Raw genomic sequence first — 288,358 nt, 5'->3', positions numbered from 1 at the left:
TGCAGATGTCAGGTTTTCTCAAGCCAGGAAAAACTAGGCACTGAAGCATAAGATAGAAGAGAAGGGTTGTGCCTGACTACCTCATGCTGTATAAAATCAACCATTTGGCTGCTCCCTGTAGCTGGGCAGAAAAAAAAGCACAGTTTAAAGTTTTTGAAATAATGTTTTTGACTTTTCTTCCCAGAGTGAAGGAAGTATACAGATTGGAAGAAATGGACAAGATTTTTGTGAGGTAAGCAATTGGTGCAAATAAAACATCAGGGCCTACTGAGGTTATCAGTCACTGGTGCATAGGAATGGGAGGGATGTTCTGATCTGTGCTAGAGAAGTCATGAAGAAAGAGCTGTGAGAGCTCGTGGTGGCTGCTGCTCCTGAGATGCTGCTGACTCAGAGCATCCTTCTGCTGCATTCTGATGCCATAGATGTGGCCAATGCACTTTGTAACAGCTGGAGCAGCAAGAGTGCTTGAGTTTGGGTGCAGAAGTATCAGTGGCTTCTCAGTGGCTTGAATGGTCAAGAATTCACACTTGAAATAGGAATACCATTTGGATTAATTATGGTAGCTCATCACAGGTTTTTCACCACAACACTCAATTTGCAGCCTGACCTAGACAGGTCTGACTGGTTTCTCTTGTCCTTTGTGGGAAGGCAAAAACCCAAATTCTTCAGGATGTGATGATTTGGTCCTGTCCTGTGCAGTGCTTTCAGTTCTTGCTGTGACACTCTGGAGAAGGGGTGCAGGTGGTGCGATGTGTGCACATGCATGGTAAAGGAAGACCCAATCTCCATCACTGCCTTCTCTCAATATTTAGGTTAGAGATGAAAGTCATCAAGAGTTCAGGGGGAATGCCGCGGCTGTCCTACACTGGCCGAGATGACCGGCACTTTGTGCCCACAGGACTCTACATCGTACGGACTATGAACGGTAGGAAGAGAGAGTCCCCACTCCCTGTCAGCTTTTCTTTGTCTCTCCAAGTGAAAAGTATTGACCAGGCTTGCTCACCTTGTAACTTGGTAAAAAATTAATGGCAATATTCCAGTGGCTAGAGACTTAAGTGTTTGCACGTAATGTAGCTTGGATTTGGGTAAGGTTTAGGGTGTTTAATATAATAGATTTTTCTGTTGTGGGTTGATTAGCTATTGTGTGGGTAATTCCATTTCTTTACATGACTGATTAACCTTCTCTTTTAATGAGAGAATAATTTTTCATCAAGATGTTTTCCAGATTAATAGGACATGGAAATACCCTATTTCAAATGTCAACTTCTAAATGCAGGGAGAAGGGATTTTTCTCAGTGAATAGAGAACAGCTTGGGAAGCAGGTTGTCCTGGGGGAAGGAAGGAAAAAGGAGTAATGGAAGGATCACAATTATTCTTATAGATTTCTCCTCCCTAGTTGCACTGTATTTCTTCTGTGATTTTTTCCCCCCTTTCATTATCTCTGTGATCCCTGTAACCCTTCTGCTAGATCCCTGGACAATGGCATACAGCAAAAATTTCAAGAAGAAATTCTTCTTCAACAAAATGACCAATGTAGCGACATACAAGCTCCTTCCTGAAGCCATTGCACCCTTTCAGTGAGTATGAGCCCGAGCTGAGGCTATGGAAGGGTATCTGTGTGCGAGTGTATGTGTGTGTGCCTGGGTATTGGGAAGGGAGCTCCGGAGTGCTGTGTCCTTGCAGTCGTTTGCAGTGCAAGCGCAGCTGGTCACCAGCAGGGTGTGCTGCAGGAGCCGGCACCTTCTCAGGTTCTCAGGAAACTGCTGATGTGGAATCATGGATTTTGCAATTAATGGCTATGAATAACAAACATCCCACAACTTTGTTCCGCTGTCTGCAGCAGAGTTCGAGTTACTGAACCTTCTCCATACGGGGAAGTAGAAATTGAGCCCGGCAGCTGTAGTTTGCTGCATCTCTGTATTTAACATGTTTGGTTAGAAGTTGCTCATTTAAAAGCAAATTCCAGTTCATTTAGCTCAGGCTCTGCAATAACCTGTGGGAAGCTGGGAGCTTTTTTTTAAGAAAGTGAAAAACAGTGGCTCCTTGGGAAAGGATAGAGGCTTGTCATTGGACAGTCATTAACATTGTGGCTGATGAAAACCATCTGTATCTACTGAGTGCTAGGCTGAGGGCATTACCCAAGTGCAGCAAATCCTGAGTCTGATGCTTCAGGGCTCCTGGGTAGAGATGTTCTGCACTACCACCATTACCCAGGACTGTGCTTCTGAGTGAGAACTTGATATGAAATAGCACTCCTGATTTTCTCACTTTGAACCTCCTTACCTGTCTTAGAGCAGCACTTTCAAGAATCCTTAAGCTTTCTTCATGTGGTGAATGGCAGAACAGGCTTAAAAAGAGAGGCACATGATGCTTTTTCCCTCCATGTGTCAGGATGTGGTTACTTCTGCCTATGTACTCTGAAATAGGCCAGGATGAACCTACAGGAATGGCTGAGGAGGTGGAGGAAGTGCTTGTGTGGGACTCCAGAAGGGATGTGTTGTGGTTAGTGAGTACTAATAATGTCTATAATTAGCCACTGACATGTGCTCTTGTTGCTGTGCTAGTACTGCTTTGTTAGAACAGAAGCACTAAATAAGCTATGAATATTAAGTGTCAGTAATTGTACAAAACTAAAGGCTGCTGTGTTGGAAGTAATTAGCAGCTCTGATTTCATTATTGCTGGGACTGTGTTGATGCAGTTAGGGAGGGCTGTCCTTGATGGATGGAGTTGGGAGATTGTATTGTAGGACCAGAACTCTCAGCAGCCAAGCAGAGCTCAGTTATTTCACACGAGGGGAAGGAGGGAATGTTTGTAGCTGCTTTTGTACAGTGGGAAGTGCTGTTTGTTTGCAAAGCTCCATAGAACAGCTGTTACTGATTATAGTAGGTATGTGGTGAGTGATTAGGTTGCTGCTCCTGGCAGACTTTCTAAATTCTTCATTAAGGCCTTTCCATTGCCTGCAATGACAGTTTCATCCTCTGAGAAACTTGGGGGGAGGTAGGTTTTTTTCCCTAGTGACCTGACTCCTTCCAGCAAATACTGAACTGAATTTGAGTGAAGGTAGAATTAACAAGTTTGTTTCCATGGAAATCTCTTAGGCTTGGCTGTTGCTGTACTTTGAGGGCTGTAGAGTTTGTAAGGTGAATGAATGAACGCCCTGGTCTTTTCTAAGGCACCTGTTTGAGTATTTCTGCGTGGCTCCCATTGCAAGGGCAGCTGTCTCTGGCTGGGATGAAAGTGTTTTCCTTTCCCTTCCCTGCCAAACTAATCTTGGCTCTCCTCTCTGCCCACAGTGTTTGCCATTACAGCCGCCTCTTCTGGGAATGGGGGGAAGGTGTCAAAGTGCACGACTCTCAGAAAAGACAAGATCCAGAGAAGCTATCAAAGGAGACTGTCCTGTCTTTCATCCAAGCACACCACCCCTAACCCTGCTCTCTTGAGGGTGCAGGGAGGGGCTGAGCCCAGCTTGGATTCTTCGGGGACTGATGGGACTGGGAAGGCTCCACAACTTCTATCCTGGTATTCTCCAGAGCTGATTTCCTGGAGATGATTGAACCCAGAGGGTGGTATGCAGAAGGCACAGGATGAGGCTTTACCCTGGCAGTGTATATAAGAATACAGCCCAGGTAGCACCTGGTGCCAGGGTACCCAAGGTGACTCCTGGAGCCAAGGCCTAATGTCCTTTTGTCCTGACCTACTGCATGAGGCCAAGGGGCTGGCAGCTTTCTTTGCTCCTGTTCAAATGTTCAGCAAGGTTTGTGGAGCTCTGTGTGTGCCAGAACTCCACAGGCTTCTGCTTCTCTTGCAGTGTGGTATGGAGCAGAGATGTTCTGATGGCAGAGCTGGTCAACAGCACATTGAAGCAGCCCTGCATTGTTCCTGGCAGCTGTCTCCTTGGCCTTGTCAAAGGCTACACAATCCAGTGGAGGGTGTTAAGTCTTTGTCGAGCTGTGGGCAAAAGTTATATATTCTTGTCAGTGTCTCCAACACTTCTGTTTATCATGGCACTCAGCTAGCCACTGGCAGTTCTTATGTGATGGGCAAAGGCCAATGCAGGTGATGAGTAGAGTTCCTGGCACAGATCTGATGTGCTCACACCTCTGCAAGCTGCTGTGACAAGGATTTCCCCTCTCCAGGTTAGTGACTGATGCCAAGCCAGCAGCCTGGGACTAATTTGTGAAAAGGTACCATGGTTGTTGTATGTGCATCATGGTACTTCTGAGACCAAGGTGCTTTGGTTCTTGGTACTCAACATTATTACCTAAACCTTCAGGGAGGAAAGTGGATGTGGGAGGAAAGACACAGAAAAGCTAGGATGCTGAAGTTTCTGGAAGAAATAAATTATGGGAACCTCTAACTTAGTTAAAAAGACCCAGGGCTTCGGTAGAAAGATATCTTGATTTTAACCATGTTGGTTAATCAGAAGAAATCCTGTCCCCTGACTGTGCCCACTGGAAAAGTTACCAGACTTCCCTTTATAAAAATCAGAGTGGCTTTGAAATCCTCTGTATCTCATTTGGCTCTGGAACTGCATTTGGGGTGAAGGCACAGAGCCAGGAAACTCTCACTATGGTATTTGTGTCAAGACTTCTCCACGCACTTCTGTGCCAGGCTCAAAGTTGGCTTCTGTTGTATGTTTTACCTTCACTTCTGGCTTCCATGGCACTTTGCCAGGTCTTCCGCACAAATCAGAAGATAACACATAGTTGAATGCTTTTGGACAAGCAGCAAAATAACCCCCTTTGTTTTTGTTTCGTTTTTTGTTTGTTCTTGGCTTGTTTTTAAACACTGACTGGCAGTAGGGAGAAAAGTGATTTAGGGGTTTGTCTGAACTGTGCCTTAAGGAAAGCTATAGTTCTAGAATCTATAGCAGATGTTTAGACTGTGTCTTTTTCTCCACATCCATATGAATGATTTGAACAAGCCTGTGCAGCAAAACAGAAATTTTCACTTAGACACAGGTCTGTTGAAGCAGTGGAAGGACTTGCAGGCTGTTAATGCATCCTCCTAGCTGATCTGTAGACCCTCTCTGTTCTCGAACATTGGTAAAACATGTATGAAAGAAATGGTGGCTCTTCCCACTAAACAAGAGGTGTGTCACTGGTAGTTTTGTCTTGACAAAGGCACTTCCATGAGGGATGAGGAGGAATCCTTCCCAGTGGGCAATAAAGTACCTCAACCTCTGGTGTCCAGGCCTGTGTGTACAGTTGGCATTTTAAACCAACCAGCAGTTTGAGGACCTCTGTGGACTGCCTTGAGGCTGTTCCAGTGCCAGCAACGCATGCTGCTCCCTCTGCCAGGCTCCTTTGTGGAGTGTTGTGTCCTCAGCTCAGGGCTTTGACTCCTGGTGGCTGGCAGACAGAAGTGTGATAGGAAGTAAGCTAGGATCAGTGTAGACCTTGGAGGGTACAAAAAAACCTGGTCAGTCTGCAGGCTAGCTTTTATGAATGGATACTTTATTTACTCAGTTGTCTCTAGTTCCTAATTTTAATTTGCTTTTATTTTTGATGCACTGAACCTTGATTCTGCATCTCCCTTCAAGAAGGCAAGCATGAGCCACCCAGCTACTTGCTTCCCTGCTAAGGGAAGAGGAAAGGGGAGGTGAGGAAGGTCTTGCTGAAGGGAGTGTTTATGTATGTTAATTGCACAATGTATTGTTATTAGGCTTTGTATCATTTTGTGTTGAATTCTATGCTTTCATGTTCTATTACCAATACAGGCCCTTTGGTTGACAGCAGTGCTTCTTTCCTTTGCTTCCCACAAAATTCTAGCCAGCAGTGTGTGCCATTGTGGCAACAGAGAAATGCCCGGCAGAGTTAAATTTTCAAGGCAGTCCCTTCTAAAGGTTTTTGTGGCAAGTTAGAGCATTGGAATGAGCAGGCACTACAGGGGACAGTTTCTAGCACTCCTGCAGCATGCTAGGATCCTGTTCCACTCAAAGGAAGTACATTCCAGGCCACAACAGACCAGTAACCCACTGTTGAGACTTCACTGACCAGGGGGTTAAGTGCCTAACCCAGTCTAGGCTTACCACGGTGCAACATGTGCCAGTAGGGAGACAGCAGGATGAGAATAAAGCAGTGACTGAGAAACAGGACACAAAAGAGAAAAGAAAACCAACCAAAAAAACAAATCAGGAAATTAAAAGGCCAAAAGTCAAAAAAAATTTATTTTATTTAAAGCTCTACAGAAGCACTTCTATCTCTGGGGGTTGATAGTAAATTCTCTTCTGCAAGCACTGATTCTCAAAGGCACAAAATGGCTGCCAAGCTCTTACACACTGGAGAGGTAGGCAGATCTTCTCACAGCCCAGGCACCCAGATCTCAATGTGGATGCTACCTGCTTGCAGAGATACCTACATGCTATCTGCTTTTGTGGAGGTAGGATTCCTTTGATCCTGGAAGTCAGGGTGGAGGAGGAAGCATCTTTAGCTCAGCTCTGGGAACATATAAAATCACAGTATTTACAGATTACCCTTTGAATCAAGGGCTTGGTCCCTTCAGTTTATGGCTGTGTCACAGGAGCCAAGAAGATGGTGGGTATTCCACCTGGGCTGGGCAGAAAGCGCACCTGTCTGCGATTACAAAGATCCTCTTCAAAAGGGAGAATGTATTGCCTTCCTGGATCAGGCTGGATGGTCCTGACTGTGTTTTGAGCAAGATGGCACCACCTTGAGCTCTGCTTGACCTGATTTCTAAGCGCAAGTGTGCTGTGATTTCTGGTTTGTCTCCTGTCCTCGATTTGCAGAGAAAAATCTTCCCTACCACAAGGCTTGGAGACAACAAACAAGAACAGTAATTTGAAATGCTGATCCTCACCCTTGGGGGAGGCACAAGGGTGAGAGGAGGAAGAGCTCCTTGCAGGAGTCATTTGTGCAGCAGGGAGAATTCTTGAGTGCAATCACATTGTCCAGCAGGCGTAAATAAGAGCAATCAGCAATGCCATGGCCACAGCAAGGGCAGCATTCTTGCGATTTTCCTTACGAAGCACACTCAGTTCTTTCTCTGGGAAACAAACAGAAGACTTGCCTGTGAAGGTTCTTCATGTTGCAGCTACATCTCCTTTCAAAACTCTCTTAGAAGCACAAAGCTACCTTGGCCACAGGCAAAAATTTTGGGAGCAGTATGCAAAGCTGCCAATTATAGGATATGCTGAATGGGAATTAACTACCCAAACTAGCAGGAACCCTTTCATTTGCTCTCATCCTGGCACTCGTCATAGCTGTGCTTGGGAATACTTCAGTGCCAGACCAGTTCCTGTTGGCAAATAACATTGCTGTAGGCATCTACTAAGGACAGACTGTCACTAGAATAATTGTTTGTTCCCTAAGAGAATGAAGGACACAGGAGGGCAGAGAGCTATTTCTGCTATCTTCTACATGTAACAGCATGGTAGCTCCTTCTAGTGCTAAAATTTAAATACAACTGTGGCCACCTTTGAATGTCACAGAATCTGTTGCTTACACCTCAGAAGGATCAGTGTGGAAAAGGTCTGAACCTGGACACTCTTATTCTCTTGGGGTCTGAAGCTTTTTAGAGATAGGTTGCTTTCCCTCACCCTGCTTTACATAAGAACCACAGATGCAGAGAGAGGAAGACAGTGGCTACTTCAAGTGTGGAGTCTTGCCAATCTCCATTTCTGTCTGGTTCCCTTTACCAAAGATGAGAACCCCACTCTTGCTAGTTCTGTTCCACAAAACTTTGCTGGCTGGTACAGGCAAGCAGTGAGGCCTCCAGCCTTACACACTGCATGGCCAAACAGCAGTAAGTGTTTGGCAGGCAGGGTTGGGTGTGGACTGTCTCCAGAGAGACTGTTTTTGTTGCGGAGTTCATCTGCAGTGACTGCACAGGTTACTGCCTCTACAGTTTGCACAAGCAGCCTCCAGCAGTTCCCCAAGTGGTGTTGGTAATAAAAACAGACTTTCAGCTGTTCTTTCTGCCCCCGTTCTTCACCTAATACAAGCATTCTCATGCAACCACAGAGCAATCTGCTTGAATCTGCAAGGCCACAAAGGAGATGACAGGGTCACATAAACTCATGCACAGCAGTGCCAGCTTAAACTGATGCTGGCAATGCCATTGTCAGCAGCTGCAGTTCATGGCCTCCAGTGCATCAGCTGGAATAAGGAAAGATTTAATCAGAGGCCATAGCAGTGATGTCACCATTAGGTGAGGCTGTTGCTGCTGTCTGAGCTGCTGTCAGACTGCTCTGCTGCTGCCATCAGGGATGGCTGACTGCTGGCTGGTAAAAGGATGGCAGCAATTTTCAGTCTTCTGCTGTCTCTAGTGGTAGGCCCTTAGGGAACAGCTTTCAGGCTGTTGAAAGTAAATGTTAGTCTTCTGGAAACAGTCCTCTAACATGAGTTGTAATTACAAATTTGCTGGCCATACCCCAGGTTTCAATGCTCTAGACCTAAAAGAATACTTGTGCCTCTTCCCCTTGTGTGAGCTCTGGTGCCTGCACAGCTGCAGAGTACTGCCAAGCAGATAACACACTGATCAATACCAGGAGCCTGATGATGTCCCAAGCAGCATCTCTAGTGGACTGGAAGTGCTGTCAAGTGTGGTATCTCAGAGGGACTCTCTAACTGTCTACAGCAGGACTTGCATCAAGGAAAGACCCTGGCTCTCTAGAACTGCAGGTAGCACATCCGTGTGAATTGCTATGCTCTTGTGCTGAGTGGCCCCATAAATTGATGCAGTAAGAACCTTCCCCAAGGAAGGTATGCTTTACTACATTCCTGATAGCACTTTCCTTCTTGCCTAGCAAGCCTCTATTAGGGAAAAAAAAAAAAGGTTGGGGGTAGGGATGTTAAAAGCTACTTGAGCCAATCTGTTAGCTATGATTATCTAAAGACTGGTAATTTGGGGTCTGTGGAAGGGGCATTTTCTCCCCTTCATTAGCTGATGCTTATTTTTTTTCCCTATGGTAGTACAGCTCAAGTAGGAGGATGCAGCCTCCTGTTATAGTATGCTGACTACATCTCCATTAGTCTAGCTCCCTTTGGTTGAATCTAAATTCAAAGGCAGAAGTCAGAGGTGGCAGGAGCTTGAAGACAAAGCTAAGCTGCAGCACTGATCCCATCCTGCCCAGAGGGACCATTTTTAATGAAGCTCTTACCATAGTTGTCAGCTTTGGTCATTAGTAAGTTTCTCTCTCTCTCCAGTGACTTTCTGTAATGAGAAGAGGAGTTCATTACCTGCGAGGCACAACACAGCCTATTTCTTTGCTTACATGATGGAAGAGAGACTGTCCCCACTGCTGGGGATATCTGCTCACAGAATGAGCCCCTCACCCCTCCCTGTGGACGGGTGACAGTTTAGAAGTACCCAGTTGTGCAAGAGAAGAGATGCAGCATTTTAGATTATTTTTTCCTTCCCCCAAACTGCTTCCTATCTCTCCTTTCAGGAGAGCAGTGTAGGCAAACAGCTAGAAAGGGCTCTTGGATCAGTCCCCTACTCTAGTTGCCCCCAGGTGAGGCAGGAAGTTCTCACACAGCTGTGGGATGAGGTGGGGTCCCTATATGCTCTCTGGAGGATCCTGCCCCTCCACCACATCTGGCTTAGTGCTGGAACAGTAATTCTTCTCACCATTTGAAGCTGGGATCCCTTTGTCAGAGGTATCCAATTTACAGAAATTGGCGAACAAAGAAACAAGCTGAATCCAAGCCCAGTACCAACCAGTTATTAGACTTAAGACTCATAATAACAGTAAAGACTAAGGCCAACCCAGCCCTTGTCTTAAACTGCACAAGATAATTAATTGATATACAGTATAAAATACAAACCCAAAACAAAATTCCTGAAAGCAGCACTGTTTCCATTATGGCAGTGAGGACACAGTCAGTCTTTTCAGACTGTGCACATAAATAAACATGCACTAACAAATTATCTCCTCATTCAGAGAAGGCAGCAAGTGTACCAGAGTTTGTTGTTCCCCTTGGGGCACAGCAAGAACAACCTGTAGGAGGAAAGAGATCCAAATCTATGTGTACAGCTAGTTAAGGGAGGGCAAGAAAGCAAGCTACGTCAGGAGCAGCAGGAGAGGAAAGGGCTCTTAAAGAAAACTGGGGAAAGGCAAGGTGGAGAGCAGCCAGGAGGAAGTGAGAAGATAGATTTACCAACATGACTGAGCTGCTACTTAGAAACTTGCCTTGTGAAGAGAGTCAAGGGAAGCAGCTTTGAGAATGAGACATGAAGAAACCATGACAACTGAACTTCAAAGTGGGAAAGCAGAGCTCCTCTTTGTGTGCTATGCACTGAATTGATAATTTTGATCACGGTACCGTCCCTCCAGGGTTTTTCAAAGGGTCTGGGATAGGACAATGGAAGTTCTGTTTCTATTTCCATAGAAGCTGTAAAATTCATAGGAGGCTGCAAGAATCCCAATTCATAATTCTTTGCTCTAGGCCCTATATTTCAGGCAGAAACCATTAAATATCCCATCCTGTCAAGTTATCATAACTGTAGGTTTAGTTGTTGGCCACCTAAGTACCAGATAAAGAATACAGACAGTAAACAAGGAGAATTTAGGCCAGAAAAGGATTGCTGAGATGAGAGGCAGGAGGAGACAGGACCCTGTCTAAATATGGAGGGGGATATAAAACTCCTGTAAAGGAGGACAGGGGAGTGCAAAGGAGAGTTTAACAAAGAAGTTAAAGTGAGCCTGGTAAGTATCAGGGGATGGAGACATCACTATTGCTATGATCATTTCTAATGGGGTTCTAGAGGACAGTATTGTAGAGCAAGCACCAGGATCATCAGTAGTACTCCCTGGGCCTATGATTGAGCTTCCCAGCCTTTTTTTGCGAGGAGCAGAGCAGTAGGATGCTAGTGACTGAAAAAATGTCCTCAAGCAGAGAGATTTGAGAATCAAGTGGGAGATCTAAGATCTCTTGCTTCGTACTCAAGAGAATAGCAGGTTCTGCCTGTGTTTGCTACAAAAAATCCAGGCCAAAGTCCTTGCTTGAGTCCCAGCTCTAGAAGCCAACAGTTGCTGCCTCTACAGCAGCCGCAGATTTCAGGGGAATTGTCCCTCTTAGCTTTCCCAAGAAAAGCCAGTGTGTCAATACATCCAGACACATTAGCAACGCAGGCACAGATATTTTCCCTCAGCTGCTTCTGCAGCTGGATCCCAGCCAGGTTTGGCCCTCAGCAGTAGTTGCTGCACATCTCTCTGATTGAATTTGGGTGCCTTCAGCAAGGCTTGAGCAGCAGCGTGCAGAAAACCTTTGCCAGACTTACAGAGCAGGTTGGTAACAGGCCAGGAGCCAGGTCTGCAAATGAACTGGCAAGTTTGAGGCACTACTTGTCTGGTTGTGGCACAGGCTGGAGTCAGGCTGTTAATAAATTACAGCTCGCTCTCTATATTATTGCATTTCTCACAGGGGCAAGTTCCCCAAGAAAGCTCCAAGCTGGGGGAAAAGAGTCTTGTCATGGGGAAATCACACATTCTGACCCCTTCAAGAGCCCTTGCTTGGTCCTACAGCAGGATGGCAGCTAGCTGAAGCGCACAGACAGAGCTGTGAAAGGAGCTGGTCAGCAGTACCTTCCTTCGGGGCTGAGCTTCTCCCTGCGCAGCTTAAGATCCACCTCTTCCATGCTCTGTCTGCAGCGTGCCAGCTTCTCCTCCAATCCATCAATCTGAAAAACACACACCAGTCACTGTCATTTCTTCTCCCAGCTTACAAGGAACCATTCCCACTCAGATGGTGGCAGCTTAGCCATTCCACCTTCCTCCTCCCCAAATCAAGGGAAGAACCCCATATCTCTGTAGAGATCACAGCACAGAGAGCTCATCATCTCCCAGATCAGCCTGTATTCTAGCCCAGACAACGGTAACATCATCATCCCAGACACACCCAAGCCAGCCCTGACACTGCCTATTGTGTGGCTCTCTTTTGCTAGGATCTGATCCTGTTCCAGGCTGTTCTAGTTTCTTTGCGTGTAGGTCCACAATTAGAGGATAAAAGAGAGACACTGGCCTAAACCAAAGCCTGGAGGACAAGGTCTTCATTTAGCCCTGTGAATGGATGTAGAAATTCATGGGATGTGACTACAAAGCTGTTTGGTTGGGTGAAGAGGGAACAAAAGGATACCTACAGTCTCTTACCCAACTACATCTACAACAGCACAGGAATCTGCACAGTATGCTCGAGAGCATTTGCCACTGCCTCCTTCAACCTGTACCAAGTGTTGGCAGCAACATATTTCTGTGTAGAAAAACATTGGTTAGCTCATTGTGTCTCTTCATCAAGTATCCCAACAGCCTGAGTCTTCCTGTGGAGGGGAGTAACCACAGAGGGTTGATTTCCTTGTGTGCAAACAGACTGCCCAGGAGGGAATCCCACCATGGGCAACAGTTCTGGGAATTATTCCTCTCTTCTGCCTGGCAACCACAGCGTAGACATCTTGAGGAAAACTTTATCTTTCAACCTTGCTTCCAGCAGGGAACCAATGGGACTAATCAGGTAACATGAACACAACAACCTACCTGAAAGAAAACAGCCTCGGTGCACTGAGGTGGCAGTGACCTCTCTTTTGAGCTACTTAGTGCAACACTCCTGCTGTGCCTGGTTCTCCAGGGAAGGCCAAAGCTGGCAGCATGGCCTCTCTGTGGTGGGAGCGTTCTCCAGACGCTAAGAGGGAGCAGAGTCCTGGTTAAAGGTGGAATGAGCTGCCTGGACTCCAGCCTCAGAGACAGCCCAGAGCACAAACACACTCATAAACAGTAATAAGGAAAACAAAATCAAAGGTAGCAATCCCTAATTATTGCTGCTTTGGGATCAGCTCTGTTCTGATCAGCTCCTGTTAATGAGCTCATTAACAATCTCACACCTTCTGCTCAGGAAAGGCAGGCAAGCATTATAACTAAGCAGGACGAGAGAGAAGAGGCTTGACATAAAGCAGACCATGAAAAGAAGTTTAACCAGTCAGTTAAATACGCTGGAAGGAGCACAGCAGAGCTGGGGAGGGGGACACATATTGGAAAGCTCAAATAAATCTTTGATTTATCAGATAGCAATTTCAAAGTCCTGGGTTATTAGGCAACTCTGCCAGTGCTGTTGAGATGCCAAACTCCCCAGAGGCACATGCACAGCTTCCTGAGCCCAAGGGGAGCACCAAGGCATATCACCTGATCCCAAAGCTCAGGGAATAGCACTTCTGTGTTTGACAATGCTTGGGTTTGCCTGGATGAGAGTAGTTGTCCTCCTCCATTCCCAGCTGCGCCAGTTAAGAATGTTAACTCCAGCTGCTCATTGCTATGTCATCCACTACAACTCAGTCAGCATGATGCATTGCCCCAGTCTGCTTCAGGGCCAAGGAAGGACTTCACCCAGGCCAGTTCTGACCACACTTATCAGCAAGTTAATTTAATAGCAGAGTGCAGTAGAGCAGAGGTGGGGTGTTGGTCCAGTGAAATTTAAGAATTACCATCTCCCTCACCAGTTCCTATAATTTGCAAATGGCTGTTTCTGCTCCCTTAGCTGTTGGAAGCCCTTCCATGCACACACAGCAAAAGATGCTTCAGGGTGTGTTAGCTGGCTCCTCCTTAGCCAGTTAACTTATTACAGTGCACCATGGCTGCTCTGGATATACATTTAAAAATACTGCTAAATAATATGTTAATGAATTAATTAGTTAGTCAGCTGCCAACACCACCACTAAATTATCCATGCCACTGCACTCCTATCCTCTCCTCCAGAACTGCTCCTCCTGCTCAGTTTGCAGTTGCTGTCACTAGTACATTCTCTGCCCATACTTCCCTCATTCATAAGACTTAACAAGAGTATATTCTGCTCAACTTTGTCAGTGCTTTGACTTTCTGCTGACTAAAAATCTCCAGATTCCACATAATACTTTAAAGTTTCAACTGGTTTTACTGCTCTTAAATCAAAACCCAGGTTTGGGTCCCCTGCTGGAGAGCAATAATTTGCTAATAAACCACATGCCCTAAAACTGCACCATCAGCTGTGCTGAGCTGGGGGCACAAGGGACAAAAAATAATCAGAAAAAAAAAAAGGCAAGGAAGGAGGAACAGATTGCTGAATGAACAAAATACTTTTCTTTCAGAATCTCACTGCTTCTTTTCTTCTGGCTAGTCTGGGTTATTAGGGGTTCTAAGAAAGGCCAAGAGTGAGGATTCACAGATGCTATCCATTCACTGTGCCCCAGTTTTCCCACTTATAAATTAAGACAATATAATCTGCTTCCTGAAGGCAGCTCATTTGAGTAAGAAGCCTCAGACATTGACCCAAACTATGGGCAGAGCACTATCTTGGTATGTCAGTGCCATTGCCTTGCTTGGCATTTAGGATCTGCTCCTGGAAGCCAGGAGTCTCTTGCCAACTCAGCCATCCAGGTAACTCTTCACTGCAGGACGGAAGACAGAAACAGAAAATAAGCACAGGGAAAAATCAGAGTAATGCCTGGGAACTACTGATTACTCTCTGGGCTGCTGAGGAAACTCCTGGGGGGGCCATAGTCTGTAAAACTGTAGCACAAGAAAATCTGTAGAGCTTTGGCATCATTCCCTGCTGCAGCTAGCTCTCCGGGACAGCCATCCTAGAAGCAGATGCTTCTACCTGATCTTGCTGTGGATGGAAAGCTCTCCCCCTCCTACTAAATAACATGAGGTTAGTAGGTGTATGTACCCGGGCACACTGGAAGCCTGCAGGAAAACAAAGAGCCAAGCTCGCTTAGCTGAACCACCCCTGCACTTCACACTGCCTTATCTTTTTAGTGGCAATCTCAGCACAGTGCCTCCTAAGTTGCAAAGATGAACCCTTCCTCCTTTCAGCTCTCCTTTCCTTGAAGGGGATCCTCGGGGACAGAGCTGAAATGCAGTAAGCAGAAAGCTCACATGACAACTCCTCGGGTTCACACAGATGGTAGCAGGGACACAGGACTTCATTCACAGCAACATCTTTAAGTAGTTCCAGTTAAAAATGGGGAGTGAAACGTGCTTCACATCCAGGCAGCAGATCTGAGCATACAGAGCTGCCCTTCTGAAGCTCCTCAGGAGACACTCCAGAAAGTCAAGTCCCAGCAGCTTTGGAAGCACTCAGGGATCTAAGACCAGATGCCTCCTTGGCTCCACAGGTATGACAAGGCATTCAGGTATTTTTGTTGAATTCTGGCAATGCTTGCTCGTGATCTGGAAACCTTTTTAAACCAGAGAGACCTGGAATGGATTTAAATCCAAACTGACTTACATGCTTATTACAGATTCCATTTGTTGGGACCATCTTGGGCAGGGAGCCCGAAATGCCTGACATAAAGGCAGAGACAAAGAAGTGAAAAAGAAGCAGCTTTGCTTATAGAATTGAGCTGAATCCCATTTAATACATTTTGTAATGAATTAATGAAAGCTTTCTTTCCAGCAGAAAGGCTAAAAGCGCTTTTCAAGAACTGGCCTCCACCCTCTGTTTTTATGAATTCCCTAATTAAGATACTGGCAAAGAGCCATATCACACATTTGTCGACATCCAACAGCATTAGGTAATGAGGTTTTTGTCTTCTGACCCTCATAAAACAGATCAAAGCCAACTGAAGAGGTGGGGGCAAAGAAAAAACCCTTTCCTGAGCAGTCTTTACATGCCTTGTCACCTGCCAGCACACTTGAGCTGTTCTTTCATGGAAGAATTAATGGTTCCTGCATCCACAAATTTGGCTAGATTATTAAAATCAGTCCAGCAGAGACAAATTTTGTTTAAATTCAAGTGCTAACTTGCAGTTCATGGACACGCTTCCATTTTCTCCATGCTCTTGGAATAATTTTGCATGCTGGAAAATCATTTCACAGACATTCCGCCCACAGCATGCTTGGAAATATTTACCAGATAAGCTAGTAACAGCAGAGGATGATCCACCAGCAAAGTCCAAGATGACTCTTGCAGAACAACCCTGTGTGTTGCTAAAGGAGAAAAGGCTGGATCCTACCTACACCTCCTCCTTCAGCCTTGCAGGGACCATCTCGTTAGCCAGGGGTCCTGCCTGAGCCCAGAGCAGGACCGCACACAGACCTGACCCACAGATTTTTGAATGTGAGTAAAAACTGTGTTGGCCTTTCCCCCACTCTTTATGCTCTGTCATAGACACTGATCAGCCATTGCCCTGTCAGAAGCAGCAACACATGTAACAATAGTTTCTACAAACACACACCTGACATTTTGCAGCCCTGGTACTGCCCGAGTGCAGGTGTTCTCATTGCATTTAATGCCCTTTTCTGCCTCAGTGATTTTTTTCAGTTGTTGCCTGAGCCCCAAGTATATTTTTAATGGCTACAACATCCTCTGGCAAGAAGTCTCACAGCAGATTATGGGAAAAACCAACCCCTCCTGTTTGTTCTGAGCTTGTCAGCTGCTGGTTTAATTTGATAGCCCTAACTTTGTATTGATAGCATATGTTTGTTTAAAGCCACAAATAGCATGCAGAGGATATAGACCTATATTGGGTCCCTTGCAGTCATGTTTTCCAACTGAAAAGGACCTGGAATGCTTGGTAGTTTCTTGAATAGAAGTTTTCCACAGCTTTGGTCATCCATGTCACTCTCTTGAGTTAATTCCATTTTCACTATTTTGGTACAAAATGGACCAGTCTTGCCAGTTTCATTTTCCTGCTAAGTGTCCTCAAGAAAGTCCTGTGCAGCTCAGCATTGTCAATAGGGCTGCCTATCAAAAGGCTAGAGCTATATGAAAGGAGAAGTGGCATGAACTTGAACCACCACAACATTATGGAGACACATTTACATCTGTTTAAACCAGATCATATCAATTACATCTGCAATTTGTAAGTGCAAGCTAATCTGATAAGTGTCCATCTAGAAAATTGCATTCATTTAGCATCATGACTTCAGTTAAACAAGCATGACTCTGCCTAGATGAGGCCTTTCAAAGCTAGTCATGCATCACGTCATATTAAGACTCATTTGAAAAGTTTTCTTTACAATCCTAACAGCTCAGAAGGTAGTACTGAACAGAATAAAAGTTTAAATTATGAAACAAGTATCTTGGTCCTCATGCAAACTGAAACACAGCCCTCTCTTCCTGTGGCTTAAAGGGAGATTTTTCTTTCTTCCTCCATAACTCCTCTTCAGTACTGTTCTCATCACTGCAAGTGGAAAGAATTTTATCTTGTAGTAGTGTCTTTGCACTAAGAAATTTTCACCTGTAACACACCAAAAAAGAGTAGTTCTACAATCCTTTCAAAACTAGTATGTTCCATGATGAAAACTTCTAAAAAAACCCCCCAAAACTAATCAAAAGTTACTACAATTCCTCAAACACTTTGCAAGAATTTTCTGTGGCACCTAAAAATCAGTCCCTTTTCATTCTGTGAACAGCAGGTTCCTAACAGGCTGAGCCTTTTTGCCACCTCTCTTTTTGTAAGGTAGACCCTACCATCTCTACTCTTCTTGTCTGCCACCTCTCAAACCACAACCACAAAAAAAATTGCTATTTAACTCTCCCTGCTAGGCTCACCAAAGGAAGCTTGGACAGTCAGCACACTCCTCTGGACTCCCTTTGGTGGTTATATTTGGGTTAGAGTGCCCAGAACTGTTTGCCTAATGAAAGTCTAACCAATGAAACAGACCAGAAAACTATAAACCGAACTTCCACTCCACACAGCAGGATGAGAGGGGATCTCATCAATACATATCTTAAAGGTGGGTGTCAAGAGGATGGTGCCAGACTCTTCTCAGTGGTGCCCAGCGACAGGATGAGGAGCCATAAACTAAAACACAGGAAGTTCCACATCAATGCAAGGAAGAACTTCTTTCCACTGAAGGTGGCAGAGCACTGGAACAGGCTGCTCAGGAAGGCTGTGGGGTTTCCCTCTGGAGACATTCAAAATCTACCTGGTTATGTTCCTGTGTGACCTGCTCTAGGTGACCCTGCCTTGGCAAGGGGCTTAGATGAGATGATACCCAGAGGTCCCTTCCAGCCCAAAGGATTCTGTGACACTCACCTTTATATTACTAGCTGATGACACATATATGACAAGCCCTGCCATTTCCCTGGCCTTTCTAGTCTGGTTACCTTGGTTTGTTGTGCATGAAAAGGCTTCAGGACAGAGAGGTGACCAGTGAGATTCACTGAATCAATTCTGCCCCATTTCAGCTATTTGTGAGGAACGTTCAGGATTTACTGTCCCCACATGATCCACAACCCATGGACTTGAACTATGGGCTCTCCACTGCCTCCTCCAAGTCAGTCCAGACAGCACTGTTCAGTGCAGGAGCCAGAAAGATGTATGCTTCAGAGACCTTAACTAACACGACTCAGATTGTTAACAGAAATACAAATTTTCAACAGAGCTTACCAGCAGCCCTCCTGCCACCCAGGAGATCATAGAATGGGTAAGGTTTGAAGGGACCACAGTGGGTCATCTGCTCCAACCTCCCTGCTCAAGAAGTCATTCTTGAGCACATGGCACAGGTGGAATCTCCAGTGAGGGAGAGAAAGACAAAACACCCAAGCACAACAATAAAAAGGCAGCTTTAGAAGGGAGGCATACTCTTAAAACCCAGCCTTTCCCCTTTCTCCTCGCTGTGGTTCACAGACCCCTCACACGCTGGTTCACCACTGGGCTCCTCTCAAGAAGCAGCAGCATACGGCTGACTTCCAGCGCCGCACACACACACCGGGCTGGGGGCCACGGCCGGCCGTAGCACCCCCACGGGCACACACACCCACCGCCCCTCACGGCACTGGCTCAAGGGCTCGGCGGGAGCAAGGACACCACGAGCCATCGTTCAAGGCCGACATTAAGGATGCGGCTGCAAGCCCCCCACTAGCCCGGCCGCGCCTGCGGCCACCGCCCACCCCCTCACCTCCCAGGCCACGCTCGGCCCCGCTCGCCGCCTGCCCATGGTCCGGCCCCGCCCGGCCGCGCATGCGCAGGGCCGCCCCGCGCGCCGCCGCCCTGGTGCGGAGCCGCGCTGTGGGGCGGGCGGGTGCCATCTTGGGGAGCGTGCTGCTGCCCGCCCGCTCCGACGGGGCCACCGGCCCAGCCCTGGGTCTGGCCCTGCGAGCCCTCTCGGCGTGCTTCCGACACAGCCGAGGGCGAGCTGCAGCCAGAGCGGTGCCTCCCGCGTTGTGGCGGTGCTGCCCGTATCCTGCTATGCCCTGTCTAGTGGTATCGGATGAGGGATGGCTGGGGGAGCCAGCAAGCTGGGAAGCTGAGGTGGGACTTCTTGGTCATGCCTGGTCTTGCCTCTCCACCCCTCAGAGACCCCGGATCCCTCGGGTGCTGTCAGTCTGGGCAGATCCGAAGTGGTCAGTTAGTTTTACCACAAGCAGAGCCAGCGCATTCCTGGCCACTCCAGACCAGGTCTTGTTGTGCTGGGTATTGGGGATCTCTCAGGGAGAAGGCAGCCTCGGAAACACAAGGCAAACCCAGGACGGCTGCTTTACAGAGTGTTAGGATAACAGAATTTTTTTGGATGTCAGGAGGAATTTCTTCACAGAAAGTGTTGTCCAACATTGGACAGGGAGGTGGTGAAGTCACTATCCCTGGAGGTGTTTAGGAAAAGACGATGTGGAACACAGTGTCATGGTCTCATTGACATGGTGGTGTTCCATCAGGTTGGACTCAAATGGTCTCAGAGGTCTTTTCCAACGTAATTGATTCTGTTCTTGTGTCGTTCAGATTGTCCTTGGGGCTTCCTACTCAAACACCAGCTTTGTGCTAAAGCAGCTGAGGAAAAGCCAGCTGTGTGATCTACCTGGAGACAGCACTTTGTGCATGCTAGCCAGTTCATTGTAAGATGCTAATCATGATGTTACATATGCATGACAACTCTTGTTCTGACCAAGAAAGCTTTTATGAAACACTGCTATCTTGTATTTAAAAAAAAAGCAACACCACTGAAATGCATCTGTCTTCAGGGTAGGACATGGCTGCTACATGAGAGAGTAGCAGAGCTATTTGCTGGCAAAAAAGGAAGGCTAGACAGCAGCAACGTTTATTAGACATACAGGCTGAAGTTTCATTTTGACTAAATACCCTCTGCTGACTGAAATTTTGCTAGAATAGCGGGAGTGCAGATGCCTGTCGTAGAAGCAGTGATAATACTGATAACTAATTAGTGTGTTTCATCTTTCTTTAAAACACCTCCCCCCCCCCCCCTTCACTTTTACTATGTGAGGTGGCATGTGTTGGTAACAGCATCACTCTCATTTTATGTCTGGAGAAATGAGGGACAGCTGTACTCTTTTCTGCTTCCCAATGTGGTACTTGACTCCATGTAACAGAGTCTATACTTCTGAACCCAAAGGAGCCAGAACTCCCACCTCCAAATGGAGACACTGTGAGATAACTGCTTTCCAAGCAGAAGCAGCTCAGTCAGAAGGCAATAAAGAAGCTGAGTAGGACCCAGCCAGCAGCCCTGGGGAAGCACAGCGCCAGGGGGAGGGAGAAAATGTAAAAGAGGGAGAATGTTATTTTTTTCCCCCTCTTAGACAGAAGACTTGATTAGTGAGTGTAAATAGAATCTAAAAATGCATAGAGGTTTGAAGAAACCCATCTGTTATGGTTTACAATTGGCTGAAATAGCCATTACTTCAACAGAAAGCATTTTCTCCTTCACAAAGGTGAGTATTGATTCAGGGGAGGACTGTCAATTCTCACATACACTTCGCCACAGAGAGACGAACGTACACTATTTTGCAGGGAGACAACTGTGACCTTTGTTGTCACATCTTTTGGGAAGACAGAAAAGGGGAACTGGTGCCTCCCTCATAAGCAAAACCACCATTCTCACCATTGCAAGCAGCAGTTTTCAATTCGTGTATTAGTCCTCCTGGCACTCCTGAATCCATCAAGCTGATAACCTGATTATGCCTGTTATCTGATCTTGTGTCTCCTGGTTCTGCCCTCAGCTGACACCTTCTCTTCATCCATCCCTGTTACGTCTTCATTTCCTATTGTACTAGTTTGAAAACAAACTAGTGGGAGACACCAAGTCAGAATAACAATTTAATGGGGAAATAAAAGGAGGGGGGAAGAAAAAATAAAGGCAGATAACACTGGGTTAAACTGACAGAGTTAGGATACAACTTGAGTCCCTGTTAGGCAGGGTGGTGGTAGCAGTCTGGTAGAATGGTGGCTGCAGTCATCCCAAAGCGGCGATCCTGTAGAAAAAAAAAGGTCTGCTCCTCCTCAGAAGGTCCAGTGGTGGCTATGTAGCTCCTGTCCTCTGGAAACCCAGTGGGAAGGTTGTCTCTGGTGTTCAGAGTCTCAGATTATATCCAGGATGGGATGCTTGGTTCCTCCCTCTGGGTGGAGCATCTCACAATGGGGTAATGAGTCATGAGGCCAAGTGTTGATGAGGCTCATTAACAGAAGATAGTCTGGAGGGAGTTATCTCTGAGTCATACGGCAGGACAATGATGGGCCATTAACAGCAAGATAGTCTGGGGGAGGAGGCAAGGAAACACTGCCCCACCTGATTTCAACACCTCATGAGGATGGTAATAGAATACACTGCAACCCAGGACACCTATGTAACATCATTCTTGTCATCTACATGCTAAGGGAAGAAAGAAAAACTGTTCCTTTTCCTCTGCAAGTTTATAGTATTTTCCTTCTTGAAACCTGAAGAAGAGATCTGGAAGTTTTTCACATGCAATGACATCAGCTTCTGTGTTTTAGAATATCCACGGACATGAGTATGAATTTGAACTACTCCATATCAAGCAGCTGCTACTGTCAACATGCATATCTAAGCTGGAAATCAAAAGTTTTTAACTTTGAGAGCAACCATATTATGGAACATACCTCCTGCCAGAAGGGTAGGAGGAAAAGATTGAAATAGTTTTTCGTAGGCTCTGGAACGGGATGATCTAACAAAAAGCCTGTAAGAGGCTTCCACCTGGATGTGGTGACGTACAAGCGAACACCAAATAACATATCCAGTAATGAGACTGGATATGTTATATGGTCCTGGTGAGACCCTGCTCTGTGTCTCTGATTATGCTGTCCCTACTGCATCCTTGCAGTCAAAATGAGTGACAAAGCGGTGTTAGAAACTAAAAATACACAACTGTCAGCCTTAAAGGAACATATAGAAGACACTGCACCTATGTGCCCAGAGGCAGGATCAGATACACTGATGCCACCCAAGCAGGTGTTTGCTGTACCTGTGCTTAACCCAGCAGGGATGCTGCCACCTCCTCAGTACCTGTAACACTGCTCATTCACTGGTAGCTGGGAAGGTTTGCCTCTTCCTTGTAACCTAATAGAGCTTTTTGCATCTTGGCCTATTCTCAGCACACATGGGGAGCAATTGATTAGCATTTTCTAACAACCTTATACATTTGAGGTTCATTATCATATTCCCTCTTCTGTTTTCTTCCTGCTAGACTCAGTCCTCTTCTTTCAGCTCTATACATTTTGCACCTCTTATACTGTTTGTTACCTTTCTCCAGCCCAAACCTGGACTAAACCTATCTAACTTGGGGGTATTGAGAAAGCAAAAAAATATCCCCTTTGTCTTATAGGGAGTGTTACTAATGCAGCCAAGAAGGAAATTTGTCTTTTAATGCAATACTTTCACAATGGCAATTCATATTTGTTTCACAGTCCTGTAGCTCCTCAATGTTTCCTCAGTGCTGAGGTCTAGTTAGGTGTTCCCCATTTCTTTATTGGTGCATTTAATTTCTTTCCCTTATCAATTCCGTATTTTGAACCAGTTTTATGAAATTTAAGCTATCTGAATGTGAGCTATTTCTCCAATTTCCCAAAATCTTTTTTTTTCCTATTGTGCCTTCAGTCTTTCATGATCTTCCAGACTCGGGGCCAACTATGCATTTTATAAACATACTTTATTTAATTATCCAAGTCACTGGGGAAACCAGTTGATAGATCTGTTCTATGTAAGTCCTCCTAGTCTGATGACAAACTGCTGATAACTAGTTTCAGAGTGCATACCTGTGGAAAATATTGTTTCTAAAAGCCTTACTACACATCAGGACAGCCAGCATTGCTGGCCTTGCTCTCTCTACTATTTCAGGTACTGTGACAAAGAAAGCTAAACAGTTTATGTGATTTGGCTTTTTCTCTGCTGGCTTTTTTGTATTACCTGATTATCTTTAAGTGATAACAAATTGATTATTTAATAATTTTTTCCACATTTATTGAGGAGATGGGAAGGTAATGGCTGAGGAATCAAAGTTTTCAGGAAGGTTTAGGGACACTTGCTGATTTTTATCAGGGCAGTGCTTACTCTGAGGATAATTTAATAGAACAGACATTAAGTCTTCACTAGTAATTAAGTCTTTACTAGGAAATTGAGCAACATCAGGAAATGCTCCTAGAATACAAACTCAACCTTGAGATTTACATGTCAGTGTACCCCTGGCATGGTTTGATTTGGTCCCACCACGACTGTCCCAGACAATTTCCAGGCATGATTTGGGAGTTATAGGCAGAGGACCATTCCCAATGGGCTTTTTCATGAGGTCATGGTTTCAGAGGTGAAGAGAGTTTAATGATATGGATGTGAGCCATTCGGTGCTAGTTTACAGGATGTGTCTAGGAGAATGTTCCCGGGCACTCCTGATTTACTACCTTCCTACCTCTTTTTGCCTTCTCCATCTGCAAGATTCACTGTGCTTTGTAAGCAGAAATGAATCAGTCCTCTGACAAGTCTGAGAGGAAGCTGAGGCCAGACATCTCACTTTATAGATGTGAAGCAGTATCTGACCTAATCTTCACAGCAATGAAGTAGTTGGGTTAGCCCTGAATCAGGAGCCTGACCTCTTATGCTTGGCTATACCATGGGGAGCAGCCCTTTTTGTCCCAGGCACATCCTTCCCCAGCTTGTTAGGCAGTGTCTCAGTGGACCTTGAGATGGGGGGGACCTTCTGAGAACAGGTTTCCTGTTGCAGTGAACCATGTGCCCCTGCAGTTTCCCCCAGAATAGTGAGCCCAGCTCTAGCCCAATGCTATGTCTCCTCTCCCCTCCCAGCCCTGCTGTACCACATGCAGCCGGTCACTGGGATCACAAAAGGAAGGAAGTCACTGTGCTGTGTCAATGGAGAAGCCTCTCGGCAGGGAAAAGCAGAGGTGGGAGCAGGCAGGGTGAGCTAGCCTCCATCCGTGTACTTGCACCTGTGAAGAGATGGAGGGAAGCATTTGATGCTGAAGGCAGCCAGGAATGGGGAGTCCCTGCAACATGATGACTCCTAACACACTGGGATAAGTAGAAAACTTCTCCGGGGTAGAGATTGTGTGTTGACCTCCCAGAGGAAACAAAAACTAAGTGCAAATGAGGCAGACAACAAGTTGAGAGGTGCCATGAGCTAGAACTGGGCTATTAGCTTTATTATTCCCCCTGTTCCCTCTTGTAGGACTAACATATAAATTCCCTGCCTTCTCCCCAAGCTCTGTAAGGAGGGATGAAATTGCATCTTTGCGATGATGACCAGGGGACAAAAATTCCAGTGCAGGCATGTCTGCCCCTACTGGCGAAGATTGCAGAATTAAATGCCGCCAGGGAGCAGAAGAGGAACAAAAAGCACTGTCAGATTTCAGTTGTCTGAAAGATGCTCCTGTAGGGTGGGGTGTTTTTTCCCTCTGGGAAGATAAATATTGAGAATCCAATGGACTGCATCTTTGCGTGCATCATGTTCTCTGCTTCCACCTTGATGGGCTTCGCACAGTTTCTGGGAACAGCTTGAGATTACAGAATTAATTAAATGAAATTAATCAAAACAACCTACCGGAGACAAAACTGGCATCGGTGAAATGCAGAGTTGGACTAAGAAGGGATTCTGTAGTTAGGGCTAATGCTTGCCCTCATCAGTAGATTCTGTTTGGACGAAAGCCTGTGTCGTATACGGCTCAGTCAAACATGAGGGGCTCTGAGGAGTTGTGTGCCTCATGCAAGATCACGTCTGTCCATGCAGGGTAGTAATTGTGGTGGGAACAGATGGAGTCCTGCTTTTCACAGAGCCAGGCACAGTGTGTAATCACAGATCTTGCTTTGATGCTGAATGAAGCTGAACTCCAAATCGTGCTGTGTTAGTGCAGAGGAAGCAGGAGAACTGGAGCAATGGCTTTTAGAGATGTGATCTAAGAGGGTTCCATGGGTCCAGTGGATATGTCCCTGCAGACCTGGAAGCAGAGGTACAAATTTGCCCAAATGAATTACTGAAATTGGAGATTCCCCTCTGCTTTAGTCTCTGCCCAGTCCCTCGGCACATGTCAGCCCAAGTGTTCTTATGCCAGGTGTCAGTTTGGAGGCATTCTTTTGGGCCTGTCCCAGTCATTTATGTTCTGTGCTTTATGAAAGTATTGCTGTCCTCCCAAAACCACACTGCATCATCCTGAGCATCTAAGAAATTGTGCGGGTGTGGTTTCTATTGAGCAAGGACAAGAGCGCAGTTACAAGAAAAAATATCTGTTCGAGGGTGAAGTGGTCAGATATATTGTGGGGATGGGTCGCTTATAAATATCTGAGAACAGAGAGAGGCCCAAGCAGCTTTATGAAGTGCTGTGTGATTGGGGCCACAACCCTGTGGCTGAGTTTATTCTGCGGCCAGCAGAGGTGCATCCATCACAGAGACGGGCGGCGTGATGCAGAGGCAGTACAGTGTCCTGCGGGTTGCCTGGGAAGTCATGGGGAGCTGTGCATTCTGAATCAGGGCATGGCTGACTAGAACAGCATGCCCTGCTTTTAATATTTGGCAGGTATCAGGGAAGGGAAGACGTGGCCATCACAGTTTCCCCAGACAAGTTTGCTTCTGACCTGCTTGTGGGATCTTGAAGAGTCTCTTGAGGAGAACCCCCTGGCCTTCCCTGCCAGTTCAAAATTGGGTGACCTGGCTTTATAGCAATGCTTTTAAATTGGGGTCCCTCAGCTATGTTCAGAACCTGAACCCTTGGAGATTTATCCCCTTGAATAGGCTCCGGGGAACCAGAAAGTACTTGGCAAATAGGCTGCAGAGATTTAGGGTGGCAAGGTTGGCCTGGTGATGTAGAGCTCACACACTTCATTTGTGGTCCTGTGCTGGGTGTATGGTTTCTAGCTCAGTCATCTGGTGCACAGAATCTCCATTCCTGCCCTTGTCATCCTATTCTCACCTGCTCTACTTCCTTGCCTGGCTGTTAGGAGATAGTGGCTGGGTGGCAAATTGTCTTCTGTTCCCATCTTGACTTTTCTACTCAATTTATGTGTGGCATTCCCCTATCTCCTTGTCCCAGGGGCATTAAGATCTCTGGTTTCAGTTGACAGTGCTGTGGAAGGCATGAGGAAGCTGAATCACATCTGCTGTTTGTCAAAAGCACCATATTCTGTCCAGATCCCATGGGGAATTTGTCCTACAAGGTTTCAGGTGCTGTTAGAGTAGTGAAGTGCTCAAGGATGCTGTGGTCTTGCTGACAAGAGGCAGGAGAAACCAAATCTGTACCTCTTCCCACATTGTCTCTTCTGCAGGCCTGTCATGTGGCAGAGAGACTGCTGAAGGCCATGGCTGATCCAAACAGAGCTGTCAGTTGTTGTGAGAGAGGACAGCCATGTAGATGTATTCCCTGGCTCCTGCACCTTGCTGTGCAGTCCGACTGAGTCCATCCTTGTCTGCAGGGACAGCGAGGGGCATGCCCTCTAATGTGTCTTGTGGTTTTCTGGACAGCGAGATGCTCTTTGAAAAGAAAGTGCCTAGTATTTATGCTAAGCACTGTCCTTCCTAGTCACCCTCCTGCTTCAAAGCCCCTCTTGTTGATCCTGGTGGTCATCAGGCCTCTGTGCTCCTAGGAGAACATGATTGACCCTTTGCTTCTCATTTTCCCTAGGGTAATGGGAGAGAGGCTTGTAAGGACAGGGTGCTTCGGGCTCCCTGAGGAGGGAGAAGAGAGGAATTTGCTCCTACATGAAGATGTCTGCAAATGGGAGGTGACAGCCCTGTGCATCCCTGCATGCTCTTGTCTTGTTTAGGTAGAAGGAGAGTGATTAGATCCTTTCAGGTCTTTGCTGACCTCCAAGGGAACGTGCAGCTCACTGCCTCTGATCAAGAGGAGAGTCTGAAAATAGCATTATTTCTCATGCTATAATTTCTGCTTTCTCAAATGACTTACTGGGTGATTGGTGGAGACAAATGCTCCAGAAATGGGAACCTGGCAAGGAACCTGAATGCCCCCAAGTCTAAGATGACCAAAGAGCTGAAATCAGACAGACAGGCACACACACATCATTAGCTGCTAGCCTGCATGTGAAATCAATTGAGATTTCCTGAGCTGGGATCCAGCTGGTGCCCTAATGAGGACTTCCCCTCATTCTTGCAAGCAGACAATAAAAAACAACCCAGATACACCCCCAGCTTCCCCAGCCATTTCTATTATATAAGTAGTCTGGGTCTTGATCAGTGTTTCTTTAATTATCTCTGTGCACCCACATAAATATACTCTGTGTGTGTTCACACAAAATCTGTCTATTTATCCACCCCATAAACCATTTTGCTGAGAGACAGCATGGCCTCCTGAATTTTTTATGGCTCTGCTTAGGTTGGAAACAATCCAAAGGTCAAACACTGTGCTGTATCTCCAGTCACCTTGTCAGTCAGCACCAAGCATGGGTCTCTGATACTTTCTGAATCTCTGGATCGCCCACAGGGCACTAAATTACAGCTATTACACTGCAATTCACGGTACAATTTTATTCTTTGATACACTACCTGCCTTTGTCTGTCTGCATAGCAGTGAGAGCAGTATGCATTATTTACCAGGCTAAGTACACTGCTGCTGCTACTGTGGGGGAAAAAAAAATAAGAGAACATGAACAGGCCTGAAATATAAAAAGATGGCACAAATATGACACAAAATACACAAATTCCCGGTTTCACAGTTATGTAAAACTTTCTGAAATTTTGCAGTGCCTTTTGCTTTCCTTCACAGAGGTGTCTGTGGCTTCCCAAAGTTCTTTAGGAAGAACAGAGGTTGTAGGGCAGATGGGAAGTCCAGTCTGGCAAGTGGCTTCAGGAGGACCCCATGGCAAGCACTGTGCTTGATGGGGAAGAAGAATGAAAAGCACATAGTGAGGAGAGCAGGATGCTGCTCCTCTCCTCATGGGATACTCCAGGGCCTTAAGTTGCCCTGTGTTTCTTCTATTTTGGTCAGAAATCCTTCTGAACACTAAGAAGCCATTCCTATGTTACTTCAGTTGGTATGTTCCAGCCTTTCTTCAACCTAGCCATGGTTTGTATTCCCTCCAGTTTGTCCCTTTGAACCTTGAACCTACTGGGGCTGGGATCTGGGGAATAAAATCAGTTCCAGAAGATTTCCATTTAGTGCAGAGATCATCAAAAAAGTGCTTCCTCTACTTTGACAGCCTGAGAAAATCAGTTGATAGCTGGGCTTTGCTGCCCTGCATTGGCTGCTGTGTCCTTTGGGCTTCATTCCAGGGCAGGAGTCTGTCTGCCAGGCAGCTTTCGGAACCTGCCTGGGTGGAGCTGGCTGGGTGATGCTGCCCCTGGCTGACCTGCTGAGAGGCAGCTCCAGGCTTCCCTGTAGTGTTAACAGCTGGTGGAGGTGACAAGGCAGAGCTGGCCAAATCCTGGCAGGAAGGCAGGAGTGAGTGGCAGAGCCAAGGCCAGAAAGGGAGAGCCTGGGATAAGTAGGCTTGCTGTTTCCACCTGGTGAGAAGAGGTGGGATGTGAATGGTGACCCACTTGTTATTCTTCCCTGCAGATGTTTCCTTCATTTCGTCCTCGTCAGCTGGCAGCAACAGCCTGACCGGCTTACTGTGTCTCTGGTTTAGGCACTACACAGAGCAATGGTCAGACAGCACCTTATCCATCAGCCTGTGAGAACACTGGGTGCTAATCCTGCCAGGAAAGTGAAATCAGCTCTGCACAAGCTGCTTGAAGGAAGATCTGAGTGGAGCCATGCACTCAGACCAGCTCCTGGTCTTTTACTGGTTGAGATAAGCTGTATTGTGGTAGTCAGTGTTCTGATTGTTTTACACTCTCCCCAGTGACTGGAGCCTTATACTTTCTTTCCATCTGCTTTTCATCTCACCTGATCCCATTATTGCTCAGCAACACAAAGTAGATTGCAGGTTGCTTTCTCTGTTTGGCCCCCAAAGCAGTCCTTACAGGAGATGTATTCCTGATTGAGATTCTCCCTGTCAATTGCTGCAGGGATGGTTCCTACACAGCATGAAGACACTTCTTGTGAAATTGCTAGCAAGAGAGGGCTGTCTTTCTGTGAGGCTCAGGCTCCCACTTCCTTCCTTTTCCTGGCAATGTAATACTGTCCCCATTTTAGAAATGCTTTGCACCCCCTTCAGCTTTTGCAGAGATCTGAAGTGGGAGCATCAGAGCAGCCCATGGAGGAGTGTCCTCAACCCTCTCCCTTCAACAAGCAAGACTGCAGGCTGGGCCACCCTAGATAGGCATCTTCCTGAAATCAGTGCTGAGAACTGTCTGTTTTCCCATTCCCTGTTGAGATCAACTAGTTCTGGGTGAAAGTCTGTGTTTCTGAAACACAGAGCTTCATTTGTCTTCCTGTCCCTTGTGGGGAGCTGGGCTCAGGCTGCCAGCTGTGGGCTGTGCTGGGCAGTGCTGCCCTTCCTTGGGCCTGAACAGTTCTGACTATGGGAACAGGAAGTGAACCCATGCTTGGATGAGATACTTACAGCTCCCTTGCTGAGAGCCCATTCCAGCCGGCCTCTCAGCATTTGTTCCAGGTTGACAGTATATTTTTTAGCCCAGTCAAAATGTGTTCAATTATGGGAATCCCTAGGAGACCAGGTGAACCTGTGCATACCAGTTAAACACAGTCTGAAGTTTGGATGGGGTTCTGTCTACAAGCTGTGCTAGAGGAATGCAGGAGCATCCTTTTTGTTGCTGGTTCTGGAGGCTACTCTGGCAGAGCAATGTGGGTATAGTCCAAGAGACTTTTTAGCTCAGCTGGGAGGTGGTTCAGGAACAGTTTGATGCGCTCCTACCTTGTTTCAGGGGTGACACTTCAGCCATCAGGATGCTGGTATGAAAAGGGACTTCCCTTTGCTGCGACGTTTTCCTTCTGGGCACAGCAGAGGCTGTGGCTATGTGAAGCAGACTAATAACCTTATTACCTTCTCCTCTCAGACTGTCTGTCTGATGAATGTAAAGAAGTGAAACATCAGCACCATTTTCTCCATCCCATCCTTCATCTGACATTATCTGCTTGTGTCTCAGACCTGAGAAAAGCTTTAAGTGTCCAAAAGCTCATCTGTCTTTTCCAGTTAGAGCAGTTGGAAAACTGATTCTCCAGTGTCACTTATTAGGGGTAATGCAGCTGTCCTGGTTGGGCTGATTCCTCTCCCAGGAAAAATATGACACCTTCATGCTCTTCTGATGGCTCTGAACCCAGGCAGCTTGCACGTTGAGATGAAGCCAGATACAGCTGTCTGTGCTGCTCCAGGTTGTGTCTCACAGCCATTGCCTTGGCTGTGAATGTGGCATTGGCAGGCAGGAGGGAGACCAGGGCATGGGGGAAAGAGGCCTCAGCACAAGGTATGCATTTACTTTTCTAATTTGAACTGTGTGTGGCACATGCAAGTGGGATTTGAATGCTTTTTGATAATTTTATGAAAGGACTCCACTGTTCCTAGATTTTACCACCAGGAAAGAGAAAGAAATTAGCCAAACTACTTAGCTCCAGCCTCCAATGTCCAGTCCTTAAAATGACATCAAGCATATTGCTCCAGAGGTATTGTCAGGGTTTGGAAGAGGATGGAGAAGTGTCATGAAACAGAGCGAGACATCTGTAGGGGAAACAAGTAGACAGGCAAAGCTGTTTTGTGTACCAGCTGCTGCTAAGACTGACAAACATGGCTTAGCCACATTTTGCTCCCAGGTAGAGAGGACTCAGGTGTTTTTCCCACATGTTCGTCTTGCAGTTTAACCCAGAAGGGAGTCCTTTGTCTCAGCTGACATGCAGCCTAGCAAACACCATGCCTTACTGACCTCACTCACACTGGCAGATGCTCTTTTGAAGGCTTTATGGACAAACTGACCTGTATCTTACTGGAACATGTTGAGACCTTGGCCTGGAACAACAGTCTCTGATGTATTAAGGTTGCTGTAAATTCCTTTAAAGAAGGACCCATTCTGGGACTGAAGGTGTTGAAATACCATGAAAATGTGGGGTCCCAGAGCACTCCTGCCACTTTGCTTCTGTGAGATGAGTTGCTTCCTATGCAGGGAAGTTTGAAGATGGAAGTCATGTGGTTCCCTCACTGAAAAAGCATGCTGTTCCCCTGCTTCACATTTTGGACTCTGAAGGTCTCTGCCAGCAGCAGACCTTTTAGAGGACTAGAGACAAGGAGTCTGTGAAGGGATCCCATTTTTCCTGGTATTTCCCACATGCATTTCCTACACTTCCCATGGGAGTGTGCTGAAGGCAGCAGTTTCCTGTGCAGGCTGTCATTACTTTGTGCAACCCTGGCACGTGACAGCTTTGTTAAAGAGCTTTGTGTCCATTGGTAACCCAGTGTGTGGGCAAGAAAGAGACAGTCTGAGAGAGAATCCAGCTTTTGGCAGCCCTGACTCTGTGTTGAGCCTGGCTGCTTTTCCCTGACTGTCCTGAGGGACTGTGGGGAGTAGCAGAGAATGCCGCTGACCTGATATCAGGGTGAAAGAGAGGAACAGGGGCAGCAGTGGCTGTGAACCTCTTGGCTCTGTGCTTCCCCAGCATGGGGCCAGAGGATCCCTGTGGAACAGAGGGTGCTGCAGAGCCTAGCTGTAGGAGTCCCTAACACCCAGTGCCGGGTGCCTGGAGGTGCCTAGGGTTTGGTTGGGACCTTCTGTGTCCTTGTCTCTGCTGACAGAAATGCTTTTATCCCAGCAGACATATGTTTGGCTTATGAAGGCAGCAGGTATGCCAGCTAAGACCCATTCCATGAACTGCATTGAGGCAATGCTACTTCCTACTTCAAACATGCTCAACAGGAGACCTGACTTTTAAATTAGCAAGAACAGTGTTTTTATGACTTCTCTCACAGTCCCTGAGTGGCTGCTAGCCCTGCAAGCAGCAGGAACCCCAGGCTGTCATTTGAAAGCCCCAACAATGGCAAAGTGGTAACAGAAAGACTCTGGATAAGCATCTTGGAGAAACCCTTAGAGAAATTCAGTTCAGAGACTGGTATTAGCTAATTTCTGCTTTCCTGTGCCCTTTATTAGGAGACTGGAAGCAGACACCTCACCCCTTTGAAACGTCTCCTGACTCTCCCTGTCTAGTCTCCATCTCCTGTCACCAGCATCCCAGGCACCTCTGGGGAAGTGAATGGAAAAGCTGTGCATGGCATATCGACAGGCTTGGTAAGAGAGCAGACACCAGGAGCTGGTAGCAGTTTGGTTCAGAGGTTAATATTCCATATGGGAGCGCTCCAGGAACACAATGTGCACAATACCTGCTATGAAAGAAAAATTTACTCAGCAGGATGGTAGTTTCAGTTCACGAGGAGCCAATCCCTCATTAATTTTCTGCTGTGTGTAAAATAAAGCTGTTAATGATATTTAGTCCTTCTTTTGCACCTTCCCTTTGAGGAGCTTGAAAGCATTTTGCAGGCACTGATTAGTAATGGGCTGCAACTCCTTGGGAAAGCACAGCAAAACCTTAATCTTGTATACCTGGGGAAACTGAGGAAGAAGGACAAGGCATTTCCTACACGAGGCCAGCAGAGCACAGAGCAGCAGGTGACTAGGTTGGAGGTACAGTGGGGGGTCTGTATCTGTGTGTGTGTAAAGCAACCAGCCCTGTTTGCTCAGAGCAGGCCAATGTGCAAGCACAGGACAGACAGCACAGGGCAATCTGCAGCCATCGCCTGAGACAGCTGTCCCAGCGTTTGCAGGAGCAGCGCAGGACTGTAGGAAATCCTAACCCTCGTCATCTGCCTCTCAGCTTGAACTGCAGTAGCTCTGTCTGCTCTGCTCTGACAGAAAGATGGAAGCAGAAATGAGTAAAATGGTTTTGTCTATTGAAAGACAGGCTGAACCTGAGTACCTACCAGAATGCTTTGGAAGCTTCTCTGCTGAGGGTCAAAGAAGGAAAGAGGAGTGAGGAAGAGAAGATACCCCCTGTCATTGGGTGGCTGGTGCCTCTCCGGAGTTTGCACGAGCTTTTCACATCAGTAAGCTCATGACTTGCCAACATGCTTCTATTTGCTGGGCTGTAAACCCAGTACATTCAACAGCAGACAACAGTCAAATCTCCCTTGTCCTACTCAGCAAAGACACCAAATGGAATGCTTTTAATTGGAAGAGTTCTGGGAGAAGGACTTTGTTCTCCAGGTGACCAGGCACTGCTCTTTAGGTGGGTTTGGGTGTGCTTGAGTTCGACTCTGCCTGTGCTTCAGCCTGACTGAGAGGGATGTGTGGATGGGTCGCAGGCAATGACGCAATTGTGGCCACACTGGAGATTGGTCTTTCAGAGCTTTACAGGCACAGCCAGTAATTTGTAGGCCCAGAAAGACAGTAGCTCATCCCACCTGCATAAAACAGGCTATAGAACTTCATGCTGGTCCTTTGTATTGTGTCCAGCTGTGGGAACAGTCACACATATTAGCCACTGAAGTCCACTCCCCCACTCCTCTCCACCGAGCTCTGTTTCTCACTGCCAGCTGGGAGGATTTGTGTCTCCTGCAAAATACTCTCAGCATTTTATTCTTGGTTTTCTTGCCTCTGCAATGGCCATTGTCACGGCAGTGACAGGCTTGGTGTTTCCCTCTGTCCTTTTAAAGAGCACTGCTTCTGCAGGACCTGTTCTCTGGGGGTTCTGCTTGGGTATGCTTGAAAGGTAGCTTAAACCCTGCTATGAAGGACAGTGGGAATTTGAACACAGGAGGAAGATGGGAAGTTATTTATTTTACTTTTTTGCAGTCTTATCTAAGTTCAGTAAAGGTGACTTTTCATCCAGGGAAAAGGCAAGCTGTCTTCTACTTTATTCAAGTGAGAAGAGATTCTCTTGGAGGAGTGTATTTTCTACTTAGAAAAGTATTTGTCAATTATTGTTATTAAGGCCTGGTGAATGCATGGCAGATACTGTGTGAAATGAATTTGGCAAGCTTATTTCACATCCTAGACTGTAAAGTACAGGTGTCAGAAACCAGGAGCTGTGTCTTGTCGGGCTGTGGCCGCTGAAGAATCCAACAGCCTTTGGGATCTGGGACCATGAACTGCCAGATCAATTGCAAGGCAAGGCAGAGGGAGAAAAGTGGGTAGTGTTCCTTCTCAGCATCTCTGCAGACAAATCACAGGATTTCTGGAGGTTTCAGCTGGTTGCCTTTGTCTAGGGCTACACAAGAAAGCGAAGAAGAGGCATTTCAAGGTCTGACAGGCTCAATCTGTAAGTGGTTCATTGACACCATGCCTTTGCTACTGTTTTAGAAAGGTTGACTGACTAAGGGTTAATTGCTGCTGGAAAGCCTCCCCCAGGCAGCTCTTACCCTAACGTAGCAACAGCATGGCTGCAGTATCCTCTGATCCATTAGAGCCTTATCTGGAGTTCTTTATTCATCTCCTAAAATCCCTTTAATTCATGTCTTCCCAGAAGACAATCAGCCATCTTCTGACTTCATCCTACTTAGCCATGTATATAATCACCTAAAGTAATTCACAAAAACAGTCCTGATACCTTGCTGCATGGGTAATAAAAATCCACTTTATCCTCCATAGAAAGAACTTTTTTATTTCTTTCTTCCTTTTTCTTTAGACAGATTAATAATTTCCTGGGTTTATCACAACCCCCATGGGTGCCAGACTATTCCTCATGCCTGGTATAGACTGTACTGTTCTTTGATGCTAAGTTCAGCATCACTTCCAATATTTTAATAGCACTCCATCACAAGTGGTTGTTTATTATTTGCTATGTGTTCTGACCTCAATTCTTGCCTATTTTTTTCGCTCTAGTGTCACATAGATTTGATTTATTCCCTGTGGGTGGCTGTGGGATGTGACTTGGTGTATCCCTCAACAATACCTGGGAGCAAGGGCTACTGAGTGCAATTGTGTGTGGTGCATGAGAGCGAGCAAGCATCTGCCACTCACCTGGCCCTGCAAGGACAAGTTGACTGGTACCTCACCTGGACCCACAGAGCCCTGGATTAGGCACCTTGGCTTTCTGATAGGGAGAGAGAAGGTCACAGCTAACCCAGCCTTCTTTTGGTACTCATGCACCTGCTTCAGCCTCTGCAATCCTCCCTTGAGGTCAGGAAACACTGCCTGAAACACAGCCTCTCCTCTCACCAGCTTTTCATTTATCACTTGTCCAATGCAAGATTCAGGAGCTCATCAAGCTGTGCTGACAACTAGGATATTCAGAAGAGGAACCTCCTTCACACATCATGTAGCTAAGCAGCAGAAGTCCTTGCCACGGGGTGTTGTGTATACTTAAACTAATGCTCAGGAGAAAATTGGATGGGCTCCTGGTGGCTAGATGGGTTTGGTGGGGGTGAGCCAGTTTCAGGACGTTTCTTACAGTCCTTGACCCAAAAAAGAGATGGGTTCAGCTCCTAGTGGTGTGCTCGGGGTGATCAAGCCCAAATCCCAATAGGAGCTGCCTGGCTGTACACCAAGGCTGGTGGCAATAGGTTATTCTCCAGGCTTTCTCTGGGGAGAGAAGAAGAAGCCAGATGTGGGCTAATGTGTTGTAGGCACGGCAGCGGCAGTTTCCCCCAGCTGTGTTCTGCACAGTGGCAGCATGCTCTGAACAGGCCTAGCGAGGGGAAGCAGGCAGGTGGAGGGTTGCCTGGTTGATGTATTGCAATGCTCTTAGCTACTCACGGAGCAATAATTGTGCCTTATAGGCCCTGCAGGGATGTTTTAAGGATTTGCATTTTGTGCTCACACAGGCTGCTTAATTCACATGTTAATTTTTCAGGTCCAAATGGAGATGGTTTCCAGCCACCTGCTTCCTTGGTGTGCTGGGCTGCTGAGGCAATCTTAATGAAATCTTCTGCATTCTTGGAATGAAGATGGTCCGCAGAGGAAAGAGTTAACCTGATCACCCCTAGGCAGGGGAAGGTGGCCTTAGAATGAAGGCCTAAGAGATTCATTTCAAGTTTTCTCCTTGGGACAGATGGCAAACCACATTCCTCTGCCACACTTGCTTCTTCTGAGAAGAAGGGATAATGAGACATGTCTCATGGGGAACCATCAGTGCTGACCTCAGTGAGCAGCAGTAAGTGAAGCTGACCTCTTCTGAGTAAGGGTAAGTACTGAATGCAAAATGGCACCGATACAAGGCCAATCTCCTCTGTAAATCCCTTAAAGAATCACTAGCACCTAAGTATTTACTCTCCAGCTTCAGGTAAGTGTAATTATTTTATAACTTTGGCTTTTCTATGGAAATGCTGAAGTTATGGGTGATGTCAAGATGATTAGCTGAAAACCAGCCAACTGTTTTGCCGAGGAGGGATATTTTGGTCAGATTTGCAAGAGATAAAGCAATAGCCTCATCTGGCAGAATGCAGAAAGCAGGCTGAATTCTCCTTTCCCAGAGATATTAAGCTGCTTCTTTGGCCTTGGGAACCAGCAGATGGCTGAACAATGAAGAGATGGAAAGGAAAAGCAATTAAAGTCCCTTCTACCAGACTGCTGGAATTATCATACGACAGCATCTCTGCTGCCCCTCTGGCTGGTTTCTGTCCTCTTTCTCCTCCCAGCACTGAGAGTTGCAGAGAAGGTGGCAGCCACTGTGGTGGACATCCACAATTTAGAACAGAGAACATGGCCAGGATGCATGTCCCCTCTCCCCTCCTAGTCAAGCAGTGGAGGTTCTCACTGGGCCTGGAGGAGTTAAAATCCTTCCCAGAGAGATTTTATTCTGTCAAGCGTAACGGTGAATATTTTCATTATTCATATCGATGGCTTTTTCTCTTCTGAATGCTGCTAAGCCTCTGTTCTCGGTAAAATTGCATGGCAGTGAACTTTACAGGTTAAGTATTCATTGTCTAAAAATAGTTTTTCCTTTTATCAGTTCAAAATTCATCGCCTTTCATTCTAATTGCACTTCCTCTGTTCTGGTATTATTGGGCAGTCTGTATGAGGGAACAATTTACTTCTGCCTGTCCAGGGGTTATTTTCTACCTATTTTTCCCATCCCTTGTATTCATCTTCTTTTTGTATTACACCACCTCAATCTCCCTATCCCCATCAGAAGGCTCTACTGGCTTCTAATCGTTTTTGCTACGCTCTCTGTTTCCTATTGTGTCATTTTGCAGAGCTGTCATAGACAAAGCCAGAAGATGGAACTCACCCTTGTGTGTCCCATGCTTCAATCCTAGAGTCAAATAGGGCTGCACTTGGGTGACACAGTGGCAGAGCAGGCACAGGCCATTATCACAGAATCTTCTGAGTTGGAACTAATCCCAAGTTCCACAAGGATTATCAAGTTCAACTCTTAAGTGAATAGTCCATATGGGGATTGAACCCACAACCTTGGTGTTTTTAGTACCAGGCTCTACCAACGGAGCTTGTCTGGGTCTGTCGGGTTTTTATTCTTTATATCTCATTCTTTATGCACTCAGATGTTGCGTTGACAACATACTTGACAACACACAGCCCAGAGGGCATTTGCACCCTTTGGGGTGCCACATCTGGCAAGGAAAGGTGATTCATGTCAGCATTGCTTGCTGTGCTCCACTTGTGTCTGGCATTAGAGTCCTGCATCATCACAGCTGTGGTCCCCCAATGCATCACAAGGCAAGAGGCAGCTCTAAAATGAGTTGGCTTCAAAGTCGTGTTGTTGTAAATACTTTGGTTCTGTTGTTGTTGAGTTTCCCTTTATCTCGGCTTTTAAAATGCTTAGCAAAATGCAACTTCCAGCTTCCAGCTGTTTCTGTAATCATGTGGTTTGCAAATCTATAGAGGGATGAGACAAGCTGAGATGCTCAGGAAATGGCATGCCACGAGGAGGTGAGGATTTGAGACTCCCCTTTTCCTGTCCTTCGAGTAGTATAAGATTTATGGAAGAAAGGTAAAGATTGGTAACCCAGGCTCAGCTGGCTTTCCATGGTTTCCTCCAGGACAGGTGAACACAGACACTTTTGTGTGATCTCGAAGAGGTGGCAGAGGTGCTCTTGTAATACAGCTACACAAAGGGAGGAGGAGAATGCTGAAGACTCCTTTCTGCTGTGATCATTTGTTAATTCTATTGCCCATACAGCTGCTGCTATGTGTGAAATCACTCACCAGATTGACCACTGATTGTGTTTTAGCAGTTCTTTGAACCTGTTTTTGATCTTCAATAGCTGCTTACATCTTGCTTTTGGCTGCTTTGCTTTCAAATAGTGCCAGTCAGCTTGAGGAGTGTAGATGGAGGTTTTTTGACAGTCCAAATAAACCACCCCACTTTTCCTTTATCTGCTATTTTGCTGACATGCACAAAGCATTCTAGAAGTTGTGTAAGGCGTGAATACTTTTGCTGAAGCAGTGTTAGTTTGTTCCTGTTATATTACCACTGTCATCTAGATGTTTTATTCTTTGAGCTTTAATTATCTTTTCAGCTAATTTGCCTAGCTCAGAGTAAGGCTCATTGGTCTGTAATTCCCAGGATCACCACTTATGCCAATTTTAAAGATAGGTATGCTTTTACTGCCCTCTAATCCTCTTTCAATACAGTAGCTTATTTTAATGAACCATCATAAGCATTAGAAGACCTGGATAAAGCGTTGAGGCTCTGTGCCTTCCTGATCTCTGGATACATTAGGTTGTTGTGTCAGCTACTCTCTGAGCCTCTCAGTCCTTTGCAATCCCTTTTCCATTTTGCTCAAAGAGAGTGATCCTGGACTAGCCTCATCCTCTTACTCCCCTGTCCTCCAAATGTGTGCCAGGAGGGATGCTGAGGAGAGATCACCTTCTTTCCCTGCAGTGTCTTTCCTTGCTCTAGCAATCTCTTTCAGTCTTTTGCAGCTGACTCCTGGTAATGCTTCCTGCTCCTGGCAGTACCTTGAACAGAGGTTTCCCAGCCATTTTGACCCATGGACTGACAGTTGTCCCTCAGTGGTGATACAGACCAGTACCCACCAGATGTAAGGCCTCAAGTGGCCAGTGTGCACTCCTTACTCCTCTTTACATCCTCAAAGAGGGCACAAAGGCTGTGGGGGGAAACTGCCTTTTTGCAAATCTCATTTCTTCAAGGCAGAGTTTCTGTTATCACTTCAATGGTTCCCTGCAACATTTTGGGGCTAGCATTTCCTCATGTCAGCTCCCAGCAGAACTGCAGGATCTTTCAGACAGTGGAAGCAAAGAGAGGATAGTCTGCTTTCATCACTTTCTGGGTCTTCAGGCTGCTGCCAACTTGTTTATTGCTTCCTTTAGTAGTGCTGTGTTCTCGTGAGGTGAAGAGCCCCAGAGAAGAAAAGGTCTTAATGATTTGAAGACTGCAGGTGACTCGTGCAGGGCTGAAGGGCTTGCTGGGTTCTAAGCCAGGGGAAAGGCTGTGCTGTGAATTCTTGTGGCGTAAGACAGAAGTCTTTCCTCCTGGGGGCTCGAGGTCCATGGTACATTCACACCAAAGTGCAGGAGGCTGAAGAAGCTTTGCATGGGCCACCTCAGGGTTCAGCAGAATCTGTTGTTGTCCAGCTTCCCTCAGCACCACAAAGGGATGATACACATGCTGAAGCTTTATGAATAAATTTACAGGTGAATAAAGCCTGGAGCAGATCTCTTAGTAAAGCTGGATCCTTTATGAGGCATTAGGGGAGGCAGGTACACTGCTTTTTCTTTCACCTCCTCCCATGCTGAACTGTTCTTTTCAACGTGGATTGATTTATCTACATAAGAATGACATTTAAGGGCAATCTGTTCACATTTGGTACATAGCAATTTATAACCCATATCTGCACTTTGTTTAATCCTGCTGCTCTAAAGCAAGTCTCTTTATCATCAGCTGGAAGGCTCAGTAAGTGAAATGATACATCTTTGCTCATTAAAAACACAACTCCCTTTCTCTGTGACGAGTATGTAGCATAAAATATTTTAGCATCCCATTTGCTTTTCATTTTCTCATCCTCAATATCTGTCAAATGGGTCTTTTGCCTCTTAATATACTGATTTTGTGTGTGTATGCATCTGCCTTTCAACAGCCTTCTCCATTTCTGTAAAGTGCTATGTCAGAAATCACAGATCCGGTGGTGGTTTATAGACAATGACTCAGGTGACCTCTGGCTGGATTTTCTCCTAGCCTTTCCTGGTAATGTCACACCTAGGGACTTTAGTATACGTGTCTGAGACCTGACTGAGTGTGTGTCTGAGGATGACATCTAAGCGTAAACTCAGTCTTGCTGGCACAAGATAAGCTGTGGTGACTAATAGCACATCTAAACCACACCGTGATCAGCAGCAGTGTCAAACCTCTGTGTCCAGTGCTGTCTGGACATGGGGCAAACATGGTTTAATGCTATCATCTGCTGTGTTCCACAGGAGGCAACCTGCTGATCCGGCTTGGATTGTCTAATGATTAGCAGTGGGATGGAGAAGACACCAATTGTTCAGTGCCAAGCAGGGGCTCAGCAATCCCATTTCAGCCAGAACAGATGAAGTAAAGGCAGCCAGCACAGTCTGCAGGGAAATGCCACACAGTGAGCCATGCATCTCTGCAGGCTGCATCGGCAAAGGTAGGATTTAGTTGCTGAAATATGGATGGATGCCTTGTGCTGTTTGAGACACCTTGGGGCATCCAGGATGTTCTCACTGAACCCAGAGCTCCCTGAGGAGCAGCCTGAGGGAGGCTGGAAGTCCACAGAGTTATCATGCTAGAGCAGTGAATGGCTCAGCTGTGGGGGAAACATGTTACCTTGAACTCTTATGCTGGGTTCAGACTGATTTTGAGATGGGAAAATGAGTAGTCATAGGCACTGATATAATGACAGAAGGCATTCATAGAATCTCAGGGTATCAACTCAGATAATGGTATCTGAACATCTTCACCCTGATGCATCGTGTCAAATTGGTTTGGATGTGGAGAGGAAAAGATCCCAAAAAATGCACATTAGGGAGCTCTTAAACTTAAAAAAGAGAGTCCTTATCAATGCCAAAAGAAATGCCCATTTTTGCAGGCACTGAACAAGCATCAGAATCTGCTTCTTTTCTCAACAGGATTTCTAGTTCAGAGGGGGAAAAATGCCATAAAATAAAGTCATGTTCTGATATCCTCAGCAAAGTGCCAGATACCTCTTTCATACCCATCCACCTAATCCCTGCACACAGTCAGTGTCCTGAGGACATATACTGATGACACAGCTTCTGGAGAGATGGATTATTGCACAGATACTTTATGGACTTGCCTTTTGTGTGTGCATAGAAAATAATCTGGCAGAAACATGTAAGAAAACTGCCTGGGTAGCTAAGGGACAAATGAGGACACCGTGTTTAATTCTAACTGTCGATGCTACATGCTGTCCTCATTTGTTCCTCAGCCAAGCTACTAGCATGTTTTTCTCTTAATTTGATCTACTACTCCTAACCTACTTTATTTCTAGCACAACCTTTCACCACAACAGTTACCCATCTGCCGGCTGCACAACCATTCCTAATGCAGGGAATAAAATAAGACGTCTCCTTCTGTGCTGGAGTTCCTGAAAGCCCTAGACCAAACCTGTGGGTGATGCCTGTAGGGAAAGCAGCCCTGGTGCCACCTGGAAGAGGCTCTGAGCATCTTGCACCCTCTGGGCATAAGCCACTGGGTGCTGCTGCCATCTCATTCCCACACAGGCCCTTCTCAATTTGCTTTTTGGCTTGAAGCAGCTGTATTGCACTGTCAGCATGTTCTCCCTCTTTAGATGGCCAGCTGAGAGAGAGCATTAGGTACCAGGCAGTCAGAGTGATCACATCAGGGTGGAAGCAGACTTCAAATGCTGGATGTGGTCAGTTTGGGTAATTTGCATTTCCAAACTCTGAAAGACTTGCATGCAAATGACAAGCATCTGGCATGGAGCTTTGATACATCCTTCAAACTGTGATTAACACCTGATTAGAGATTAGCAAAGGTAGTATCTCTGGTTAATAAGGGTGATATGTGTTCTCTGGGCATGTACTTGGCCATGTCTGACCTCAGCAATATTTAAAGATTTTGAGCCACTTGTGAAGGATGGACAAATTAGCAGAGGTAAATGGAAAAGGTCATACAATGAAACATGAGTTTTGCCCTTGGCAGATCATGACAGAGCAGTCTGATATCTTTCTTTGTGAAGGCAGCTGTTTTTCTAGACAAAAGAGATGTGGAAGATCTGTTTATGTTTCAAATACAATTTTGATAGGATGCCACTGAGAAACCAGTGGAATTGAAGTATTTGGAAATCAGTAGAGCCGACAAGGTAAAAAACTAGCTGAGGAGGAAATGACAGCAGAGCGTATTTCACAAGAGTGTACTGACCAGGTTTAAGGGTCTAGAGATGTGTTTCTTAGGGATGAATCTTGGGACTGATCTAATGTTTTCATGAACAGAAACAGAGGTGTCCTCTGGTAGAATGTGATACTCCTGGAAAGACAGGAGAATCAGCAGGACAGAAGAGGATCAGAGTATCATGCAGCAGAAATTGGGTTATGTTCAAGACTAGAGAAGTTTACAGCCTGCTACTACTAATTGCAGTGTTAGAAAGTGGGAGAAACTGCTTATGAAAAGCTCAGCAACTGGCTGGGGGTCTGTGTCCTTGAAAGAGTCATCAAGACAGAGATCCTGGGAGTGCTATTGCATCATATGGGCTGGCAAAAATGAAGACTGGTTTCTCATATGTACCTGAAGGGAAGATGCAAGGAAAGCAGAGCCAGGCTCTTTTCAGTGATGCTCAGTGGCAAGACAAGAGGCAGTGGGCACAATCTGGAACACAGGAGGTTCTTAAACAGCAGGAAACACTTTTTTGCTGTGAGGGTGACCAAGAAGTGGCACAGATTGCCAGAGATGTGGTGGAGTCTCTATTCTTGCAGATGTTTAGAAGCTGTCTGGACACAGACCAGGGCCACTCTTCCAAACTCAACCTTTCCATGAGTTTTTGTGAAAATGATACAGCCTGGAGAAAGGCAAATGCCAGTCCTCTCAAACAACGCATTTCCTGCAAAGAGTGGGAATTACTACTGCTCTCAGAAGGGCTGCTTAAAAATAAGAGTGGGCTGAAAAAAGGCTTTGTGAGCATCAGAAAGCAGTGAGGTTTTGGAATGGTTTCTCAGCTGGTGTAATGGGAGAAAAAGCTCCAGTGGAATCCAAGGATTTTGTCAACATGTAAGAGGAATATGGTAATTTGCTTGTCAGAAGGGACAGGGGATTTGGCTCAGATGCTGCAAGTGCAAGCCTGTTTTTTAAAATGCCAAGAAGGGCAAATCCACCCTTTAGGGTATTTCTCCAAACCTGAAGCTTCAGAGAGGGTCCCTTGGTATCGGCAGGCCAGTGTTTTTTCACTTTCTAGATTGTAATTTTTAAGGCCTTGCTGAAAGTTCACCTCTTCTTGTTGGCTTCCTAAACTGGGAAAAAGTACGCGCATCGCAGACTTGAAATACAGTCTTCTGTGCTTTTCTAGGTTGTTAGCCTAGGTTTTGGGAAGTCAAATATGTCACTATAATTGGCCTGGGCTGCCTCCCTGATGCTCCCTGCTCCTCACAAGAGATTTGTGCAGTATTTCCTGTTATTGGAGGGTCATATTTTATAATAATATTCCAAATAGATTTAACAGGGCACTCTGGGAAAATTACTCCATTCAGCAGTTTCACATTTCTGGGACACCTGCTAAGAAATGTAGCCCTCTAAGGGCATGAGCAGTGAGCTCAAGCCCCTCATTCTGCACATTGGACCAGGAAATGTTTGCATTCCCACTTTGAATTTTCCTGCTCAGTCATGGCGGCTCACACCCTTCATGGGTTGCTCTGCATCCACCTCTGCTCTCCTGTAACTTGCATTAGCCTGCCACAGGGCTAGGATGGCAGGAAGAGAGGTGAAGGCATGTAGGCCTGTGCCACATAGAGGTGACAGAAGCTGGGGGAGAGGAGGGTCAAGGACATCTCTGTGAGCTGACTCCCAGGTATGGTCTCTGATGTGCCTCCTTCTGCTTTCTGCGCCTCTGTATATGCCTGGCATGAACCTTGGTGTTTGTCTTGCAGTGCTGGGCTTCCTGAGCACCAGCCGGCCTGCTACAGTACTCAGAGCATTAGGGAGACAAGGTTTCCAAGAGAAAAACTGATTCTGGACAGGTCTGCACATACCCACCCCTGCCTCTGCCATGAACCCTAGGCCAGCCCACTGCACATTGCTAGAAGTTTCTAAACACAGGAAGTAGAGAGATGAAATTCAGATACCTTCATCCAGACAAGCATTTGATGAGTGTGTCCTAATGCCCAGCCCTGCATTCAGGTGCTGGTCAGTGATAACATCTTATTTTGGGCTAATGGAGGAGCTGTGGCATAGACTTAACTGCAAGCCATAGGGAACAGCACAACACTGATGGGTCTGTCAGTAGAGAAGGATAATTTTTTTTTTCTGTTGGAATGTATGTGTGTATTTTACTGACAGTTTCAGCTGTAAAAAAGCAGCAGAAAGATGTTTGTGCTATAAGACCATAATCTGTGACATGCTGGGGATCTGCGCCTCTCTGCTACCTGCATCGTAGATAACAGTAATGTCACAGTGAATCCCCACAGCCGAGCAGAAACACCACCACAAAAGCAGCCCAGATGCTGCATCCCAGAGTAATGATGCCATTGCACCCACAACTATTACTCAGAGATATTCTCCTTTCTGTGAATATGCTGTGTGCATTCAGGCTTTCCCAGCTGTGGTATATGTTCTGGTCAGCTGGCAAGCCAGGCTTAGAGAGGCTGAGATGCTGGCTTTTGGTTCATCTTTCTAGTGCAGCTGGGAACACAAAGAAACTGATAAATGAGAAAGGATCTGGCCTGCATTGCTCCTGACACTAATGGCATTTTTTACTGTCGTCAAAGTCCCACCTGGCCAGGCACACATTGGTGAGAGATGCAGCAAGAAGGAGCTCTCTTTGTAGCCAGTGCTCAGAGCTTTCTCCAGCCTTGCCTTGCTCTGGGAACCCTGTCAAAGCTGGGATTGAAGCAGAGGGGACTGAGAGCTACCATTCTTTCATGTGCACCACAAGAATGAAGAAGAACCAACCCAAGAGCCTGACAGTGTTTGCTTTCTGGAAAAAGATGGAGCTTTTGAGGTCTTGTGTTCCTGGGCTAATTTCTGTTCCCTGAGCAAAGTCTGAGAGCCACATTTGCTGTGCCAGACCCCCAGTCAGAAAAAACAGGATAATGAGTCCACTAGTAAATACTTTATTGTTTTATCTGGTTTCCCCCCCTCTGTTTCCAATTTGTAGAACTCACTTCTTCCCATGTTGCTGACTGACTTGTTCAAAGTGCTACCCTAGTGCAAGCAAGTGATGGTGACAGGTAGAAGGTCACCCAGCATGCCCCTCCAGTAATCTGTAGATTCCTCTTCAGTGAGCTGTAACTTGAACAGGCATGGCCCAAGAAGCCTGTGGAGGCAGCATGGCATCCAGCGTGGAGGTGAGGGAGGTATCACTCTGTTGGGGTGCTCCTCAGGAGATGGGTGCACAACAGGGTCCTGGCCCTCTGCAAGCTGTCTGAATCCTTGGCTGTGTAGGAGCATGCAAATGCTTTTCAGGTGAGAAAGACTGTGGAAACAGCCTGTGATGCTGCTGCATCTCCTAGCTTAGCCCAGAAGGGACTTAACTGAGGAACAAAAGTTCACCCATGTACCCCGAGGCTCACTGGTGCTCACTAGAGCAACACAGGAGCAGTGCCTGAGCTTCTCATGTGCAGGCAAATCATGTTTCAATGGACCAAGTCTGGAATTTGTCTGTGCCTCACTGAGCTGTAGCCCAAAGCCACTCCCTGGCTTGCCCCCTGTCTGCACTGTAAACTCCAGCCTGGGCTGGGAGATTGCCTCAGCATAGGCAACAGGCTGCTACTGTATGCTGGATAAATGGAGCCCATACAAGGCATGTCCCAAGCTTGGTACATCCCACAGGCACTGCAGGTGTTTTAAGCCTGAACTACCAGCAGCACCATGAGCAAAAACATGTGGATCACAGAGCCTTAAGGGCTCATGACCCTCACAGATCTCGTAACTGCTTTTCTCACAGCATGTAATACTGATTGGAGTGGGAGAAACCTCTTCAGAGATATGTGATATCTTCGGGTTTCTTTCTGTTTCCCTTGGAAGAGTGCAGCACCAACCAGTGCCAAGAACTGGTCACACTGAGCCCGTCAGCTTCTCTTTTCTTAGGGAAGCAGGCTGAGCTGCTGCTTCTTAAGATTCAGGAGACTGTAGAGAATATTTCAAGACTCATTGCACCAAAGCCTCCCTCGCTTCAGAGCTTTGATACGCAAAATACAGAAACAAATCCAAGCTTCGCCTTTTCTAATTACTGCTTAGTGCTTGAGATGTGTCTCTCGCATTTCTGTCTGCCATGGGAAGCTGGTGATGTGGAAAACTGATGTATATTAAAAGAGTGCCGGTTTGGCTCCCTGTTGCTGCTGGCTCTGCTTCTCTGAGAGCCTGCAGTACACCCTGAATTTCTGTAGATGTTGCTGCATGCCTACAGTCTCCCAGCAAAGCTTTCCACAGAGGGAAGCCCACAAGTGCAGAGCATCTGGAGGGAGCAGCACTTTCAGAGGGGCCTTCTCTTTCCTCCCTGGGCTCCAGAAAGTGAAGATGGGGGTGTGGAGGCTCTTGGATGGCTGACAGTGGGCCTTGAGGAACCAGCTAGCTAGGATGGATTGGGATGGGTGCTGAAAAGTCACTGTGGCTAAACCTGGTAGAGTTAAAGGTTTACTGAAAATCATTGCTGGTCTGCATTGCATTGCCTGTGCCACTGGGTTCCTCAGCACTGGCCCCACAGTGGTGGGTAGGGCCTGGTCTGGAAACACGGCTGTTCCTAATGTCATCCTTCCAACCTGGGGAGTCAAAAGGTTTGCAGGTATCGCATTTCCCAGTATGTGTCCCAGCGCATCCCACAGTTCTGAGCCTGGCCTTTCTCTGCATTGCATGTACCTACCTTCTTGGGTTACAGGAACCCACTAGCTCCAAAACATGAGGTCTTGGAGTAGAGGGAATGTCTGGTGTAACCTTAGACTGCCATGGCCTCTGCAAAGTCATATGTAGAGTTACCAGCTGAAACTCTTGATGTGCGAGCCCATGCGCTCCCTGCTGCCCTGCGGATATTAGCTGAAGCCACGTTAGAGATTGATGTGACTGCTCTTGATTGAGGGCATGTAGGCAGGAATCAGCTGGGTCCCAGGAACCTGGAGTAAATCCCAGCAGATGGGAAATACTCCTTTTGACAGATGCAAGACCTTAGAAGCAAGTAGCCTTCAAAGATGATTACCCTGAGATGTGATCTGTGCCAGGCACACACAGAGTGACTGGAAAGACTCAGTGCCCTCAGTGCCATGTGTCATGGGACTCCTCAGCCCCGTGGGATGGACACAGCAGGCTGGGGGAAGAGGAGAGAGAGTGGGACAGCAGGCTTGCAGTTAGGGAGGGAGATAGGCTGCTGCACAGCTCTTCTCCTCTCCTACCACCTGCAGCAAGCAATGCACAGGGTAATGGAGATGGTGGAGTTCTGCCTCCTTTTTCTATGCCACTCTCAAGTAAGTCCACCCTTGTTTTATTAATGCAAGTTTCTAATTTGCAAACACAGGAGAAATTTCTCATGGGAGAAATTACTTACTCTGGTTTAAAAAAGCAGACATAGAAACATGGTAATGGGTTTAAAGAAACAGCCCTGACTGAAAAACACATAGAGCTGGAACAGAGAACTGAGATATTCATGTCAGGATCTGCTGGGGCTGATCTGCAGTACATGGTAGGCTTGGCATGAGATTTTGGCATGTTTGTTTGTAGGTGGTGTTTCTTTTCAATGTTTATGTCCTGAAATGAAAGGTACGATGTTTTGGGGAAGCTGACAAGTCACTTGTCACTTGTCATTGTCCTGGAGTAGGGACAGACCTGTGAGCCCAGAACGGAGGCCAGTGGTACTCAGAATAATCAGGCAATTGCAGTGGGGATGCTGTTATAAAACTATGGCTCTGTCCTAAAATGGTGGTAGCCAAAGGACTTAGCAGTAAGTGAAGTATCTCACAAAGGTTGGGATGCAGGGGTTAGCCCTCCTCATCCTTACCTCTACGTGTCAAAACAGCCAACCCTGCTGCTGGAGAGGAAGTATCAATATGTTGAAGGGAGTGCAAATAGTTACAAGACTCAAGGAGTGGGCAGTGCCACCTGCAGCAATCAGGGCACAGAAGAAATGCACCCTTCTCCCTCCCCTTCTCCCAGTCCTCTGCTCCCTGCCAGTGGTGTAAGTCATGGATGTTGTGAAGAGTACAGCAGCGACCATGGGGCTGTCAGACTGGGCTGCCCAGAGCACAACCTGGCTGGTTTGATAAACTTGACACTTTTTGTGGTTTGACCTTAGCTGGCAACTAAGCACCACACAGTTGCTTGCTCACTTCCAGACCCTCAGTGGGATGGGGAGAGAACTGGATGAAAAAGTAAAGTTCGTGCATTGAGATACCATCTGTTTAATAGGACAGAAAAAGAAGGGAAAAAGAATTAGAATATATGAAACAAGGGATGCACATTGCAATTTCTTACCACCCATTGACTGATATCCAGCCAGTACCTGAGCAGTGGCCCCTGGCCAGCTTTCCTCCTAGTTCATATCCTGAACATGATGTCATAAGATATGGAACATCCGTTGGATAGTGGGTGTCAGCTGTCCTGGCTGTGTCCTCTCCCAGCTTCTTGTGCCCTCCAATCTCCTTACTGGTGGGGTGAGGTGAGAAGCTGAAAAGCCCTTTACTCTGTGTAAACACTGCTTAGCAACATCTAAAACACCAGTGTGTTATCAACATTATTCTCATCCCAGGTCCAAAGCACAGCACTGTACCAGCTACTAGGAAGAAAACTATTTCTATCCCAGCCGAAACCAGAACACACTTCTGGCTCAACTCAAATCCTGGAGAATTTGTTTGTCCTGTGTGCCCCACTCTTGCAAGGATGTGTGACTCCTGTGGAGACTGAATGCAGGAGCAACCAACAGAGCAGAACTGATGGCTGCTGTGAAGGAGACACAACAGGGTGTTCATGCCCTACATATGTATGGGTTCACATGCTGTGCAGGCGTGCAGCATCCAGATAAATGGCTATCCAGCTTGGCATCTCACCAGCTGGTCATGTGTGCTTGGGATAAGTGTGAGAAAGAGACAAGTGTGCAGTGCAGCCTCTCTAAAATACTCCCTCAGATCCCAGAGATCTGAATTCAGGGATTCTCTGATCAGAGCTGCTTGGTTAAGCCATCGATAGGTTTGTCTGCCTTGACTTTAGTCCACTGCCATTTGTATCCATGTTGAGCATCCCCAACACCCTGTGGCAAGGAGTCCCACAGCCCAAGAAAGCATTGCATGAAGAACCACCATTCCTTTTTTGCTTTGGACCAGCCCCTTCCCTCTGATGCTCCCCCTAGTTCTGGTAGCAGAAGGGACAGCAAATATCTCTGCCTTTGGCAGATGCACTGAAATCTACTTGGCTTACCCTAGATCCGGACAAGTCTAAGGGCTGGCTTAGACTACATTCGGCTTGCAAGCTTTAGATTGCCTATCACTTGTAAGATTTTCAGTTACCTGGACTCAGATACCACCCTACAGCTTCAATTTTAGCAAAGAAAGGGAGACCTCAGCAGATATATCAGCTGCCATGAAATGCCAGGGTCAAGGTACAGGCTGCTCAAGAGGTCCTTGCTGTGCAGGCAGAGCTTAAAGGAGGACAGAAAGCCAAAGGTGTTTTGAGTTCCTGGTATTGCAGCCCCCTTGCCTCTGTTGGCTCCCTGTCTGACTGGCACTTGGTGAGCAGATAGGACCCCAGTCTGGCTGTGCCACTCATGGGGCTTGAATTCCTTGTCCCAGACCAAGTGTGAGGCAGAGATCAGCCTGTTCACATTGGCACATGCATCAGGGGAGAGATAAGGCAGTGAGCTGATGGGACTGAGCCACTTTCTGAAGGGCTGTGACTGGGTGGAAAGCATCCTTGCCCTGTTCACTGAGTAGCAGCAGCAGCAGCTCATCTCTCCCGAGGTCTCCTGTCCTTTCAGCGTTAGATAACCCTGTGCACAAAGGGAGGCTGCTTTGCATGCCAGCAAGAGCAAGCCTGGCCTTTGATCGGCACAATCGGCCCTTTTACTGATTTCAGCTTCCTTGCTCCTCTCTGTACTTCCAGGGGCTGGAAGCAGACCCTGGGGCACTGGGAGCCTGGGGATGGGGAGCCTTTGGCCTGGAGAACTGCTGCCCTGGTTATTTGAAGCAGCTGCTTGGCTCCTTTCAGATAGGCAGTTCTTTCTACCAAGAGCTGCAGCACTGAAATGGTGACACAGCTGCTCTAGCAGCTGGGGCCATTGCCTGTTGTCACCTGCACCTCCCTGTGCTGGCACCCATAAGGGCAACAGGTGCTCAGCAGCCTGCCAAGCCCGATGCTTTGACCTGGCTACCAAGATCTGGCACCCCTCTTTGGGAAGCAGAGGGGTTCCAATTCACTCTGCAGGGATAGGGAATAGTGATCCAGCCCCTCTCCCTGGCCAGTCTGTGATGTGATAGCTTGGCTCAGGAAACAGTGGTGCTCAGGGCAACAGGTCATTCACCCCTTCTTTCCTCTTCCCTGTCATGTGTCTCAGGTTCTCCATTCACTCTCTTCAGTCATTCATTTCCCTGCTTTGACATGTTTTAGAAGTTTGCCCTCATTTTAGATAGTCCCCCAGAACACCCTTCCTTCAGAGAGGTGTACCAGGGAGTGAGGGAGATGGGGAACAGCTGGTGCCAGCATCAGGCAGGCTACAGGGAAGGCAGGTCTTGACAGCCAAAAGTGGTAGAATATATATATATCTATAATTTATTTTATTAAAAATACCCTAGGACCTCTAAGTCCTAACTGGAAATCTGCTTTGTCAAAGGCCAGCCCTGCCTCCCAGAGTGCTCCCTTTAGTTTCTTTCTGCTCCTGAACAATCTGCTCCTACATGTTAAGAAGCACTTAGTAAGTGACTAAAAGCCTCAGAAAAGGAATAACCTAAGGATTTAATAAACTGCAAACAAAATTATATAAAAAAATTTCCCAGGCAGTTGAGTTTTCAGTGATTAAGAAAATACAATTTCCTGTAATTAAATCTTAACAAGAAATGTTATTAAAAACACTCTGTCCCGGCTTTTGTAATAATTGCCCATTCCCCCAGAACAGTAAACAGAATTAGAGTCTGCAACACACACTGTAATCCATGTGTCATTTTGATCAAATTTACCTTAATAACTTTATCTGGAGAGAAAAGTTGAATCACACTGTCTGAAATGGAAACCCCTGCACAGCAAATGTGGCATGTGGCTGCTTCTAGGGCTGGGGCAGGGGCCAGCCTGGGTGGGTGATGCTGCCAGAATGGTCCTGTCCTTGTATGGGCTCCCTCCACAGCTGCTTGAACAGGCACCTTGAACACTGGGGATAAACAGGCTTGGTGCTTCTCTCCAGGTCATGGGACGTGTACCTTGCCTGTGGCTCTAGCCCTCAGCATCTCCATCCCAAAACTCCTTGGTGCCCCAGAAGCCATCATGTCACCCCAAACCTCCCTCCTGGGAAGCTGTGCTCTGCAATGGTGATTTGTTGACATTTGTGGTTTCAGTCCCTTCCCACAATGTCTCTTGTGCCTCATGAAGCACTTCTGGTGCTTTCTTTCACACGATGTTTGACAACACCACTGCCACCTGCATTTTAGAGCTGGTGTGGGGCTTTGTGCCAACATGCCTCTGTCCCCTTTTCCTTGGTTCTGGCTGCCAGGGGGCTCTGGCTGTGTGGCTGCTGCAACCTTGCCCATGCTGCTTGACTGTCCTTCCCTCTCCTTGCCCGTGGCTACAGCCTGCTGTGCCATTTCTGCCCTTGCCCCCTTAGAGTGGTAGCCATCTTCTTCCAGCAGCTTTCAGGCTCCCCAGCACTCTCCCATCACCATCTGGCCCTGGCTGCTGGCAGAAGGGAGGTTTTTTCTCCCTGCCCAGTAACTCTCCCCAGTGTAGCTGACAAGGTGTTGTGCATTTCCCCTCTGATTTCCTCCAAAGTCTTCTCCAAATGCTAGGGTTGGGAATAAAAGTTGAGCAGAGCACAGCGTGGGGGGCGCTGGCACATCTTTCCCAGGCAACAGAGACTAACCAGGGACTTTGTCAGCTGGCTGACAATTTCCAGCCTATCCTGAAATCAGTCTGACAGCAGCTGGGCAACCCACTCACATGAGGGGCAATTATTAAAGCCAGTAATTGGCTGTCATTGCTGTTGTGTCAGGCTATGCCTCTCACCCTGCAGCAAAGCCTGGGAAACAGATGAGGAATCTGCTTGCAAGAGGAGGAAGGTTTCTTGTGTGTGCCAGGGTGGCCATGGTAGAGATGGGGCAGCACCTGCACATGCTGGCCAGGGTTGTCCTGGGCGCTTCTGCTCTGCATCTTGCAGCACTGGGGAAAAATACAGTCCCTGCTATGAAGAGGAGCTGTTTGAGGCAATGTGAAAGGGGTCTTGCTGCAGAGACCTGCTAGAAGATTTTTTAGGAAGGGCAGAAAGGCTTGGAAAGTGATAGTCTGGTACCAAGAGGAGGGGTGTGGGCTAGGATTCAGACTAGTCTAGCTTCAGGTTCTGTTCCCAGCCACAGGAAGAGGCTGGTTTCTCTTGGAAACATTGTGCAGATGTTGCTACAGGGCTGAACAGCCTCTGCCAACTGTAGCAGAACATAGCATTGAGCAAAACCTGGATGCAATATCTGTAGGGACTTCTAACATTTCAGTGGTTGCTTACATCACTAGGTGGAGGTGAGTGTAGAAACTGGGGAGGTTTGAGGCGAGCAGAGAAGCTTTTGAACTACTATTCCATTTTTTTGTCAAGAGGCAAGCACCTGGACATGCTGTACAATTTCTTTCAGCAGGACATTGCATTTTTCCACCCAGCTTCATTGTCCCTTTGTGCAGTAGTTTAAGAACCTGCTGTCTTTGTTCCCCTCTAGTGATCCAGCTCCCCAGCTAGATGCACCCCAGCCCTTCTGCCTCCTATGAGAGCCAGTAAACCCATGGAGGCTCTCCTTGTTGCATTGTAGGAGATCTAGGCTAACCCAAGCAGAGAGGATTCAGCCTCTCAAGCAGAATCTGAAGCACGAACTGTGGACCCTGCCAGGGTCTCTACTTGCAAGGAAGCATGGGTCCAGTCCAGAAAGACTTAATGAACCAGTGGCATGCTGTCTCCTGGCCCTGTCAGTAGGTTCCTGGCTGTGAGAAGACAGATCCTGCCAAGGTGTTGCTGGCCAGCCAGCATGGCAAATAGGCAGAAGAAAAATGGTGAAATGAATGCCTCCCTCTCCCTCTCTCTCTCTCTCTCTCTCCCTCTCCTGACCTACTGACCTACCTATTTTTCATTCCAACCTTCCTTCTTCTACAATTACACCAATCCATCCATCCATCTCTCTCTAATAGAGAAATGCCCCATTACACTGTTTAATGGTAGCATCTCCCTCCCTGAGCAGGGTTTCTGTAGGGACAATCATTTCAGTATCTTGCCATCACCTACCTACAAAAGACAAGTCTTGGAAAAGACTGTGAAATATGGTGATGAACCATTTCTCTGGAAAACTCCAGACAAATGTACAACAGATGCTGTCTTTTTAAGCAAAGGTTTCTTGGAGGAAATAAGTTATTTGCTGTATGGGATGCCATGGTCCTGCTAGCCTGAAAAGATGTACACTCCCATGGGACTGAGTCCTGCATTATTTCAGGGAGGTGGCAGGGCAGACTGCACAGTCCACATACTCCATCAATTGCATTTTGCTGGCCAATTTCTTATCTTTCAGAGTCTAAAATGCCTGCTGCTGTCAGAGTGTTTGAACAAACTGCCAAATCCTCTCTCTGTGTCACACTGCTGGCATCTGTTGCTTGTTCTGGCAATAAACCAGTTTATACTGTCATGATCCAACCCAACGGTTCTCCTGAGTCGGTGCAGGATGGCTCGGGAAGGCAGTTTCCTTTTCATAAGATTTTTATTAAAAACATTGGAGAGAGGCGTTTCTGTGCTGAGATGGTGGAAGCAGCTGGGGGATTGGCTTTTTTTTCAGCACACCATGCAGCAGGTATTTTATGTGCATTCTTCCTGCGGGGAATGGCCTTGTTTCTTCTCTTCCTTCTGCAGGTGTAAAAGAGGAGTCTTTTTAATGGAGTTAACCTGCTGTGAAGCAGGTGTGAGAGGAAAATCATGCCCCTTCTAAAAAGAATTGGCAAAGTTAAAGTCTTTGGGAGCATGTTGGACGTTCCTGCTTCAGTAGGTACTTGAGGAATATTCTCTGTCAACCCAGACAACGAGGCCATTGGCAGTAGAAACCAAGTTTAAATAAAAACTTCCTCAGCTATTCAGAGAAAAGCAAGGCTAGGACAGGGCTAGGCTTAAAATACAAGGGCAGGCCCTGTGGGAATCCGCTTACCTCTGAGGGGAGGGCTTGGTGCAACCATGCAGTTCTGATGAGAAACCAGGGATCCTGAGGCTGGTTTGAACACCAAGAGGAATTTGAAAACAGGAAGCTCTGAACCTTCCAGCAAAGGAGAAATTATTTCAAAAGAATAAATGTCACGAGTGACTCAGACACAGTGCTTTGAATTGGAGCATCTTGTGGCATCTCAGCACCTGAAATCTGTTGGGAGTTGAGTTGTTTCATGCTTGATGTGTCCACAACAGAGTCTTCAGATGTGAGCCTTCAGAAGTACAGAGAAATGTAGCAGAATCTTGTCTGGAAGTTGGGGTCCAAAGGACTGGAAAAAGTTGGTTCAGAGCAAAGTCAGTTTGGGGTTTGCTCATCACCTGCTGAAATTCCAGCTCAGGGGGATGAGATGCTCCTGGTATTTCACCTTGTACCTCTATCTTTGGAAGTATGGCCTCGTTTCCTGCTGGGAAGAGAAGTGATTGGAAGCCATCTAGCTCCAGCCATGGGAGTACAAGGGTTTATCTGTAGCAAAGGAAGGAGAAGGCATCCAGCTGGGCCACAAGCCCCCTGGATGCCTTATGAAAGCTGGAATGGTAACACTGAGACCTCAGGTAGCACTTGTGAGGGAAGCAACTACTATACCTTGTGCGTGCTCTGCCTTTTGCTGGAGAAGCCTAATGGTCACCAGCTTCCCTGGGCTACAGTCCCCAGCACCCCTGCCATTATTAAACAGAACAGTGAACATTTAGAAACTGATCCTAAATTCTTGTCTGTCTAGTGATTCCACTCTTGGAAACCCAACGTTAGCAGATGTAATCAGACCAGAGCTGTGCTGATACAAAGCTGTGACATCAGAGGTGTTTATCCATCAGGAAATTGTCACACTGATTTTAGCAGTGAGGGTGTTTAACACCACCTCTGTGGTCCTTCCCAGCAGTGTACAGGCTTCCCACCTAACTTCTTTCCCCTGGCCCTGCAAACAGCTGGTGCCCAAGCTCACTTGTCTTCCTTCCAAACTTCAGTGTCCACTGCTCTTTCTTATTCCTGGCAACACAGTCCCCTCCTGCCTCCACCTCCTCTAGGGAGGGAGCAGCATGACGTGATTAAAAGCAGAAGGCTGTAAAGAAAGGTGGCTTTTCTGTAATAGCAGATACAAACAAGAAAAACTGCAGAGATTGTGTGCCTGGCTCAGTTTCATTAAAGTTTTGAGCTTTTAGCTGATGACAGGTATTGAGTTAAATCACTCTGGTCATGTTTTATAGTCATTAAAAAGACACCCCAAAGATAAAAAGTGAGAGATCATAAGCCATTTTCAGGATTTCCCCTTCATTTGTGTTACTGCAAAATTTTAATTCTCTTGCTCTGCACTTTGCACTGATCTTTGGATGTTAAGACTGAGACCTTAAGCTAAGGATCATGCTCTAATTTGGCCTCTCTGTTGCACAGTAATACAGCTCCCTTGGCATTTTTTGCAGACATTGAATTCTTCTAAATGCTGCACTGGCTGTTGTGGCAGCAGAGCTCTGCTTTGGCTGTGGCTCTTTTGAACATCATCCACTGCATCCACCCCTGCCCTAGGAGACCATGCAATCAAAGTAGCATTCTTCACAGTCAGCCTGCCCTGCAGATGTACGCATGCAATTAGTAACCTCCCTACTCACCTGCATTTTTGGTATTAGCCCTTCCTTCCCTTTGAAAACACCTCATGATTGAGCCCCTGTGGTCTTTATCATCCATCTGAGGCCCAGAAAATGGTAGAGTCAAAAGAAATGTGAAAATAGTCTGTTTTTCTCTAAGTGGACCCAATGCAGTGAAGATCTGTGGGGCTTCGAAGATGAGGAATTTCTCACCAGAGGATTTTAAGCTGCCAAAGTTTATATGGGTCCAAAAGAGACTGGACCCAGAGGCAGCTCCCAATGAGTACCTGTACTCCTCTTTGGCCTGACACCCCTTCCTTCTGGCTGATAGGTGGGTTGGGCTGATGCCCACCTTGCAGACACAAAACTGCTGTGTGAACCCATCTCCTGTGTCTCTGCCCATCTGAGGGGCAAGTGCATTCCTGCAGGAGGGTGAGAAGAGCAGGCAGGTGCACAAATATATAAAGTTGGTGCAGGTCAAAGTTACAGTGCTCATTTTCTGGAAGCCACAGACAGACATTAAAGCAAAAATGTGCCTGTCTGCTTCCATTCATTTGAATTTTGCCTGGCTGTTTCTTGAAGGCTTTGAAAGGGCTCTAAGTTGGTACTGTGTTATGCATGTTCAATAATGCATTTCCTGCTCACAATGTTTAAATGGTTATCTTCATTGTTATTTATTAAAACATCTCCAAGAATGTCTGGACGTTCATGGCTCTGCATCTCAAATGATTCATTAAAACACCCACTTTCCTTGTCAGAAACTTCACTCTTGCATTATGTTTTGATCTCCACCACTGAGTGAGTGAGAGGCTCATGTCAGGTGGAATAAAATCTTTATCCCACTGCACATCCACAGGACAGAGGTGTCTGTGCAGTTTCTTGCAGATGGAGGTGAGCACAGACTTTCAGTTCTCCCCTCTGGGTTACAGTGTGTCAGCCCTCCCCTACTGTTAACCCCTGCTAGCAAGAAGCTGAGCTGCACCTGCCCTGCCTGTCTCTTCAGCATGGCATAGGAATTTGAGTGTCATGCCTTGATAAACCATCTACACGGCTTCTGGATTAGAGCTGGCTGGTGCCAAGCTCAGAACCCAGGCAGACAAAGCTGGCTGGCAGAGTCTGCACTGCTACCTGTGGTAATCGTGATGGAAAGCTCCTGGAAGTGTGAAGATGGCGTTTGCAAGCCGAGGGAAAGCGTGCTGTCTTCATTCATCCGTACCCTCTGTCTGGCACTTGGAGAGAGCATCTGGAGTACCAGGTCCAGTCTGGGGCTCCCTGGGAAGAGATACTTACAAAGTGGAATGAGCCAAGAGGAGGAACATGTTTGGGGCTGGAGCACCTGGCATCTAAGAAGAGTCTGGAGATTTGGGGAGCTCTTTGCTATATTCTCTTATGTAAAGAGCCATTGCAAATAGGATGGAGGCAAGTTGTTCTCAGAGATACATAGCAAAGGATGAGGGATAAAAATAGTTCCCAGAAAAATTTGGATCAGATACAAAGGGGAAAGAATCTTCCCTGTGAAATTGGTCCCTGCACTGAAATAGGTGCCTGGAGAGTCTGTGGGATTTCTATCTTGAAGATACTCACAGAAGGCGGGACTAGATGACTTCAGAGGTCTCCACCCTGAATTCTTACCTTTTTGATTTATTGGTGGCAACATTTTATAACCAGCTCTTCTCATAACAGTCCTTTCTTGATCTCCAGACAAAACTGTGTCTGTTTCAGCAAGTCTCTGTGTTGAAACTGTGTGGAAAGGAAAAGGATTAGGAGCAAGTTTGCTACATGCTTGTCCTGCTCTGCCCTGCCCCTGGTTCCTGAGAGGACCCTGGGGTCCTGTGGGATACCATACAGATGTTCTTGTGGAGGGGATGGCATTTTCTTCACTGCAAAACTCACTCTATTGCAAAATGGCAAATAAAAGCCTGCTGTCTTTTGTCATGCAATTAGCTAAGACAACGAGCAGCCTGGGCTTCTGTATTTTTTGGGAGAGTGTGCCACTTCCAGCAGCAGCTGTGCAGTCTCTGGCTCTTAACTTGGTCTATAGAGATCTTTCAGGGATGTGACATTTGACCATAGCTGTGCAAATAAGCACTGCTTTTGCTTGCTATAGGAACAGTGGCATTAAAAAAACCCAACAAAACAAGCCCACAACTGAGGTTCATTGGAAAATTCATTATTTCTCCGTTTCCTGCTGAAATGAAAAGCAGAAAAATCATCTTGTGTTGAGTAAATTACTCATTTTGAAAGCAAATGTTCTGCTTAGGGATATATATAAAAAAGGTCTAATGGGCTATTAGGAATCTGTAAAAATAAATGGCTATTTCAAGAAGCTAAACCAGCTAATTCAGAAAATGTTGAATTGGAGCCTTTGAACTTCTCAGTTTTCTTCCCCTCAGCTGAAATAATTCACTGTTTTTTTACAGTGATGCATGACTTGGTTTGGTCAACCCAAAGAAGAATCTTTCACTGAGAAACTGTGACCCTGAAAGTTGGCTCCTTCTCCTCCTTAGGACCACCCCTAAAATGTCCTCCTGCTCCTGCCATGCTGATTTTCAATTGCTGCAGCTTCACTGCTGTCCTTGACACTAATCGGCTCTCTGGCACATCCCTGAGACGCTGCTTCCCTGGTGAAAGTCTTCTAAAATATAAGTGGTCACAGTGTTGTCTGCCTCATTTCAGCCTTCTCTTCCTCAAGGGTCTTTATAATTTTTTTTTCCTGAAGTGACTGGGTGGCTTTAGGTGTGCTTTCAGCTGGACAGCACACGGCATTTATCATGGTCCCTGCTTTGCTGCCTGGCATGGAAAGTGCAAAAAAAGCAAAAGCAGCAAAGGTTGCAAAAGTTTTGTGGAGACCTGTGCTGTTTAGGAGGGGTGATAGTGGACACATCATCTGGCTGGAGACCCTAGGATGCCATGTTTCCAGGGGTCTGTGAGGCCGAATTCATCAGTGTCCATGAGGAGCGCAGACATGGCTGTGGGGAAGGCTCTGGAGAGGGCATGGTGGTGATTAGTCCCTTGTAAGTACCCCCATGTTCACAAGGATCCAGGCACTTGCTAAACCATATTCCAGGCAAGCAGAGTCCCTTCTCTCAGCTGCTCTTCATTCTCAGCCCCCTCTCGCTTCCCAGAGATGAATGCAAAATTAACACATTTATTACACACTGTCTGAAAAAACGGAGAGACATCAGTTTAGAACAGGTTGTATTTGCAAATATCTGAGCCCAAAATAAAGCAAACAAGCAGTCTCATGACAACTCCATGGTTGCTTCTCATCTGAAGCCTTTCACTGGGGTGGGACATGCCTCTTGCTTTGCTTTTCACTGTTCTCTGGCAGGTGATGCAATACATTTCCACACTCAAGTCTCCAGTTAATCCTGCAAAATCTTTTTAAGGGGCAACAAATAGGGTGTCAGCCAGTGACCCATGCCCACTGCTGGCTGCCCCACCACCCTTGCCTGCTGCAGAGTGCTTCCCAGGGTGATTTTCTCTATGCAGCTGGGGTATCCTTGGTGCTCTGATCCTCAGGAGATGACATTTTTTCCACAGTGGACTCCCACTTCTGAACAGGGAGAAGCCGAGATTAGCTGCATTTCCAGGCCGGGAGACACACTTCCTCCTCTGCAGTAAAAGGCAGAACCTGATTTTACCCACATTTCCCATCAACAAACAGAAAATGTGGTTGTCCTGGAGGTGAATACCCCACCTCTGTGAAGACATACAGTGCAAGAGGAACAAGCTCCTCTTCCAATATGGCACTGCTAGTATATCTAGCTACACCCTCCAGGGATTCTGGTGGGGATGAGGAGCAGCCTGAGCTGCCATGGTCCTCAGAGCTCCCAGCTGATGGTCTCATGGGGCTCTGCTTCCTAACATGTGTTGTGGTGGGATTTGTTTTGCCGTGGTGTGGGTCACTCCCATGGGACTAAGGTCTGGAGAGGTATCTGCAGTGGAAGAGACTCTCTGTATGGAGATCTTGGAACATCTGTGTGGGGAAAGGCAGTGACTTAGGAGGGGAGGAGACCTGTGGGGTGGATGGGACAGTCTGTTAGACCCATGCAGAGACCTGACAATGGAAGTGTCCCTCTCAGGGGGTTATTAGTACAGACAGGAGTGGATGGAGGTGCAGAGATGTGGGAAAAGCTGTTTATTTTTCATCTATGCCAAGTCTTCAGAGCCTACTCCCTTCACTATGCTGCTTTCCCAGTTCTCCTCTCATCCCACCCTTCCTCTTGTCACTGTCACAGGCTCCACAAGGATGATGGATGAAAGGCCTTAAAAGCAGCTGGTTTCACATTTCATCACTGTCACATAACTTGCTTCCCTCTTTGCCTGAAATCACTCCTGCTGCCAGAAATGCCCTTGGTATCCCAAGGTGTTTTCCCTTGATGGTGCCCACCAGTGATGGCCTGCTGGAGTCAGGTGCCTCTGTAGTTTTGCAGAGCCCCTGGATGCCTGGAGAGGAAGGATTTATCACAGCCCTCTGCTCCTGACAGCTGGAGACAACAGCATTATTTTCATCATGGGAAGAAGGGATGATTTGAGCATGGCAGGGCTGTCCAGGCAGAGGTGACGGAATTGCTCTGATGAGAGAGGGAAGGGAGCTGGGATGGGAAACTTTGGTGGCCCAGGGACATGTGGGAATGCCTTTGGGACTCTCTGTGCTTGTGTAGCCCAGCCTCCTGCTAGTTGTGTGCTGGGTGGCTCTGCTCTGCTCACAGGGAGGGGTGGTGGCTGTGCTCCAGGCACAGTCGGCATGACAGTGACTCCTTTGGAGGTTAACACGGGGTGTCTGGGGTCCCCTGTGACACCAAAGAGGGCTCCTGTCATAGGCAGGAGCACCCTTGATGTGGTGGGCAGAGGAAAGCAAGTCCCAGAAGGACTGCACTGCTAATGCCCATGCACCCCTAATGCCCATGGATAACCATGCTGCATCTCCATGTTGTCTCTCTGTGCCTTGGCACAGCCACACCTCACCCTACATCCCCCCGTGCTGGCAGGCTCAGGTCCAAACCATGCCTCCCAGACAAGCCCTGATCCTCAGGATGGATCTGGCCAAGGACTAGGTAGAAAATATTTATACAGTTGCTTCTCAAATTTCCTCTGTTTGCAGTGCAAGCAGGTAAAAGCTGGGTTGGAACCCCCCTTGCAGGCGGCTGTGATTGAATGCCTAAGGAGGGGAGGGGAGGGAGGGAGAGGAGGACAAGAAAAGAAATGATTGAATAAAAAAACCCTAAAGTAAAATAAGAATCAGTGTGAAGCGAGAGAAGACATTGTAAATCAAATTCTGCAAAAGGAGGCAGAGAGCAAACACTTCAGCCAGGTCTAAGCCACCACCAGTTATTTATTCAGATAACATATTATTAGTGAAGAGAGACACTCGCATCTGATATATATCTCCCAGTGCCAGAGAAATATGAAAAGGCAGCTGGCTCTGCTCCTATCAGAATCATTCCAGATGTTTTCAGCTGGTGTCAGACATGCTGCTTGGCATGACAAAGCAAAGGGGGAAAAAAAGCCGAGAGAAAAGAGGGAAAAGAAATGTCATCATCTTTTTTTTTAAACACAGAAGGAAAATAAATCATGGCTTCACATATTAAATGTTTTCCCTGGCAGCTCCTGGTGTAGTTGTCATTAATAGCTGAAACAGCAAGGGAGATAGCAGAAAACAAGGCTCCTATTTACCATTGTTAATCAAGCACTAATTGGTAGTTTAGACATTCTAAAATTATTGTGGGGAACATTTCAAAAGTGTCAAGAACCCAAGATCCATTCTCAGAAGTGTCGCCCAAATCTGATTTCCACATCTGAGTCATTAAAATGCTTTTGAAAATTTTTCCTTTAACAGTCACAGCTGAGACTGGAGCATAAATTCTGGTGCCAGACACTGCAGCACAGAGCAGTGGCCGTGCCCCGAAGGTTTTGATGAACATGCAGGAGGAAACTCAGTCACCCTGTTCTACATCTGAGGGATTAAGTTATGGAGGGGTTAAGGGTGGCACCTATATTGCTTTACTGGGTAGTTCTGGAAACCAGCCAGGCTGGTGTGTTTGCACAGGCCAGCAGTGAGTGTGCCACCCCACCTGCCTTTGCAGCACGCCTCTCGTGTGGCACTTGCTGATGCCTGCTGGCACCTCCAGGCTCATGCCAGGCTTCAGACACTCATTCTGTGCTTTGGTGATTAACATCTCTGCTGTGAACCTGTGGGGACTCTCAGGTGATGAGCAGGGAAGGTGTTGAGTGAGGTAATGCTTTTCCTGTGGAGATCTGCTTGTCTGTGGTTAACATTGCCTCTGGGAAAGGAGCCTGGGAGCTGTTACAAGACCTCACTTTCTGCCTTTGGTCATGAGAAAGGAATAAGCTGCAAATGGAGCATCGAAGATAAACACAAGCACTATTGAGGAGAGGCAAACATGGAGCTGGGCTGCAGCCGGAGACAGTTACCATAGTTACTCCCCATTCCTGCAAGGAAGGAGGCTCAGGCAGCTGCCCACTGCTTTGGCACGCAGAGCAGAGGTATCTCGAAGAGCCCAGGGGTGCTGCTGGCAGTGGGAGTCAGCTGGGGGAGACATCAGTCTGCTTGTCCTGAACTTAACCCCTTACCTGTGCTGAGCTGACCTGGACAAGGGAAATGTCCCAGCCACCCTAAAGCTGGCTGCCTTGAGGGTGGTGGGGCACGGCTGGGCATGCAGGACCAGGGCAGGGATTTGCTAAAGGATGGTCAAAGCTGCAAGAGTGCAAAGAGCATCCAGAGATTGTTTGCAGACTTAGCTGGGGCACTTGTGGTGTAGATATGGGCCTGGGAAACTGAGGGGAAAAGAGGGCTGTCCTTGAGATTCCTGATTTGGAATCAGGTCAGGGTTTGCAGGATAATTGACATCCCCTAATCTGGTTGGGGGATTGAGTTTAGATCTCTTTAGGGCCACTGGAAGAGGTGCATGCAGGATAATTGTGCAGAATGATGATTGAGATGCATGGAGATGATTATGCAGCCCCAACTCAAGCCATGCTTTGGGCCATCAATGGAATGACATGACATGGAGAACATTTCACCTGTACTCAGTACAAGCCTGAACCCCAGAGAAGCCAGCTACAAACTCGAGTCTTGCTACTAAGTGACTATAGAGAAAGAGTAATTTTTCCCCATCAAGAAAAAAGCCTTGTAATCATATCAGCTGATATGCAGTGACACCTCAACAGCCACTAGCTGGCTTTTCCTCTTAGAAAGAGTAGAGAGAGACATGTACATGCAAGAGATGAGCAGCCTACAAAATGAACCACAGGGCCCTGGAAGGTGCCTGTTCAGCCTACTGATGGCCATCCCCCAGCATGTCAGCTTGAGGCTTGTCTCCTGATGGAGAGACCTGCTTGTGCTGGCTGCCAGCAGTCCCACTGCTGCTTCCCTTGGGTGCAGGGCTCACCTTGGAGCTGGATGTGCAGAGTACTTTGGTGCAACAGAGATGTGTTTCAAAGCAAGGAAGTCTACAGATACAGAGATCTGATGCAGAGGTGGCAAGAAAACTTGTCAATGGAAGGTGGTGTCAGGCTGCCCTGTCCCCTGGGAAGAGGGCAACATGGCACACAGGCTTCCTAAGGCTCAGCCCACTCTGGAGGATGTAGCTGGGAGCTGGATATTGGCTGGTTGGGAGTGTATCCATGGCAGCAGCAGCTTCTGCATCGCAACATGGCTTGGGGAGCCAAAAAAAAAAAAAAGAAAAAGGACCAAAATATAAAAAGAAAAGGAATTAGAAATTCTAATAATTATGCAAGACTTGGTGGCAGATCAGGTTTGCTGAACGCCTTCCACCTAGGTGGGGCCCACCCCTGGGTACCAGCTGAAGATGTGATTTCTAGAGGAAGCCAAGCATGTGCTCTAAGAAGTCAGGTTGTGAGTGTTCAGGTGGAGTTGGGGAAGGGGCTCTTCTGGCTTCTATGCTCCTGCAAGCTCTCATTACACTAACAGGGAGCATCGTGGGCAGAGACATGGGTACCAGCACCCTTGCTGTGCACTTAATAAAGTGCCTGAAGATCCTCTACGTATTTTTATTAAAAAAGTGTCAGTGCCTCAGCGAAAGGCAGGAGGGAATGACTAAATTGCTGTTAAGTGACATGTTCAGACATGAAATCAAGCAGATCGCTACATTTTTAAATTAGTTTTTGACAGTCTTTTCCGCAGCATCTCACCAGGCTGCAGCTCCTGGCAAGATGTCTCCAGTCCCTCTCCTGTCCCCAAAGCAGCCCCTTCTGTCGGGATCAGCAGTACCAGTTTCTCCTTTTGTGGAAGTGAGACGACCACATTGCCTTATGGACCCTGTGCTCCTGGAGTCGTGGTACCTGGTGAGAGCTGGGACAATCATGGTGGGTGCATCAACACGTGTTGGAGCTCCTCTGGGCTTCCCCAGCTCATGTGGGTGCACAAGCTGCTGTGTGAGTGGCCCGTGACTGCTTCATGCTATCATGGAGCTCATGCCAGTGTGATGGGCTCTCTCTGGGACTATCTCTCCCAGGAACTGTCTGTGATGACCATGCCAGACTCCTGCTTGTCCTAAGTAAGTGACTCGATGGTGATCCCAAGTTTCATGGCTCCTCCGTATGAGACTGTCCCACTGCCAAAATCAACTCTTGCTCCATGCTTACAGTCCAGCCCACGCCCAGCTACCCATCCCTTGCCCCAACCACATTTTGCCGTGTCCCTGCTCTCCTGAATGGCAGCAGAGGCTGGGATGAGAGATAGGGTATTGCTAGGGGGGATAGAGGTGTGTTGGACTCCCAGCAGTGCTGTAAGCAGAGTGAACTGTATATGTGGAGAGGCAGACTTGTTCATGTCGCTCAGCACTGGAGGACACCCCTCTACCACCCACTCCCCATCAGGGGGGTGAGGGATTCAGCACAAAATTCCTGAGCTCAGTTTGCTTCAATTGTCTGGAATTTTCATGTAAGGGATTTAGTGTGCAAAAAAAAGTCATTGCAAGTTAAGAGTCAGGTTTAGGAGCCTCATTAGCTGTCACAGGGAAGACAGCAGTGACAGAGTGGGGAAGGGTGGAAGAATGAAGAGAAGTTCAGAAGGAAGCTGTGGACTTGTGCAAAGCACTGGAAGTCTTCAGGGTCACGCTGTCCCTCCTTTCCCAGCCCAGCATGCTGCAGGGATTGATGTCTGTGAAAAGTATCGAGGGGCTGTGCTGCTTTAGCATATGCATGCCAGGTAATGTGCTGGTGGATACCAAGGAAAAGCTGATGTAAATTCAGGGATATGCTAATGCAGGCTCAGGGATAGGCATGTACTTGCCCAGCCAGGAGCCAAAATAGACATCCTCAGCTCCTGTATCTCAGCATATGCACAGCCATGGTACCTCTCCTGCAGTGAAACCGTGGGGAAAGGCACCCATGCAAGCTTCATGGCACACATGCCTTCATCCCTGGCCGAGCAGTCTTTGAGCTTAATCTTCCTGAAGGCATCACAAGATTTCTCTTCGAGATTTTCTCAGAGCTCTTGGACTGCATTTCTGGGTGCAGGGAGCTCATATATAAAACTTGAAAACTCAACTGCAGTGCATCCCTTGAAAGCATCTTGGGTCAGAGATGTGAAGACAGTCCATGGAGGGAACAGAGAGGGCAAGCCGTCATCTTCAATGGGAAGGGCATTGCGAAGAGAGGAAGAGTTTCCTGTCTGACACCCGCTTGTTTCTCTGATCCATCGCTTCTGTTATGGACTATTAAAAATTAACCGAATCATGTTCGTCATTAACATGCGTTCCCTTTGTTCTCCAGGCTCCTAGTACCCATTTGTGGGGCTTTTGTTATGTATTTTTCAGCACTTTGTCTCTTTAATTGCTCACTTCTCTCTGATGTGCTGGGCTGCGGTTTGCAATGCAGCTGGAGGGAACAGAGGGACATTTTTATTGTTCCAGACTGGATGGCAGTGAAAGGAAAGGCTCGGCAAGCCCCAGCTATAGCAGCCGAAGCTGCTATAGACCCTGCAATCTCTGGTGCCTATGCAGCAGATGCTCCTTGCTTCCAGGCAGGCAGACAGCTCTGGAGTCTTTAGTCCATTACTGGGGAGAAGGAAGGAGGCTTTTCTGAAGCTTAGGCTGCCTTTGCTCCTTTTTACCCCTTTCCTCCCAGACACAGTCCTGCTGCTTTTCTCTCTCTCTGTTCTCAAATGATGTAGCTGCTTTTGGCACCCCGAAGTACAGCGCAGGGCTGGCTGCAGTTCTGTGGTGCTGGATGCCCTGGGCTCTGCTGCTGGCCGCACTGCAGGGGCTTGCATGGCTGTGGAGATACCTCCAGCCAGGATCAGGCTGCAGGTATCCCCACAGCCCTTTCCTGATATTAGTCCCTTCCTCTGAACCTAGGTGCTGCCTCCACTGGAGTTTAGTTGGGCAAGGCAGGCCTCCTAACATCTTGTATGGTTTGAATCCCCCCAAAAATAGATGCAGCATGATAATCCCACTAGCTGGGCTGACACTGAGCAAATGCCAGCAGGAGGTGTGAGCAGTTGCTCCACTGTTGGGGCTGTGGTGGGGGCATCACTGTTGCTAAAGAGAGATGGACATGCAAGACCATGGTGGTCATGGGTCCTGAGATGCCTCCTCCTGCTGAGGGCTCCAGAAAGAAGGAGTGAAACCAGAGAGTGAGTACAGTAGTAGGCACATAGGCTGCTCCTGTTGCCAGGAGAGCTTTCTCCTTTGCTGACCTGGGAGGAAGTCCGGAGAAGAGGTTGTAGGATAACGTACTATCGCTGAGTCTCCTGGGGCACCCCGTCACTTGAAGCTACCAGTCATCCTGGCAGTCAGCTGGAGAACATGAAGAGATGGGTCAGCTGTTTGATGCTCATGCACAGTGAGTCAGTCCTCTGCCCACAGCTCCGCAGTGGGATGCTGAGCAGAGCTGACAGGCAAAAGCGAAACATCTGCTTCAAACCCTTGTTCTTTTTAAGCTCAGAAATTCTCAAGCCAAGAGCTCACCTCTTGGAACAGAAGTGCCCAAGGGAGAGGTATCAGGAGCAGGGGTCTCTGGTTTGGGGACAGAAGTCTGTTTGGCACTGAATCCTGTACTTTTGCAACCTGGCAGGGAAGAAAGACTTAGTTTCCCTTTGGATATGGACTGTTATGACTAAGGCTGGGACTTACCACTTTGATGAACAAAAAAACCCCAGACAGCATGTCTGCAGATCAACAAACCATGCTATTAGGAAAGGCAAAGATCATCAGAAGTTTCCTGTGCCCTGAACCTCTGTGAAACACCCTGATGGAGGGAGATCTTTAATCTCAACTACCCTAGTTAGTCTCCTGATGCTTCTTATCAGGAAGGTTGTAGATCCCCAAAGCACTCATGTGTAAAAGCACATTGGAAAGACTCAAGTCCTTATGAAAATGATGTCAATATTTTTCTTGGCTTCATCAGTCTTTGGATCAGGGCTGGACTCATTGTGGTCTCTGCGTGGCCACTGTGATTAAAACACCCAGCTGCAGGGGTGATGGCAGGAAGTGTTAGAAGGGGAAAGGCTGGTGTCGGCATTCCCTCTAAGAGCTTTAATGCCCAACATGTTGAAATTTAATAATTAAGGAGGTGCTTTCAATTTTTTCTTTTTCTTTTTTTTTTTTTTTTAATAGTCTAACAGCATGAACTAAGCTATTCAATAATTAATTGATAAAGTTGAACTGCACATGCCAGCACCCGAGCTGAGGGTGTGGGCTCAATCTTTGCAGACAAATGAAGTGAGAAGTAATTGCTTGATGAAGAAAAGGAAGATATTAACATAAGATTTGTCAGGTCTCTCACAGGAATTCATCATAGTGGGTCTGGGGCTCTAGATGGGATTTTTGCTGCTAATTAATCACTAATTAACACTCTAAATTGGCCCAGGCATGATGGAGGGAGGGAGCTGGGGTGATTCTAGACTACAACAAGAGCAAGAGGAGGGAGAGAGAGAAAAATCTTTATTTGTATGGGGGATGATTCAGAGGGAATAAGGAGGAGACACATATGAACTGCTTGTGCTGGACAACATACGCACATGCGTGGTTGCCGTTGGGAGGGGTCTAGCAACACTGACATCCACAGGGATGATCCCAGTGTGTCTGGATGGAGACTCAGTTCTGAGGAAAGGAGTTCCGGTTCCTCTCCCAGCTGACTCCAATCTCCTTCCTTCTCATCACTCTCGGGATATCTCTGCTGTTGCAGATGTTACATCTTGTCTGTCTGGGTGAGATTAGCAATTCAGCCTGACTCTGGTGCTCTGCTGCCTGAGCCTCGCTCCATGAACAGCCTGTAGACAGAACAAAGTCCCACAGTGAGGGAAGGCACCTCTCCAGTGCAGGCTCAATGGGGCTCTGAAGTGCTGCTGTAATATGGGGAATAACAAATCCTCCCAGCTGCCACCTACAAATGGCTGCTCTACCTACAATAAGATGTGAGACCTCAAAGGTGTCCCGATAATTTAAGTCTGTCTCACCAGGCTATCTGTCTCTCTGTCTCTGTATGTGTGTTATGTGGCTTGGGTCTCTCTTAATTACTTGTTACCATGTGGGACAGCTCCACAGGGAGACAGTGAGGGCTCAGTCAGCATGCCTGAACCTGGCAGCTGGGTAATAACTACACTTTGGGTGCCCTGTTCCCCTCCACATACTCTGATTCCCCAGCTATTAGAGGAGTGTCACCTTTTCTGTGATTTTTTTCTCTTTTTTTTTCCTTTATGAGAAAGCTCAAAAGCCTAATTCAACATGATAAAAACACTAAAACCTTGAAAAAAGTTCCTAAGAGGACAACTTTCTCCTTCCCAGCTCACAGTTTATTCCCAGGACAACAGATTAGTAGCATTTAGGGCTGGAAAGGATCACTAGTTTAATCAATAGATTAGAAAAGATCATGACTGTTAGTGCCAGACTTTGATTTTTACACTGCCACTAGATTTTATGTGGCTGTCTTCCCTTTTGTGGCATTTTATAGCACTCAGGATACCTCTGTGTTACCGCAATCCGTTTTATGCCCTAATTTTATTCTATTCATCTATTCCTTTGCTATCCCTTATCTCCTCAGATCTTCCTGGATCCATGTCCTGCTGTGTTTCCATCACTCACAGGTTGTGCCAGGTGGGAAGCAGTCCCATGAGAGGCTGGCAGTGTTTGTGTGATGTCTCCAAGACAATGCAAAGGCAGTCTCTGTACTGCCTGCTTTTCACTTCAGGACCAGCAGCTCCTAATTTTGTCTCAAGGCTGACCAGGGGCAGGTGATTCTTCTCCCCAGACACTACAGCAGAGTCCTGAGCTAAGCCTCTTCCCCTTGAAGGTGATGATGTGGACAGAGTGCCAGCCGGGCTCAGGTGGCTGCCAGAGTCCTCTGAGATGAGACTGCTGGGAATGGAGTCACTTCTGGTGAAGAAAAGGTATTTCTCTCTCTCCCCATTTCACTGTTTACAGCAGCTGAGCTACTCACTCTCTCCCCACCCTACATGTTTTTGATCTTTGCCTTGCCCATGGTGACAACTCTGAGGCACTCTTACAAAGGACAAAGTCATAGGCTTCAGGCGAAACATGCTGCTGTCAGCTGCTGCTGCAGAAAGGGAAGTGGCCAGAAGTGTCTCTGTGCCTCATGTTTGCAAAGAAAAATAAATGGATATAAAGAACAAACTTGTTTCCTCAGAAAGTCAGCTCTGGAGGTCCCCTGAACTTGTGTAATCTTTTTGCTGCCTGAATGTGACTAGATACATGAGTGGATGGATTGAGGTACTGCAGCGGGACAGGCTACAGACAGAAATGAAGGCACTGACAAATTACAGTGTTTCTTTGGTGTGGTTTATTCCAGAGACCTTGCTGCAGCTTCTAGGGAAGGAATTACTCTTGAGGGAGTGAAGCAAGTTTTTTAAAGTCTCAGGAGATAAAACCTTCTATAAAAATGCTATATTGACTTCCAGCCAAAACCCCTCTAAGGAGTGTCTCAGTACATTTTTGGGCTTTGGGTCATCCATGGATTGTATGCACAAACATACCTCTTCCTTGTGTCTTATGCACTGAAAAGGAAGATTTAGGTGTCAGCTGTTTTTATGGCTTCTGGAATTTTTGGAAGATAGAAAAACATAGTCAACTTCATTGAAGGGAGCTACAAGTCCATTCTCTGTACTTCCTGGTACAAGTCCCTGGATGAATTTTTTCTAGTTCTGCTACATGGATGGCAATTTTTATCCAAACCTTAAATTAATTGGCATTGCAGTTCTCTACTCCATTATTTTTCCATATGGGAAAATGAAAAATCCCCAAATGAGGTCTCCAGCTCTGTAATTCTGTCTCTGGAGAATCAGTCTTCATGAGGTCCCCTTGGGCATTGCTGATCTAGTATAATGTCCCCCCACAAGATTTTGTTTTCTGCTGATCAGCAAAGCTTCTTCATCATTACATTTTCTCTTTGGGTTTCAGGGTGAGTTGGGAATCTTAATAGCATTTGAGCATCATCTCTAAGCCCAGAACAGCTATGTCATCTGATAAAACACTTCTTGTTAGTCTTCTGTCTTAGTTACAGAATGATTTCTGCATTGGCTTGTGTTTGCTCTAGTAGTGATGTGAGTTATACCCTGTTTCCCAGGCATGAATAATCAGACATTGATTTGAGGGGGATTCCTGCAAACACTGCAGCTTTTGTGACAATCCTTAGGACTCTATGACGTCAACACGTCACTTGTACCTTGATGAGGACACTGAGGTCTTTCTTCCAGAAAACACCAGGGGAACCTGGTGATTGTCAGCTATCAGTTGTATAATTTCAGCAAAAGTTGTCTCTCTCTAAAGCTGATCTGCAATGCACAAATCAGTACTGATTCAAAGGGTAACCTCGTGGCAGGTAGAAATAGCTGTCACTGGATCCCCAGTGCTACCTGTGGCTTCTGGGTTCTCCTGAAAGGTTTCCTGTCCTGGAGCAAACCAAGGACTTAGCTGAGGGTGTGAGCATTGCCTCAGTGTGTACACATGGTCCAGAGGATGGTGCAAACTTCCTTCTTCAGTGAGAACAGCAAGTAAATGCCACCTTGGAGAAAAGATCAACTACAAATTCTTCCATAGCAGGATTTTTAAGACAGAAGAGCCAGAGAACAGGCTCTGCTGTGTGAAACTCCTTTGGAATTGTGTCTTGCCACAGTAATGAAGGTGGATGCAAGCTGGGAGGAAATGCCTGGATAAAATGGCTCTGCTTTTGGTGCGTGGTGGGTATATGGCAGCTGGTGGTGAAAAAAATGACATGACTGTGGATATTCCTGTCCCTTCAGGTGGGATTTCTGCTATTTGCCACGTGCTGACTCCTGCAGCATTTGAGCAAGATGTATGAGGGTGATGGTCTCTGATGCCTGGAAGGCAGAAGGTTTCCAGTGAATACTTGGACCAAACAGAATTCAGCCAAACTGGGGCCATTGCACTAGAAGAGACTCCAGGTTAGGAGGTGGGGCTCTGCTGGCTGACAGGGATGCTGTTCCCATGTCTTTCACACCCCAGAAATGTTTCCCTGGTCTCACAGGCAAGAGCCCCAAGACATATCCCAAAGTGCTATAAATCCTGAACCTTTTCCACTTTAAATGGTACAAATCAGATTTCTACTTCCCTAGAAACATGGACGCTGGAGCATCCTGGTTGTATTATGTATTGGGTTGACCCTGAGTTGATGGACAGTCTTTAAGACCAATTACGCTTCTCACAATTTACATATTTAAACCGCACAGAAAGGCGGGACTTCCCCTTTGGTCGGAGCTCGCCTGCTGGGAGGTGGGGGCTCCGGAGCCTCCCGGCCCCGCCGGGCCGGGCCGGGGCCACTGCCCCTTTCCCCCTTTCCCAACGCTGTGGCACGGTCCCTGGGTGGCTGGGGGGGACTGCCTCAGAGCCACAGGCAGCTCAAACCAGCCATGGACTGCTCACAGCTAAACCCAGCCATGGACTGCTCACAGCTAAGCCCATCCAGCGCGGCTTCTGGGGACCGGCGGGTCCCTCTCCTCTCCACGCGGAGCCGGCGGAGCCAGCGGGAGCCGGCAGAACCTCCTGTCTGCAGCCAGCACACTTCGTGCTGAACTGAAGAAGACACCACGCAGCCAGCAGCACAAAGGGAGCGAGGCTTTCCCCACCGTAAAGCCCGAACAAGAACACTCTTCAGCATGGCGGTGTCAGTCAGAGAGAAAGAGAAGTGAGTCACATGGGACGGAGCTGGAAATGGCGGCGGGAGAAAAGAGGGCGGTGCCACGATTCTGGCGGGCAGCTTAAAAGAAACCTTCTTGCATGCCGTGGTAAGAAACTGTAATACCACAAACTGTTTGTCTCTTTAATCCATTTGAAGAACATGGGGGGATGGAGTATCTTCGTGTGCCTGTGAAGATTGTGAAGAATGCCGATGCCAGGCTTTATAGTAGTAAAAGGCTGTTAGAGACTTGTGGCGAAGAAGAGCCTTTGTGTGCAGGCCAAAAGAACTTATCCTTAAAAAGATGAATAACCCCATGTGATGGCCCATGTTTTGCAGTGTGAAGGAACTGTGAGATTTTTCATGGGAGAGATGTTCTACACACAGCAGATTGTTTGTTTCCGGGCGGATCTGCTGTTGGTGGCAGTTTGGGAACCACGTGCAACTGAAGGAAAAACCCTTTTTTCCCTTAAGCATAAGAGAGAGACTTTTCAAGAACTGGAACACTGACTAACATCCCATGTTCTGTTATCCCTTGTGTGAGCTAGGTAAAAGGAGAGAAGTGCTGGCTGGAGGGGGGGGGGGGGGGGGACTTGCTTTAATTTTGTTTTGTTATTGTCTTTTTACTTTTAATTCTATTAGTAATAAAACTCTTTCATTGTACTGCAACTGTTTAAGGTTTGTGCCTGCTTTGCTTTTCTCCTAATTCTTATCTCACAGAAGGAAAATAAGTAAGTAATGAATATTTTGAACCAAAACCACTACATATTATTGCTTCACTGCGCCAAGAACTCTGCATCAAACCTATTACTTTTACATTCTTGCCTTCTGAAAAAGGGATGCAGGTAACAGTACAGTGTACCTGGAAAGCACATCTGCAATGTTAGCTTAGGCTCGTGGCTCCCTGGAAAGTCCTAGTGAAGTGCAAGCAATAGCAATGCATCAGAGCATTGCAAGAAAAAGCAATACATTAGCTCTGTACACGGGATTGTTTCCCTGCAATAGCCAGCTCAAGCAGCTCTAATAGCTTTCCTCTGACTTTCTGCTGAAAGAATGACTCTCGGTTCGAGCAACAGAGATGTACCTGTGCCCAAGGGGGGTTCCCTTGTACCAGAGGCTGCTGTGAGCTCTGTGAGGGACACTCCAATGTTTCCAAACTGGAAAACCTGCAATCAAAATGACCCTAAAATACCCACTTCAGTGACATTGAAAAGAAAGCTTACAGCTTCATAAATCAAACTGTGGTGAGGAAAGGAAGTGAAGGTTCTGCAGTCTGAGTCTGGAGGGTATAACCAATGGAAGGAGCACCTTGAGCCATAGTGCTTGGGGTCAGTTTTGTCAAATTTTTAGGAGTAAGTGATAGTGTCCTGGCTGTGTCTGATAGTTAGAGGATGGACAGCCTAGTACAGTCCAGGACAGGCAGATCTACAGCTGAGCAAACAGAACTGGAAATGCAATACATATCAGGCAGCTCAGCCTCTTTTCCTCCTGGGGGGAATGCCAGCCATCTGCCATTTCACTAAATTCTGTTAGCATGCAAAATAACAGGAGTGGCTTGCAGAGTGGAGAAATAATCACATATTTTGTAAGTGACAGCAAAAGAATCAACTGCCAGGGTCTGATCTGCCACGGCTTGTGGCAAGGCTCTGGCATTACTTCCTAAACTTTTCCTGCCATGCCCACAGGATCGTCATGTGTAGCACTGGAGGGACCCTCCCTTAGACACATGTAGTATCTGCTTTGCTTCTGTTGGCTACTTAGAAAATTGCCTGCCTTAAGTAACCTGTCCATCTGCCCCCCTGGGGACTGGTGCCTTCTCCTTTCTTCCAGTATCAGGGATGGAGCAGAGCGTGGGGATGCTGCTGGTACTTCACAGAGCCATGGGGACAAGTTAGCAAGCCATGAAGGAACATCCCACAGGTGCCACCACAGAGCTGACACTGACAGGCAGAGTCCTGAGAGCAAGACCAGACAGGGAGAGCAGAAAGGTCACCTGTGCCTGGGGACGAAGTTGTGGTGTTCCCTGGTCCCCTCCACAGCCCTGGCTGGTCCAGCTTGGGAGAGACCATGATGTGGGGTAAGGCACCAAGGGCAGGAGCCACCCAAATCTCCTTGGTCCGTCACCTCTTTTCCTTCAGCAGAGCATTCCCTGTCCAAGAGGAGCTGAGGCAGAGCAGGATAGGGATGTGATGCGGGGAAGGGGTGACCCCACTCTGAGCCGTCAGTGAAGTGTGCTGCCAGCGGCAGCAGGGCTGTAACTCTCCCGCTTGTAAACACTCAGCGGTTCCTTCGTTCAGGCAGATGTAAAAGGAAATCCAGTGCCGTTTACAGGCTCCCATTACCGAACGGGTTCATAAAGCAGCGAACAAAGGCTAATCAATATGCTGAGTGCAGGGGAGAGGGAGCCTGAAAGCATTCGCTAATCAGGGGGATGCCGCCGGCCTTATAAATAAGGAGGGTGTCTCTGACGGGGAGTGGGCTCAGGGAGCAATTCGGCACCTTTCATCTCCAGTCGTCTCTAAACGTCTCTCTCCAGTAATGAGCCCGGCGCTCCCCTTCCTCCACAGCGCGGAGCGGAGCGAGGAGGAAGAGGCAGGCGGAGCTGCCGCTAATGGTGACTTGCCACAGGGATCAATAGATGAGAAGCGAATTAACTAGGATCCCGTGGGAAGGGATTTGTTGATATGCGGGGTGACATCGGGCCGGATGGCTGTGCCTTTTCGGAAATACCAGCCTGTAATGAACCCCCGAGGGAGGAGGAGGGAGGGGACCTTCCTGCCACTCTGGAGTGCTGTCTTTCCTCACCTCATCCTTCCACTAGCATACACACCGCTTTGATTTTCCCCCCTAACGAGTTCTCTGCTGCCTCTCTCCTCCGAAGTGCTGCTCTCTCCAACAAAACTTCTTCCATAGATGCCCCTGGAAATAGGGTAGGATCCTCAGAGCCCAGGGAGGGTGACCTAGGGGGCTTTGCATTAGGATGTATCTGTAGCCTTTCTAAGAGGATTGCAGCCTTCCTGCCCTGGAAATGTGGCATGTGCCTGCAAGAAAAGCCCTGGTCTATTTAGTTTGCCTCCCAACCACTGTGGCACTGTGCTGTGAGGTGGGCAAGAGAAGACTCAGTCAGGTGTTGCTCACTCCTTCCTTCTCTGGGCCTGGGCAATGAGCGACTGCTTCTCCAGGCAGTGAAGCTGGCAAACCACCCTCCTTTTCCAGCCAAGCCTGGCAGCTTGGTCAGTCTTTGATTTCTGTGTGAGCACTCCCAGAGATGGAGATCTCAGGCCCCTCTGCCAGCAGCCAACACAGGAGGCTGGAGGAGGAGACTGTTCCCAGCCAGCTGCTCCACAGAGCAACCTCATGGCTGGGAGACTGTCACGAGGCTGGGATTAAGGAGCAAGCATCTTGAGCAGAAGCCGATGCAGCCTGTCCAGACTGTTAGAATCATAGAATCATTGAGGTTGGAAAAGACCTTTAAGATCACCAAGTCCAACCATTAACACAGCACTGCTGAGTCCACTGCTAAACCCATGTCCATAAGTGCTCCAGCTGCAACATTAGGGGAACAGCCCTACTTACAGGCTTCTCCTGCCTTTCCTCCTCACCTGCACATGGGTAGCCCAGCACTGTAGGTGTTAGTCTTGGCATTCTGCACCTCAGCTGGAGCCAGAAGAGCAGGCAGGAGGAAAGGTAAGGCTCAGCTGTCTGCTGGACCAAGTCTGGCTGGGTAAGGACAGGAGCTGCAAGTTGTGGCGCCTGCTGGAGGTTGTCCAAACAGGAAATCTGTGCACAAGTAGTGCTTTTAAGAATTGGAACAGATTTCATTATCTTCATGCTCATATTGGGCAGGCCTGGCAGAAGGGTGGGTGGATAGGAAGGGCAGTAGCAGGGGAAGACAGCGGGCTAAGAAAAGTAAGTCCTGAGCACACGTAGAGAGCAGGATGACCCTGCTGGAGTGTCAGTCATGTCTGCAGAGCAGATCCATTTTTAGTACCTCTCCTTCACTGCAGATTTCAAGGCACAGCATAGAAAGGGATCGGTTATCTGCTGAGACAGCCAGGAACTGGATTTCCCAGGGCAGTCAGCCAAGAGGAGGGTGCCTGGGACTCCTGGAAGCCACTGCCAGCATCTTTGCAAGACAAACTTTGTGGCTGAACAATGCTGAACATTCCTTCTGGAGCTGATCAAGGAGACCCTTGAAAGCTTGCTCAAAGCAGAAGTCATGAGAGGGGCCTGAGTGCAGTGGGTTTTTTAGGGGACACCCAAGTTCCCTTGGAAGTCTGGGGAGTGGATGGGCTGCCAGATGTATCCCTAGGCATGCAGAGGTGCATGTCCCATGCCTGTCATTCTCAACACCTGTGCAGGTGGCAGCAGGAGAGAGACCAGCAGTCTGTTCTGTGGCAGGCAGCATGGGCAGTGTTCTGGCAGCTACTGATCTGAAGGAGCAGGGGTGATCTCCTGGCTGTGCTGCTTGTGCTGCTCTGGCAGGGAAAGTTCTCACTGTGCTGGTGGCCCCTCCTCACTGCCTGACAGCTTATGCCCCGGGGGGCTCATTTGGAGCAGATCCGGCAGTGAGTTCAAATCTCATTTAATTTTGCCCGCATGCACAAAAGAGAAATTCCTGTTGTTTCTGCTGCTAGCTGCTTGACTGGCTGCCCAAACAAACAGGCAAGATAAAGTGACCCTGGGCATCTCTGCTAAACCATGGCCAAGGCTCGATAGAGCAAATGAGCCTGCAGACAGAGAACAGAAAATGGCATGGGTGTGCTCTGCCTTGGCTGTCCTCCCCACCAAACACTGCTGGCACCCAAAGGAGTGGAGTCCCCTAGGCACCTTTCCTGCTGTGGGGGGCTGGGAGGGCAGAAACAGCTTTCTGGGGTGGGGAGGAGTGAAGGGAGTTCTCATTTGGGAAACCAGAGCACTGAGTGGTCAGCATCTCAGTTACGGGATCAAGAACAGAATTTCTTTGGGAGGTATCCTTTGTCCAGCCACTGGGACTAGAGCTTACTCACCTTCCCCATTTCTCTGCTTTCCTCTCTGCTCATGGCTGAAGACTGCAGTGTCTCTGGGCATACTTAGGAAGGTATGCTTGGGGCCAGTCTATTAACAACTGGAAAATAAACCTTCCATCACTCCTGTGTCCCTCTCACCGCCTTCTGCACCCTGCTTTCTCATACTTCCATCTTTCCTTCCTGATCTTCACCTGCCTTCCTTATCCTTCGTTCTGTCTCTCCCTCCTGTTTGATCTCATCCTCCCTCTGCAGTGGAGCTGTGCCTTTCAAGCAGCCTGTTGAAGGGACTTGCTGAAGGAGCCATTAGTCGGAAGAAAAGCAGAGGCCTGTGGTGGCTGGTGGGGAGGGGAGAGCTGATCTGTATAATACAGCTCCTCTCCACTGCCAAGTTGGAGTGACCCCCCTCGCCAGGCATCACTCTGCTACACTGTGACAGCCATTTGTGAAGAGATTCAGCATTCCCAGCTGCATTCCCTAATGAAGACTGAGACTCACAGAGCCCCAGCTGCATCACGCCCCCTCCCTTCAGCCCCAATATGTGAAGCATGAGTATCTGCTGGAGTTTCTGCTCCTCTGGAGGTGGCTAGCTCTCGCCAGGAGGTGAGAGGAAGATGTGTAAGCATGAGAAGGGACCTAAGAGAAATCTAAAGGTGGCAGCAGAGGCTGGCAAGTTCCTGGCTCTTTTAGGCTGTAGGAGACAGGTGAGAATGACTGTATTGTCCCAACAACATGTTGCCTTGTTGACATATCAGGGGCAGGGTGTGAAGCTCTCTTGACTCTTGGTCACTGTTGGCAGTGATGAAATAAGGTCTGTGTATAAGAATGGAAGATAAGATTGGATGGGACATTCTGCCTCTCTGTGGTAAAGCCCTTTGAGGTTAAAATGATGTCTGGATTTAGGGACAACTTCTGTTGGGACTGCTTGGCAGGATCTTCTGAGTATTACTATTCTTTTTTCTGCAACAGTGAAGCCTGGCTGTTTCCCCAGCACCATCTGAGCCGTTTCCCTGCACAAAGCACTGCCCTAGCGAAGAGCCAGTGTGTGCCTGCAGGTCTGCTTGCTCTTTCTGTGGCGTGTGATCATGGAGTGCCTTTGCTTGGGCAGAGAGGGTGCCTGCAGGATGGCTGGTGTTCTGTGTGCATGGCCTGTGCACTTCAGCCAGTAAAATACTGGGATGCTATAGATATAATTCCATGTAAGCAAATGATCAAGATTCCAAAAAGGCAGCATTGTATCACTCTCCATCTGTTAAGTGCTTTGCAATCATTGAATGCAACGTTTGATATAAATGCAAAATAATTATTATTTTAAAAAAATTATTGATTTCCTTCCATTATACACAAACGCACCAAGGAGTACATTCCCATTGCCAGGCATTTGAGCACAATCTCTAGAGAGTGGCTTGTCTGATGTGTTTATTCAGTGTAAATAAGTTAAATGCTGGGGAATGAATGGTTCTACTAATTGAATTTATTCTTGTAAATTTAATATGTCATTCTTGCCAAATGTGCCATCAAAAATGTGCATTATTTTGTTCATCTGCATGGTCATCATTGAAATTCAGAGAACACATTTGAAATCCCACTGCATGGTTGGAGGAAATGGTCTTTCCAGGAACCCATGGAAATACTGTGTGGGATTTCAATATTTGTATATCCAGAATGATGGCAATTGTAATGCTGAAATATGCCCACTGTGAGAGAAAGTACAGTTTCTTAGCTTTTCTTACTCCTCTCATATTGATTCCTTTGAGGCTTAGAGTCCCTCCTGTGCTTGTTCTCTGCCCAGAGAGGATTTTAAAGCAGAGAGGAAAGGGACAAGGAAAAGCTATCGTTTTTTCTATAACTGTGCTTTGCATTCATTGTGAGAATTATATCTGGGTGTAACTCGGCACCAGTCAGGCATCTTTTGCTCTAATTCCCCTGTTTTATAGCTCTTACAGAGAACCAATAGCAATGAAAGAGCTGTTTGTGAGGACACAATTGATTTGGAAGATCTGAGTGCAGGAGTTTCTTTTTGAATCTGAGTGCTAAGAGGGTCTGTTACATTTCTTTAAGCTCTTCATCCAAATCTTGTACCACAGAAAGTCATGCATCTGCTGCAAACTCGGTATGACACTTTTGAGCCTGTTGCCTGGCAGTTCAATAAGATGGTTCAGAGGTGGAGGAAGCTCCTGCTAGCTCAGCCACAGGAAGGAAAATAAAGCAAAGCAGAGTACGTCATTATGCCACTGCCCACATGCTGAGTAGGGTGTACAGCTCTGGCTTCTCCAACTCAAATGCCTTTTGTACAATAGAGCTAAAAGCAGCTCGGAGCAGCAAAGATGACCAAAGGTGGGAAGTGACCTGGGTGTGAAAAATGATTAACTGGGCTGGGACTCTCCTGTCTGGAAGAGACTGGTGAGGAGGTGTGAAATTGTGAGTACCACGTAGGAGAACGAAGAGCAATTGTTCTGTCTCAACAACAGGACTGGGCTGGGGGTCAGAGGGTACAGGCAGGTGGCGTTCCAGAAGAGACCAGAGGATGTGACTCCATGGCAGGGGCATTGCTGAGCTGTGAAATGCCTGGGCAGCAGGCATCTGAAGCATCCCAAATGTGGGTGGACAACACTGTGGCAAAAAATCCAGAAAGTATTAAAGACAGGAATGCCACATGTCACTTAGTATGTCTGGAAGCCAAAGGTGGCTGGGAGAGTAATCTGGGTAAATCCTGTGGCATGCTTGCCCTGCCCTCACCTGCTGCTGCTTGGAGACAGGCTGTCATGTGTGATGGGTCTCTGGTATTACCCAATATGACCATTACTGCACTTCCATGTCCATTGCTCAAAAACCACCCAGTGCTAGTCAGTTCAGCTCTAAGACCACTCAACTTCAGAAAGTTATGGGACTATTAACTGCTTTATCTTCATACCATTAAGTATCATTAGGTCCCTACTATGGGTTTAGCAGAACCCCGATGAGCCAAGAGGGAGAAATAACTCCAGCCCATATGCCTGAAATCATCTGTCCCACTAAGGACTGCAATTCAGCTCATGAGCTGTAATCACATCAATTAACCTTTGTTCCATTGAACATTAGGAGGGCCATAGAATTACAGTTTTTGTAATTAACCTCCTAAATAGGGATGTATCCAAAACAGAGAGAGATCCCTATGTCTCCCAGGCCTGTGCAAAGGCAGGGAGAGGGAGAGATGGGGATTACTGAACAAAAAGAAAGAAGGATTAAAATGCCCACTGAGCTCTGCTGTTGCCTTGCAAAGGCAAGGGCTGCTCTGAGCCCTCGGGTCTCATGAGCCTCCCAGGCAGGTGGCAGTTCTGTACCAAGGGCCTTAGATCCAATGCCAGGGAAAGGAGAGATGTGGGATCAGGAGTGGGGGAAAGAGGAAACTCCCAGAGCCTAAGTAAGGGTGAATAAAGGAAGCTCCCACCCCAGAGAGGTGGCCCATATGTTATCTCAGCTCCTCTGGGATCAAGTGCCAAGCTGAAGATGCATGGGATGCTTGAGACCTGGTCTCTGCTGCTCTGTCAGAGGGTCAGTCAGCAGAGCTGGCCTCAGGGGAAAAAAACACGGAGCAGCCAGTTAAAAGAAGAAATGGAGAAGATTCACTGAGTGGTAATGGGAAAGTAATTGAGCAAAACTGAAATGTAATTGGAAAATAATCATGGTGAGCAGCAGTTTAACACATTTTATTGTAATCTGAACAGAAGGTGCTTTATGAGTTTGTGTTCAGCCCCATCTTGGGACTTGTGGTGTGTCTATGATATAGACAAAAGACTTTTTCTGTGGCTTGGGACTGAAGCCAGAAACAGACTCTGCTCCCTCATCCTCCCTGCCACCTCTGTCTCCATATTCAGTGTTGGGGCAGAGCAGGAGGAAGAACCTGGTTTCTCCAGCAGTGTGGGAGAATGATGTGATACCACCCACAGCAGACTGTGGCAGCTGCTGGCCAGGGGGGACAATGCTGGGAGACCCCAGTTGCTTACTCCATCAGGAATATTAATCAGGAATAATTTTCCATCCATGCTTTCTGTGTACTGTTCTGCTCCAAATCTGCTTATACCAAGTGTTCAATAAATACCCCCGAAAGGTGGGGGAGATGAACAAAGTAATGTGAAGAATAATGAAATGTCCCTCAGCCTCTGGGGAAGCAATATTGACCAGCTGTGGAGAGAGCTCATAATGAGCCCACTTTACCCAGAGAGAACAATAATAGCCTTCCTTTCTGTAGCCCCTGCTTACCATCCCTGTAAATTGTGTTTGCTCAAGAAAATGATTTGGGCAGGGAAGGATCCAGGCAGCAAGTGCGAAGTGGAAGGGATGGTGTGGATGGAAGGAGAAAAGCTGCAGGGAGAGTCATGCCTCGGCTGGGGTTCTGCACAGTCAGTCACGGCTACAGACAAGGTCTGCTGTGTAAAATGCTCCACTAGACCCTGCTGGCCCAGGATCCCAGGGGAAGAAGACTTTGGGATTGTGGGAGCCAGAGCTGGCAGCAGGGAGTGGATCCTGTGCTCACTGAGTGTGACCCTTGTCCCAGTGACAGTTTTCCCTTTCCTCAACCAGCTCTCTGTCCAAAGCTCTGTTCTTTATGCAGGTAGTGTGATCTCTGCACCAGCCACACTCTGTCCTGACAGTCACCCCAGATCCTGAGCAATGCCTGTTCTGCTGCATCGCTCTGGATGGAATCAGGGAACTTGCATGCTGGACTCACTGGTCACTCTCCTCTGGCCCCTTTACCCACCACTGTCTCCTGTGGAGATCCCCTGAGCTGTGGCAGAGCATCCAGCAGAGGCTGTGTGTCTGGGCAAACGATCCGCCCCTCAGGGGTGTAACCCAGATAACCCGAGTGCCCAGTGACAGGGCTGCATTTTCCCACCCGCAGTGGCTCTTGTTTTCTAGCCCATGACCTCGCGTTCCTGGTGGCCTCTCCAGCACCACAATATCTCTTATTTCAGCAGGCGTGGAGATTTCTAAAGAGCACCAGCTGCTCACCTGGTTTTAACTGTGCTATCTGTTCAGTGCAGCATCCCGTCTACATTAACCTTGATCGCATCATCCCTTCCATTCCTCATTTCCATTCCTTGCCCCCTTGTTATCTGGGGAGGCAACAGGTCTGTCACTTTGCCTTTCAGTTCTTCCTATTAATTTCTCTGCCTTTTACTGTCAGAGCTTCCTTTGCCCGCTCCCTCCTTGAGCACCATGCCAGCTGGGACCGGCATCTCATTAGACTGCAATTCCCTTTGCCTTGGTCCAGTGTACAAAGTGCCAGAACATCTCAAATTGAGCTGGGACTGTTGCCTCACAGACAGCAAGGTCACTGCAATCCTAGGAGTTCCTAAGCCTGTGTGAATATGAGGCAGCCCACGTTCACACAGTGCAAAAGGCAGCCCTGCAAACTTTAGAGCTGAGTCCTTAAACTGTTGTATTCAAGTACCCCCACACTGCATAATTTCTTTGGCAGATTTGGTTTTATTATCATTATTATTGCATCATTTATTTCCTCCACAATGTCCAGAGGAGAAACTTCTTCCTGCCTCCATGGCAGGAGAGAAAAAGGTGCTGGAGAAAACACCAGATGGTGGAGACCTGAGATAAGGCAGGAACCTGAGAAGGGTGATTGGTGATACAAGGCTTGAGTGTGTGGTAGATCACAGATATATGGTGACCTTCTTCCCCGCTGCACTCTGATGTGGCCCATTGTATGGCCAAACAAGACTGGGTTTTTCAACACTTTGTGATGTCCTTCATGGTCTCACCCCAGCCTTTGCAACAAGAGGTTTCTGCCCCTGAGCTGTGGACAATCCCACACTGGCACCCTCAGGGGGTGTCCATTATCCTCTGCCAGGCAGCAGAGGGGTTAGGCTTCACTGTGCCCTGGGGAAAAGTCTCTGGAAACTGTCAGCCTAAAGCAAATTGGAAGAGCCCCCCTACTGTGTTCAATCTGTTGATTAAAGCAGTAGCTGATCTTATTGTCATTCCTAGCAGGTCAGCCGGAGTTTTCCAAGGCTGCCGCTGAGCCCATTGTTAGTTTGGCTGGTTGCAATGATCTGAATTTATCCTAAGGGTTTTTGTTTTTTCCTTTTTACAATTTTGAGTCTGCTTGGAAAATAACTTCTTTTTCATTTTGTGTTCATTGGGATTTCATGTGGCAGAACCTGCCAACCTGGCAAAAAACCTTTGATCATGAGTTACTGAGAGTTGCTGAAGCAAATCCAACTAAAGCAAGCTACATGAAATCCAAAAAAGCTAAGCTATGGTCAAACCAGACCAGATTCAAAAAGACCCATCAGACCAGCCTCAACCAGACCAAACCAGAGACCTACCTTAACGTAACCAAACCTAATTGAGTTAATATTTGAGCTGAGAGGCATAGAAAGGCTCTTGGGCAGAAAGGCATTTTCTTTCCTTCTTCTACTGATTCCAGGAAAAGCTCTGCTCTGCTTTTCCCTGATAAGTGGGCCTACTGCTCAGGTGCAGAGCTCCCTAAAATGAGAGTTGCTTGGAGAACTTGCCACAATGCCGCAGCATTTCAGAAGAGATGTCTTTCCTATCCATAGTAAAAGCCGAACGAAAGCAGAGAATCATCCTTACCCAGTACACACTTCCTTAGGAATCTCCGGAAGGAACATGGGAAATGGTATCTGTTGTTATCACAGCACCCACTATGACTTTACTGCTGTGGTTGACACCAGATGCTAACCTGGATTTCCTCCTGCCTGGAGGCGACACACAGCTGTGATCTGAATGAAGGGATTAGGAAGCTTTGTGCCCGTCCTTGTGCCTGTGCCATATGATCACAGTCAGCAGCACCAACCCATGGCCATGCTGCTGTCCACTCAACAAGGTATCCAATGGCAATCCTGATCAGGAACAGTAATTGTTAAATGGAACAGCTCTTTGGAGACCAGGTATTTACCAGGCTGTCACTATGCATTGAAATCCCTTATGATTTTTTCTTATAAAAACAAGGAAACAAACAAACAATCCAGAAGAAATAATTTTCTGCAGTCCCAACAGTTCGGATAAAATCTTTGTATTTGGACCTTCTCTTCTTCCCCATGCCTCAGGTTGAGCTCATTACTTTTCCCAACTAATTAGCATGCAGCCTGCAGGTTCCACAGCATCAGCTAAATATAAACCATCCTTTTATTTTTTCTTTTTGTTTGAGGGCTGTTGACAGAGCTTTTTGTTCACTTGAAAGGTAGAGGATTAGCCATGTGAGGTTCATTCCTCATGTCTGTCTCCTGTCATCTCATTAGCCAGGCACACATCCAAGGCAATGCACTGGGCAAGGTGTCAGACAGGAAAATGTCACAGCTGGACCCAAGGGAGTGAGTGCCTGGGCTCTCATTTGGCCACAGTCTAGTGCTGAGGACAGAAGCTCAGCTCTCATCACTCCTGGCTTTTCTTGTCTGCCTCTTGGCTGTTACAGGGAAGTTACCTCTCCTCAGTGTGCTTTGTGTTCTCCACGTTGTTTTTCTGGAACAATCATATCTGGGGAGAAGAGTGGCTAAGGTCTATGAATAGAAGAGTTGGAGGGGGATTGATCCTAGTCATCATTCTTTTGGTTTAACCAGCCGGCACCTGTAAAATTCTATGAGATTTGCTAAGAAATTAGCCTCTAGCATTCATGGGGCACTGATACGTGTCTACTCCGTGTCTTTTCAGGCTTCTACCAACAGAGCTGGCCCCCATATCTTTCTTGTCTGCCAGTTTGTAATGTTTTAGGAGTGATGACATTCCAGACTGAGGAAGAGTGAACACAGCTTCTGATGTTAATTTCTCATCATTTGTTGCCCCCTATGTCCTTTTCATACCCATTAGGAGGACAGGGTGACATTAAGGGAGCTGCAGACTGCATTTTAAAGCCTAGGGGATCCCATCTTGGCTGAACTGTAGCTGACATTTCACCCACCCTGGGCTTTAAATCGCAGCCAAGACCCTCTGGGCATGATACACAACCGTTTTATAGAGCACTGAAACAGCATTCTCCAGCTGGGATAATAAAGGAGGGGATTCCTTTTTTCCAATGGCTCCTGTTGGAACACATTATGAAATCCTTTGTGAGAGGCTTTAAAAAGTGCCTTTAAAATTAATTCAAATGGAGTGAGACTTGGCAGAGTTTGAAGTGGAAGAAAAATGTGGGGGATGTAGAATCTCCAAACTAAGGGGAGTAATTCCAGGAGCATGGAGCAGACTTGTCAGCAGGATTAGATCTCTTTCCTCCTCCCAAAAAATGAAGCAGGTGGCAAGACTCAGATTTCCCTCCCTGAAGTTGACACACAGTTAGCCAGTTTATCACTGAGTCACGGGTTTGGTCACACATTCGCTACTCTACAACAACAAACAGCTTGGTGTGGACCCTCAGAATGGGCTCAAAGTGATAAGATTGGTAGAGCCAGGACTGATGTGTTTGAGGCTTTCTGGGGCCTCACAGTTCTGCTGGGGAGCCTAGTGAAAGTAAGTGCTTTCTGATGAAGGCTTGCTTTCTGACTCGGATTAAAGGGTTTCTATATAGAGTAAAGGATGAAATTTGAAGATAAGGATGAGTGTGAGAATCTGTATGGTAAGGTCTCTCCTATATATTAAAGTCTTCTTCAGAGAAAAGAGATAAAAATTAGTCCATGGCCGAAGCACAAGAGAGCTGGAGCTTTCTTTGGCCTTGGGAGAGGGGAAGGTGTTTAGGGATCTCCACAGCCTGCCAGTGAAGCCTTGCGGTGCAGTACAGGTCTTGTGTCATCTCTGTGATTTACAAAAGCAGCACGATGGCATGTCTGTGGTACTCAAAAAAAAAAAAAAAGAGAAGCAGGAATCCTGCAGCTTGATCACTAGCCTGGCTTTGTTATCTGTTCCTTATATCCAGACTCATTGCTACACTAGAACTACTAGTTTCAAAACCTTGATTCCTCTGTGCCTGCTCCAAAGTTGATCCATATGTTAACTGTGCAAGCTGGGGTTTTCAAAGCTGAAAATACACCTTGGGCTGTTTTAATGTTTCATCTAAATTGGGTCATTCATTTCTGAAGAGAAGATTAGGGAAAAAACAAACACCACTGTTCTGACCACACTGAACAAAATTCTGACAGATGGGTGGTTGGGAAGCACAAGCCTATATGTTGGAAACGGGAATCAATGTTTGTAGAATTCCACTCAACCGAACTAGAACTGCCCCAGTGAAAAGCCATGCATCTTTGCAAAGTCTCTGGCCCATCTATTTTCTGTAGAGACTGGCTGTATCCGGACCACTCTGTCCTCAGAAGCACCTGTGTTTGCTGAGCTTGCTCTGCCTTCCTGTGGCTCCTGCAGCCCAATTTGACAGCACTTCTAGAGGGTGATTTTTCTGGTGCAGCTGTTACTCTGTTGTGTCATGGTAAAGTTTTCAATCCACAAAGCATCCTACAGGACTACTGCTGAAAGCTGTTTCCCCACTTCCCTGTTTTCTAGAGGAGTATTCCCTGGGATGTAGGTGAGGCTAATGCTGGAGGAGGCTCCCCCTCCAAGTGCTGCCCTAGCTACTGCTCATGGTGAATATTAGGAAGGACTAAATGAGGGAAATGCAAAATGCAGGAGAATGATCTCATGCTGCCTACCCCAAGAGACTGGATTTCTTTCTTCCTCTGTCACTGAGCTCCTTGCTGTCAGGGAAAGGTGGCATAAGGTAAGACGTTCATTGAGAGCAACTCATTTCTCCTTTCCTGAATAATGAGCCTGATTTGTGCTGTTCCTTATTAAAACCAGATGGATTCATGCTTCAAACACATAAAATCCCATGTAAACCCTGAAAAATCAGACTTCAAGGTCTTTGCAAATCTAGCATCCCAAATTAATGATAATTTTGAATGAATTTGGCTTTGTTTCTGTCCTTCAGTTCATCAGGTATGAAGATAATAAAGCCACCTGATTCAACAGGGGAAGTGCTGATGAATAATTCATTAATACCTGTGGCACTCAAATGCTGTCATGAGCAGAACTTGGGAAAGGCTTTGAGGAAGATCTTGGCTCTGCTGAAGGCTGTGAATGAGCTGGAGCCAGAAAGGCTGAGGCAAAACTGGGGGGATTGGAGCAGTGGGAGTCACCATGAGCAAAGAAAAATGACTGTCACTGTGGTCTCTCAGTCTGGAAACCTTCTCCCTGGTTCCTCTGAGGGGAGAAGGCATGGAGATACTTGTCTTGGGGTGCTTGGTGATAAGACTGGAAGTGCTGAGGAACAACCATGCCCTGATACTTGGGAATGGGATCCCCAGGTGGGATAAGTGGGTCATCTCCATTGCAGCATTCCATCATGCAATTTCTGCCTATGAAGAAGCACCAAGGTGAAGAGAAGAGACAAATGGCTCTCCTTGTGGGAATGTGGTATTAAAAGAGGAACTCCAGCAAGCCCTGGCTCTACTCTGTGTGCCAAGCTGCAAGGCAGGACAATGTCAGCTAATTTACCTGTCTTCATGCTGCTGGCCTTCATCACTCCTGCTCCTTGCCCACCATGCAGCCAGGAGTTAGACTGGGAGCAGGCAGCTTGTGCCATCAGCCCAAATGCAGCTAACCTGCAAGGGAAGGAAGAACATGTGTTAGGTATTCAATAGTGCATAGCCATTAAGCACTTCTGAAAAATTTCAGCTTGGGTATACAAATTAACGTAGCTGCTAATCAGTGGATGATCTCCCAAGTGGTAATTTGTGTCAACAGAGTGGATTAAATGCTTGTGCACACAGCGCAAGGCAAAACCATCCCCAGAGCTCTGCTCCTCAGATGGACTTCCTTCTGCTGTTTTTGATCCCACATGGATAGTTTTTTCAACCCCCAAACATGGTGTCTTTTCCCTTAGTGCCTTGAGATGCTGTTATTGAAAGGTTTAATTTCAAATATTGGCACTACAAAAGGGCAAGAGTTTTCTGAGAGGTGGCTCACATATATAAAAAAAAAAAAATAGGGTTCTTTGGCTATAATGGGGTGTTTCTCCAGTTGCTGGACAATTTGAAGCATCTGACATACTTCTTCTCATGGCACAGTGGTAGAATGAACTCCCTCTACCCTACGGAAGTCCATAACTTATCAAAGAAATCAAAGTGATCTAAGTGATGGGAATAATCCATCTGGAGGATTGGTGGATGTAATACACATCCCCAGGTGATCCATGTGTCTGAAACCCTGGTCGCTCCAACTTCTTCCATGGTATATCTCCAGAACATCAGGACATAGATCTGCAAGTGTCTCTTGATCGTCCTGGCTCCAAGTGGACAGCCTAGGTCAGGTCAAGCAGTGAGATACTAGTACACCAGGCTGGAAGTTACCTGCTTGGGATAGAAGTACATTTTGCAATAACCTGAGTGGTTTGAGCTAATATTTGATCAAGAAGTGCTACAGAAATGGTGTTTTCCACCAGCTCCAGTTTGTTGAAATCCAGAGTGTGCAGCAATAAGAGCTGACTTCAGTGATGGGAAAAAAATGTATGTGCAAGAGTATACATTTGTAGGTAAGGAGAAGTTCCCAGACTGTCAAAGCCATGATAAAATTTTTGTGGCTTTCAGTTTGCAGCAGCTTTTCATTCTTGAAATGTTAGTTAATTCATACACAGAAGAAGGAAAAAAAAAGCCTTGAAAGCTGTAAAGGTTGAAGAGGCTGCATGAATAGAGGTCTGTAGCCTTGGAGCTGATGAAGAGGCACTCTTGCCACACAAGAGCCAGGCTGTCTGTCAGGGGAACAATATCTCCCATCTCCTCAGAGGAGTGCCTGGGCAGGCTCTCAGCCCTGGAGTGGTGGCCAGCAGCTAGCCAAAGGCACTCTTCGTCCAAAGGGCCATATGGCAGTAAAAGGACGTGCTCGCTGGACAAAGGGCTCGCTGGACAAAGACACTGTGACTCACTTTCCCTGCTGCTTTCCCCTCCCAAGCCACAACTGGATCTATCCCTCTCCCTCTCAGGCTGAGGGAAGGGAAGGAGAGAGGGGAAGATACGCCAGCAAGGAGGGCCGGGTGATAGCAGTCTGTTTGTAACCCTCGATAAATGCCAGAGTGCAGCCAGCGTGAAATGAAGAAATATTGCTTCTGGTAAATATTTATTTTATATCAGAAATTAGCATACCAAATGTAATTAAAAACAAATTTATGTGCACCTCCCTCCCCCACCCCCCCCAGTCTGTCAAATTACAGCTTAGAACAACTAGTCATAAAGAATGTGGCCTAATTAGCAAGCATCCCAGCCTACTGCTGCTGTTTGATAATTACCCTACAATGAGCTTCTGAAATAAGGATTTCATTCCCCCTCTCTGCCTTCCTTCAGATGAAACCAGCATCTTTCTGTTGGTGAATACCTGAGTGCCTACATGCCAGAGCCAGCCTTGAAATCCCTCGCTTTGCTGAGCTGGGGACAAGTGAGTGACACCTGTCAGCAGAGTCACCCCTGTCATGTGGAGCAGTTTTTGCAAGGCAGGCACTGGGGTGTCACCTGCGCTCTGCAACTCCTTGTCCAGGCACTGGGGGCTTGCCTGAGGTGAGACGAATTATGGGATGGGAGGGCTTGGATGAAGGGAGACTGAAGAGAGGCATCGGGAAGAGCGGCTAGAAAGGTCTCAAGACGAACAGGAAAGCAGTTAATCCTGATCTGGCGTGTGGCTGCTTAATTGCTTATCCCGGGGCTGCTCAGGGAGTGCCTGCCCAGGGAATGCCTGCGTGCAGTGAGCCTGCTGCCTCCATTCACCAAGGCATACATGAGATAAAAACCAGTTTTAAAGAGAGCTTGCAAGTATTAAATCCATCAGAAATGACCCATAAGTGGCAGGGAGGAAAAAACAAAAGAAAGAACCAGGTGGTGCCTTGTGAAAGACAGCCTTGTTGCTACAGTAAAACCAAGGCTGCCCTGCACAGGTTGAGCCTGTGGAGAGGGGTTGCTGGCTCCTGGGGACCTGAGGTTTGGAAACATGTGTAGCTCATTTTCTCCTCCTGAGATCTTTTTACTCCCAGTGATCCCTGCATCTTGTGCTCATGTGCACACCTGTCTCCCTGTGGCCCCTTCCTTGCAGATCCTTCCTCCCCCCACAAGCATCCACAGGCTCCCAGGGGCAGGGTGGGTGGGGGACAGTCCCTGGGGCAGGTCCTCAGGAGACTTTGCCGGGACTCGCTGCTGCCTGCCTCAGCCTGCTTGTGTCTGAGCCCCTTGCTCCTCTTCTCCCTAGGGCAGAGGGCAGGGTGCTTTTAGGACCTGCTTTGTCTGACTTAGTTTAAACACTGACCTTAGGATGAGACAAATGGTGTCATGGAAGAGTCTGTTTTCCTCACCTGAGCAAGCAGAGACCCCAGGGTTACTTGCTGAGATAAGAAAAACAACAGTGAAATGAATCCTGTTCTGAGATCTTGTTTTCCCACAAATAGAGACTAACCAAGACAAAGCAGAGGAGAGGAGCAGATAGTATTAAAGAAAAACAGAATTAACTGTAATGGGAAGCATTTCCCAAGAGGCTTTTTAAAAGACACTTTTCATCAGCACACAAGAGAGGCATTGGCTTTGTCTGCCTTTGTCTGGGATGCTTTACCAAGAGGAATGAGGGCACAAAGAGATGAGATTTTGGAGAGAACCATAGCCAAAAGGGTCACACTGCAGCTGAGGTCTCTAGAAATTCAGAAGGGATGCTGAGGCCCCCTCAGCTCCATTGTTGCTGTTTTTGATAGCTTGGTTGAAAGGGGGAGATGTAAGGGAACCACAGGCTTTAGGGTGAAACCTTGTGTGTGTCTGGGAAGGCCCAGACTAGGGACTAGGGACTTCTGTTCAAGCCACCCACATCTCTAAGGGCAGAAGAATGGCACTTACTCATCCCTTCCATCCCAAGTGGGACCAGAGACTTTGGATCCCCTCATGGGTCACTGGCTGGTGGTGCACTTTGGGTGTGAGAGACACAAAAACTGCCGTACTGCTGCTGGGCTGAGACATGCTGGTAGCCTGAAGGAGAGTGGGAAGAGAGGGAAAGGGACCTGGATGGCTTAGGAAAGCCTTCCTGAGACTCTGCAGTAGCCTCTGTCCCTGTGCTGACAGTGCTCCCAACTTTATGGGGTCCTCCTTCTCTTCCTGAAGAGGGCGGAGAGGATCTCCATGCTGACACTGCAAATGCAGCAGTCCCAGGCACTGGTTTCCTAATTGCTGTGCATGGCAGGGTCTCTTGGGGATCCAGCAAAGAAGGTTATTGAAGATAGAGAAGGCTGGAGTTTCATTTAAGTCATTAGAGAACTCCTCAGGGAGCTGGAGGGAAGACAAAGTGGGAGGTATGGTGGGGGAGAGAGAAGGAGAGGCAGGAAAAGAGGAAAAAAAGGAAGGAATGAAGGAAGGTGTGGGGAAAACAGGATGGAAATATGGTGAAGTATCTGGAAAGTAGAAAAAGAAGAAGGGAGCGTAGAGAGAAAGCAGTGTGGACAAGGGAGGTGGGGGGGGGGGGGGTGTGATGGAGGAAGAATGCCCCCATGTCAGAGGATGAGAAAAGAAGACCTGGTACTTACCAAAGCAAGGAGCAGGAGCACTGCAAGTCTTTTCCCTGGCGTGCTCAGGTCCTGTGGCCACCTGCTTCTTCCACCCCTCTTCCCTCTCTTTTACCGTGTTCTTTGTGCCACCTTCTCAGTTTTTTTCTCCTCAGTTAGTGCTCTGCAGCCATCTCCCTCTCCTGAACTGGGCAGCATCAGGCAGATTTTTAACCTTGGATATTTTCATTTTAATTTCTAATAGCAGTGAGAGCAGCACAGTCTCATTCACTCTATTTTCCTTCTTTCCTCATTTTCTTTTTAGCCCCTTTCCCCCTCTTTTCCTTTTTTTTTTTTTTCTTTTCATTTTCCTTTCTTTCTTTCTTCCTTCCTGCTTTTTTTCCTTCTCTGCCCCCTCTCCCCCCACTCCATGTCTCTCCCTGCTTTTGAACTCCTAAGGTCTTTTCCATCCCCTGCTTCCCTACGCACAAAGGAGGGAAGCAAGCAGCTGCTTGCAGAGCAAGGAATGGAGCTGACCTGCAGTGGAGTGAGCTTAGCATTGCAGGCTCTACTCATGAACTTCTAATTGCAAATAATTAGCTTGTTTTCTTTGGAAATATTTTCTCATGAAAAAAATAACTCTTTCCTATACACATTTTTGCAGGGCAGGGGGGTGTAGCAGATTGTTTTTTCTATCAAACATTATGCTTTGTAGATGGAGGAAAATCACAAACTTGTATAACAAATATCTGGTCTCTTGTCTTCCTCTATTTCCACACAGAGAAAAATTACATGTCTGAAAAAGTGAAGTATTTTCATGGATTGTTTTGAAGAAAGTAATTTTTTTTTGTGGTGGTAGAGCAGAGAAAAAAAGAGATAGTTTTAATGAATTCTGCTGGCATTCTGAATAGACAAAGCAAAATAACCTCACTGTAGCTATTTCACTGCTGTCTTTTAGCAGGGGAAACTGAGACATGGACAGCTTCATGGGCTGGCTCAAAGGCAGGTTGTGAATCTGTAGAAAAGACTGAAGCATTATTCCTGGCTTTCAGGCAATGCCACACTTGAAATGACTTCCCTGCTGGCCACAAATCCCGTGCATCTTAGCAGCTCAACATCTCTGTGAAGCCCAGGAGGGAGAGGGAACCACAGCTTAGCTTGCCCTGAGGACAGGGGAATGGGAGAGGGGCTGGATTAAGCTAGGCAGCTGTGCCTAGTTGCCTTACAAACAGTTGCCTCCTTCCAGGATAAACTGAACCATGCTTTTTCCCCACCACACACAGTACATTTGACCTCACCTGCTCCAGCTGTGTCCCACCCCAGTACCAGCTGCACCCTTGACCTCAGGGCAGCGGGCACACTGCTCGAGAGCTGTCCAGCAAGGATGTTTCTGCAAATGAGGAGGCCAGGGAGGAATGGGAAGATTTAATTGCTGAAGCTCGGTATGTTTTCCAGAGCTTGCAACATGGACGTTTTCAAATACGGGATGTGTCAAACCTAATTGCTCTTCAGGCTGGCCTGCTCCTTAATTAGAAAGTGTTTTAAAGCCCCATGTCAACTCCCTGCTGCTAAAACCACTTTGCAATATGAAATGAGATCCAAGTGCCCCAGCACCTTGCAGCACTGCTAGGACCGAGGCAGAAGCACAGGATGCCCAGTGCTCTCCCTGCAAAGAAACCCCACAAGGCTACAGCGTTGTGGGGTTCAAGGGTGGCCTCTGCTTCTGGCCAACTCCTCTTCCTTCAGTCTGTTTCCAAACAGAACTGTCCCACACAATATGTGTGCTTCCCTGGGAAAGAAATTCTCCTACTAGAAATCCCAGCTCAGTGAGGACATGAGTGGTTGTCTTGGATTCAGTCTTGAGGCTGGACAACAGGAGACCATCAAGGGGCAAGCAGGGGAGCTGCTCCCAGGCTTTCCCTGGCATGGAGATGCCACTGCATCCGCCCTCCTATCTGAGCTGGTCCAAGCCATAGCAGATCCATGGGAGAGGCAGGAAGCAAATAGTTTCCAGCACAGCTTCTTCCTTCTGCATGTGCCCTCCTCCTCTGCCTTTCCCCAGTCTGCCGTTGTCATTTCCCAGTCGGCCAGCTCCACAAACATCTTAATTTCATGCTTGCTTGTCAGGGCTGCTTTGTGAAACATCTGAATGACATTAGCACAGTTTAAGAGTGTGACAGACTGAGGAGCAGCAGCCTCCTGTGATCACCTATTCCAGATGGTTAAGTGACAAATCTCACTTCTGATATCTTAACTAGAGAGGTGCATGAGGAAAACATCTCCAGGGAACACCAACACCCCACCCCCAGCTCTGAGCCTTTGCTGGGACCAGGCAGTGGTTAATCCATACAGAAGGAGACATGCAGCAGATGCCATGTTCTTCAGGGACCCTGGAAATATTTTCCCCTCCCTCTGACTTGTTGCTGTCTCATATCAATTACATGCACAGCCATGAACAGCTAATCCGTACTCAGTGCTTTTTACTGAAAGTGTCTTTAACCCAGCAACTCTTCTCACTAGGGTGATACCCTATCACATTGCTTTCAGATGGTATTTGTAGTCTCATAGGAATGCTCCAAGCCCCAAGCCATTGCAGGACACTTGGGGGAAGAAACTGCATCCACAGCAGTAGTGAAAGACGAACATTGCTGGGGGTGAGTTTAGAGTCAAAACTTGGAGGGGGGGGTATGTGTCGAGGGTGGTGAAGCCCCTGGCTCAGGGCCTGGAAGCTGCTTGCATCTTGACTGCCTTGCTGGTTGCAGCTTTGCTTTCCAGTGTAACCTCTCCTGGATCATATCTAGTTCCTGACCTCTCATTAGTGTAAGAGTATCCTACTACCATCACCTCTGGGAGTTATAGAAATGCATTGTATGAGTAGTGCTGGCAGGTTCAAACTCTGCTAGCAAGAAAAGCTAGAAGTTTCTGGATCAGCACAAAGATCGCATGTGTGAGTGTGTTTATGGGTTGCTATTCTAACTCTTGAAATGCAGCTGACCCCAGCCTGAAGCATAGCAGCTGATTGGAAGGACAGGACAGGACAGGACAGGGCAGGACAGGAGGTAGCAGTGCAGGAAGTGAAGCAAAATACTGTAAAACTGGGGAGGGGTACTTAGTGATCACCAACAGCTGGAGTTTTGTGCCTCCTCTGCAGCACAGCAGTGTTACAATGCTTCCTTTTGTCCATGCAATATAATGTGAATTCCCATCCTGGCTTGGGATCTGGATCCTGAGATGATGCTGTCCTTTCTCATGCTGTAGCAACAAATGTATTCTGGGTCTAAAGGCCACAAAATATTCAACACACAAGGTCAATATCGAGAGGCTATGTGCTCCTGTGCTCCCAGTGCTGTTCCCATTGCTATAGTTACAGCATATGTGTGTTTGCTTTGTAAATGCCCTCGCCTCCCCTAATCCCTGCTATCCCCAGCCTCTATTCCCAAGCTTAGACATGTCAGGGGCAGAAACTCACAGAGCCTTTGCTGCCAGTTCACCTGGCTTGCTTGTGTCAATAACCTGGGCAGGGAGCTGAGCAGCTTACTAGCACCCAAACAGGGAAAAGTGTCCATCCTTCCTGCCCTGATTCAGTCCCCCATCCCTGAAGAGAAGGCTCCCTGCCTCCTGGAGTGAGAGGCTGAAGTCATTAGCAATTGGTCTGGGCAGTAGAAATGCAAGACAACAGCTGATCAGAAAATAAAACCAGAGACTATGGGGAGAGGAACTAAATCTGGTTTTTACTGATCTTAAATAAAATAGCAGCAATCTGGTAGTTAGATAATTGCTTTTGTAAAATGCTTGGAGGCAGGTCTGACTTGCAGACTCCTAAGAAGTGCTCACAGGAGGTATCCATCAGCATCCTGGTCTCTGGCTGCCATCCTCTTGTTGTGAGGGAGCACATCTGTTACTTCAGAAATATCCTTTGACCCTCTTAGAAATAGAAATATATGGGAATTAGTATATGCTGTTGAAACCTATCTTCTGCCCTCTGCAGATGGGAGGCAGAAATGCGGTTGGATCCAGATAGGATTACTCTGGATGGCTGAAACGATCTCCAGTCTGGTCCCACAAGAATGATAGGCAGAAAAATGAATGCAGGGGGAACAGATGTCTGAAGCCTTGCCAGTGTTTCAAGTTAGATACTCAAAGAAGAAAGGAAATGTTCAAGGGCCCAGGAAAGGTGACCTGGCCTGATTTAGTCCACATGAGTGGCTCTGCATGTGAGGAATCACCTGCCCCAGCCCTGGCTGTGACATGGTGTTGTTCATCACCTCCAATCCCTGCTTCCCTCTCCAGGGATCCTGGAGGAAAGTGACAAGCAGAACAAAATGGAACCTGTGGGACTCGGGAAGACAGCAGCAAAGTCCCCAGCCATGAGTAAATTGCTCATTTCTCAGCCCTTTTAATCTCCTTATTATGGTAATGGGCTGATAACTGATTGTGTAGTTAAAATGGAATTTGGCACCAGGGCTGCGTTTCTCTGACTTCAGAGAGATTCTGCAGCAAACAACCTGGTAAAGAGCTATAAGAGCTGATGTTCTGCTTCAAACCTGTGCTAGTGGGAATATGAAGAAGTGCAAGAGAATAAAGAGAAGCAGAATTTATGTGGATAGAGGCATCAAATGGCCCTGGATAAATAAAGCATTTCTTGGCCTAGAAAGAGGATGGTAAGAGAGGTCACCCTGTGGGTGGAGATGAAAAGGCGCAGGAAAAGCAGGAGCTGTGCAAATAAAGAACTCTAGGGCTGCTGCCTTCAGTGTACAGCGCCTGCACAATCCTGCTGCCATGGCTGCACACACAGCCTCAGCAGGCAACTGGCCGAGCTCATACTGGTGAGCCCATCATCCTCTTACCCCTACAGGAGATCCTGCACATCACGTTCTTCTGATGTGGTTCCCCTCTGTTAGTCTCAGCTGCTCACTCAGTCTTTTTACCACATTTGTTTTCTCTTTCTTCTGCTGTTTTATTAATTCATAGATGTTGATTTTGTATTGTTTGCTGTATTGTCTGCTATGAGGTCCAGCATGAACCAGTGTTTTTTCTAAGCATTTGCCTTCCACAGATTTCCTTTAAATTTTCTAAACATTCCAGAACTTAACTCTATTGCTTTTGCCTGATCTGACAGTTTTGCTCCTATCCTATCCTATCCTATCCTATCCTATCCTATCCTATCCTATCCTATCCTATCCTATCCTATCCTATCCTATCCTATCCTATCCTATCCTACTGCACATCCTGCTGTTCAGTGTAAGACTTTCCCAGCAAAGCACAGACTAATGTCTGTGGCCTGTGGTTTGTTCTTGTATCTTCACTCCTGCCAGTGATTTGGCATCAAACTGTGTTTCTACAGAGGAGGAAAGGGATCTCTATCATGGTCCTACCAATTAAGTTGCAGAGGATAAGAAACACCAAAGTGACAGGGCTGTGAACCTATCTTTGCCTCCATCCCCATAAGCATATTTCTTTCACACTACAGAAAAAGAAGGAGAAGAACCTCTCTCCACTCACCCTTCTGAGATAGGTGACAACTGATAAGGAAAACTGCAAACCCCTCTGAACTGCTGGGCTCCTGGTGCTTTTCTAGTGAAACATAGATTTAGAAGAAACGTAAAGATTTTAGTTATAGGCTAGCTGTGTTGAAATTAGTTAGAATAGGAAGGAATTTGGGCCCAGCTAGAGTTAATTAAAATAGTTAAGAGAGCTGGACCTGAAATGGGTTTTAAGATGTTAGTAACTGATTACCAAATACCTGATGATCTGTCATTTTTATGTTTGTTTAGCTGTGCTTAGAACGAGGAATAGAAACATTGATAAGCTGGTGTAGGGAACAAGGACAATTACCAATTTCCTCCCTTGGTGGGAACCTGTTCAAAAGTCACACAAGAGGAAACTTAGAGATCACTAAAGTAATTAGGATTGTTAAAGTTCAGAGAAGCAGAAAGGTCAAAATGAGGAAGATGAGTTACTTCATCTTTTTAGGACCACTGACCCAATTCAAGACCACCGACTCCATGCAGGACACACACTACGCATGCTTAATGACATTTAAGCTCATTTCCATACGAAGCAGAGAATGGGAGGTGTTAATGTTATGAATATGCATTTGTATTTTGGATATTCATAATTTTTGTAAATAAAAAGCTTTGTGTTTGCTTGGATCAGGGCCCTGCATCTTAGGGAGCTATCCCACACAGTGCCTGGCACCAAATAAAACATTCACTTTCTAACTCTAAACTGTTAGAGAGTCTTTGTCCGTCTCAGTTGGATATCGATATTAGATTGATATTCATATTTTGGTAAATCACTAGTTCCTGAATTCTGAGGAATTTCACATTGATGGCCCGATGGCTGCAGGGAAAATCCTTGAGCAGACCTGCTGGGTTTACCCCAATGAAGATCTGTAGTCATGCTCTACCAATTACTTTGCCCACTCCATTCTCCCTTTGAAAAACAGAAAGGAAAAAGGCATCATTATGAGGATCTGCTTTTACTTTTTTCTAAACTCTCAGTCAAGTACATTTGTGTGCGGACAAAAGATCCATTGAATTTCAAGGTCTCGGGCAGCAGCTATTTCCTCCATTAAGCAAGCGGACATGGGAAAATGAGGGAATGCGTATTGATTGATTTTACCAAGGTCCATTATAGGTTGTGTGGATTGAAATATCAATCTGGCTTTGACATGAGGCAGAGAGGAAGCTGGATTCCTGAGAGGATACTGTAATGAGAAGGCACAGGCTTGGGTTTTTTGGTGGGCTCAGCAAGAGAGGGACGAACAGTGTCCCCAGGTGCCACAACTGAGGCTGTGTTCAGATGCTGCAGGTAGTCATGGGGTGCTCACAAGCAGCTTCCCAGCCCATCCTCTTCCACCTGAGAACTATGGATGGTGTAGCCACGGGGTGCATGAAGCCTTAGACCCCACTGTGAGCACATAGGGATGGGGCTGCCCTCGCTCCCCAGGCACCCTCTGCCCATGTGCTAGCCCTGAGAATGACACTTAACATGGCTCCTTCACAGGAGAAGCTTGGGGACTGCGCTCAGCCTGTCCCTGAGTACTGGATGACTCCAAGGCTTGATAAAATAGCAACATTTAGGGAGGAGTTCACTGGAACCCACAGCCCGAAAGGTGCTTCTTGGGGAAAGTACTGGCTGGCTGGTATGATTAGCTGAGAATTCCATGTGGAGGCTTTTATCCAGCTGCACACAGCATCTTCAGGTAACGAGAGTAGGATCTGCAGGCCTGCAGAAACTCCTTGCTGGCCTTGAAGCAGGTCTGAGGGGATTATACTGTGATGCCCAACAGGGTTCATGGGCTAATGGATGTCTCACACTCACCTTTATTCTTGGCATGTGTAGAACAAGGAGAATGTGTAAATAAGAGCAAGTTCAACTCCTTTAGGCAAAGCAATACCGCAAATCAAGCTGTGCTGATGCACATAGCACATGCTAAGCTGTGGAACTCCTTGACACAAGAAATTAATGGCGATAATAACTTAACCAAGCTTGATGACACCCGTAGATAGGCAAACCAGCATGTGCAGTAATACAATCTTTTGATCCATGGCATAGGATGAAGTTTCTTTTCTAGCTGTTAGGTCTAGGGGGTTTTCTCAGCTTTTTTTTCAGCCTGCTGAACAAATACATCTTTGCTATATGCATGCTTCTGTTTGCACTAATTTTTCTAGCAGGGGATTAGAGAGGTAACAAGTGTTTTTTAATCTTCAGGATGCTGCTTGGCTGATGTACCCTGAGTCTGAAATGCAGTTCTCATCCTGTGAGATTCTCTTTTCTTTCCAGAGCTGTCAGTAAATCCAACAATACCATCCTACAGGTCAAGCTCTTTAACCAGCCCGGCTGTTGTTTGGGAGAATTTCTGACCCTCTTCAGCCCTGACAGTCGAAAGCATGCTCTACCCTTCTGCTGGGAGAATCTCCTTGTCCTTTTTTGTCTACACCCCAGTTCTCTCATCCCAGACTTTGAACTTGTCAGACACTGTCCATCAACTTTGAACAAACAGACGCTGTTTGCTGCCTGCTCGGCTGCCTCCTTCATATCCCTGTCACTGTGGTTGCACACCAGATTCAAGGCAGTGGTCCCTGGTGTGAGCTGGGCTCTTGTCTTTTCCTTCCCCTCCACTGCACATCGTTTGTGTCCTTGTCACCTCTCTGATGCCACGATGCATTCTTGCCTTGCCTTCTCCCTGGCCTCTCCTCATTAGATGACACTTCCAGCCATCACATCGGTCTCCTTCCCTTTACACAGTCCAAGGAACACCCGTTACCATAATACTTCCCCTCCTCGCAAACCACAGGCAGTCCCACTCCTTTTGGGCGTAGTGTCTAATTTTAGCATTACTTTTTCTTACAGCTACTCTTCTCATCAGGTCAGAAGTGTCCCTGCCCTGTCAGAGACATTATTCTCCTGGCAGCAAGCAGGTATTTTGCCATCATAAAAGCCAGGCTTCTTAGAAGAAAGCAACCTTTTTTAGGCATTAGGGATGCTGTGATGTAGGGTCATTAGGCTAGGCTGGCATGAAAAAGCTCACACACACAACAGCTGGGGGTCCCTCTCCAGCCCTGCACTGCGCAGCAGAGGGGTCTCCCTTTCCTGCCTGACACTGCTGTATGACTGTTCCATCCAAGAAATTCCACACATGCACAGACCTGGACTAATGCCATCTAAGTGCTGCCTCTGGGAGCAGCTCCCTCTTTTTCTTCCCAGTTCCCAAGGTGTAGGTGATCCCTGCAGACTCTGAGGGGTCTGTGCCTGGGGATGATGCTAATCTTGGTCCTTACTCTGTTTTTGTGTTTCAGAGAGGCATTTAAGTTCTGGGGAGAGCAGAGTGCAGCAGAGGTCTCCCCTAGCTCCTCCGGGAGAAAGATGTGCTTCCCTAAGCAGGCATTCCTGGATCATTCGACATCTCTTTGAGTACGGCTTTTCACAGAAATTCCTCTCTGAGCTGACTGACACCCTCTGTGAAGTGAGCTGCCTTTTGGTAGCACTGCACTTGTGGTGTGAGAGGGCTGTGTATTGAGGTTCTTCGTGAAGAAAGGCAGCCTATGAATTATTTAAGCACCTCTGTTTCTGATTAGCTTATGACTAATGCTCGTTGCACTAACCCCTGAGACGTAGCACGTTAAAACTAATGCAGAAAATACAATGGATTTAATTGCTTTCTAGGTAGCGAGGTACACACAGAGCTTTTGTGGACTTCTGTATGTTTGTTTTGCTTTTAGTTTTAAATAGGCATGCTGAAAGAGAGCTCAGAAAGTCTGCTCAGGGACTGGGAGTCCACAGTGGGCCTGAATCATTTTTTAAGGTCATCAGGGAACAATGGGGAGTGAATACCACAGCAGACAAAGGAATAGGAAAAAAATCTTCTTCTAATTTCACATTAAGGTTTTAAAAGCCTTAAGACCAGGAGCAAGGAGGAGAGATTGCCTTGAGATAGCCCAGGGAATGAAGGGTGCATAAGCAACATCAGCAAATTTTACATCATTTTGAAAAAACACAGGAAATAGTACTGGTGGAGCTCAGAAATCAGAGCCTGATGTTAGAACAAGTTAATAAATGCCTGGTGTGTACTGACCTCTTTGTGGTCTGTGGCTGGAATTGGAGGCCATTTCTCCTGCAGGAGTGGATCTATGACAACTCCAAGTACCTACCTCTTACCAGAGAGTGTGAGAGCTCAGCTACTAACCCCTGTCTAGATTGAGGACACTAACCCAGGACCTGGTAATTCAGATATTTAACTAGCAGTTTCATGTGGGATTTGGATTCTCAACTCTACTGTTTTCCAAATGATTCCTGTACCTATTAGCATCCCCCCTTGCCAGGTGGCAGAGCTATCTTTAGATCACTGGGGACCACAGATATCTTTTTGTCTACTTCCCTTCTTTCTGTGGGTCAAATGAGTTAAAAACTCTTAGACTGTGCTTCTTTATTCACATGCACTGACTGTGAGCTGTGGGTCCCTCTGGACACCTGTGTGCTGGCTTATTAACCACCTGAGTTATATTTGCTAACTAAGGGTCTTGATCACAAAACCCAAGCAGCAACAAAAAAAAGAAAAGTTCATTATTCATTGTATTATTCCACAATATCACAGCCACCTGTGCCATGTTCCCAATGGTGTTAGTTTCCTGCAGACCTTTTCCTCAGCTGAGCTCCCTGTAGGTAAGAGAGCTAGAACAAAAGCCACTTAGAACAAAAGTTTGGGGTCCAGCAGGAACACCACGATATTCCCTCCTGGAACCTCGAACTCCTACAGCCTCCTTCAAAACTTGCATCTGGTTCCCAAACTTTCTTTTTTCTTCTCCATATTGGTCTTGTTTGGGTTCCTTCCATCTAAAGGAGCAGTATTTCTTGGGTTTTTCAGGATTGTCTGAGACCCCACTTATCATCAAGGAAAAGGAAAAAAAAGAAGTATGTTACAACAAAGCCAAGAAACAAGGTCTCAGTAGCACAATGTGCCATTCATTGAACTAAAGTTTTTTCAGTGGGTGCTTCATCTGTTATCTGGAATAGATAAGATTTCTCTTGTCCTTAAAATTGCTCTTCTCCTGTAAGAGGATCCTGGGGTGAATATTTCACATAGAGGCATTTGCACAGCAGACATGCAGAGGTTGAGCAGGATGGGGCAGATTTTGCCCCTGGTTACAGAAGCAAATCACAAAGATGAGAGCTCTTATGCAACTCTTCTACCTGCTGCCTTGTAAAGCAGGAGCTGAAGTGGTGTTTTCCAGACCGGACCCAACCAGTGAGTCCCCATTCAGACTTGGGAGCTTCCAGCTTCTACTGGAAGCAAAGGCAGTTTCAAAATGTCTTCCAAGAGCTTCTCAATGGTCCAGTTCTTTTGAGGGATCCCACTGTGCAGTAGCTTGTGTGTGCCTGCTTAGTGCAGGCAAGAAAGTCAAGGGAACATCTGATTCACACTGGTTTTCCTGCCATGGGTGCAGAGGGTGTGGAGCACAGGCTCTCCCATCCCTGCAAGCCTTGCCTCTGAGAAAGCCAGCTGAACGACAGCTGTGAATTCATGTGGTTGCCAGTCCTACCTCGCTCATCAAGGCATCTCCTCACTGTGTGGTGAGCTCTTGTTTTCCTGCCATTTTACAGAGACCGCATGTCTCAGACTAAGGCAATAGATGTGGAACCTACTTATGCTTGCTCCCTTCTCTGTCTTTGGGGGGCTAACTAGGTCTTTCTAGCCTTCTGAATTCACCAGACGGTCTTACCATAGTCAGGATTTCACCAGATCTCCTAAAATAAAAAATCTCCAGGATTTTGCCTGGTCAGTGATCCCTGTGGGAATCCTGCAGGGTGCATGCAAAGTGCTAAAACAAACAGCATCACTGACATGGTGTGATATGAAGGGAGGCTTAGGTGCAGGATGAGCAGTCTTGTAGCTAAATCCTGAAATGCAGACTGCAGTGATGCCTTGACAATTTTTAGCCCTGTTTTTATGATCATACCACAAAGCTTGTGAAACTGCTTTGTACACCATACTTCCCATTGGGGCTGGTATTCATTGTTCCTTGCCTGATTTCTGCAAGTGCTGCCTCACAGTCCACCCCAGGGGCAGCTGCACTGCAGCACAGAGGGACTCTGTTACTTTTGGGAGTCCCTTGAGAGGGAAGATGCCATAGCAATGTGTTGATGGTGGCACAAGAGGGGCCGTTGGTGGGGACCAGCTGCTCTCCCTCTCTGCCATATGTCTGTTTCTGTATGCAGCCTGAGTGCAAATACATTTTATTAAATAAAAACATCTTTAGTTCAATGAAACTTCCAAAGCTGGTAGGACTCCAAAAGCAGTGTCAGCTCCAGGCACTGCATTCCTTTTCTCTTTGACTTTTACCCTCTTAAGTCCAAACATCTCTCAGTTATTATTTCTTCTGCATTTTCAATTGGCAGGGCTCACAGGTTTAAAACATTTCTATGCTCAGTTCAAGGAACACCATGGCCTCAGCACTGTTGCCAGCAGGATGAGACCATGCTGCTTTAGGAGGAGAAAGTTTAGCTGCATGGATGTCAGCACCACACCATGCTGTTTGCTTTCCTCACCAGAGAACAGGCCTTGGTCTCTGAGACCAGGAGAAAGGGTATTTAGTTCTAGCACTTCTGGTCTCCTGATGTTCCCTGTCACTGCTTCAGAGCATTGAAGCCAGGCTGGTTATGTTGGGAGATACTTCACCTCCACAGCCACCATCCTAGAAAGAGGATGGATAGAGCAATTATTCAAGAAGATGAGAGCACTCAGAGACGAGATGTACAGTATGTTCCTCAATAACACCTTAAAGGCATGGCACCAGTGTGTGGAAGAGATTTCCCTTCTCCGAATATCGCTACAGGAGCAATCTTCTACTCTGTATTGTTATGGTCACTTGCAGGAAGATCATGAGTCTTACTTGTGCATCCCTAGTGCTCCTTTGAGCTTCTTTTCCATAGTGACCTCGCTACAAAACATCCTGCTGAACCTGTCCTCTCCTTCATCCTGTCAGTGTCACCTGCTATGAGAGGGTACCTGTCCCTTTGCTACACTTTGCTACAGCCTGCTAAGGAATCCCTCTTCCTGGAGGTCCTGATCCCCAAAATATCCATGCTGTGCTGAACTAGCTGAAGCGTAGGCAGCTGCAAGGGACACCTGCATCCTGGTGGTGGCCATATGGGCTGGGACCTGGGACCACTGAGGGGTAACCAGACTCCAGCAGGGCATTTTCTTCATTCCCATGTCAGTCTGTGGCCACCACACAAAACTCCTGGCTGTGCTCTTCCCACAGACACCCAGCGTTGGAGCATTACAGAGTGGTGTGCTCTGGCACTGAGCGTTAGGCAACCTTGACACACACTTAACCGTTGTTTTCAAACAAAGACAAAGGCAGTCATTAGTGCGCAGACATTATCTCATCCATCCTAGCAGAACCACTCTGGCTTCCTCAGTGCTTCTCGTGGCACCCTTTCCGTGATGACAAGAGATGGCTCATCTGTCTGATTCCTCTTCATTGCACTTAACTGCTGCTCCCTGCAGCCAGCACCACAGAAAACCTGTTTTCTCCTCACAATACTTTCAGGTTTGGGATTAAAGCAGCGAGGAGTCAGGGATATTTCCCTTCTATACCATGAGGCTGTAGCCATTGCGAGCCTTCATTTGGCTGGTTGAAACTTGAAAGTGGAGCTTGGGGATGTGCAATCAGAGCCAATTGCTTCTATCACTGGATGCTGTCAGCACTCACCTGGACACAGTCCCCAGCCATTCTTACTAGCAACATTTCTTGCAATGAAAGCACTGCTTCTGACAGTTGTCCACACTATGCTTTTTGGAAGTCTCTTGCTTAATACATTGCACAGGTCATACGATACTGTCACAAATCCCTGGCATCTTTAGTGCTTGTTTCTGGGGATATTCCAATTTCTTGAGCAGGTTTGGGGTCAAATCAGCCTCACTCTATAATCACTGGTCAGGGGTTGTTTTATTTCCTTGAACATAGAGTACCCAGTTCCTTCATGCATCATTTATATTCCCTGCACCCTGGCAAAGCTCTGGCCATTTCTCTATTCCAACCACGTTTTCAGAAATGTTCATTTTCTTTCAGATTCTCTTTATAAAAACAGAACTGCTCTATCATCTCCAATGACTCTGAGGATAGGTGATTTTATAAATTTTCCACAATCTCAGCAAATGCTTTGTCTGCAGATTTAATAGACACTGTTAAACTGTGCAGCAGATGATAAATTTGAGCCACTATTATGGTCAGTAAACTGCCAGAATTTTTTTAGATGCTATGCACTGTTTACTCTCTGTCTTGGGGTGCATAGCATAGTGTGAGCAGTTTTCTCCGAAGCCACAGGAAAAGCCTGTTTTGCCCAGAGCTTAACGTGTTTAATCTTTTCTCCTTTGCCCTCTGCATGGATGGATTCCTCACATCCCTGTACCTGCCCTGTGGAGCTCCCTGTGCCATACTAGTGGGTTTTGTGGCTCTCCTCATTCACCAGTAGCCCAGAAGCAGGATTGAGCTGAACTGCAAAAATGGATGGGGAGAAATGGGCTGTAGGTCCTGAGGGCTGGTTTGTATGAACAGCTTTGCAAAAAAAAGATTTTGTGCACCAATATGGGTGGAAGAACTGTGCCCTCACCTTTTGTGCTGCTACTCAGGTCTCCCTCTATCTTCTCTGTCTTGCAAAGTTACAGCAGAATCGCTGCCGATTCCTGCAGTGGGTTTGCATGGCATGGGCCATGTTGTGGTTTAACCCCACGCAGCTGCTCACTCATTCCACCACCAGCAGGGTTAGGGAGAGAATTGGAAGGGTAAAAGTTGGAGAACTCGTGGATTGAGATAAAGAGAGTTTAACAGGGAAAGCAAAAGACAAACACACAGGCAAAGCAAACCAAGAAATTAATTCACCACTTCCCATGGGCAGGCAGGTGTTCAGCCATTCCCAGGAGAGCAGGGCCCCGGTGACTTGGGAAGACAAATGTGTTCACTGCACATATCCCTCCACCTTTCCTCCTCTTTTCGCCTTGTCTACTTATATCTTATATACTGAGGAGGATGTCGTATGGGTTGGAATATCCCTTTGGTCAGTTGGAGTCACCATTCCCAGATGTGTTTTGTCCCAACATCCCATGCACACTCAAGTTCCTTGCCAGCCTGGCAGTATGGAAAGCAGAAAAGGCCTCGGCTCTATGTAAGCCCTGCTCAGCCATAACAAAAAAATCTCTGTATTATCAGCTCTGTGTTCAGCACAAATCTAAAACACAGCTCCATACCAGCCACGGGGAAGAAAATGAAACTCTAGCTGAAACCAGCGTGAGCCAGCACCCTCATCTTGGCTGGGACCCCAGTTGCCATGGCTCGAACACTGCCAATCTGCAGGCAGGTTCCTAGCAGGCTGCTGACACTTCCAGGTTGGAAAAATGACAGCCTGGTGGGTTCTGTGCAGGTTTTTGCCTTAGCTGGACGATGTTTGAAGCAGAAGGTGGCTTCAAACTGAGTAGGTGAGGCATTACATGTACTTTCCTTGTCCTTCCCCAGGTCTAGGTTTCTTTCTGAAGGCTGGGTGCTGGCTGGTTCATGTAGGTAGGTGGCTGTTCTCTGAGCCTGGACATCTCTAGCCAGGAGACCGATTCCCACTGCTTTAGATTTTATAGGCTGGCTGATGAGGATCTGAGGATGCTCAGCCAATTAGCACAACTCCAGGAAAGCTTCCAAATCCTCTCAGTGCCTCCTAACTCTCTGCCTTCTGATCCCATTGTTTTCACATGACACTTCTTCTGACAGCTGGATTTTTCTCCTGGTCAGCTCTTCTCTTCTTTCTGCTCTCTGCAGCTTGCAGTTTGGTGGATGGAGGCATTGGGACAGGAGTGGGAGCTGAATGGACAGAACAGTCTGTGGATGTGAGATGCATAGTCCTTAGTGCCTTATGCAAATGGTGGGGCCTAGGAGTTAGGTACTGTTCAGTATCAAGAAACTGGACACAAAATCCCTTCACTCCTTTGTCATAAGATGGAAGTGTTGGGGTGGCCAAGGGGTCTCTCAGGCAGAAGCAACTGAAGCAGGAGGAGAAGGGCTTTACTGATATCTCTCAGCCCCTGGTCTTCAGAGGTGATGAGGTTACACTGCCCATCCCAGTCCCAGTGTCCCTCCAGAGAGCTCTCTGCTCTGGGTTGATGTTGTTTCTGCTGATCCATTCAGGCCCCTGGAGTCTTGGGAGAGATTGGTTGAAGCAGAGCACACCTGAGCTGTGGGAAACCTGCAGGCTATGATGCAGCTGACCAGAAAGGCAGCTATTGAGTCTGCTGAATGTTTTATAGTGCATTCAAGTACTGAGACCACTATCAAAGCTGGATGTTATCCATTTAGAGCCTTGCCTTCAAAAGAAATGATAACCCTTTCAGGATGAGCTGCTGACAGGTGAAGAAGAGAGGCTGTACGTCTGTTATGGGAAGAGAAACTATACCAAGAAGGCCGAGCATTCTCACCTGAAGGACAGAAGAGAGGGAAAATGAGCTCACAAAGCCCAGGCATCCCTCCAGATCATGGCATCATCCCAAAGCAAATTTCCCAGCAAACAATATTTTTGAATTTTTCTTTTTTAATCTACAGAGGTCAGTAAAACCTGAGCTAGTACAAATGGCTTGGAAAGGAAAGGGGAAATAAAAAGGACTGTGCTGGATTGGAAGTGTGATGCCATAGGCACTGGCATGCAAGGGAAGGAAACATGGGCCTGAGGAAGCTGAGGAAGGAGCTGCACTGCTGGGGAATTAATTCTGGGATGAAGATGTTGTGGGTAAAAAGGAGATGTACGTGTTTAAAGGTGTGGGGGACAGGTAATGGGGTATAGGAAGGTTTGCAGAGATGTGCAGTAAGCAGTGGGACTCCTGAGCCCTGGGGGGAAGGGAGACAGCAGTGGGAGAGGGCAGTGCTTCCTTCTGCAGGAGGTGTACGGAGCAGGGGACACAGTAAAGCTTGCTGTGTGCCCAGCCTTGCTCAGCTGCACAAAGAGACAATTGCTGCATAGAAAAACACACGAGCCACCAACCCAAGCAGTAAAAAAAAGGGGTGAGGGAAGGGAGAGCAGGGGGCCATTGTGAGCACAGGAGATGCCGTACTGGACAAGAAGAATGTCCCTCTACGCCCTTATCTCAACCCTGACAGTGGCTGGTATCAGATGCCCCAGATAAAGCTGCAAAAACAATCTTCACAACACATCTGGGCATCTGTGTGATAGCATCCCCACAGGGGCTCTTCCTGCCAGACCCCATTTGCTGATCAGCCTACACATGGAAATCAGAAGGGTGAGAGCTCTTGTCAGTTTTTCTCTGGCTGATGTTGCAGCCGGAAGGACTTTCACTAACATAGCCTGCTAGCCCTGCTGGTTTCCTTCCCCACTTGCTTTATTCTGCATGTGCTGTGGGGTCCTCGGCCCCTGTGGCAAGTGCAGACCCATGAGCTGTGTCCCTAATACCTGTGTTCCTGCAGATAAGCACAGCCCAAGGTGGGGCTGAACGATACCCTTTCTTGCTCCATCTAATTGCCATGATTTGAGGGCTCACCCATTCTTCATCCTGCTGTTTTAAACACCTTGTAGCAGCGTGCCACCTCTTTCTCCCTCTGTGGGAGATGCATTCCTGGAGGATGGGTTAGCAGGAGTGTGAAGAACAAACCAGGCGATCCACATACCACTGCCACGGAAGTAATGGAAGGTCCAACAATGCTACATGGCCCAAGTGGAGGGTGTATACCAGCATTTCCAGGTGCCTGAGGCATTAAGCCTGATGCCTTCATTCTGCATGTGGCAGGACTGATGAATAGGGGAAGTAAGTTTGAGGAAGGATCCCAGGAACAGATGACAAACACTGGGATTTACTGACAATTGCTGATCTGAGATTTATTGGCAATTGCTGAGCAAGTTGATGGACTGCAGCATTATCCCAAGAGATCTTTGACAGTCCCTAAGACGACAGCCCATAAGAGACCAGAGTGTGACCTACAGACCTATTGTACATAGACCTCCTAATGGAAAACTGACACTATCTGCTTATACTCAAAGCACAAGGAGACCAAAAAACAAGAGAAGAATAAAAAGGAATAAAAGAACTTCAAAAGTTTTGTTTGGCTGTAAACGAGAGTTGCTCCTGGCTCTCTGCACATAATGCTTTTCTGGAGAATTTCTCAGCAGCCTGGGTGGTCACCTACAAAAACACAAGTGGTGAAACTCTGACCTGATAGGTTTTCTGGGCTAAGTCCTCTCCATGGATGCGATTAGATGTGAGCCTGGGACTGCCTTCAGAAAAACCTTCCCTCTCCTCAGCACAGCGTGGGAAGCGGCAGCATAAACCACAGGGGATCTCCTGGCTCTCAGCTGGTTCAGTTCCTCTGACAGACTGCTGATTACATGGGAGGTGTGAGGCTTTTTTTCCAGCCCTCCTGTCCCCTTGCATGCACACACATACATGTGCACAAGTACCAGTGGTTTCCAGGTTCTTGTATCTGTGATTTCCCGCAGCTGCAGGATTACATGCCTAGCCAGCAGAAGTGGTTTTGTTCTATTCCCCCATGCCCTCCCTCAAAGAACTGATTTTAGGGAACACACTGCACCAATTCATTGCTACTCACTGATGTCCCTACTGTAACATCCTTGACCATGGATCACAGTCCCACTGGCCTGTTAAATGTGTTCAGGTTCACAGTACTCCAGCCCCGCGGAGGGGCTGCATCTCACTGTCCTCACTGAGCCTGCTCATGGAGGGACCCCAGGGAGGGGAGCTCTTGGCTGCTTGCTGCTGTCAGCTCTCTGGATGCCTGTCCACATCTCCAATCTGCCCTGCATGCCCCACTGCAGCCCCCAGAGGGGGTGGCTCTTGCTCCCCGACAGACTGCATCATGGGGTCATGGCTGCACTGGCTGGGCATTGTCGCTGCGTGGCATGTGAGACCAGAGGAGGAAAGCAGGTCATTCATAGGAGTTTTAGCACATGGGACTTGGCTGGGCACTCCGGCTGCATTAGAATCCATGAGAAGATAAATCAACAGCTCTCCAGGGATGATCTCTCCATGTACTAGCCCCTTCCCTCTTCTTTGTCCTGGCCTTTGGGATGAACTCCCAAGCTCACAGGGAGGTAAGTAAGGACACTTGAAAGCTATGATTCACACTTTTAGGCTTATGCTGCCTGATTTTTTAAGGCTCTGAATTATTTGCTGCTGGGACACCACACTTGTGCTTCCATAGCTGCTTTAGTGCAACAGTGTTCATGCAAGAGACAGCACACAAAGCACTGCCTTGGCAGGACCCTGCTCTCCATGGGTTGACACTGCCCTTCCCTGGAGCAGTGACAGCTCTGCACACTGCTCTTTCATGTCCAGGGTGACTGCAATAGGTAATATTTCTTGAAGTGCTAATGGGTCCTGGTTTGGTTCATGTGAGCTTTGTGGTTTCTGGTACTTGGTTTGGAGTGTGGCTTGTAGTGCCTAATGAAGAGCAGTGAGCAAAGCCTACTCAGAGACCACATGAATGCTTGCACTTTCTTTCCCTTTAAATTAATACTTTTACAGTGTCAACATGGAGCTTTCCAGAGATTTGGGGGTTTTGTGTCTACTTTATCCCCACTTTATTGTAACTTTTTATTCAATATTCATTGTTGGTTTGTTGGTTGGTTGGTTAGGGGTTTGTGGGGATGTTTTTTTGTTTGTTTGTTTTTGTGTTGGTTTGGTTTGTTTTTTAGAGGTACTAAAGGTTATTTCTAAGCTGTTTTCCAAACAAAAAAAAAAGCCTTTAACCAGGCTGGGAAAACCCACAAGGGATGCAAAGGCAGCTGTGTGCTGACAGAGATTACAGAAGCACACTGGACTTCGCCCCCTCCTTACAAGAGTAATACCTGCCTTTAATACAGAGCACAAATCCATGAAGTGTTCCTGACATGGTTAAAAGATGTATCATCTATAGGTATAACCCCCAGCATATCCTCCCCTTCATATAGATTATAACTTCCCCTTTCCCCTCTCTTTCCCCCCTTTCCCCCCTTCCTCCCATCTCCCCAAAAAAGAGCGCAGTTTGGAGCTAGGGTAACCCCACTATCCATACAATGTTGTTCCACAGATCAGGGACTACACCAGCCAGCTCTTCACTGGCTCTCCAAGGGGGTGCCAGGGGAGTGGAGGTTGTTTCTATGAAAAGACTTTGAAACAAAACCTTGGATTTTGAGCTTGGATACCCAGGAAGTCAGAAAAGGCTTTTGGGAGAGATGGGAGAAGGGCAGGATTGTGCCTCTGGCAATACAACCATGTAGAAATGTGTTTAGCTGAATAGAGTATGATCATCTCACTGTCACTGAATATGTGTCTATGTCCAAAAAAGTTGCCCCCACTGTTGCTGATGCACACACCGAGGTGGAGGACTGAAAGATGAATTTGTAGCTCCCAAATCGCTCGTAACAAAGATCCCAGTAGTGATCTATGCAGTGCTTGTTATTTATTCTGTGCATAACCAAAAGAATTCATCCTCTGGGGACTCTCAGTCTAGTTCCTTTCATTAAGAATAAATGAAGTATTAATTAAAAAAAAAATTGTAGAACAAAATTTTTTAAAAGTGTTTTTTTGATTGGAACCCATTTCTATAAAGCTCTGGCTGGAATAAGCAACATGTAGTGTAATGTATTTCAAATAGATAGAAATAATGCCCTAAATAACCAGGCTAATTAGATGTACTTTCTCTACAAAACCACAATTCTAATGTTCCTGTCTCACTGTAATTAAGGAAGCATTTACCATGCATTGGAACTTTTAATTAGGTCTAAAATCTAATAAACTTGGAGTAAACTAACAAATATTTTCCCTGTCAGTGGGTAGTTTTTAATCAGTGTTTAGAGGTTTAAAATTTCAGATAGCAGACATCAGACAGTGTCTGTAGATCTTGAAGAGGCATTTGAGCATAACCATTTGAGTAACTGTTGTGCTCAACCCCCTAGTGTTGAGGGAACCAGTTTCCAGCCTTTCCCCTTTGGTAGGTTAGTTTTCCTGGGGCGGAATTACTCTAGAAACTGTATTTGCATGAGGTTATCTAGGCTGTGGAGTGGATGTAAGTACCTGCTGGGTACCAAGTGTGGGTTCCTTCCTCCTTTCAAAAGCTGTCCAGAGGCTAGACCAGCAGTCCTGCTGTAGTCAGTGGGGGAAAAGCAGGCTCATTCTCTCCCAAATAGTGTTTAAGAGAGGTGAGGCCAGCCCCCTGCCCGAGATTCCTCTCTTCCTCCATGAAGACAGAGCACCTTGGTGGCCATCACAGATTAAATATCTGAATTATAGACATCCAAAGAGAGGTGAGAGGTCTCTCCCTGCCATGTACCCTAGGAAAGCCCTGCTAGTATGAGATGGGGTTGTGAGTTTGGTGACATGTCCCTGCACAGAAATCAGAGCATGGCCCACAGGGGAGCTATTGGGGAGGAGAAGAAATCTCCTGGTGGCAATGGGGTTGCAGGAATCCAGTGGGGACAGCTTGTACTAGCCATGTGGAGAACTCTCTCCCCTTCCTCAGCAGGGAGGGACAAGGCTGGGGGAACTGGGACCTTGATGATGAGGAGGACAGAGGGACTGGAGGCAGAGCTACCTCCACATGATGTGCCTGTGTGGGTAGGGAAATGGAGATGTCTCTTGGTGACAAGAGGCTGTGAGTAGGAAGGCTGGCAGTCCATCCTAAGTGGTTTGCCATGGCTGTGTTGAGGTTCCCATGGCAGTAAGATGGAAAAGACATTGCAGTGGCCAGACTTGTGCTCAGCTGGACAGCAAAACTGCACAGAACTGTCTGTGGTTGACAGGTGTGAGTCCAGGGAAGGAGGTCATATGAGATCATTGGGACAGACTGCCCTGGCCAAGGAGAAGAGTCTGCAATGGAGGAGAGCATCCATCTGCTTTTCCGTGGCTGGTTCAGTGGGATCAGACAAGCATAGATCCTTTAGGACTTGCCCTCTCAGGAAGTTTCCTGTGCAACAGGACAACCCTTTTGAATCATAAGGTCCTTTATGTTTTCCTCTGGAAGGTCGGAGCACGATGCTAGACCCCTAAAGAATAATCAGCATATTGTGTCTCTGCAGCATCCTAAACTGCCTTCAGGAACCAGTCATGCTATCTTCCCACGATGAAATAGCTCAGAAATTTCCACATTCTCTGCAGAAGAAGAAGAGGCAGGAGAGTAGAGTATAGGAATATATGTTAAAGGAGCTACTGAGAAAGCAAACAGAGAAGTCAGGAGGCACATGCACAGGGTAAAGACTGAGGGTATGCTCTTGAGAAAGAGAGTGCTGTGGAGGATTTGATACAGTGAAAAAAACTGGGAGGGGGTGGATGAGGTAAAGACTTTCAGATTTGGTCATGGAAATGGGGTTAGGACACTTTGGAGGGGCAGGAGGAAGCCCAGGTGCTCCTGAAAAATGGTCACACAAGGCAGTACCCGTGAAGTGCCAATATTTGCTTCAGTACAACTGGCATGTGCCAGTACTTGAGGGACAGAAGGTCATACATTTTTTTTTAAGTGTCCTGCATCTAGGGAATGACTTTAATGTAGCTTGAAGTACCAGTAAGTGGAATAAGTATGTGCCATTACCAATAACAAAACAGCCCTGGAATATTTTCTACCCAGAGATCTCAAAGCACTCCTTTTTGTGATTTATTCATTGACTCTTTGTGTCCCCAGGGAAGGAAGGGATTATAATGATCACCCACTTTGCAGGTGGTGAAACAGAGGGTAAGTAGCTGAGCTGTGAATAGAGCCATGAGTGTTCTCTCTCAGCATCAAGTTCCCAAGCCAGTGGTTGGGAAGGAAAAAGCTGTAGCAGCTGCCAGGAAAAGCCTCTGGCATCCCAAGGAACAAGCCGAGGGGGTACCTGTTAAACCTTCCTGCTATGACTGTGATGTGAAGACAGACATTCAGACACCTTGAGGACAGAGCTGAGCAGGCTCATTCTTGTGCCAGGCAGGTTCTCTGGTGCTCTGGCTCCTGTGGCCTGGATTCCAGCACCATTTGGAGGTGCCCAAGCTGTTTTTTGAGAAACAGATTTACATGGGTGAACCCCCACCCTCTCCCCTCACTCCCAGGTTGCAGGCTGGTTTCTCACCCACAGAGAGTGGGCAACTCACAAGGCAACAAAGGTGTTTGGTGTGACCTGAATGTGTGGAGAATATCTGGGCTCTGCCACTATAGGTACAAAAATGCTGCTAGTGAGGATTTTCTTGTTATTTTCTAAGTCCGTGAGAGATTTTTCTCTCTCACAGAAGAGGTAGCAGGGAATGTAAACAACCAAGCCACCTGCAACCTTGAAAAGTCTTGTTTATGGTATAGTAGAAAATATTTTGACAATGGATGTTTTAGGATTTTGGCCAATCACCCCCAAGGGGTGGCTGGTCCTTTGTCCAATTAAACTACGAAGAAAAAAGTCTATAAAGAGGTTGTAAAATAATTAAATAAATGAATCTTGCTGCACAATTCCTGCCTGCTGGATCTTCTCCTCCTCCTCCTCCCTATGGCTGCAGGACACGGTGATATACCATAGGAACGAGGCCTGCGGTAATACACTACCTCCCTCTGGTTATAACTGGTGTTTGGGTTGGCTCTTAAGCTTCCAGACCAAAGAAAAGGAGCACAGGTCTGCACAGGTCCACACAGCTGTGGGTCACAGTGCGTGTGGACTCAGTGCTGTATTGTGTGCAATACACAAAAAGTATACAGATTTAAATGGAAATTTGATAGGGAAACCTATCTCTACGTATATCTTTAAGAAGCATGCTAGGAACTTATTTGGGTGCTTCCAGTGTAATAGACAACTTCCCAAAAGGCAGCTCTCCACAGTTGTGGAGAAGGTTGTCTCCAGATGCAGAGCAGAAGTTTAAAACATTCCTGTTGCTGTGGAAAAAACCTCAGGCCCTAACAGGACAGGATGTATTTATGTTGCTTGGCCACAACCCAAACACTACCAAAGCCTAGTAGGTGCTAAGTGAAGCCTCTGTGTTGGTGAAGCCTCTGTCTTCCTTCTGTCTTACCTCCTCACCCTTTCCATCAACATGACTCCCTCTTTCTTCACTTACTGCCTTTGCTGGTCCTGACTGAAAACACACACAAGAAATGCAGACCATGAGAGGCAAGATTTTGAAGAGGTTTTTCCATTGGGGGTCAGCAGACCAGCTCATCCTGGGGGTGGAAGGTGGCCTTATCCTTGCTTACACTGGCTGGCTCTGTCTCTCAAACTTGTACAGGCTAAAGTGAAAAGCCTGAACTTGCCTTCTGCAGCTGAGGAGAGGCTGGGGGAGTTGTGTGGCAGCACTGAGAGTTATTGCTGTGGCATTTATGGAGCATGTTGCTATGAATAGGTATTTCACCACAATTACTTCATTTGCCCATTTTTCAAATTATATAACAAGGTTCAACGCTTGACCACATCATCCTTTATCCATTTGCATTTCCTCCTCTCCTTTGGAGTGGAGGGGAACCCCTCTTCTATTAACCAGGAGGCCTTGGGGTGAATGTGGTTACACCCTGAAAACTAGTGGCTCCTTTTGTCTCTTATGCCTGAACACTGTCATCAAAAGGTGGGAGGCCAGGCCAGACTGCCCACTCTGGGAGGACAGGGGGCAGTTCGTGCTGGCTGGCTCCATGCCGAGATGGGAGGCAGAAAGCAATGAGCTCACGCTCTGTTCAGACAGTGACATTTCCATGGGGCAGGGCTCATCCATCATGATGTGGTGGCTGAGGAGAGCTATTAACTGTTTCGAGCTGGCTGCCTGCCTCCTGTGCTGCTGCAGTCAGGGTTGCTCCCACAGGGAGCTCAGGACCCACAGCATCCCTGGGGAAGCTGTGTATGGGGTCTGGGGAGAACGATCCCAACCCCCTGAGCAGCGGGACAGTAAGGAGGACAGGAGACTCTCACCATGACTCAGTGTTTGGGGAACACAGAGCATCTATTTGTAGGGGAAGTGCTTCTGTTCCACCTGCATGGCCAGCTCTGGGGAGATTTATTTTCCCCTTTGTTCCTGATGTTTTCTTTGCAGAGGACAGGCAGACTCCCCCCAACATGTTCCCTGCCCACACAGGAGCTCATGGTTTGCATCACAGACTGACATGCACCCACCTCTTATCTCAGGGTTTGATTTCTGGCTGAACCCATCACCCTCCATGCTGTGGCTGGGGCTTTTTTGTTTCTTTGCTCAGCAAAGAACTCAAACTCATCTGGGTGGTGACTTGGCTTTTGTAAAAATAACACTTGCTCAAAATCAGAAGCTGAACATGTCCTCAACCCCTCTTCATGCCTCATTCTCCTGATCCAGCCTCCAAGGCAATACCTATTACCAGGAATTACAAGCAAAGCAAATTCTTGTAGTCAGATGGCTCATTAGCTCCCACTTCTCTGGGGATGTCCCTGTGCCTTTGCTCTCTCTCCCCTGTGAGGAGCAAAGGACCTCACCTTTGCCAGGGCAAAATAAAGAACAATTAGACAGTCATTAATCTGCAGAAGGGAAGGCAGGAGGAGCACCAGCTGCTGAACTGCTGTTGCACAGCTGAAGCGTGGTTTTCCAGGGGCAGGTGGGAATGCAGCTTGGATCAGAGATAGGGGAACTGTTGTGCCTCTCCCTTGCTGTCAATTAGTACAAGATGTTGGCCTTACCTCCAAGTAGCCGGAGACCCCGGGAGCAGCTCTCAGAGATGTAAGCAGACTCTTTGGAGACTAATTGGGGTCTTTCACCTCCTTTTAGCTGCTTCTCAGCAATGCACTCTGGAGTGCAAGTGGGAGAGCAGGTGCTTAGTTTGCCAGGAAGTCAGCAGGGCTTTACCAGTGCCCTGGAGCTCAAGGGGTAATAGGAAGAGACCTGAGAGACATGGCCCTGAGGTCAGCTAGCCACTTTCAATCACTTAGCAGTAGTCCTGGCAAACTGGGGTGGTCCCAGATGACTGGAGGTGAGCAAATGTGATGCCCATATATAAAGGTCAGAGGGATGACCCAGGTAAATACAGGCCTATCATCCTGATCTCAGTACCAGGGAAGGTTGTGGAGCATGTCATCTTGAATGCCACCTTTCGGCATGTATGGGACAACCAGGGGATCAGGCCCAGCCTGCACAGGTTTATTAAAGGTAGGTCCTGCTTAACAAACCCGATCTCCTTCTGTGACAAGGTGACCCACTTGGTGGATGATGGAAAGATTGTGTGTGTATCTATCTGGGCAGTAGTAAAGCCTTTGACACCATTTTCCACAGCATTCTCCAGGAGAAACTGGCTGCTCATGGTTTGGACAGGTGGACTCTTCACTGTCTGGACGGCCAAGTGCAGAGAGTGGTGGTGAATGAAGCCACATCCAGCTGGTGGCCAGTCACAAGTGCTGTTCCCCAGGAGTCAGTGTGGGAGCCAGTTCTGTTTAATATCTTTATTGATGATCTGGACGAGGGCATTGAGTGCACCCTCAGTCAGTTTGCAGGTGACACCAAGATGGATGGAAGTGTCGATCTGCTGGAGCGCAGGAAAGCCAGGCAGAGGGATCTGGACAGGCTGGATCGATAGGCCGAGACCAATTATATGAGGGTCAACAAGTGCTGGGTCCTGCATGTGGCTGACAACAACCCCATGCAGTGCTACAGGCTGGGAAAAGAGTGTCTGGAAAGCTGCCTGGTGGAAAAGGACTTACGGTGTTTAGCCTGGAGAAAAGGAGGCTCAGGGGGCACCATATCGCTCTCTACAATTGCCTGAGAGAAGGTTGTAGTGAGGCAGGGGTTGGCCTCTTCTCCCAGAACACAAGTGACAGAACGAGCGGAAATGGTGATGAATTCTGCCAGTGGAGGTTTAGATTGGATAATAGGAAGAATTTTACTGAATGGGTAGTCAAGCACTGGAAGAACAGGCTGCTCAGAGAAGTGGTGGAGTCACCATTCCAGGAGGTGCTTAAAAGACATGTAGATGTGGCACTGAGGGACATGGATTAATGTTGAACTTAGCAATGCTGGACTCGATGATCTTAAAGGTCTTTTCCAGCCTAAATGATTCTATGTTTCAGTGAGGTGCTTCATGGCTGTAGACAGACCCTTGTGTGGCAGGGTGGTACCTGCAATGGCAGCCAGCATGGGGGCTCCCCATCCCCAGCTTTCAGACCCTGCATGAGACTCCCTGCTCCCTGCTCGTGTCCTTCTCTGTGCCCAGGTCCTTGGGCTGATGCTCATCCAACCTCTGAGGGACCACTTGCCGCCTTCTGCACCTTCTCCTCCATGGAAACATGTGTGGGGAGACTTTTATGCATGTGGGGGGAGTTGGTGTTTTGCCAATGTGCTACAAAGGAGGAACGTGTACATCAACATGGAGAAGCACCACCTTTCCCTCCTGCTGCAGGAGGCTGATGGTGGCTTACACAAAATGGTAACGGAAGTGCCCTATGAAAAGGGAAGGGAAAAGACTGCCCAAATGCCTCCTACAGGAAAGGTGTTTCCTCCCGGGGAGAGGAGAAAGGGATGAAGTTGTTCTGAAAAGATGCTCTGGACTGCACCAGAATACGCCATGCAATGAGTTTGAATGGTGGCTGGTTATGAGCCCCAGCGGGGAGGGGAGCAGGATTCAGGCTCAGTTATTAAGACCATAAATCATGGAGACAGTCATGGGAAAGGCTGATGAGAATGGTATGTGCAGCCAGGAATGCCAGGAGGGAGAGGTGGTGGGCATCAGAGGCACAGAGCTTCTCCACATTTTGTTATTTTAAGAATTTTTCTTTTTTATGGCAGTCCTGTCAGTTTTCTCAGAAGAAGGGACCAAATGATTTTAAGCTCCCATTTCCTGAAGACCCAGGCATGAATTCTGGGTTGCTCCTGATAAGAGCAAGGGATGGGGAGTGGGGGCTGAAACAACATTGCCAAGGCTGCAGGGTGAAAGTGAAAGGCAAGGACAGGGCTGGAGTGAGGCACCAAAACACCAGGAGCCACCCATGCTTGGGGCAGGGGACGGCCAGGATTTGGAATGGCAATATTTTCACTGTCAAAAGCAGAAGGCAGGTTTTGGTGAGGTGGGGAGGTCAATCAACAGTACTGCCTGCAGTGGAAGGTAGAGCTGTTTGAGGTAGCTGGGAGGCTCTGCAGAGCCAGGTTTGCTGCAGCCCCTTCCCTTGGGCAGCCCATGTGGCACCGATGGCTTCTCTGCTGCCCAAGCCCTGCCGCTTGCAGTCAGCTCTGATATCTCTGTGCTATGCTGTAGGTGTGATGCCTAACTACCTGGAGGGTACAGCAGGCAGATCCTTGCCCACTTGCCTCCCATATCCCCTTAGGAGCCTTCAGCTCTCTCTGGTTTAATGCTGAGGTCTCTCAGAAATATCTGGGTCAAGGAGAGGCGGTCCCCCAGAGCTGCGCAGCCAGTGTGCCTGGTGACTGCACCTTGCTGCTGGGCTGAAGGCAACTGCCTGGCTCTGGCTTAGCTCTGACTTTGGTTTTGGCTTTCATTCAGAGCATCAGGCACAGCTGGAGATGCACAGGGGCATATAGTGAGATTTAGGCACTACTCATGTACTGACAGCAGGGCTCTGGCTTGCTGCAAAGCCCATTCAGGACACTGGGTTAGAAGAGGCTGAATCTTGTGAGTGTAAACCTATTGGATAAAGGACAGCCCAGTGATCTTCCTCCTCAGGGTAGCTCTTTTCAGAGGCAGATGAAGTTGAAATCATCCAGGGCAGCCCATGAGAACATAAAAACTGTCCCAGTGGTTTGAACAGGTGAGGTGACAACCAGGCTGAAACAGGGCAGGAGCCTGTCCAGAGGCTGCAGCTCAGTGTTCAGGCATGGGATGGGATCCCCTTCCTTCTTCATGGTGTGGAGAATTTTCTGATGCTAGCACAGGCAGGAGGTGATACCTTGATCTGCTTTGTGGTCTGCTGACAGGCTTGACTTGCAGCCCTGCACCTTGCAGGAGCAGCCCTAGCCCTTCTTCCTTGTCTGCTCTCAAGAAAAGCCTTCAAAAGCATGTCAGTCTGGCTTTTGCATGGAGCGATCTGTGATGCATCTGCCTTCCCTTATGCCCAGAGGCTCACATGGGATGTGGAAAACCCCTGCAGGGATGGATGGGTCATCTGTGAGCTCCAGCTGTCAAAACCTTCAGCCTGCCCTGGCATCCCCCATCAGACCCACCAGCTGCAAGGTACCAGGCTCTGGGCTAGCCTGTCTTCTCAAGGCAACGTGAAATAATTAATTCATTAATCCCCATTCCTTCTCCAAGGCAGGGAGGAGTCCTGGCTCGGTGCCAAACCAGAGGTGCAGGAGCAGGCAGTGGTTTTGCCTTATGTTACATGAGTGGAGAGAGTTGGAGGGCTACAGCATCCTGAGCCCTTGGTGCAGCAGGTGACAGGGCAGTGAGCCCAGGGGACCAGACTGCACCATCTGCCTCCTTCCATTACGAGTCCCCAGTGCAGCAAAGAGGATCAAGATGCAGCCAAGAGAGGCTGAAGGGAGTCAAGGTGGCTGTCCTCACACAAGGTGGGACAGTGTTGCTGGTAGGCCATAGAGGGAGGAGGGTTTCCCAGAGATCAGAGATCCAATGGGAGCAAAAATCCAGGAGCACATCTGTAGCCGGCATCAGCACAGGGCTATTGCTGACAGAAAAGGACTGGGGGAGGGAGTCAGGTTCAGTCAGAGCCCCCATGGGGATCAATGTGTGGCATGTACATGGGACCACATGATGGAAGAGTGTGACAGTGTGGAGAAACGCAGCTGGAGGGAGGTGCCCCCCCCATTGCCAGATATCCAAGCATAAGCTAATCCAACCCCTTGCCATGCTCACTGAGCTGATGGACAAGGCTTTCCCAGCCAGACTCAGGACCCAGCTCTGCTCTGGGGCTCACATGGGCTGGCAGGATGCTATTGTGGTGGGCTCTAGCTGCAGCCTGTATCTCTAAATCTTCTCTGCTTTTTAGGTCACTTTGTTCTGCTTATAAATCCTGGTCTTGTCTTGCAAGCCATAAATCTTCCTCTCCAGTCAGCACCATTTATTTTTTTCTCTGGTCTTGTTACAATAACAGGGTCAGAATATTTAAAATCCAGATTGTTGCATTTTCTGTGGTTTTGGCTCATAATAAGTATTCTCTGCTGTTCTGGGAAAATGCCACAGACCTGTGGCCAGACAGCCTGGCTTAGGAATTTGTAGGAAGAGAGGAATAGGGAAAAGGAGTTCCAAAGGATATGCTGAAATGATCTGCCACTCACACAGCCCTTGCATGTATGTACAATTCCATGCATGTGTGTGGCACACCCTATGCACCTGTGTGCCCAGAGCCTTACCTTCCCTGCTTTCACACTCTTACCACCTTGCTGGCACCCAGCACCTCTCTTCACTGAGGCACAGCCTTGCACAGATGAGAGCTGCATCTTGTCCCTCCACCTCTAAGCCTCATATCCAATCCCAGGCATCTGGCAGGGAACATAAGTGGTTCCCATCCTCCCCCTTGCCAAGCAGGGCTGTTCACCCAAACTTGGTCTCCGCCATCCCAGCTTCATGCTCTGAGCCTTTACACCCTCCCCAGTGTCAGGAGCTGCTTCTCAGCAACCTCCACACCCAGCTGTGCTCCTCACCTCTACCTGCAATATGCTGGTGGGTCCCCACCTGGCAGAAGAAGCACCTCTCCTCTGTTGCCTGCCTGGGGAGGGGGAGAGGCTCTGTGCATGTGTTGGCACAGCGGTGAATAGCCTCTGCCAAACACCAGGACAGCCCTGGGATCAGGACCCTTCCAAAAAGATGTGTGTGTGATGGTGCAAGGCCAGTGCTCCACACTCAAGCAGCCTGGAGCCCGCAGATGAGCAGTGAAGCATCCCCATGTGTCTGCATTACAGCTCTCTTCTTAATGACTGTACAACTCGTGTTTCTGCAGGTTTCATGTGAAGGGCTCTACTCACTTGAGCATGCAGTCAATACTCCTTTCGATCTTCATCACTCACTGTCTGGCTCCTGGCTTTATTTATTGCACAGCATCAAATCACCAAGCCAAAGACAAAAACAGCCCACTCCCTTGTGGCCCTTTTGCTGGGCATTCCCAGTGCATGCAGTGATGTGGCTTTAACAAAATTAGCATTGCTTCTACCTTTGGAGGTGATATTGCTGTCTGCAGTGCACGCAGGAGGGACTGAGCTGTAGCAGCTGTACAATCAATAGTGCAGAGCACCTTGCAGGAACAGCCTGAACCTCAGCCTGATTTCTAATCTGCCAGCACATCCTCTTCTCCCTTAGGGAAGAATTGCAACATAAAGCTCGGGAATGTATTAGTGTGTAGGGAGTGAGAGTGACCACAGATGGGGTGTCAGGCAAAGACAAAAACTAAACAGCAAACTCTGGGTTATCAGAGGTAATCCCCAAGGGTGGTGCCCTGTTTGGGAGAGCCAGAGCCCAGGCTTTTACAGTATGTGTCATTTTATAGCTGACAACACACTGAAAATTTTGAGTGCTTCTGCAAAGCAGATCTAATGTGGGGACATCTAGGACAGCAAGAATTAACAATTAATGACAAAAATGCAAAGTTCCAGGACAAAAGGTAAGTGGCTGGAGTAGACTCTAGCTCTCTGGGTGATATTAAACAATCTTACATTTTCTTTCTTTGGCTGTCCCCCTCTACCTCATTTCCCTCCCAGCCTGTGCCTGTTCCTTCAAAATACAGCCTGCTTTCCTGCCCAGTCCCTGCCCAGCGTCAGAGCGGTTCTGGCCTGGGTGCAAAGGGAGAGGGACCCTGAGGAGGAGTCATGGCAGAGTGGGACAGTGTCTCAACATGTGCATGACAAGAGTGAGCTGAACTTGGGCAGGAATGACAGAGATGAGCAGTATGTGCATGCATATACATGCATATATATAATATATATGTATGTTACATATATATATATACACACACACACATATGTATTTGTTTAATAGTACTTTCCAGTGCTTTGACCTGAATCGCCACAGTAATTCCAGTACCCAGCTCCCTTCAGGCTCCCATCTGGAACACTTATTTTTCATTATGAGGGAAAAAGGAAGCATTTACTAGGCATGATTACTTTCATGGGATCATAGAACCAGATATCCTCTTTGCCAGTGGGTTTCACAACTGCTTGCTGTGTGGGAAGCATAGGAGGCAGAAATGCTGGGTTAGCTTGGAAGACCCTTCTGCATTGCTTTGAGCCCTATCCCAGACTTTCTCCAGGCAGCTCAAGATGCCACGGAATCATCACCATTAGCACCAGCTGTAGTTTACGTGATCCACTGCCCTACAGTCAGGGTAGGCACCTGGGTGCTGTCTTTGTTTTAGAATCTGGTGAGGTTCAGCCAACAGCAGCTTATGGCCTGTAGAACAAAACTATGTTTGGCTTTCACATCCAGTTCTCTTCAGTGTTGCTCTTAAGGGCTCGGATGACGCAATGTTAACTTCGGGTCCAAGCTGAGTAGCCCAGCAGATAGCATGGCAGAGAAGATACATTCACCCAAGAACATCTTAGGCATCATGTGGGTCGTGGTTGACATTGCCCATTCTCTGATGGGTCCATGGAGTAGCTGGACCCATGCTGGAGTCCCTGGGGTGGAGGGGAGTACTAGGACAAGGGGCCCTGGCACCACACTGACAGCCCATGTCTGTTGGCTTGTTTCACACCTACTAGTATTGGAGCTGCTGCCTTGGCTCACCTTCTTGTGGGAGAAGTGAAGAGCAAAGGGAAGAAAAAAAGGAAAAAAAAAAAAAGAATAAGCTTTGAGTAGTGTCTAAGCTTTGAGTAGTGTCATCGTGAGCCAGCAGCCTCAACAGCTGCAGGTCTGGGATGGGAAGGAAGGTTTAGAAAAGGCAGGAGGAGTGCTGGGTAAGGGAACATCAGGGGAGGGCTCTGTACCACTCCCTTCACAAGGGTTCCCCAGCACTGACTGTCCCAAACCTGCCTGTGCCCAGCCCCTGTGCTGGGGTTTGAGCAGAACTGAGAAACCTTCCCCAGGGACTTAACAGATGTTTTGGGAAGACTCAGCGTCAAACACTGGCACATGCCTCAGTGCTGGGCAGCAATACGAGCTCCTCGCTGCTCCAGCCACTGTGAGCACCATTTGCAGGCTGCACCTTGTCACCCCGACCCCACACAAAGGGACACGCAGGCTCACCCACTCGAGTACTGCAGCTTTATTTGAATGAAACAATCCACGTTGAGAGTCTATAGGTTACACGGCGGGTGCATCGGGGCGGGGGGGAGGTGGTGGATGAGGCAATGCTTGTGAAACATCTCACCCTGTTTAAAAGGTTCAGTTCAGTCCCTTTGTGCTTTGTGCTTTTAACGTTGTGGACGGCTTGGTATCATGGTGGCAAGAGGGTCCCAGCTCCACTCAGGGGTGGTGATGGCACTCTATGAGATGTGGAGTGGGGATGGGACAAGACATGGCGGCAATGAGGGAGGCTGGTGGAGAATGAGGCTCTGTCCCAGGATCCCCACCTAGGATACTGATAGCAAATACCCCAAGAGACACCAGAGGACACCCCTCCCTCCTCCACAGTATCCCCAAACACACTGACTTTGTCTGTTGCTCCATTTGGGGGGCCGTTTCTAAACACTTCTGTCAGGTCAATGAACACTTTCTACTGGCCTTGGTGACCTGGAAGTGTGTGGCGACGCAGTCCCACTGGAACTGGATCCCACTGAAGTGGCTCACTGTTGGGCCTGAGCTGGTTCTCCCTGCACCTCGGAAGCTGAGGACAGGATTTTGGTGTGATCCCCTTCTATGGGATCCAGGGATGAAGTCCGCTGCTGTCTCTCCAGGCTGGAAATGAAACACTTGGTGAGGGTAAGTAAAGAGCAGGGGTATGGAGTGAGGAAGAGTGTGGAAATCACTGTCTGATGCTCACTTCTGGCCAAAGGCAGATGTCAGAGTTGTTTTCCCATGAGACAATTGTATCTTGGATGACGGCCCCTTTCATCTGCTATGCATATTGTGATACAGGCAGGATGGCTCTGACTGGGAAAAAGGACCCAAGTAAAACCATGCTGGCACCCAATTTTCCATTCCACCTAGAGGTTAGAGATTGTCTCCATGCTGTCAGGCAAGGGCTGTGACCAAAACCACAAAGAAGAGCCACATATCTGTAGCATTCACAGCTTTTAGGGAATGTCTTGAGATGAATGCATGCTGTGGAGCCCCCTGGGATGAGATGGTACATCTGGAAGACCCCAAAAGCTGGAAAACAGGCCAAACTCATCTATTTGAAAGCACTGACACTAGGCCACTTTACCCAGCTTTAACACCAACAATTACATTAATGCACTGAGAAGCTGGGGATGGGCAGCAGAGAAGAACAAACAAGGTTTGATGAGACGAAAAGGTCACCTCCAGCAAACTCTGAGAGTCTTCTTGTCTCAGGATGCTACGTGCACAGGAAAGCTTCTTTGTGCCAGGTCTGTAAATACCTTCCCTCATCAGCACCTGAATTTTCCCAGAGAAATGTCTAGTGCTCACCAGTCCCTTGCCCAGTCTCTGTGTGGTACATGCTGCCACCCATACAAAAGACCCAAATACTATCCCAGTCAATGCTTGTGGCATTTTATAGACAGAATGGTATCTATATTCTCCTCTCAGCCCTATCTAGGTGCTGCCTGAGCTGACCATGCTGCTACAGCCTGGCTGTCGCTCTGTTTACTGACACCCACAGCCTGTTCTTGAGAACAAGGCCCAGTGAGACAAGATATACCAAATGCCCCACCTTTGAAGGTGGTTGGAGCATGGACTGGGGAGAAGGGAAAGGTGGGGACTCCACCTCGAAAAGGGGGTTTTGAGTCCTGTCTCCTTCCTGTTGCATTTCTGGCAGCTGCAACACACCCACGCCACAGCTTTTAGCTTTGATCCCTCTACAAGCTGCTAAGATAAACACCAGTGCAAGACCTACAGTGCAAGCAACACCTGGAAACAGCTTCAGCTCAGCACCACATTACATATCAGGGTCACCAAAAGAAAACCAGTTGGTGCCTGCCTGCAGAGGCCACAGTGTAGATGAGGAAGTGGGGTTGCACTTGCTCTTAGCTAGTTTGGGCTCAGCCTTGAGCTGCTGTAACACTGAGAGCAAAGGAGTTGCAGCTCACTCAGAGTGGCAGAGCAGGACTGCTGACACCTGGCATGTTCCAGCTCCTACCCAGGGCCTGCCTTTGCCGATGAACCGAGGCTTGCCATGGTTATGCAACTTCTGAAGATCTCCGAGGATCTCTCCATTGTAACAGCTGGGCTTTACACAACTGAAACTGCCTCAGTGGCAGGACCAGAGCCCATCTCCCCCAGCTAAAGCAGACTCCCACTGGCCAACAGCAGCAGCAGCAGCAGTGGGGCTTTTATCTTCCTACAGACTTGGCTGGCAGACAGGACAGGTGCACATGGGTGGGAGAGCAGATGGATACCCTTCACTTGGCTCAAAGCTTCAGGCAAGGGCCCAGCCATTACAGCATAAAGCACATCCATCACTACGAGCTGTGGGTGCTGGCACTGCCTGGGGACTGGCACTGTATGAGAGCTGTACAGCTGGCCCTGTCTTATACTGACACTATACTTTAGGCCATCCTGAGGGTAAAAAAGTCTCACTCTAAGTCAAACTTTCACAGCCCAATTTCCTTTTAGAACAACAGCTAATGGAAGCACAAAATTTTGTCTCATTCTACAGGAGCAAATGGTTTATAGGCCACAGCAAATACAAGCAAAACATGGATTTACCACAGACCTGAACAGCTCTCTACAAAAACCTCTGATCACCCAGCTCTACCTTTACAACAGCAGAGCATCTTTTCCTCTCCCTTTCCCTTGTTCTCTGCTCCATGCTGGAAAACCCTCACCATGAATGGCAGCAGAGAGAAGGGCAGTGCTCGTAAGCTGGGACCAGCCCTTTGCAGCTTTCCTGAGGGATCACCCATATTAGGACAGTGGCTTGCTCAGCTTCTTCATGCACAGGTGTGCTGGGGATCTGGAGCTGGACTAGTGTATTTTACTGGGAAATCTGGTCTCAGGACTTTTCTTTAGTCTCCTTGCCCAACATCTGAGCAGCTGCAGTTAGAGCCTTCTGCCTGTCATCAGTGAAACAAAGGACAATGCACTGTGGAGCTCATTTTTCCTCTCTCCTTTTCCAGAGAACACAACCAAGTTCTGTTCCATCCTTTCAGCCACTCATGGGGCTGTTGTGAACCCTCCTTTGCCTCTGATGAAGCCAGGACATGACCCACATGAGGTTCCTGATGGAGAAAACACATGCCCTGAAGTGCTCCTGCTCCATCACCACCATCCAGGCAGCCCCACCAGCCCCTCAGGCTTTGCCAAGGCTGCAGGGAGCAAGATGGAGAAGGTGCCAGAGCAGATCTAGGTGATCTGTACCGAGCCCCCATCCCCTGCAGCCACACAGTGGAGGAACACAGCAAGCCCTGCTGACTTGCTGTCTGTCTCTGGAGCTCTCTCTTCTTTTGAGAAAGGATGCTTGATGGCAAAGCCACTGTGCATGCACCTGAATCACAGGGTCTGGATGTCAGGCATGCATCTCAGACAAGATGGAGTGGGATGGCACTGCTTTTCCATGGCCAAGAGGTTGTCCTGCAACAGACTACAGTTCCCTGCAAGCTGCATCCTCTCCCTCTCTAGAATGGCATATTGGTCGAAAGTGGCCCTGGGCTTGTCCCACAGTGCTCCTTGGGATGTTTAAAGCCTCCAGGGCACAAGTGGTCTGATATGACCATACCAGACTGTAAGTATCCATCAGAAGACCCCAAAATCCCCTGTGGTGTGCTAGGTGGTGGCAGATAGTCAGCCAAACTGACATATGTCTTACTCCCAAGGGAAGTACTGAAAACACACATATATCACAGCTATCATTTGGGATGCTGGGTGTACCAAGGCTGTTCAGCTCCCTGCTGGAAACCAACAGCTGCCAGTTATTACCATGGAGTGTAAGTTTGGTCCCGTTAAAATGCAATATCCAGAGCTCTCCAGCATTTTTCTTCTGCAAAGGCCTTTTGTTTCAGGATGAGCAGTTATCAGTTGGGCCAAAGCAAATAGAAATTATGGCAACAGCCTGCACAGGGTCCTGCTGCTGCACACTTGTGACAGGGATGCACACGCATTGAGGGCAGCCTGGAAAAGACAAGATATCAGGGCAGTTTAAAGGACCAAAAGTGGTCTCTGCCAAAGCCAGGAGTGCAAGAAGGCCTATCCTTTGCACAGGAAATACTCACAATGCAACTGCTTGTCCTCACTGAAAAGCAGGGCCCTTCTTCCTGGGTGCAAGAGCTGGGCACCAGTAGGTGCTGTGGCACTGTGTCCCACCGCACCCAGCTCGAGGCACAGAGCCCATGGTGATATGTCCTTCCATGCCATTGCTAGGCCACCCAAAGGCACCCAGGAGGCAAAGGGGTGCTGCAGCATTTCCAGAAAAAATGGATTTCTGCATGGTGCTGACAGACAAACATGACTTAGACAGCAACATCCTGAAGCAGCATCTCCCTGAGCTCTCTGCCTCGGCCTCTCTGAGAGCTGATGGGGAGTAGAGCTTGCTCCTGCCAGTGCCTTGCACAGGGACCACTTCACACTGGAGACACAGCTCAGGGCAGCGATGGAGGGATGCTTCTCCCACCTGCACCACTGACTGGCCCCTCCCAGGCTGAGAAGCACCCGGCACCAACCCAAAGCTGGGCACTTCTTGGCACAGAGTGATAGGGACAGGCTGAGGAGGAGGAATCCAGACTCTGTTCTCCTTTGAGTAGCAAAGTGGGGGTTTTTTTGTAATTCTGGAGTAGTGCACCCACAGGATTTTTTATACAAAGAAAGTAAATTTCAATACTTTGAATAGCAATAGGGAATAAAATACAATGTGTATCATATTTAGTACACTCATTCACACATCTCTAAATTATTTTTGCAAAAGAATTACCAGCCTAAATATCTGAAGCCCCTGCTACTTTTCCCCTGATTGCTACCATATCTCTTTCCAGAACAAAAGTTGTTCCCAGAAGAAGGGCTCCCTATCACTGTTGCTACAGCTGTTCTCCAGGCAGCATGCCGTGCAGCTCTGCTGGAGTAGCTCTGCATGCCTGCCAATCACAGAATCACTGAATATGCTGAGTTGAAAGGGACCCACGAGGAGTTCCCAAACCATTTGTGCACCATGCAAAGTTTTTCATATACATGAAAAATTTCTTCACTCCCATACAGCTGGGAAGAGTTGCACTCAGGTGTTCCTAATTACTTAACTCCAGATCCAGTGGAACGTATTAGGTCAGTTGCTTTCCAGTGGCTGATCTTTGTGGAAGAAAAATAGTCTATTATTATTACCAGCCAGGAAATGCATTTCAGGGCAACAGTAGGAATTGATGTTCATATTGTTAAAAGCCATGGATTAACGTTCTGTGGATGACCTGTTATTTGGACTTGCACTGAACTGTAGAAAATTATAATTAAAAAGTATATTTTTCAGAATACAATGAACAACTACAAAAAGAGGTTTCAAACGTAAGTTCCTTTGTAAGCCCCACTTGTAACTACACAGTAGCATTCACTACTTCTAATATCTACAACTTATACCCAGGAGCCTGCACACTCACATATTTCCTGTTTTATACCCTGAAAAAAATGAAATCGAGTACATATCAGCTAACACCCACACAGCATTCTTCCTAATGTATTTCTACAACTACCAAGCAGAGGTCTCCTTGTAAATAAAAGCAGTCTCTTAAATTTATATTGCATTTTTCTTCTGCAGGGACTTACATACTATATACAGGAATAATATCCACCATTGCTGAAATGCAGCCACTTCTGGAGTGGAATAAAGCAGCTACTTGGTAGGCACAGAGCAACATAAAACATCAGGAAGAGAAACATAACATTGGGACTGCAACATGTATTTAAGATGACAAACAGTAATTAAGTTTAAGGACTGTAATTTAGCCAGAACACTGTGAAAAATGCAAAGGGATCTTTAATTGGAAGGCGTAAGGACCATGGCTTTGTATCTCACCTGGGATGCATTACTACCACAAGGAGACTTGCCCCTCAAGCATGGGGTAGTAAGCCACAAATACCACTATCCTCAAAGAGGAGAAACCCTGCCTCCCCTCCACCCCATCACTGCACAGCTTCCATCCTTGCTGCTGAAGTGCCTCCTTCCTCTGATACCCTCTTTCAGCACATCTGCACATCAGGGAAATGAGGTCTTTCCTTTTGTCCTCGGTACTTCTGACAAGCAGAGGCACTTGGGTTAATGACTTTCCCCCAAACTCACCAGCAGCTGCTTTCTAGCTGGAAATAAAAGAGCAGAGGTCTAAGTGGGGAGAGGCTTCCTGAGACTTTTACCTGACAGCAGAAGGCTTCACCTCTGTCTGGGGCAACCTCCTTGCTCTGCCCTGGACCTTCAGCCACCAAAAGGCTTCTTGCCCCCTGTGCCATGGATTGGTGTGGTGAGGTTCTTGCATCCTTCCTCGCAGGAGTTAGCAACAGGGCATGGACTCCCTCCCTGCAGGCGTTCCTTTCTAGAAGTGTGGCGCTCCTTTGCTGGCACTCACCTCACAGGTCCATCATCCTGAACCTTCAGGCTGCACCTCCCCAGCCCCACAGCACCTCTGATGCCCACTAAACTCCAGCAAAACCCAGGTGCTTGTGCAACGTGGGCTAAGCAGTCAGTAGAAGAAACCCACAAGGGATCTTGGCCTCAGCCTCAGAGCTTAGAAGGTGAGATGGTTGCCCTGGGCTATCTCTCACCGATGGAGAAGCATTCCTGTCTCCACCTTCTGCCCAGAAGAAGCCTCCTGGAACCAGCAATGGAACAAAAATGTTTTGCTGCTGCTAGATCAGGAACCATTGTGAAGCTCCCAAGGGCCCCTGGAAAGCACTGTGCCTCTCCTGGGAGTGAAAGTGGACTCTCACCAGGAGCAGGGTGGTGTCTTCTGACCGCCAACAAGCACAGAGGAAAGGAAGAGCACAGGGCTGGAAGAGCTCAGCCTAAAGAAGGGCAGCACTGGCTGCCCATGAAAATGGCAACAGACAGCAAGACACAGAATTGTGCTTGGCAGCCACTGCAACCATGACACTGTCTGGCCCTGGGTAACAGTTGTGGGTTTCCTGGTCAAACGTGCACTGTGATTGAGGTCTGGGCTCTGGAGGGAGGGGTGGAGACAGAAAAGACACAGTCCCAATTCTTCGAAATGGAGAAAAGCAAAACAAGCAGGGGAGACCTTTATCATCCCCTCCCACTCTCTTTCAAGGCCTCCTGTGAAGAAGGCCCCCTTGTCCCTTAGAGCTGATGTCCTTTCTCTCTCTGATGGTGGCCGGATCTCCTGGGAGTTAAGAGCTTTCCCCCTCCATCAGTGAAGGCAATGAGGCACCAGCTGTGGCTGGAAGCTGAGCAATGCAGGAGGCAGATAATACATTCAGGTGACTTCAGACAAGCATGGCTGTCTTGGAGAAGCTGATATATTCATCAGAAATGGGTAAGGAGCCATGGGTACTGGATCGTCAGTGAGACAGCTATCTTATCTGTGGTGCTCCAGATAGGGATTTTGGATGGGGTGCCCCTTAGGAGGAAGAGTCCTACTTAACTGTTAGAGTGGGATAGTAAACCCCGATTCACAGCCTTATGGGGCTAACTCTGCCCTGTGCAGGGAGGTAATTCATGCCCAGAGCTGCTTCCAGATGCAACAAGACTATCACAGCTCCTGTCTGGCTGGTGGAGGGCAAATCCTTCTCCTGGGGGTTCCCCTGGAACAGTGTGTGCCTCCACTTTGAAGAGGTTAGCCAGACCTGCTACAGGTCTGCAGCAGAGAGAAACACCAGCTTTACCCACTCATGATGCCAGCAGGAAAAAGGTGAATTTCCTCCATCCCTGCTCCCTTGTTCCTCAGTGGCAAACAGGGCTACAGTTCAGCATAACCCTCTCTTTTGGGCCAGTTTCCTGCCTCCATCCTTCTTGGAGCAGTTTCCTGCCTGTTTCACCTTTCAGCTCCTCTGCCCACTGCCTTGCCAGCTGAGTGCCTGTGTGGCTGCATGTACTGACAAAATTCAGCCACCCTGAGCAGCAATGCTGTAGCCACCCGTTGCCCACGCTGCAGCAAATTCACTGTGCATGCAGAAAGGCCTCAGGAGGTGAGAGGGCAGCACTGGAACTGCCTGAACTGCCAGCCCGGGGGCCGGGTCATGGGCACAGGACTTGCTGTCTGGCTGAAGAATGTTTAAATGCCTGACTCTTCCCATAATCCAGAAAACTTGTGGTGGAGGAAGTTAAGCAATGGAATAAAAACCAAAATAAATAGGTAACGAAATATAGGCAGAGAAGCAATCCTGGGTATAGGGCTGAGGCGGTCACCATTCCAAAATTCACAGGGGGAAGCCAATGTGCAACTGCTCCACCCTTCCAGTCCCATCCCGTCACACCCCATCCCGCAGCCCCACAGAGACCAGACTTTTCTGTCTGCAGCTCAGACCTGCTCCCTACCCAGCAAGAGTGTTGAGGGACAGAAAGAGGCTCTTAGAGGCCAGTGCTGCAGCTGGATCCAGCCTGGACTTCTCCACCACTCAGCGTGGTCCATGTCATTGGTCCCCTCCTTACTCCATCTTCTTCAGGCCGGGGGGTGAGAAGCACAGAGTGGTGGGGAAAGGCCGAAGCAAACCACACTGGGGGCAATTAAACACGTGAGAGCCTGGAAGATGTGGATGGATGGAGACACTGAAGCACATGCGGTGCGAGGCAGGGCGCTCTGGCCGCCAGCACGCGGGGCGGCTGCTGCCCCACGGACCAGGCCGGTGCTACTGCAGGGAGCTGCAGCCGGGGCGGGGCAGCCCCAGCCAGCGGGAAAGCATGAGGAGACAAGGGGAGTACTGCAGGATATCATCCACTAAGCTGTGGGCTCTGCAGTAAAGAAGGTAACTGTTCTGGTAGAAATTTGTGCTTTAATATATTTTCGTTTGTTTGTTTAAAACAAGTTCCCACTTCCCTGAGGAAGCCCTGTCTGACATTCCCAAGGAAACATGGGGTGTTTTTTTCCTTCCTTCATTTGCTCTTCACATTTCTTCATTCCTATTTTTTGTGTTTCGTTCCTTCTTTTCTCCGGGTGTGTTTCTTTCCTTCCTCTCTCTTTCTCACTCTCTCTCTCGTGCACGTGCTTTTTAAAAAAAGTTTTGTCTTTATTTTTAAATTATAGACATTATGACTTTCTCAAGGAGTGCTCCAGTTCTGAACCAGATCCCTTTGCGTGGTCATGCCTGTCAGTCTTTGGTAACATATGGACACTTTGGTGTGCCAGTGAGGAGGGGAGGAAGAGGAGCAGAGGTGGCTGAGTAGGAAAGGAGCAGGAATGTCTTGGTCCGAAGACAGGAGCGCTCACTTGCCATCATCTGAGCAGCACGTAAAGGAAGAAAGTCAATGGGCCACAAAGACAAGGGCTGTGCAGGGCTGGGACACCACTTCCTGGAAGAGCAACAGCTGCCAGCCAAGAAGGGAGAAAGAGAATTAGTGATGGGACAGATACAGATCTCATCAAACAAGTCTTCTCCCACCCTGAACCACAGAGAGTTCCCTGATCTTTTGGAAGACACTTTGAGCCTTTCCTGGACGTTCTCAAGGTTCCCCAAAACTAACTCTGGAGAAAAGGTTGAATCTTAGACACTTTTGAAATCTAATTCTCCTTTCTTCCCCAGAACTTTCAACCTGAGTCAAATAAAATACTCTCATTTTGTTATGGTTACATCCTAGGCTAAAAGAGATCTTCAACCATACCTAAAATTTAGAAAATTTTACAGTGTTCTGACCTTTGTTTCCCCCTTCACCTCCGGAGTTAAGAAAATTGCCAGAAGTGACTCTTACTCTGAAAGTTTTTTTGCTTCAAAAATAAATAAACCAAACTGAACCTTAAAGTTCCTGCTCTCAAGTTCCTGTCTGGCTCTGGTTTGTATACTCCAAACATCTGCTCTCCAGCCCACCTGAGGCATGTTATCGAGGGCACAGGCAGGACTAGGGCACATGGCACACCGGTGATTCCCACCCAATGGCTACGTACTGCTTACACACACCTTGCTGTGGCTTCAACCCTTGGTGCACCTTAGTGAGAGTGGAGCTCTCTCTCTTACTGCAGTGCTGGCATCAGTTTATGGGGATGGACTGGAAAGGGGCTGGTGGGATTTAGCCTGGCTGTACATCTATGCTCAGATGGCAATGGGAAGAAGCACAGCCTTCCCTTGTCCCACGCCCCAAAGGGCAGATTTTTTTTCCCAGGAGAAGGACTGACTTAACCCTACGGAGGCCATTAAAGCCTGCAGAAGGTCTTTCCCTTTTCAAAGCTTCCATAACTAGAGTTTCCAGTAAATGAGATATTGCAGAAGTCCTTTAGCTTCTTGGGCATGACACCTCCTGGTTGTTCCTTTGATTCTTGCTAACTCTCAACTCTAAAGAACAAGTCCACGAGTCTGACAGCTCCTTTGGTGACTTCTGCTAGTGGAGTCAACCATCCCATTGGGTCCCACCAACACGTCAGTGTGCTCTGGAATCAGTTGTGCATCCCTAGCATGTTCATTTGTGAATGCACTCCTACCAACTCATTTGCCTCTGAGGCAGACACAGTCTCACCCTTATTTGGTCCAATTGGTTTCCTTGGACAGTCTCCCTTTTTCAGAGTGACGTCATCGATGGCAATGTCCCCCTCATAGCTCGTGCCCCGGACACCTTCGAAGATGATCTGCAAGCAGAGCATGGGAGAGAGTCCAGTGTGAGGCTGCAGTTGTGGAGGGCCCTTCCTGCACTGCAGGGCTCTGCAGAGGTGAGCAGGACACAGACCAGGTCTTATCAGATCCCCAGGAGAATGATTTCCTTCCTGTTTCTCCAGTATTCACAGGATCTGGAAAGCCAGATCCCACTGTTTATGGGACCAATCTCTTTGTGCTGAGCATCTGTGCAGTAATAAGTAAGCATTAGAGCTCTGCTTTATTATGTACCCTGCTCTAACAAGTCAACCAATACTGAACAGGACTTGCAAGAGTAACTACATTCTTATTTATTATTTTGAAGTATCCAAAAGCACACTGGGCATTTTGCCACAGTGCCACAGCCTACCAGCCTGTACAGAGCAGCTCTCACAAACAACCCAACAAGAGCGAAGTAGCCTGTTGGGAAACAACCTCAGCCATAAACGCAGCCCACTGCCTGGGTACACATGAACAACTCGATGAGTACATGCAGAGTGCCCAGCTCATATTCACAAGTGCTCCTAGAGTCCTAAGCAAGGGGCACAGCGAGGGTGGGCTCTTGCAGCACATGCTAGAAGAAACCTCTAGCATTCAGTCACTTTACACCAACAGGCCAGCATCACCCAGCTGCTCAGCACTGAGGAACCTGTCCATCACACAGTCATGGCACCAAAAGGAGCTCTCTGACAAGCAGTTTCCAGACCAGCAATAACCAGAAAATTTATAATGCCAAACTGATGCACATAAATTTTTAAATGCTTGCACATTAAAACCTCAGAGAGAAGTGGACTTGACTTCTGTGCATCCACTAAGCCTTTGCCTTGCCCCAGTGACCCTGGGGGATGAAAGCTCCCAGTACCCTGCCTTGTGCCCCACCAGCCCCTGTGCTACAGAGGAAGATGTCTGCTGGGAAATCTTCTACATCCATAGCACACAGATAGGACAGTGCAGGTGGCTCCTTGACTGTGGGCTTGGCTTACCTGGAAGGGCCCAGGTGGGTTGATGGGCACATGTGCTTGCTGCCACATGTTCCCCCGATTCCCACTGAGGGACCAGACCTGGGTGTCGATGGCTCGCTTGTTCCGCACGCGGACTAGCAGGTTCAAGGAGCCTGGAAGAGAGAAACTGGGATCTGGCATGCTGGGGCAGGCAGCCAAGCCTGCCTGCTGGGCTGGCTCCTGGCACAGCTCTGGGCTCAGCCTTGAACCATGGCTGGAAGCCCCAGCTGGCTCAGGGACAGCCTGCACAGCCCCAGTGGTCATCTCTGAAGGGAGCCAGCTTTCTCCTGTGTTCATGGACAAGTGCCACTGGCAACGTTTCATCCACCTGGCCTTTCCTAGGGAAGCACAGACCCAGAAAAACAGGGATGGGATGAGGAAGAAGCAGTGTGCAGCATGGCTGGGGTGGCATGACAAGAGGGTGGCAGAAATGCCAGGGACATCCAGAGGCATCCCATCCAACCTCCTGCTTGAAGCTGTCTCCTGCTCTACATGAGGGCAGCATGGTTTTGCCAGGCCAAGTCCTGAACTTCCCTGAGGGAACCAAGTTTTCCTACTGTCCAGCATGAACCTCCAGCACTACCAGTTGAGGCCACTGTTCCTTATAATATAATTTAATACTATGAAAAGATTTTGGTTCCATTATCTTTGAATTTGCCCTTGAAGCAGTTGGAGGCCAAGGGCTGATAGCAACCTCCTCTTTGTCAGACTGAGCAAGTCCAGCTCCCTTAACCTCTCTTCCTAAGGACTTCTGCTCCTAGCCCTTGACCAGCCTGATGCCCTTCTGCTGGATCCTGCTAATTTCTCTAATTTCACTTGAAATGGGGAGCCCAGAACACATATTTGCCTCCCCCCATTGACCACTGGCACCTGAAATATGCAATGCAGCTAACAGGGCTCTCCCTGCCCTGGCCCTGGCCATCAGCTGCGGAACTATGACCAGTGTCCTCATCCACCACTTGCCCTGGGAGCAGCCTTGGGGTGAGCAGCTGTTCTTTGAAGAACCAGAGAGCACTGCCTGTTCCACACCACCTGGTATCATCCCAGCCCCACGTTTTCAGAGGTTCACAAAGACCCTGTGAATCAACACCAACTTCAAGTTCTTTCAAAAAAAGCAATTCCCAAAAGGTTTTGTCTATCATTAAACCAAAACCAAAGCCAACAAATCTCAAAGCATTTCCAGTTCTCACTTTGAAAACAGTGTCACAGCTTCCTACCCTCCACCCACACGTGAAGCCATCTCAGTTTGTCTTCCTGCAGCATTTTGTTAGTATGCCCTCAGATTACTTCTTTTCCTTTTTTGCTTCAGTGAAAAAAGCATTTTTAAACATTCAATCAGGGTTGACCTGAACCACTTTTTTTTTTTTTCTCAAAAAATCAATCAATCACAATTCCAGTCATGCTGTTGCTCATCAGTGTTTCTGGTCTCCATACACAGATATATTACACCTGAGAGTGGGATGGAAATAGTAACCCTTACTTAGCCATCTGTAGTCTGTCTGCACTTGGGATGCTGCACTCCCACATGGGTACACCCTTTGGAGAAGCAGCAGAAAGAGGTCAGGGGAAGAGGCAGGGAAACATATATATATAACCTCCCTCCTACATGATCCCCCCAAATCCTTCTTTCTTGGCACATCCACCTTAGGGGCACTGTATGAAGGACAGGGACCTGGAAATAGTCCCATCAAGTGCCTGGCTGTCAGAAAATGAGAGATACATCACAGGGAGTTCAGAGCATAATAAAGATGATGAAATGTTTAGATTCTGAGTGAATGGCTTACAAGAAAAGGTTAAAAAAATGAAATATGTATATAATTTAGTGAAGAGAGGATAGAAGCCACATTATTGACTGGAAATATTCAGAAGCATTAACTGTAAGGCTAGCTGAGAAAACCAAATGAAGGCCTGACAGGACATAGACAGCATATCCAATCCCCTTCCCAGATGGTTCCCCGGTTTGGGATGCACACCACAACCCAGGATAAGGAGAAAAATAGCTTGTTTCTCTCTCCCTTGAGACCAGTTGGCACTGCACAACCTTGGGGGATCCAAGTCAGTGAGACCTCCCTCCTGGAAACACAGTGCCACAGATGAGAGAAGTCACTACAGGAGTCTCTGGCAAAACCAGCTTTGAGCTGCTGGTTTCTTGGCATCTTCCCTGCCCTCAGCAGCTTCCTATGAAGGAAAGTGTCTCTAAGGATACCTAGTCCTCATGAAGCCCCTTGTCCAAACTGACAGCTCACGCAGGAACTACATAACCCCATAGATCAGTGTCAACAGGAGTGTGTTCAGAGCAGCTAATTACAGACACCAGAGCCGGTGAGGTGAGGGATTGAGAGCAAATGAAGAATTAATATAAAGCTGCTAGCAAGAAAGGATTGAAAACAACCATTGTCTATTCTATCCTCATTTGGGGACTTGTAGCTAGGATTTGCTGCACAATAGCTTGGCTGAGTAGCCAGCACTGGGACAAATCACGCAGCAAATGAACTTTGATGCCCTAGAAAAAAAGCAAAGGCAAGATAGAAAGAAACCCAGAGAAGCATCTGGAATGCAAATTAGTGCCTCCAAAGCACTGGCTGTGAATGCCTGGCCTAAACCCAAACCAAGCTTGAGCACATCCTGGCTGACAGCTCCATGTCCTTGCAGCCTCAGGAAAAACAACCTTTTGGCACCTGAATTCCCTAATACAACAATACTGAATATGAGCAGGCATTCTTCAAATTGTTTACAATTGGAAAGGAAGCTCCCTTATCTAATCACAACATGCAGTGTTTCACTACTCCTGCCTACACATGGAAAACTGAAGGTCGAAACAGAGGAGCAGCACACCCATGGCTGTCTTAGAAATCAGTGAGAGTTGTGAAGGGCAGCCAGGTCTCACAGCCCTACCTGCAATCCCTGCTAAGTTACAGAGGCTCCCTGAGTCCGGGAAGGAACTACAGACCTCCATTTTCCAGTAACACTGGCACTGGGAATACACTTCTGGGAGACATGGCAGAGACTCCTGGACTTTAAACAGTGATGAAACCTCTATCCCATCTGAACTGAGACCACAGGGTTGTAGATGTTACTGTTTGTGTAGCTCTTCTACTTTACTCCCTTCCACCATGTGTCAGTCTGCCACCAGTTGCCAGTCAAGTTAAGGGCACGTAGCCTGTGATGGAGGTACCTGTAAATGAACCTCCAGATCTGTGCTCTAGGCAGAGCCATAAAATATTGCAGACTTGGACTATGGGAATCTCCAAGTCATCCTCCTTTCCAGTGGTTACAAACTGAAGAAGAATCAAAGCATGACCTGCTCTCCAACTCCTCATCAGCAGAGATGAGAAAGGCCCATCTGGGATGTTCTCCAGTGCCAGTTGCTGCAGTCACCCCTTTTTGCCTGGTTTCATACTGCAATCATGCCTGCTTTCCTGTATCCAAGTCCAAAGCCGACTGGGCAGTTTTGTTACCTATTTCTCTCCTTGTTGCCCCTTCCCCATCTCCCCGGCCTGGCATTTCCTAAGGACACCTGCTGGTGAGGCACACAAAAAGACAGACCATCTATCTGCTGCTATATCTCTCCAGCTGACCAGAGAGAGACGGACAAAAGAGAAATCCCAGGACACCAGCAATCCTGTTGTTAACTCTTCCCATACAAGGCAATCTTCGCATTTGTCTTGTAATCTGCATTATTCCTTCTTCCCAATCAAAAGGGAGAATAAAGGCCAGTGATGAGTGAGGAGGAATCAATTACAGAGAGAGCCAGCTGCACCTTCTGCTGTCTGCCTTGAAGACCAGAGCTGGCATTTCAAAAGAGTGGCACTCACACAAAAGACCAGCTGGGCTTCCAGATAGAGTAACCCAAGGGATGCCTTTTAAATGTTACCTTCTCACAACAAAAAAAGGTCTTCACTCAGTTTCCAGAGGACAGAACTTCACTGTCACATTGAATTGCAGTGTAGATCCAGAAGAGCTGGCACAGGCAGCAGCAGGAGGGAGGCAGGGTCTGTAATGGAGGGACCACCAGCACAGTCGGTATGGGATGGCAGAGAAGGTAGAGGTTTCCTCAGGAATTCTCTTGGGGAGTTAATGCAAAATGATGGGGTGCAGAAAAGGCTAAGGAACAGCTCAGTTTACATGGCTCAGGATGGGAGGCAGGCAGCTGGAGTAGTCAGGAAGCAAAGGGAGGATGACACTACACACTGAGACATGGGGTACCATGCCAAGTGCAGCAGAGCTCTGTGAGATGGGTAGGGAAGGCTGTTGGGATCCACAGCCATGAGCTGGCACACAGCCTGGTCTCACTGCAACTGCCTGCTGCACTCTGTAAGATCCTTGCTCCAGTACGGGGCAATTTCAGGAGACCACCTATTGATGAGAATTCCTGGCTGCAGCTCCAGTTTAGATTTGGCACCCACCTGGGAATTCAGGGCTGAAAGGCCCCATGGAAATTCCCATGCCATTTCCAGTGCAGGAAAGACAGCTTGAAATAGGAAGCTGACTGATTTCAAGAGATATCCAGTACCTAGAAAGAGATTCACGGTGTGGAGAGGACTTAGACCTTACACAGCTTAGCAGAGTCACCCATAGACCCAAAATGAGGACTAAAACCAATCGAGGGAGAAAAGAGCTCTTACATTTCCAACAGGGGCTCTGAGCACTTCTTTGAGTGTTTAATGTTAATGCCACTGATCAGAAACTAAAAGCCCAAAGCTTAGTGCAGGCAAATCCCAGGAGCAAATGACAGTCTCCAGAAAGAATCTATTACTGTTTATAATATTCACAACAAACACAGGTCTCTCTCCCTCTCTCATTTAAATGGATGTTAATGAATAGCAGTCAGCATCAGGCTGGTGTTCTTGGTTACAGAGCTGGGGGGAAAGTTACTGCTCTGAGAGCTAGAAAGCAGAGGGTGGAAAAATAATTGTAGCACAGATAAAGAAGCAGAAATAATACCAAGTGGTACTGACTCATAATTTCTAGGAATGTAAGTTGTCTTTGTGCCATGGTAGGATGTATTTACTCATTCACAGTCTCTCAGGATGCTTCACACATTAACATATGAGGAGTAAGACAATTAAAGCCTCTGGGCTGCTTTCCACTCCTGACTGCAGAGAACTTCATCTCTACACGTCTTCCACTGTTCTCAGCTTGGTGTGCAGGGTCCCCTCTGTGCAGTCATGGGGTCACTACACAGACCTGTTTCTGCAGCCACACTTCACTAACTCCAGAGCAGGAGGGTTCAGAGAGCTCATCCTCGTCAGTCTGGAAAGCACCATAATCCCACCTCTACTCCTAAGACATCTGCATTGGGCATGGAGAATGTTTGGCCTGTGCTGCCAGCTGGCTGATTGCTGTGGGACACTCCATGCTTCGGTACAGTAGGGAGGCTACGGAGAAAGGAATCAGGGGAATCAAAGCCTCCTGTTTCCTGCTGTGTCTAGGACTTTCTGGGGATATAAACAGCAATAAGGTAAGTTTTGATTGGCAATGTTTCTCCTACAACAAACCTGTGAAAATTACTTATATATGGCTACAGGGAATTTTCTTTGGAGCTAACTGTGGATTTCAAAAACCTGAAGAAACAAACACATTTCCACCTCTGACCTCCTAAACCACCATCAAATGAAGCTGGGCTTGAAGCAATATTCCCTGACATAGCTACACCAATTGCACAGATTGATCTATGATCCATCACTATCTATCTGACTAGTCTGGCATGTACAGGAATTTCAGGATGGAGGGAATGTACCAGCAGAGAAGCAACAACACTCTAAAAAGGCAAAGTGGACATATGGATGGACCCCTGGAGAGACACACTGGGCAGGGGGGACCTGGGCCCTGCAGACAGAGGGGTGAGTGCAGTGGTACTGTCATGGCTGTCTCGTGATGAGGAATGGCAGGCAAGCTACAGCTATAGCTCCTTCTCTCCAGCATATCCCCACCTGTCTGTGTACACAGAGAGCAGATGGAGATATGGCAGGAGCAGACTCGCAGTGGAGCTATGCTTGAGCTCCTTTGTTCATTTGATCTGCCAGTCTAATTAGAGAAACTGTTAGCATAGAAAGATGAATGATACAAGACTTCCATCTTTGATACTGTATTTATGGAACAAAATCCTGACACTCCTTTTCATGGAAAATTCCCTCAGAGGTTGTTTGTGACCAGTAAGAGGCTTTCTCTCTGTGGACAACAGGATGTGGTTTAAGAAGTTCAGAAGAGGGAGAAGAAAGATCTCCATGCTCCACAATGTTAAATTTATGCAATCTCAGAAGAACAAAGGCTCATCCAATATGCAGCCAGAACAGAGAGATGGCACAGGGAAGGTGACTCAGGGGTAAATTCAGAGCTGGTCACTTGTTGGGGCCATGGCTGTGTAGGAGCCCAGTGCTGCCTGTGACTCAGCTTCAGGCAGGGCAGGGGGAGCTCCAGGCGCCTGGCAGGGAAATGGATGCTCTCCTTCGTTTCTCTGTGCAGCTGCTGGCAAGCAGGATGCGATGATGCCGATGGGGGCAGCTCCTTCCCTCTTTCCTGCTGTAGCTCGTGGTGACCAGAAGTGCTGGGTACTACCTCAGAGAGGAGAGGCCAGCCTGGCGGAAAATCATAGAATTGTTTACATTGGAAAAGACCTTTAACATCAAGTCCAACCATTAAAAATGAGAGTATGATAAACCTAGCAAGAAGGAGATCATGTGTAGGCAACTTTTCCCACCAATTTTGCAGACAAGAAGCAGAGTGAACCATAGTTCAGCTGCGAGGTCTGTTTGCTCCTTGTTCACCCTCTGTTTCGTGACATGCCCAGATGCCTTCAGGCAATGCTCTCTCTCCTCCCAGCTTTGATAACGGGCCCTTTCATCTTTGGCACCAGAGACAGCTGGGTCCTTTATGGAATTCATGTGCTCAGCTCTCAGACTGAGAGCACGCACTGTGCTCAGCACTCTCCGACGAGCTGAAACAAAGTCTGCTTCATAGACACTACCAGGTCTAAAAGAGCACAACAGCCAGACGGGACTCTGCCTGTCTCCCTTCTGTGGGCAGGCTTTGAAGAGACCTCAGCAAGAGAGGAGGGAGCCTCCCAGAGCCCACAAAACACAAGTGATGTGTGTGGAAGGGTTCCTGACAAAAACCCCGCAGACACAGATGTACTTATGCTGAGGAAAATCTTGCCTGTCTCTTCGCTATCCCTATTAACAATTTTCCTATTTCCCCATCATCACCCTGTCTGCGGTGTCTCAGTCCCGGGAGCCAAGCACAGGGCAGCTGCACAGCTGCAGGGCTTGGAGCAGATGGGCTGTTTTACTGCAATGCTGAAGCCAGCGAGACAGAGGAAGGCGCAGCTGCGATCACATATTCTTCCTGCTGAACTGAGGACACCACTCAAAAGCTGTTCTCTGGCCTCATCCTCTGCCTGACCCAGGGAGATGAGCGAGGATGAATGGTTCAGGCCTTGGAAATGATTTGCTGCAGGAAGGCTGTTTGTTAGAGCAGGCTGTGCACCCAGCTTAGAGTCAGGATGCATTATAGCAAGAGACTCTTTTCCCACTTCGTGCCTGCCGTACTTGCACCACAACACTTCAAGGCGACTAGCTGAAACTGTGATACCCCAAATCTGCAACTGCAAACTCCTTCAGGTGCTGGCGTGCCTGTCATCCCTGCAGAGCTCTCTTTGGGAGAGGAAACCACTCCTGGAAGTGATGGTGGTGACTGACACTTGTGGAGCATTTCTTTGATTTTCTGGGATACATTACAAAATCACGCCTGGTTGAAGCTCAAATACAGATTAGGATGGATGCACAAGTGTGTATCACAGTTTTGCACTCTGGCCCCACAGCCTTTACTCTGTCAGAGCACCCAGGGGGGTGTCCAGATGTGCACCTGGAATGACCAACAGTGAAATAATTAATGGTCTATGGAGAGAATAGAAGAGTGACAAGGGAGTGCTAAAGAAGAAGCTGGATATACTCTGAGAGCTCCTGTTTCCTCTTAAGTGTCTGTTGTGTTTTGTATATATCAATTTCAGAGTCTGAATAATTGATGCAACACCTGATGTCTCAGGAGATAATCAGGTTGCAGTGTATCCTTACAGCTCCTAAACTTTGCACAGGGATGCTGCTGTGATTAAAGTCTGAATGGAAAGATGTTCTGCTGATCATTCAGCAGGAGGGGAGATCACAGCAACTGTCCACCAGAGGAATAACTGTGTCTCCAATCAGGTGATCAGGAGCAAAGAAAATCTGTCGGGATTCAGGGCATCTGCAAATGAATGGGTGCCAGCAATCTGTGCTCCGACAGCCTTGCCAATGAAATCTGTGGCAGGAAAGTAATCAGACATTCAGCTAGCAAGACAGAAGAGGGCTTTTGAAGAAGGCAACATTTCAGTGTCTATCTGCACTGGAAACTTGATTCAGTGATTCCTTTCTAGTGAGGGGCAACGAAAGGCAGTGAACCCCCATTTAAGGCACTAAACAGAATACCTGCATCAACATTTGTGGAATAAAAATGACGTGTAGCCAATCCACACCTGAACACCCTTCCCTCATCTCCATGTGTTCTTTAGATGTCAAGCTCTTTGGCTTAGGGATGGTTCAATCCTACCTATCAAACATGCTGTTTGTGCTCTTCATAAGTAAACATATAATGAAGGTATAGACACATAGGATTTACTGGGCTCCAGCAAAAGTAACTGAAGGGAATTCTCTGCCCTTGGTTATGCAGGAAGTTTGATTAGATGATGTATCAATACCATTGGGTCTTAATAATCTTTAAATCTATGCCTCTCGCTCAATTCTTTAGAATTCTTTAGAAACTTGCTGAATTCTTTAGAAAAACAATGACTTCATCTGTCTTTGGTTCAGAGCCACTGTATTGAACTTACAAAGGTTGAATGACACTTTACAAATACATGGTCTCCTTGCTAGGTGTTTATAATCTTTGCTCATGATCATGGTAATTGACTAACCTCCCAAAAAACCCATGCAGATACTACTGGAAGAGGCCACAGTCTATCCAAAGGGTCCATACCACAGCCCACAGGAAGGTGCTGGATCTCTTCATTAGTCAATACGTGTTTATTGATGGAGGAATGACTAAAGCCAAGAACACATCTGAATAAGTGGAAAAAGAATGAGTATTAAAAAGTTGAATACATTTTTTCGTTACAGACTGTTCACTTAACTCTAACCACAACTTGTTTTCAAGAGTCTAGAGGGAAGTGAATCATACTCATTAGGAAAATCAGCCTCCCCTCAATCAATCCAGTGATGTAACCTCTACTGTGTAGTTATTGCACTGGAGATAATGGCATGCATTTAATGAACAACACATTTCTATATGAGGCAAACTATGTATCCAAAAGAATGCAGCTACCTCCAGGGTGCCACCTGCATTACTGTGCAGTGGCAGGGCACTGTGTTCATAAACAAAGTTTGGGTAGGAACGAGGGAGCTACGATGTTGAATCTTAAAAAATGATGGCTTTGTGGTTCAAGCTGCTTTTACATGGACATAACTGGTACCTCTCAATCCGTGTGACCTGACTGTGTGATCTGACTACTGTCACTAGCCAGAAACAAGTTGAAACCACATGGCACCCACCGGCTCCTACGTGTGATCATCTACCATGACCTTTTAGACACGCCTTTGCACTGATTGTCTGATCTGAGTTGGACAAGAAAAGAAGCAATTCAGTTTGGCAGGCCTTCCAGACCTGTGATTCCTCCTCAGCAGGAGAGCAGCAGTGGTGACACTGCCTGTGTAAGTGGCCTGCCCACAACCCAGTTCCCTCTGTGAAACAGCCATGGCTTTCTTGAACTGACAGATGCTGTGGCAAGAGATCTGATCTAGCCTCATTGTTTCCAGTGACACAGAACCAAAATCCTTCTTAATCAGTCCCCAGCACTGTCCCTCATGGGATCTTAGAGTAGAGTAGAAGAGAAAAAACCAAAAGGGAAGTGAAGGGAAAGAAAAGTTGGAAAGGACTTAAAACCACCAACTAGTCCAACTGCCTGACCACTTTGATCACCTCTCTAGAAAGCCTATTCAAGTGTCTGACCACCTTTTCAATAAAGAAATTTAATCCTTCCCTGATGTAGTTTTGAACCATTCCCATGCATCCTGTCACTGGATACCATGGATTGGCACCTTTCATCCCCCTTCCCTCCTCAAGAATCTGTAGACAGCAATGAGTACTTTACAATTTTATTGGAAGCTTCGTATCCTGATTATACATAGACCACACTTAGCTGGGGTGGTCAGGTAAGGTCTGTGTCAGCACTGGAATAATCACACCCTTAACTCTCCATTCAGTGTGGCTGAAATTTCCATGTCCCTCTTAGCAATCTTCATCCTGCCACCTGACCACGAAGACATCTCTTGCTGCAGGGCCTGCAAGAACATCCAGCAGTGAGCAGGAGGCCATGCAGATCATAACCTGGCTGACCACTGAGTTAGGAGGCATGAGAGAAAGGTGGCAGGGCACTGTGGTCGAACCAGTCTGTCAGGGAAACAAACTGTCCTCTTAAAGCATCCCCCTCTCAGGCAGCCCCTGGGAAGGGAGGAAGAGGAGTCTGATGGCTGCAGCAAGGACTTGAGGATTTGCTCCAAGCTGCAATGCTGACTCACCCAGCCAACCTGGCAAAGAGGCTTTTTTGAACTTGGCGAATAGCTGCTAGCTGCAACCGCTAGTTTCCTCCCCTGAAGAAAGCAAGCAATTCCTCAGAAACACAGAATCACAGAATATTCTGAGCTGGAAGGGACCCACAAGGATCATCAAGTCCAACACTTAAGTGAATGGCCCACATGGGGATTGATGCCATGACCATGGCATCATTAGCACCTGGCTTCAACCAACTGAGCCTCATTTGGTATTTCTACCAGCCACATGTAGGACACCCTCGTTCTTGAATGCCTTGTGGAAACGGGATTTCTTTTCTTCCCCTCCCCCTGATTATTGTGTTGGGGCTAGCAGGATCATAGGGCAATGTGAATGCTTGCTACGGAGGCGGTCAGAGGAAGAAAAACAGATGACCAAATAACTTCAGAAGAATGGGAATTGCCTCCAGGGAGCTCCCCTTCATCCTGCTCTCTCATCAGCTGAGAGATATTCAACAGCGTCCTGCTCTGCTAGTCACTGAATATTTTATATCATGGCTACAACCAGTGCATTTGTATTCCGTTTCTCTCTTTCGTCATATCTATTATAAACGAGTAGTGTCTGGGAACTCTCCCAGGGAAGATTTGCCTGGATGGCTGTGGATATTTTATAGTCAAATTGTGAGAGTAAACCAGCTTTCAAGTTCTGTAGTGGGGGAAAAAAAAGGTAATAAAAGGGTTATTAAAAAAATAAATAAATGTCGGGATTTTATACAGCTACTTTTTGTAGTGACAGAGCTTCAGTTTGCTCCACGATGGAGCTGGAAAAGGCTTGGGATGGGAGACACCCTCTTGCTGGCACTGCCTGCTGACAGGAACAATCTGATACGCTCTTGCTGGCACCTGGCTTGGCAGGACTGTGCTGGCACTAGGTGAGGGGTTGTGGCTGTGACTGCAGGCATCAGGGATAGATATATGGGAAGTGAGGCATGGCTCCAGATTGGAGCAAGCCCACCTTTACCTTCATATTGTTGCATATGTGAGATGGATGGGAGGGCAGGGTCTGTCTCCTCATTTTGCAGAAGTCCTACTGAGTCCTACACCCTCCTCAAAGCCAGGGCTAAAGAAGAAGAGCTGAGTAAACTTGTTTTGCCCTAAGACTCTGAGAGGACTTCAGCCAATAAGGGCATCTAGCCTTGCATCAAAGAACTGAGCTTCAATTTGCAGACAGATACATGGTGGGTTTGCTGGACCAAGTAATGTATTCCACAGGCCAAGAGAAAAAGAACTTTTTTCTCATTTCATTCTCTTTCGATCTCTGTCTCTATCTAGTCAGTCTAATTTTAAAATTTGCCCTCAGCATTCAAGAGTCTGTCCACCCCACAGAAAATTTATCAGCCCCTTTGTACAACAAGAAGAGAACAGGGATCAGGCAGGGGCCATAACATTGGGTATGAAGGGAAAAATCAACAGACATAAAAGGTGTCTGAAGCTGAGGAAAAGAAAATAGCACTCAGAGGCTTTCTTAGGTCTTGGGAGTCGCTGTAGCTTTTGGGTAATTTGTAGATGGAGCAAATCAGTAAAGAGTTAAAAAGCTAAAAGCGAAAAACCTGTAATGAATTGATTCTCTGTCATGTCCAGCCCACCCCATCTCCAGACCAACCACCACAAGAGAAGTGTTAAACCGAGCTCTCTTCCAAAATCAAGCAAGTGTTGATGAGCTTTTACTTTACCTGTGAAATGAACTTGGGAATATGACACAAGAAAAAAAGCAAGAGGCCTCCGCTCTCCACATCTTTTTTTTGCTAATCTCCCACCAGTCTGGGCCAGTCTTCATCAAAGAATGAGATCCCTTTCCGAGCCTCCAGGAGAAGATGTGCAGGCATTAGGCAGCAGAGCTGGCTTACCGTAAGGGCCAGCTGCAGGGAACACGAGTTCACCAGAGAGCATTAGCAGCTGGACTCTGTCAGCTAAGCAGGACCAGCAGGTCCAGGAAAACCTGGTGTGAGCCAACAGTGACAGTGCTCTGCCTGAGCAACCTGCCACTACTGGCATAACTACAACATGGAGCAGCCTGTCTCCAGGGGGAACCCAGGTGTTGGGGTCCCTTTCCCCCTGCCATGTAGCCCTGGCAGAGGGGCCCTGAGGGCACAGGCACGGGGTTTCCCTGGCCCTGCTCAGCCTCATTCCCATGGGTTGGTTTGTGTTCCCCTGCGTGGGCAAGGACCCTCAACCCAGACTGTGGGAGTTCCTGGGCAGAGCCCCGGCCATGCAGCTGGGGAAATAAACATCTCTGGAACAACTACCAAGAATCTGTCCATATATACATTTCTTTTCCACGGCACTCCTGGTTTGATATAGGCGTGTTACAGTCTCTGCACTGTAACACCCAGATGTTTGAAAACACCTTTGACCTAGCCCGATACCAAGGGCAGAGAGCAGATATGAACCCTCAAAACACAGACACAGATGGAGACCTGCTCAGTGAACTGCAGTCCAGCTCCTAGGCCCTGACACCCATGGTGTCAGGGTTTCAGCCTTGCCCAGATTTTACAGTTTAACCTCTCAGCCGTGCCACATGTGCACAGAGACGTGGCCAGACTCAGGAGCCTGTTCCCTCCCAATGACATCTACAGTACTGAGCAGAGAGCTGTTAATTAACCCCACTTATTGAAGGGCAGACACATTCCTGCCTGGGCCCTGATTTTTTAGTCAGGCTCTAGTCCAGCAGGTGATTAATAACCCTGTGTGCTGTGGGAAGAGTGCATCTATTATTCAAATTAATGAAATTATAATCAAGAGGTGACGAATTAGCAGTTGCTCCTTGACTGGATGTGAAAACTCATTAGTGTGCCAGGCGCTTCTGTGGTGCTTGCTGCACTCAAGGCTTACAGTAGTGAGAGGAGGGAGCCAGGCAGAGCAGGCAGCCCCTCGGCACAGCTGGGGGAGCACACATCCTGCCCACCCCAATATAGCTGTAGCCTCCACAGAGCTCTCTGGTCCCACAAAGCCCCTTCAGCCTCTTCTCCTCTCCAATGGACAGACTGGCTGTAAGGTGCTGCCCCAAGGATGGGCTGTGACAGCCTCACAAGCCTGACACTGCTGGGCTGCAGGACAAGTGTTTGAGAGCAGCAGCCCACCCTGTTGCTTGGAATCCTGGAGTAGGACTCCCACCCTCTGGAATTGCTGGTCACAGGCACAGCTGCTGGAGCAAGAGGCTGGAGATCTTCCCCAGGAGCCCACATGAGGCTGGGTTTACCCCTCCCCAGAGGGTACTCACCAATGTGCTTCCCGTACATGTGGTAGTAGAAGGAGACACAGTAATACTTGGCAGTGATATTGTAGAGGGGGCTGATGAGCCGGGCTTTGTCTCCTGTCACCCGGGGCCGGGATGCCTCGATGAACATGTAATAACCTGCAGAATGAGAGGGAAAGGTGGGCAAAGGCAGCACACACTGGGTCTCCCTTCCTCCAAATGATGGGATGCCAGCACAGCTGGGAGAACACCCCTCCTCTGTGGGACATGGCCTTGCTCTTCCCAACTGCTCTGCACCCACTGTGATGCTGGCCAGAGACACTTGCAGGATGCCTGCAGTGCCTTCTCTGCCTCAGCAGTATTTAGGGACGAGCAGGAGAGATGGGCATCTGCAGACCTCCTGTGAGCACACATAGCAGGTGAACCCCTGAACATGCACATGCTCTGTCTGGGTGCAAAACGAGCCTTGCTGCTGCAGCACAAGGAGCCTCAGGGCTGACTGCACTGTGCAAGGAGAACCCCAGAAAGAGAAACCATTCCAGACTAATTTCTCTGCCTCAAGTAGAGGGAGAGAGGATTTGGTACATCTAGCCTAAACAATATTGTTGTCTAAAGAGAACAACACCAAAGCAGTTGTTAACAGCCCAAGGAGGAACAGATTAGCCATTTAATTTGTTAACATCATTTTCAATGCACAATCAGGTTGGTGTACTGAACACTAATGGGAAAAGCCATTTCCTCAGCTGGCCATTGGATGTTCCCATTTTTTTCTGAGTTCAAAGTTATGTGTTTGCATATAAATTTACTTCTCTTATTACAGAAAGAAGGATGTGTATTCCATGCACAGCTACCATGAGCAATAAATAACACCAGTCTCCTTCAGCTATAGGTGGGGCTTCCTTCTGCCCCACAGGCAGCTCCTGTCTGCTCTCTCATGCTTCTGTGCTTGGTACTGAGGAGATCTGTTTGCGTCCCTGAGAACTTCTTTGAGGAAACAGCTCACTAAAACCTACAGGACCATTTCTAGGTGTTAGAGATATTCTCCTTCTCATTAATCCATTTTTTACTTCAAAACAAGCATCAAACAGTGCAAGGGCATTAGGCAGCAGGCAATTAGCTGATAACAAGAACTAATGCTCACACTATTCCCTTCAACAAAGTTGTGGGTGTTTTAATTGTGTGTTTAATTCCAGTCAGTAACATGCAAATTAACTGCCTGCTCCCTGCACTCTGTGTGATGTAGAAAGCAGATCAGCCCTCCACCAGCTCTCAGAGCTGTAAGACTCCTGAAAAGAGATGGTGTGCACCTCGCCTCCCCAGCCAAGCCAAAAAGAAATCCAGAGTGGTGCCTACCCTCCGGCGTACCGCTGATGTCCGTGGGGGGCCCTGTGTTGACGGTGCGCTTGGGGTTCTGGGTCAGGGCATTCTGCCGGGTCCAGTCAAAGTTGTCCATCTTGTCCTGCATGAAGCCACAGATCTTCTCGTCCTCAAAGCGGCAGGTGTTATCTGTGGGCATGGGAAGAGAAGGGGCTGCTAAGCTGCTGCTTTTCAAACACCCTCCCCAAGCTGCCTGGGTGCTCACAGCAGTGCCGTGTCACTACTGAGGCTCTGTGTCAAGCTGGGGGCAGATGGACAGCCCCCAACCTCAGGAGGAGGCTGCAAAGGAAGGCATCACAGAAATCACAGAAATCACAGAAATCACAGAAATCACAGAAATCACAAAATGGGTTGAGTTGGAAGCAGACTCAAAGACCATTCAGTTCCAAACCGATTGCCATGGGCAGGGATGCCATTCACTTGATCAGGTTGCCCAGAGCCCCATCCAGCCTGACCCTGGACGCTTCCACAGATGGGGCACCCATAACATCTCTGGAAAGCTTGTTCCAGTGCCTCACCACTCTGTGAGTAAGGAATTTATTCTTAAAATCAGATCTGAACCTCCTCTTTCATTTAAAAATGTTCCCCTTTGTCACTACCCATACTACATCAGTGATTAGTGCTGTTACGGAAGTGTTAATCCAGGCTGATGGATATGATGGTCTGATCAAATGGAATAAAGCTACTATGGCTAAAGAGGAAGAGATTCTCTGAGACATCTGAAGGGGCAAATGTGTAGGAGCATAAAAAGATCACCGAAGGCAAACTGGCTACAAGGGCTTTTATATCAGAACAACTTGATGGTAGAATAATTTCCCCAGGAGAGAGGAAAAAGTAGCAGCAGATGACCCCCCTTCAGGCTATATATTAAACTAAACTATGACACACATGAAAAAAAATCAGCTGTGGAGAAGAGGTCAGCTCAGTGCGACAAACGTGTCATTTAGCCAGAGTACATCTAATTTATGTCAGCTAAAAGGCACATTTGATTTTGCAGCTTGTGCTGGTTCCCCTAACAAAATAAAACACGTAGGTAAAAGATTTTTATGTAGGTTCAACCACATGTGCAATAGGGCTCGCTTTTATTACTACCACAAGATGGTTACACCCTACAGCAATATTGTAAGACATGAAAAATCTTGTGCATAGACATAACCCAATATGGACTTGCAGAAATTGAAATGAATTGGACATGACCAGGCTGAAGATTGTAACCTTTGTGTTAAAAAGGTAGTTTTGAGTCACAAAAGCCAAGGCCAAGAACCAGCTTTACACTGCTGACACAATAGGAGAGGGATGGATAAAACAGGAAAAAAACAAAGAGAAAACAGGTCTAAGAACCGATGTGAAAACTGCTGTGTGTTGTGAAAGGTCCCTGGGCAGAAACCAGAGTTGGAGAATGAGCTGGAAGTGGGATCTTGGACCTTGTGAGTGATGTAGATACAGCAAGCACAGATATCTTTATTTGCTGCTTTTATGTAAAAGCAAGGAAATGTGCTATGAAACTGAAAGATAAAGCCATGAAAGAACACATACACAAAGGAAAACAAGGCTCTTGACGAGGTCTTGGGATGTGCTAGGAACCTCATCCATGGCATGCTGGTGCAAGACTCAAATTTGGTGTTTACCTCCTACCATAATCTATCATGCCTAGATGAAGAGAAGCCCAAATGCCTACTGGGGCTTCCACATTCTTGTATCTTCAGTGATGACTTGCTCTGGTTCCTGGGCAGGAGGCTTTTTCTCCTAGCATGGGTGACTCTGGCAGGACATGTAGGGCAGAGCAGGGTCCTCAGCGTATGGGCTGGGTGCCAAGAATGGGACAGACAAGGGAAGTTTTCTGCAATGTCAGGGCCAAAAGCTCCAGATGCAGTACAATGTGATGTTAGGAGCTTCATATACCTACCATACAAAAAAAAAAAATCTGTTATCTTGTACCAGAGAAGAGAGGCTGCTCATGAAATGAACAGAATCTTGACTCTGAGATGCTGCACCTTCTGATGGCTACCCTGTAGCTAGCATCCTCCCTATCCCCTCCCATTTGGAAATGAAAACGACTGAAAATGTAATCCAAACAGACATGAAACCCTGTGGTAGGGAAGTGGGTTCCCCCTTCTTGCCTGTCTCTTTCCAGCATCCCATCAAAGCAGTGAGAAAAGAGGATGCAGCCTCCTTCTGTGGCCTGCAAAAATGTCTTTGCCAGCATAGGTTGGACAATGTGTGGCAAGCCAAGGCCTGGTTCACAGACCAGGGCAGCTGGGTTTCCCATAAGCTCAGTGGGAAGCACCACATGCCCACTCCTTTGGGCTGAGCACAGCCATCAGGAGCTTGTCTGGGCTGGCCACTTAACTGCTGATTAACCCTGGCTAAGTGCTTTCTGTTCAATCTGCTCATTTCTAATTAGCATCCAAATCCAAATTAGCCACTGCTGAGCAGCAGCTAGCACAGGAGCCTGAACAGCATCTGGAGCTGAAGGAGAAGGGAGCAGAGGACAGGACAGATGCTCGCAGGGTCTGAGACAGGGCAACTGTGTGGGATAGGGGGCCTCTTCCATCCCCAGAACAAAGAAATGGAAGGAGAAAAGAATGAGAAAGCAGCTCCTAAGGGTCCTTCAGCTCTCATGGCTGAGAGAAGGAAGTTCATGGCTGTGGCAGATACCCGGTGGTCCTCAAAAGAGGGGCTGGAGCCTGCAAGCTTGCTGATGTTGCTGGGTTGTGTAAAACTCCTGGTTTCTCTCCACTGGAACGAAGACAAACATCTGCATGACTCCAGCTCATGGGCTGCCAGCTGCAGATGAAAGAGACACATTTTCTCTTAGAATGGCATTATCCTACACAGCAGGATCCACCATGACTGTCCTATTGCAAAAGCAGCAGGGTGGTTTGCACCTCTGACCCTGTTGAGTATGTGAACCTTCAAAGAAAGATGACATCTTTCTCCAGCACAGAATTACCTTAACAGGGAATATCTGGTGGAAAGCAGCATTGGAAGCTGTAACACAGAGGTCAGACAGGCAACTGCCTGAAAGGGAACAAACCACAAATGAGGAGGCACACAAATCAAAGGAAAGGCAGATTAAGGAGAAAGCACAAGCTCAGGTGGATATCAGAGAGATTTGTGCAAGACAATAGGACCTGAGAACAGCATTCCCAACATAGCACCAAGGCCTGGTTGTGCCAGCCTGGTGGACTACTGTGCCTCATTTGTAAGAAGCCACACACATGGGATGAGACTGCTCAGAGAAGTTGACACAAAAGCCTATGGAGAGCTCTTTTAATGTCCAAACTGGGCCCTGAGCACATCCTCTCCTCTCACTCAAATGCAGCTACTTCCAGAAGGCAACGCTTCTAGCAGAGCGCATAAAAGAGAGAAGGGTCCCATGCATCACAGATCAAGCGACGCTGTTGCTTAATCAACATGATCCATCTTATGTGCACCACTGGCTGTGCAGGATGCAGGAGTTTGTGACTCCAGCACATTGCCTCTGCTGAGCTTGGGAGCTCAAGGCACATTGCAACAACTAATGAACAAGGCTTCTTAACTTCTCTGTAACATAGCAATGCCTCTCTGTGTATCTTCTGCATTACTTGTGGGGAAACAGATGCACAAAGACAGAGAAACACATTTAAGGTCGCAGCAGGCAGGGCCTAAGCTGGAAACAGAACCCAAGTGCTCTGACTCCTGGTCCTTTGGTTTAAAACAAGCCACAGGAAAGCAAAGCTCTGTGGTTTCTCTGAGCTACAAGTGGAGGTGCCATGAATAACTAGGAAGTGTTCAGTGTGGTTTGGGACACTGCCAGCATGTCACCTCTGGATGGTTATCAACAAGGTTCACTAGGAGAAACCTTGCAGATCCAGCCAAAAAGAAGTCAGATCACCTGCTGTGCCTCAGAGGCCACAGAGGTGATCTGACTTTTGACCTGGATTGTGTGATGCAAACCTTGAAGACTTTGGCCATTTGCCAGGGATCCTGGCTCATCATCAAGGTGTAAATAAAGCTTCCTGTTTAAAATTTAAGTAGTGGATTTAAATATTGGACACAGAAGTTGTTCTCTGGATTGTGATAGATGAGATGGAGGTGGCAGGGGAGCTGCCTCTTCAAAGGCTGGAGTTAGTGCTGTCTTCACTAAACAGATTTCCTAGGCAGGCTTTGCAGTGGTGGCAGCTCAGAGTGCAGAGATGTTTGCTCACAGTTAGACACCTCCCTGCGCTCCCAGGGGAGGGACCCTCTGTTGTGGTTATTAGCATTTCTTGTTGCTTTGCCTTCTTGAGAAACATAATGGAAGTTTTACTTTCTAGTCCTTTGGGGAAAGCCATGCCTGGTTCTGAAATTCTAGCTGCCAGATGAATGTAAAAAATAATAATCCTGTTCTAGCTGCAGACTATGGGTGAATAGCAGATGGAGTGCACTTGCATAAAATTGCCTGCATCTTTTAGCTGTGGCCTGACAACTGACACTGGCTTGGTGCATAAAGGACCACTCTCTGAGCCCCAGCTCTGTTGCAGACCTGCTGTGTGACCCACAGGCTATCACTTTCTGGACATCAGTTTCCCCATCTAGAAAATGAAGACAATGAAAACTGTATTGAGACCTCAAAGTATGTCATGAGAAAGAACATTCAACAGTCTCTGCCATTGCAAGCTTCTGGGGATTTTATAACCAGTAATGGAAGGAAGCTTCACAATGCTCTAACTGGTTAAGTCATCCTATTTGCCATCAGGATACAAGGAACCGTCACCTTTTTTAACCTTTGCATTACAAACATTCTTGAAGAATGGGCACACACTTGAGTAATCCAACTCTAAACACAGGCTGACATCTCATTCCCACATGTTCTTACCTGAACACACTTGGATTCCTCTGGACTCTGAGCATTATCAGAGACTAGACACACAAGCAATAGATGGTAAGCAACAAGCCAGGCTAATCTACATCAACCAACATCTGCCATGGATCACCACCCACTGTACTTGTCCATGGTCCCAAAATCACGGTTTTAGCACAACACAGCCAGACTGCAGGTATGTGAGAAATAGTGTTGCTGCTCTAGAAGGGCAAGACAGGTTGGTTAACAGAAAAATAAACCAGCTATGCCATATACTTTTTAATGACTCCATCACCAAGGTTGCAAGGTTACATCTGATAGAACAAGGGAAGCTAAAACACCCACTGCTGAGGAACTGGAGTGGCTTGTGGGGCAGCACTCCAGAGTTTAGTTTAGAAAGCAAAGGTTATATCCAAAAAAATTGCAGAGGAGGTAAGAAGGACAGAGCAGACTCCCCAGCACTGGAATTTGGTCATGACATTAAAATAATCAGTTATTCTAAGACAACTTTCAGGTAAAATCTTAGAATTAAGATAGTTCTTAGGCAGTTTTTTAAATACGAATTCTACTTTTTAGAACCAGATTAACTTATTTTTAAGAGTCTGTCTTATTGATGACCTCTAAATATTTGGAATTCCCAGTGTCTTTTGTTCACTTCCTCTGCTCTTCCTTTTCTTTTCCTTTATAACCCCAAACCTGGCTCTGTAACCATGCCACATGCATGCCTGCCCCAATGTTATTAACATCTTATTAGGCTGAGAGAGAAAATGCATGAAGAAGTAATTGTATTAAGTGACTCTCAGAGTTTGTAAATTAATCACCATTGTGCATGCCCTTGGATCAGGCTGCCAGAGGCATTAATCATCTAATCTTTGCCTTTCACTCGAGAGCTCTCAATGTTTGCTCCCAGCATTTGGCTAGGCAGCCTAGTGTTAACTTTCCCCTGGGGGTGGTGGTAGCAGGGGAAGTAGGAAAAGAAGAGGTAGCAGGAGGGATTTCCATGTTACTGGGATGAGAGTTGGGGAACTCAGCTGTGGTCCAAAGAAAGAGCCAAAAGCCTTTGGGTCATATTTCACTGGCAGCAGTGAAAGGACTGAAAGGAAAGGGAGTATCTGAAAGCAAGTGTGGTAGATCTGATTTTAGGCAGTCAGTCTCAAGGCATGAACTCATGGACAAGACCCTCACAAATGGCCCAGAGGTCCCAATATCCGCCAGAGGCTGGGCAGCTTATATCAAGGGGAAACTCTAAGTGCTGGGTTTACTGCATGAAAAATTTGAGTGGCTGAGTTATCCTCCGCCATAGGCAAATTTCCTGCAGTTGTTCTGGACTCAATCAAGCTGCCAAAGCAACCCCAGGCAGGCAATCTGAAGGCTCAGTTTACAAAGACCCCAAGAGATTGACACAATTAGGACTGAAGTTGCTCTGGGTTTACCAGTGATTTATGCAGTGTAAAAACAAGTGGAAAAAGGCCAGATTTTGTCACTTCCACCTGCGGGCTGGGATGCTTGCCTCCTCCAGCAAGTACTAAGAGACACATTCTGGAGTGGGTCCCTGGCAATATGCTCCGTGTTTCCCAGTGAGTCTTCTGTGGAGAATATTTAAAGAAGATCAGGAAGTGAGGAAAAGCAAGCAAATGATATCAGGAATTAGAGCCACAAAATCCCTCTGACTCTGTAAGAAGCTCCTACTCTCAGGCAGAGTATGGTTCATCAAAGCATCCTCAGAGTGTGAACGTGCAAGAATTAACACCTTGTGGCTGCCTTAGGAAGACAGCTCCCTATCCTGATTCTTGGCTGCCATCACCTAATCCTGGCTTCTCCTCCCCCCTGCTACCCTGCAGTGCAGCAGTAGCACTCAGCTCCACACACAGTAACACATAAAAACACTGCATACTGACTCAGCAGCTGGAAACAGGGAGACACAGCCCCATGCTCTTCATGGAGCACTAGCAAGTAGTCTGCCCATCTCTGCCCAAGTGCTTTGCCTGGGCTTACATCCTGCAATCAAAGCTAAGAGACCCTGTTGCATTCCCTGAAGATCGTTCCCCCACTACTTACAGCAAGCTGGAATTCCTCTTTCATGCTCAATGGGCACTATCATGTTGGTGTTAAAGACCATCATTCTTAGACATTGTGTATTCTGCTCTCAAAATCAATGGGAACTCTGGATGTTCAATACAGATGGCCCTGCATCTTGCCAGGAATGACCAAAAGGTAAATAATCAAGCTGTGACTTGTAAATAATCAATAATCAGTGATGACACTGGAGGGGAAGAAGAAAGGGACTGTGCTCAAGGAGTTTGCAAGAAGTGCCAGATCTGAGCTGGAGACTGCTCCATACAAGCCCGGAGATGTACCAAGTGATATATTTCATAGTCAGAAGAGGATGGGGAATATTCCTAAACACAGATATTTTGGGGAACATTTAATAACCTGCTTACTGGAAGTAGATTGCTCATGTTGGGGTGGGGAGGTAGGTGTTCAAGATCACAGTCTACCCAGTCACAGAGATATCAGGTGTGAGTGAGAGGCATATCCCTGGTGTAAATCTCCTGGCAATAACTCGAGGTACAACAAATGGCAATGTTTACTGGAAGCTTTAGTGTATGCAATTTCATCCTCTTTTGGGGAAAAAGATTTGACAAAGTCAGCTGTGTATTCCAGCCGCTTGTCTTGCCTGATCTGTTGGACCACTTGACTAATATGCATTGCATTCAAAGTATTAACACAAAGGTCTTGCTGCTTACCTGTTGGATTGGGATAGTTGATTGCTGGAAAAAGAAATAGAAAAACAAGTCAGAATAGCTAGTACTCCTCCAAGTCACAAATCATAATCAAAGTGTGAAAATAAAACAAACACATCAAGAAAGGTCACAAATGTATGAGTCTCCTGGCAGCATCCCTGTAAAAAAGCAGTGCTTGGTGCCTGTGTTGGTGTGGAAAAAGATGCTGACACTCTGATCCGAGCAGCAACAGACCTTAAGAAAATCCCACCTAATGGGTGATTCTGGGATTGCATAGGGAAACCCTTCTGGCAACACAAGTGGTTTCCTGCTGGAGCACCCAGTGGGATAGCACCCACTTAGAAACCAAAGCTTGGTATCTAAGAGGGGCATCAAAGCAGTTTGATGCACTGTGGAAGTTTGAGATGACAGGTATGCTGGGGACACCAAACACGTTGTCAGTCCATGGGACAAGAAGGTTGTGTGAAATCAAGCAAACATAGAAGGAGAAGGATCTGTACTTTCTGCTGAAATAGAGAGTAAAGAAATCATAGAGTTGTGGGAATAGAGCTGTGAGCTGTTGGAATGATGGGGAGAGAAGTATGGTCTATGTATGTCAATGGGATAATCCAGGATTCAAGGTATTGGACAGAGCTACAGCCTTAGGGGTGACTAGTTAGGAAAGGAATCATGCATTCAGCTCTGGAAATAACTGAAGTCTCCCGAAATCCTCTTACTTTTATGGGTGTGTGGCTAATACACAGCATCCAGTGGCTATCTTGTGTAATACGCCCCTGTACCATGGGGAGTACAGCATGGCCTTACTGGGGTTTTGGGGATCTCCTGTCCACAGAGTGCAGAGTGCAAGTCAGAGCTGCTGAGTGAGGGATGAGTGGACACTGACCTTCAGAGGTCTCTATTTAGTGCTCTGCATTAATGGCAACATCCAAAACACAGTCAGATGTGATAGCACTGTGCCATCAGAACTCCTCAGAGCACAGAGACCCACCCAAGGGTCACAGAAGACCACACCTCTGCCTGCCCACATCCCCAGGCCTGAGGCTGGGACCTGCTCTCGTAGGCAGGACCGAGGAGGAGACACCTACGTTCCATGTACCGGATGATGCGGGCAGCCATGTCTCCAGCCCCAAAGCTGGTGATGGGCGTCAGGCGAACTTCATAGCTCTGAGGCACTTTCAGGTTGGGCAAGATGTGCTCCAGCAACAGGCCTTTCTCCATTTTCTTCACAGGAATGAAGGTTTGGATGGTGTTTCTCTGAGAGAGCTGCACAGAAAAAGAACCCACAATGTTATAAAAATCCTGAGAATGGAAACCTGAACAATCCTGTCCATCATCTAACACCCTATTCCTCCTCTTCCTATACAGACATATACCTCATTGCTCCATGAGACCTTCATGCAGTATTGATTTGAAAACGGCCATCCCTGGTACAGAACAGTGATCAGCAGCCTGAGCTCTCCCTGAAGGAAAGCCTTGGTGTCCTCCTGACTGTAGGGACAACTTGAACTACAGGTCCTGGAGCAACTCTGTGTCAGAATCAATGGCTTCAGAAGGGAGAAAATGAACCCAGTTCACCCCTGTTAGTACACCCAGGTCCTGTGCAAACATAGCACGGCATTTCACCAAGACACCCTTCAGTTCACAATCACTGCCGCAGAATTCATTCATTTGCTGCCTGGGCTGTGTGGCATTTCATTTGGTGTCTCACTGGGACCAGTCTGCTACCATAGTTCCTCAGCGAGCTTCTATAGGGTCCATCCTTGAACCCTAGCTCACACTGCCCTGCAGACCAGAGCAAGGGGTCTAGTTCAAGTCGATGGTTCTCTGGAGTCCCTCATAGGCTCCCTCTTCCTCTGATGCCCATTGGAAGGGGCTGAACTATGCTAGCTGAACCACAGCAGCTAAACATTGTTCAGTTTGCTAAGGCAGCAGGGCAGTTTCAAGAAAACAATGGGGAAAATATCGTTATCAAAATCACCACCACTAAAAATGATGAATTACATGTCAGTGAAACTTCCCTGCCATGGTCATGCTTGCTTGGCCGGGAAAGGACAAGAACGAGGATTGCATTGTGAAGATAAAATTTCCTGCCTGTTGCTGTGCAGTGCCTGGACCCTTGTGGCAAGATATATTACTGGGGATGCTGGTCCTGGTAAAAAGACCTTTGTCAGGACTTTCCATAGTCCAGCGTCCACTAAGCTTTCCCCTGCCTCTGATATATCCTCTAGGCTGAAGTTTTCATCACAAAGGCAATTCTCCTGACAGGCAGTCTCAGTGTTTGCCATTAACTCTGAAGTTACAGGATTACTGGAACGGGAGGAAGGTTTACAGCAAATCTGTCAGTGTAGAGTGTGTGGGGCAAGAAGATGGAGTGAGGGCACAGCAGAAGTGGAGGCCACTATCAAAGCAGGGCAGGGGGCAATGCCGATGTGGCCCTTAGTAAAAAGGAGTACATGCAATCCCTCCTCTGCTTGTCCCAAGCCCTCTCATATGTAACTCTAAGTTCAAAGTCAGAAGCAATGGCTGCTGCTGTAGAGCTTTCCAACACGGCCAGGACACATTGACCCACCTCCTTGATCTGCCCACAGTTTGGATGGTGCTCCCAAGGGAAGGGGCAGGGACTGGTCCCGGGGAACCCGTGGCTGCATGTGGTTCTCACAGTGAAAAACACTTCTGCGCCTGCCTTAGAGATTGTACCTCTGTGAGACCTTTGTGCCTGAACAGATCAGGGTGTAAGTTGCTTGAGGAACTACTTGCTGCAGTCTCCTCCCCCTCCTCCCCTGGATACCAGGGAGCAGAGAGCTGGGAGCTGTTCTGGTGCCTTCCCCTAGCTTGGTGCTGCCCTACAAGGTATCTGGAAGCAGTCCTAGTGAGCAGGACCAGGGCAGTGCCTCTGGAAACCAGAGGCACCAGGATGCTGCTGGGATCTGTTCATATCAACAATGCCCTATCTGCACACATGCAAGCTGAGTTCTGACCCAGCTGGCATTCCTACTGCTCAGCCCTCCCATCTGCAAGCCCTCCACACTGCTGCTCAGGCCAAGCAGTGGCAGAGCTGGCTCCCAGGGGCAGGCACTTAACCTGGGATCATTAGCACCAGACCCCCAATTATCTGGGGGAAGAGGAGCAGTCAGAAGCCAGAAGCAGGAGGCTGGAGTGGTACAGCTCCTGGCATAGGACCTTTTGGGGAGTGGAGTGTGACTGGGAGGGCTGGCAGCAGCTCCTCCTCACAGGCTGCCGTTTACTGGGGTGTTGGGAAGGCAGCTAGCAAATAGGAGGAGGTCAGGAGCCATTTCCCTCGTCTAGACATAACCTTTAGATGAGAAACAAAATGGAGAGTCAGAGAGAAACCTGAGGGTGAGATTCAGACAGTGCAAATTCCACCTCAGCCGGGAGTTAGGTGGAATTTGGGTACCTAAAGCCTCCGGGAGCAAGGTCAAATCATGTACTCTCCCACATCATCTAATCCAGGACAAAGTGAGAAATCAGGCTCCAGTCTAGACTGCAAAGCTCTGGATTCCCCAGTTGAGTCTATCCGTGGGGACTTGTGTAACCAAATAAATAACTGGCAGCCACCCAGGTTTGGCTGCAAACCAGAAATAATTAAAGGCACATATGCTTCCCATGCGTTGCAACCTCCCTGCTGTCCAGAAGAGACCTGGATCACTAGGTAATGGGAAAGGCACAGTCAAGGCTCAGCATGTATCTCCTCTTGGTGCAGAGAGGTAAAGTTTTATGAGGGTCTTTTCCCTCCACCAAATACTCTGTAGCTAAATCTCTCAGCCTATGTTCTCTCTCTATTCAATATGCAACTTGGACAGACACAGAGACTGGCTGCCAGCAAGACTGCCCTCTGCACATCTTTACTACAGTTTCTACAGTCCTGGCATCACAAAAGAACTGGCCCTGGATGTCTTTGGAAAGACTGACTCTTCTCTGTGAAAAGCAGCATGGGCCTTGAGCTAGCTGCAGCTGTCAGTAGAAATAGCCAGGTGCGCTGCCAGCATGGTTTAAAGGGCATGAAATTAGTGCAAGGGAGAAAAGGGGGAGCTCCAACCAGCTGCTTGCTGGCATGTAGTCACTAGCACAGGTCCAGCAAACAGAGACATAAAGGCCAAGGTCTGCCTCTGCATCCCCCTCCTTAAACATCCTTTGCATCCGCGACTGCCAGCAGCAGGCCTGTGCAGAGCTGCATGCATCAGTCCAGTAGGAACCCATTTTTCAATCCACTTCAATTGCCATCTGTTTCCCTTTCTCCTGCTCTGTGTGCTCTCTTGTCTCATGCTATCCTGGTATCTCCTTCCTTCCACCCCCTTCTCGGCGCCTCTCCGGATCATGTTGACCCAGTGCTCCAGTTTAATATTGCTGCAGTGCAGTTAATAAAGCAGAGGCTGGTGCAGAGGACAGGGAAACACTGGCCACCTTATTAGAGATGCTGAAGCCTCAGTGGAGGAGCTCATGCAACAAGCTCATTTATCACCAGGCTCAGGAAGCTGCCAGTGGGGCCAGAACAAGAGCACTGCGCAAAGCACAGCCTCGCCTTTGCCTTTACCTCCTTCCTTTCCCAATAATCTGAGGAAGGGGATGGGGAAAGAAAAACATCCAAACAAATCCACAGTTTCTACCAGCTGGCTGTGAATATCACACAGGCTGCAGAGGTGAGAATGTTCTTGTAGAGTGGGTCCACTAAAAACACCTTACAAAGGGCAAAATCAGCCCCATGTGGCTTGTGTGTATTCATGTGCCGTGTATGCAACCTGTCCCTTTCCCCTGCCACTGTAAGCAGGATTAGCGATCAGGGAGAGCTCACTCACACCCACTCAGCCACCAAATCTCTGGGAGCTGCAAACTGGGGCTGCCCTTTCTCATTCCTCACTGCCACCTACCCTGCTGGTGGGTACTGTCTGCCCTTTCCCTTGTTGTATCATTTGAGCCAGCTTGTGGTGCTTGCAGAGTGCTTGTCCCTCTGTAGCCAGCTGAGCTGGCCCGTGCACCAGGAATACACACCAAGAGTCTCAGAGACAAAACCAGGATGCCACACTACCCCTGCCCCTGCTTCCATTCCCAGGGGGGCACTGTCACATCAGAGGGCCCAAGGTACAACACTGCCACACCTACATTTTCTGTTTATAAAGGCTATTAAAGGAAAAAAACAGGACGGTGTTTTCAGACTGAAAACAGACTGAAGCAGCCATACTAAAGCTAAAAGATATTAATAAACACATCTGTCAAGAGTTACTGTTGTGGTTCTGCTCTACACCACCACAACAACCTACCTGTGCTGAGACTGGTGTGACTTGTAAAGCCATGCATGTGGTCTCACAACCAGCTGTATATTAATGCTAGTTTGATGGAGAAATTAGAAAGAAAATCTGTTCCATCACCAAGTCCCAAGGAATTGTTGCAAACACCAGCTAGAAAAATGTACATTAAAATCATGTACATTCCCCAACAAGCTGATCAGAGCAAAGGAACTGTTTTGCAGGCATCCAGCTTCCCAGCATTGCAATTCACTTGTGATGCTCTCTCTTAAATTGTCCCACTTCTTCAGCAACTTCTTAGCTCAGGGTACAAGCACTAGCTCTGCTTTCCAATATCTCCATTCAAATCCTTTCCACATATGCTCGCTCTCTCACCCTTTTTTCTCGAGCCTCATTCAAATTCCCCTGGCTGCTCCTTTCTGCAGCACAAAAGAGACAAGAGGTGGCTGCCTGCATTCCCACTCCATCCTCACTAGCTGCCGATATGGGCTGCTGGGAAAGCTCCAGCTCCATCCGCTGCCTCTCCTGCCTCTCTGAAGGCACAGGAGGCAGTAGATAAAGGCAGGTGGGTGTGGCGTGGCAGCCTCGCACTCAGGCTCCATCCTTCTGGCAGGCTCTTCCTTGCTCCCTGAACAGCTCCACAGAGGAGCACACCAGACAAATGCTGTCTGGGCACGTGTGCAGGAGGGGTCGCCTAAGCCCCCTCACTCTCCCCCTCCTCTTTCATCTGTGAGTGTCAGGACACTCTGGAGAGCAGACATCCACTAGACTAGGAGCTGTGGAGAGCCTGGTGGTGCAGGAAACACAGGTATCTGAAAAAGATCTGAAATGAAGCATAGGGCAATAATCTGGACAAAATAATCTTCAGATGCCTGTGTAGTTCATGGGCTGCACTCTTCAAGCAACCAGCAATCAAGGTGGTCTTCAAAGCTCAGTTTCTCAGCACACATAGACATCCCTGCTTAGCAAGGTCCAGGGACCAGCAGAAGGTGAGAATAGCAGTAGGGCACTTTCCTCCTGACAGGCAATACCACTCCGGGTGTGACAGAGCCTCCCATTTGTACCATGTCAGCCTGTTTGCACAGTCTTGGCTTCATTACACAGCTCTGTCCTAGAGTGCTGTAGGCATCATCTCTTATCAGATTTCCCCAGTGGCTGCCACTGTGATGACCTCATCCCAGCAAAGTTCAGCTAAGATACAGCTGCTCCCTTCCTAAGTGAGTGTTGTTCCCAAAGACCAGAAACAATCACACCATTGCCCTCAACATGATGGGACTGTGTCATGGGTTGGCAGTGTCTGTGGCCATAAACAGGTGACAGCCAGGAAAAGTACTCCCAAGGTACTGCAAGGGGATGAGCTTCTTTATGGTGCTGGTAGCAGCTCCTGGGATGAACATGGGGCTTGGCAGTGCCAAACCTCCTGCTACTCCAGCAGACATTCCTTGTCCTCAATTCCTGCCCCAACTGTGCCTTCAAAGCTACAGGATATGTGGCAGAGAGGCAACTTCAAAGAGTTTAGAAGCCATGGACTTCTTAAAGTAAAAAGAAAAAAAAGGAAATATGATTACAGAATTTATGTGTGCCAGAGTTTATAGTACCAGAGATTGAAAGCAAATTATCCAATTCTCCATCACTGGAGAATGAGTGCCCAGCAGATGAGTTTCACAGGTAGAAGTAATTTTTTGGGAAAAGAGGAATGAATTGCTCAGAAACAGGGTCAAGAGGGATGTAGGGATAGGAAATTTTAGGGAACTCTCTTGATCATGAGGCTCCAATATATTCCACAATGCTGGGAAAATATGCCATAAATCTGGCCCTTCTTTTCCCCTTTTTCCTATTCATTCTCTGACACATAGCAGTGGATTGAGATTGTGATCCTTGATGTCACCTTGGCACCACAGGGCAGAACAGAGGAAGATGTCTTCGACATTTCTTTTGAACACCATGAATTTGATGCTTGATTTCTGTATTCTGGCAGAGGGATAAAACCCCTCTGCCCCCAGAGTTCAGAGAAGGGCAGAGTATGGCTACAGTCTAGGACAGAGCAGGGGAGGTACACTCCTGGCTGACAGGGTCCAGTCCCCTGTCACCAGAGGGGCTGCCTCTGCTTATTAATTTTATGTATGTATCAAATCCCATCTTAAAAGTGGTTTGTTCCCTTTAGGCCTGCCCCTCTCCCTGGACATCTCTTCCAGAGCCTGACTGCCCTAATGTTCTCATTTCCAGACTGAATTTATTCACATGCAGATTGCACCCAGTTATCTTGTGCCAGAACTGTCCTCTGGCTTCAATGGCTCTTTTCCCTCGCTGCTGTTTGACCCCCTGATGTTTTATAGACAGCAATCACATTATCACACTACTTCTCAGCTTTTGCTTTGCTGGGCTAAGCTGGCTGAGCACTCTGTGACTTCTCTTGTAATACAGACTCTCACTTCCCATGATTGACTCTACAATATTTTTCTGCATCATCCCACTTGCTGGAGTTTGGTGCCCCAGCCCTGCATACAGGATGCACTGGCAGTTCTCCACCTTGGCCCAGAAGTACCTCAAGTTCCATTTAGGAGTACACTTGCCCTTTCTCACACCTGCATCTTCTCAGCAGCTACTTGAAGTCAACTCACTTGTGCAATGCACTCATTTCCCAATGATGAGCTCTCAGCCTGCAGCACCTTCTGCATGTATGACCCTGCCTTTGTACCACTGCATTTCATCCCACCAGAACCACTCAGTTAGTTTTCCATCTTTCAGATCTTTCTTCCAATCCTTCTTGATCCTTCACCAAGGTGGCATTGTCTTCCAGCCTGGTGTCAGCTGCACAAAATTTCAAGAGCACAATCATAATAGAGGATTCTGTACTCACTGGCTGGTATCAGCTGCAGGGAAGATGCCTGCCTACTCTGGAAAAACCATTTGGGTAAGTTTTGGGTAATGAAGAAATTTGGTTTGGATATGAAGATAGTCATTGTGATGTTTCTTTATAATCTCTCATCAAACTTTGTCTGTCTGTCACATTGAATTAAAATATTTTCCTTGGTTAGTACTTAATCACCATCTTGGATGGAAATGATGTCAAGCATTAACCTCATCAATTAAAGGCTCAAGGTAAGTTTAAAGTTGCATTTATTTCATTTTCCTTGCTTGACAACCATTACTCCCAAGGGGTTTCCAAAACAAATAATCACATTGCAAGCACAAAGCTGGCATTTCCCAGACAAGCACATTGGTGAACTGAAATTCATGCTTATGTTTTTCATCAGCCAAGCACATGGGTTCAGATCCTGGGATTAAGCAAGGATGGATGGCCAAAGCAAATCCATTATTCAGTCTAAATGAAGAGTCCTGGAAGCTTTTTGTACTGAACTGTTTTTTATCAGGAGGCCCAATTTCTGGGCTGAAACATTCCCAGCTCCAGAGAGAGAAGCTACTGTGACCTTCAGTGGCTTCTGAGGACAGCTGGAGCCATCTAGGCTGGAAGTCAGTCTCTCTCTCTCTTCCTCCTGCACAGGCAATCAGCTGCCCATCCTCATTAGGTGCCAAGAGCAGCAGATTATGGCTTCCTAGAGAAGCCAAATTGGTGCTGTCATGAATTACTGTAAGTGCTTGTTCCACACTCTTCAATAATGTCTTTCATTAGGATCTGATCAGAAAGCAATATGTATTTTATTAGCGTATGTTCCCTGGTCTAAGGAAGAGCAGACCTAGCCTTCACTCTGTCAGAGAGGCAGTTAAGCACAAGCCTTTACTAAGGTTCTGTTCTACTGTCTCACAGCCTTATTTTCAACCCTGAAGGCACATGCAGTCCTTCTGTTTCAGACTGGAAGCTCTCTACTGTTACTGCAAGCTCCTACCTGTACCTGGCTATGCACCGCAGAGCCTGAAATCCCCTGTCTATTGTATGGGCACGAGCTGGATAAGAGACAGTATCTCTCATGTTCCTCCACATCCCCCACTTGCAGAGAGCAATGGTTCCAGACTTTTTCGAGCCTCACATCTGAAACTCAGCACTGCTCAGTGCCTTACTGGACCCAACTTTATACCCATGCCTACGTCAGTAAGCACAGTCTCCTCTTCTGCCAATTTCCTTGCACTGGACACATCTGCTTGCAGCCAGACCCACCTACGTGTCTATGCACTGTGCTGTCAGCACTTCTGGCTCCAAGATAAAAAAGCAATTTGGCTCTGCACAGCCCAAGTCTGCCCAGCTGCGGTTAGGCTGAGCTCTGAGCCACTTTGCCTATAGTATGGGTGCAACTTGCAAGCAGGACATGCTCCACCAACAGGAGTTGCCATCTCCCAGGCTTCTTTTCTTGGGTTCTCAACAGAACCTGGCAGACCCCTCTGCTAGGGCACCTTCACCCTTGAAAACAACTAATAAAGGACAGGGCTGATGCTTCCTGGAGCAGAAATAGCCTTTTTGTGTGACTCTGGACTTTCCAGTCTGGTACCTGAAATGAAGGTATATAGGTAAGCATCATTCCAGCCTCTAGGCTGTCTACAAAGAGGAGGCAGAGGCAGCACAGCATTTGCAGAGAGAGCCATAAAGCCCTTCACATTGCTCCATGCTGCCTGCTTCATTTCTTTATGATACACAGCCAAAACATCCATCTAGTGCCTACTCCTGCTCCTTTGTGACTAGCTATGGGAGAGACCACATCCCTCTTCCAAACCCCTCCTCTTCACACGCTCTTATCTCCAATGTGTTCTAGGAAGTGAGAGCCGGGGAAAAAAAGAAACAAAATCAAGAACAAAACCTAAAAAGGAAACAGAAACAAAAGAAAGAAGAGATGGAATACAGGAGGGGGAGCATGAAAAGGCACAAAGATCCCCAAAGAAAAGATGGTGGAGCAGTAGGAGGAACATGGACTGACTACTGAAAACAACAGATGAGCAGAGTAAACAGGCAGAAGCTTCATCACTGCCTATCAACAGGGACTTTAAGGAAAACTCAGTACTAGCATGTATCCCTTGAAGCCACCGAAGGAGTGTGAAAAAGAGATGGACAAAAAGGACTGACTTTGATACCTGGTAACCATTTTTCATTCTGCACTCAGCTTTGCAAAACACAAGCCAAGAGCCTGCTGGATACGAACAAGCACAGTGGTGTGAAAACAACATCTCCGTCCTGCAAGGCTGCTGTGAGGGGTGTACTGGCTTGGGGAATCTGATTATCTCTTCTCTTACATTTTTCTTACCCCAAATGAACACTGAACAGTGGTGTTGGAAGCTAGAAATACATGAGATTTTCCTTCTAGATGTGTTTTAAGATCATACGAGCCTTTCTGGCAAGGTGATTTGTATTGTTCTTCTCAGCCACTCTATTCCAAACACAGCTAAAACTAGGACATCTGCTTGGATTATTCCCTTGTACTAGGAAAGCTAAACAATATCCTGCTTTCTTTCTTGCCCAGTCAAGTACTTGAACGGCATTAGGAGAAGTACTTAATGGAAAGTTAATGTTAAGACAAAATTTCTCTGCAAGGCACCTTATGAATGGCAAGACACCTTGTAAAACTGTCAGCTACCCTGTTTTGGGCAGGTTACCTTACGCTTTGGATCTGGGTGAGACAGAGGTGGTTTTCCCCATAGGAGCCCTCACAATGCCGTGCTTTGTGTGGGTAGCTAGAAAGAACTTGGTAACACATCAGTGTTTTGGCTACTGCTAAGCAGAGTTCCCACAGCACCACCACTGTCTCTCCAACACTGTCCCCTCACCAGAAGGCTGGGGATGGGCAAGATCTTGGGAGGGGACATCATATCCAGGACTGCTGATTCAAATTGAGCAAAGGGATATGAAAGTATGAGTATGATATTTGTCTTCCAGAGCAAGTGCTACATGTACTGAACACCTGCTTCCCAGGAAGGGACTGGACATTGCCTGCTGATGGGAAGTAGAGAATCAATTGTTTGTTTTCCTTTGCTCCTGCACATGGCCTTATCTTTGGGTTATTAAACTGCCTTTATCTTGACTCATGGTTTTCTCAATCTTATTTTCTCTCTCCCTGTCCTGCTGAGGAGACGAAGGATAGAGCAGTTTGGTAGGCAGCTGGCATCTAGCCAAGGCCAACTAACTACACTTTACTTACTTTGGATAATCACAGAAAAGACACCTTAAGACTGAGGCACAACTAATCCGCCACTGTTCGTATTACTAATTTTCCCAACTAACTGATTAAAAATGATCTGTGGACTAGGGAAAACCAGCTCAGGAAAACCATGTATCATATTGAAGAGCAATTTGTGAATGCAAAAAGACAGAATTAATCAAACTAATTCATTAGTTAAGCATCATTTGCTAAGCTCTCATGGGCAAAGGGAAGAAGTCCCAAGAGTGGCACTGGAAACTGTTAGACTACCAAAGGGGCAAACCTTATCCCATGGCTACCAGTCATTTCCACTGAAATCACACCAGACCCACCAGTGCTGGTCAGGCCCGTGCCAAGCTTCCCTGGCCACCCTCATAGAAAACATGCTGATCCTCTGGCTGACAGGGCCAACAACAGCCACAGCCAGGCAGACACCTCCACCTGCAGTGAGTAATGGCCAGGGGAAAACTCCCTTCCTTTGTGCTGGGTGGAGGCTCTGCTGTTGTCCACTTCGCCAATAGAGAGCACAAACCTGAATTGTGGAAAAAGCTCCTTGTTTCCACCCCCCACCAAACATTCAGCTATCCTGGGATCTTCCCTTATAACACAGGTGGAGAAGATGTTGTTCTAGCAGCATCCTCTGTGACAGATTTCTAGGGATGAAAAGAGAGATGGCTCAATGTGCTGTCAGCTGCAGTGACTGATGGTGTGTCCCATTTCCAGGCAGCAGAGAGCACAGCTGAGGTAAGATCCTGCTGTCTTCACTCCCACGTGCCTGTGGCAAAGTCACTGCTTCACCTCCAGGTCCTGCACAGCAATCTTACCAAGCTTCAAGGACTGCTTGTCCACCATATACTATTGATCAGCCAGCTCTCCTTCCACTGGCACGTGGCTCACACTCAGTCCCAAACCTCTCCCCCTCTTGCAGCCTAGAAAGGCAGAGCCTCCTCTCCCCTCTCTTGCTTTCCCTGGCTTTGCATCTTGGTGGCTGTTCAAACCATCCACCAAGCACACCTCCCACTGACACTGGCTTATTTCTGCATCCTTTTCCACCTCTTCCTCAGGGCTGAGTCCTGCCCAGCATCACGTAGGCCACTAGCACAACTGAAGGCAATTGTCTTGAGAGCACAGATACAATCTGCCTATTCTCACTTCCTGAACAAAAGTTGAAATTAAAAGAAAGAGCATCAGTAGGGAGATAGGATAGTTAGAACTAAAAAAAGCCCTTTTTCCACTACAGAAAATGTCTCTGCAGGTAGATGGAATTGCGTTGATTTGACATCCCATATGACAGCAGCCTGTGATCAAACATCAAACTGGGAGACAAGGTAGGCAAAAAAATAAGAAGAGGACTAGAGAAGCTTTCTGACAGATGTGACTTATAAGCCATCCTGTGACAGAAGGTCGGCTTTGAGATTCAGTGCTGGGCAAACACTGTGAAGCCAAGCCACTGGAGTCCCCAGCCCCAAAACCAGTGAGATGGGACCAGCAGAGCCCATATCAAGTGCAAGGATGAACAGTAAAGGGATTTGGTTTGTCACACCCCATGGGTATTTCGGTCCACACAGCACCTCACATGCAGCCAAGGCCACCAAGTGCTGCTTCAGGAAAAGCCACACTCCCTTCCTGGCTGCAGCCAGCTGGGACTGTGATACTCTAGGTAAAAGGACTCACACATCCTTGTTCCAAGTGCCCTGTCTGTGTCCTACCCTGGACATCAAACTGGGCTGTCCAATTAAGCACCCTGTCAGCTGGAGGTTTTTTTGGTGGATGTGGCACCACAAATCTATTCCCTTTTTCCAGGTAACGCCAGGTCAGTGCACCACAGAGCACATTTTATCCAGAGCAGGATGGGTCCCTTCCTAGCCCACAAGCTGCAACTCTTCTTCAAGCTTTTCATTTTCTAGTATGAAAACTAGGACAGCCCTGACTGCTTTTTAGTTAAGTCCTAAATCAGATATCACCTCCTCAGCTCTTGCAGCATCCTCCAGCTGAAAACCCCACTGCAATACTACTGTGGGAATGCACAGGATAGGGCCAGTGAGGTCACAGTGCATCAGAGAGCCTTGGGATGAGGGCTATGGACCCAGCCTGGTCTGCAGCAGTTGCCTTGGCAATGGCAGCATTGTGCTGCGGAGCCAGCAAAATGTCAGAGCCTTACTAAAGCGAGTTCAGCCACCCTGAACTCTGCCTTGTGCAGAGCTGTCTCCTTACCAGGTGTCCCCCTGCTCTGAGGTGCAGCCCACAGGCAACCCCCCAAGGCGCCAGCTGCTCGTTTTCCCAGGAATCTTTGCCTGAAGCCACCATAGCATGTGCAGAAGAAAAGGAATTTTGTTCACCTCCCAGGATACACGGCTGGGCTGCTGCAAGACCCAACACCTGCTCAAGTATATCACCTTTCTGCAGTCACAGCCTTTTCCAATCTGGGACCCAAAGGCATTCTCAAGCAAACATTTATGGGAAAATGTGGGTGGGTGCACTGCTTGTTCATCCTCCCTTTTGCTTAGTACCACCCCCTGCTCAGCATGTAAAGAGTGGGAGAGACACCCGGCCCTCAGAGGGGTGGCCGGCTCCGACAGCTAATGAAGCCAAAGACAGGCAGCAGTAGACAGACAGTGCTGAAGTGGGCTCAGAGGAGAGAAAAAGAACAACTCAGAGGCAGAAATGAAGTGATACAGATCCACAGGCCGTGGGCCTCGGCATACAACCTCTCCTGCTGCGTTGGGATGGCTATCAGCGGAGTTAACCTTGCACTCTAATCACAGTCATTAAATTCCTGCTAATGCCCCTGTCCTATGTCTGTCCAAACAGCTCTGTTATCTGTCACCTCCCCACATGGTGTGCAGGCTCCCCACTGCCGCAGCTCTCATTAATGCTGCTCTGGCTGGCTGATGAGGCAAGTGGCAGCCGGCTCCCAAGCCCAGATGAGTTTTGGAGACAGCAGGGAATGTTTATCCAACATGGAGGGGATGAAAGTACAAACAAAGAGAGACCATACAATTACTCAGGCATTGCACAGGGCCAGTCTCATTAAAGACAGTCTTCCTGACAGGAATTAATCTGAAGTGACAACCCAGTGAGCTAATTTAGCAGATGGGTCTGGGGCCTGGCCCAGTGCAAATTTCAGGGGTCTGTCTAGCAGGTAGACTGAGACTGCTCTGAGGAGGGGAAAGCCAGGAAATATGTAAAGCTGGCCCAGTTTCTGGCCCGAGCCTGTGTGTGAGAAGGTACAGAGGAGACTGCAGCCTCAGGTCGCCTTGAGGGGAGCAATGAAGATTAAACTTTTGTACTGCACCAAGAGCTTCTCCTTCCTCTTTCTCTTGCAGCCTCAGGTCACAGATGGGTTCCAGCTCATTGAGTGCACAGTTATTCTGCCACTATCGCCCATAACCATAACCACCAGCCCAGCTTAGATCTTTCCTCCATGATGCAACCTGCTTGTAGTACTAGAATGGCTTTTCATTTCTCTTTAATGTTAGAGCAGAGCCCTGGGATGGGTATAAAATACACAGCGAGAAACAAGCAACTTAAAAGGCTTTTTATTTTTTAAGCAAAGATCTGGTTTGGGGAGGCTGCTTTGAATCCCCAAGCAATGAAAAGCATTTTCACTTGGAATGCAGTACTTCGGTGCCTTTTCTATGCTGCAAGAATACAGGGAAGAAAAAAAGCTGACCACACAAATAGCCAAAAAGCCTCGTGGCATCTGCCCACAACCAAACCACCCAAAGCTGTGACCTCATTGAGGTCACTGGCAGAGGTGAAGTAAGGTGTTTGGCATTTGGATCAGTTGCCTTGCAGCAAGAAAGGGAAAACCTCCCAAGCTGTCAGGACAGACAGCTGTGAGGCCCCTGCTGTTTTTCACTGGGCATGTTTTCCCCTCTGATTTGTCACTCAGCAATGCCACTGCCCAAGCCCACCTGAATGACAGCCTCCAGGAAATAACAGCCTCTTTGCCGAGATATAGAGTAGAGGCTTTACAAGAAGCTTGCTCCAAGTTGCTACCATATGCACTTTCCTGGGTCAGTGGCTCCAAGCTGTCAAGCTGCTTATCAGGTTTTAATCGAAAGTTAATTCTTATTCTACTGGAACTGGTGCGTCTGTTGTGTCTCTCAGCCTGCTCCACAGCACTGGGATCAATCAGCTCTGGTGGAAGTGCATCTGCCCATCTTGCTGGGAGCCCCCATGCATTGCTTAGGCAACCAAATTCCCCCAGACTGCTTACAACCCCCCCAGTAAGGCCCTAGGAAGCTGCTGAACAGGAAGAATTGGAGGAGGCACGGCACCAGGCAATTAATAAGCAGCACTCTGACTCTCACCCAGCCCCATTTTCAGCAGCTGCAGCAAGCAAATTTAATTCAAGGGTTCCCAGGTGCCCTGCAAAGCATCCTGCTACTTAGGGATCTTCATATTACATATGCCAAAAGTTCCTTGAGCATACCAGGGAGTGTGAAATGAAAACTAGCAAACCAAATTGCAACCAGTGGGCATCCCAGCTGGTTTCCTTTTGGGTTCCATCTCAGCGAGAGTTAATTCTCCTCTTTCCATCCCCTCTTTCCCCTGACAGCCCCTCACCATCCCAAGACTTCAGGCTGCCACATTAGTTCATCCTTAAGGTGCTGAAGAGCCCCTGCCATGAACACTGAGGCTGCGGAGCTCCCAGGACTGGGGAGAAGGTGGGCTGGCTGGCTGGCTAAGCTTCCACCAGCTTGATGCTGGCAATAAATCTGTTGCATCTGGCCACGTGTAAGGCCCATTTCACCTAAGGAGAATATTCCAATTCAATCTGAGCTCCCTAGGAGGATTTTTGTGCCACCACAGCTGGTGCCTGGAAAGCCAGCGTATCCAGTGAGGATACTCTGGCAAACAGCAGGCAAACAGCAGCTCCACATTCAGGCAGACAAATCCCCTTTCTTAAGAGCTCTTCAGTCAGTAACCCTTTTAAGCATTTAAGGTTTTCACAGTTATATTCACTAAGGTCACTATGTTTTGCAGTCTAACAATGGAACAGAAGGATGCAAAGCTTAGCCCAGGTGGCCCAGCACAGAGAAAAAGGTGCCATAAAGCCGCAGAATCTGCAGGACATGGGAGAGGGTGATGGAGCAAGGAAAGGAGTGAAAGATCAGAGGGTGTCACAAGGGTGCTTGGAGTCCAGGTGAGATGAGACATCACAGCAAAAACGCCAGGAAGGCAGCACATGAACACAGGGAAGCAGTAGGCTGGATATGAGAGGGGATGTGATCCTCTGCAGCAAGGAAATGAAAAGGGCTCCGTAAGACCTCCATATGGCTCATGGAGGTGGAGACCTCACCAAGAAATGCAAGAGTTTTCATTGGAGAAAGGCCAGGAGGAGGCACTACCATGAAAACCTTTTCTATTGTGTCCTAGTTTCAGCCAGGACAGAGTTAATTTTTTACAGTAGTACCACAACAGTGTTTCCTGCTTGTGCTTGACAGAAGTGAGAACAAAGCTCCCCTGCCTCCTCCTCTCTCTGCCTTCCCTTATCCAGTCCCAGGCCACCATGATAACACCTGTAACCATTTCTAAGAGCCTTCCCATATATTTGACTGGGCTACAGCAGGGCCTCAGTATCATGCTCCTCTAAAACACAGCACTCAATAGCCACAACTACATGGTGATGCTGCAAAAATTAACAGCAGTAACCAATGGGGTATGAATAAAACTGTGTGTGTGTGTGTGTGTGAGCAAGGCACTCAGCTCCTTTCTTGTCGTAACTTAAACCAGAAAAGTGATTTCCCCTTTCTAGATCCCTTTTGGTAGGAGCCCAGTGAAGAATAGAACCAAGATTACTTTTAGACACTGTGCAAAAAGAAAAAAAACCCCTCAACTTACTGGAGAAGGATAAACCCCACAAATTTGTTCATTGAGTTGCAGTGCTGATAACAGCGAAACTTGGCCCAGAGGGAAGATCTACTATGACAAACTGCCTTCATTATTAGAGGCTCCCACATGTCCCATATTATTATTAAGTACTGACAATGTGCTCCATGCAGTGTGAGTAACAAACAAAGGCTGTCCGACCCCAGAGAGCTCACAATCAAACAGAGACATAAAACTGGAGCCTACTGTGCAGAACTAGAGGAAAGAGACACTTGAATCTTTTTAATTATTTTGTTTTCTCTCTACAGTAAACAAACTTTTCCTTGCAAAATGCGTTTGCTTCCCAGCTACCACTGAATGGCAAGAACCACCAATTTTAAGCGTCCCCGTTTTTCAAAACTGTTGAATGAAGGCACTTTGTTGGGAATGGATGAAAGTCCAGCAATCCTGCCAAGATAAGGTGCTCTTTAAAAACATCAAACTCTTTTCCCTAACCTTCTCCAACCAGTGATGTCTTCAGATTTCACTCAGTCCTCTCCCCCAGCCCCCAACCCCCAGTATGATTTCTCTTCAAACTCAGAAACCTTTAAACCCACTTCTCTTCCCCTACAGAGTTCATACAGTCCAAATAGCTTAGCTACCATGACAGGATGAAAGCCCTTCTGCAACACAAACAGCCACTGACTTTTTCCTGCAGTCCCTGCCTGGAGAGCTCTTCAGCTTAGTCCCTTTTTTCCACACGAGCGAGGAGGATGGAATTCCACTCATTTGAATCTTTGGCCTACAAAATCTGCAGCACCAACTAATGACTATAAGGCATTGTTCCCATTAAAACCCCACTCAAAACACTGAGCGTGAACAGCCCAATGGGGCCTGTGGGGCTTTGAAAGACCTCGACTGTACCCAACCCCAGAGGCAAAAATGAACACCGAGATGTGCACTTGGCCTGTTTCTTCCATTCAGGGGGGAAGGTGCAAGACCATCAGGATCTGCCAATTTCATCACTCTCAGCTCTTAATCAGCAAGGAGGCATTGATGTAAATGCCTCCTGAATGGCTCTCTTCCCAAGGCCATATGCTGGGGCTCCAGAAGAGCAGACCTTACCTGCCGGACTTCTAGGCGGTACTTGAGGATGGGATCCACAGCATCAGGCTCCTTCTGGGTCCACTGCAAGACGTAAGAGTAATTCTTGGATTGCTTCTGGCTCAAGGTGGGGTTGGGAGTGTCATAGTAAAACTCTGGGCTATAAGCTTTTGCTGGAGGGGAAAAAAAGAAAAAAGAGGGAGGAAAGTAAAAGAGCGGGATCAAGGGGAACAAAACTTACAAAGAGACGTGGTGAGAGTGGAAGAGCTCCACTCACCCAGCTTATCCACCTGCCTCTAACATGATGGACACCTTTACTGTTGCAGTAATGTGCCACCATTTTCTGTGAATCACTACTGCTTTCACAGCCTAAACTGTTGGGAAGATTAACAGCCCTGCAACACCAGTGGGACATGACCAGCACCTGAGAAGGTGGGAACAACTTCAGTTCTCCAGCTGGAACCAGCTCTAATCTTTTCTCCCTTGTTTTGTAGTTTAGATTGAAGTAACAGCCTTAAACTGGCATTTCTCCCGTTTCATCTGCTGCTTTACAGAGACTCCTGCTAACAAACCCTGAGGAAAGATCATTTGGCCAGTAGGTCATAGGAAAAGTGTTATTTATCACACAGAGACCATGGCATTAAAAAGGAGACCTTGCTCCTTCTGCACCTCCCCTGCCTTGGCAACACAGTGCTCCAGCCCCTTTGTAACGCAACAGTCAACTCGGCAGCAAAGGGGACACTGACCTCAGCCCGGGTAAAAGCAGTGGGAGCTTTGGCAGGGGCAGAGATGTCTTTTCTAAACCCACATCTCTCCTTAAAAACAGTGCAGCAGGAGAAGGGAAACACAGGAGGAAAGACGTACCAGAGAGAAAATGAGCAGTTCAGAGAAGAAGAGACTTCCCATCATTTCCCCAGCAGCCGCTGTCCCGAATCACTATCAAACAGAATTTGAAGGCTCCTGCCATGCAGCCCAGCAGCTGGCAGACTAATTAATGCACAGGGCTCACAGGCAACTCGAGGTCTTAGCCATAACCGATTTTGCCCTATTTGAAATTACGATCATTTCACCCAGTGAACTTCAATTTTTGGAAGGTCCTGTCCTGAGCACGGCAGGAGTTGGACCTAAATGAAAGCTTAGGTGTCTGGGTTCAGGTCCAGTCTGAACCAGCAGAGACCAGAAAGATGCAAGGGATGCTGGAGAGCAGAACAGGCATGAACACCATCTCCCCAGGATGTCTGCTGCACCTTTCCACTTGAATCACAGGCCCTGCCATTCTGTGTGGTTATAATCAGGCTCGACAGGATTCAATGTTTATTTTTTATGAACTCAGATGGATAATATTGATATTTATTTCCAAGTCCTTTTTCTCTTATTATTTTTATTGACTTGAATTTTTTGCGCAAGCAAGAAGTTCAGAACCACCTCAGAGACTAATAGCAGCTTATTCAACTTGTATTGACTATGGAAGTCAAGCTTCATAATGGATTTCAAAATAAAATCAGAACTGATGATAATCATTATCTTGCATGATATTAATTCCTTATTAATTGACTCCAAGATGGAAATAGAAGGTAGAAAAAAAAAGCTTTTTGATAGAAATACTGCACATCAAAATACTTTCAGAACTTCCTTCTGGAAGCTTTTACTATTGCTGGAAAGTTTTGTCTTTTGCTTGGGAAGAGCTGAAGGTTATCCACTTCTGTCTTTCAGGCTCTTCTGTGCTTGTGGCTAGTGAGGGAGCAGATGATGAACAGTACGGGCTGCCCTGATAACTTCCTCAAGAGGAATGGGTGGGTGTCTCACTATCCTTCCAAAACATCTTGGAAAGCTAATCAGCCATCCTTAGAAGAAAATAATCCCATCTTGGTCAGATACATGTACTGTATTTTCAGTGCATCTGAACATCCCACAGTCACAAATAAGTCACTGTCTTTCTGTCACACAGGAAGGTTTTTGTTTTGTTGGGGTTTTTTTTTGTTGTTGTTTTGTTTGGTTGGTTTTTTCTTTGTTTGGTTGGGTTTTTTTGTTTTGTTGGTTTTTTGTTTGTTTTTTTTCCACAGAGAAAAAACAGAAACCAAAAAAGACCATGCCATTCTCCCTGCTCAGGTAGGAAGGCTGTGGCTGATGGGAATTAAAACTCCAGCAATCCTGAGCCCAAGAACAGCAGTTTGGTCACTGGAATATTTTTCAGGATGCTCTACAGGCTTGGAAGGTCTAATGAGTTGGTTAACTGTCCAGGACACAGGCAGAGATGTCTGAACAGCTACACCAGGTGCCAATATGTATTTGTTACTGCCACCAGTGAGAAATTCCTGGGAGCATCCCCAGGCTTGACAGGGATGCAGTTTTCTGTGATGGCTCATAGAGGGATATGGTTTGCTGTCAGTGATGTGAGAGTTACAAGCATATGAAAAGGGTAGACAGGGCCAAAGCTCTCAAGCAAAATCCACTGCCAGACAAATTACAGGAAATCTCAAGGAGTGAGAGCAAGGTCCTGAAAAGGGGCCCAAATAGTAGAAGTAGTTTGGGTTCCCCCATTTCGGCAAGCATCCCAGAGTTACAGCACACCCGAGCTTCTCCAAACCTTAGGAAAGACCTGCTTCAAAATCAGGCCTCTCTAGATGTTATTCATTCTCATTTTTTCAACCCTGGATTGAAAAATATTATAAATTGGCCCTGGACTCAAACCTGAGTATTTGGGCTGAATTTATTGTTTATTAAGGTGACTTCATGGGAGACCTTTTCTAGAAAATTGTGCCCAAGTAAGTTGTGGGATCATGGGAAAAGCAGATTTAGTGATCAGTTGGAGAGGCCAGGTCAGATGTGCCATTTTAGATGCTATAACTCTGCCATCCCTCTTTGCAGTTGCAGGTGCTGGAGAGGAGTCCTGCTACAGTGGATGATGGATTCACAGAAAACTGTGAGCAGCAAATCCACTGAGTACCAGTGTCCATTCCCAGCTCGTGTTTTTTCTAGAAAGCATTGTGAGACACAGACAGACAGGAGTCACAGGGAAGGCACGTCATACAGCTTTTGTTTCTTTGTTTGCTTGCTTTTAAAGAGGAAATCAGATGGTCTGGAGCCTGTTGGAGTGATGTACAGAGTTTTTCACCTCCCCTTGGTCAATACTTACTGATGACACAGGTTGTCCAAGCTGGAAAGCTGATGGCAGCCTTGAGTTTAAGTCCTGTAAGTGGTCAAACACTGCTAAAATGTACGAGTGACTAGCACTTAGCTGCTCCAGGTCCATCTGTCTGAACGATGGAGACAGATGTCCCTGCAGGCTTATGGAAAAACATTCCTCCTGAACAGAATGCTGGGCACAGAGGAGGCAGTACTGGCACTGTACTGGCACCAGTTTAGGAGGAGCAAGCTTCCCATGACCCCATCCAACAGCTTGCTCTGATGTGCAAGCTGTGACTTACCAGACACCTGGAAGAGGCAGGTGGAGACCCCCACGTCGTTGGAAATGCTGCACTCGTAGCTCCCACTGGTCTCCCGGCTGACGCTGTCCACCTTAAGCTCTGAGTAGTCCTGCTGCTCTGCCAGGGGCTGCGCCAGGAGGCTCCCGTTGAAGCGCCAGACGGAGGTGGCCACCTTCATGGGGCTGCCCTTGAGCATGGTGCAGCGCAGGGTGACGCTGTGCCCCATGCCCTGCCGCACATCCTGGAAGGCCGGCTCCACCACGGGGGGGACTGGAGACCCAACAGAGCAACAGACAGGCATGCCATCAGGGAACAGCTGCCTCACTCAGCACAGCCACCCCGACTGCCTCTGGCAAGACAGGCACCTATGATTTCCAAGGGGATGGAGCCAGGATCCATCACACCAAAAGCCACAGTCGTCTGACATTCCTTTCTGACTGGGCTGGGGCCACATTCTACCTCCCTCCCATTTGTGAGGTAGGAAGAACCTTTAGCAAGTACTCATCCCACACCAAGCACTGCTTGGAGGAGCTACCAAGCTCTGCTCTCTCATGTGAGAAGTGCAATGTCAGCAGCTGTATCACAGCTTGGATTCAATCCCCAGATCTAATCAGAATAACTGGTCCTCTTACACAGCATAAAATGCACTCCCTGAGCAGGCAGGTAAGCTCCCAAGCAGTCATGTTCTTCTCGTCAGTGTCTGGCAGGGTTATCAAGGACACTCTGTTTAGGTAGAGGGATCTGCACTGGCTCTCCCCACACACCTAAGGGGTTTCAGAGGCTTGTTCCCAAATACATTAGCACAACACATCATGGACTGGCTACAGGGACTGTGGGTCTTATTTTTATCTCTGGCAACAATTTCCTGATGTTGGGAAGTGAGTCACATCTACCCATGTCAGCTTCTCCGCCAGTAATGTGAGAATGGGAATGGTGATGTGTGTTCACCTCCTTAGCAAAGGGAAACTACTGCATCTTTAGCACTTCTTCAGCACTTGTAAAAAATTATGGGAATCTCATGATTTGGGCATGGTTGAGGCAGAACAAGGAGAAAGATTGGTATTGTTTGGGTTATTCCTTATTTAATGCAATGACAGAGGACTTCAATCTCCACAGCCATCTGAGACACGTTTCACTTGCAATAAACTCTTAATTAAAATGCTACAGCATGGGGATAACCAGAAGCTCTCCATCTAAAATAAGAAAAGCTTCCTGAACACAAAACAGCTGTTAGTCTGAATGTAAAAGAGGGAGAACGCATTTATAGCAGCTTCAGCACAATCACAACTGACCTTTTCCAGGTTCAAAGCACCTGCTCTTCCACAGACAATTTCTATGCCCTACAGATCAACAGAGCACCTGTCTCCTCTAAAGGGCCACAGAGTTGCCAAGCACAGCCAGGCCCAAAAACCTGCAACACCCAGCATCTGCAGCATCTGCCACAGACACAGCTCCACCAACAACCAATGGGTCACTCAGCATCCCTGCTGCCCTGAACAGAGCCATGCTGGGAAGGGCTCCAGCACACCAGTCTCTCTTCTCCCACAGCCTGACCCCAGCAAGATTCAACAGCTCTGTGACACTAGTGGCATCTCTAATCTTCACCACAGCTGAAGGTGGTGCATGCACTGTCCCATAGGTGGACATACAGTGTCCCCTCTCCCAGGGGCACAAATGCATCTGTGGGTACAGGCAGTGTACAATCATCCCCATCATCCCCTCCACCTGGCAGCCTTTCTTTGATGAGGTTGTTTTCAAGGTACCTTGCTCTCAACTCTAAGTCGCTGGGCCCCTTGCTGCACTTAGGTGGATTAAAAGCAGCCCCTGCCTGAGCTGACACTGCCTTGCTGAGTGGCATGGTCAGCTCATTATGGATGGCTTTCCTGGAGATGTGTCTCTGCGAGTGCTCCAAGTGCTGACTTGCCTTTGGCTCACATGTCTCCCACCTCACAGTGAGAATAATGTGAGAAGTTGTTTGATTAGACCAAGTGCCATGAATGTGTCATCTCCATCCCTAGCTGCTATCCCATTTCTTCAGTCACATCTGCTCCTTAATTGAAGCTGGTGGGGTCTCACATTCTAATCTAGGCCAGCTGGTGATATAAGGGAAAAGAAAGAGAAAAAGGGCAGAGAAGAGAAAAAAGAAGGCTCAAAAAAATGGCACAGCCACCTCAGATGTACTCAGAACAGTCTGTCTCCTGAGGAGGAGAGAGAGGGGTGGGAGAGCAGCTTCCCTCACTGCATCTGGCTGTGCCAGGTATGGGGCTGGGACAGCAGAAAAGGTCTGAAACTGGACAAAGTACCATCTGCAAGGACATGTGCTGCAAGGAAAGTGCCCTCCTGGGCCTCACTGAGGGAGTTTCTGGGGCTGGTAAAGAGTCACAAAGGAACAGGGCTGGGATGCTCCAGATGTTTCCTTAGGTCACTGGAACAGCAGGGCAGCGAAGGATGCAGAAGATATTTAATCTTCTTCAGCTGGAAAATGGGATTTACTTGATTTGTACTGGGACAGGCTCTGAGCCTATGTTACCATCTTGCAAAGGGAATGCCTGAAAATGCCTATCAATTAAAAATTGATTACATTTTTTCCTCTTGTCTCTGGCACTAGGAAACACCCAATGAGCATTAACTCTGCATGTAGTCCTGGAGCTCCCAGATTTTATGGAGAGAGATCTGAAGCAGGTTATCCCATCACTACAAAGTACAGAGAACTACACCAGGGGTCAGTTGTTCCCCAAGGTTCCCAATGGATATGAAAACAAAGGAAGGTCAACAGCAATTAAAGAGTCAGCCATCAGCTCTGGCCTCCAATGCCTACCGGGGAGTTCACACTTGTTCAAGGAGGTTATACAAAAAAGGCAGACTCACCACAGAGGCAGGGATTCAGTCTGTAAAACCTTGCTGCTAACAACACAGCCTTTTCTGTTTCTGTTCTTTTTCCCTGCCTTAAAGGCAAAAGAAAGCTTGTTTAAATGAGCTGGTGCTCCTGCTGCCCAAACCTAGGAACTGAACAGCTCCAGTACACCTGAGACGGGGGCTGTCTTGGAGGAGAGACTGTGGCATGAGCCCTGCACAGACACACCTTTAGGGAGCTGCAGAAAGGATAATGATTTTCAAGTTGCCTCTTATACTCACAGGGAAGCAGCATTCCTGCTGGCTATAAAGAAGTAGTATTTGGCTATTCTGGCTTGCCAAGCTGCCATATTGCTCTTTAAGTTTTTAGCCCAGTTCCAAAAGTGAGTCCTCATCCAGAGGCTCCTCAAATGCCTTTCTGTATCTCCCTTGAACTCCAGTGCCTGTATCAGAAGTGCTCTTTTAAGAAGCCTCCACACTGCAGGCAGCAAGTTGCTACGCTTCCAGGAGGTAAAAAACCTCTGTGCACATATAGAGCTTCAGGATCCCCTGGCAAGAAACACAGCAAACAAATATAGACAATTACTGCTCTCTCTCAGCACACAGCTTAACTATAGAAGAACTCGCTGGCAAGAGCAGTGATGAAAGGGGTAAAGAGACAATGCTCCTCCAGCAACCTTGTTAAGATGCAGCTGCTGCGAAACACAAGGCAGGGCGGTCTGCCTTTGCAGCAGAATTAGCTAGTTAGGAGCAATTCCAATCAGCCAAACACAGGCAACCTACTCCAGCATGCCAGGCACCCTAAAGTAAAGCTGGGCTGAAGGCAGCTCCTCACTGTGAGCCAGAGCAGATGCTCTGCACCAAAGGGCTGTTAACCTAATGCTGCTCACAGTGATGAAGGGCAGCAGCGAGAGAAGTACAACAGCAAAATGTCAAGCACCAAGGAGTGTTGCTTTGTGTCCCAATAACCTCTTATTTTCTTGGTTTTATTGGAAATAAACAGAACTGAAATGCTCATCCTGCTGGGTGAGAAGTGCACTTCCTTCTCACAGTTTAGAGTTATGGTCAGCTTGGTTTAAGTCTGTTTTAGTTTTAGCCTTGAGAAAGGGTAAAACTAAACTAGGGCTCTTCCTTACAAGAGCCAGAGAGCTCGACAGAGAGACCACAGTCTCTCCTTGTGCTGTCATTGTGCTGTCCTGCTTGGGCACAGCTCAGGAAGGCATACTTGGCCCTTGCAATGCTGTCAGATTGCTGCAGGTTCCTATCAAATTCAGACGCCTCCAGAAGGCAGAGATGTTTCTTTCACCAGTGATGAAGTCAGACCATCCCAGGATAGCAGAGATGCACTTTGAAGCTTTTTACTTGTAGGGTAAATAGAGAAAAAAAAATTCCCCTAAATTAGACACTGGCAATGCTGTCATGAGGCTGCTCAATCCGGTATGTATGAAAGGCAAAGAAAGGCTCCTGTTGGAGTGGACTGATGCACAGAAATCAGTGACAAGCTTAAAGACAAACCAGCATCTGCAAAACAGGGGAGCACTGAGTGAACAGACCTCACACGAATTGTTCAGGCAATAATTGAGAAGGTTGAATATCCTAGATATCACAGGACAACACTACTATGCAAGACACATGCATACTCTGCTTCCCCACTGCAGTTTGGTAACTGTGAATAGCATAACCTGCTCAAATTCCAAATGCTGGTTTGTTTTGGAAGGTTCGTCAGAGCTAGGGAGCTCTTTCATAACCTGCTCTCTCACAAGCAGCCTTGTCCCCCATGTAGCCATGTACAGCTGACAACAGCCATCTCTGTGGGTGGTGAGCTGCTAGCACTGTTCCACTGGTCCGTCCAGCTGCCATGGGCTGCTACATTCTTATTTTGCTACAGGAATTTACTTCCCACAACACTTCCTCTGCTGCAAAGAGCACCACAGCACAGCAATGTCCAGGGGAAAAGGAGAGGCATGAATAGAAAGATGCCCTAATCAAGGTCACACACACACACTCAGATCAGACAGAAGCAGCACAGGAGTCCTGTATCCTCACCTTCAGTACCTGGTGTCCTGAATCAGGATACCTTCCATATCGGGACCCATATCCTGGTCCTTCCATTCTTAGCCCAGGCTTCCTTGTCTGTGAGAAACACCCTCTCCTCTAACCTCCAGATCCAGTCTTTAAATTTTTATTTAAATCTAGACAGTGCAGTACGTAACACAAGTGATGAAAAGAGCAAGCTGTGCTGGATTAGAAAGCAGCTTAATTTCAGCAGCTCTCATCCCACCCTACTGACTGACTACCTCAAAGCTTAGCCATACATCACAGCACCAGCGGGACTCCTGCCTTTGGTCTTCACCATGTCCCTTGGTGAGACCCAACTGACCACTCATTTGTAGGATTAACATTGCAAACAACACACGGATAACCTGGTATGAAAGACTGCACTTAGTGGTCAGTTACAGTTATTAGCTGTGTCTTGTTATCTGAAGAAGCTGATGACAACAGGAAGTAATTTCTTTCTCTAGAAAGCAAATCAGCACAGGCAGCTATTAGGACCTTATGAGACCTATATGAGTCTATCTGGCATCTGTTTAATTTCTTATAGGTATCCTTTTGCAGTCATACTGGATGCAGTCTTCCCTAATCTTCTCTAGGCAACCAAAGCAACCTCAGCAAAGGGTGCCTTCCTTTTCCAAGCCCTGGTCCCATAATTTGGGGTAATAAAGATATCACAGACAGCAAAGATACTGCAATCCTTTTCTCACAGCATGTAGAAAACTCCATGGTTTCAGCTCCAGAAGAGACCAAAAGTCTCCACCTGAACAAGCGGGAAGCCCTTTTATTGTCACGAGGCTGGGAAATCACAGCTGAGCAATTCTGTTCCTTGCAACAGCACCTACACCCCACACCCTAGGAACACACATTAGGCTCCAACAGTTTTCCACGTGGAGACAAATATCCAACCTATATTTACAAGCCCAGCCTCATATGCTTGTTTAATATATAATTGAGTAGTTAGAAGAAGGGAGATCCAAGAAGGCTTGCTCAACCTATTTCAGCTAAAAGCCAAATCTCATTCTTTCATCTTATATGACTTTTGCCTTTCCACTTCAGTCTCACCATGTATGAGGAGATAAAATCTGTGGGTTTTGCATAGTGCTTGAAAGCCAAGTTGCAAATATTGTTATTTCAAAGAAAACAAATTTGTTTGAGCACATTTTCTGCTAGACAAGTGAGTGCAGGGTCTGGAGAGACAGGGCTCAGAGGGTGTTTAGTTCTGTGCTAGTTGACTGCTTTTAAAAGAAGAGCAAATGAAATGTATTCACTACCAGCTTTTCTGCTTTCCTCTTATCCTGAACTTTCCAAGCCAATTAGCTCAACCAGTCTTCACCTAGTTTCAATAAAGAGGGATTTACTAAAGGATTCCCTCTTCTGCATGACAAATTGTGCTGATTAACACATAAGACCCCGTGCTCGCTGTACCAAGTGCTTTGAAGAAAGTCCATCCTGGGTGGGAATTTCCAGACCTTTAGCCTCACAGATATGCCTTCTCAAAAAAAGATCTGTCCCAGACATGCTGGAACGCCACCCAGACTCACTGCCCAATTAATTCACCCTAACAAGACACTACAAAGACAAGTATTCTTCTACAGTGTAAAGCCACCTCATTCCCATGCCTCACTTACCTTCAAGTGCCTCATTCAAAACAGTACACTCCCTTAATTGAAAAAGATAAGTAGAAAAAGATGGTGCATGTACAGAAAACACACACACATTTATATGTGAGATGCATGCTGATAAGACTCCCCCCACCAACTTACCACCCAATCAGCAAAGTTGTTCACAGGAGAAATATAGAGGGTGCGAGTGGGCATTTCAGAGCTAATACCTTCAAGTACTGCCAGACCAATGGCATAACCCCATAGACTTTTTTTTTTTTTTTTTTTTTTTTGCCACAGACTAACACAAAAATATTTTCTTTAGCTCACAGCCAATTTTGCTAATTATAACATGGTGAAGCAGCATGATGGCCAGGGTGGATCTGCCCACCCTTCATTCTCCTGCCCACCCACATACCCACAAGAGGGGAGCCCTGCCATGTGTAGCAGTGTCAGACCACCAACGCTTCGCTCAGGTTCTGCCTGTCTTCTACAAGATAACAAGGTGTCACCTCATGCCCATGCATCTGTTATTACACGCCTCTGTTTAACAAACTGGGCTAGCAGTGACACGCTGCTCCCAACAGCATATAAATAGTTTAGATGGAAACATTCACTAACAGTCAGCCAATGATATTCTTTCCCCAAAAGCATCCTATATGCATTAACTTTTGGCAGAGAACCAGTTATCTTACTACTCAATAATTCATAGGTGAGCTACTCAGCTGGGCAGTTCTGGGAATAAAGCAACTCATTGCCAGTGCAAACTAAGGAAAAGAAAAAAACCAACAAAATCAACCCACAAAAAAGAACGAATGAGGTTCTTCCAAAGCAAAGAATCCACATCTTCTCTCTTAGTTCATATTTTACCACTAGTTTTTTTTACTATCTAACGTAATTCCCTTGCTGCAGTTTAAGCCTACTGCAAGTCCTCCCCATAGGTATTTTCATGTCCTAGTAATCAACTCTGTACTATCTCCAGCATGTAAAGAAGGGAAAATAGAGGGAAAACAGCCTATCTATGAAGTTCATCATCCTAGGATAGACCCTCCGCATTCCCGAGAAAGATTTGGAACAAATGGGAAAGGACTGGTAACCTCCCCTCCCCAGGTTTGACAGCAAACCTGGTGCTAGCTGAAGCAGGACTTTAAAGGCCAAATTTATCTCATTCTTCTTCATTGAGACACTCAGCTTAGGAATGCCACCTCCCTCCAAGGTGATAGAGCGAGAGGGACATCTCCAGAGGATGATTCAGATGGCAGGAATTCCTAGCTGGCATACCAGCCTCTGTCCTGTACCTGCAGGGGGACTTTAAGGTGATGCCAGCCCTCACAACTCTGCTAGGTGGGATGAATGCAGAGCAAAGCAAATGCACTGAAGTGGCAGTGCCCCACTCCCATATGAACCTCTCATGAGCTCTCAGTGCCATGTTTGATGAGTTGATCAGTAAGCAGAGTCTAACACACATCTGAAACCTGGGCAGTGTATCCTGCTCTTGGACAGGAGACACCTCCTGTGCTCCAACTGCTATGTGCCACAACAGAGCTCACCTGGGAAGGAAAACAGACACCAGCCTGCACATTCCCCATAGTGAACACAGTGAGAAATCTTTGGACTCCAGGCAATGTCCAATTAGTGCCACCACCAGGGCTCATCTCCAGAGTACGCAGCTGCCGCCTACAAGGAATTGTCTGAGTTCCCCCTTATCTCCAAGAGGCTCTCACCCCCAACCAGAGGAGCTACCGGGCAGAGGTGACTGCTTCCTCCAAGCATCAATCCAATAGCAAGAGGCTCCTATTCCACTGCCAGCTGCTGTAGCAATTCAATTGCTTCCATATATTTACACCCCTTTAATAAACTGAAATTTGTAAGCAAGGAGGCTGCAGGAGAAAAGTACCTCTGAGGACTGCAATCCTATCAAAACGAAAAAGAGTCCCTCCTTTAGAAATGCAGTTTTTGTCAGGGCTGCAGGGGATCAGAGGCTTCTGCTCACAGCTGGACCACAGCACTATCTCATCCTCTGATTTCAGTTTGAAAACTAAATTGGGACCACAAGACAATCCCTCCACAGCTGCTTTCCACACACGCAGGCAAAGCGAGAGGCAGCACAGCCAAAACCAGAAACACTGATTAAAAAATCAGACCTGCTTTAATGTTGGTGTGGTGTGATCAGAGCTGGAAAGGGGAGAGATCCAAGTCGGAAAGAGCCTGATAGAGGAAGGCAGGCCATCCACAGCAACTGATATAATAAATTACTAACCAGCACTCCTTAATATGTTTACTTTGAAGTCTTTGTTCACAGTAGCAAACATGGAGCATGGGGCAAACCTAGACCAGGAAGAGTTAATACAGTGGTTCACTACTTATCTACAGAGTGGAAAGAGGACAAGCTTCCCCACACAAAACAGGCTCTCAGCCTCTCCCTCAGGCTTAGCAGGGAATTTGGACCAAGGATGAAGAATTCTGCATGGAGCAACACTCAGTTCTCCATCACTTCTCTATCTGCTGCCTCAGAGTTCTGTTTCCAGTTGTTTAATATCCTGCTCTACTAACTGCCATCATTACCCCATTTTTCCATCCTTCACCCTTGATTGGTCTTGATTCATCTGAGGAAGATGACGACAATGAAAACATAACTGTTCCGAAAGAGGCTGAAAGGACGCTCAAACTAAAAGATTTATGGCAAACATTCAGTCTCATAGATGAAAACAGCTGAGGTCAACAGATATCAAAGCAATTTTTCCCATAAGAATTAATATAACAAGGGGGGCAGTGCATACAGGAACTCAAGAAATGCATGCAATTTAAAAACACAGGATAAGTATATACAGCATAGAGAAAGGAGAGGCAAGAACATTTTTTACTGTAAGCATTTTTACTGTCATTCTCTGGATGGTTACCGCTTCATCATTGTCATCATCATTTTCAGATGAATCAAAGCAGATCAAATCAATCATGGGCAAAGGATGGAAAAATGAGGATGGGTTCAGAAGGTCTTCAGATGAAATGGCTGAGGTCTTTCAGAACAGTGACTGGCTCCAAAAAGCCAGCTGCCAAACAGCCACCATCTCTGCCATCTGTACATCCTGTCTTTCCCCTCCATCCTTCACACCACTACCTGCATGCATTTAAAATGTGTGACAGCCATAAGGACCTTTGCCCAACTCCTACTCAATTAATTATGAAAAAAATACTTTATCTGTCGTATTAGTACTGTCATAGTTTTCATGAATGTATCTTCAGCAGATTGCTGGTTACAGAGAATCATCTCCCCGCACTTTACTCCAAAAGCTGCTGCCTGCCTATGGAGACCGCAGAGGATCTGGCAGTCCCATTTCTTCAGGTATGGATGATATCACCCAACTCAGAGAACAATATGGACTCAAGCTATAGAGGACTTACTCCCGCACTGGTAACCTCCTGTCTTCTCTCGATGCCGGCTCCGTGTTTCCCAAGGCTCAGCAGCACACCAGCCTTGCTGCTGAAGCAGCTGCAGCCCTGTAGCTCCGGTCTTTCCCTGAATGAGGGAGAGCACTGTCACTTCAGACAGCCACAGGTGCTGTGGGCTCCCAGAAAACACTTTCCAGGGCTCGGGGTCTCCTCTGTAGCAGAGGGCACAGGAAGGAGGCCAGTGAGAGAACTAGCCACCATTCAAGGACAGCAGCCTGCTCCCTTAACCTCCCTATCTGGCTATCGGCTCTGTCCCATCTCTTCTGGAAATTTATTAACAGTCCCACTCACTGGATAAATCTGATCTGACATTCAGTTTTCCATGACTGAGCTCAAACTGAGCCAGCACAGCAGGAACTATTTGGATGAGCAGTGTGGTCACTTGCCTATCTCGTACAGACACTTCTTTGTGTTGACTGAGGAGAGCTTTGGCTGCAGCAAAGGTGATATGCAGGACAAGTGGGAAGGACACACTCTATTTCTTCTCCCAGTTCCTGGATTTTGGTCCAACACATAAACATCTGAAGTTGGTTCCATAAGTTTTCATTATTCTCATTCCCAGCTCTGCTGGGACACAAAAGTTAAGGCTGCTACTTTCCTCATTCTGACCCACTGCATCAAGATCTGAAAGTGGATCCTGGCCTGAGTCAATCCATCAGCAGTTGTCATTCTGAGGGGTTGCACCAGCACACACTGCAACACAATCCTGCTCCTTCCACCCCCTTCAAAACGAATGATAATGCCTCCCAGAATCAAATATCCCAGGTGAAAAGGATATTTTAAACCAGTTTCAGCAACATTTGCTGAAACGTCCCACTATAACGGGCAGGAAGTAAATAGAATTCTGCGTACAGTTTTGGAAAGTACCCGAGTGGACTTAAATCTGGAAATATTTGTGACTAAATCTGTGATACAAGCCAGAGAAGATGGAAAGACAGGCTATGCCTGTTTGTAAGACTCTAGCTAGGTCTATGTACCCTTATCTGAATTCATCAGTGCAAAAATGGCAGACTAACAACAGATCATAAAAATCTTAAAAATGCCACAGAAAGTAGTAAAAGATGTGGGAAAACTTCATCCAGCCAGGCCTTTGAGGGCAAGTTTGTGGTAGCACCTTGTGAATACCTGAGGAGACAAAATTACTCTCTACCCTCCATTCATGTATTGCCTAAATACACAAATCAGTTCTGTCAACCTAAGCAGATGAAACCTCAGAACAAACAGCAATAAACCTTTTTATTCCTCACTGATTCCATAAAAAAACTCACGGAAGATGAATGTGGGATGCAATATTCCAAGTTAAAAATGAATGATGATTAATATAGTTTTATGGGTCCTTGGCAGACAAACTGGGTAGTGTTTGAGAAAGCAACAAGAAAAGTAACTATCCTGTCATAACATCCTCGGGCTTTGGAAAGAACCTGGCTTGCTTCCACACGACAGACTAATTGAAGATGTAATACTATTCAAATGCAGCCCACATTAAGCAGATTAAAAACACATTAACTGAAAGAGTTCAAAAAGAAATTTTAAATGGCTGCACACACCATTGGGATCTCTCTAGCGACAGGGAACACCTCTTCTAGGAAGACAACTCTGGTAAAAACCCACGCAAACCTCTTAAACTGATGCTATTTCACATCTCCATCAAGGTCAGAGATCCAGACAGCAGATTGGCAAAGCTAAAGCATATCAATTATAAAGCACCCTGTTCAGGCTGCGTAGCCAACATGGCACATAACCACCTTTAGTGGCTGAATGACCTTACGTCTGTTTGCAGCTGGTGTGACTGGGTGCACACCTTGGCAGATCTGTGGCTTTTGGCTTGGGCTTTGCTTCCTTCTCTCCCACACAAAGGCAGTGATAACTGACAATCACCATCCTTAGGTGCCTGTGTCAGGATAAGAACCAACATTTGTAGAAGACACAAAATATGTAGCAATAAATAGCATACTAACGAAGTACCTCTGACAGGACAACTCAGCTTGCCTGATGGAATGGTCTTATGGTAACTCCATTCAATTTATCTTGGGTAATCGCAGAACCATAGAAAACTTGGGGTGGTAGGGACCTTTAAAGGTCATAATGCAAAGGTTCTGGAAAGGAAACTGTTGAGGAAAGAATGTGTAACTCTTGCAAGGAAACAGACAATGACTCCAAAAGGAGCATGAGTTAATGTAACCCATTGAATATCAGCTTTCAGCTTAATTCCGTAGTCCAAAGATGTCCAAATCCTTAGATGATTAAGCCAAAGCTTACTAAACATATTGTGAGATGGGCATTGCATCTGCACTGGTGAGATTATTTTTGAAAGTCTGTTTAATACGTGTGACCATGCTGACAGAATGATGTTGAAAAAAAATGAGACGAGGGCTATAAAAATAAATATAGGGCTGGAAAACATGCTTTGTGGTAAATGGCTAAAGAAACCCTTTCTGGATTGCATGTTGAAAAGGCTAAGAGATTACTTGTTCTGGTGTCTGAGACTACAGGAGGAAGAGACTGCTGATAACAAATAGCTCGTTATGTGAGAAGACAAAGGCATAAAAAGAGCTTGTTGTTGGAAACTGAAATGAGACAGGCTTAGATTAAGTGATGACAACTGAACCATGAGAGTAAAAAAACACTGGAACAACTTACTGAGCAACACACTGAATTCTCTGTCATTTCAGTATGTGAGGAGATGTTGCCCTGAAAATCTACAAATAATCCAAGTTGAGATGCACAAAGGTAAACTCACCTTGTTCCTCAGCTCCATCAGTGTTAGGGACTATGTTTGGCATATAAATAAGCCTCCTGTCCAGACAAACAGCACAAAATGGTTAGAGGGAGATGCAAAGATCTCTTGCTTTCTCATAGTGATTGGGAAGCTGGAGTCACAGCATTTCAAATAAGCAGATTGGAGCATATAAACTTCTCCAAAGGGTTTTTTGAAAAAAAAAAAAAACAAACAAAAAAATCCCAACACAAACCCCAACTCTTTCCTCCTCTCTTTAAAATCTGTAGATAGTTTCATTTGCATTTTTCATTTATACATGTGAGTCGGGTCCTAGAAAGTGAATCAGTATGAAAACTTGCCCACTTCCATGCATAAGTTTGGACTTTTGCAAAGCCTCATTACAAGCAGCCAAAGGGGAAGAGAAAGATTTCCAAACCACAAAACCCTATTTTGAGTTCTCTGTTTTCCTCTGATCCAGCCAACTGCCGCCATCTTCTTATCCCTTTAGATCCATGATACTCTCTCCAGCAATCCATCTTAGATGGAGGGCTGCTCACTTTCCCTCAGGCCCCAGTTCTCCATTTTACAGCATAGCAGAATGGTGGCTGAAGGGCCTGTATTATACATAAACTATGAACTGCTCAGAAAATCCCAGCAGACTTAGTGCTATTAAGCTCATCTATATTGCATTAAGTTATTAGCTACTGTATTCTAATTTATGATTAGGACAGTAGAGTATCTCCTTGCAATCAGCACTTTGTAAGGAAAATCCCTGTTCAGTGCAAATGCTGCTGTCATTCATTGTTCTCTTGACTGCAATCACAGCCATTGTTGGGAACCTCTGTTAGTTTTGGCACTCCAAACAATTCCTCCTATGAAATGCTTGGCCAAGTTGGGCCCAGAGTTGTAGCATATTTGCATGAGATTTGCAACACTCATTTCATCAACTGTGAGAGCAGGTCACAAAAGATCAAGAGTCTTATTTTTTCTTCCACATTTTTCTAATCTGGGGCACCTGTAGAATTTAAGAGCTCAGTCTCAATCCCAAACTGCCATTTTGGTCTAGTAGTAGGTTTAGGGTTCAGAGAACCATGAAGACTACAGCTGCAGGGATACTGGGGCTGGAAAAGGCATGCCAAGTAGAGCACAACACTGCACCAACACTGATCTCTCCACATCTTTCTTAATCTGGGCCACCCATAGTACTGGGGACCTCAGGCTCTGTCCAAAGATGCAATTAAGTGGTAGGATTCAAAGAAGTAAAATGCTTAGAGCTCCAGGGATACTGGGACTGGAAAGCCTGCATTTCCAGGGATCAAAAAAAAAAAAAAAACGGTCACAAGTGCTGTTCCCCAGTGCTCAATTTTGAGGATAGCTCTGTTTAATCTTTATTGATGATCTGGATGAGGGCATCAAGGGCACCAATCAGTTTGCAGATACACCAGTTTGGGTTGGAGTATCAATCTGCTGGAGCGTAGGAAAGCCCTGCAGAGGGATCTGGACAGGCTGGATCGAGGGGCTGAGAACAACTGAATGAGGGTCAACAGCGTGAAGTTCTGGGTCCTGCACTTGGGTCACAACAACCCCCTGCAGCACTGCAGGCCCTGGCAGAGTGGCTGCAAAGCTGCCCAGCAGAAAAGGCCCTGGGGGTGCTGGTGACAGCAGCTGAACATGAGCCAGCGTGTGCCCAGGGGGCCAAGAGGGCCGATGGCACCTGGCCTGTATCAGGGATAGTGTGGCCAGCAGGACCAGGGCAGGGACTGTCCCCTGTACTTGGCACTGGCAAGGACACACCTTGAATCCTGTGTTCAGTTCTGGGCCCCTCACTGCAGGAAAGACACTGAGGGGCTGGAGCGAGTCCAGAGAAGGGCAACGGAGCTGGGGATGTGTCTAGGTACACATACATAGCTGGAGCTATGTCTAGGACATAAGTCCTACAAGGAGTAACTGAGAGAGCTGGGGTTGTCCAGTCTGGAGAAAAGGAGGCTCAGGGGAGATCTTAATGCCCTACAGATACCTGAAAGTAGGCTGTGGCAAGATGAAGGTCAGTCTCTTCTCCAGGCATGTAGTGACAGGACAAGATGAAATGGCCTCAAGTTGTGTCAGGGGAGGTTTGAGTTGGATATTAGGAAAAATTTCTTCACTTAAAGTCGTGTCAAGATTGGAACAGGTTACCTACTAGCAGTGGAGTCACCATCCCTGAAAGTGTTCAAAAAATTAGTGGATGTGGAACTTTGTGATATGGTTTAGTGGCCATGGTGGTATTAGACCAGCGGTATTAGATCTTGGAGGTCTTTTCCAATCTTATGATTCTAAGTGAACAGTCTCAGAAGTCAGCTTCCTCCCAGTCAACAGTAACAAAAATTTCCATGGTTTCTTCTGACCACACATGACTGTAGAAACAAGGACTCCAAAATTAAACAAAATGCAACAAGGTAGGCATGCAAATAGGAAATTTAAACATGTCTGTCAATTCCCGGGACCAGTGATGGATTTGCAGGTTCATTAGTGGGATCATAAAGGAAAACCAACTGTTTTACCTTGAGTAATGGAGCCAATTATATTTGAATCAGAAGCAACAGCTGAGATAAGGAAGGAGTGTGTGCACACTCATGCTTATTTGTGTTTGCAATAGAGAGGCAAAGAAAAATGGAAATCAGGAACTATATGAAGTGAAATAGAGTGAGAGGGGTACATGTTGGAAATACGATTTCTGCTCACTGAGAAAATACGATTTCCTGACTTCAAAGAAAAAACAGTTTATTGCTCAGAAAGTGGCCCAAGTGGAAAAGCCCAAAACTAGTCACCGAGTAGCTCCACAGAAAGCTCCATAAAGTCCCTATGGCCTCGCTAAAAACTGAGCTCTCAACCTCCCTGTAACGTGTCCCAGCACAGAATTGGCAACAGCAAGACCCCCTGGGATGTAGAGAAGCCTGAGAACCTGTGAAATTTAATGCTCATTTAAACAGTTTCCCTATAGGGGTGCACGTAATTAGTGCTGTTTCAGAGATTGGGGTCAGGATGGTCACAGCTCATTCAAAACACACCCAGGATGCTCAGTTTCTTACTGGGGCTTCTGTTCATATCAGGAATGTCTCAGGGGCTTCCCGCATAAGTCCTCAAAAGTGGCACCACTATTCTGTGCACTACTTCCACGTGCCTGCCACAGTCCTCCAGTCCTCTTGGGCTGGAGGAAATAGCTGTGCTCCAATGCCAGAATCCAGGGAGCAGGTGGAGAGTAGCATAGGATCCTGCTCCTGCACTGTCATAGGTGTTGCCTGACATGGTTTACAGCCCAAAAATCCTGGGAGAAAAGCAAAGGCACAGGCGCAATGCCATGGGACCACAGCTCTCTCCGGAAAAGAGTCTGGGGGAAAAGGACCTCTGCTTCCCTGGCACAGGTCCTGTGTCAGACCTGATGGCCTGGGCTCCCCTGCAGGTGTGGACAGCTGTTTTCACTTCTCTGTGCCTCATGCCCTTGTGCAGAGGCTGAGAGTTAACACGAGAAAACGAATTACAATTTTTGTTTGCTTGGTGACTTCCTGGTTTCCCCAGTGAGTTCTGGTCCATGACATCTCTCTCTCCACTACCAAGAGGCAGAATTTGATAGGGACAAGCCATTCCCTCTTTTCCTGTCCTGTGACCCCAAGCTCAAAACATGAGAACTGACGGCAGTTTTCTAATTTGCTCCATTTTTCACTTCCTTTACCCTATGTCTGCTGAAGCCACGGTGTCCTTGTTTCAGCTGGCACAGAGTTAATTTTCTTTGTAGTACTGGTATGGTGCTCTGGTTTTGACTTAGGTACAATGCTGTGTTTTGGATTTAAGATGAGAATAATGTTGATAATGCACTGATGTCTTAGTTGTTGCTAAACAGCGCTTTAACTCAACGACTTTTCACTGTCTCACGCCAGTGAGCAGGTGCACAAGGAATTGGGAGGGAGCATGGCCAGGACAGCTGACCTGAACAAACCAAAGGAATATTCCTTACCATAGAATGTCATGCCCATTATATAAACTGGGGGGAGATGGCTGGACCATCAACCAATTGTTGCTTGGGGATAGGCTGGGCACTGGTCAGTGAGCAGTGAGCAATTGTACTGTGTTTCACTTATTTTTCTTGATCTTTCCTACTTTTTTCCCCCCTCTCTTTCTCCTTTACATTACTATCACTATTATTAATATAATAATGTATTTCAACCACTACATTTTTCCTACCTCCACCCACAAGTTTTACCTTTTTTTTTGGATCCTCCTCCTGTCCCTAACAGATGCCCCATGAACTCAGACACCAGTCCTACTTATCACCCTTATCAGAGAATATCCCCCAACCCCACACTCCCGGATCCAGAGTGCTTTCTCTGCCTTGGCCAAGTTCCCACGTCTCTTGGACCTGGACTGGTGCTGCACAGGCCCAAAGAGAAAGCAACAGCTGCAGTGTCAGACTCACTATCTCTGACCTCCTGACTGGAGATAAGCACATGGCAAAAGTACTCACAGCGTATGTAACATGCCTGTGCAAAGCAGAAGCAGAGCCACGACAACCTCTCCCTCCAGCCAGGCTGTCTTGATGCAATCTGGGTATCACCAGCTGTATCACACTTTGGAGATCTTTGATACAAGTGGTTTTACCCAAGGTCTAAGCCTAGACAACAACAGGACTCAAAAACAAAGCAGTTTCCTCAGAATGGCAAGACGGGAAGCACTGGGAAAGTGTCTGACAGTCCTTTGGCAGCAGTATGCTCCTGTGACTTAAAGACAAGCACATGTGTGGGCGAGACCCGAACATGCATAGCCTTGCAGGATGCTCAGTACAAAGCATTTGAGAGGATTCTGGAGTTGGTTGTTATCCCAACAAGTTGATATATACCTAGGTCCTACAGAGAAAACAGCTGCCATGGCAGGAAAACCTTAAAAGAAATGTCTGCATTAGAACAGTGTGAGATTTGGTGTTCAGCCCTGAAAGGGCCACAGGTGAGCAAATATTTACAGAGAGATGACCAAGATTGTCTGCCATCCACTGTGTCTATACAGCTCTTGTCTCTCCCTTTCTGACAAAACTGTACAGCCTGAATGTGTCTCTCTCAATAAAATTAAGTCGCTCTTCCTGGAGAGTCTGGCCAAAAAACAGGATAATGGCAGATTATGGAATGTGTATTTGTTTCTCCCAACAATATCCGAGAAATGGATTAACTGATTTAAAACAGTTCTCTTCTGAACAAACAAATTCATCTCTCTAGGAGAGGAGCTCTCACACAAGCTTTTACTCAGCCTATTATTGAAACCACAGAGGTGTTGAGAGACGAGCAATGAGCTGCACAGAAGCTGAATGGCACAGCAGGTGGGCTGCAATCTCACACAGCAGACCCACGTTCTCGCTTTAAGGCAGGCTCTCACCTTCCTGATGCACATATCTGGGTATTTTCCTCTCTTCTTTTATGGTCTTTTACTCAGGGAACAGCGAGGAGGCCTCACTGTACTTTGCATCTGACGTGTGGTGCCACAGACCGGACATGCCAGCTTTGCAAAATCTGCTCCCCAGCCTTGGAAATCCCCCTGCCATCTGGGCCTTTTTCTTTCTTTACAAGTCTCTTGTATCTCCTGGTCACCACAGTGTGCAGACATGCTCTGTCAGACCAATTTCAATCAAAGAGGTAAACTGGAAAACTCTCAGTGCACAAGGGAGACTTCCCAAGAAATCTCACTGAGTGGCAGCACATGGGAACCTTCCCCACAAGGCACCAAGCAGAGAAGAGACCACAGCTCTGCAGAGTAAGACCCAACTGTTAAACACTGACAACAAAATTTCAGACCAGTCAAAATTCATACAACTGCTTTACCCTGTGAAAGATGGGGTTTTTTTCTTTAAAGCTGCATATAACAAATGCTACAAAAACCCCCAGCACTGGGAGTCCTGAGGCTTTGCTGTATGAACATAAAGGTGCTCCAAAGAAGAAGATGCTAGCTAAGCATCCTTAGCCTGCCAGACTGTCTGCCCCTTAATGCCATGAGGCTGGCAGGAGGGTAGGGCCAATGAGTCCTACAGAGTAACTTCTGGTACAACCCCATGTGAGGACCCCATCCTAAACGGATGTAAGCGCTGTCACAGATTTTGTCTATCAGGCCCCAGGACCAATAGATGGTAATTGTTATGACAAATCTGAGGCCAGCTGTAAGTCTCTGTGGTTGCTACTTTGCTCTGAACTGTGGCCATTTGGGCTTAAAGCCACGACGGAGTAAAACTTCAGCCTGTCCTGAGACTGACAACTTGAATGAGTTGTTAGCAGCCTGGGCATTGGGAAGTGGAGTGAGCAATCCTAATGCTGTGGGACCCAGGACAGGGCTGTGTGCACAAACACAAGCTCTGAGGAGCTTAATCCCAAACACAATACTGCAAGGAAAAAGTGTGTTGACAATCAAAGGAATGAAATCCTCTGCTCTTAACAGGGGGAGCAGAGGGGTGCTGCGTATTGAGAGAAATGCAGAAATAACATGTATACTTTCAGCTCAGTCACACAAACCTCTATACAACTTATTTGGGGATAAGCAGGGAGGATTTCCATCAAAGTGAAACCTAATTACCAGGTCAGGCTTTGTTCAGACTGGTGGTTCAATGTCATGCCCATGGCTATGAATTATTTTATTCTTTCTACCAATTAAAGTCTCCAAGTTTGCAAACACTGAACTTGCAGAAGGCACAGTTTTCCTTTCGCTTCGAATACAGACACACCTGCCCCAGAACGTCAGTTCATTCTTAAGCCTCTGATGATCTAAAATGAACCAGAACACACCAGAGTTCTAGTTGGCAGGAGAGACAGAGGTTTCCCTCTCTTGGCAGCAAGACCTGTACCATGGAGAACAGCAATACTGAAACATGAATGGAAGAGTAGGAAAGCTCCAGCCACTACAAGAGTAGAAAAACCATCTCTTGCCCCCAAGTTAGGTCCTGAACTGTGCTCCTCAGCTTGGAGGAGGGTATCAGGATGAATTTCACCAATGAAAATAATAAAGAAAAACAAAACAGTCGTTATTAATAAATAAACTCAGAAATTAAACCAACCAGGTCTAAAATTCTTAGCAGATGGCTCCATACTGCAGCTCACACGGCCAAGCAGCAAGACAGATAAGCCAGCTCAGCTGCAGATAGGGGGGTCAGCTCTGGCTCCTGACAGTTTCATTTCTCTTTGACTCCCTTCATAGTAGTGAGAGCTGCAGGGAGCTCTTAGGAGCCAAAAGCTCAGTCTTAACCACTCTGCAAAAACATCTCCATGCCAAAAGCATGTCTCAAGAGCACTCTTAAGAGAGCAGTTAATATCCAAGCTTATGTTTCAGGAGGGGGCAGGGCACCAGCAAAGAGCACTGACATTGAGCTATGGCTTCAACACTTGATCGAAACAGTTTAATGCTTTTCCATTTCCAGTTGCATGGATCCAGCAATGTTTCTTACTTATTTACAGTATCATCCCCTCCCCTGCTCCTCGCTCTCATGTTTGCTACATAGGTAACGGGAAATTGATGCTGACTATCGCCTGCCTGATGTACAGCACTGCCAATGGGTTCAGCAGGATTTTAAAGAGGAATGAGTCAACAGTGTGTGACCAGGAATAACATTTGCCAGTGTGTGAGCTTGAATAGGAAAACATATCTGTGCCCACCTGAGCATTAGTTAAAGTGACAGTGGCAACAGATGCCCCAGCAGGACGTGTTCTGGCAGTCTTCCTGGACAGAGCAGAGCCAGACCTGCAGGTCACCAGCCCTATAGCAGTGCCTATGTCTAGGACTATAAATGGCTCCTGAAGGGCTGATAACCATCCCTCCAAAGGGAATGTCAGTCTGCTTTCCTGACTACACCTAACATTCACTATGTTTTGAAGATAAAGCACAATTACCCACTTGCTGCCTAATGCAGCAGAACTTTATCTAAGGACAGTAAGTGTAATCCTTTGGAGATCAATCCCAGATGATTGTGGGCTATTATTTTAGATCCAGAAGAGGTAAAATTCACAGGCCATGTTATGGCAGGGAAGGAGACACTCGGGTTAATTCTTTTTCTAGTCTTTCTTCCTGCAAAGATTTCACCTGCTATGTGATCCCAACATGGGAAACAGGGCCAACTTTCAGACTTAACTATCAAAAACAAAGTCAGCCCTATATAACTATCCCCCTTTCCTCCTACTCTTCTTTCACTGGGCACTCAGAGACACCAAAACTTCCGCCAAAGACAAAAGTGGCAGCAGTAAAAGTCTGCTTATCTCATCTTCAGAACTGGGTGAACTAATTAACAACTCTCAACAGAGGAGGCAGGTGCTCTTCTCCCAGGCTTTGATGGTTATCCAGAGAGGGAGAAGCCATCCAAGTGTGGGCCTGAGACAGCAAGCTGTGAGTGCTGTGAAGGAGGATACACTCATCTGCAGGGAAATACGGCAGTAGATGTTTCAAGGATCAGGTGGGATGAGGAGTGCACAGTTGAGCTGGACTTGGAGTAGTTTATGAGATGTTGCTCAGGACTGGCAAAGTGTCACAGCTGACACAATATTATTCAAGCAGGATAATGTACTAGGATTGCAATTTTCATCATACTCTTTCATGAGGCTCTAACAGAGCAAATGTCATATTCACCATGGTAAGACACTCATGTCAAGGGCTACCTCTAGCAGCAGCCAGAGCTTAGAGTCATGACTAATCTTTGTGATTCCTGGAAATACTGTTTTGACCACTCTTAGGTTACACGGCTAATACATATTCTTCAATTTGTTGTTACGTACTTGCTAAATTAGTATCTAAGTAGCATCCTTTTCACTGATCCACACATGCATGCTTTCTTTCCCTTTCTCATACATATCAGCTCAAATGACACTACTGTGTTCCAAAACCCAGACTGCTGCACATTTTCAAGCCCAGTGTGTGCTTCACAGCCTTACACTAGTTTCCCTACACAGGGTGGCCCTGCCCTGATCTTAAACACACCTCTGCAGAGGATTAATTTTTCTGCTGGGATTTTCTCAAGTACCTGGTCCTAAAAAAACCCCTAGATAAAAACATCAGTGATAGCATTGATATTATTAAGAGGACTCTGCCACTCCATTAATATTTTTATTTCAAGACTCCAAAGTGCTACGTTTATTATGCTCCACAAATCTCTGATGAGATGGGTCTGTTTTATTCCTGTCTTGAAGATACAGGAAAAGATGACAAGACATTGCCGATCCAAGTGGTAGTTTCTCAGGAATTCTGGCAAGCCCAGTCTCTCGCTCTAACCATTATACAACATTTCTTCATCTTAAACATGGAGCTATAAGGCTGCACGGACTTTCATAAACTTATTAAAATCTTTCAAAGCTCTGCACTACAGACCAAGAAGTCCAGGGAACAGATCATCCATCCTGTCAGAGAGCTGATAGACAATTTCAGCTCATAAGCTAAAAGAAAAGCAATTTTCTCTGCTTTCTAAATACAAAAAGAAAAGCAACTTTTTCTGCTTTCTAATTACAAAAAAAAACCCCTAAAAAGTCCAAACACCTTTATTTTTGACAGCTGACTTGGGTTTTTTTTGTCTTCTTATTCCGTTTCCACTATTGCAGTGCAGTTGGAAAAGTCTATTTCTGGACGAGTTTGTTACAATACACTGCTATATGCGTGAGGATGAAGGGAGAAAACCAAGGGGAAAGGGAAACACAGAAACAGGTTCTGACATCTAATCAGATCTGCTGTATTGATTTTGCAACTTTAGCTTTGGAGCAAATCAGAGAAACAGCCACATTACCATCCAGAATGTGCCGTTCCCCGGAGCGAGGCAGTTCCGGCGGAGCTCCCACTGCCGCACAAACAGGCCGGCCTGCATGCGCACACACGCGCACGGCCCCGTGGATGCGCACCCCTCCGGAGCCGCTCTCCGATGGGATGCGCGGGCTGGGGGAGGTGAGAGAAGCGCTCATCACGGAGGCTGCAGGAGCCGCACGATCCCCATTTCCAACAAGATGAGAATTCCAGAGCAAGCCACCGAACTAATGAGCTGCCCACGCTGGAAAGCTGTGTTTCAATTAACCACAGCAGCCCCTGCCGCACCCACATCCTTCCCGCAGCAAGAACAAGGCAGAGAGGGATAAACACGGACTATTTGTGTTTTTCTGGGTCTATTTTTTTGCACGAAGGGAAAGGGAGGAGGCTGTAAAAGGGACGAGGGCAATTCTTGCCCTACTTTCTTGGTTTGTAGCTTCTTTTTCATATTAATGGAAAGAGCAATGACAGCACTGAAACCAAAGTTGCCCGCTGACACATAGAACAGGCAGTGCCACCATAAAGTCCTTCCACATTTTCCAGGCAGGAGGAGACAGCTCAGGTGTACACACTCAGTACGCACCCAGCTTCAACTAAGGGTACACGGAACTGATTGACAAGGGAAGGGGGCTGTTTGGGTGGGCTGGCACATGGACCATATGACCATTACTTGGGCAAGATCACAATAAAGCATTGCTTGGCCATGGGAAAATCTATAGGAAAAGTACATTCAGTTACTCTTTACACAGAAGTTCATCACATCTTTGCTTTCTTGAGAGTCACATCAAAGTCTCTGCCCCAGACAGCTTCTGACTTGCACCTACCATTTTTCTTGTGTGGGGAGTCATGTCCTTCCCCTTCAGCCCAAGATTCAGGGCTGTGATGCCCCTCCAGACCACGCAGTAAGACTGAATTCATCCCAAGTTCGGCACTGCTACTCCCTCTGCAGGGGCAGCGAGGGTCAAGCGAGGTTCACACAGCTTTCAAAAAGCAACACCAAACCGGGGACGCCAGCAGGTCTGATGGTTCTTCACTCTCAAGGGAAATTTTGAGACATCTCTCATCACCTCTTGATGTGACCAAAAGTTACCTTCCCTGCCATGTCCCTCCTGAAGAGCTCAAACCAAGACGCACATTTACACCCTGCTTAAGGGAAGCTTCTCCACACATACTTACGTGCACAGAAATCTTCACACATTTCCCTATCCTATCCTGTAATCTAATCCTGCCACGCTCCTGAATAGACAGAGATAATTTTAAAAGGGACTCTTCAAATACTCAAAGTGCCTGCAGGATTTCACACACCTCTGTTACTGCTGTGCTCCCAGCAGCTCACATCTGTGAGCAGTGTGTCTGGTTGGTTTCAGCCAGGTTGTCTGCTCCGGTCTCACTTCTCTTACTCCTGGAGAGTGAGCCTGGAAGAAGTATGGCAGCATGTCTAATGAGTGCTGCTGTGCTGTGTATAGAGGGTCGTCAGTCACAGCCCAGAGGCAGCATGCCCAGGTGTAAATTAACCTGTTCCCTGCCTGCCCCACACCTGTCAGGTCCGCGCTGCTCAGAGTACTCTGCAAGCATTCAGCAATCGTACCATACTAATGGGATGAGATCTGCAGGGAGAGCCAAGCTATTTTACCCAGCTGCCTTCCCCCAGTCTGATTTGAAATCTCGTAAGAGAAAGAGCACAGACTCCTGCATGTCAAAACACACCTCAACAGCTGTGGGAGCTAAGCAGGCACTCACTTCTCTGCAGGGAGAAACCAGTGCAGGGAAAGGATGGAGATGTCACCCAATGCAGGATCGCATTTTGTGTTCACCTTCGTGTACAAATGCTGCCTTCAAGTGGGGCTGGGAGAACCACCCACAGCTGAAGTCACCCCACACACTACACCTGCTAAGAATCAGTTTTCTGTTACTCACAGCCTGGTTGCATGAAAACCATTTGGGAGTATACATTCCCTGTTAGGTCTGCCTAGCACTGCTTTTCCAGGCAAAATGATTCAGGCATATCCAGGGGTAACTAAGTTGAAGAAAGGGTTGTGGTGTGGAAATGGCCTAAGTAACATTAATTTGCTACCTTTTGAGTGTTTGACTTCACAAACTACTAACATACCCTGAAGGTATTTTACACACATATAATGAATATAAACACACCTGGTGAAGCTGCACTCATCCCCTGACACAGAAATAGAAACCATTGTACACAAACACACACAACACCTCTCCACTTGCAACACGCTTGCCATATGGTACCCCGCCCTTAGCCTTGTGTAGCCTGACCAATTAAAAATAAACTGTTCAAAGGTCCCCAGACAGAAGAGATGTGTCTTTTCAGCCCAGTAAGAAAGGTCAACCCTGCCTAGTCCCCAGGCTTTTGTGTATAAAAGCATTCAGGCAGGCACTCCAGCACTGTATGGTTGTACTCACACTGCACGTTGAGCTGCACCAGGGCTTCCCGGGGTCTGATGTTAAATCCATTGTACCTGGCTGTCTGACACTTATAGGTCCCACTCATTTCTCGGCTCACGCTCTCCAGATGCAGCTTCCCATCGTATGTCTCCATGGTCATTGTCCCTGAAGGCATGGGGGTTTCCTTATCTACCCGGGACCAGATGATGGGTGGCTTCGGCTTTCCTCGAACCTCGCACTGCAGCTCGGCCCTGGAGCCTTCCCGCACAGTGATGGTGGACTGACCCTTAGGGACACTGATTGTTGGTGGCACTAAAAGGGAGACAAGAAGGGAATCATTTTATACCAGCTTTTCAGCAAGTAACAAACATTCTAGAGATGCTTCTGATTGAGTCACACCAACAACCCTGAACTCTAGAGGTTTCCACTTGACACGCTGCAACCCCTCTACAAACATACTGTCCAGGCAAGTTACCCTACAGGGTCTGGAGCTGCAGGGTACCAAGGAGGATCCCAGTTTTTCCAACAGTGTATCCCACTATCAATGGGAAGTGCCAGTTGTATTGGAGCCAACTCCAGGCTCCCATCCTTCTGTTTGCAAAACGCTATCCAGCTGCAGGGATAGCATCAAGGAACACAAAGCCAAAAGCCTCTTTGATCCATTTCTCAATTTCTGGTCAGTGAATTTCTCAAGGGGAACTGCAGTCTTTTGGCAAAGAAATAGAAGTTGTATCTGCTGAGGTATCTAGTCCCCTCATCCAGGTCAGACCAAAACCAAGACTTAAAGGATTAGTGCTTGTAGATCCCATCTCCAGCCTTCTCAGAGGTCCAAGATTCCTGTTTGTTCTTAAACCACAGCAAGGAGTCAGCTCTGTTAAGTGTCTTTGCTTATTTTACTTCGGTTGCATATTTTACTTTTATTATTTATTTTGCTTTTATTGGTGAATGCACTGTGAATTTCTCACACCAATAAACCATTTGAGTGAGAGATGGGTCCCAGCAACAATCACTCCTGCCTGGCATTCCTTCCAGGTTGGGAAGAGCCCACCCAGCAGAACTGCTGCCAAGCTGAGATTGGAGTTGGAGGCAGAGTAACACTCAAAGAAATATTCAGCAATGAACTGATAAACACAACTTTGCTGATCAACAAAGCTCAAAAGAAACCCAATGAATGCAGGGTACAGAGATGTCAGTAGGAAGAGGTTTGTTGTTCACATCCCCAATTCCTCCAAGAACCCAGGAAGGGGATTTTTGTGCTATACCACATGTAATATGACAATTTATGTGTTAGACTTTAGAGTCAACAGCTCATCTGAGGTAAATATGGCCATGATCTTTTCTGAAAGCTCCTGTTTCAGCCCTTCCTGCTGACAGTGGCAACACTTGGATTGACACTTCCATAACTGCAAGGGCCATGTACTTCATTTCCATTTAAATCCAAATATAGGACTACAGAAGCTGTAACAAGCTGGTCTGGCCAACATTTGCTCGATTCAGCTCCAGCAAAGGAGAGTGTGCTATGGTAATTGTACATATTACAGCCTGCAGCTCGTCGTGAGCAAATTTAGGATGAATCCAGCCTAATCTCCCTCTGCAGTGACCTCCCTATGCAACAGGGAGGCCACATTTTCAATTTGCAGGTCTCCTGTGGGCTGGGGAATCTCATCACGCCCTGTCCTGCACGGTGCGAAGGGACGGCAGCAGTTTCAGTGCTGACGCTGCCGGCAGCCGCTCACCTGGCGAGCAGCAATTTTCTCCACAGGAAAAGTTGTAAATTGCATTTGAAGGGGTTTTTTTAATTAAAGCTTTCTCCTCTGAGCTGCTAGTGGAGGCAGCCACTTTGATGAGCTCAGGCTTTGCTCAGTGGGGAAACATGAAGCCACTGCTACTGTCCTCTTGCTCTGATCCTGTGGTCTGGGGAAAACCTGGTGTTTTATGTAGGAACCACATGTTGGAGGTGGCCCATTGCTGTTTGTGGGGATGCTTCACGTTGGATAGCCATGGCTGCTGCATGCAGGGCTGCTCCAGCAGGGATGGCTGTTTTCATTCCCTGGGACACAAATTGGTCCTGCTGGCCCAGGGTGCCAAAGAGAGGCTTCAAAATGCCCCAGGCTGCCCTCCTTCCCTTCCTCATTGGCAGCATACACACAAGCACATGGGACTCACTCTCCTCCAGACAGGCAACCTGTCACCACAGATACCTCCTTTAAGGCAGCAACTGGCTGGTGCTTGGACCAACACCTGCACTGACAGACACTGCCAAGCCTCTTGGTGGGATCATCCAGGGTCTCCCACCCCTTCACAGCCTCCTACCCTTGCAGTCTGAAACACAATTGCACTCTGCCATCTAGTGATCTTGGGCAAAAAGGATTGCTCCAGGTGGTATCAGCCACGCAAGTTTGGGAGAGCCAGTTTTGCACTAGGATTGGGGAGTTCCCCCAGTTTTATTCCCTGTTGGGTTGGTGTCAGCTGGCACGGAGAGCTCCTACCTTCCATGGCTGCCCACAGAAAGGAAGGACCATTCTTCAGTGTTTAGTGGATCCACTGCACGGTCAGGGCTCAGTCTCCAGGTTGCCAACAAGAACTGGAAGCAATTCTATTGGGAGCAGGCTGGCCCCAGTATTCCTAATGGGAGACAAGGGCTTCCCAAGGCATCAAAAGTAGTTGCAGCACTTTTTTTCTGAGGAGCTGAAGTCAGCATCATCCAGAATCAAGAGTGAGATCAGCCTGACCTGTGGATCCAGCACAACCAGGGACTGAGAAGAAACCTTCTGTGAAGGTGCAGGTCAAAATCTGTGGGCAGCTAACTCCCCTGAGGAGTCTTCCATCAGATTACTAACCCAGTGCTTCTTTGTGCTGTACCCTCATGGTCCTCGAAAGGCTGAACAATGACATGGATATAATGGAGAGCACAGCTGGACCCACCACCTCCCCAGAAACAGAAAGACAGCCCTGAGACTCTATATTTTGGTCCCCAAAGTGACTGACAAATACTGACATATTGGTCCTGCCCTCACCAAGACATGGGGTGAAGCTTTGACCCTGATTTTAAGGGGGGAGGCATTTATAACACTGGGACTCCTACAAAGAGTGCCCAAGAGAGACTGCATTTGCAATCCAGTAAACATTAAATGCCTTCACAGAATTTGCTATGACAGATGACACCAGTACCCTGGACACAACTCTGAAGAAAGGTAAATTCCTCATAAGCAATGCCAAAGAGAAGAAACAGTAGCTTTCTTTCTCTTTTACTCCCCTCTAAGCAAAGAGACACTTGAAATTTGCTGAAATACCACCCCTTCTTCCTTCCTTCACAGCGAGGAGGTTTGTTTGAACAATCACACTGTAAAGCTGTCTCTGTAGCTTTGACAGGAGTGCACTTCGGACTTTTCATAAGGAGAAAACATAAAGGAAGATCTGCTTGGTTACATAGCACATCTGACTGAGAAGTTGTAACTACTACCCATCTCCAGTCTCAGCCAAGTGCTTGCCTGAGGATGTAAGACCTTTCTCCACTGGCGTTCAAGACACGCATGTGAGGTTTTTAAAAAAAGCCAGAGGCATGGGGCTGTGGGGCAGCCAGTGATGCCAAACACTCCTCTGGGCTCCCCACCTTCCAGAGAGAGGCTCACCTGTCTCTGAGGAGATGTTCACCTCCACACTGAGGTCAGGAATGGGTGCTCCCTGGAAAGTAGCCACGCACAGGTAGGTGCCATAGTCACTGAATCTCAGGTCAATAATCTCCAAGCTGCAGGTCACGGGTGGGAGCTCGGGGTCATTGCGGGTGATGAGCAACCGGTCTGAGAACCTGGCTGGTTTCCCATTCTTGTACCAGGAATAGACAACCTTCTCCTGGGGAACAGCATCCACATGGCATGAGAGCTTCAAGTCCTGGCCTAACTGGATGGTCTCACTCTCTTTGATCACATCAGGGGTGATTTGGAACGTGGCATTCTTCATGGCTGAGATGAACAGAAGTGCAAAACTGGTTAGGGATAGCAAAGTATCTTGCAGAGGACAGGAAAACTGTTCTTTGCTCCTCAGGAAGGCAACACTTCCATGCAAAATCTGCCCAAAGACCTCTCCCACTTATGTTCCCACAAAATGTCCCAAGGGACTCACATCTGGCAGTCTGGGATCATCCAGTTCAGGATAAGGCTACAGTCCAGGATGAAGCTGCAAGCAGTGCTTGCACAGCTGGGAGCAGAGAAACTTGCACAGGCACTTCTCCAGAATATTAATTACTACTAAATATCACATTCGCCCTCAGCTGTACAAGAACAGCCAGGAGGAATGCAATTCCCCTGCTCCCTGAAAACACAAGCTCTGAGAAAAATGGCAACTTACAGCGCACCAGCAGGTTCACAATCTTCTTTGCTGGGTTCCCCACATTGTTGATGGCCGTGCAATTGTAGTAGCCTGAGTCCTCCACGCGGATCCTCCAGATGGTGAGGTTGCCTCCTTGCACAAGGCTATTGGGAGGCATTGGGCCAGGAGAGTGGGACCAAAGCACTTCTGGCTGTGGGTCACCACCCATCAGAGAGCACTGCATAGTGATGTTGTCACCAGGGTTGACCACCAGTGTCTCATTGACAGACAGCTTCAGAGCAGGTGGGGCTGGAAAAGCACATAGAGGGACACTTCAGAGCTTGAAAAAGACCCATCCACTTGCCTGTGCACAGATTCATACTTTTTATGACTTGTTCTTGGTGATGGCTGGTTTGAGTAGGGACAGCTGGCAGGATCTATGAATTGATTACAAATATGAGGTGTTTGTGAATCTAAAGCATGATCATTACCATGTCTTTGAGTGAGAACACTCTGCTCTTTTATGGCTAGGAAACAGAGCAGGCAGGACCTCACACCGCCCCAGAAAACACTCCACCAGTGCTTAGGACTGGGGCACAAAGTAGCTATGACATTTTATCAGTGCTCAGTGCAGGTGCTCTATGGCTTAGGATGCAGGTCAGAAGAAAAGCCTGATAAACCCACTCTGCACATATAGGGGTGGCAAACAGGCAACATTTGGCAGTGAAAAACCCAAGGCCTGAAGTTTCTTGACTCCTGATGCAAACAAATGCAGCCAGGCATAACAACAATGGAAGCCTTTGCAGCCTTGATGGAGAGGTGAAGGAAAAAGGATAGGCTCAGAGGAGCCTGCTTGAACCCAACCACTGCTTGTGCTCAAGGACAGCTGGGGCAAAACCACTCCTCTCATTCACAGTTTCCATCCCAAGAAGCAAGCTTAGGGAAGGTCTGTCATTCAAAAAAAGCTATCCTCAGCTATCCCATGATATGCCTCTCTATCTTTCACACCCAACTAGACATCTTTGAGAGGCAAAGGCTTTGCCAAACACATAGTCCTTGCAGCTCGGAGACTGATATGGCAGTCCAGGACTTGTCTGCACCTTAACAGACCATGAACAGCAGCTCTGAACCTGCTCTTAATCTCCTTCACCTCCTCAGGTGTCTAATACACTTTTCTGTACACCTGGGGGCTATCACAATCACAGGGATTCTCTTTCACATTCAGTTGAGCTGAGACTGATTCAAAGTGTCTAGACAATCTCTCCTTTGAATGCCTGGGTACCCATTTTTTGGTTTCATTTTATTTCTGCACCCTTCTCACTACAGCCCCCTCCAGGAACCGATCCAAAATCCTTCCCTTTGTATTCTCTGTTTCATTCCATGAAAAGTCTTTCAAAGCCTCTATGAGCACTATCACTGGCTCTATCCAGGCAGAGCTGAGAAAGTAGCAGTCCCCAGCACAAAAGCACGGAGTATGTTTTAAGTAACAGCCATAATAATGCAAAATAAGACATTGTTCCATATTCATGAAGCCTGATTTAACAGCATCATTATTTCTGCCTCTTCTCTCCCTGGACCCTGTGTTAATGAGCTGTGCTGGATTTGTGTTGGATCTCTGAATTACGGCCCATACAAACAAGGCGAGGAGGACTCTTCTCTCCTCAGCACCAGTGCCATAATTTAGTAGCACAACTACTGCCGTGCTGGGATATTGCTTTGATGAACTGAATATAATGTCCTCCCTGGCCACTGCACATGCTATTTGTGTCAGAGGTGGCCAGCTATGCCTAAGGAAGAAGGTGGCTCTTCTGCTACTTGCACTGGCCATTTTGAGGCCCTTGAATTTTGGAAAAGGCCTCAGCCTGCAGTCAAAGAAACTTTGGCAGGTCTCTTTGCAGGAGTCTTGTAAATAGTGTGCAAGGGAGGGTTAATGCATATTAAATGCCAGAGGAAGGATTTGTACATCCTCACCAAGCTCCAGGCAGTTTCATGAGATACTGTGAAGCCTAGAAACACAATAGCTCAACTCATCGTGGTTGGGCAGGACACATTCCTGTCACTAACTCAGTGTAGCTGACACCAAATAGCTGTTTCTGCCCTCGGACATTGAACTAGTCTCAGGTTCACAGTGCACAGACAAACTGGCAGATGCAGCATCTTGCCTGGGAATCTCCATCCATCCCTGTCAGAGACAGAGAAAGCCTGAGACCAGCCTATGCCCAGAGAGAAGGTGTCAGAGCTGGGGAGTACAAACCAGAGGTCCTGCAGGCTCTGGGTAAGATTTAGGGCTCTTGCAGATTTAGGGCTGGATGTGCACATATCTGAGCCACACTCATCTTGCCCAGCTCTGGGCAAGGCAACATGTTAAAAAGGTGACATGCTGGTCAGCATGCCTGAAGCACTGCATCAGGGCACGCTGTGTGTGCAGGCGTGAAGGAGGCAGGAAAACTGCAAATCTGCCACCTGCACAGCTCCAGGCAGCAAGCTCCCATGACATGCCCCAAAATGGAGCCTTGGCTGTGGCAGCCTGCGTGGGTTACCACTCCCCACTCCCACTCCTGTCAGTAGACAGGGGTTAACGGACTGCAGACATTGTTATGCAGGAGATGATTCTCATTTATTTGTAACCTGTGGCAATTCCTTTTGTTCTTGGCTCAGAAAACCTGCTGGCGGAGTCTGCCGAGCAGCGAGGGGACCATTAAAAACAAAGAATCGCTTTCAATTCCCTTTGAAGTCCAATTTGCTGCAGTAAAACTGCAGGAGAATTAACCAGCTGGGCTGCTTAATTTTGCAGAAATTGAGGAAAGGGGAAAAGTCAGGCTGACCCTGTTGGAGCAGGTGATGGCAGCCTGGTTCTGAGCTGGTTGTGTGGCTCTGTGCACCCAACCTGCTGCTCTGGAGCCAGGCAACAGCAGCAGAACAGAGGAGGAACAGGGACATCTTTTTCCCACTAAGGTTGCAGACAAAGAGCCCATTCCCTGCTGCAAGGCCCAAGCTGCTGAATAGAGCTTGGGAGAAGTCCACCTCCTTACTGGAGACTACGATCTGCCCAAAGGACGCTGAGGAGCCAGCTGAGGAACAGCAAACGAGCTGAGGAGATTACCCTGGCCTGACCTGATCTGACCCACCAATACACCTCAAGGTCTGTAGTGCTTGGAACTATAAATATTTATGAGAGAGAAATTTCCAAGCATTTCAGCACCCTTTGGGCCCTTCTCAGTTGCAAAGGCAAAGGCATCTTGAGCAAAGCTGCTCAGGATTCTGGGCACAGCCAAGCCCAGAGAAGCTGTGAAAGCATAAGTGCAAGGGGAACAGAAAAGACCTAGGCAAAAAATGAGAGAATTAAAAAAAATCATTTAAATATTTCCTCATCTGTGCACAATGCTACCTACAGGGCAAGTAACCCATATAATATTTCATGTTAAATATAGTCATGCTATTTAACACGAACCCTGCTCACACTGCAATGCCAGTTTCATTTTCACTGCCAACTTTTAATACAATTTGCTAAGAACACATTTTCCATGGCCCCTTTGAACTTGTAGGGGCAGGCTCCACTGTAACTAGGTATAAATATGCATCTATAATTAAAAAAACAGGGAAAAAAAACCACCCCTAGACAGATGTGCTTAAGAAGCTGGTGTAAATTAAACCATATTGCTGACTTCTCACCGGGTACAACCTGAAAATACATTTTCCCCATTCACTTAGCAAAGGGGCTGGATTGAAATGAAGAGTAGTTTCCTTGTGCTTGGGCTGGCAGGGGGAGTGGACATGAAGAGAAATTTGATTTTCCAACTCTTCAAAGGTAAAGGCACAGAGGGAAGAAGAGCTGTATAATATCCCTTTCTTCATCATGAACAGAAGATAAGTTTTTAAAGGGAATATTTCAACATTTGCTACACTCTCATCCTGAGAGAAATTCAGCTAATAGGGTGAGTCGTTCAAGACATGTTCAGAGATCTTACTACAAAGAGAATACTTTTTTCTGACATTAGCTATAATTCACTTTCTTAAGCTCATTATTTTGCTTCTTCCTACATAAAATAAGGCAACTATTGTTCAGCACCTTGGAACTCAAGTCAGATCAATAAACATAATTTAAACAGTTTCAACAGTATCCCGTCAACAGTTAACAACATCAAAAAAAGTTCTGTTTCCGCTGCACAAAGATGACACAAGGGATGCAAACTGCTTTGTGTTACATTAGAGAGGTGAATAATTCAAACAACTACAATGCCTTTCTCTCTGATCATGGAATACCCCAGGGCTGGAAGCAATTTCCTGACATTTACTTATTATTTGCAAATATTCAACACACATGGGGGCTTTGCAGGTGAGGATTTTTTATTGTGTGGTTTTGGTTTAGGTTTTTTTTAATGGACAGGTTGCAATCAAGTCCTTGCCAGTATTTGATACATGACACTCAGTTATCATTCACTTATTGCAAATCAAGCAAGCAGCACCAAACTGAATATGCTCACAACAGGAAGTGCTCTCAGGCACTGCCAGTATTAATATGAGTGTAAAATTTATTTATTGGGAAGGCACTGGAGAAGTATGCCTTCAACAAACACCAGCACCAGAGGAGCCCACTGCCTGGGAGGTGCTTAGAGCACAGCCTGGAAAATCAGGCTGGAGTCACACAAGGATGAATTATTTGTAGGAACTGCTGCAGCACTGCCCTGCTCTAGACTGTATCAAATCTATTTTTAAAGTCACTTAGAATTATAAATAAATAAAACAGAGTATGAATTAGAAGCTACATAGTGCCTCAACACCTACACATAGTCTGTTTTAATGATCTCATGGCAGTCCTGGCCAAGGCAGTGGCTATACGCAGTGCTACAAGAAACTAGAGCAGCCCTGGCCACAAGACTTCCGTGTGAAGGATCTGTAGTCCCAGCAGCCATGTAAATGAGGTTGAGGTGCTGCAGGCCCTGGGCAGAGCGCTGTGTTATCCTCCTGGAGGAGTAATGGCTGTTGAGCAGGTGAAGGGTCAGAGTGCTGCAGGGACCCTTCATGTCCCCTCTCACCTGTGGTGTTTGTGAGCTGGAAGGTGATGGATTTGTCAGGGATACTGCAGACATTGCGGACAGACACCTGGCATGTGTAGCTGGCATAATCCTGAGGTCGAAGGTTCTTCAGCTTCAGGACTTTGGTTTCACCCTGGGATTTGGGGAAAATCGGGGCGAAAAAAGACACAGGTGTACAAAGCAAAGATCATCATTCCAAGTCCATATCCTATCCCAAAGTTTACAGATTACCAGCAGCTCCCACGAAAATTTCAGGGAACTGTGCAGATTTCAAGTCCCCCCAGCTCTGTATAAAGGAGACACAAAATGTTTGCAATGGTCTTTTCACCTCTGGGGTTTCTCAAAACACCCAGCAACTGACTGACACAACCTGAAAGCACTGCCAAACAGGTCTGGGCGTAATTTCTCATCAACTACTGCCAGAAACATCTTGTAGAACATGACAAATCTTAACCAGCCCAGAAGAGACCCTGAGATCTAACTCTGAGATGTCGGTAGGAACCCAAGGGAAGTCACTCGGGACTCAACATTGCCAAACCAAAGCAAATCAGAGCAGATTGGGGCATTAATACTGGCCTAAATATGACAAGTTCACAGTTATGCTGTAGAAATCTGTAGTACAGGAGGAAAAAAAATTCAGAGAAATACTCAGAGAACTTCCAAAACTTTCTGATCCCTCTTGTCCAGATTCTATCCAGATAAATTCTAATCTCATTTATGCTGATGTAAATCCAGAGTGACTGCAGAGAATTTGATAGACTTTCCTCATTCTAAGGTAACAAATAACATCACTGCCTGCACTCCATTAGTTACTGGCTTGTTATAGAAACAGAATCAAGTTGTTACATTAACGATAGACATGTTCTGTAGATTTTTATTTATGGAATGCAGCAAGCTCTGAGCTGCATCCTATGGTTTGCACACTCTGCAACCCATATGTCTTCCACTGATGGCTTGTTGCTGTTGTTCTCCTTGTGTTTGTCTGAATTTCTTTTGGAGAAACCATTCCATAGCTGCCTGCAAGTGTGAGGAGGTGTCAGCATGGCAAATCCTCCTGATGACAACCTCAAAAGACTGGACAATGAGCTCAGGAATGATAATATGCAGAGAACAAGGATGTGAAGTGAGTGAATTAGAAAGTCCTGCCCCTGATAATTGTTGCTATGCCACACAAATTATGGCATTTACAATATGCTTGTCATCTACTTACTTACAGGGTCACATGTATCCTGTGTATTGATTAGTAAATTTGGGTATATGTGTATAAACCTTCAGTGCAAATAAGTTTTTAAAAGCTTGAACAGTGAAGTCTTCACCTCATTTTTAATGTAAAAGCTTATTCAAACCTGACACTGATAAAGGTTCATCTCTAAGACAACACTGCAAACTCCAGCGATGGGTACTTTGTTAAACATTCCAGAAAGATTTTCCCCTTCCAACAGTGTTGCAGAGGTGTGCTTTTGTTAACTTCAACTCTCACCAACTCAAACTTACAGGCTTATGCTGCTGTTGAGGACTGCAAGGGCATGCCTGTCTGAGCACAGCAGTCCCAACACCCTCTTTCAGAGCTGGGAATGACCCATCATATTGGGAGCATTGCCTGACAGGAGCTGCAGCATGCTGGGTCATTTAAACATTAATGCTGCAACATGGTAAATTTTTGCCAGATGCCTTATTTAGCTAGAGAAAATATCCCAAGTCCTAAGACATCCTCTCTTTAAGCAATGTCTCCTGTTAATTACACTGAGCCTAGTGAAAACTGGAAGAACCCATGGTGGCTTTCTCTAAGGCCAGGGATGTCCTAGTTGGGAGCCACATAGCACACAGACAAAGCTGTCTTCAGGGCCAAACAGCAGCGCTGACCTCCAGCGTTTCTGCAAATCTGCCACTAACCTGCAGCTCTCTCCTCCCTCCTCATCCCCCTGAACATTTCCATTTGGATGCCCATTTCCATGACCTACAGAGGCAGCGTGTTTCAATAAAACATGAACATGACTACATTAACTTAAAGGTGGCCTGGGGCATTGCTCAGAAATCAAATCCAGCCAGAATGTGCTCTGGGCCCAGCTTTGGGAATGCAGGAATGTGCTTGGGATAAAACAGGTGCCCTGGGGAGCTGCCCCTTCAGCCCTCCCTTCCCACCCATCGCTGCCATGTGTTCCCTAGCAGCCTTGCTGGAAGTACTGGGGCTGATTAGCATCTAAAGGACATTCAGATCCTGAGCTCAGCTTAGGGTAACATGCCCAGAGTGCCCTGGCAAAAGAAAAGTTCCCTTCCATCTCCCATTGCATTGGCAGGCTAATTACTGTGAAGAAAGTAGTGTGTAGAGGGGAAATCTGGTTGTGCAGGGCAAGTCCAACACAGGCAAGCAGAAGAAGGAGAAATTATGTGGACACCTTGTCACAGGACAACAGTCACAAAGTGCCCAGGCAGTTGGGCTCCCCATTACTTGTGGCCATTAAGAAAAGCTCGTGGATCCCACAGCAATACCTGCCATTTGCTCACACTGCTGCTAAACAGGAAGGCCTTCGCTGATATACAGAGCCTGGGCGCTCAATTAAGAAAAAAAATTAGTGATGGAAGATAGAGGAAATCCAGTCTTGGGATTGTTTGCTTGGATTTTAGTCTCAGCCATCCAACAGCTGCATAACCTCATTAGGGGAGCAGTGTCACTGCTCTCAGGGACAGTGACAAAAAGGGAAAGGTCCTCCTAGGCTGTCACACTCCCTCCTACTGCTCAACTCCTCTTGTACCCTGTGAATTTGCATGCAGAAGGAAGGTCTACTGGCCCTTCTGGAGACAGTGCTCCTTGCAGCGACCTGCACCCTCTCCCCAGCATCATAATCCATGCAGGGAAGGAAACACCATCCACTACAGTGCTCTGCATCAGCAAGACACTCAACACAAGTTGGCAGAGGTTTGCTTATTTTCACCTGTGTGTAAAGGGGTTCATAGATGTCCACACCATTGTCCTGACTGTGAGAAAGTGTCTCTGCTCCCCGTTTCCAGATGAAGCGAGCTGGTGGGTTGGAGTTGACCGTGCAGCGGAGGAAGACGGTCTTCTCCTGGTAGAAGCTGCCACGTACGTCACTGATGGTCTGGTGAACGGTGAGAACAGGCTCATCTAGATCTGGAAGGGAGGTAAGGAGGGTCGCAGCCATTGTTAGCAAAGCTTGGTCTGCATGTACAGCCTGCAGAGCAGATGATGCTCCAGGTACCACTGAGGAGAGGGAAAGATCCCACACGTTTGGCTGATGACAACTGCTGATTTAAGAGTTGATCTGAGGGCAGGTAATACAACCAGTATCTAAAGGGAACAGACAGGAGAAGCCAGAATTCTCCCGCTCACCACATAAACCTTCAGAGAATAGGAAGCAGTCTCTGGTTTGCAGATCCCTATGCAGTCCCCAAAAAGACACCTGCCTGCCATGTGTCTCAGAGCAGTGGGGTGCCTCACATTCCTCAATGGCACCCCCCCCTACAGAAGATCACTACTCTCTACTTCAGTGAGAGTTCAGAAGGATCCCAGGAAGCTCTGTTCCATCATAATTTCTCCATTTTCTGGTTCCCAAATCCCTCCTGAAATCATGGGGCTAAGCTCATCGCTGTCAGATGTCCATACAAACGACATGACAAACCTTCAAGACAAAGAATGAAAGTAAGAAATCAGGACAAGATCAAGGAGCTGAGTTGGAAAGTCATCTAGACAGAGCAAATCTCTTGGGGAGTCATGGGAAGATGAGTTGCAAAACACTGTAATAGGTATGTATAATTTCTCTCTTTTCCTATTAAATATCCTCTGTGTGTTTTCTTCAAAGTCTGTATTGACTGTCCTTCTTCAGCAACTTCTACTCACTGCAGCTCCATTACCCCTCCCTAAACTGATTAGATTTTTTTGTTTTCTCCCTTTACAAAAGATGCTCCTTTCAATTCCCTTATTGTACCTGCACCAGACATGCAGCCACCATGACTGAATCAATGACTACACTTGCAAGGACAGAAGCAATAGCCCTGCAGGGAGAGGATTTTCTCCATCCACACAGAGCATACTGCCCCTCTACAGTTGCCCACCTGCTAAAAAGGGATGATTTTCTCAGAAGTTGCAGCAGGTATCAATTTTCAACATCACCGTAGCATGGGGGAAACCTCAGAGGCAGTGGATCTTTCTCCTCACAGAACCACTTTGAGACTGAGGTTAAATGTAAAGATCCCTTTTGACAAGTGTTGGGGTTTTGGGAGTTCCCCTTCTCTTTTCTTTCTCCTCTTGAGGAATTTTTCCTATATATTTTGCTGGGGCAACAAATTGCTGGGTGCTTGGGAGAAATAAAAGATCTGGCCACAGCGGGAGGGGTCCAACGGGCTACTCTCTTTCACCTGGGTGTGTGGACGGTTGTTCTCAGAGTTAGGACAGAGAGAGAGGCTGCCATCCTGGTGGAGGGAATTTGTCAGCACTGCAGGCTTCTGCTTTTCAGCTGCCCTCCTTCTACCGTGAGTGGAGCTTGCTCACTGGAGCGGCTGCTGCACCGGGACCCTAACAGCCCACCTTACTAAAAGAGGAATCTTTTCACCATCTGCTTGGGTGCCTCAGGGAGAAGCCCTGGGACCCAAGCCAGCCTTTCCCTGCCCCGCAGGGAGCCGAGCTGCAGCTGCCCTGTCCCCACCATTGCTTCGAGCCTTCGCTACATCGTAGCCCCACACGCCCCGCCTGCGGAGACCTCCCGGGGTTCCCGCTGCAGCTCTGGAGTTTGATCCATCTCATCTGCCATCCAGGATTTGTGCTTGTCCCTGCCGTTCCAGTGTGCCATTCCAGCCTGCTGTTCCCGAGGGTCCGGCCGGACACCGGGATCGGCTGCCCAGGGGTTTGTGAAGCCTTTGTCCCATCCCTTCCCGGGATCCCAGGCCGCCAGTGCCGCGTGCTCCCCGAGCTCGCTCCGGAGCGCCCCCTGCAGCCGCGGGGGAACCATCGCACCTGCCCTGCTCACCGGGAGCCGCCAGCGCCCCTGCCGGCTGCGAGCGGAACTGCACCCGAGGGGAAAGGGCCCGACAGCCGAGAAGGCTGGGACTGGGTTTGTGATTGTTTGCTGTTACTGCCATAGTTGTTGTTGTTTTGTTTGACTGGTTATATACATATACATATATATATATATAATAGTAAAGAACTGTTATTCCTATTTACCATATCTTTGCCTAAAAGCCTCTTGATTTCAAAATCGTAGAATTTGGCAGGAAGGGGGTTGAGTTTTTCATTTCAAGGGAGGCTCCTGCCTTCCTTGGCAGACAGCTGTCTTTCAAACCAAGACAACAAGAATTGGCCCTCTAAAACCGAAATCAGTCCCTGTGTCTTTACGTATGTCTTATAAGGCACCTTTAGAGCTCAAGTTAAAGGATTCTGTATTTTCAGGAACGTTATGACCTCATCTTCAGCTGCGGGGAAACGGAGGTACTTGTACCAAGTATCCTCTTGTGCTGCCAGCATGGCCCTCTGCACACGCCAACGTGCTCATCACCTCCTGCCCTCCCATGCCACCTAGTTTTCACAATATTTTCTTTTACAGATTTCTAAGTTTGGAGATCTGACTTCCAGTAAGGAAGAGGGAAGCAGGGATGAGTTTCTGCTAACATGTCATCCAAACAACATATGCTCTCTGCTGAATCACAAGTGTCAACTTGTGGATTTGCCTCTTTTAATGAGTCGTATGCTTGGCAGACAGCAATTGTAATGGGACCTGAAATTTGTCTGCTTGACCATACCTCAGAGATATGAGTAGAGCCATTAGTGGAATAATGACAAGACACAAAAAATATCCCAGGAAAAAAACTCCACCAACCAAAAAACACTCACAGCTGAAGAAAAACATGCAGATGGAAAAAAAGGGCTTCTCTCCATACAGTGCTGTCTTCATGTGGCCATAGGGTGACTGAACATCAAATTCTTTTGGACCAGGATGCTGAGCATAGCCTCTCCTCTTTTCCTCTTTCTTTGTCCTTAACCCTCCTTTATGTGTTCAAATTTCACATGAGTGACTCTGTAGCTACCATCCTTCTGAGACTCTGTTTCTCAGCAGGTAAAACACTTCCCTTACTAACCAAAGAAGAAGCTCACCATCCCAGTCTTCTGGCTCCCAACTACTCCCCACACAGAAAATAACAACTTCTTTTTGGTTGCTAAAACTTTCCTCCTTTGAATCCTTCAGCCTTCTTTTGTAGCAGTCAGCTCTAGGTCTAGCCCTCCTGAGAAAAGCTAAAATAAGACCTACGACAATATGTATGTCCTTGATGTACAAGTAATGCCACTGATGTCAGTGAGCTGCTCAAATGATAAATTTGGCCCAAGGCTGCCCATGGAGATGATCACGGGGGATGTTTCACGCACAATAAAAGCTTGTAACCATTCATTGTTTTCTTTTCTTTACTTTCTTTTTCTCCCACATGGAAATACTCCGAACAGCAGCTGCCTCTCTGCCAGTATCTAACCAATACTTTAAAGCCTCACTGATGCCCACTTGGGGCAAAGGAATATCATGCTACCTGGGTTAGTGTTTCCAGTTTAATATCCTCTTGGCACCAACGATGTTCTCTGCACAACCTCGCTGTTGAATAGCAAAAGTATGACTGAGAACTAGCAGCAGCTGTCAAGGACATCAAGGTACACATGAGGGTGATTACTTACCTCTAACTACAAAATGGGATGCAGGAAAAGAACGGATTTGTTTTCAAATTCTGGTTCATTCAGCTGAAGGTTGCCTGGGTGAGCGTTCAACAAAAACTGTGGCTTTTCCCATGTGTTCCCTTGTACCTACTGCAAATACTAGCAGAAAATAGTCTCTCCTCCCCAAAAACCAAGTGAGCAGAACAGAGGTGCAGTACCAAGTCCATCTGCAGAGTAGATGTTAGTATGAGAATGCCCTTGGCCACCCCATTAGCCCCATAGTTCTACAGGTCAGAGCTGCATGAGGGACCACAGGACACTACATCACTCTAGCTCCAGCCTGCACCATGGGAGCACCCTCAGGGCATGAGGAGATTCATGGCACATTCCTGTTCCTAGACACACAGGCCCTGGCAAGGTGTCACACTGAGGCTTGACAAAAGCAAGTATCCTTTGCAATGGAGAGTTATCATATGCCTCCACTGCATGTAGGAGAAGAAACAGGCAGAGAAGCCAAGCAGATCTAGGGTGGGTGTCAGAACGTCTCTAAACAAAGTGATGCAATGCCAATGAACAAAACACTCATCCTATCCACAGTGGCTGCTGTTGAAGCAATCCATTTCCACAGCCTAGGTAGGAAGGTGCCCACACTACACTACTCCAATAAAGGGTAGGGCAAGGAAGGAACAGAGATGGGAGCTACTCCCAGCCATACAATATGACTGTGGATCGTAAACCTGCCAAAAGCTAAGGATGCCCAAGTCTGTGGCACATTTTATGAGAGTCGCACCACAGCTGGGCTGGACAGCAGGACAAAAAGGAAGCAGTTAGGCAGCAGTTGCTGTCAGCAAGAAGGTCTGCCCAGACTCCAGGCATGTACTGGGGTTTTGAAGCCTGGAGGTTGTTCCCCTGACAGATAACCACAGTGCCCCTCAGCTCAGAAGGAAGGACCTTTTTGCTAGAGGGAATGTAAGAACAGCTCATGACAGGTTAAGGGACAGATTCAGCTGCTTTATCATACCTTATAACTTTTTAGCATCAGCCTCTTGCCTTCTCAGATAATATGAGTGAGGAGAGGTATTTTGTTAGTTGGCCTGGAGAAAATTGGAATAGTGGATAGTCAAGGACAATATAATGGTAATCTTCTCCAAGAGAGCAAATCTCTTCACAAGTTGCCTAGATATTAAATCTTGGATTTCTCCCATAGGGGACTTATGGCATAAGTTTAATTTCCCTCCCTTTTGACCACAGCAGCCCGAGAATAAACATTAAATCCAAGAAAAAAACATTAAGAGAAACCCTCAAAACTTGAAGCCCAAGGTGGAAAGCCACTAGCACCATGTCCAGGACTCAAGAAGGACGGGCACTATGACCAACCAGGGAAATGTTGAGTCACCTTCACGTTCACCCTATCACAGCTCAGCCTCCTCAGCTGCATTCCAGAATTTTTGGCTCTGTTTCCGCCATGCTACAGAAGTAGCAATGCTGGGAGCAGGACACAGGTTTCAGGAATGCCCCCAGCATCTGGGACACTACCAACTTCAAGAAATATTGCTTGCTTCAAGCACTGTCAGCTTCAAAATGAAGACAAAGAAAGCAGAAGCCACCCACAATGCTACATCCCAGACAAGTGCTAGGGAACCCTGTCAGTGACAGACACCACAGCACCTAGCTAAGAATGACTCACAAGGACAGCACAGCTATGCTTATCAGGGATGGATCTAATCTCCTAGGCAAAAAAGACCACTGGGGAGACCACAGCAGTCCCTCTGCTCCTGAGTCAGGTGCACGCGGTCCTAGGGCAATGCAGCTCCCTGCTGGCCCCGCAGCAAGGCAGAGACATGCAGTAGAACTGTGGGAAGGTCTGGGTTGCCGCTAAACGACTTACACTGCACATCTACTCGAATGGACTTGATGGCAGGGACCCCAACCCCATTTTCTGCTTTACAGTAATAGCGGCCCCCCTGCAGCCTTTGGATCTTCTCAATCCGAAGGGTCTCGTTAAGCACTGACGTCTCTTGGAATTTGTCCGACGCGCTGCCAGCAGTTTTGGTCCATCTCACCTGCCGGAGAAGAACGTGAGAAATGAAATCAGGGACACAAAATAGAGATCCCAAGATTCAGCAGAGCTCCCTTTGTTGCTCTTCCCCCTCCTCCCTAGCTACTTCCATAGAGGTCCTACAGCACCACTAGACTTCGCAAAGCTCAACTACTGATCTCAGTATGTCTCAGCAGGCCAGGTGCTGATTCTGGTCCATCACCAATCCCCATGTCCAAGAGTCCAGGAAAACCCCTCACTTCACGCAGACACACACTGCATGTTTACCACTCCTGCTCTGATTCTGTAAACCTAGCAGCTTGCTCAGTTTTACTCCACTATCTGCACAGCACAGGACTTTCAGCACTCAGCCTTGAGACCCCATGTGGCTGGTAGGCCATGATGCTACAGCAGACATCAGCTCACAGCTACAGAGCTTTTACTGCAGTCCACACTCATCTTTTTCTGGACAGCAAGGCTATTTCTGCTTTTTGCTTTTCCATGAGTGAAAAAATGCAGTTGCTATCTGACTCTTGCCCCTTTCCCACTGGGAACCCCTGTATATTTTATTTTTGTAAGTCATCCTTTTGCAGTACACAAGCTTTTCCTCTGTTTCTAAAGATACAGAAAAAGAAAATAAAAAAATCCCTTCAGATTTCAAGCCATCTTGTCATCTCTTTGTCCTTATGTTACATGTCTTAAGGTCCTGGCTTGCAGGGGCAACGGAGCTGCATGATATTTCATGGTGAATGGTGGCAAGAAGGCAGCAATCCCAAAGACTGGAAGGTTACTCTTATATCTGCAATGAGGTACAGCCCTTGCAGTGGCAGTACAAGCTTCCCCCTTGTTTTGTGCACTCCAGACAATGGAAGAGAGAGACAACTTTTCTCAGCCCATTGGTTTTCTCTGTCTGCAACCTCCCTTCTAAAGGCTGCTGACCACCAGCCTCCTACTCTGGTGACAATCTAGATTTTGGGACTGAGATCAACCAGCATAAAAAAAGAGACTTTCATTCAGCATTGGCCATAGATAAGATGAACCAAATACCTTGACCACTCTGCCAGACTTTGCCTAAAGCTCACTGCCTTCACCTGATTGGTACTGATGCTCTAGAAGGAGCAGGGGTGCCTACATCTCATTCCCAGAGCACCAGGCTGAGCAGATTCTCAGAGCTATTGACCATGGATTTATTCAGCCTTTGTAGGCTTTTGAAATCGTCTGAGGGCCCCAAGATTCTTGGAGTCTCCTGTTTTGAAGGACACTTCAGCCAGCTCTTTAATCTTTTCAATCACAATCTCATTTTAGTATTTTGGCCACATTTTCATGCTTTAATGACTGGCTGATAGAAAGAGAAAGAGAAGATTAAACAAAGGTTAGGATAAGAGCTTAGCTGGGGAAGAAATCTATCCATTAGGAGGGAGGGCAGAAATAGGATGCATGGCACATTTTATATGCGCAGGTTCCAGTCTCCCTGGTCATTCCTGGTTCCAGGCTCTGATGTCCCCCGTGGAGATCTGGGCAATGACAAGCCAGAGTGCTGCCCACTAGCCCGCTGTCTGCAACAGGCTCTGCTCCAGAAATCTCTCTAGCTACTCAGGCTCAAATCCCTACAACCTGCCAGGACCTTTCCACACATTCAACAACCTTAGGCCACTGCTACCAAATTCCCCATTTCTGATGCACACAGGTATCATTTGTCCATCACTGTCACAAGCCTAGGCTGGTTGTTTTTGCTGACTTGGCTCAGGTAATTTTCTTTTTATTGTTTCCAGGATATTCTTTTGATGGAAAAACCATTTCAAAGCTTTGCCTTTGTCATCACCTCTTTGCCAAGTAGCTCCTCACAAGCAAGTCCACAGAGACACTAACTGGCATAAGCAGATTCATGGCTTCTCTCCACAAAGACCTTCGGCAAGATTGAGGAAGGGGACCAAGACACATATTATATGTGGCTCCCTTGAGTGTATTCTGGCACATCCAGCCTTGCAGTGTGCACCAGCTGCTGTTCCTACCACGCTCTGTCTCAGAGCTGGCAGACCTATGCTCTGGTCCAGTACCTCTACGGACACATTCACTCTAACACTGAACTGCCCAGCTTGAGTATCTGAAGGGTGCTGAGGTGGCTGCACGGGCTTGAAGCTCTGCAAGCCTCTGGGCACCCCAAGTAAGGACTGCAACCATTAGCCAAGCTCAGCTTTGTATCTCCCCACTGGACTGTGTCTTTGACTGCAGCATGGATGTGTCCAGTGCTGCAAGTCTGAATCTGCCTCTGCTCAGTGGCCACAAAGCAATGACCAGCAGGCTCCGCACGGGGCTCAGTGATGGGCGCTACCAACAACTTCCCAAACTCCCCTGAGCAGTGTGCCCTTGGCTGTACATCCAGAGAAGCTTGAGAGACTGATGGACCATGAAGGACCAACTCTAAAGGCAAGCACATGTGGGAAGCCTTTTCTAGGCTGTTTCTACTTTGTACTAAGAGGGTTAAAGATTTGAGGGTGCATTGTATAATGATTTCTGTTTGGACTTTCAGTTTTTGGAGGGACTTCACATACTGAAGACAAGTAAAAGGTCTTTGTAAGCTTCTGCAAAGCTTTGTGGACTGTTTTCCATGAAAGTGAGCTTAAATGCTTCACAGCTTAACAAGCTAAGTGCTTGCAAAATGGGGCATCCCCGCCTGAGTCCAACATGTAGGAGAAAGCTGGACACCCCACTGCCCACAGTTCTCCACTATGTGGAGACTACAAACAAGTGCTGTGGGGAGCAGGGGTGACTGGCAAGACCGAAGGCTTACCTGTGGCCGGGGGTGTCCTGTGACCAGACACTGCAGGACCAGCGTGTCCCCCTCCCGAATTGTGTAAACGCGTTCACTGATGTTGTCTTCCTTCACCACGCACGCTTGCCCAGCATGGATGATTTGGGCCTGAGCAGGAGCTGTGGAGAGGAAAGAAGAGGTAAAGAGGGAAAGGACCAGTACTCCATCTCCTTATGCCCACTGCCCAGGGTGGCTTCTCCCACCTCTTAAGCTACAGAGAGGAAGAGCCAGGCAGTTCTGGCAATGCGTCACGGAGGTCTTAGGGGATATATTATTACGCAATTTTCCCCATTTCCTGGCTGACTGATATCAACTACTATTTTAAAACCTTTGGTCCTGTTGGGATGAGCAGCTCTAGATACTGAAAAGTAGAATATGGAGGTTTTTTGGGGTGGACCCTCCTGCACAGGTTGAGGACTAAAAATTTCCTGCTGTCGTCTCCCCTAGAGAGGAGTATGTGCAAGCAGCTATAGCAGGGACTTGGTCAAATCACAACTGCTCTATGGCTGTCTAAAATAAGCCTGATTACTATGATTTACCTTGCAGGGGACTGGGATAACTACTGAGCGGAGCCAGAAAGGGCCCTGAAGCTCTGTACAGCTATTAGCACACATCCCTAGAACAGGCATAGCACACACTGCAGGAAAAACAAGTCTTTCCCATATTAAATAGCAGCCTGTCTCAGCCCTGAGCCAGAGGAAACAGCCTCTGCAGGACCAGAGGACCCCATAATCTGTAGGGATTCTCCACCTACAGCTGCAAATGGAGACCAATTACTGCCAGTTCAGCCAGGAAAATGGGTGAAAAAGTACATAGAAAGAAAGTTCTCAAAACAAAGTTATAAAATGCCACACCACCAAACAGCACCTATATCCCACTGCAGCCCTGATGACAAGCAGGAAGAGACAAGCTCTAGTAGAACAGGATTTTATAAAGAAAAATGCCTCAGCTCTGAAGTTCTGTGCAAACAGCCTTTGGCTCCCTACTCCAAAGCGTTTGTGTGATCAGAGAAGTGGCTGAGGTGCATTGAAGGTGACTGTGCAGCCCAACAGGACACCTGAGCCTGTTTGAGGGGGAAACTCCAGTTGCACTTCAAGAAACAGAGAAACCCACAAACGTGTCTAAGAGTTGGTGTCTCGCTGACAGTCCCGTGGGATACTTAACCAGCTTCCTAGGATGCTTTCAGGTGACTCTGGCTCTAGCTCCCATTAGTGGAATATAACAAAAATGAACAAACCAGTGAGGAAATGATCAAAGGCTTTAAAGCAATGAGACTTAGAGAGCCTTCCTAGGCAAGAATAAATTTTGCACAACCTGTTAAAGCTGAACCAAGCATCCACTTTTTCCTCAAGTTTAGTTGAGCTTCAAGGACTACCTTTTAAAAAATTATTTTCATTCTTTTGGCATGACCAAAATGCTGTAGACCAAATCACCCAGGCAAGAGAAGTGCTTGGATTTTATCTGGTTTAATCCACCAGAAGTACAGACGGTTGGACAGGCTGGGCTCGGTCAGTGGAGAAGATCTGCCTTTGAGATCAGCCTTTATGTACTTGTGTCACCACAATGCACTGGCCAAGCAGTAGGGACATGGGAGTGGACACAGGGCTCTGCTCTTGCTGCTGGGGCTTTACAGCCTGCCATGGCCACCCAACACCCAGGCAGCAGCACTGCACATACAGCAAGCTACTCTCTCATTTTCCATCTCGTCTGTCTTTCCAGCATGGTGGCACTTCGTTAAAATCATTATTACTGTCCAAACTGTTGACAAACAGAAGCAACATGTCTATTTGAATAATATGATGGCACAAACATGGACAAATTCCCCAGCCTCTCCTGTCTTCCCCTTCTGCAGGCCTCTCAAGATTCCTGCCATTGCTTGGGCATCATGGAATGCCAAAACTGACTGTTAAGACTTCATTGATACAACTGAGCACATGAGTGACCTTCCCCTGCCTGGATGGCAGAGAGTCTTGTCGAACCCAGGAGAAAGCACAAACCTGTATATATGCTTACACACATCTGTGTGTTTGTACACACATACATGTATGGACTAAATACATTAATTAAAATAATGATTTATCAGGAAAAGACATCACGAATGCTTGTCAAGCCAACAGTTGCAGAGGAGGAATTCAGAAGTCTACATAACCTTTGCTAATATACCTTAATCCAAATGACAGCCTCTTGTGCTGTTTCAGCCCTCAGATCAGTTTCCTGCAGATCTGCCATGACACCTTTAGCCCCACGTATACTGCAGAGCACCGCTTACAGGGCTGAGACACAGGCTGTGATGCTTATCCATCTCTGCTGACTAAAAGAGAAACTCTGCCCCTTTCCATCCTGTGCCACATTCCTCCAATCTCCAAACTGTCCTGCCTGCATTTCAGCAGGGTCCTGGCACCCTGAAGCAGCAAAGCTCTGGTAACCTCTCTTCACAGTCTCTGGGCTGCCTTTGCCAGCTGGTGGCTCTATTCTCCCTTTGCAAACATGACCTTGCTATAAAAACTAATTTCCAGACACCCCACAGAGAATTGGAATATTTATCTGCAGCTCTAGCTCCCAGTTAAATGTTGCTCTTAAGCTGCACTGCTGTACCCCATATGGTATACAAAGTAAGCATTGAAAGTTTCACTCTTCCCTTTGTCTATTCCACTTTCATTATTTCACCTGTGTTGTGTAACCCTGTTTTACCGCTTGTCCAGAGGCATTTCCACATGGGTAACTTCCACAGCAAAATCATTAGGTATAGTGGTATAGGATTAGAAGGCTTTTCTGCAACTATTCTGGTGCCAAAATACCTTGGGGTAATTCGCTGGCATAACTTTGAGTTTGAGAGAAACATTATTTAAACTAATCCTTATATGGCACAAGACTACAACAAAACGACAGCTCTGGGGATAAAACCCTGGGTCATAATTTTGTCCTCTTCTCCCAAATTCTCCCTGAATACACTGAGCTGTAGTGAAACTTACAAGCAAGCTTTGTTCACAGGTGTCTGAACTTGCTTGTGTCACCATCACTAACACCTTTCAGCTAAATCATTGGAAAGGGACATCACTTTCAGGGAATCCCCACTGCTTAAGCTGTAACAGCTCTCTGGCAATAACAGCACCAGCTACGCAGCAGAACAGCCACTGTTTTTCATGTCTTAAACCCCACTTGAACCTGATCTCTCAGAAGGAAACTCAGAAAGCTTGGCATTGTCTTGGAAAGAAAAGCACTCAGGTAGATGGCACAGGAGCCTGAGACACTGCCTCTGGTTTGGTTACAACTTGATATTAGTAGGTGGGGGCTGAGCAATGAATGAACCAAGTTCTTTGGGGACTGCATTAAATCACAAGATGAGACTTGGGAAGGTCTCTGTTCCAAGCTCAGCCTGCCACAGCACACAAAGGCTGGGAAAGTCACCTCGTGCTGTATTACAGATGGGCAGAGAGACTGTGAGGATTAATTGCACTTTTAATGTGCTTGAACAGAAAGAATATATTAATGTTTGACATCATCCCAGGTCTCTTGGAGGATTTCAGCATGCAGACAGTTTGCACACTGCCAGCACAACAGGATGGCAGGAACATGCCTCTCAGAGTAACAGTTTCACAGAAGGCCCTCAGGAAGGAAAAGAAGGGCTGGAGATGAAAGAGTAACCCCAGCCATTCTCAACAGTGCTCCACACAGAACAACCCTTGGACAGAGACAATCTCCCCTGTTGAGTCCTTCTGGGGCAGAATCCCTCACCTCAGGCCAGCAAACCCCAAAACAGAGGTCCAAGGAAGATCTCTGATGGTCTTTATGGGGGAAGAAGGGACAGATTACTCCCCTCCCATTTTTCCCAGAATTTTGAAGGACAGATGTATCATCTCTTTTATTCCACTTTCAGGTAAGAGATCAATTTAGGGAAGGTTCTCAATACAAAGCCCTCCAGAGAAACTAGGCCAGCCAAATGTTAAATGTCAGATGCTTTAGAAGGGAAAAAACTCTGAGTATGAACCTGCAGCATTAGGCCCTTCCTCAGAAAACGGCTGGACTGTAATGCATTTGGCCTCTGCATCAAGATTTCCTACTATGCTTTCGCTTGATATATTTACACATTAAAACAAAAGGAAATTGAAGTGGATAAAATAACTTTATTCCCAGTGCAGTGTACTGTACAATGTTGTTATTACCATAACCTGGAAAGTTTACGAGACTCTTGGTGCTTAGAGGTTGCTAATAACATGGAAACGTAGAAAAGGAGAGAGAAATGGTCTTTTGGAGAGGACTGAGTCATTTGTATTTGCTTCACAGGTCTAGCCATTCATCTTCTCGAAGCTCAGATCCCATCAGTAAAATGACTGTGATGAGAGCTCCTTCACAGAGAGGGTGGTGAGTGACAGATACTGCACTGGCACTCCCTTAGTCACTGTCAGCACCCACAGGGGCAGCTGCTCCCCCATTTTGCAGCTCAGCACCTACTGCACTTCCCTGCTGCCTTCCCAGCACCCTAACAGCAGCCATCACTGTTTGACTCTGTCCCACCACTACCCCTGCCATCTGCATGTCCTGCTGATGGCTCAAGGATGAAGAACATTTATCTCCAAAGCTGCTGGGCCAGTACCTGCTGCTGAACGCACAGGGGCACTGAATCCACCCACCTCTGCTACCTTCCTCCTCCAGGATGGGGAGAGAGGGAAGCTGCACCTAGAGCTTTCCTCTTCCTCAGCCTGAATCTACCACCCTGCTTTGCAAGGCAAGCTATGATCTTCCATGCATCTGGTGCAGTTGTAATTCAGCCTCTTCTACACACACCCTAGGCAAAGAAGCCAAGGTCCTTCCCATTCCTGTTCACAGGCTCCCCGGACTCACACTTCATAGTTACACTTGAACAAAAAGGAGGGCATCAGATGCTAATCTGCTGCTTAAACCTCTTAAGAACCTTTCTGTCCCCTTTCCTCACCCTTCCCATCCTGAGCAAGTAGCATGTAACAGATGCATCTGGAAGGGAGTTCCCAGAAATGGGAAAACACATGGTATGTATGGACCACGGGGGTTGAATAAGCATTTCACTCAGGAAATCCACGTGGCATTTCTTCCTGAAGAGACATTGTCAGTGACTGCCTCTCCAGGAACTGCCCTGCAGCGCTGTGAGTTGCAGACCATGCACAGCAGAACACCCAAGGGGCAGCTCAGGCCTCGAAGTCACTGCTGGAGTCAGCGTTTTATCCCGCCTGTTCATGCAATGCACAGATCTGCTCGGTGAGCAGGGGCACACCAACATGGAGACCCGTGAGGAAGGGGTCATGTCCCCCCAGAAGAGCACAAGGGAAAGCCAGTGCACGCGTGAAGGGAAGAGACATGCTAGCAACAGTCGTCAGCAGCAAGGAAGGTCTGGTACGACGGGAAGGGTCTGCAGGGGCAGCATCCTGACAGCCAAACAAAACACCCTCCTCTGGGAGGGGATGGAAACTGCCTTGATGTGTGCTCCAGCACTGCTCAGCTGGTCTCATTGATTGCTCCACTAGGGATGAAGACCACAGGCTTTGCTGAAACTTTAGACAAAACAAATTAACCAGACCAGATCCAGCCCACAATGCGGGGCATGATGTCAATGGGCCATTTGAAAAGGAGAATTCACTCCAGCTTGAGGACAATTATGGAAATAATAATACACAATCAGTGTCCATTAACACTGTCAGCAGGGCTGTGGATCAATATTGTATTAATGGCTGAAGAAAAACCAGCCATGCCCATCAGTCAGCAGTTAAGACCAGCACAAGAGCAGAGGGAGAGGAGGTGGCAGCGGGCAGGTGTAACCAAGCTCAGGCGTTGGATGTCTTTGTGCAGGCTGCCCAGGGGAGCCTATTTTCCAAACCAAATGCCACCACCACTTTCCAAACACATTCCCTGGCTGCTTGTTCAGGGGCCTCCTCCTCCTCAGCTCAGCCCCTCACAGCCTCTTTGCCCAGTGCAACAGCAAAAGGAGCCCAGTCCCTGCAGGGAATTTCCCCCATGGGAGATGCTTGGTACAGTTCAGTCTGATTAAACTCCTGCTTTTAACACAAGGCCAGGCTGGTCCCCTAGCACAGAGAGAGGCAATGCAGAAGGCCCAGGGACAGCTGAGGATCAAAGCGTATCCATGGTCCTGGGTCTCCTCCCACTCCTTAGACTTCTGTCTCACCCAAACTCCTTCTGTTGACTCTTCCAACATCATGTGCTGCCTGGGCAGTTCTGTGCTACCACAGTACTGTCCTAAACTAAAAGACATCTTGAAGCCCTCCCTGCCTGCTGACACTAAGGGTTACAACCCCAAACAAGACAGATCTCCACTGAGGTTCTTTTGCTCTCATGCCACGGTGTTTTCACTGCAGCCCAAACCTCACATGCCAAAAAAAAAAAAAAAAAAAAAAAAAAAAAAAAAAAAAAAAAATCTGCTTACTGTACACCTGGCCTAAATTTGCAGCAGGGAACACATCATATTTCAGTAGCAAAATGTCTCTGAGTCCTTTGGTGTTTGTACACTGATCATGATTAAAACACAAACATCCATTCACCCACAAAAGAAACACAGCCACTCACAAGATATGCAAAGAACCATGTCTGACCCCACACAACACAGTTACCCTTGAGCAAGAAGAAAAAAATACAATTTTCAAGGAGAAGTGCACAGAGAAATGACAGAGTTGTGGAAAGTAATCACAGAGCACGAAACTTTGCCACTTGAAATAGCATGGGATTTTTTTTCACTTGGAGGAGACCAAGACTGTGTCTTTACATCTCTGTCTGATTGCATCTCCAGAAACAGAGTTTCTTTTTGCAAAGCTCAGCCAGATGATTTCCACAGTCTTAAAATAACTTTTTGCTTAATCAATGTCACTTCCTTGAAGCACCTCTATAATTTTTTTTCTTTTAGAAAAATGCCAGCAACAAAATCATGTGAGATGTCATGAATAGCAGGTACACCCCCCAGCGACTGCAACACCTGCTCCAGAGATCATCGTTCAACTTAAAACCAAAGCAGGATCATGTACTTTACTAGAGTATCAGTTACCAGATTATCACTGATCACCTCAATCCCCAACTCCACTGCCTGCAGCAGCTCATTAGTTTTCCTAGATATTCCCAAAATATTCTTACATAGGTCCACCTAACTGCAGAGTGCTAAGGAGCAGAGTAAAATTGATCAGCAACTTTGTTTGGTGAGAATCAAGTGACAGATGTTACACACACAGAGCATTGTGGCACAAACTCTGCATTACTGCCTAACTCTTATGCCTGAGTGGAATTTCTATAGACAACTCAATGCCGGCAATATGAAGTAGCTTGTCTTCAAACCTTTAGGGGCTCCAGATACAGTGGTAGTCAGAGCCTGCACCTCAGCAACACTGTCCTGGAAGATTCCAGCTTTGGCTGGGAAATGAAAAAAGCATGCCTGTCTCATAATGGCCCTAAAGAGACTTTATCATCTCTCCCAACCCACTTCCCCCTATGCCAGCTACAGAGTCTGAGCTGTATCTCTAAGTCTTGGTGCAAAACCCAATGAGACACAGAGCCACACTTGGGTGAGGAGATCCTGCCAAGCTGAGTGCTCAAAATATTGCAAATTTCTTGTCTGGTTGCTACTTAAATCTCCTGAGCATTTTAGGGGAAAACACAGATGAGGCAAGCAGCCTGGGGGAGAAATCATCCTCTATTCTAGAAGATACAGACACTAACAGAATGATTTGTTTGTCAACTTGTAAAATACCCAAACATGAAACAATCTAGTCAGAGAAAAAAGGGTTACAAAGAGAGGAACTCAACTGGACATGGGCAGCACAGACACTTGTTTATCCGACCCATGTGCTGTAGGAACAGGTGAATATTGCAGGACAGGCGAGCACCAGGCTCCTTGGTAGATTTGATTATTTGTCTCCTTTATGCAAACTCCTGCCAGGTTTCCAGTCCCCTGAGCCAATCTCCAGCTGCTCCATGCACCCACCACCCTCTGAAGGGCAATGAACAGCTACAGGCACCCGAAAGACTGCAGACCCTCTGGCCTTTGTTCTCAGCTTTCACTGTGCCCATCCCTAGGGGCCTCTGAGTAGCCACCTCACCAGAGAGCCAAGGCCAGCTCAGATGGAGATGCAACTCACACTTCTGCTCTCTCTTTTTTGCCTCTCTGTCGTGACATGCAGGAGACACTGAAGCTGCATATCCCCACTCAGACAGGAAAAATGCCTTCCACAGCCATGCTGCAGCTTGCCAGCACTGGGAGCAAAGTCCAACAGGCGATGTCCCCACCATCTGCTGCTAATAACTTGTGCAGGCAAATGGACTTTGTTTGAATGGTCCCAAGGGTTTCACCCTCTCTCCCTTGAATTCAAGATCAGCTCATTTCCAAAGCCCCCACTGGTGCTGCTTCTTCTGCTTTTTTTCCCCTTTTTATACTTTGAATGCCTTTGGTACAACAGTGACTCTTCAACAAAGAGGTCCATGTGCACAGATCTTTAAACCAGAGTACTTTGAAACTCAGCTGTTGTTTCATGGCTGGATCATTTGACATAGGAGATGAAAGGAGAGCACAACACACACACTTCAGTCCTTCAAAATGGGGAAAAAAGTCAATTTGCTAATCATCTGTTGACTAGATTAGCAGCAAAGGTGCATGAACTCCAATCAATGAATAACTACAGGCTCCTTTTCATATCAAAACCAGAAAAAAATATCAGATGACAGCTGTTATTCCTGAATCATGAAAAATAAGGCAAAGCAGAGGTAGTGGTTTCAAACTGGGTTCCCCAGCTAGTGGGACACAAGGGAAATGCTCCAGACTTTGCTGGTGAAGACTCCACCAGAGTCACACCCACATGATAAAACCTGCTCTGGAAACACAGGAAGAGAAACGAATTCAAACTCCCAGGTATACTAAAAACAGCAAGAAAAGAAATAGAACAAAAACCAAACCAGTATGAAATCAAAGCACGCTATCAGAAATCGAGTAGGAATAGGAGCATTTCCATGGAACTCCAGCTGATGCTAAATGCTAAACCCTGAGGCCCAAATTCTTCAATGCTGAGGTGGAGACTGGAGGCTGGTGGGCAGGAGAAGGACTGTCAGAGAAGAGCTGTCAGAGGAGAGGACTGCTCTCTACATGGAGAGCCAAAGGGGATGATGTATTCTCAGGGCTGCTGACCCCAGAGAGGGGGTGTGCAGACATGGGGTAGCAGAGCAAGGCATTGACTACCTAGTGCCCCAGCTCTCCTGGAGACCTCCCTGTGTACGTGACCAAAGCAGCTCCACCACTGCCAGGAAAGTTTCTGCAGAGGCACAGAACTCTGTGCAGACCACAAAGCCTGTCTGTGAAGCTGAGCATTGGCTCAGGAACCGAGTCAGTGCAAAATCCTCACCTGTCACAGCTCCACTGCTTCCAGAGCCCCATCCAGACAGCTCAGAGTGAGCTGGGGATGTGAGGGCAATCACGCCATGATGGCAGTGCAAACATTCTCTTCACGCAGGAGAGGAAAGATTCAACAAATGGCCATGTTTACCTACTGCTATCCCCATCTTCCACAGAAAGCAAAAGGCTATTTCAACTGTGAAACAAAGGGCAGGAGGGGGGGACAGGCAAATGAGAGCAGGAGAGAGTGGTAAGAGCCACAAGAAAAAGACTGAAATAAAATTTCACTGAAAGCCTGCTCAGAACAAAACATAGAAAGAGCTGGAAGTTCAAATGCTACCCTTAATTCGACTATCTAAACCCCAGTTTTACTACTGAAAAATGGTGGGCAGCAGATACTTGTCTCCATCCAAAGCTCTAGGAACAGCAGTGCACATCCCACATACAGCCCAGGTTCCCTGCAGCAAAATCACCACCCAGGGGATCAAAGCACAAGATCTGCTCTCAGCTCCAAGCCACTTGGTGGGACAGGACAGGCAACCATGGCACCAACCCCAGCACAACCACTCACTGGCATACCTGGCAGGGATGCCAAGGACCATGGGGACCACAGAGACTTGGCACCCCTCTGCCGGGTACCTATCTGCTCCCAGCAAGATCAAGGATTGGAGATGGGTGCTGGTGATGATACATGGAGGCTGCTTGTGATACAGCCCCTCAGTGGAAAGAGGCCTTTGTGCTTGAATGAGTTCCAATGCAGGCCCTCACAAAACACTGAAGCTTTTATCCCCCAAGCAGCACTGCTAAGTGGGGAAGTGCTGCTGTTGCACTCTGTGATCGTTGGGCAAAAAGCCTAAAGCACAGCCAGGGATCAATCCATGCCTAATTCCAGTCTACAATGCAAAGGCCAAGCTCCACCCGAAAGGAAGAGAGAGAGCATTGAAAGCAAATGCCAGCAAATTGTCAACAGAACTGAGGCAACAGGGGCTGAGTGACACTCCTGCAAATCAAGCCATGTAATGTTTTATCTTGACAGCATCTTTTAAATCCCTGCAGTGCCTTTGGTGTGCAGAGTCCTAGAAAGTCCCTGGTTCTTTCCCTCTCAAGTACCAATAATTAACAACCACAAACTGGCAGACAAGAGAGCAATTCCCTCTGGTTCCAATAAGAGGAACTGACATCTCTCTAACCCCAGCCACCTCCATTGCTTTATTTCCTTTGTTTATTGATCCTTTTATGCACATAATGCAAATTGACATTTAATAATTCAGCCAAGTTAATGGTGCTTAAATATTAAAAGGCTTTTCTCTTTTAATTAGCTGTAGCAAAATAGGCAACAAAGGAGTGCTAGATAGACGCCATTTAAAATACTCTTGTCCAAGTTCCTTGGCATTTTTCTAGGGATGGAAAAGGATAGTTCAATGGAAATTTTCTACAAGTCTCCTATTTTCACTAGGAAGGTAACCAACCCACAGAAGCATTTCCAGAAGCTTTGATTCATAGAGCATATTCATCTCTGTCAACTCTCTGTTTTCTCTGCCTTCTCCTCTTCTCCTAATAAAGACACAGGGGAGTGGAAGGAAGGGCAGAGGGTAGAATGAAAACTCTTCCCCATAAGAAGTGCCAGAACCCATCTAACATGTTGCAGATGTGGATGCAGAAGCCTTCTGCTACATCATTGCACGACCTGCATCCAGGTGAAAACAGAGCTAAAAGGTAGCACACAGCTGCTTGAAGAGTTACAAACAGCACAGAAATCTTGTAATTATTCCCTGGGGTGAGAACAGCTTATTCAGGAAATTAATTGAATATTACACTGGGAAAAAAAAAATCCCATATATAGCAGGGTAAGGGAGCACTCATTTCTCTTCTGCTCATTATGCCAAGGGTTCAGAATAAGAGGGAAAATACATGGTGTCTTTAAACCTCAGTTCCATCTCAGCTGGAGCCAATGGCAGTAATACATCTTAGTCAATGTTGCTGGTGTGAGTCACCATAACTCAAAAGACTCAGTATTATTTGGGTTGTTTTAACTGTGCATACCTCCTCCCTGAATTAGTGCTCATTTGAAGTCCTCAATTGGTTTGAGTTTGGGATAATGATTTCCCACCTAACCCAGAGGAGAACCACACAATCACAATAATTAGATATAGAAACTGTTAATAACTTTGTTTAATTACAGCCTATTTTCTTCAAATTTAGCCTAGACATAAGATTTCAATGAATTCTAATTACATGCCACGTTTGAAGAGCCTGTGTTATTACATTATTAATTCCAGACAAAGAAACAGACTGACAAACACTAAATCCCTTACTGAGGATACTTAAAAAAAAAAATTAATCTTAATTCAAGTCAATTAATATATTCACTTGCAAATTCTGTGTAAATTCATTCTTTGAGGGAGGAGTATGCACTGTAAATCTGTAGAGGGTAAGCTGCATTTTTCACGTGTAAGAAAAATATCAAATTCCCAGTTTATGTGCAAAGCTGAGTTCATCCTTACCGCTGGATCTGCTAGGGGCATTTCCATGAAACACGGGAGCCACTGCTCTGAAGCTGCCAGGCAGGACATCATGTCAAAGGGTGTCCTCACATGCAAAGGCACCCAAGGACTTGAGGATCATGGGAGAGGGCAGAGCACTGATCCTTCTGTCCAAAAGTGACAGGGGTGTGCAACACTCAGCCTTGTTCACAACCAGCATCCCCCTACGCACACAGGAGAGGGCAGTGGTGCACATCTGAGACTCAGCCCATTTTACTTTTATGACTGACTTTAAGGTGGCGAAATTCAGGTGCAGGAGCCACTACTTTATCTCCCCTTGCACACAAAATCTAGAAGAAGGTCTTTTACAACCCTCTTGGACTCTGGTTACCCCCGTCCATCACTTTGGCAGAACATGGGGAACCCCTCCTTGCCTCAGTAGGGCTCTGCACAGGGAGCATTTTCTGTCACTCCACATCTACCACATGTGGCTCATGCACTGAAATACTCTTGACACTGCAACAAGAGTTTGCATTGTTTCCCTTTAATAGATTAGCCATCTACTCCTCTCCAGCTGTGCAGCACATCTGGCCACACTGCCTCTCCTGGGCAGGCACTCCTTACTCCAATTTTCTGTTGATTGTTGCTCTGGAGGCTTGGGAGGTGATAAGGGTGTAAATGCCCAGTGGACAAGTGGCATCTCCAGGCATTTTCAGAGGCAGTAAAACACAAGTTCACTTCCAGCCTCTTCAGTACTGAGCTACCACTTTTGGCCTTCTGTAGCTGTCAGGGCTTAAAGAGTGCAGTTAACTTGTCTCAGAGCACTGCCAAAGAAGGAAGTTTCCTTAAGATAAGCCCCCACAACAGGCTCAGATGGCAAACACAAGGGTGTTAATTTCAGGCCTACATGGAGGTGAAAGGTTTGGAAATGGCACAATGGACAAAATTCCACTGTGCACACTGGCAGAAAAGCACAGATGGCAACAACAGGAAGATGCCAGGTGTGGTGAGGCAGATCTGGGCAGCCTATCTGGACAAAAACTCCCATCATGGCAAACTTTGAGAAAAAGGAAGCAGCTGCTTAGAGAATGCCATTCCAAGTTGTGAGAATGGCACATACACCTCCTGGATACCTGTGGCTTGGACTGTATAAAAGTGGTACCTCCAGAAGAACACCTGGGGACTCCCACCACCAAAAAGACCAGCAGGAACCCATGTGGTGGTGACTATAATGTGTCTGTCTCTCTAATATCCTCACTGGCCCCCTCCTCCCTCCCCCTTTCTATCTGTCTCTCTACCTCACATTTACTGTTAACTAAAATCCGTACTATTGCCTTCGGCATATGGTCTCATTTGCACCTTAATTTGGGCAGAGGCATCTTTTAATCATCAGACCCTAACATTAGTTTGGTGTATCGTAACATTATTTTTGTGTGAGAAGTGGGATCATAACAGCAGTCTCCCTTCCACCTGCAGCTGTTCCCAGTAAGATGGGGCCACATTTTGGATAGACACATGATTAACTAACACGCTACTGGAAGGCAAATGCGATGGACTTTGGATCATTACTATAAAGAGCTCTCCTCAACCACAAGTGCCAGGTGTTGGCCTCAGGAGCATCCCCCAAACCCTGCAAAAGAAGAGTAACTCTGGCATTGCCACATCCTGGCTATATTGATGGAGTTCATTCTGACAAACAGCTGCAGCAGCTCAATCAATCAGACTGGGGGAAAAAGAGGGGGGAAAAAGGAAAAATGAAAATGGACTAGTAAAGAGTTTTGCAAAAAAAAAAAAAAATCTGATTACAACTGAAACACAGGGAAGGAGAAGAGAGGCAGGCTGATGATAGCTTGGCTGTTCCCCGGTGAGAGACGAACAGCAATGAACTTAGGAGCAAAAGTTCCACAAAGCAAGGTTATGAATTTATTACTCTGCATCTGTGCAGAGTCAAAAGATCGTCTGAAACACCAGAGACTTGCAGAGGAAATTGGGGAAGCACTAATCCACATGGGATAGCGTTTAAAATAATTTCTCAGCTGGCTGACTGCACAGGGGGTAAGAACAGGGATTAATTCTCTACCCAAGATCATGCATTTGTGCAAACATTGTCGAGCAGCTTGTTCAACAGGGGACTCGGGGACTAACGCAGCCATATCAAAGCAGCCAGGGTCTGGCTGACAGCTTTGCAAAGGAAGTAAGATGATCTTTGACATGAAGGAAATAAAGCTCTGGCAGACTAAAATGCTGACAGGCACCAGCCTCAAAGCCAAAGCATCTCTGAAGAGGAAAGCTCTTTAAAGACTTCTGTTCTCAAGCTCTCTTCTGCAAGGGAAAAAGCTTTGGCCTACTTAGGCAAGGCCAAGCTCAGGCTAAGACCTCAGTATATTTTGAAATCACTTATCCTCAGCTCCATTTGATATTTTCTTGATATTACTAAGAAGTTTCACTTTATTTAGAACTCTCCTGGTCCTTCAGCTGCACATGGAAAGACACAGAGCAGTCCATCCCTTGGAGAACAAAATGGTCCCTTGTTCTCTGAAGGGGACAAGAGAAATGCAAACTTGCACAGAGAGCAAAGTCTCAAAACCAGCCTCTTTTCTTAAAGGACCTCAACCAACCCAGCCTGCTGCAGAGCACCCTGGGACAAATGAACACACACTAGAGAGTGGGCTTCCCATTTAAAAGATAAAATGTCTGCAGAGGGAAGGATGCACAGCTTCTGAAAATACGTGTTTACTGGGATTTCCATCCCCTGCATGAGCAAATCCCTTGTGCTGCCCATCAGGCAAGGAATTGGTTTACTTTCTCAAATCTAGCTTTGCTCCCAGTTTCAGTCTGCTCCAATTCTGCACTAAGGGTAAAGACTCTGGATCTGGTTATGCCCCAGAGGAGCATACTCCTCCAGCAGTCCACCAGACTGATGGCTGACAGGGACTGTGAAACAGTTTAGCTGAGACAGGCAGCACACCTGTCTTGGGGCATTTTGAAGCCCGATGTGATGAAAGTTTGCTTGTTATAAATTTTGGGTAAATGACCAAGAACCATTTGAGTCTTGCAAACCACTTTTGCTAATCTTCATCTGGAGCGACAAAAGTTAGCCTTAGTTAGAACTTCGGAAATTGGCTGGGACAGAAAAAAAAACAAGTCATGCCTCGCTCCTGCAATGGGTACAACCAGGACTGCTGCTCCTTCCACAGGCCAAGAAGCATGCATGCTGCTGAACACCCAAAGATGAGCCACTCAGTCACATATTACAACCACCATGCCTCCAAACTCCTCTCCCTGTTTGATTATATCCTAAAATGTGGGGAACAAAAGGCTGTTATCAGCTATGTGCTTTCTGCGTTGATGCCTGCCACAGAGGAGGCAGAAAGTCATCTGAGGTAGCTGGCGAGCTGCTCAAAACACTTCAAAGGATTTCACCTGCAGCAGCAATGTTCCAAACCACCAGTCACCATTGAGCACTGATGTGAGCTCTTCAGGACCCTATTAATCTCAAACTACCCCAACTCCATCCAGGAGACATGGCATCCTGTATTTTTGCTCACTTTCATGGACCTAATGGTCTTCAGATTATGGTCTTCACCCTCTACCACTCTCATACATCCCTGCTCAGCTGTGACACCAAGGAAGACAGAGAATGGAAAAGAAACACCAAAACCAAGAAAAATCTCTAACAAGTACTTAGTAGTTGACTTGATGTGTGACGTGGGCAAGCAGGTTCTCCCCTTGGTGCATCTTTGTCTCACCACATGTCATTTGAATAATTGCACTTCCATGTCATGCAGGGTACTTTAAAGCTTAGTGTTTATACAACTTTTTGAAGATGCAAAAATCATATAAATGCTAAGTCTTATTGTGGTGATTACCTTCCTCACAGGGGGGCTATGAAGCTTTGTAATTAGTGTTTGTAAAGCAAACCTTGGTTATCGGATGAAATGTAATGTGCTAGAGAAGTGGGAAGGATTAGTATCACCAGTAATCTGATGTGGGTTTTACTGTTCTGTGCAACACTTAAAAAAAAAATTAAAAACAAACCTAAGCTGATCCTGATAGGAAGGATGAGGAAACAGAGAATGATGCATGGGGGGAGACACTGCTCTCCATTAATTAAGCCCAATATCATCATCTCCAAGACACTGCCAAGTATTTTCTTGCACCAGGTGATAATCACGCATTCAACTTAATGCTGATTTTGGGTAACCAGAACTCTTGAGCACCCCAGAAATACTTTCAATGCATTGAGAAATACCAAATGCAGCTAATGCAGCACATCTCTGACCCCACAATTTTTATGCAGGAACTACTGCTAGGGTAGACAGCAACAGGTGAGATATGCTCAGAGACCCCACAACCTGGAAGAGAGCTGAAAGAAAGCTGTAAACCCACAGGGTCTCACTCCCATACACCTGAAGTCTTGGTCTTCAGTCACTAGCTTGGAGGTGTAGAGAAATTTCACTCCTGAGACTGTGCAGGATTCAACTCCCCTGGAGCACAGACAGCTAGTAGTCCTACGCATCGAGAGCCACCAGCTCAGTGGCTCTGCAAAAACAATACCAGCTTTAAATTTCTCCAGTATGAGAAATGTGGCTGCTGAAGTGTTTTTCAGTACAGCTACTTACAAGTGCACAAAGATGGAGAAGCATTTGGACAGTCTCTTGAAGAAAATTACCACCAACGAAGGAAAATTGCTGGCAATTGCTTTAACTGCTTGAGTGCCAGCTTTCCCCCCAGCACAGCAGATGCAGCCAGAGCACCTCCCTCCCAACGTCCCCATACATGCAAACAGCCCTCCAGATACCCCATGTGACGGCGCTCACACCACACGTCCCTGTATTGGGGACGGTATAGGTACTTCAATATAATGTGTATGTACTATTTATACACTATATAGAGAGTGATATAGGCTATCCTGCCTCTACACACACGGGTTGCAACAGTAGTTCCCTGGCAGACTCCAAATCAACAGGATGTCCAAGCACTGCAGATATTTTTTGTGCAACTGTTCATCAGGCTTCACTCTTATTTACTGCATTTGCCCACACAGTTTCTTCTGGTGCCACTTCTCTTTGGTTAATGCCAAAGGGATAAAAGCAATACTGGTTTTCCCCTGAATATGTGCATGCAGATATGCCAACACTTTCCACAGGCAAAAGGGCCAACAGTAAAACTCAGAGAAGCTACAGAAAGAGTTCAAGGGACCACACATGTTTCAGACAGAGTCTCACAGTACTGCCAGGTCATCTGCAAGCCTTCTCTACAGGCTGCTCCACACTGATGATCTTGACCAAGCTTTAAAATGTCTCCAGAGAAGCATCTCCACAGCTGCTTTCATGTTTGCATCAGGAACTTGTTCTGGCATCCAGCCCCAGTTGTCCTTACAGACAGAGGTTTAAGACAGGCTGGAACAACAGCAGCCAAAGCAACTGTCTAATAGGAGGCATGATATCTTTTCTGTTTATCACTTGAAGGCACACAGCAAGGAGATCTGAGCTCACATCAAGTATTACAGTAATAGGTGTGATTATCAACAATCTTGGTAGTGTCTGATACATCACCACAGCAAGCAAGACACATCCTTTCTCTTTAGAGAGCTTCAAGTGATGATGGGAAGCAAATTACACCACAACCAGAAAGACAACAGCCACTCGAGAGTCCATGGGACAGGGTAGGAGCATGAGAAACTAAACAAACACCCCTCTTCACCTATGGGACTTCACTCATTACTCACTTTTAAATCCTGAGAAGCCACTTACACTGACTCACTTGAGACTCAAAAGGAATACAAAACACGTGGCACTACCTGTGTAACACCCCTGCCCTGTGCAAAGGATCAAGCCGAATGTCCCTTCACCATCTTCTGTTTTGCAGGGGAGAAGTTGGAGGGGATGTGCTTCATTGCAGGAAGCTCTGCTAATCCTTGCTATACATGAGCAATAAGGGCAAAGGATTAGCATCACCAGCTGCTCTGCTGGAAAGTGCAACAAGGAAAATTGGATGCATATATGCAGTGTGGAGCCATTAGGAAGAACTGCCTCGAGCACCTCCCCCTCCCCATATTGCAGCTCATAATTCCCCATGTCAGGAGCACTGCTTTCAACACTGCCTTTATCTCGTCTCTGCTGCAGCCTGTTACCCCAAATGCCATTTCCACCCCTGAAATACAACCCCCCTCCCCTTTCCCATCAGGACTGCTGCAGAGCCTGTTACCCTGATCAAAACCATGCCGGGCAGCTGGTGCACGCTGCAGAACCACGAGAGAATTCAGCACCTTCTGCAGCTTGGCCTTAGCAGAGTGGAGAAGCCAGACACTCCAGCTGTGAGAAGCAGTCACTTTCCCTCACATTTTGCTGTCATTTGCTGTCATATCAGAAGGACTTCATATGTACACAGGTGGGGGAAGAGGGGCTGCTTCCCTGAGAAACAGCCCATTTTCTGAGAAACAGAACACAGCTTCCTCTGAGGTGGAACACAGCTGGTTAACAGGGCTCAGAAACATTATCTAATTGCTCAGGCTAGAAAGGGAAAAGCAATCTAAACTGATTTGAAGCTTCAGAGGGAATTAGGAAACAGAATATAATAACCTAAGTTGGAACTTGGCCATGACTCATGGGAAATAGGAAAAAAAAGTGATTCTGGTCTTTCACAAACACAAATTGCAACTTGGTGTTCCATTCCTTTCCAGAGTAGTACAGACATGCATTTGATCTTGTTCACACTAACAGTGCTCTTTAAGAAGCAGCTTAAGGAGAAGTAAGGAAAATGCATTGGCTTTATACCAATATAGCTGTCAATTACACTGTGACGCTGTGCTAGGGAGGACATAATGCCTCACATCGCACAGATGACCTCAGCTTTGGGAATATGCAGATTTTGAATCCTTCAACTTCACTATTTTAAAATCCTCCAGCAAATCTTCAATAAAGTAAATACACACTAACAACCAACTGCAGCCAGACACTTTTCAGAATATTCCCTATCTGTCACCTCAAGACTTTTCACAAAGCACCCATGGAAGAACAGCAGGTTTCCCGTGGCCAGGTGTCAGCTGCACAGCTCTGGGTCCCTGGCACAGGACAGCGGCACTGCCCCTGGCTTGTGCCCTGACTGAAGGTCTTGGCTGCAAAAGGCTTGCTCAAACCCTGAATCCCCAAAGCAATGTCGGTACAGCTCTTAGCAGTCCTGGAGGAACAGTGAGATGAGACCAGAAAAGTGTGCATTATGAAGGCAGGAAAGCTTTCACTCTCATTAGCTCTGGCACATGGCTACTCTGAAGCTTCCCTGGTATTTTACAAATTGTGAGAAGCAGCCAAGACAAACCTGGCCTGTTTTAAAAAACAGCCAGACTCCCACACAGGTCTGAAACACTGCACAGCTGCCTGCAGCTCACATGAAGTTCACATATGGGACAGGTCATAGCTAAAACAGTGCTTGGAAAAAGCTGTCAGCAGTGCCAGACTGCTCCTTTTTGCACCTCCAACCGTACAAGTATCTGCAAACAAGTAAAGACAAGGCTGGTCCCTTTCTGCTTCAGCCTACTCAGAAATTCAGCTCTGACGAGGTCTAAGCCTTGGCTATTCCTGTTGTAGACATGGCAGGAACAGCTGGAGAGCACAGAAGACCCCGGAGATCAAAGCCCATTTCTCCTGTTCCCCTGAGGAGAGGGATTTTCCCCCAGCAGCCACTGCCAGCCTAACTTTGAGAGGTTTGACAGGCATGAAGTGAGAGTAAAGGCCATGGCTCTCATCGTCCTTACCTGCCAAGTGCCTGTTTCATCCACTCCTTTAGGTCAGCCTTGTCCCACTCTTAAACAGCAAGGACAGAGTTAATGCTGGGCTGATTGAGCATTTAAGCTGATTGATTTGCGAGGAAATTCATGCCCATGCTTTACCACAGCAAGGTGTCCACACCCAGACAACCTAGCACCAATGTTTAAGCCCATGGAAGTAAGTGGATGTATTATAAGCTACACCCAGCGCAAGTGCTGTGCCAACACGGGCTTGAAGATTAGTCTTCTACTAGAAGGCTTACACGGGAACAGGTAGAACATCAATGCCATCTCTTCTGTTCAGTAGCAATCACACAGCTTTGATAACATTGCTGTTCTTTTCTGAAGTAGACGGCAGGGGAAGTGGGATTGGAGCTAGCTTGGAGGGATAGGGAGGTCTGCCAGGAGGAATTAATTTCAACAGTTTTAATGCTTAATATAATCCAGAAAAAAAACGCCAAAAAATCTCCAAGCCTTCACAGAATGGAAACTGTCATAAACTAAAACACTTAACACTTAAAACCCATGTACAAACAAAGGAACAAAAGAAATTGGCAGTAGCCTTTGCTCTCCATCACGTCACACTTCAGTTCTTAATGGTAAAGCAGGGTCGGGAGAGACACTGTCCACTGTAGACTGAGTGAAGCACTGGTCACAGACACTTAGAAAGGGTCTTGCACGGACCTTGGGAAAAGGCCCAGTGGAAGCCAGTGCTGGGTTTTCTGTGTCAAATATGCATGGATACAATTCCGCTACAAAACGGTAACTTTCACTGCAGCTGATGGGAATTACACCTATTTAATAGACAGATGAATTGATTTTGTGATTCCACGTGCCTGGGCCTGCAAGATTTCCAGCCCACACAACTTCAGATAAAAATCCAGCAAACCCCAAGATAATGAAGGCTGAGATTCCACAAACACTGCTTCCCTGAGCAAAGCTCAGATGCGCTTGGAGCTCAATGCAATCACAAGCTTCTGCTAAATTACCTTGGGCCAGAAGCATTGCAGATCAGGATATTTCCAGGCAGGTTAGGGACTAATGTCATGAGCATTGCTACCTAAGGGATATTTTTATCGCTACTGTATTGCTCCTGGGCAAAATGCAAAAGGCATTATGTGTACACAGAGCTACAGTTTCCATCTAAGAGCTGAGCCCAAGCTTCACATCAAGCTGTTCGACTTTACTCTGCAAGCTTTGCTCGTCACAGTGCAAATGCAGTGATCTGTTTAAGGAGATCCCGTTACCAGACAGAAAGAGAGAAAGGCGGCAGGAGCAGCTGTCACCTGCTGAGACACAGGTTGGCAGCTTAGTCGGTGTCACACTGAGGGCTGTGAAATGCCTGACAGGGGCAGAGAAAGGTCATAGAGATATACTTCACTAGTCGATCCTGGCACCTTGATCAAAGCACTCTTGGGAAATGGGAGGACTCCTCAGCTTCGCTCCCCTTTGTGTTCTCATCGCACTCCCCTTGCTGAGCTTCTGAGCTCAAGTCAAAGGCAAGAAGCTGCTGCTGGAGCCAGCGGGTGCCTGGCAGCTGAGGGACTTTGATAGAGAGAGCAGAAAAAAACCTGAGGCATGAAGACAAGCATCTACACTTTTTCTCCTGAAATACTTTTCTGTGGCTTGGGAAGACTCAACACACTGGAAGAGCACGAGGCATCCCCACAGCAGCAGTGGGCAGCTAAAACTGGAGCCACACTGACCAACAGGTTGGGAGCTCAGCAGGGCTCACTTAGCAGTGCAATCCCATGACAATGCCTGTTCCAAACCTAAAGGCTGTTCTAGAGTCCTAAAGATTAATTAAGAGTGTTCAAGCAAGGCTTTGGCTTGCAATCCCTGTTCCCTCCCACAACACAGCCTCAGCTCTTCTCCCTTAGGAGCACTCAGGGAGCGTTAACTGCATTCAATTAAGCATCCCATGTCCATTCACAGTAGTTCCATCCCAGGGGACCCTGTGGACCTTGTGATACATTGTTCTCCCTGCACAGAAATTACGTAGTTTAGTAGAGCACTGGTCACAAACTGAGTCATTTTGCATCGTTTTTTGGCTCTTGGCCATAGTGATGATGGGACAAGAGCGGATGCAGCTTCCAGGGAGAAAATCCTGCTCCTGACCCACTGCTCCTGTCCAAAGGCAGACAGCTGAAAGAGGTACTGTGGCACCTCGTGGGAACCTGCATCACACCTGGAGAAAGGGAGGTGGGAGAAAAAGGAAACAGACATATCACCTCTCCTCTCTGGAGGGAAAGTGCTTAGACTGGAGGGATTGGGATCACTGCCTATCCTCTCAGCCTTGCACAGGCCTCTCATTTGGAAAGGGACAGATGCTCATGCCCCCCTGGCAGGCTGGTCAGCAGCTGCACAAGTAGGGGAACTGGGCACACAGTGATTAAGGATTGTGATGGGGATATTCAGGGAGTCAGCTGTTCAGTCCAGGAGCTCACTGTAATCATTTGCTCCCATAGCTATGGCAGCATTCAGCAACATACAGTGAGGAACAGCCTCTTTGGTGTTCATCCTTGCAACTTCCAGCCCAACAGCCACACATTTACCTGCCTTCCACAGAGGGAATCCCAGTATAGGAAACAACAGGGCCCTCAGGGCCTGTTTTCTGTAAGGTATCCAACACAGGTTAGCTAAGGCTGCCTGGTGCATTCCTAGGGTAACACTCACTGCAACAGCTCATACCCCACAACACCCCAAGGGCTTAGAAAAAGAGGTGCTACGAGATGGGGGTTACTCCACTCATGAGCAACCTGACTTGCTGCTGGAGAAATCCAGCCCCTGAGGAATAACACAAGGGAGAGAAGTGATGAGCAGGCAGTAGGAGACTGAGACAGAAAGCCTTCTAGGTGTTTATTAAAATAGTGTCTGCTAGTCACCTCCTTGGCAGCGGTGGCATTTAAGCTGTGAAGCACTGCCTTGAGGCAGAAGCCAGCACTCCTGGTGCAAATGCCTGAGTCCCACAGGAGGCTTCCAGCAAAGCCTTGCCAGTGGCCTACACAGCTGCAGGTCTTTCACTTCCAAACTGCCCCAACTCATGGAGCCCCTCAGCCTCCTTCAGCCCTGTCTCACATGCCCACAGCTCTGTAGGCCATGCTCCCTGCCAGGAAGGGCTGCACTGTCTGAAACACCCAGGTGCAGGGAGGAAGGAAACAAGGGGAAAGGGCAGCTGGAGATGCAGGAGCTACTTGCCTTAGCTAGACACGTGGTCAGCCCAGTCATGAGAACTAGCTGGGATTGCCATGCCCCACAGCAAACACTAGCACTGCCCTCCCAGTAACCTAATAATACTCATTACAGTAGGCTGGATCCTTCAACAGGGAAAGCACAAGGTGTCGTACACAACTTCTCCAACAATGGGTTTCAAGCTACAGAACATGCAACCTGTGATAGATCCCTATTCATCACTTGAGCCACGTTCTTCAAACTGGAGGCTGATCCTTGCCCGTTAGCCTTTATCACTTCTCCCTTTGCAAGCTCCCTTCTTCCTTGAACAGTTAGGCACTTGTAGACTGTTTCATGGTCTGTGTCACCCAAATGAGTCCACTTGCCACAGAAATGCATCCATGTGGGGGCAGAGCCCAGCCAGTTTAATGATCTGTTGCAGTACCAAATGCTACTTGAACACGGCAGGAGGAATATTAAATATGATCTCACATCAGACATGAAAATCCTTCTGTAGTCATAAAAAAAAAAGCCTAGAACAGAACATAAACCCATTGGGGGATTTTTGTATGTTCTTCATCTCTAGGTATCCAGGCAAGCGAAAAGACTACAGCAATGCTGGACAGTCACACCAACACAGTGAGCAAGACAGTATTTCACCATTCACTGCCCATTGATGCTACCAAAGCACTGGGAGATGCTCCCATCTTCTCCCAAACCAGAGATTTTCTGCTATATCCCATGTTCTAATTCATGCAGCTGAAAAAACAAAGGGTGAAAAAACCAACCTGGCAGCCAAGGGCTCAGTGCCCTCACCTATGCACCCATGGCAGTAGTGCTGCCAGGCAGATCCCATGACACCAGCTCCTTCATAAAAGGCATGAGTTAGAGACCCAGGGAAGGCAGCTTTTCAGTAGCTTTAAGGGATGGCTGATGTCAGGGGTTGAGGAAGGTGGGAAGCAGTGAGGACTTTTAGCCCAGACACAGCCCCATCCTAAGCTGTTAATTCTCCTGGGGTGTGTGAGTGCTCTGGGAAGGACTCACCTCAGGACACCACTGGAACCAGCCAGGTCTGTAAATGGATTTCTCAGTGCACCATGACAAGAAGAAATTCCAGATTCATCTGGCTGAAGGTATATATGCTGCTTTCTTTCCAGTATCTTCCTGCCTAATGCTAAGGGCTGCCAAGCCCAAATGAGGCTGGAAAATGAGTGGGTAGTTTTGGTGAAGAGTAGGGAAAAAAAGAACGGAATAGCCTGCTTCAATTGTTTGGAGAGAATTAAGGTCACTCTCAGAGAGAGAACATTAGGGAGCAGCATCAGACCTACCTGGGGAAAAGCAAGTCTCTGCTCACCAGGAGGATAGTATTTTGTAAAAGACAGAAGAATAGTTAAAACTCAGTTCTGTGCTCTGTATCTAAGACAATAAGATGTGGTATAAAGTACAAGTTTCGTCCTGTAGCATGAGAATTGTCTTGAATTTCTTTGGATTACATTTCTCAAACTTTTTCTTCCCTCCATGCCCACAGTCCCTTCCATAACTAAATCACGCCTCTTATGCAGATACAAGGCTGGTGAAGAAGCAGGAAGCATCCAAGCTGGCAGCCAAAAGCTCTGATGGAGATTCTAATGGAAACACAATGGGTTACAGTGATTTAAAGGTAACATGATTCTAGCTGCATGTTAGAGGAATTACTACAGCAGGAACCATCTGTACCAGTGGAAGACAGGCCTTTCAAGAAGCAGTGCAAATGAAGCAGTACCATGTCCTGAGCTGGCTTTGGTGCCCAGTTACTCCACACAACACAGCACATCTCCTGTTCCCAGTGACCACCGTAACAGATGGACCCAGAAGTCATGGACTAAATGAACACAATGGACATTTTGTACACATTTATGGACATCCTTCCAGGAGACTGGTCCATCAGCTATGGGAATGGCAACTGTGAATTATACCAAAGGGTAGGAAGGGGGATGCACTAGATAGTATGGGATCTGAGCATGACAAACAGTATCTTTAAGGGATGGAGAATGTGCTGTGTTTGGCTGGGATAGAGTTAATTATCTTCATAATAGCTACTATGATCTGCTTTGTGCTGGACACAGCGTTGATAACACTGGGATGTTTTCTTCATTGCTGATCATGCACAGCATCCAGGTCCTTCCTGCTCCTCACCGCCCCCCCCTCCCCCCCCCAACCAGCAAAGGGGCTGGGGGTGCACCAGAAGTTGGAAGGGGACACAGCCAGGACGGCTGACCCCAACTGACCAAAGGACCATTCCACACCACACAGCATCGTGCACAGTACATAAAGCTGGCGGGAGAAGGAGGAACTGGGGATTTGGAGTTGCTGTGTTTCACCTTTCCAAGGCCCCATTATGCACATGGAGCCCTGCTTTCCTGGGGATGGCTGAGCACCTGCCTGCCCACGGGAAGCAGTGAATGAATCCCTTGTTTTGCTCTGCTTGCATGTACAGTTTTTACTGTCCCTATTAAACTGCCTTTAACTCAATCCATGAGTTTCCTCCCCTTTATTTTTCCAATTCTCTCTGCCTCCCTACACAGGGGGAGTGAGTGGCTTCATGGTGCTTAGTTGCTGACTGGGGTTAAACCACGGCACAGGGTCAGGAGCAAGGGCCTTTGGAGGGAGCTGATCCCTCTGGTGTCATGGCATCAGACCCAGACAAGGAGGAGAAGCAGCCCCACATGTGCACATGTACGTTTTGCAGCATGAGACTCAGAACTAGAAGAGACTTTGAGTCGAGCAGTGACCTCTCCCTGAGTCACACCAAGTCCCCAGCAACGTGGGCAGGCAAGCACGTAAACAGGCAGATGCAAGTGGAGCCTGCAAGGAAGACTTCCTCTCATATTCCTGGGGAAATAACCCCACCAGTGGTGTTACTTCCTAGAAAAGAAATACATATACAAGACATTAAAAAACCACAAATACACGTTGGCAGGGATGGTGGAGGAAGCAGGTGCTGTTTGCTGTAGTCCTGAACCAGACAGAGCCTGATATGCTCTCTAGGAGGAGCATGGTGAATCCGTCTTGCACGACAGCAGGGACACCAAGAGGGTGTTACTCTGGGGACCTGTCACAGGCTGCGCTGTGCATCCCAGGCACACACTTGGCTTCTATATACACCCCATATTACTTCCCCAGTAGTCACTTCCAAGCCATACTCCACAATATATGCTACAAAACCTTAAACATTAATTGGAGAAAACAGTTTGCCTAAGTCTTGTGAGCACTTGTGAGCACTATCCCTCCCTATCCCCCCTTCCCTCAGCAGGGGTCACTCCCAGCATTTTCTTCCTACAACCAAGGCAAGGCAGCCCTCAAGCACCTTCCTGCCCGGTGCTATCCCAGCAGTCTCCTCCCATCAGGTCGCTGCTTGGTGCTGTGCACCACATCCTCCCACGGGAACAAGCAGATGACCTGATAGCAGCTCCTCAGCACACTACCAAAGCACAGCTTGCTTGCTTTGCTACAGGAACCAAAACTGCAAAATGAACTGTTAACAGACACAGTTCAGTTCCCTCCTCCTACAGCTTGTGCCACAGCCCAGGAAGAAGAAGACAGTGGAATGAAAGGACAACACATTCAAAGCAAGGCCAAGGACCTGCAGTTTGACAGCTCTGTTTCATGAGTCATTCCCCTCTCTGCTAAAGCCCGGGGCACTGGTCACACTTAGGGCAGGTGCTGGACCAATTAGCTGGCATGAAAGGCTTAAAATCCAGCACCTAATGGGAGCCAATCACTGGTGCATGTCAAGCAAGAGGTACACCTTGGTTTTTAATTGTCTCCCCCTAGCCTGCTTTGATCAGAAAGCCTGGCACAGCAGTTGCTCTGCCTGTTGTCCAGAAAGCCATGATACAAGCTGGAGGAATGGGGCTCTCCTTCCCTCAGGAATGTGGCCAGCAGCCCTTCTGCAGCAGCCAGCACCCTTGCCAGCTGGGCAGAGGAGCCTGTTCTCTGCCAACCCTCCCATCCAGCACGTTAACAAGACTTCTGCTGACTCTAAAAGCAGCATCAGCTCGTTCCACAGCCCCAATACTGTTAAATACTCTCCTAAATATTACAAAATACTGCTGTCATTGTCCCCATGCACATACCTCTCATGCCATCAACTGCAGGGACCTCTGCCTGACTGCTTTAAAATCTCATAAACTTTCCCACTCTTTCTCAAAGCTGGAGTTACTGCTCTCCCTGGTACTCAGGCCGGTTCCCTGAAAGTTATGGCCAAGTCAAAAATAAACTTGTGGTTTAAATTTTGCACTGATTTAAGATTTAAAGTCATTATTTATTTCTGCCTTCCTGCCTCCTTCCTCCCTCTAAGTGTTTCTGTGACCAGCACTAAATTAAAGCAAGTATAAACAAGGCCGAGGAGAATTCCAGCTAATTTTAAAAGCTAAAAGCAGCATCTCTCCCACCCTACTACTCCCTCCTACTCTTATCCTTGTGTTTTATACAAAGGATGGTTTCTCCCTTTTCCCACCTTTACTAAACAGATTTTCCAACCTCATGCTCCCACATTTGGGCAATTAAAGGAAAACAGGCAGCATGGTGTGACTCATTAATGTGGAAGCTCAATACCGACTTAAGGACCAGGAGGTTGGTCAGGGAGCTAAGTTTAGAAGTGAAAAACACTTCTTACATTTTTCAAGACACAACCCTGATACTTCTGGCCTTCTCAGAGTGGATGCTTCTGTGCACATAAAAGGTCTTTCCAAAATGCTTGCACATCTCTCTAACCACAACTTTACAACTGCCTCGTTACCACAAAAGACAGGCTAAACTCCAAGCCTCGAGATTTCCAAGCTGGCATGGGGCTGGCAGGAAGCAGCTGGCATCAGACCTGCTGCAGACCAAAAAGGCACTGGAAGCCATGAGTCTTGCTAACCTTGTCAGGTTGTTCACTACTGAGATTTCTGGAAGCTCCTGATAGCTGCTGCATCTGGATTTAAGGGATACTGAGACTGTACCTCCTTGTCTGGATTACTTCTGAAGCAATCATGGAACAGGCAGCCAACAGGGAAGAGTGAGGAGGGGAGCTCCATGACTTTATGGCATCTTCAGCACAGCTTTGGGTGAAAGCTGGGATCTGAAGCTTCTTGTTATGAGGCAGCTTCTCTCAGACTCTAAGAAAGCATCAGGATCCAGCAATCCCCGTAGCAGGCTCTTAACTTGAGAGGCACCACCCACGCTGGCCCTCTCTAGCAGGAGCACACTGGGGTCAAACCAGTTAAGGAGCACAGCTGGACCAGACTGAAACCCACCTGTGGAGAGAGCCATCCAGCCATCCTCACAGGAAACCTGTTCCTGGCCACACATGGAGGGAAGGGATGGGCATGAGGCAGAAACCAGTTTTGCCCTCTCTCCCCATCTCTTTAAAAGGCTGCAGGAAGGGCAGTTTTCTCTTTCCTGGGGCTGCTTTGACATGCCAGGCCTGTGTCCCCCGTGCTGAGGGGGACAAGCAAGCTGTCCCACTGTCCTCGCAGGCGAAGCTGCTGCAGCGCCCAGACGAGCCAGGGAGGCACATGGAGGGTGCCCAGCTCAGAGTTTAATCAGGCTTTTTTTCAGCCAGGTACCTGGCTCAAGCCTGATTCCCACTTGAGAAGCACCACCCTGCAAACCCCCATGATGGGACCCCCCTCTGTAGGCTGTGCAAATTGGAATACAAATCAGAGGAAAAAGCTTTCCTCTGTTTGAACAAATTGCTATAGATTCACCCCGTCTCAGGTCAGAGCCCCCGATGGGAAATATTTTCACTGGCTGACTGCTAATAGACTCTGGAGCAGCCACTGGATCGATACGTGAATAAGAAAATTAGCCAAAGCACACAATCTGATTTTACCTTGTTTTGAATTACAGCAGGTTTGTGTTTATTTCACTCCCCTTTCCCTCCTTCCCTCTCTAGCACACTTCCCCCATCCTTGCTCCCTGGTTACCCATCTATCAAATCTAGTCAGATTTGTGGGAATATAATAAAGTACGTGCAGGAAGAAGTAATGCCTTTTGAAAAATGTTTACATGCATTAATATTTTCTAGTGACACTGCAGCACTGCCACTCCCTCAGAGGAGATAGTTCAGGAGCAACAGCAAGATGTCCATACATCCTCCTCAAAAAAGCCATATGCAAACAATTTTTAAAAATCTGAAAATCTGACAGAGGCTCAGCTGCACACTCCCTCTCAGAAAACCCAAGAGGTCAGCAGCAAGGTTTCAATACCAGGAATTTAACATAATAATAGTAATAACAACAACAACCATAATAACAACAACAGCTCAGTTCTTTCAGTCGATGTTGGTAGCAGTGGGGATGTGTAACCACACCTGGGCTAGATTTCAGAAGCAGAGAGGGTTACAGACCCCAGAAGTCATCCTGTCCTTTGCAAGACTTCACCAGCAAAGGGACAAGCAAAATGCTGCCTTTCACAGCGATTCAGTGCTGTGTTTCTGACAGATGAACACATGAACCATCCCAACTTCCTAATACTTTCTTGCTGGTTTAGAGCCTATTTCATTTTAATCTGGGAATGGCCCTACAAGAAAGGGAGAGACAGAGAAATAGATCACAGATACTAAGCACATTAAAGAGAAAAAGCTGCCAAACCAACTGTTCAGATAGGGCACGTTGCCCAGATAAAATTCAGTGGGAGTAAAATAATTCTTTCTACTTCCTACCCCAGCATCCCACTCTTCATGCCATCTACAATTGTGTCAAATGAAGAGAGAAAGCATGACTCAATCTTCAGCTTTCTGCTCCTGCACATCATGCTGTGAAGCAAAGCCACCAACTGGGCACCCATGGAGAACTCAAAGCGTAAAGAAACCCTGGAGCATTCAACGTGAGATGAGGTCCCCCTGTCACATTAACACACCACAAGTGGCTTTGAACTAAACAGTCTGAGCGGAACCTCAAGCCATGCTCCTTACAAAGCTTCCCTGAGAAGCCGCATGTCTTTCTGCCTACCCAGTCACTTACTGCTACACACTGGGGACAAGACCCTCTTCTTTTGACTTGGTGCACAGCACAGGGCATCTGCTGAACATTCCCTGCTTTCTGTTCGAGAAAACCGACTGAGTATCCCAAGGGCAACCCTGCAAAATCACTTGCGTGTCTAATAAATAAATACATATGTATTACATATACATGCAATTACACATGTGAGTACATATACACACACACAGCGTTTTTACTCCCTGTGATATGTGGTCAAGGTGTTTAACACCCTTTCCCACCGTCTCGAGCCCCATGTTTGTTTAATCTTTATGTTACACTCATGGAAGACTACTAAGTATAACTGTTGCCACACATTATGCTGCACATAATGGAAAATGTACAAATGTCTACCAGCACATCGTCAGTTTCCTTCTTTATCTGCAGCAGACGATACCAGGAGCTTGCTAATTGCAGCATGTTAATCAAAGAACTTTAAAGAGGAGGATAGGCCATAAATACCATGTAGCAAAGACAATCTCAATGAAAGAAAATAGAAAAGACATTTTTTCAGAAAGCAGCACTTACAGTATGTGATACTGGATCAAGTCCAGTGAGGGATCACTGAAATGGCCAGGCAGGTGGAGCATATGGTATATGAAGAAAAGCTGAGAAAAAATGTGGGTGGGTTTCTTTGGTTGGTTGGTTTGGTTTTTTTCCTAAGCCTTAAAAAAAGACAAGGCAGAACTTATTGCTATTGCTTAATTGGGATGGGGTGGATGAAGGGAAGATGGACACAGGATCAGACTCTCCTCAGTGGTGCATGCTCAAAGAAGAGCAAAACCCACAAGACACAACACAGGAAATTCCCATTTCCAAAGACAGACTCTATTCCACCATAAAGTTGGTCAAACACCAGTAGAGGGGCCCAGAGACCATATGGACCCTCCATCCTCACAGAAGCTCAAAGTTCATCTGGATGAGGTATTTAACATCCTGCCTTAACTTCTAACCTCAAAGTAGCTCAGCTTTGAGCAGAGGGCTGGACCGGTGACTTCCAGAGGTCCCTTCCAACCTCAATCATTCCATGAAGTAACCACACACAAACCAGGTTTAAACCTGGAGAAGTATAAAAAAGGCAAACACCAAAACCACAAGGGAGGACTATCATGGACATTGGCCTTGTTAGCATATATTTTTCTTCTGACTTACTTGGTTTGGTTTGGTTGATTTTTAAGATTTGTTCCATTATTGCAGATACTATCAGAGATTAACAAGGGTTTTCATGGTTTAGGGCCTCTAAACCAGGCTGCAATCCAGGCAGCAGGAATTATTGTCAGTCCTTTCACTGAGATTCAGACTGAGCCCTCAATTACAATTACTTTGGTGCAGATTTAGATCTCCAGACCTTGCTATCTCCCAGAAAAATGTAAGAGGAATGGAAAGTTACCACAGACTAGATGCAAGCTCAGTCCCAATGAAACAGAACATTTTCTCCTTTAAAAACAAATTTTATATATTTCCCTCTCTGCTCTGTTTACGGTGTTGATTTTCCCTAGTAGGAAGTTACTGTACCATATCCCTCCTTGAGGACCATAAAACCCAGAAAGAGCTTCTGGGAAGGTGGCCACAGAACTCTCAACACAACACAAAATGTCACAGCTCTCCCCAGGCAGGGATTCTAGAGAAATCTAGCAGATTATCAGAGACAAAAGCAGCTTTTCCCAAATGGATGAGTGATGCCTTTGCTGCAGTGCCTACAACTGTACTGCTCACCTAAGGCACCTGGCTGCTGCCATCTGAGGGGCTGCACGCTCTGGGGGGAGAGCCTCTGAATACCGGGGAGGATGAACAGACTGGCTATGAAAGGGGAAGAGTCACATTCCTGAGAGACTAAAAGACAAAAAAGGAAGGTCATTCTATGATTTCAGTAGGTGAGAGCCTCATGCAATTCTTTTCTTCATCGGAAAGGACTGCACTTATCTCTACTCAACCTAACCATCCCCAGATGCTGCAGAAGAACTGCAGATTTGGGTGTATTACTCACTGGTTACCCAAGAAACAACAATACACTGATCCAGCAGCAACCAATATTACGCACACAAAAGTATCATGAGGAGACAGCTTCTTTCCCCACCTAGGCAAGTTTAGTGTCTGGAGGCTTTCTGTCCTGCAACATGTGGAAGTTAAGTCTTGGCTTCATTCCAGCATCAGCACTGGGCTGAGAAGAACCCTGGCCCAGCTGACCCCCACCAGGAAGGGCAGTGCTACAGGAAACACACCAGCTCCAGAAGCACTCACAGACCTACAGCCCAAACTTCTTCTTGGAGGGTGATGAGATGATGGACGAATGATCTGGAAATGTATCTGCCCAAGAAAGAGGCAACAAAAAAATTTAAAAAATAAAGGCAACAACAGCAATAATGCCTGTGTTAGGAATACCATGAAGTGAATTTGTGTGTGTGAATCTACACAATTAGTTGGACAAGGAAGAAGGTGAGGCTGGGAAGAAGCCTATAGGAAGGAAGGCAGGATAAGGGAGCACAGGGAATCTGAAAAGCTACTTGACAGCAAAAAACCGCAAAGCAGCTGACAGTAGGTTTGCTCTCTTGCTCTTGCTCTAAAATTGAAGCAGTGATGAGAGCTCACACCAGCAGAGCAAACACTACAGTAGAGATTGCTGGTGTGGCTACAGAAGCAGCCCTGGAAGACTTCAGCCCTGCCTCAGATCACATTTGATCTCACACACAGGCCCCAAGAGACCAAGGAGCTGGCCCTTAAGCCCAGACCCCGAGTTCCCTGATGACCACCAGGCTAGATTCTCACCCCAGTGAGAGGGGGTGAGACATATATTTAATGTCACACATGTACAAATCATTACAAAAACATTAACAGAAAGGAAAGGAGAGACATGGACACAGTGGAGAAGTCCATCCACTCTGGTCAGCAGGGCAATCTGAACACATTATGCCTAGGTCCTTCTCAGCTGTTTCTCTGCTATGCTGAGCTTTCTGGTCACCATTCCTTCAGCAGGTGCTGAAGACACTCTGTGTTTCTGCACAAGTGTTCAAAAGCTTTGTGGAAGAGGGTCAGGAAAATACCCCTCATGAGCACCAGTGCCTTCTACTTAATCTTAGTCACACAAAAAGATCAAACCAAGCTTCCAGCTGCTGTTTGCCTTCAGTGTTGTAACTCAGTATAAAGGCATCACTTGGGTTTTCTTTGCTGCTGCTTCAGCTGTAGGAATTTCCATTGTATCTGGAATTAGCACGCAGGAAGCTGGGGAAAAGAGCTTTCTTCAGTTGCAGACCTCTTACAGGATTTTGTTGACATACCCACTTTATGTACAAAAGCATACAGTCCCTTCCTTTGCAAACCCCTCTCTCGCAGAGCCAACATGTGTATTTAAAATAAGCGATAATGTACCCCTTTAATACAGTCTTTATTGTTCAAACAAGTATTATTTTAAGCACAGTGAATTCAGGAAGAATTCCGAAGGTGAAGCAATGGGAACTGAGGAAAGAGAGAAGGCAGATGGGAAGACGGTGGTGACAATGGGACAAAGACTCCCCCCCAGCCGGCCCTTATCTCCAAAACAAGCTGAGATCCTGAACACTAGCTCTATTTATGTCCCTTCCTGCTAGCTGCACTTTTTAAGGACACCAGAAAAGTTTGGGAACAAACATAGGTGACAAAGGCAAGGAGCAAAAAACTTCAACAATTGTAGTGCAACTAAGCAACAGAAAGGAAAAATTCCTCTTATTCTGGCATAACAATCCTGCAGGAAAGCAAACGATGGAGAAAATAAAAAAGAAATCCAAATAACTCTTCCAAGCTACCTCCAATTCACTTCAAGACAGCAACGAGAGACAGGCCTGCAGTCACTAGAAAAGGATACTTGAGTGGTATCACATATCAGATAAAAGAGCCAAAAAGCTTTTGGGGTAGGAAAGACTGCTTTTCCCATTATTCCAGATTGGCCAATGGTAGTGGAGGCATGACTAGCAGAGAATTAAGGTGTAGTTCAAGTATTAGAATTATCCCATTCTGCAATAATCACAAGCACAATCTGAGTCCTCCAGAGCAGTGATGCTTGAAATCCAAGTACCCAGACACTTTTCAAGCCAAGAGAAACAAGAAATCCCCCTACAGAAATGAAAGTAGATCCAAAAACCAGTGACTACAGCGCTTGGCCTCTCTGGCAGCACGTTACCTGGTGAGCTAGGTCTCGAGGTACTGCACTCTGGTGAGACAAAGCCAGCACACTTTCTGAAGAGGATTCACACTCCAGGATGTTCTGTGCTCTGATGACAGATCTGCCAGCAGCAGCCCACCAAAAGCAGCTCAGGGAGTGCCTGAGAGAGTGACAGCAACACAGTGACCACAGCAACCAGCCAGTGATGAAAAGATGCAGCCAAGTGGAAACCAAACTGAAGTTTAAAACTAAAAATGTCTTGAGTGAAAATTTAATGGTGATGGGGTGGGGGGAAAAAAAAATCAGATGTCCATGAAAATCTGTAAACTACTAAGGCAGGACACCACACAAAAACTGAGGTTGCCCTGTCTGTGCCCTCTCCATTCACATCCAGAAATCACCTCACTGAAAATCACCAGCTTCATTTCAAAACCTCTGTCTGAGGCAGACAAATGGCACCACCTTCCATTCACACAAGCAGAAGGGCAGAAGAAACAAACAGATTTGAACTTTTTTGCAATTTAAAGTGAGTTTATTTGTTGCTGGTTCTTATATTTTGGGGGTTTTTTTTCAACTTGGCTTACACTGAAGTCTTTAAAATAAAAAAGTCATAAAGAAAGACTGACAGCAACAGGATCCAAGCCATTATGTGCAGCATTTCAGGCCAGCATTTTTATGAGAGCAACAGCTCAGTTGGATTTAACTCTCTTGCCTTAGAATTAAAATGCTATCTAGAGGAGTAGCACAGCAGAGCCAAAAATTGTATCCAGGAAAGTGAATCCTCTAAGATTTCCTCTACCCTGCTTCTGACTTCTTTTTTCCCTGAGGATCTGAGGAAACACAAGCATTTTGCCTGGTCAGGCAGTAGCAGAAGCTTGAGTCAGAGTTTGGCCAGCAGTTTTTGCTGTCAGATCACAGGCACAAGAACTGCCTGCTCACACCCCCATAACAGCATCAGTTCTTCTGGGCTAACAAATAAAAAGTCATGCATGTCATCAAGGTGAGCAGGTGTGACAAAGCACATATAAGAGGCAAGATACCAACAAAAATCCGATCAGCCAAACACGTCTCAAAAACTAATGACAATGACTCACTGGATCAGACAAAAAGGGAGAAATACAATACAGGAAAAATCAGTTAGTTCAGCAGCTGAAACTTTTAATTGCAAACTATTACCCATTTGGCACCACCCTGGGATTTGGGCCCCAGCCTTGGTGTCACCTACAGCTGTTCACCCACAGACAACAGCAGTGCTCACCGAGCATCTGGGACCCTACAAAAAGCGTATAGAAACACACATGCAAACGCTGTATTTAATCCCCCCCTTTCTTGCAGTGGAGGTGCTGAGACAAGCCCCCTTTTACATGACCCTGAACTTACAGCTATTGCTTTCTGGCAGATGTGCAATCCTGTTCAGGGAAGGCTTCTACCTGACGGGGATGGCAGTTCTCACTTGCTCTTCCAATCCTTCATTTTCAACAGCAACAATGTCATGGGTATTATCATGAGACCAATGAAAGAGAGAAATATTCTCATTCCTCAAACTTACACACCACCAACAGCATCCATTTCTTTTTGCTCTCTTTTTATTTTTTTACATTCAGCAATAGCTAGGCACATTTCTTTCTCGTTTCTCTGTCTACCTCACCAAGCACATCACAGATCCTAGTATTTTTTGGCATTTTCCTGTTTCCTCCTTCTGCAAATTTTTGATTTAGGGCTAACAAGCAAAAAGCTCACAAGCATGGTTTCCTTCCCCCAACATCCTCACTTACTGCTTCCTCTAGACTTGCTTTGAGACAATCAAATGTAATTCTTAAATTAAAATATCTCCATTAAGTATTAGTTCTGCTGGAGCTTTCCTGCACACTGTTCTATGCAAGGAAAGAAAGTTTGTGGTGCTGTGATGCAGGGCTGGTTCCTCTTTTTTCTCTACTTCTAAGTGTCTGCACAAAATGCCCTGCTGACCCAACTGAAGCTGAGTGATAAGCAGCTGATCTAGTGTGTTTTACCCAACATCTCCTATCTAAAACCATCTCCTTACACAAGCCATATGCTGCAAACATACTTTGAAATGTCTCCATAATAATCTGAGAAGCAGAACTGTTTGTCAAATAGCACACGCACTACTGCTGGCCACTTGGAATAACCATCAGCCACAAGTAGGTACATATGCTCATCGTGATCTGCAAAAATCAGCATGGCATCTTTGCCAAGGCTTAGCAAATGCCAGAGTGGTTTCTGGTTTCAACAACTGACATTCACTTTGGCCAATTTCTCCTTCTACATGGTGTTTCAAGCCTGATTACCGACCACAAATATGTAACAAATTGCTTGTTTCAATTTGTTGTGGTGATATCCGTGCCTCTCACCCAACATCCCAACATGAAAGATTTATGGTATTAATCATGCACATCATAGTAAACAGTCATTCTGTACTGTCAATTGCATTTTTCTGCTGAAATAAGGATGAAAGTGCTGAGCTGCTTATCGTTTGACCAGCCAGAACATAAACTATTATTGTGCTATTTTAACCAAAGCTGGAGCTTAGTTTCTATGGGTAACGTCTTCAGATGCAGCTACATGGTACAGGAGCTTGACGATCCCATTTTGAAAAACAATTTAGAAGCTTAATCACAGCTAAATGCAAGTCTTGTCTATGCAAGGAGTTATTCAGAAATAGCTTTTCAAAATTAAAGATTAATTCCAGACCTGTTGTTCAGAGGTTCTCTTTCACCACAGGAAACTGCATTAAGCCAGTGTACACTCCTACATAGACGCTTGCTTGAAAGACACCACAGATCAAGAAGAACCCCGGCACTTGTCTTACTAGAGTTTGCAGCTATGGGATTGCAGCAGCTAAGATGCTGCAGCCATCAAGCTTCAAACTGCACCCCACAATAAGCCAGTTAGTTGGATTTGTAGGAGTCCCCACCCAGTGGCACAGGCAGGACTTGAGTTGACTCTACTTGTTTGCACTGCAACCCAAAAGCAAGCATGAACCTGGTGTAAGTGCCCCACAACCCACTTACCGAGGGGTCAAGCACAGTCTGTCACTGCCAGGTGACCCCAGGCACAGGGGGCTCAGCACACACCACAAGGCTCCCTCGGGATGCTGCACAAGTGGCTGGAGCACAGGCCAGGCTGAGCTCCACGCTGTTACTGCTGCACTGCAATCAGTAACCAAAACTGCTAATTTAAAGCTAGCTCAAGAGTGCACCCGCAAGTCGCAGTCCTGCTTCTGCGTAGGCGTAGTGCGTGTGTGCACCGTGAGTCAAACTGTCAAACAAATACCACTGACACCAAGTCCTTTTGGTCTTCATTAGCATTTGGGAGACAAACACTAGAAATTTCTCTCTGTCTTCATACTTGTAAGAAAAATAGCACATACTTAAAATGACAAAATGTGTTGTAATATTCGTATTTCCCTTTTGCTTCTTCCAAACCTGTGCTCTGCTCTGGCACCCAGCCGCATTTTAGAGCCATGGCCCTTGATATTGCATCTTCTCCTTTGTCCCAGGCACTGTCCCTAATTGTGTACCTGCTTTTCTTCCCATCCCAAATCTTTGCTCCTTCATGGCTAACACTGCCTTCCTGTCTTTCCCCCGGGTACCATCAATAGTCATTTAATCTCCTCCATTCATGACAGAAGTTTTCCATAGCAAGAAATACTGCCTCTTTGATCAAGTGCAAAATAATTTAAATCGTTGCAGAATGAGTCAACAGTTTCCCAAACTGATCTTTCTGCAGATTCAAGCACAGCAAAGCCATGTATGTACCCACAACTAAAAGACTTCTGTCTCTCCCAGTGCTGTACAGGAAGGCTTAACTTCTAGAAGACCTCCAAAGGGTGTCCTAAAATAATCCTAATCTGTGTCAAAGACGAGCTAAATTAGTAGTGAAAGACAAAACATGGTTTTGTTTTCTTACTAAAAGTGTTTGATTTGGAGATAACTGGATCAGAGCCAATTTTCAATGGCTTATGCCTTCTTATTGAGGATGTATTTACCTTGAATCTATCAGCCACAGGGAGTGCACTTAATACCAGCTGCACTTTACCAGAGAGAAAGGGATGGTTAAAACTTTGCTGATGTTCGATTCTTCATTCTGCCACAGGCAAATCACTTAATCTCCATCTCATTTTCCCACATGCAGACTGGAATTACTGGTGGCAACAGAGGCATTATAAAGGTGGAAGTTCATAGATATTAAAGTGATGGGAGACACATAAACCCACAAGAAATCCACCATGTACAATGTGAGAGCGATTTTCAGGGTCTATCAACTGCAGTACAGATGCCCCTACCAGTTAAATATTCCTAACACCCCAGCTGGATTCACTTGACTGGCACAGGAGTTCAGTCTCCCATCTCCAGCTGGCTCTTGCTGCTCACGTTACTTTTATAAGCCTCAACTTCTCACGATTCTGCTGCTTTGAGGAATGCTCCAAGTCAGAATAATCCATTTATTAAACTTAGCAAAAGACACTCATTCTTCACTCTAGATCTACGAATGCCTTTTTCCACTGTGCAAGGCACGCAACAAGCACCAGAAGGTGAAACAGTATTTGTAAGCAAAACCCATTTTGACACGTTTCTCAAACATCTGTCTGAATCACATCTTTGTTTTTCCTTTTTATTTCATGCCAAAGGCACACAAGAGATGCACAAGATTCCCATCCACATTTATTTTAAAACAATTTACACCAATTAGTGAAGGACCATTTCCTTCTGAAACAGGAACGGCAATAGCAAGCAGTTACTCTTGTATTAAATGTCCACCTGCAGACATCCTAAAGCTTTTCTCACAGCTTGACTTTTGCTTTCAATGTTTTGTCAGTTCTTCTTTAGGCAACATTTGCTAATTTGTCTTCAGAAACTGCCGTTCTTACTGCACCTTTGTCAATTGCTATCCTCGGCCTGCCATTTCCATTTACATGAACCCAGCAAAAGTATCTGCATGACATTTGTCCTACACTACAGCTCACAGTGGGGAGAAACCACAAGCCAGCACATCACAGCCTGGCAGATTTTTAGTTACATCAGTGGTATCTCCCCTAGGCAAGCTAAAGCAAAGGGTAACAGCCATGAGTGATTTGCAGCACGAGAGAAGAAGGAGACACAAGAAAGCAAGAAGCTGGCCAGATCAATAAAACTTCTTGTGGTCCTTGCTTGCTGCCTTGATGCACCATCTCCCTGGAGGTCTGCAGCCCAGCACAGAGCCCTGACCTGCACACAGAGCAGTGCTGGTGACTTCAAATCACCAGGCCACTCCAGCACCACGGCTGTCCGCAGCGGGCTGTCCTGCCCGATTCACAGCCACAGAAATATATAACTGTGTCTACATACCTGTTCCTTGCTAGCACAATACTGAGAACACTGCGTGCTCTACAGAAGCAGCATCCTTCTCAGAGGAGTTCAAGCATTACCAGAACCATAAAGCTCTCTGTTCATTTTGGGAATACAGTCACAAGCACACCTTGGAGTAACCACATTGCCTAGTGTAGAAGAACAAGTAGAAAATTTGAAGAACTAATCATTTAGATTCATCTGCCTCTACTTCCTCAGTTAACTTTAGGCATCTCCTTTGCCAGCCATGGGCCACAGTATTTGGGCATTAAAACTAAAGCTTTAGTAGCCAGAAGATGACCTGGGATACAGCATGGCAAATACAGTGGTGCAAAGAACTCCCTGTAGGCAGCAACAATGCTCAGAAGACACTGTTGCTCTAAGCTAGGGTCCCTAAGCCGTGTTTTCCAAGGGCCAAAGCACCAGAATCAATCCTATATCTCTGCTGTGGCCTCTCATCTCTGCTGCATCACAGAACCAAGGCTACAGGTATATCACAGCAATCATGCCTTCAACTGAGAATTTTGAAGCTCGATAGGCAGACATCACCTTGCCGTCTTTTCCTCCTCTCCCAGAGCAAGGCCATGCATGAGTACCCCTCTTCCCTTATATCCATTCAGACTGCTTTAATCCTACCTTTTCGATACCAAAACCAACCACCAAACAAACCCCTAAACAAACAAACAAAAAACCGCATAAAAATAAAAATCCCCTAATCACAACTACACAGTTATGTTAAAAAAAAAAAAAAAGGAGTGAAAACCTCATGAAGTACTTAAGAGGCCTGCGCTCACTTTTTTCTATAATCTTTGTTTGGAAATGGACAAAAGGACTGAAAGAATAGCACGTTCATAATCCAGGAGGGGGGGGGGGGAGAGGAAGGAGACAGAGGAAAACAAACAGAAAAGGGGAAATGATAAAAAAAAGGGGAGGTGGGTATAGGTTATGTAGTGCTTGGGTACAATTTGACAGAGCTCCAGATCCTAAAACAAACCCGGGACAGATGCAAAGCAGCCCGCAGGCAGCCAGCGCCAAAACCTGGACGCGGCAGCTCCATCCCGGGCGCTCGCTCCCACACAGCCTCCCAGAAAACGCCGGGAAGATGCACAGCGAGGTCCCGCCCGAAGTCCGCCAAGGTGGCCACGGGTAGAACGAGCCGCCTGCCGGCGTGGCCCGCCCAGCCCGGCAGCCGGGGCCGCGCCCCAGCCCGCCCCACGCGTGTCCGGCCGGGACGCGGTCGCTGCCACAGCGGGAGCGGGTCCCGAGGAAGTCCCGGCCCGCTCTCCCCGGGGAAGGGCCGCTCGCCGGGCACCCCCGGCGGGGCCGTGCAACGCCTCCCTCTGCCGGGCAGCGGCGGAGGCGCGGCCCCGCCGCCCAGATGTGCTCCGCAGCCGCAGCTGGAGAGGAGCCCGCCGCCAGGACGGGGAAGGACGGGCAGCCTTTTCCTCGGCTGGGAGGCGAAGCGGGAGCCCTGCGGCGGCGCGCTCTGCCTGAAGAAGTCACAAAGAAGAGGGAGTCTAAACCTTCGTTCCGAGAAACACCTGGCACTAGGCACAAAGGCTCTGCCTCCCATCATGTGCTGCCCCGGCTAACCCGGTGGTAACAGCCCTTCTCCCGCTTGAGCTTCGTTGAGACAAGATCAGCTGTAGCCCAGGATCTCCTTTTCCTGTCTCCACTTCTCGAGCTCTTTCCTAGCTCTTTAATGCAGCACTTTTGAGTCTCAGCTCCATGAATTACCACACACTTCATTTCTTCTTTTAAACAATAAGCAAGTGCTTTGCTATAAGAAACGACCTTTTGTTGTTTCTTCAGTCACCTTCCCCAAATGAGGGGCAGATGAAAGCTTTTTTTTTCTTTTCAAATCCAAGGACTTTGGATCCTATCAGAGCAGAGATCTACCAGCTAAATGTGGGCACAGAGACATGAAACACAAAGTCTCTTTTTCCACTTCTCAACACATCACTCTCTCTGGTCGATCCTGAAGGCCTTCCCAGATCAGCATTCTGCTGTGTGGTGTCAATGCCATAGCTCTCCCCTTTCCTCCACAAGCCCAGAGGACACTGGCACGTTTTCCCTTTTTGAATCTAAACCTGTGTCATACCAGAGGATGATGATCAGCAAAAAGTGTCTGATGTGTTCGCACTTGATGTGTTCACCTTGAGTGCTTGAGAGCAGAAATGGTCTCAACGTTTTCTTAATGGTTTCAGTGTACCTAAGATCTGGGCTAGCAGGTATGGCCTAAAGAAACACATACTGTATCACCAGATGTGGCTACACACAGCCTTTCTGAGAACAAACCCACATTATCCACTGCCTCTTCTCTAGAAGGCTCATCTTCACAGCAAAACACAGCCACCCCTCTGCACAAAAAATATCAACATCTCACCTGTCCTGCTGAGAAATTCACCAGTGAACTGTCTCTCCAGAGCTATACAAGCAAACCAGTTGCCTGTGGACTTCCCTTGTGCCAACTAAAGAAGCTTTTTGCATGTAGGGTTCGGGACATTTCCATGAACAGGGTAAGAAACACCTCCCACCCCAAGCTGTCTTTCACTAGTAGAAATGCATCTCTCTATATTGCTTTTGTCAATGACATCGGCACTGGGCAGAAGGCAGTTTTTCCCCACCCCCCACCCCTGCCCTTCTCATAACAAGCCATAGCCATGCAGGCATGGTTCTTAGCTTAATGCTAATAGACTATGCTTAATGAACCAAGAGAGCACAGTGTGTATGGAGGGAGGGACTGGAGGCCTGAAACTGCACTATTCAAGCAAGCAGAATAGCAGTAACTCGTCAAAACACAGGCAAAACAGTAGGGCTTCTGGTTGATGGGAAGTGTCCCAAGACCCCTGAGTTACCAGCATGGAAATCATTTTTATCTTTACTTCAAAATAGGAACAGCAGCCTCAGCAGCACAGCACCCTTTACTGCCACCACTGAATTACTGTGGAAAGACCCCTCCAGGGCCATCGTCTGCTGCATCTTCTACTTATTGGGAGTCACTTAATACACCTACCTCCCCCTCTTTCAAACTCATCTGAAATCATATATATATATTTCAAAAACTCCAGTGCGAACCTGACACAGCGATCATTTTAAAAGCTGTGCTGCTCATGTCAAATTATTCAACATCTGTCTTCATGTTCCCACAAAAATTAGCATAGGATGGTGGTTTCTGATGACACCTATAGTGAAATATTTTGACTTCATCCGGCAAGTTGCAAACAACCTGTCAAGACGATAATGTCAGTTTTCTAGTACTGCATATTAAAGTCAATTGAGGGCTTATCTGGTGTGTGAAGCTACTGACCTGACCTAAAACCAGAAGCTCTAGTGTCACAGAAGAGTGAATCTGACGCATTACAACTGAAGAACAGCAGGACATTCTGAAGCAGTGGGCCGGACAGATTTAATGCCTTGACCTTAAAGAGCTGATCAAGAACTGTGCAAATCTTGGACCAACCCAGCCCTTTGGTGAGACTATTTCTGTGGCACTCCAGTTAGAAAAGTCATTCCTCAAAAGGCTTGAGGTATACAGACTTGGCCTCAACAGGTTTAAGAGCTGGACAACAAAGAGAAATGATTGAGCACAAAGGATGTGTGTACATCCATGTATGTATGCATACATACACACATATTTAGTTTGGAGGGCCACTGTTTCCAAGCATTGCATTTTCCAAACAGAATCAGCCAAGAAGTGGCTCACAGGAGCCAGCTCCATCACTTCTTTAGCCAGCAATCTCTTCAGCCATTTCTGAGGACACAGGGTGCACTGAGATGACAGCAAGGCAGCTGAAGAGTTCCATGTCTTGGCCCTGAGTTACTGCTGGCAAAACAGCTCTAGGCAGAGGCATGTGAGAGGGATGGATCCAGATCACTAGGCTCCAGGTGACATTAGAGTGCCTGTGCCACATAAACTGTCAGCAGAGGACATGCACACACACAGGTTGCAAGAAGGTGTGAGGCAGCCTACATTAAAAAAACTCTAGGAAAAGTGTTTTTACTTGAAAAAAAAACAGGTAAAAGGAGCAGGAAACAAATCATGTCATGTGTACATGAAATGAAGAAGTGTGGATGTTTATGACCTAAACACAGGATATGTTTTATTATGACACTCCACCATCACAGACACAAGAAAACAGTCTTCCACCAGGTTTGGTTTTTTTGCTGTCTGTAGTGGCATCTCAGGGGTGATTCAGTATGATGGTGTCTCTTAAAAGAAAGAGCCTTAACAGGTCATTTATTCCCCACCTCCGAGGCCAGGGCAGAACTACTCTACACTCCAAGCGCTTCACCCCACCAGTTTCAAGTGCAGCCCATCCAGTCGCTCTCATCATGGTGCCAGGCAGCTTTCCTTGCTGCCCAGCCTAAACATTTCCTTTTATTCCCTTTCCATCACCTTGCTGGATGTAGCCCCTCATCACACACTGTGATGCCCATTCCCAAAATGCCTTTTCTGCAGGCGAGTTATGAGAGGCAGGGGACAAAACATCCCACTTTCTTATTCTGCCTGAAAGGCTGCTGCTGATCAGTGGGACTGTGCTAATTGCATGACAACCCAGAAGTGTTAATTATACACTGGACATGGAGCAAGCATAGCAGAAGCACTGTGCACACCAAACCAGAGCTACACAAGTCCTGAAATCTAGAAGGGGAATGGAAAGCAAGAGGCATACTTTTCCCTTTGAATGCCACCCCACCCTCAATCCTCCTCTCTCAGTCTGACTTATAGTCTTTAGGGGTTGATAACTCCAAGCCTCGAAGGGCGAGTCCCCTGTTTCCTTACCCCCTCATTCCTCCTCCCCAATTTTGACATTTTCTAGAGATCTGTTACAGTTGACTCCTCATCTTGACCAGCAGCATTAACACACCAGGATTGAAAAGCACATGCAGTCTGGGAAATGGGCTACCACAAAAGGCTGATAAAAGTTGCCTCTTGGCAGTCTGCTGAATTGCCTTCCCCATCAGGCCAGCCTTGTCTCACCGCAACAAACAAGGCTGAAAGAATAGGATCAGCTAATGAGAAGAGGGTTTCAGACACACTTCAGTCATTACAACAAATGCCAATTTATATAACAAGCCTCTTCAGGTAGCAGGCAAAAAGCACCTTGACTCCTAATTAAATTGCACCTCAATTGCAAATGCTTCTTTCCCAGAACCCCCCTTATACGCATTTTATTTATACCATTCATCTCAATAAACCTCTCCAACAACTCTGCTCTCCCAGACAGAGGTCTTTTGTGCACATCCATGTGGGTGTATTATTTAAAGGGTACATCACATGGATGCTTTATCTTGTTTAATCTGATTTAATCTCAGGAGATTTGCTGAAGTAAAATATATTTATAGACCCATATAGATGCCTCCCCCAGTCTCCCCTGCCAATATTCAAAGGCAGGAAAACAGATCTGAACCGTGACACTTGAGTTCCCATCATTTTTAAATTAGGTGCCACATGAGATTGACATTCACAACACAGAATGCTGAAGTACAGCTTAAAGCTATGGCAAGAGACCAATAAAGAGAAAAACCCAAGTGGAGGGGGGGGCAGTAGCACTAATTTCTAATCCTGCTTTTTATTTTTCCTTGCAAATATAACAATATTAATCCAGCTCTGCTTGAGCCATCAGTAACAGCAATCTCACATCCAAAGAAACAGTTCTGGCTGCACAAGGCATGAAATCAGCCCAGGGTAGTGGACTGAAGGCAGAATTGGTAAGGACAATATGAAAACTATTAGTCACCGTCCAAGTTTGCAGTGTGCTGATTCCACGAGACACTGCTCTGGGCTGCACTCAGCGACAACTGCGTATTAAGGCTCCTGTTGTTCGACAGTTTGAAGAGGTAGGGGTGGGGAGAGGAAGGAAGACACTAGATTTCCCCTTTGTGTAGTTAAGTAAGAGAACAGATAGAAGTAGTGTACCATTTTGGCTTAAAAGGATGCCTTCATCTTAGTGTATGTCTGCATCTGTGCTTTCTTTTGTACACAGCTTCTTCAATCCCTCTCTGAGTGAAAAAGACAAAAACATCAGTAAGTTATTCTGAAGATCTAATAGCAGCAACTCTGTCAAATGCAACTTCACTGTAGTGTATGAAAAAATACAACAGGCAACCCTCTAAAGCACATTTAAGCTCTGTCCCTCTTGCTACAATCCTAAGCGGTGAGTCCATTCTACAACAACTGACAGCTATTCGGCAGCAAACACACTGAAGGGAAATAATAAAAGTTCAACTAGAAGCAGATGACCTGTTTTAAAGGATTAAATGGTATGCCCTGACCAGGTTTCTGTACCACAAACTCATTCCACTCCTCATCTTTCCAGCCTTTTAAGGGTCATACAATTTTCGTCTGGATATGCAGACCAGGAGAAAACACATATACTGAGAGGAAGAAAGAAAAAAATAAAGGAAGCTGAACACCCTCTTTTTAAAACAGTTATTTTACAAAACAGATCCAAACTCAAATTAACATCCCAGTCCTCAAGGAGAAAGGAGGAATTGTTTCCATTAAAGAAATACATCATTAAAAAGTGACCTACAAAGACTTACCCATAGTCAGTGAGACTGAACTGATCTTTGCCAGAGCTCACACAAGAGACTGGCTGCGTGCTGTTAAAAAAGAGGGAGCGGGGGGGCTGGATTCTCTCACTGGGGTCTCTCTTCAGAGCTCAGAGAGCTTGGCTTGTTAGAGGCAGTGGCATGCCTTCCAGAAGGACTTTACAGCAACGCACAACTGAGTTGTAAGCCAAGATAAAGCCGGCTTGTTATGAGAGACAAGTCTTGTGGGTTGCTTTTATTTATTTTTTCCCAGTGTATTGGAAATGCAGATCTTGTAAAGCAAGAATTCAGAGAGGGCTGGGAGAGGGAAAGGGGGGCTGGATGTCTGGCTAAAGTAAATCCCGGGTGTTCTCTCAGCCCGGGGCTTGTGCTCGGCAGCACGGGGTGCCATCCCCCGCCTCTGCCCTCTCACTGAGGGGCTGTGGAAGCCAGACCTCTCATGAGGAGACCACCCGAGCTCGCCATTTGCCACCCTGCTTGCAAACAAGGAGAGGAAGTAAGCTCCGTAAATGCAAAAATCATAATAGTAAAAGAGGGGAAAATAATCAATCAGCTCGACATCAGCTCTGCCACAGACCACCACCCACCCATCTCCATCACCTTAAGAAGAAAATCAGCAGCAAAGTTCCACAGGGTGCAAAACCAGCCTCGCCTCGCCCCCCGGGGAGCCCGGCGGGGTTCGCCATGGGGAGCAGCGGGGAGCAGCGGGGAGCAGCGGGGAGCGGGCCCCGCCGAGCCAGGTGGAGCCGTGCCAGTGGCGGGAGCGGGAGCGGGCAGCCCCCGGCACCCAGGGAACGAGACCCCCGGCGCGGCAGCCCAGCCGCCCTTCTCCCTGCTTCCCCGTGCCGGTGGTCCTGAGAGGCAGGAAACCCGCAAGCGCAGCGCGGAGAAGGGATCCTCCGTCCTCCCGCTGCCCCAAAGAAAATGCAACTCGGAGGTGCTCCCGGAGCCGCCCCCGCCGGCATCAGCGTGGCGTCCCCACGCGAGGCGGGTGGGGAGAGGGGAGGCAGGGCCGGGGCTCCAGTCGCTCCCCCGGCAGCAGCCCCGCCGGCGGTCCCTGCGTGCCATCTCGGCGGACTCGTACATGGGAGGCGGCCAGAGGTTACGGCGAGGAATTATGAAGTAGCTACAGGCGCTGGAAGCCCTATTGCTGCATCAGTCTCTCCGCTCAGGCTGAGACGAGGTTCGGCGGCATCATTTACTTTCTCCTGCAGGTGCTTTTTAACTTTGATCCCACCGCCGCCTTCCGCGCCCTCGCCCCCCACCCCTCACCCCTCCTTCGCAAACAGCGACCGCGACAACGTCTCTTACCGTACACCCCTTGTCCCCTGCTGTACACGGGCACCAGAGACAGGAATAAAAAACAGATCATGTCCATCTTCAAGGCAGAGCCTTCATCGCCGGCGAAGAAAAACAGCCAAAACAGCTCAGGCAGCATCCGGCGGGGGAGCAAGGAGCAGCCGAAAGCCTCCTGAAACGCCGCCCCATGCGCCCCACTCCGCGCCGGGCACCGGCGCCCCTCGGGCGGAGGAAGGGACCCCCCACACCGGGGCCGCCTGGGGGTAAAATTTAAATAAAAAAAAAAAAAAGGAAGGAAGAAAGAAAGAAAGAAAAAAAGAAGGGAGAGAGCGAGAGAAGCAGGCAGGGAAGGAGAAACGCGGAGTACCGCTTCTCGCTTTCCCTCGCCAGGTTGCTCGAGGATCTCCAGGCGAACAGGCAGCCGCGCCCGCACTCGGGGTACGGGGAAAGGCCAGCCCAGGGGCACCGGGCCGGCGCCGGGCTAGGGCAGGAGCAGGGCCCGGGCCAGCCCAGCCCTATCCCCCGATCCCTGCGGGAAACGGGGCTCCTTTGTTCAGCGGGAGCTGCCAAGCGCTGCCCCAAGTCCCGCGCTGCCCGAAGTGCTGCCAACTGGGGCCAACTTGAGTGAGTCCTCGCCCTTCCTCCTCCTGACGAGCTCTGGCCGCAGCCCCTGGAGCGGACGGGGAGAAGGAGAAGGAGGTGGAGAAAAAGGGGGGAAGCGAGGGTGGGGGGTAGGAGCCAGCTGCTGAAAGGCGGAGGGAGGGATAGGTGATCCTCGCTCTTCTTTTCCAGATCTTCTGAGGAGGGGATTGTTGTAATTAATCAAATCCAGGAAGGATTTTTTTTTTTTTTTAAAGCGGCTCCCAAGAGCTCCCCCAGCTGCACTGCACCGCCCCAGCCAGCCTGAAGGGAGAAGCAACCGAGGAGCAGACAGACCACGCACCCTCGCTGCGCCTGCAGCTCAGCCCGGCTCTCCTCGCCTCCTCCCCAGCCTGCCAGGTCCTTCGCTCTTCAAAACTTTCCCTGATGTTGTGTGCCGACCTCGTATGGGTGCGTCGCCTCCGTTCTTGTCTGCTCCGCCCGCCTCGCAGAGGATTTGCAGCTGTAGAGAGGCCCCTGCCTCTCTCCCTCGACGGCTGCCGGAGCTCCTAGTGGGAACTAACAGGCTGCAACTGGAAGGGAGACGACAGTGAGGGACAAGATGCTGAACGAAGTTGAGCTACTCCTGCCAGACGCCAGCTGGAAGCCGCTTGGCAGGTCTCTACCCCTCCGCTTTTTCCTGAAGCGCCAAAATCTCCTGCAAAAGTTGCCGGGAACGTCGCCGCTCCGCAGCCGGCCCCGGGGCACTCCGCTCCACCGCCCCCCGACGGGGCGTCCGGGGGTTCCCGCGCCCGCCAGCGGGGCTGGCCCGAGGTCGCTTCCCCCCTCCCTGCCTGCCGGCTCTGCCAGCCGCGCCTTATTTTCTCCTCTGTTGGCTTGCCAGGTTTTCCCCCTACCCCCTTCACCATTTCATTCCCCTCCACCATTTCACTCCCTTTCGTTTAAAAAAAAAAAAAAAAGAGCCAATTAAAGAGGGCGGGCGTGCTGGGGAGAGCCCAGCCTCCTGCCCAATTCTGCGAGCCTCCCCACGCCTCGCCCCGGCCCAATTATAGACAAGACCGCAGGGGTGGGGAGAAAAAAGGACTTGCTTCGGGCGAGAGACCGGTTGTCAGTCCAGGGTATCCCCATCCTCAGGACGCTCGCGGCAAGGTTGGCTTCTCCCGGCTGGGACTTGAGATGCCAAGGGATGGGGGGCAGCGCAGGTTGCCGGGGTGTCTCCCGCGCTGGCGCTCGCTCGTGCCAGCAAAGTTTTTTTGGGGCCCCCCAGGTAGGTTGCAGGCTGGCGGGGCTGCCTTGTGCATGCTGCTAGGGAGCGGCGGGGCGCGGCGCTCCTGCGGGGCGGGGGTGCTGTGCGGGGCCCCTGCCCGGTGCGTGGCTGCGAGGCCGCGGTACCCCCCGGACTGCCGGCCCCGGGCCGTGGTGATGCTCCTACATGGAACCCGGAGCGGGAAAGCTTTGCATGCCCCGCTCCCCGTGCCCCCCCCCGCGCAGGGCCCGGGGCGAGAGGCCGGGAGGAGGAAGAAGATGCTGCGCCAGCCCCGAGCATCACCACCGGCACCGGGGGCTACGCGGCGCCCTGGTTTGCCATCCCTATCTCCGTCTGCTTTGCTAGGGAGATAAAACGCTGCTTCTGGGAAGCCTAGACCTGCTCGCCCCCGAGCTGGCGAGTCCATCCGTGCCTGGCCCGGGTCCATAGCAATGAGCCAGACCGTAAAGCGGAGCCAGCGCCGTGGAAACCCCTCTTAGGGGCGCGTTCTGCTCTAGAGAGCCGGGCTCCGGCTCGTCTCTTCCCCAGCGCTGGCCCCGCCGGGGCTCCCGGGGATGGGCTGATGCGGGTATCCCTTAGAGACAGCGGATGCTCTCCGGCCCTTCCTCGGGGCTAGCCCCTGCGCGCTCCCCGCCTCGGCCAGGCGCGGGCTAGGCACGCTGCCCCGGGGGCTCCCGGCCCTGCCCCGCGGCTTTGCATCCACACTCTCTCCCCGAGGCAGCTGGCGAGGGGTGCGGGACCCGGCAGGCACTGAGTTGTCATGTGAACAAGTCACTCCCTGGATAAAAATGTAATTAAAAAAAAAAAAAAATCAAAAGATATGGACTAAAGAGCGGCTGGCTGCTCAGTCATGCTCTAACAAACAAGCAATTGATAGATATAACCCCTAATTAGTAAATAGTTACTCCTATTGTAAACGGTACTCAGCAAGAGAGAAAAGCAGTAGCATACACCAGGAAGAGAGCAGTGATACAGACAAGACAGCATCACCCCAGAGCCTAGCATCCCCCCAGTGCCCAGAATCCATGCATGAGGGACGCATGGCAGGTGATTTCCCACTGGATTCTATTCTATCACTTGTCAGGATACCACCACTATAAAACTGCCTTGCTCGTTTTTGTGGTGGTTTGGCCTTTTTCCCCTTTGTATTTCTTTTTGCTGTAACTAAGGGAAGATTTGCCAAGAAAGTGTGGTTTTCACACTCTAAGATGCCTTTTCCATAGCTGATGGCATAGAGCAGGGCACCCGTGAAAGCACCTGATGTGAGCAAATTTATTCTTTAATACAATAAACCCTTATCTGAGAAAGATTTAATCCTTCCCGCAGTGGGTGGTTGCAGCGTTAATAAAGGGTGCATAGGTAGAAGGAGGCAGCCAGCACCAGGAGGACAGGTGGATCAACTCCTCTGCCAGGGCATGAGGAGAAGCAGGAGCTGATGATAATGAGACAAAGTAAAATTGTCTACATCTTCACAGAGCAGGCTGAAAACAACCCAAGGAAAACAAGATGACGAGATGTTTGCAGATCCAGGAAGCTTCATGGTGATAAAATAAAGCCATGGAGACATGAGTCTTGTTCTTTTCTATGCACAATTTTGAAATAAGGATATTTATGTGGCATTTTGTAGCCTTACCATTATTTTTTTTTTCAGGGATTCTCATTAAATTATGGAATACTGCCTCAGTGTTTGAATGAGTATGAATTACATATCTGGCTAATGAGTCGAGAAAAAAAATCAAAAAAATGTATGCTTCACACCCCTTTTTTGTGTTAGCATTCAATACACATGCTCATCTTTCACTGGCACAAACGCTTCTGAAAGATGAATTTCAAAGTAAACTGCCAAAGTATATCCTGAGTGGGAAAAAATACTGCCAGAACCCAAGAACATAACTGCATTTGCTAAATAAGGTAATTAATAATTATTGCTTGAAGCCTAATAAATCATAGCATTCATAATTATGGAGTTTCCAATGGGTGACAGCAAGGCAGCACTCCCATGCACACTTGCTAAGCAAACTACTAGTTATAGGGAAACCATGCCCTGTAGTGATTCTACTTGTCAGAAAGCAAAGATGAAGGATGCCTTTCCTCCCCCCCGACTGTTTCTGCAGAATGTATTTGTCCCATCTTTCCATCTGGGAGTCAGTGTCTCCGGTTGCTTCTCAAGACCCCACTTGTCAAATGAGTCCTGTCTCTGAAATATTTATACATACTCCATCACCTATATTTCACAGCTCTGTTAAGAGGTAGACAGTCTCTGGGACAGCTGCTGTGTTCAAAGAGAGCAAATCATATAAAGCACGACACCAGGCAAGCCGCAACTGAAGAACCATGTGAGGCCAAGGTCCAGTTGCACGAACATTAATTATCTCTGTGTCAATGTTTTCGTGCTATAGTCTGGTGCAGTCTGTCATTTCTTTCTTTCCTGGGATGATGCAACTATCTCTGGGCCCCGGTGATCTCTTCAGCTTGTGGCCTGACATTTCTATCACCTCTTTCCTGTTCATTTTCTTCTCAGCAACCCATCCAAGAATGTCTCCAGGATCTATGATGTTTGATCTCTTCGTCCCCTCCCTCCTTCCACACATATATGGAAGCTTTACTGCAACATTTCTCTCACTATGCCCACTGAAAGGGAGTAGTAATAGAAAGTAGGAATAGAAAAGGAACATAATGGAGCACCTTAAATGGAATGGGCAAAGCCAGGGTGACTCCAAATGCTGCAGGGGAGGTGAGACTTTTGAAGGGGAAAGCTGGAGGACTCTGTAGCACTGCAGCAGAGATGTTAGCAGGGAGATGGGAAAACAAGGGAATTCTAACTGCACCATAGGTCTGCATCGAGGAGCTGAGCATACAGGGTTGGTCCTGTGCTGCTGTTGAGCTGGAGCAGGTTCTGCAGCACTGTGGGACAGTGTAAGTGTCTGACCTGAGGTAGTGAGATTGGGCAGCAAAGGAGCTAAAGAGGGGAAACTGGGAAAGGCAAGGGAAAGCCAGTGTGTGCGAGGAAGGGGAGCCCCTTCAAACTGCTACAAGCAAACTAGAGACAACAGCACCAGGTACTCTGCAACACACAACCTGCTGGAAGATGGGAAGCTGGGCAAAGCTACAATGACAGGATGCAGCTAAACTGCTGTTTGTTTTCTTTCTGTTTAACTGGTCTTCTCAGGAAAACTGTAGAAAAATGTATTAAAAAATCCTACTTTGCCATTCTGAAGTGCTGGAATCAGAATCTCTTTGTGCAAAAAAAATTCCCCTGGCCTAGAGCAGTGTTTCCCATCATTCATTACACCAGGCTGGTGCTGCTGCAGTCTAGATCCTCCTGAGTATCTCCTGCTTCTAGTATGAAGCATGCCAAGATAGGGGTATAAATCCCAAGGGTTCTGCTTTTCTGTCCTCAGTTCTCCTCGTCTCCATTCCAGGGAATACACCTATGCTGTGCTCACTTTCTTCCCAGATGCATTTTACAACACTAGTGGTACCTCTGAGTCTCTTGTGTATCCTCTGCATTTTTGATTACCTCTCCTCATCACAGATAGTGTTTGGTACTGAAAGGAGTGATGGAGAGGGAGTCCATCTCTATTCTTCACCCAAGGTATTCATCCTACCTGAGCATTACCACTCTTCCTCCCTGCACTTCCCAGATGCTGCTAGTCACAGGCCTGTGCTGGGATTTCTGACAGCTAGTTGCTACTGTATTGGGTTCCGCTATTCCTGCCCCCTGCCTTCACTCAACTCTACTTTGACAAACTTCTGTTTCCTGGTTAAGGCTTATTTGAAAGCCATTGCAATGCTTTGCCCCTGTGATCTTAATGTGTGGCCCACTCTTCTTTCCCCAGCTCAAGTGCTCACCCCGTGCCCCCCTCACTTCCCCCTTCCCGCTTGTGCACTAAACCCACAGGCTTTTAACTCAACATTTTCTACCAATCTCTCTGCTTCTTAGCCTATATATCTAGTTTGCCAGAGATCCTGCTGGGTTAGGATTTTTTGCTCTTATGCTTTAGGAGAGATTTGGGCTGGTATAGGGGCTCAGACGTGTCTCAGCATCACAGGGAACATATTTTTCTTGTTTCACCTTTTCTTTGATCTTTTTTCTCCTCTGCCTGCTTCTCCTTCTACATTCATGCTTTCTTCTTGTTTCCCACCTTCCCTTTCATGTGTAAAAAGTGAGTTGAGAAAATGTCAAGCTGATTCTGGTCAAAGGAACTTGTTCTTCCTTTCTTCCACTTCCTTTTATTGCCTCAGTGCCCTCTCCTAGCCCACATCTCCCAGACTGCACTGGAGAGGGATACTTTTTCACAAAGAGCAGATACAAAGGGTTTGGCCATGATTCTGCCCTGTTCATGCCCTCTGCCACTACAAGCGAAAGGTGTATCGATTGCAGACTTCGTCAGTGCCAGGCAGCTGATCTAAAACATGTGATCTCTACCCTGCAGTGGAGGTGGTGGTGCAGGTAACAGCAAAGGAGCTGCTCCTGAAGCAGATGCCTCCAGCCAGAGGGCTGTGCTGGAACCAGTGTCAGCACTCCCAGGAGAATGTGCTACTTGAATTTCCCCTGAGGGGTTTTAAACGAAAGTCACAGCGTGGGGATGATTGATCAGCTCGTACAACTCTTAGCTGGGACCTTCCTGTTTAGGCCTTGGTGGAGACAGCCTTTGGCTGCAGACAGCGTATCATGTCTCCCTGATGAGAGGAGGAAACCATCCTGCAGAGTCACTTCTGTGGAAGTGCCCAGGTGAGGCTGTGGCTCACATGCCTTGACACCTCTCATTGGTGAGAAAACTCTCCAGCTGGTGTTCTCACTTCAGTTGCCCAGTGGCCACACTCGTTTTTGGGAAGCTGATCCTATTAGCAATACAGTGACTCAAAATAACACACAAGAAGTTCCTCAGTCCCATTTTGTCCTTTGAGCCACCCTCACTTCAGGAAGTTGAGCATTTTTGTTTTGGATATAAAAAGGTAGTTGCAGAGAAAACTGATTTTCTGCCAGAATCTCCCCTCACTATCAAACCCAGCCCACAAGAGCTAGCAGAGCTGGTTGCAGGAAGATCCAACAGTGTGCCAGGCAGGCTGCAGAGAAGAACATCCCATTTAACGCCTGAAGGATCCCCACTGCTTCCTGGGGGAACATACACTGCTGTTCAGAGGTGCAGCTCTCCACCAGCCTCTCACCATAAAGCAACAATGAAAAACATTTGGAATCCATAGCTGTCAGAGCCAGTGTGCACTGCCACAGTCCAAACAGCTTGGGCAGTCAGACCATTACCGGCATGGGCTTCGTTCCACCCAGGAGAATGGCTGTGCAGTCCCCAGCTCACCTGGCCATCACTGGCTGTTTGGACTGGAGATACCTGAGTCAGCCCAGTGCCTGGTGGAGGCTTCCTCCTACTCTCTTTTTGGCAGCTCTTCAGCTGATTGCTATTTTCCTTCACAACCACAAATCCACTCTCCGAGCCTGACCCATCTTCCCTCTGCCCAGACTCCTTCCAGGAGGGTTATAAATAAACAAGCTTGGACCTGAGTTTTGGAAATCCTGAGGCCAGAGTTCTTGTTCGAAATATAGTGGCCCCAGTGTACTTATCTCTTCCAGAGGCACTCAAAGATAGATGTGGACACTTATGTTTTAATTCAAAATAACTTATAAGGCCTGTTTCACTGTCCTTCCTTGTTCTGCTCGTACCTATAGCTCAGAGTGGCAGGTGAATACATCAGAGGGTTTCCAGAGGTTTAAGGAGAAAATGCAAAGAGCTACCTTACTGAGCAATGCATGTCTCAGTGCCACTGAACTTCCCTGCTTTGGGTCTGTAAGCTGGTGAGGTCTGGAGGGATAGAGTGCTGCAAATCTTACTTCCATGAAGGAGGATGCTCTGACCTCATCTGCAAGGACAGGGTCTCTCAGCCCTCATTTGTGTTCCTCAGCAGTCTCTGCACCTATGCCACTTGTATAAAAACATTATTTCATCTCAGTGTTTTGATTCTGTATGACATTAAGGAAACTTGGATGCCTGAAGTCCAAGCGTTTTGAGAAATGTGAAACACAAGAAAAATCAAGGGCAGTTGGCTCCTCTGTCTTAATCTAAAAGCCACTCCCTTCTCATGACACAATTGTAGCCCATGGTGCAAAAGTAGCACACAAGGCTCAGCCACTTTAAGTGAGTTTGGGAGTAAAGCCCCTACAGTTAATTTGTGCAGAAGTGGTTTCTGTGTAGGGTATTGTATACAGTTTATGAGCTACCCTTACAAGTTGCTATTGCCTCTTCATTTTCAGGTGTTGTTTGCCATTGCTGCGGTACTTGACTCAAGGATCCAGGGAATTTTACTTTTGTGTTAACCTGTATGTACACACACACACACAGATACACACACAAATCCTTTTCTCTTCCATCCCGTGATACACTACAGCTACATTTTTAACAAACTGCCTGTTGGAGTGAAAATATCTTGGAAATTCATTGCACAAATCCAGAAGTTGCAAAAGAAATATGCAAAGAAGAGAAAATGTTCAGAACTGTGCCTGCTGAAAGGATGTTAAAACACAGCACACACACACACACACATACACACATTCACACACCAAGGATTGCTGCTGCTTCCTTTACTTTTTGGGGTGAGTCTGAAGCACAATTCCATGTTGCCTTTATGCTTAAATATTTTCACATCCTTAAGGCACAGCAGTATCCTTATTTTTCCTCTGTATCTTGATGCATTTTAGAAAATCCATGGTGAAATACTCTGTTTCAACTTAACACCACTATTTATAACACAATTGTACAGCAATTCAAAGTTAGAAGAACCATTACTGTAAAACTAAGTAACACTAGATGCTACAGACAAGAAATTAACAGAAAAACCCTGTTGGGAGGAAATTCTAGATAAACCAACCGCTTTCACCAACATATTTTTCATTGGAGCTGCTCTTATCATTTTAGAGAAGCTGGGGCTGGAGCTGCCTGGGGACACAAGAGAGGTGTGTGAGTTCTCTGTAGCATTGAAACACTGCTCCTGGGGAGGCAGTTTACCAGCAGAGCTGCTCTTGCCAGGATCACCCATCTCCTCACTGCTCCCAAGTAACACAGCAAGTGAACCTGCACTGACGCAGAGGGGTTTTGCTGGCATGGCTGTCTCAGTCAGGAGTTGCACCCCTGATCAAAAGTGAGCATGAAGGAGCACTCTGCTGTGTGAGGAGGGGGCTGAAACACAGAGTCGAGGTGTGACTCACCCAAACTCAGGCAGCAAGGCAGAGGGATGAGCAGAGCTGGAACAGAATGCTTTCTTGCCTCATTTCTCAGCATGGCTGCGGACAGACAACATTGCCACTGAACTGTGTATTCCAATGTATAATTACTTGCTTATTAGCTGGCTAGCTCATTATGCCAAGAAAGTTAGCAGGAATGTGGAACAAAGACATTTCTCTTCTTGCTGTCTTTCAGACCAGAGAAATGGTAGATCATACAACCTGCTGGGAACCTCCACCTTCTCCACTCTTCACAGGCTGGCAGAGGTTGAAGTTTGATTGATTTCTCAGTTACATCTAGTCCTCAGAAGAAAGAGAAAAAGAGCTAATCATGCTAGCCTGATACTAAAGCCAGAGACTTTGATGGTTGTTGCTATTGCTGCTTCCAGAAGAGTGATGTGCTGGGCACACAGGTGATCTTGTACTGAGCCTTGAAGATGTTGGGAGCAGCCAGCTTTACCACACACCATTGCTTGGAACCTCACAGATGGGGAGGACTATGATACGGATTGTCAGCCTGAGGTGAAGCCAAATCCAGGGCCACTGGAGCCAAGATAGGGCTTGACTTACCGATTGTTTAGGTGGCACTTTCCTAAAGCTTGAAAATGTAATCCCCTCTGTTGCAACCTCCCTCTAGGGGCTCACCAGTCACTTCAGTGTTTTAAGACCTATCACTTCATGTCTGAAATGTTGCACACTCACCCTGTGGGTTTCCAAAGAAGTTTGTCCATGCAGCTCCCCAGGTGGCATGGTGAGGGGTGAGAGGCTTCTCCTTTCTAAACCAGCCCCTGCATCCAAACTTCCCCAGGCAAATCAGACAAGGGTTTTGAGCAGCAGCAACAGACTTCCCTATTAGCTATGTCAGTCAGTAAAATTAGTGGAAAGTAGCATAATTTTTAGATGGACCAAATCATTCAGATTACAGAGACAGAAGGAAACACTGCTGGTCTAATCTCCTGTTCTAATCAAAGTGCATTGTGAGGAACGACCTCCAGAGCTGATTTCTGATAAGCCGATAATAAACCATTAATTTCTATTTCATACAGAGCAGTGCCATATTCCATCAGGATGCACAAACCAGTATTCTGGAGGAACAATACACATCTGGAATCAGGTTTACAGCTCTTCAGCAGCCCTCAGATTTGCAGATACACCAATATCTGACTTGCTGGAAGGTTTCATGGCATGTGATTCTGGCACTGAGGAATAAATGCCTCTGATTTTCCTGCTCTGATTTTTCCTGGTCTTTGGCGTCAGGAATGAGGGAGACAGATGCCACCTCTCCATCCAGCTTCAGGGAGGACTGGGGGAACCAGCAAGATCCAGGTGAGAAGGAGAAGCTGGTGGGGAGTCAGGCAGCACTGACTCAGGAATTAATGGGGTGGGCAGAGAAAGGAAGGGCTGGAAAATGGCCTGGCAGAGGGATGAAAGAGGGACACTGGGGCAGCTTGAATCATGGGAGGAGAAGCAAGGACTGCTGGAAAGATGCTGGGAGCAAGTAGACAACTGAAACTTGGGGAAAGCCAGAATGAAGAAAACACTGCTTGCTGGGGCAGGGACTGGAGGCCCCTGGTTGGGCTGATATGTGGTCCTGGGCCATGGGTAGGGCGAGGGGAGGCTTGTGAGGGGAAAGACTGGGCAGGGTCCCCAGGATCTGGCAGCTCTGCCCCTTCTTTCTGCCCACTTAGCCCTTATTTTTCTCCCTCCCACCTTTGTGCACCCCCTCACTTCCCTCACACCCTGCCTTAATTCCCTTACAGTCCTGCCCTTGCAATGAAGCCAGTGGAGTTGGAAGGGCTGAAATAAAGGAGCAGTCAGGGAAGAATAGGGTGAAAAGTGCTCCCCTGTGCCTGAAGATCCAGTCCAGCTGCCCTGGGCACACCTGGTCTTGGGGATTACATGGCATTGGGTCACTGCAGCTGACAGGGGCTGAGCTCATCCCTGCTCCAAGCATCCTGTGTGAGGTGTCTCATGTTAAATACTCTTCTGTATTCCCCATGTACCTCTGAGTCCCTGAAAACAGCAGACATACTCATAAAAGATGTCTGAGAAAAAATATTTTACAGAAACCAATAGATGCCTTTCTCTCTGGAAAATGAGCATTGGTTAATCAAGAAATTACCAATAAAAATTTCTCATATGAGCACTATTTTCCCCCCTTGTTTGTGTTGTTAGAGGATCACATTTCTATTTCAAACCGCAGTTCTACATTTATCATCCCTGATTTAGCAAATTGCCTCTTGCGGAAGCAATGTCTAACCTACCTTTATTTAAGATTTTGCAGGATAATGTGTTTATGTTGGACTCAGAGAGGCTCACGAAAAAGTGGCAAACATATTGCAGTGGAGGTAATATAAATGATTTTAGATTCAAAATATTCCTTCTCAAGTAACACTTTCAGAAAATACTGTATTGTCAGTAAGACTTAACCCTAAAATCTTGAAGCAAGAGGACTTTTGTTGTCTTTCTCCTTTTTTTTTTTTTTTTAACAGGGATCAGAATTAACCTTTCAATAAGCATCTCTTTGTAGTCAAAATAGAAGAAGGTGAAGATACCTCTTTAATCAGACTTTGCTCAAGGCTTATCAGCAGGGTAGGAAAAATTTAATTTTGCAGCCCAAAGATTTTCACTTCACCCTTGGGCAAGCAAGAGTCAACTGTGTGGCAGCAGCAGAGTGGGTCTCTCCCTGGATATGCTTCTTCTTTTCTATCCTCTTTATAGCAAGCAGCTTGGAGGGGAAAGGCTGGACAATGGGGTCATGCCTGCTGCAGCCACAGCCATCCCCACCTCTTCCAGCCAAGCAAACCAGGCCGCTGGTAGCCCCTGGCAGGCTCCTGCCTTTGGCAGCCAGCAGTTTGCCCATGCTTGAAACAGCCCTGTCTGCAATAAGGTAGAGGAACTCATATCTGCAAAGCTGAGTCCAGAATCCTTATCTTATAGCTGCAACTGGAGCTCCCACTACAATGGAAGGATGCAGATAATTGGGCTATCTTGTAGAACACAAATTGTTCTGCCCTATAAACTGCAGTCAGTGCACATGATGCAATCTCACTGTGCCAGGGTGGAAAGGGGAGTCTTGGGAATAGGGGTGGCTTGCTCACCCCAAGCAGGAGAGAACTTCTGTGCCCTCGGCACACACAGCTAAACTGCAGGGGATCACACGTATGACCCCTTTCCATTTGAGCTCTGTGGGAATGCTATCAAGCTGATGATTTTCTGTGAAATCAATAAGAAAGTAAGAGGGCATCAACAAAATCATTAATAATTTCTCCCAATTATAATCTAGTTTCTTCAAATACAGCTGTTGCTGGAGCCTCCAGCCGGAATTAATGATATGGAAAATCTGAAGGACAATAAACAGTATATCCGTGAGCTAGCAGGATGTGAACAAACAGTAAACAAAAATGAAAATGTCAAAGGGGTTAAATCTTTAATAAATTACTGTTCCAATATTGTTTGATAAGCTCCCCTTCAGATGTCGCACAAATATTGTCCCTTGCTTTCAGAGCCAGCCTGGTCTTTTTCAAGCCAAACACATTTCACGAGACAAAATTGTAGAGGAACTGAAATGGGCCTTTAAAAGAGAAACAGATTGTAACCTCATTCTTACATTTTAAAAGCAATAACATGAATGCATGATTACGCATTCCTCATAGCTGGGATTCCTCATTCCTCACAGGTACAGAGCCTGTCCTGTGTTCGGCACAGAGCTCACTGATGTTCAGAACCTTCTGCTGTTTATAAAACGAACCGAGCAGGTACATTTTGCAGTTGTTAATACCAAGGGTAATAAAATACACACACACATTCATCTGCCCACACAAGCACAAAAAGGTTAATACCAATCTAAAAATATTTTGTATGGCAGAAAGAATACAAAATCATTGTCAGTGGAGTTGTTGGAAGACAGTATCAGTTAATGGAAGGTTTGTAGTCTTGGGCACACTGTCCATCCTCGGCAGCCACTATCTTACCTCTTTTAAAGCACTTTATCAAGTGTTTTATGATGAAAACCACCACAATCCCTGTGTGTCTGAAATAAGTAAACAGCAATGCAAATGAAATAGGCACATTTATGAAGCCAAGGAAGGAAAGAAAAAGTTTTCTTAGGCTTGATTTTATGTCACAGGTGCATTTTGTTTCTTTTAGACCTCTCACGAGTGACTCAAAATGCCAAATTCTAATCTCCCAAGACTCAGAGACAATCAGTCAAAGGGGAAATGCTGAATTCCCAGTATCCAGCCTGCTCTAAGAAAGCCGGTCGGCTGTGTAATGCAACCTAATCTGTTTCAAGCATCAGCTTTTTTGTTTCTTTCCCTGGTTCACGTATATACACACATCCAGTGGGAGAGAGAGAAAGAAAAAAAGAGAGAAAGGGAGGGGAAGAGAGAGGCCACATCTACATGTATCTATAACTGTTGGAAGAAAATAGCTAATACGTGGAGCTAGAACCGGAGAAGGTGAGACTGCTCTACAATTCCCTTGGTGAACTGCAACTAAGATTGGTCCAGAACAATCATAAATAAAATACTGCATGGAAGACAAAAATCAAGGCATGTTTTTAACCGTCTGGTGGGGGGAAAATAGTTATGGATTCTGACTGGGAGAAGCAGATGGCGATGAATTATGAGAATAGGGCACTGCTGCTGCTGCAGCCACTGCTGCAACTGCCACAGCTCAGCTCTTTTCCATCTGACAGAAGGGCCCCTGGGCAGGCACAGATGAGTCAGACTTGTGTGTGTGCAGGCATCTCTGGAGAACCCCAGTTGTTCCCTGCCATTTGTGTGACACTGCTTCAGGGTTTGAAAAGAGTCATGCAGCCCCTACATCCTCAGAGCACCCTTTCCCTTTGCACTTATTTTTCCCAGTGTCCAAGATGTGGCCAACCCTGATGAGCATAACATGGCTGGCTGGCATCATGCAGGAGGGATCTCTACAGGCTCCAAGCAAGGGTGATACTGGCATCCTCCGAGTGGTGCACCAAAAGTCCTCAGCTGATGCTGAGATGCAGAGAAGGAGCCATTGAGGACATCCGTGTTGGAGCCATCTTTCTTGCACTCCTTGGGGACACCTGCACCCAAGGATGTGCAGCAGGCACACTGCAGAGCACCAGGATTTGGCTAACACAATTAAACCTGTAGGTTACCTGTTAGCACTGGTGAATAGTCCCCTTTGGCTCTGGGAGACACCTCAGCCCCTGAGCAAAGCTGTTGTTGGCCCAAACGCCAACAAGACAGTGGAAGCAGAAGGACAGTGTTTTGAGCTGGAGACTGGCCAAAGCACATATCCAGTGTATCCACTGTGTGAGAAGCTCTTGCCTGCTTGCAAAAGAGAAACTATGCCAGCACTGGCACCCTGGATTGCTTTTTTTACAGAAGACTTAGCTGTTGGATTGAAGCTGAGATGTTTCCTATCCTCAAAAGACTATTTTAAACTCCACAGAGAGCAGTTGTTGAACAAGCTCTGTAAATACAGAAGAGCAGTAGCAAATTCATTTCACCTTATTAGCTAATGGCTTCCCCTTCAGGAAAAGAGATTCCTGAGGAAAGAAACAAACAGTGCTGTTTCTGCTGCCAAGCCTGACCTGAGCTTCCCTGCAGCAAGCTGCTCCCTTCAGCACCTGAGAAGGAAAGGGGCACCTCTCTGATAATTGTGTCTGCTTCAAATACAGGACTGTGGGCTGAGGGCTGTGGCAAAGGAGGGGAGATGAGCTGGGCGAGGAATTATTGCTTTCTGTTCCTTGATACCTTCTGGGAAAAAATTAGGGATACTTAGCTGCTGTCACGCAAACATTTTATGCAAATCTTATCTTTGTCTTCTGCATACTGGTACATAATTTGCATCTGATTATCAACTTTGGGTCTATTGTTTTATTCTAAACAGAATTCCTGTTGCTGAAAGGTGTTGGATTGACAACCCCAGTGAATAAAATCATCTCATCATCTCTTTATCAAGAGGGTAGGAGAAGAACAGCTTCTCACACAGGGCTCTGCCCTTATTCCTGAGCCAGGGCCAGCAGTGAGGATGCCAGCCCTTGGCATCTTCTGAGCATGCCAGCTGATGTAGAGCAGGGCTATGAATATGGAATCTCTGTGAACT

General features: G+C 47.2%; 3 protein-coding genes across 3 annotated transcripts in view; 1 reads left to right on the top strand and 2 right to left on the bottom strand.

Moving 5' to 3' along the window:
* Positions 1 to 5,889, top strand: part of CMTR1 (cap methyltransferase 1) — a 28,652-nt gene extending 22,763 nt beyond the window's left edge. Inside the window, exons 21-24 of the mRNA XM_082302365.1 lie at positions 185 to 232; positions 813 to 925; positions 1,469 to 1,577; positions 3,295 to 5,889. Coding sequence (XP_082158491.1) covers positions 185 to 232; positions 813 to 925; positions 1,469 to 1,577; positions 3,295 to 3,427 — 403 coding nt within the window. The 3' untranslated portion in view covers positions 3,428 to 5,889. The remainder of the gene's footprint in view (positions 1 to 184; positions 233 to 812; positions 926 to 1,468; positions 1,578 to 3,294) is intronic.
* A 286-nt stretch (positions 5,890 to 6,175) lies between these two features.
* On the bottom strand, positions 6,176 to 18,875 carry CCDC167 (coiled-coil domain containing 167; the record flags this gene model as incomplete). Its single annotated transcript, XM_082277290.1, has 4 exons — positions 6,176 to 7,006; positions 9,123 to 9,175; positions 11,550 to 11,644; positions 18,837 to 18,875. The coding sequence occupies 4 exons, from the start codon at positions 18,873 to 18,875 to the stop codon at positions 6,903 to 6,905; spliced, it is 291 nt and encodes a 96-aa protein (XP_082133416.1). The 3' UTR covers positions 6,176 to 6,902.
* A 114,643-nt stretch (positions 18,876 to 133,518) lies between these two features.
* Positions 133,519 to 273,297, bottom strand: MDGA1 (MAM domain containing glycosylphosphatidylinositol anchor 1; the record flags this gene model as incomplete). The annotated part of the gene is made up of 16 exons (XM_082302670.1): positions 133,519 to 133,610; positions 134,751 to 134,859; positions 135,847 to 135,977; positions 149,722 to 149,856; positions 151,051 to 151,227; positions 159,729 to 159,906; positions 176,930 to 177,081; positions 180,337 to 180,606; positions 205,216 to 205,509; positions 208,830 to 209,159; positions 209,545 to 209,814; positions 214,542 to 214,674; positions 217,475 to 217,671; positions 223,079 to 223,253; positions 226,020 to 226,159; positions 273,171 to 273,297. 16 exons carry the CDS (start codon positions 273,295 to 273,297, stop codon positions 133,519 to 133,521), a joined length of 2,910 nt encoding a protein of 969 aa, XP_082158796.1.
* Between the last annotated feature and the right edge of the window lie 15,061 nt (positions 273,298 to 288,358).

This window comes from Coloeus monedula, assembly GCF_965178545.1.
Source record: "Coloeus monedula genome assembly, chromosome: 2".
Classification (NCBI taxonomy): domain Eukaryota; kingdom Metazoa; phylum Chordata; class Aves; order Passeriformes; family Corvidae; genus Coloeus; species Coloeus monedula.
Note: the sequence above shows the minus strand (reverse complement) of the source record. Positions and strands in the feature narration are given on the sequence as shown.